We start from the raw sequence: 269568 nt of genomic DNA, 5'->3' as shown, positions 1-269568 counted from the left end.
TACCTGCTTCTAAACACCTAGCTGAACTCTGAAGTAACCATCTTTGGCCTGACTGCCCCACAACCAATACACAACCTACTTCCACCCCAGCCAGTGATTCCTTCTGTTTCTTCCCCATCTCTTTTGTGACGATTACCTCCAGTGAGAGCAAGAAAACGGTCGATCACTGGCAGTGGGGCAAGGATTCGTCTCCACATTTTGGCTGTGGAGGAAATGCTATGAAAGTACACTCAGAAGTAGCTCACCAGGTGGGGCAGTGCCGCTATGCTGGCCTCCCAGCAGGTGAGTCACTGTTGCTTACAGGAAGGGACAAGGTGATGGGGACGTCAGCATAGTGAAAGCACACTGGCAGGCACCTATGCACCACAGGACTCCTCCAGGAAAGCAACAGTGACCTACCTGCCACAAAGTGGCTCTTCCCCTACCATCCCAGCAAGACCCTTCTGAACCCAAGCTTCTTTTCTTTAATCTTTACTCTTGGCTACATTCAGGAATGGCCCCATGAATCTATGTTTTCCCACAACAGGTACCAGAGAATCCTTAGCCTTGTGTGCTGGTGCTCCATTGTAGAACAAGACTCACCAAGGATTTATCTGTGGTGGGAATAAGGTAGCACTTTATTTTAATAAACAGAGGAGTTGTCAGATCTTCTCTAACACCTACAGACATTTCCATCATTAAATTACTGTGCCAAGCAGGTAGGAGAAGGTTTATAGATATATGGTGCACAGCTCTTCAGAGAACTGGTGGAAACAAGGCGAACTCTTTGAAGGCCCCATTGTCTTTTTTATTTACATATAATTGAATTATTCCTCTTGCTGTCTTTAAGTCTTATGAATTACCAGCAAAATTCAACATTCACCAAATTTCTGAAACTCGCTTAGTGGCAAAAAGTAACATATTCCTGTTTTGCTACTTTTTTGCTCTTCATATACTGAACACAGTATTTGCATAGCTTTCTCTGCAACATAAATAAAATATAAGCTACACATGCTTCCAGTTTATCTCTTTTTTAAAACAACAACAACACTAACTCAGTCTATAGCCAATTTTTTCCTCTGGTCATTAAAATACATGTTGCTTAGCATTATTTTAAAAATTCAATATTATTCTCAGCCATAATAAGGTATAGGCTTGGACACAAGCTGTGTGGTTTTTAAAATAAAAAAATAAAAAGCCAGTCATTCTTTAAATATCTGGGCGGATGGGAAAAGATTTTTATTCAAACTATAGATAAACAGTGTATATATGTTGTTGTGTTGTTGTTTTTAAAGTACTTTGAAATTATCCCAGTTGCTCCAAACAAAACATAAATATTGCTGGTATTCTAACTGCTGACTTGCTTTTACTAGGAAGAAAGACAACAGAAGGAAAATATACAAAGACTACTAGCATTTGTACTCCCCCATTAAAAGAGTTGAAAGAGAAAAAGGGCTTCAATGGAATAAAGCGAGAGATGCTGTAACACTTTACTCCTAAAACAACCAAATGTGGGAGAAAAAGCTTACAATGGAAGCAACGCTCAGAGTCTGAATAGCAGCTTCTGGGGGCCTATTTAGTAGACTTTTGTGTGATTGCTATGCTGAGAAAATGTGGAATTTAAGCTGTTGTTAAATGCAGATAAAGGTCAGAGAGCAGGATCTCCACAAACCATCATTTGCAATATTTTTTAAACTTCTTTTATGCACCGAAGGGATCCACAGTGCCAAAGCTAGGCAAGGCTATTGCAAAATAAGGTATTCCTGGCAACCATGAGGTATTTACTGCTGCTAACAAAGACCAGCATGTAAATGCATTTGAATCTCAGACACAGACAACTGTTGGGAAAGAGTTCCAGGACGTATTCACTTCTTGTCCACTTGCTCTTGGATAGAATGATATCACACTTTTATTTAGAAATGTACTTGGTCGCTGATGCTGTATCAATGGTCGGGGTTTTTTTTCTTTCTTTCTCTGTTAACTTAATACCATTTGGAAGTTACTAATATTAGTATAAACTCTACTGTGCCTTGTGCATGTTAACCGAACAAGTTTCAGGTCTCAAAATCAATTAATACATTTCATTGTTAAATCTTTGCACAAATGAAGTATGCTTAGTTCTCCTTCATTGCTTCCAATATTACAGTTACCACAACATTCATATTTATGAAATTATATGAAAAGTGAACCTATTTGATTACATTTATATTGAAATATAAATATTTTCCAATAATTTTATTTAGACCTAGGGAAAGCTTAGCAGGAATTACAGATCCCCACCCACCCACCGTTTTGCTTTTCTCCCTCCTTCCCCCCCGCCAAGTACAGCTACTAATATCCTAGCCACTAACCCTTAGTGGCAAAATCTACTCTTGATATATTGCTGGTTGCCAAGATAGTGGAACTGTTCTTGAAAGGTTTTCTCAGGTTAGTAAACCATACCTAATGGATTAGTTTATTGGATTTCTGGAGTCAGATTTCAACCTGTATTTAGCATTTTTCTGTCCATTCCTGAATCTATATAAATTTACAAGTGGGCCATTCCTTCAGTATTAATCTTGCCTTTCAAAAGTAGAAGTAAGGTGGAAAGTGGTTGCAAAGCTATGATTACTTTCAGCCAAAACTATATCCTATTTTGCTTAGTAATTCAATACCAACTCCATGTGATGGATGTTGATATGGCCAGTAAAATATGTATATATCATACTTTACCAACCTCACCTTTGATATCAGAGATTGTGTATAACATTATGCGAATTTACTGCTAGTGGTCACAATCCAGTGCAGTTGTAGCCACAAGAACCGCTGAAATCAATAGGGCTTGAATTGTGGCCAACATGTTTGATCCACACAACTTAGCAAGTGTTTTGTCTCTAGGAACCTGCTTAAAAAGAATTCAGAATCATCTAAATCCACTGAACACAAGACTAGCACTGGGGAAACCAATGCCAGATGGTTGGTATAAGCATGACAGAGCTCCAAGAGCTGAACATGGGTACAGTGGTACCTCGGGTTAAGTACTTAATTCGTTCCGGAGGTCCGTACTTAACCTGAAACTGTTCTTAACCTGAAGCACCACTTTAACTAATGGGGCCTCCTGCTGCTGCCGCACCGCCGGAGCACGATTTCTGTTCTCAACCTGAAGCAAAGTTCTTAACCTGAAGCACTATTTCTGGCTTAGCGGAGTCTGTAACCTGAAGCATACGTAACCTGAAGCGTATGTAACCCAAGGTACCACTGTAGTTCAAATCTCAGTTCATCTATAAACACCGATAGAACTTCAGTTTCCCCTTCCTTGTCGGCCAGCTTTACAGGGTTGTGTTGTTGTTGTTGTTGTTTAGTCGTTTAGTCGTGTCTGACTCTTCATGACCCCATGGACCAGAGCACGCCAGGCACTTCTGTCTTCCACTGCCTCCTGCCTCCCTTTACAGGGTTGTAAGGAATGTTAATTAAAAGCAACATGCAGTGCTTTTGGGGATGATCCAGTCAGTTCCTTACATACACCACTGAGAGCATATAGCACTCACAGAATTGTATAGCTCCATGCATAAAAGAGAGGCAACAGAGAGGGCAGTGAGAACACACATGAGTGTGTGGGAAGGATGTGGCAGAGAACTGGATTATTCTCCAAGTATTAATATTCCCATGACAATTGCACAGTTTAATACATTTCATTGGGTACAGTAGATTTAGAAACCTTTAAAACCAGAGAAGCAAATTCCAATTATTTATCAGATTCGCTATGGTATTTGGTTGTGTGTCTCATTGTAAATATATTTCTAGATACTTGAAACAGATTGGGGATTGCAAAACGCTAAGATCTTTTATAGCCGCTTTCTTCTCACATTAACTACTAGAGTGCTTTAGGGTGCTCAACAGTTTTTAAATGCATGAATTAAAATACAAAGTGACAGTGGAATTATTACTTTTCATAATTAACTGGAGTGTTTTTCTACTTGGAAAATATTAAATACTAAATAGCTTGTGTGTTGTTCTTTTGTCTGTGGTGAACTGGGAAAACAGCCTTTTCAAAGTTCATGCATAAAACTTCCAAAGCTTCTTAGATCTTATTAGCATACATTTTAACATATGCATGATACAAAGGGAGAAAAATGTAGCTAATGATACTGCACTCTCTTGCAAGGCTTTTTACGCTAGCATTTTACTCACAGAAAGGCATACTGCATAGGATTAACGTGCAATTGTGATGGTAATTTGAATCAATTATTTTAAAGATAAAGATACATAAAAAGAATTCAGACTCTCTGCACAGACACACACACACACAAATATGCTCCATTTATCCTTCTGCTCAATCACAACTGTGTGTGTAGTTTGCTAAGCCATTTCTGTTTAGAAGATTAGAATGTGTTAACTTTGGATTCTAGTGCAATATAAAGATAAGCTGGAGAACTCACACGTATGCAATACTGATCCTTTTACCTAGTACTAATGTGCTTGTGATTACTAAACCATTTCGATTTAGCACTAGAATTCCAATTCGTTACACTGCAATACAGTTGTGAGAGATTAAACTTTCTTTGAAAAATTAGTAAGGGACTCTCTAATAAAGTTAAATTCTACCAAGTGCTGGAAAACGGGGGTTTACTGGAATAAGGAACATTCGTTATGTCCTATAGAGCTGATCTTGTAAAATAAGGCACATTCCCTTACAAAAATGGAGGTCACTTAAAATAATGGATTTATGGCAGTAGTCATTCCCACTGAGATGAGTGTCTGCAGAGATTTGAGCTTAACACTTTGGGAGTTCCACTATAATTTCCACAACCTTTACCTACAGACACAAGAACAAGAAACTGTCTACTTCAACTCTGATGTGAAATTGAAGCTCTCTTTGTAACCTTAATATAAAGTGCTGAGGTTGTTTGAAATTAAGTTTTTTTTTTATCTAGCAATTTTTGTACTATTTCAGTTTGGTAAGTTTCATAAGGGATATATCCATCTCACACTAATTCTAACAAATTGCAAAAATAAAAATAAAACATTATTTCTTTACCAGGGCTTTCTTTCAATCCTATTTCCAAAACTGAGTATATAAGAAATTGAACTTTGCATCAGTTAAAACAGATAACTGAGCAAAGTCAAAGCAAGGGGGAATGGGAGCAGGTAACCTGTTTGCAATTTATTTTATCAACTGCATATGGAAAGGAGCAGGGACAGTACAAAGTGTTTTGTCTTTCCATGTAATTATACTTATTGCCAGTGCAGTGTAGTAGTCAGGGTGTTGGACTGGGCAGGCCCAGGTTCAAATTCCCACTCAGCCATGAAGATCACTCAGTGACCTTTAGCCAATCAAGATATATTAGCCTTGCCTCCCTCACAGGCTTGTGGGGGATAGAATAGAGAATGGCAGGGCGGGGGGGGGGCACCTATATTTCTAGACCAAGCAATAGATGCAAAAGAATGAACTCAAGCTACTGTACTAAATGAACATTATGCATTTTTAGAATATATTATGAAAGGATGTGGTATAGAATATACAATAATAACCAAGCAATCATAATCACATTAGATACATTGTTATTATTGTATATTCTATAGGTCATGGACTTATTCTTTGCAAAGTTTGTTAAGTCCATTCATTAAGTAATAAAATATATGGGGTGGAGGGAAGCTTCTTAGAATAAGGGTGGGATATACATATAGTAAATATATCATCATAATCAATAGATTAAAAAGTTTCCAAGTAGATCCTCACAGAATAACAGGATTTCAAGGCGACTGAACAGCAATCATTTATTAGCAAAATAAATTAGTCTGTAAAGAACAGAATTGAGTATGTTTGTGTGCTGGAAGAAAGTGATGGAGAAGTTGACTTGGAGAAACTGCTTATCCTTAGACCAGGCATAGGCAACCTCGGCCCTCCAGATGTTTTGGGACTACAACTCCCCTCACCCCTAGCTAACAAGACCAGTGGTCAGGGAAGATGGGAATTGTAGTCCCAAAACATCTGGAGGGCTGAGGTTGCCTATGCCTGCCTTAGACCATCCCACAATGACTTTTAATGAATGACCAACTGGAATTGTAACAGTTCAAGGACAGGAGGTGCCCAATGGAACTGAACTTTTAGCAGAGCTGGTGAAATGGTCCTGCTTCCAATCTCTCCCATTGCAGCAACCTGCTGGGGCAGCTACTAGCAGTGGCAAGTGCCATTTGATGGAGAGAAGGCCTAATGGAGGTGGTCTTGCGTCACAGAACTACATAGCACTGTACCAGAAGAACTACTTGCTTCATTCATTCATGAGGATGGTGGGAAATGCTTTCTGCTTTATATTTCGGTGTCTGCTTTCATATTTTGGATTACGTTTGTGTCAATGCTGAATGAAAATTAGGGATGGAGGAAGAATCCATCCTCTAGGCTGCCCTGTTCCTGTCCCCCCGCCCCCCGGGAGCTATGGAATATCAAGTCTCATAGCTCCCAAGGAGGGCTTGCTGTATGTGGGTTGAAAATGGGGGGGGGAGCATGGAGTCCTGCGCACTAGGCTGCGGGTTGCTGGATACAGAATTGTTTAGCAATTCATCTAGGGCTGGAATAGCACTAGCAGATGGGGGCTGGTGCATGTATGGTCAATGGAGAAAAGGATAGCAATGCGCCCTACCCACATTCCCTACTCATATTTCCATTTTCTAGGCAGCTTTTTTTCTTTTCTCTTGGAAGTTGTGTGCGCTGGTGTAGCAACCCTACTGGACTCCTTTCTAAGCAAAACCTGCTTGGGATCCAGGGGTCAGTGGGGGGTCATTAAGGTCTTTTTGCCAATTGGCAGATAGCTGTGTTTGAGAACGCAAACACTGAGTGGCTATTTGAAGAGTTATTCCACAAGGAATGCTGTGAGATCTTAAGATAAAGTAGATCATCCCATCCTGGTAACTATAGTCCTAGTTTTATTATCCTGTTTCGAAAAAGCGAGTCAAACTTCAAGTAAAGGTTTGTGTCTGGATACCAGGGGGTGCGTGGGTGGGGGTGTTCAGAGCCATGTTGGAAAAATACAACAGGATTGTCTAGTAAAGACTTGGAAAGCCCACCAAAGAATTGAGAGATGCAGTAGGCCTTCTGACAGTGGCTTGATATTTTGGGCTTTGTATTTGTTGTGCAACTGGATATGGAACAACTGATTGGTTCAAAATTGGGAAAGGAGTACGACAAGGCTGTATATTGTCTCCCTGCTTATTTAACTTATACACAGAATTCATCATGCGAAAGGCTGGGCTGGATGAATCCCTAGCCGGAATTAAGATTGCCAGAAGAAATATCAACAACCTCAGATATGCAGATGACACAACATTGATGGCAGAAAGTGAGGAGGAATTAAAGAACCTCTTAATGAGGGTGAAAGAGGAAAGCGCAAAATATGGTTTGAAGCTCAACATCAAAAAAATGAAGATCATGGCCACTGGGCCCATCATCTCCTGGCAAATAGAAGGGGAAGAAATGGAGGCAGTGAGAGATTTTACTTTCTTGGGCTCCATGATTACTGCAGATGGTGACAGCAGCCACGAAATTAAAAGACACCTGCTTCTTGGGAGAAAAGGAATGGCAAACCTAGACAGCATCTTTAAAAGCAGAGACATCACCTTGTCAACAAAGGTCTGTATAGTTAAAGCTATGGTTTTCCCAATAGTGATGTATGGAAGTGAGAGCTGGACCATAAAGAAGGCTGATCACCAAAGAATTGATGCTTTTGAATTCTGGTGCTGGAGGAGACTCTTGAGAGTCCCATGGACTGCAAGAAGATCAAACCTATCCATTCTGAAGGAAATCAGCCCTGAGTGCTCACTGGAAGGACAGATCGTGAAGCTGAGACTCCAATACTTTGGCCACCTCATGAGAAGAGAAGACTCCCTGGAAAAGACCCTGATGTTGGGAAAGATTGAGGGCACAAGGAGAAGGGGACGACAGAGGACGAGATGGTTGGATAGTGTTCTCGAAGCTACCAGCATGAGTTTGACCAAGCTGCGGGAGGCAGTGGAAGACAGAAGTGCCTGGCGTGCTCTGGTCCATGGGGTCATGAAGAGTCGGACACGACTAAATGACTAAACAACAACAATAACAACAACATTTGTTGTGCTTCATATTTAATAACAACATGATTCCAGGGGAGACTTGGGGCTTATCCACACTTTTTGCTCCACACTTTCCATGTACAGACCTGTGCTTTAAAGCTGTGTCCAAGCGCTCTTTTTTTCACTCCAGAGTTTTCCCTGCAAAAGCCTTCTCTTTTTATCAAACAGCAATTTGGCGTTTTTCCGATTCAGTGGTAAAGAGCAGGTTTCGCGAGGAAAGCTCTGGAGCAAGAAAAAAAAAGTTCGGATAAGGAGCTTGCAAGCGGGGATCATGCCTGGAAAGCGTGGAGAAAAGTGTGGAAGTGGAGGCAAAGCTTTGAATATGGGACTAAAAGTAATGCAATGAAGAGTATAAATGGACTAGATAAAGCTAACAAAGAAGTTTGGAATAGTAAAGAGAGTTGAGGCGGTAGAGAAGAACACCATACATTGATCAATTGATACCACATCTGAAGGCAGTGGAAGAATGTATTTTAAAAAGCAATTAAATTAGAATGTAGAAAAGAATTAATTGAAGGTTGAAAAGTCTTATTTGTAGAGAAGCCAGAGTTCTTAAGAAAGCAGAGATATTCAAGTAATGAACAAGAAGGTTCTAATGCTACACATTTAGCAAGAAACAGCAGCCAAAGATAAGCTTACATGATTGATTTAATCTACTTGTAACCCCACCTTTCTACCATAATATTAAATGTGGCTTACATTAATCATTAAAATCAATAAGAAGCAAACCCCATAAATTACAAAACTAGCCACTCAGACAAAGCAGATTAAAAGCAGCCTACTAATTAAAAAAAAAAAATCAAACTTTTACCACACCCAGGTAAATCAAACAGTAAGAAACAGCGAGTCAACTCTACAAGACATGGCTTGCCTGAATTATTTTTATTTTTATTTTTTTAACTTCAGGTCATGTCAGGAGAGGCTAGGCATCTCTCCCAAGGCAGGTATGAAGAAGGGAGGGTCTTGAAGCTTCCCCTTAACAAATCCTGGCCTGCAGATTAAGCAAGCCCACAGGTCACTTGGTCATATAGCCTTGCTCATTATGGTAAGACATATTTCCGTTTACAGTAAATTAGTCACTTTAAAATTTATATCTGTACATTGAATTAGCAAATGCCAACATTATGCAAACTTGTGTCTCCTTTTACTCTCTGGTTTTGCTGAACAATTTCTTGGGGGGGGGGGGGATGTGTTAAGTGGCCACTTAGTGATCAAGAGGTAAAGCTTCAGTGTTCCTTGTTGCTCTCTATGACTGACAGAAACAGAATCAAACATGCAAAGTAAGTAATTTATCCAGGTTATAAATTCAAGCTGCTCTTGGGTGTAAAAATAGTGTTATCTTGGCACAAAGTCCAAGCTCTGTTTTCATGGAACGGGCTGATATTAGAATGTAAATTCCATTAGAATGCTTACACTTCCATTCACGTTCCCACTTTTGCCCCATTAGATATTGATTTCCAATTGGGAAATGTGTTGAAGGGGTGTAGATGCATTTGCAAATGTAAAACATGCCCTTTGGGCAATTTTTCTTGGGGTGTGTTTTGCAAATATATTTGCTCCCTGTAAAATGGGCTCTTTAAGATATTTTTCCCTACTGCCCTGCAAAACCGTTGCAAAGTGGTAGTAGTTTGAAGGGGACGTGGGGCAACTGGGTTGACAACCCCTACTCCTGTTCAGTATCACTTATATAGCCCTCAGGACCAGGATACCTGAAAGATCATATCATTCCTTATATATCAGGAGGTCCATTCTCTACAATAGGAATTTGGTCTCCAATGTGGTAGCACCAGGGGCAGCCCACCCATAAGGCAGATTGAGGCAGCTGCCTCAGACAGCAAAATCTCTAGGGGCAGTGCCCCTGCCCACTGCCAGAGAAGCAAGGAGAAGTGGTGCCAGTGGCTCCCAGCAAGATCTCCAGGAGATCTCAATACCATGCTGGAAACCACCTCAGGTGATGAAATGGACCCGGCCATCTCTGGGTATTGCCTACCTTTTGGAGTTCCCTGCATTTTAAAATTAGACAGACACTGTCCCTGTTGACTTTTCAGCACCTACTGAATACTTTCCTCTTTCTGCAAGCCTTTTAAGTGGATATCTTCCCCATTCTGCATCTGTATTGGAATTGTATCTCCTTTCTTGTATCCTGAAGCCATTGGTTTGGGTCCTCCAGAGCAGAAGAAAACAAGCTTGCTCCACCTTCCATGTTACAGCCCTTGAGCTATTTGAAGATGGCCATCGTATCTCCTCTCAGACTCCTCTTTTCCAAGCTAAACATACCAGAACCTTTATCTTGGTTGCTCGCCTTTGCACACATTCCAGCTTATCAATATCCTTCTTAAATTGTGGCACCCAGGACTGGAAATAGTACTCCAGGTATGGTCTGGCCAAGGCAGAATAGAGTGGTACTATTAGTTCCCTTGAACTGGACACTATACTTCTGTTGATGCAGCCTAGAATAGAAATAGCTCTCTCTCTTTTTTGCTGCTGTACCACATTGTTGACTCATGTTAAACTTGTGGTCTACTAAGACCCCTAGATCCTTTTCACATGCACTACTGGGAAGCCACATGTCTCCTATCTTTTTGTCCTGAACCCCTGGCCTACCTGGCAGCAATTCAGTATGTCAAGTCCAAAGTCTGGGGGTCAAGCCACACAAGCAAAGTCCAACGGTCAAGCCATATAGTCCAGGGTCAATCCAAGTAGTTAAGTCTGAAGTCCTGTAGTCAGGATACAGTTTAGAGTCAAGCCCAAAGTACAGCCCTATAGAGATCTAGGAGCATCCAGGCCAAGGTCCATCAACATGAGCAGTTGAGCAAACACAGCACCTCAGTTCTGCTTCCCCTTTGTACTTTGCTTGCTGATTGCAGCATCTGGACTTGACGAGGCATGTGACCTTCACCTGTTCCAAACCTACTCAAGCTGAGGAATCACACCCCTCCTCCCAGAGCTAGTGAGCCCCACCTGGCCAACTAGGGAGCTGGCCTGGGGGCCCTTGCCTGCCTCAGGCTCCTAGAGCACCACTCTCGCTGCTCCCCACACCTTAGCTGCTATGTTCGTTTGGACAGGGGCCACTCTGGCTCTGACAATGGGTCCTGCTGCCCTGGTTCCTGTGGATTAACCTTTGTCACCCTGTGAGTACTTCCTTCCCCATTCCCAGCTTGTCCTGGTGTGTCCCAGTCTCAGCTACACCCCTCACTGGGATCCTCTTCCTCCTCCCCGTTGTCCTGCCAGTTCATGACACTTACCTTTGTGCAGTTGGTTATTCCTGCTTAAGTGTAGAATCTTACATTTGTCCCTATTGAAATTTATTTTGTCAGTTTTGGCCCAGTTCTCCAATCTGATCTGAATCCCAATTCTGTCTTCTGCGGCATTAGCTACCCCTCCCAGTTTGGTGTCATCTGCAAATTTTATGAGCATCCCCTCAGTTCCTTAATCTAAATCATTTATAAAGACGTTGAACAACAACGGGCCCAGGACAGTACTCTGCGGCACCCCATTTAGTCCTTTTCCCCAGGATGATGAACCATCATTAGTGAGCACTCTTTGGGTTGGGTAAGTCAACCAGCCACAAGTCCACCTAACTCCAGCTCACATTTTACCAGTTTATCCATAATAATACCATGGTGGATGATGTCCAAAGCCTTACTGAAATGAAGAAATACTGCGTCTACAGCATTCCTCTGTTCCACCAAGCTTGTAACTCTACCAAAAAAAGAAAAGAAAAAGAAAAGGAAAAAGGAAGTGATATTTATTTGGCATGACCTGTTTTTGAGAAACCCATGCTGGGTCTTAGCATCCACAGCATTCTTTTCTAAGTGCTCAAAGACCAACCATTTAATAGTCTGTTCTAGGAACTTTCCTGGAATCGACTTCCAGTTGACCTGTCAGTTGTAACCTGGTAGTTACTATACTACAATACGCTTTTGATGCTTTGACTTCCTTCGCCTCCTATCTTGAGCCCATCACCTTTCCCTCTAGCCAAGGAAAGTCCCTTGTGAACTCTCACCATGAAAGCAACATGTGGAGACAGACAAATGACAGTTTTAGAAGTTGCAATAGGTGGTTGTTATCTCACCTAAGTTATATATATTTCTTCTATTTCTTTATGATGTTTGAATCTCAATGAACTTGTACTGTTGTGAAAAAAGCCCTGAAGAAAAGGAAAACACAACAGTATTAAACAGATATAGTGTGTGATCAAGGTATTTTTACCAGAACATTTTTGCTAAAATCCTTTTTTTTTTAGTTCTAAAATGTTTACAGAACGTTAAAAATAAAAAAATCTAGAAAGCTCTAGAGTCCTGAGGAATGCCTATAATACACAATGCATATTTACTGTTAAAATTTGAAACAGAAGACCACTAGGTGGGGTTGTAAACAATATAGAATTTTTTTATTGCATTTTTATGCTTTGCTGAAGCTACATCTTACAAAAATTGTAAGGCAAACAATGGTAAATCCATAATACAGAAATATGTTTTTGTAGCAACCACAAAAAAATCTCCTTGCTGCAAAATTCTTTTAAAACAAATTGAGATAATAAAATTATTCATAGTTTGAAAGAAAGTAACCTCTGCTCAGTGAACCCATTATGAGCCATACAATACCATTTAGGGCTTTCTCTTTTTTGTCTCCCCCATGTCCGTTTTTCTCATTGTTGTTGCCTGTTTCCCTCTTCGTTGTATGGACATATCAGCTCCAAGTTGACATAGTAAAGAATAGGGAAATCAGGAACTTCAGGCAGCTATAAAATTTCATTTGGAGCCTCCTTCTGTTACATTTTATTCAGTCTGGGAGAAAGCATTCCTCCGAAGGATCCTAAGCCACACACACCTAGACACACAACAGTGTATATTTTAATTTTATGTAGCATTGACATAAAGAGCTGACAACGCCACGGACAAACAAAGCGCACTGAGATATTCCCCAGTAATTTGAATCTGACTTTAAATACCTTCCAGGAAATTGCTTTGTTGCAAAAAAGCAAAATAAAATCATACTGCTGTGTTGTGTAATTTATGCATTCTCTCCCAGCGTAATGCGAGGAGGACAAGGTCACTTTTTACATCACTTGAATGATTGAGTGTATATTCTGAGGTTAAGATACTCTCTTTCTTTCTTGAATGTCCAGGCTTCTGTCTTTTAATAAATCTAGATTGTCTTCTCCCCCCCCCCCTCACATAATACTTCTTTCCACTGCCTTGCACATATAAAACATGTAGCTCTGTCGCTGCTGGCAGAAACACCAGTTTCATTGTTTGTATGTCATTATCAATGTTAAAGATTGTCTGTTGTAACTCAGAAAAGACTTTCTATCGAGCAAGAATCATAACATTTGACATCCCCCCCCCCAACCTTCTGGGTCTCAACCAATTAGGCCCTAGCTAGCTTTGAAATCCGTCATAGGCTTTTCAGTTGTCCACTGATTCTTCCTCAAGATCATCACTCTTCCTCAGCTCAGGTTGCAATAAAAGAACTTAGCATATTGCTGAACAAGGAATATTTGGACTGAATTTAAATAATGTGTTATACACAGCGAAGAAGAAGAAAATTCTTTGTATGTTTGTGGCCGGACTGAAGTTTAAGATTGTGGATCAAATATATGTCAGGATATGCGAAATAATAGCCAAAGACAATGATAGAATACTTATCTGTTAACTTTTAAGGTATCAGTGTGTGTTCCTGGTTATTTCTTAAGATTTGCAATAGCTCGCTTTGTAAAGCTCAAGGTGGTAATAGAATTTATGCATACATGCACTGATTCAGTTAATTCAGAAAGCTAATCAGTCACATTTTCAGCTTTGTTTTTTTTTTAATGATATTTATTAAAATTTCAGAAAAAAGAGTTACATAAAAACAAGAAAAGCAAAAACAAAAGACAGAAATAAAAATACAAGAAAAATACAAAATACAAAATACAGAACAAAAGAATAAAAAACACTTTAAAAAAAATAGATCAATCTTTCCATGCCTTACATTCATATCCTTGTTTCCCTGACCTCCTCATACCTCCCTTTTTTGTATTCCAATTCAATTAGTTAATTCAGCAATTTCTTTCCCTCTTTATTTTCTCTTAATCCTTTAACTTAATATACTATAACTTTAAATTTTCACCTGTTATCAATCCATTTTTATATACACCTTTATAGCATTACTGCTTAAACCACCTAACTTCATTCTAACATCATTCTAACATTCATTAATTTTGCAATATTTCTGTAGATAGTCTTTAAATTTCTTCCAACCTTCTTCCACCAACTCTTCTCCCTGGTCTCGGATTCTGCCAGTCATTTCCGCCAATTCCATGTAGTCCATCACCTTCATCTGCCATTCTTCCAGAGTGGGTAGTTCTTGTGTCTTCCAATACTTTGCAATAAGTATTCTTGCTGCTGTTGTGGCATACATAAAGAAAGTTCTATCCTTCTTTAACAGTCACATTTTCAGCTTTGAAAGTACCTGAAGCAACATACAGCCAAGGCTAAAAATCATGGCACCATACCCAAATCAAACAACAAAAAGCAAACCAACAGTCACATGAAATATAACAATTGTACACATAGTAATTGGGTGACAAGCCAAAATCTAGCAAACGGGGAAGACCTCCACATTGGGGTCAATATTCTAATGAATGAGAGATGCCTCCCTTCCTAATAAATCTGTGATTTGGTGATGAAACGTAGCAGGATAGGCCTTTGTCTCTTGGAAGGGCAATTTAAAGTGTGAGTGCTACAACTGATAAGGCTCTGCCCCACAAGCTTGAATAATACAACATGGTGAATAAGAGAACATGGAGGCCCCTCCAGTCTGTTGCAGCAAACAAGGAGGCACATATAGGAGATATACAGGACCCGTGGTATTTAGGGCTTTAAAGGAAAGCACCAGCATATTGAACTGTCCCACAGGCATCTGGTTAGCCATTGTGAGAACAAGGTGCTGCGATGGGCCATTGGTCTGATCCAGCAGGCTCTTCTTATGTTCTCACAAGAGAGCCAGTGTGGTGTAGTGGTTAAGAGCAGTAGTCTCATAATCTGGGGAACAGGGTTCGCGTCTCCGCTCCTCCACATGCAGCTGCTGGGTGACCTTGGGCCAGTCACACTTCTTTGAAGTCTCTCAGCCCCATTCACCTCACAGAGTGTTTGTTGTGGGGGAGGAAGGGAAAGGAGAATGTTAGCCGCTTTGAGACTCCTGAAGGGGAGTGAAAGGCGGGGTATCAAATCCAAACTCTTCTTCTTCTTCTTCTCCTCTGGACGGAGCTCGTAAACTGACAGCTTGGACTTCTCAGGTGGAGGTAGCATGAAACCGACGTCTCCCACACCATGCCCACTAATCCACATCCCTCCACACAAAGTCTGGGATGATGCTTGTGCATATGCCGCACAACTGAAAACCAGGAGGATCTATTTTCAAAATCTCTAACAAAAGTTGGATTTTTTTCAATTTATTTTTTGCAGGACAAGAAAATGCGGGTTTTTGAGGACACTTTTCCAGATTGCAAAATGAATAATGTCGACATTTTGTGGCAATGTGCCCAAAAAATCCAAAAAAAAGCCCAGAAACTATTCTTCTATAAATGGTAAGTGTAGAAAAGCCCTTAAACATGAACTTAGGAGCAAGAAGCAATATACCAGTTGAGGAGAGATTGTTTCCGTTGCTCCACCTGACCATATTCCTATGTTTTGCTTTCCATAATTCAGATGTGCAAATGTGTGTGAAAGTCTTAATTTGTAATTGCAGTGCTATAATTTTGACAAGTAAATGTTTTAAGTTTTCTAGGAAATACTTTAAGTGCTCAGCAGTGTTCTTAAACAGCAGATAGAGGTCAAGTAAGCTATTATTAAATATAATTATATCCGACTTAGAAATAATATTACATTGGATATTCAACGTTATTCATATGGTTCTCAACGAGCTGTTCCTCCTCCCCTCCCAGATCTCCCTCTTCATGGCCAGATTTTTCTCTTCATTGAATGAATGCCAAAATATGAGGCTCACTTTACAGAGGTGGAGCAAATGAGTCATACACACACACTAACGGTGTGCAAAGCTTTGGCATATGTTTATGCTGCATCCCAGAGATGCTGTAAAGATAGGGTTGTCATTTTCCAAAAAGTAAAAACCTGGACATTCCTGGTTGAGTTTTCTTTTAAAAAAACAAAACAAAACACAACCCCCCCCCATGGTTGAGTTTTTTAAGACAATCCCCAAAGTTGTTTTTTACAAAAACACCAAAAAACAACACAAAAACACCCCACACTTTTTCTATTGACTTGCCAAAGATCCAGGACAAAGCCCTGCCTTTTGGAAATTCCCCCTGGAAATCAATTCCGCTTTTGAAATCCCAGTAATGTCCAGGAAAATCTGGACGTATGGCAGCCCAATGCAGAGATTTAAATACCGTATTTTTTGCACCATAACACTCACTTTTTTCCTCCTAGAAAGTAAGGGGAAATGTCTGTGCGTGTTATGGAGCGAATGCCTGCGGGTGGTGGTGGGGATCTGCTGCAGTCGTGAGCAGAGGATCCATGGTTCCCCTTCCTTCCCTCCTCCGTGGTTACAAAGCATGGATCCACATGGATCCTCAGGATTTTTGCATTGGGCTACTCCAAACTCACTGTCAGATCACATGTCTGTGGCCACAGCATGAACCACAAAAATCATATATCCACTATTTCGTTTAGAATATTGTTTTTCTTGTTTTCCTCCTCTAAAAACTACGTGCGTGTTATGGTCTGGTGCGTGTTATAGAGCGAAAAATACGGTATATATCTCATAAGTTGGCAACCTTAATTGTTCAGAAGCTCTAAAAAGCTTAGGTTTCTCTTGCTTCTCCATTCTCTGTTTTCTATTTTGTTTAGCTATTTAGTCCCATTATCTGTGTCTCTTATTGTGAAATCCTATGCATGCCTTAGGCAGACTAAGTGCCATGGAATTCAATGGCATTTACTTTAACGTGTAATCATAGAATAGTAGAATTGGAAGGGACCACGAGGGTTTTCTAGTTCAACTGCTGCAATGCAGAAATCTTTTGCCCAACATGGGGCTTGAACCCATGTCTCTAGATTAGAGTCTCATGCTCTACCAACTGAGCTATCCTAGGCTCAATGGATTCATTGATTGATTGATTGATTGATTGATTGATTGATTGATTGAATATATATGCTAACCCTTCAATTATACTCAGGCAAGTTATATATATATCTATTATAAAACCAAAGTAAAAACCACATCAGTTACATACAAAACATCATAATCAATGATTAAAACAATGTACCATCAAATTCTTTATTATAGCTAGAACAGCAGCAACACAACAAGATAATATAAAACTAATATACACTTGATAAAAGACTATGTCCCCTTCCAATTGCAAATTCTTAACAATGGCACTATAATAATCAGAACTTCAGAGGCAAAATACACTTTGTATCTGACCAAAATATTTGGAAAATGAAGGAAAATTTCAAGGTCTTAGATTTGAAAATAAACCCTCGTCTTAGACAAGTGGGTGGAAAGCTTATTGTCAACAATGAAGAAGAAAGTGCTGTTTTTCTCAATCAACACATTTCCGAAAAGTGTTATGGAAAGAAAGAGACTGAGGAGATTGACACAAAGGTCTTGTTGACTGACAAGGTTGTACAACTTATACAACTCTAACAACAGGAACTCTATGCTAGTAGCTTTCCCTGCTGCTAATTCCAGCTTTCCAAGAGCAACCCTACAGGTGGTTAGCAACTGTTAGCCTCTTTCCTCCTGTCTCTGGCTTCTCTTGATCTTCCAGTACCTGGCTCCAGATTACTAATGTCTTCCCTGCTGAGCAAGAGACACATCTGCTGAATCTAGTCCTTTGAACATGGTTCTAAAATGGTGTGAAATCTACTAATTGCTGACAGTTTGCCCTTGTCTGTGCTTTCATTTCAACAGAATTCAGCATTGTTTCTGCTGTTGCTGACATCTTTTGCTGACAGCAGATAAATGTCTGAGTTTAGACATTGCCACAGTACATGAAGGTTGAACTGTTAGATGACAAAGGTGTTAAAGGATTACTGAAGGGGGACAGGGAGATTTCAGAGAGGCTGAATTAATTATTTGTGTTGGTCTTTACTGTGGAAGACGTTGGACAGATACCCATGCCTGAACCAGGAGGGCATCTGCAAAACAAAGTTGAAAAGTAATTAACAAGAAATTACATTCCAAGGCAAACTGGCAAATTAAAAAGTCACTTGTGGTGACTAAGGGAGCTTATGGAATCAAACACAAATATGCAACTTGACACTAAAACCAGCCTTCTCACTGGAGAGCTGAACAGTGGGCAAGATAAGATAAATATGTGCAAAAGGATTCAGGAGAATTCCGAACATTAGAGGCCCATTCGCTTAATTTCTGCTCTGGGCAAATTAATGGAAAGCATAAAAAAAAGTCAGAAGTGTTCTACATGTAGAAGAACAAATCAAAGTTTTCTGCTCTAAGACATTACAAGGAAGGAAGGAAGGAACTGTCTTTTGAATCTGAAGTAATTTGTAGAAAAAGCGTTGTTTATACTGTGAACATAAGAACATGAAAAAGAGCTCTGCTAGAGCAGACCAATGGCCCATCTAGGGAAACTGGGATTTGAAGCTCTTTATTTTTTATTTTAGCAGAACCTGTGTCCAGGGGCATCTAAAACAGGGGCAGGGATTTGTTTTTAAAATGAAGAAAAACAACTGAAGGTGCCACGTTCATTTTAATGTGTTTTATATTGAAAGCAAATGGAACAAAAATTATTGGACAAAACAAATGGAAAATATTTCATTTAGTTTTTCCATACATTTGAATCCCTATTTAATGGTTTTGCATTGGGAACCACCGTTTTTCATTAGATATATAGTATATCTGAAAGGCCACATGAAGCTTGGGAAAAGAGGATTTATGTTAGGTTGTCTATGTAAGCCACAGAAAGTTTACATGAATGGGGGAAGAGAGGGAGCAAGTTGCGAAACAGAAATTGGAAAGTTGAATTAGTTTATACTGTGCTTTTAAATTTGGGCCAGTAGTGGCTGGTGACTGGGAAGGCAGAAAGCAAGGAACCTAAACAGTAGGTGGAGCCAGAGACTATTATCAATATCAATATCAATATCATTATGCCACCCATCTGACTGGGTTGCCCCAGTCACCCTGGGCAACTTCCAGAAAATTGAAACTAATTCTAGCTTGGCCCCCACCTTCCTCCCTACTCTGTTCTACTAGGGCAACACTAAAACTAAGGAGAAAGAGGAAGTTGATAGGCAGTGACACTTCCTGGACTGAATGTAAGGAGGAAGGCAGGTGGGTGGGAGCAGGCTGAGGTTGGCAGTGCACTTTGCACTAATGGACCAACCTCCACTGATTAGGACTCATCACTTCCAGGGAGCTTCTGATCTGTTCAAACCCACTTGTCACAAAAACTGTTCTACCAATACTCCTTCAATGTACACCACCACATGGTTTCCATGTTCTGCTTATATTAGGCGTTATTACAAAGATGCCAAAGCTACATTTGGATTAAGTGTGTTAGAAGACATCGTGTGGTTGGTAACACACCGCCCATGTCCTCTTGTGCTAATGAGTGCTATTAAAGGTTCCACCACTGGATTTCCTTCTGAATTTGAAAGAGTGCAGAATATTGTTCTGTCAGCACTCCATGGGCTGGATCCAAAGACCTTGGGAAAGAAAATAACTCATACCACTCTTTCGGAAAAGACTCACACACAATTCATGGCGAATTCATGCAGTGCTATTACAGATAGATTTTATAGCAATTCTCATGCTCCCACTCATGCAAGAGCTTGTGTAAGCAAACCCTTGTGCAAACAAAATAACATTCTTGGCTTTAGTTTCACTTTTTTTGCACCACATTCTAGCGTGACGTGCAAAGCAGCCCACTCATGAATGGAAGACTTCTTCCAAATATGGAAGAGCACTCCAACACTCCATTTCCAAATGTAGATGGAAATTCACCAAAGGGTAATGGTCAGTTTTTCTTGTGGATAGATCCTCTCCTGTACACTTGCCGCCTTAGACCTAGACTAGTTAGGTGTGGGAGAGGACAGGGCTTCTGCATAGTTAGTGGTTCTGTGGGAGAAGGCATTTCAGGGAATTGTCAGTGACAAACTACAGTTACTGAAATGCCCTGTTCTACCAAACTATTCATGTATGGAAGTGAGAGCTGGACCATAAAGAAGGCTGATCGCCAAATAATTGATGCTTTTGAATTCTGGTGCTGGAGGAGACTCTTGAGAGTCCCATGGACTGCAAGAAGATCAAACGTATCCATTCTTAAGGAAATCAGCCCTGAGTGCTCACTGGAAGGACAGATCCTGAAGCTGAGGCTCCAATACTTTGGCCACCTCATGAGAAGAGAAGACTCCCTGGAAAAGACCCTGATGTTGGGAAAGATGGAGGGCACAAGGAGAAGGGGACGACAGAGGACGAGATGGTTGGACAGTGTTCTCGAAGCTACCAGCATGAGTTTGATCAAACTGCGGGAGGCAGTGGAGGACAGAAGTGCCTGGCGTGCTCTGGTCCATGGGGTCACGAAGAGTCGGACACGACTAAACGACTAAACAACACCAAACTATTCAAGGTGCAGGAGCCTTGCCCTGACCCCAAACACTTGGTCACTTTTGTCCTCTGCCTCTTGCTTTCCATCTTAAGATTGGGCCACCTGTATATTGTCGTACTTTCCCCCTGCCTCCTACTTTTTGATTCCCTCTCACCCACCTTTTAATGTCCAGCAAGAAGAGTTCTAGGGCACTTGAAGGCTTGTTCACTATTTTGTGTGACATTTTAACTGGGTCTAGTAAAGAAGGCATTGTCCTACTGTTGTTAATTCCTCCAGAAAGCTTTTCGTAGCCCCCTCCCCACTAACAATATTTCTCATCCAGGCACTGATCTGGATTAGTTCATTAGTTATGCTTATGAAACTAAATTATGCTGTATTTGTTTGAAACTAACCATCTTTTGTAAACCACCATAGGAGGGCTTTGCCCTAAAAGGTGGCATACTAAGAATAAGTAAATAAGCAAGTTCATAGACATTCACAAGCTGACCTAGCAGCTGGCCAGAGCCATGGGAGAGATGAAGTCAGGAGAGCTCATATCCTGTTACAGAGTCAAGGAATACCCAGCCCTAGTCAAAATGAGGAAATGGAAGCTGGAAGACCAAAGAGGAGAGAGGCCCCTCCACTGTGGAAGGAATGCTTAACAACTTGCTATCCCCAATGTTTATTATTTCTTTTGTTTCTGCAAAGTTATATCCAATTATAAATTGATTAAAAAAATCTATTTGACTAAATTAAGAAAGTCAATCTCTCATTGATCCCTTACCCAAGGTGCAAGAAGAGACTATATTATGTCAGATGGTTGAGTAATTTAGGACATACCTTTCTGTGATTAATGGACACTGCAAAAGTATATCATCAACAGTCAAAACAAAATCATCCATATTTGGGAAATTTGAGGTACTCTGCACTGGTGGCTATTTTTATTCCCCTTTTAATTAAAATAAAAACAAAATCCTTGTCATCCCTGGTGCTATATTTCCAGCTCTGGCCCAGCTCTTGCCTCCAGGACATCTACTTAAACTTTCCAGTTCCAGCTGTCATAGGTACCAACAGATGCCTCATGACAAAACATCCTGCTGGAAGAAGGAACATGCTTCCTTGAGCATGAGCTTTGTGTTGTAGAAGCCCCCTGCCTCCAATGACAGCATTAGGGGGACCCAGGAAAAGACAACCCTGATCTATTGACACTCCCCTGCTTCTTAGGATTGAGGGATAGAAGCAGGAGGGTTCAACATACTCCCACCTCCTACCTTGGAGAAAGTGCCAAAAATACTAATAGCTGAGATTAGGAGTATCTGTTTTCCAGAAACTACAGCCAGAGGGTTCACAGATGGTTAAAAGCAATCCCCTGCACTGGGAGCACTTACTGAAGTTGATATCACCTGGCAGGTTCAATCACAGCTACAGAATTTGGAAGGGTCTTGGAAGGAGTGAAGAATCAGATGCAAAGGTGATCTGATGCCATCTCAGCAGAAGTCACCTAATCACATAGTCCTAAACACCTTTATAGTCTTGATAAAGTTGTCTATCAGGGACACTCCCTAAACCATCTATGAAGGTGATACATATTACCCAGTCACTCGGTTGGACACATGCCTGGTAGTTCTGGCAACTGACATATGCTCATACTAAAATGTTACCTTGCCTATTACCTAACTGGTAATATAATATAATATAATGAAATGGCAATTGTGTAAATTTCTCACTCAGTTGGCATGGTTCTGCTCTTACATAAATTAATTGAACGTTAATGTAATTGCACTGAACTACTCTATATCATCTAAGTGTCAAAATACCAAAGTGAGGAGAACCATGCCCTCCTATCCGAGGAACAATCCGTACATTACCGAGTTCAGTTCATGGGATTCATCAAGTGAAAACTGTGCCACTGGATTATGTCTTGATGCAGCACACTTTTAAAAGGTTTTAGCCCTCATTCCAAATACTTATTTCATACTACTTAATTTTCTCATGGTGTGTATCTTGGTTGCGGTTTTGCTGCTATTCTCAAATGAGTATTCTCAAAAGAGTCTATAGCCCTATTCAGCTATTCATCTTCTGGGTTAAATCAACATGCGAGTGGAAGGACAGGTACTCTAACTTCCCCCCACTCTGGGTCTCTGTCCCTGTTATCCACCCCAAGTTGACCATCTGCAGCAGTGTACTTGCTCTGCTCTTACGAGTTTCTTACATGGTGCAAATCCTATTACAACCAGATACTTCAGTAAGATTGTTCTTCCCCACTTGGAAATAATTGCGTACAATTAATGCTTAACCTGGGCTTTCAGCTCCCAAACTTCTTGCACTTGAATTGCCATGTTGTGTACAGTGGGACTGCTCCTCACCAAATTGTTTAACAATTGTGACACAATGAGGTTGCTTTACTAGTACAGTTCTGCTTGTCTGCTCACTATTCCCACAGTTCGTATTGTTGCAGCTGCACCTTGCAGAGCTGGTTTTTCTTACTCCTCTCTCCTGTCTCATGTTATCATAGATCCCTGAGACAAAAACACAGAACTTTTGTCCACATAAACAAATATGGCTATATAATTATATGTAATTATGTAGGACAGCCATCTTCAACTTTTTTTTAAAGACCTGGGACCCACCTTTAACCTCTGCTTGAAACATGGGGACTGTCTTCTAATTTTATCATTAATATCCCTAGTGCTTTTTTGTGATGGTACTCATCAGTACAGAGTACTGTCACCTCTTTTTTCCTGCCCATTGTCTGAAGTGGGGTTCCAGTCACTCAGGAACATGCAAGAGTTGGTGGGAAACCTGATGTAGACAATAAGAACATGGCTGACATGGTAGAGAACCCACCTCTACTGGGATTATGGGAATGGAAGGCGTGGGGAGTGTATATGAAATTTAAATATTTAATAGCTGTGCATATATGAAATATACATAATGTACACTTTTAAATATTCCAAAAAAGACCACATGTCAATTATTCCCAGAATGACTTCATGATGTATGATTCAATATATAAAAATGCCTCATGTTTGGACTTGTTGCTTGCCCTTTTACTTCATCTTTGATAAATTCCCCGATTCATTTCATCAAATAATTACATCATAGAAATCCCACAAATCCAACCGGCTGGCCTTTATTTTTCCATTTCAGTCTGAGGGTGATATGAAAGGTTAATTTTTATTTTATTTTTAGCAGCCAAGATTTGGGTTGGAACAGTTCACTGTCAAGAAGACAACAAACATTATAGTTACAAGAATGCCCAAGCATGACATAAATTCTCCCACTTGTGAGAATTTCTATCACTTCACTGAACCACAAATTGCTCCATGTCACTCCGTGCCAGAAAGTGCTTTGGACAAGTTTTCCCCTCTCACCGAGTCTTGCCAAAAATCCTCTGTAGGGGATTGCAATGAATTTCTGTGGCTCAAATACAACTTGAAACAAAGGGAGTTAATTAAAAGAAGTTATAGGGAGGGGAAAGAAAATAGATGTCTGCAGACAACACAGAATGTCTGTTTTCCTTGTTATTTGAAGGGGCTTCTACAAAAACTAGCTTTTGGTGAGGTTACATAATACTCAAAACTAAACTGAGTGTGTTGCAAGCGTCCAAAACATCTAAACTCCCACGAGCAGGGAACATAGCCTGCCAAGCATGTGCTTCTATATCAGCAATAGAAACAAATTTAATACTTTGAAGTCTTTATTGGAATGAACATATTAGCAGCATCCAATTGAAAAGTATTGAAATAAACATTGCAGCAGGTTAAGTTCCTCCCCTCCCCCAGGCTTTAGTATAAGATTTAAAGAGTCCTGAATATGGCGGGGGAGGGGGGGGGAGAGAGACATGAGAAGGAGGTGAAGACCACTCATTTTGTATGACGCCATCCTAACCCAGGATGCCGAACAAGTATCAAAAGCTGAGAAATCAAACTGATGGAGTGGAAAATGTGCTCAGATTAAGAAACAGCCGATTGGCAGCAGTTCCTGAAGGCGTGGATATAGGACAAACCATTTTTGTTAAAAACACTTTGCAATGTGCAGTGAATGTGCTTGGTAGATAAAAAAAAAATACTTATGAACTTCTTACACTTATTGTATTGAAGTACATTCAATCCCTGGGAAAACCAACTTTTGCAATGGATAGTAAACATTTTTCAATGGTTGTGGAAAGTTGAGCTTAATTCCTTCTTCCCTCTAGAGAGGGAGTTTTAGTGCTATGATTAGAGTCTAGGACTTGCTTCCAATATTATCCTCTTTGGGTTTCTAATCTGTTATTTTGAGAAGATTTGGCCTTACTCTCAGTCTCAAAATACACATATGCTGATAGCAGGCTCGCCCCCCCCCCACACCATTTATATACAAAATGGGAGCAGGCAAGTTCTGATTTTTAGACAAGCAGAGCAAGTCCATGCCTTCATCTTATCTCTACACAGCCTCTCTCCCAATACTACCTTTTGATACTGGAAAGATACTGAGGGGAAAGTGCCTGAGGTGAAGATCTACAAGGAGCCAACCATTCATTTCACCATCACTCATCTCTTCCTTGTGTAGGGTGGCCATGCATCCCACTGCCCAGAGCAAGCATAGGCAAACTCCGGCCCTTCAAATGTTTGGGACTACAATTCCCATCATCCCTGACCACTGGTCCTGTTAGCTAGGGATGATGGGAATTGTAGTCCCAAACATCTGGAGGGCAGGAGTTTGCCTATGCCTGGTCCAGAGTGTTCATGTCTGGTTTAAAAATAAAGAACATATGAAGAGAGAACAGGTGAGGCAGGATGTGCAGGGACACAGGTCACTTGGTCACAGTGACATGCATTATTGTATTTTTCTGTTTAAGTTATAGTAATTATTTATAGGGTGGGACGCGAGTGGTGCTGTGGGTAAAACCTCAGCGCCTAGGGCTTGCTGATCGCATGGTCGGCGGTTCGAATCCCCGCGGCGGGGTGAGCTCCCGTCTTTCGGTCCCAGCTCCTGCCCACCTAGCAGTTCGAAAGCACCCTTAAGTGCAAGTAGATAAATAGCGGGAAGGTAAATGGCATTTCCGTGTGCTGCGCTGGTGCCGGCTCGCCAGAGCAGCTTCGTCACGCCGGCCATGTGACCCGGAAGTGTCTCCGGACAGCGCTGGCCCCTGGCCTCTTAAGTGAGATGGGCGCACAACCCTAGAGTCGGACACGACTGGCCCGTACAGGTACCTTTAATTATTTATAGAGGTGCATCTATACATAAAAATTAGCAAACGCACTCGTAATGCAACCTTTGTCATTTTTGTCCTAACCCCCCCCCCCATGATCTATTTCCCTCTTCCTGGTCATGCTGCCGTATCCATTTTCTCCAAAAATTGGACTTTTCATCACTCTCGCTTTAGAAGTGATACTGAGTTTGGAACAAACTGCAGCTTAATTAGTCTGCCTACTTCTACAAAGGTGAACTAATAATAATTACCTATTGCACAGAAAGGTGGATAAATTGATTATAAAAGTCTTACTGTGTGTAAAACAATTATGCAGTTATAAATAACAAGTGCTGCTCTATAATTTTATCTCTTTATTCAAAAATGTCCCTCAGAATGTAATTATTACACACAAAAAGCAATTCTACTGCTGTACTCAAGAGTGTAAGACATTACATATGGACCAGATCCTGCCTCCTATCTAAATATATTTTCTTTTAAATTAAATGGAACTTTTAAATTTAATTTTAAGTGATTTCTTTCTACACACATATTGAGGGGTGAATTTTAATAATTTTTGTGTAGACCCCCGCTTACTACTTTCTTTTTTTATTTTTAAAATTCCTATCTACCTAATTTTCATATTCATTAAAAACTGATTTTTTAAATGTGGGAAGTTTCTTCCCCCCTTTCATATTATGGTTTGAATTAAGATAGGTGATGGAGAGTTTGACTGATAAGATAAAGGTGTCGGCAACTGTATTCTACCTCTCTCTTTCCACACCTTGAAGTCCCATTCTTCACAACTTTGAGCACAGATACATTTTCTACATTGCAAATTTAAGATAATGTTGCAGGTAAAAAGAACATAAGAGAGTATGCCCATTTCCCAGGGAAGGAATGCTGCTTGCATCACTTCTTTTCCAGTACTCTCCCTAAGCCTTCGTACCCTGGACACTTTGGAGGCCATTATATCAAGATAATAGTGCAAACCTATACAGGTTTACTAAGAAGTAATTCCAACTGCGTTCAATTAAAATTATCTGCAAATAAATGTTCAAAGGACTGCATGCTTAAGAAATATGAATGTGAACAACCGCACAATCCTACATGTCTACAGTGGTACCTCGGGTTAAGTACTTAATTCGTTCTGGAGGTCTGTTCTTAACCTGAAACTGTTCTTAACCTGAAGCACCACTTTAGCTAATGGGGCCTCCTGCTGCCGCTCTACCGCCGGAGCACGATTTCTGTTCTCATCCTGAAGCAAAGTTCTGTAACCTGAAGCGTTTGTAACCTGAAGCGTATGTAACCCGAGGTAGGACTGTACTCAGTTGCATTGAGTTCAATGGAGCCTAATACCAACTAAGTAATACATTCTCACTTGTGGGGAGAGGTGTTTTCTTGCTGAGCACCTTCAAAAGTTTGCTGCAATTGCTATAGAGAAGATAATTATACAAATAAAAGGTACAATTTTGCATATGTTATATAGAATCTTTCACAATGTAACCCAAAACTAAAACACTCAGCTTGGACGTAGTTCTAAGGATGAGCAGACACAGCGAACTGTAGGCTCACACGCTCTCTTCTACCCTTCCCTTGTATGTGAGAAAAGGAGATTAGAGATCTAGTTTGTGGCAAGCTGTAATTTTGCTGTTTTATCCAAATGTGGTGAACTATGGTTTGCAGAAAGTTAGATGAAAGCTTGCCGTAGTTAGATGAAATTACAAACTATGGTTAGCCACCACAGGGGAATGGAAAGCGTACAATCCCTAGATGGGCTCAAAATCTTCCATTATTTACTCTTCCATCAATCTGATCAATTCTACTGGGGGGGGAACTACTGCTCCTATTCGCCTCCTCATATCCCTCTGCTGACTTGCGTGTCTACCATACAGTATTGGCAAAATAGGTCTATAGGGGCTTCTTATCAGTGAGGAGTTATGCTGCAGCAGTAGGAAGCCGACAACAGAGGAGTCATGGGTTCAGGCAGGATGAATGGGAGAGAACAGATTGCTTGCCCCGATTAGTAAAAGCTCCATTTTAAATCTGAAATCAAACCATTAATTGGTCAATCACATCAGTTAATTAATTTATGCTTTTAGCCCTACTATGTAGTAATTAAAAAAAGTCTGTGGGATTTCCTCCAAGAACACAGTTATTAATCCCAGTGACCCAGCTAAACTTCTGCTAGCTTAATTGTATTTGTCTAATCTAATCCCCCAGTAGTTTTAACTGTATACAGTATTGTTTTCACTTCCAATCCTAAACGACTGTGTGCACTAACAATAATACAGATAGAAAAAAGTTCACTCCCTTGATACCATTTGAGTTTTCAGTGCCTTCTAAGGCTATTGATTGAAAGGTATTGGTGTTGTAACAGACATGTGGTGCAGGGAGCTTCTGCTGTGCGATTCATTGTAGTCTTCGCAATATTTTACTTTAGGTCCCATATGATTCTGTCTCATCCCCATCTTTGACAACACAACTATATGATGTTGCCAGACCCCTGGATATTAATGCACCATTTCAACCTTCACCTCCCTATTTACCCTCTTTTGTTTCCCATTGGCTCCTCTAATCTCAGTTCTTACTCCAAGTATTACGATTACTGAGATTGGATGAAGACGAATTGATTGAAATTGAATCTGACTGAGCTGGGCAGTATGGGAAAAGACATAGGGTTTCTCATAATCCATTGCCTCCACCAGGCTCTGCTCTTATGTTAAAAACGTCACTGTGGTGTGTCTGATAGAGATGAGAGAAGTATCATATATAAGATGGGTGTCCACCCTGATGCCTGATCCTCAAAAAGTGGGGGGAGAAATCACAGGCACACGATCTCTCAGAGATCAGAACACCCATTACTTCCCCCAAACGACTGTATCAACTGGACTACTCCTACATGTGTTGTTGTTGTTTTAAACGTATGACTTGGGGGTTTAAGTTTGACTGTCCTCGTCACCTGTGTTTACCGTATTTTTCGCTCTATAAGACGCACCAGACCACAAGACGCACCTAGTTTTTGGAGGAGGAAAACAAGAAGAAAAATATCTGAATCTCAGAAGCCAGAACAGCAAGAGGTATCGCTGCGCAGTGAAAGCAGCAATCCCTCTTGCTGTTCTGGCTTCTGGGATAGCTGCGCAGCCTGCATTCGCACCATAAGACGCACACACATTTCCCCTTACTTTTTAGGAGGGAAAAAGTGAGTCTTATAGAGCAAAAAATACGGTATATCTCAGGAAGCCCAACAGTACTTGGATTTCCAGGTAACTGCAGTGACCTGGAAATGTTTTCACCAATTCCAGTGATTAAGAAGGCTGCTGTCCTTCCTGTCTTATGTGCCCCTGCAATAACTGCACGTGTTTGTGTACCTTCGTGGCTGGAAACTGTGATATGTTGACCATTCTTGGTGGCTGTTTGGAATTTTAATCTGATAAAGGATTCAACAGCATCCTCTTGGCAAAATGCGGGTAATTTGACCAAAATTACAACAGGAGCCTGTACATATGCTACTTTTTGGAAGATATGATGGTACACTTGAAATGTTGTATATCAAAACAACAGTCTTCTTACCAAGTTAAATCTGTGTTGTAACAAACTCAGTATTTAAACCACATTTCAGTGATGCTACTCTCTCACACCCCAAGCGAGCCCCTCTGTTTCTACAGAGACTGTTGTGTTTACACGTTATGTGATGATCAAGGGCACCTATGGGTTGGTGTCTGTGGCATCACTAGTAATACAACCTGGTTTATGCAGGAGCAAGAATGTATAAACCTTACCTTCACATTTTCTCCACTGTGTACTGGGTTCCTTCTCCATATTAGCACAAGCATTGTCTCAGTTTGCAATGTACTGGCTGACGATGAGAGAAGTATAGACAACTGAGGATGGAGCAGGGAAGAAACTAGCATTGGAGTGTATCAGAGGCGGATCCAATTCATGCAACAGTACCCCCACAAACCTCTTAGTCTCCCTGCAAATATGCAAAACCATTTATGGGAACTAACTCTCTCCAGTAGGATTTCTTTCAGGTTGATTCCTAGCAGAGTAATTAGAATTCTTCAGAGCAGGCAAGTCACAGTGATCAACGACAGATCAATCTAGCTGCAAAGCTATTAAAGTTGTGTTATATGTGGTTATTTAAAGTGCATTTTGTTTTTAAGTATTCACCAGCTTTCTGTCCTCCTGTACTCTTTGATTATGCTTAAATGAAGTAGCTTCTCATTCATTTGACTAGGGTGACATCATAAAACAGGGTGTGTAACAGCATAAAGGCAGCAGGAGTACTTAGACATGTTAAACTGTATAAATAGCCCTCAGAGAATGATAGCATAAGCTCTTCTGTGCCAACAAGTATCTGCGATAAGAATAAACCTCTTAAACCCAGAGTAAATTTTCTGAGCACGAAGGTTATGCTTTTAACAGCTTTCCACTGAGGTATCACTTTTAAGCATAATGTTTTAAAGCATAGATTGCACACCATAATTGAATGAAATATTTAGCTTTTTAATAAATCAACTTCAATGCTTCTTCTTTCTTTTTTATTAATAGCATGTACTTCATGCTAACGGCTTCCATCTTTTACTAGACGCATAGTCCTTGTGGGAGTGGGGGTAGCTTTTGCTGTGTACGTAAGATGAATTCTGATAGCTGATTCATAGATGATATGATGTGGCCAGCTCCCTCACCTCCATTGCAGCCACGTAATTGCTCACATGAATAAATGTAACGGTATACATAGAAAATGTGCTTGATTTCATAGAGCGTGCACCTTAGGCCTCATAATATTTGGTAGCTGGGTTCCTGACTTTAGTGAACTATACTCAGATGGTTTCAAACTATGGTCCAAGAAACCCCAGGGTTCCTTGGAAGTTTAGAGGTCTTTCACTGAGAATATAAGTAATGGCAGGTGTGTTTCTCTGAAAGACAATTTCATCCTGCTGCCCCGCCATTACTGATTTCCTGCTGTCCACAGTTGGTGGGCAGCAGTGCGGATGTTTTCCAGGGAACAATTCAAGCAAGGCAGTGCTCAGATTCAGCAAGCCTGGCTGGTGCCCCAGATGAATGGGTTGTTCACTCTAGGTCATATTCCAGAACTATCTGAAATAAGTTGGGGTTCTGTGGCAGTTACACATCCACACCATACATTCAAAACATTTTAGCAGCCGTGGCTCCTGCAAGAAATCTTGGGAAGTGTAGTTTGGTAAGGGTGCTGGGAACGGTATCCCTGTGAGGGGTCTCCTAAAAACTTCCAGCATCCATAACAAACTTTAGGTGAAGCCATGACTGTTAAAGCGGCATAAGAGTGCTTTAAATGTGTAGCATGGATGTGAACAGCATGCAAGCTATTGGGGGGGAGGGAATTCCTTAGGGGAAGAAACACTGAAAACCTTTGGTTGACATCCAATGCTGCTGTTCTACTTGTAGAACAGCTTTTGATCTGGTGGAGGGAGGTTGTTGTTGTTTAGTTGTTTAGTCATGTCCGACTCTTCGTGACACCATGGACCAGAGCACGCCAGGCACTTCTGTCCTCCACTGCCTCCCGCAGTTTGATCAAACTCATGCTGGTAGCTTCGAGAACACTGTCCAACCATCTTGTCCTCTGTCGTCCCCTTCTCCTTGTGCCCTCCATCTTTCCCAACATAAGGGTCTTTTCCAGGGAGTCTTCTCTTCTCATGAGGTGGCCAAAGTATTGGAGCCTCAGCTTCAGGATCTGTCCTTCCAGTGAGCACTCAGGGCTGATTTCCTTCAGAATGGAGAGGTTTGATCTTCTTGCAGTCCATGGGACTCTCAAGAGTCTCCTCCAGCACCATAATTCAAAAGCATCAATTCTTCGGCGATCAGCCTTTTTTATGGTCCAGCTTTCACTTCCGTACATCACTACTGGGAAAACCATAGCTTACCCACTAGCAAAAGAGGAAGGAAGGCAACTGTCTCTAATGTCCCTTCCTGCTGCAGCTCCCTACCCTACTTTCCATACTGTTCTGGAGGTTTCCCCAACATCAGGGAAGAGATTTCTGGGATGCACAGGGAGAGCGGGAAGAATGGGAGAACTATTACATTAACATTCACTTCACCAGTTTAAAAACTGTAATGCAGCCAGGGTATGTGTTAATTTCACCCATATATATGTAGTCCAATATACTGAGATAAGGTAACTTTGCGATACCTGGCCTATATAAACTATAGGTAACTTTGCAAGACTCTCATAATTGCAGCTGTCTTTTTCAAGTTATTTCCATACAATTGGTAACCCTTCTAAAGGCTGCAGTAAATTGATAGAAGAACTGTCAGATTTCCTAGACAAGCAAGAAAAGGAAGGAAGGAAAAAGTTCAAGTGATTACTCCTGTACATTACTGCTATATTTGCTGGACTTTTTAACAGTAGTGATTGCACAGTAAATTGAAAAAGAATGTAAATAATTTTAAAAATTGATTCATCATATTGTTATTGTAAAAATGCAATGTTTGTTTCTAAAACTGAAAACCACAGGTGACTATAAATATTTTTGATGTCATACTTGCTCATCCCAAATGCACCAACTTGCTTATCCCAAATGAATCAACAGTATTCAGTTATGTGGATTTCTGCTAATTAGGAATATGATAAACGTTTTCATGTAAGTGAAATATTTATGTGTATATTTATTTGCAGTAGTGATTGAAACAAACAAACAAACAAACAAAAACAGCTACCATTTATCTTAAAGGAATACCATTTGATTTGGACTACAAACACCATTAACGGATCTTGCTATATTTTAAAATGCTAATTGAAGCCAAAATCAATAGATTGGTTTCCAGTGAATTGAGACAGGTATCGTCTGAAATCTCTAATGATCCAGAGGAAAAATTATTGTAAAAAAATTATTTGTAAAATAAAAGCATGGGAGGGACCAAGATGGTCTGAATATAATGTAGTTGTCAGAGATGCGTAGGATAGATGGATGTTGTCAGTTGTATATATGGTTATCAGTAATTGCATCAATCTTATATATCTAGATGAATGGACATATTGTTCCACAGGCTGTCCTGACAATGCTTCTATCACATCATCTTTTTTGATATGGCACAGGGGCAGCAGTTTGTATGCCTTACTATTCTATGCATTTATCTGCCAGCAAAGCAACTTTTAGGACTGCACCCTAAAAGTGTTAGTATATATCTCTTTAACATGTGATGACTTATTTTAACTACACTTGTAGATGTGCTCCTTAGTAATAATTCTAAACTAACTGACTTTAACTTGTCCCAGTATGATAAGCATAAATCATAAAGTTGTAATGCTGTCGATTTTTAAGTATCTGCACACCACCAGTACAATTCACTGCGTGGATTATTGAAATGCATTGTTTATTTTTTGTGGATTTTAAAATCTTGCTATCTTTTGAGAGATAATACTGTCCTTCCAATAAAGTTTATGAGCTTCTGATGGGTATCATTCTGGGTGAAATGTCTAATTGGGTATATTCATAGCTATATTCTTATGCCACATTTTTCTCCAAGAATATTATTAGTAAATTTTGAGGTTATGGAACTACTGACCCAATCAAACATGTACAGAGCTTGGCCTCTGAGTTAATTAAATATGGGTTAATAATATATTATAAGGAAATCATTGTCCTTATTACAGTTATTAGGTAGTTAGTCAAATTATAGCTTCAAAGGAATGCAGAGCATGAAGAACTCAGGATTAAATTATGCATTTGAACCTTAGGCCAGCTTTTACTGTTGAGACAGTTTGCTGCTAAGAGAAATTGTGTGTCATTGAAATTAAATGCTTTTCTGGGGATGGAAGGTTCCAGCTTTTTAATGAAATTACTGAGTGTGGTGTAGTGAAATGATTAAAATCTGTATTCCGGGAATGTGGCTGTGAAAAAAAATCAATAAATGCTAGCACAATTTTGCTGCTGAACGTGAGTCCTAGGAACAAAATAAACTAGTACCAATATTACAATTAAAATCATAGCCCCATTAACTGATTTTTCATCAGCCTGTCAGGACATAATTTCTACTAAATTTTTTGGAATACATTTTCCTGTGTAATGAGAAGCTTTTCAAATATCCTTGTTAGACAGGCAGTGTTTTCTGCCCTTCCCCCCCAGTGTTCCTGCATTGCAATCATTGTGCTTGCACTTATTATGTTACAAATGACCGAGGTAAGGCTGACATTCTCATTGCATGCAAAAAAGACCTAGTCTGCCAAGCTCCCCCCCCTCCTAATGAAGCAGCTTTGTGAAATCTCTCCATGTGCTAATACTAATGAAGATCCTCCAGCACAATTAAAATCACAGCCAGTGCCTGGAAGAGGAAACACAAAACAATAGTATCTCTCTACATGTGCATATTATTTTGATGTTCCAACCAGCTTTTGTTCAGATCTAATGTTAAAAACCTTCACATTTTAAATGGCCCTTGACAGTGCAAAGCATCGTCAGCAACTTACATGCTCCAGTTTCAGAGTGCAAGAAAACATCCTCTTGCGCGCGCACACACACACACGTTCTATTTCTAGTCAAAGTATGTTCTTGGCTGTATTTTTAGGCCCTTAATTTTATAGATTACAGGAAGCAATTCTTTGTTTGCAGTGTACTTTAACCCTGACTGAGCTTGACTTTTATGCCATGAGAGGAGAAAATGACATGAGTAGTAAACTATTGACTCAGTGGAGTGCCATGCGTTTTGTCAAAGAAATATTTAAGAGTTTGAATCTATTACAGTGAGCACATTCCAGTATACTGCAATGGCTCAGGCATATTTTTTTCCCCAGGAAGGTCAGTAGAAGAACTCTTATGATCTCAAGCCTACGTAATTCATTTCCCTCATATCAGTGGTGTCTTATTTCAAAGAAAGTGGATCAGAGCTTTAAACCTTTGTCTTAAAGTAACTTAATAATAAAAATCCCACATTGTTGTTGTTATTGTTATTGATTTGATTGTAATTTTATCTCCATTGCATTAAAAAATTATGGATGGGGGTTATTTGGTAGGTTTACTGCCATTCCACAAGCCCTCCCTTTTCTGCTTCTTGGAAGAATTCTGTGTAGCTGGGGTGGCTTGCGCACTCCCTACACCAAAGGGAGTTAACCCAGTCCCTCCCTGCCTCTTTTCCATGGGAAGCCCTTTCCCGAAATCTTCACGTGTGGCTTCTTTTTTTTTTTTAAGTGATCATTTAACAGCGGGGCTAAGCTAATGGATTTACCTTCCAGCCGCAAACGATGCACACTTGCAGGAGCCCCTGGTTTTAAAGCAAAAACAAAGCAACCAAGCTCAACTTTTCTTACAACTTGAGGGGGACACTTGCTCACTAAATGAACTGAAGGTGAACTTCGAAGAAGTAAGAATCATGCCTTTGGTTCCCTTGCAGCTTTTTTTGTTTTGTTTCTGCTTTTGGGGGGGGGGGAGAGAAGCGTTGGTGGTGCGCGGGGTGGGGGCGGGAGAGAGAAGGAATCTGACCAGTCATTTCTTACTGAGGCTGAAATGAGAGAAACCATTCTCTCTCTCTGTTTTACACCCCCCCTTCTTTAACAGCAACTTTCATTGTTAGAAAGAGAGGAGCCGAGTTGGTTGACGTCACTTTTGGTTGGTGAAGGCTTCGCCTGGAAGTGAAGCTGAATAAACCTTGAGAAGAGAATCTGCTTCAAGCTGCTGCCGCTCTAAGGAACTAAAGCAGAGACAGACAGAGAGAGAGAGAGAGAGAGAAGGAGAGAGGAGGCACACGCGCGCGCACACACACACGCACACACATAGAGAGAGGGTTACACTATCATGAATCCTCCTAGTTAGATCTCCTAGCCTCTTTCTTCACTCCCTTCTTCAGGCTGTTTGGGGGAAGACAGCGTCCCCATCACCCAGATAACGCGCATCCATCTCCTCCTGAACTCCACCCCACCCCACACACACAAAAAAGAGGTGTGTGCATGTACAGGGGGGGCCCAAGATCTCTCTTCCAAACTGTAAAGGTGAGTTAGAATCGCTTTCGGGGAAGCGGAGTGTGTGGTGTTGCCGGCGTGCGGGCTGGGGGGGTGGGGAAGGCAGAGAAATTGCTTTAAGGTGGAAGTCTGAATTATGGTTGTCGGGTTGCTCTTGCTAGTACTGCAAGCCGAGGGGGTGATGGGGTGGGGAGGGAAAAGGGGGGGGAGAGAGAGGGGATGTAAAGGAGACTATGGGGCGGGGGAGGGTATGAGGGGGGAGAGAGAGAGAGAATGCTGGCTCTCCTCGGAGTGTCTTGCGGCGGCTCCCCAAAACATCTCTTTGTTGCCGGGCTTGACGCGTTCGTGCATCGGAGGGACGTGTGGGGTTGTTTTTTTTAAGCCTGTGCGTAATGTATTAATGACTATTATTAGCCCCGGCGCGTCCGTAATAGTACGGCGGCGAGGAGGAGGAGGAGGAGGAGGTCCAAGTCTGGAAAGTGAAACTGACCTTGTGCACTCGGGACAAGGAGGGGCGGGTGGGCTGGCACAGGCGTGCGGGGCTGGGTGGAAATCGCAGCTCTCCTCCGCCGGGCGCGCGAGAGATCCCCGTGCCAGGCGCTTCCCGCACTACACCTCTCTCTCCGGCGCCCTTCAACTTTTTATTTCTCGCCCCCCCCCCTCAATAGCTGGGCAGAAAGTCTCGGGGTTATCCCAAGGCTGGCTCAGGGCATGCAGGCGACCTCTTTCACAAATCGGACCGCTTTTGTGTCTTCCTTGGCTGCCCTTTCCCCACCCCACCCCTTCCCTCTCGGATCTTTCTCCAGTCGCCTTGGGCATGACAGCCAAGGAGACCTGGACCCTAGTGCGGTCGCCCTCCTCCTCCTCCTCCTCTTCCTCCCCTTGGCTCCTTTACTTGCCCCATCCCTTCTGCCTCCCCCTGCCGGTCGCTCGGAGCCAGGAGAGGGTTTGCCCCATAGTGGATGGGAGGGGGCGTGAAAGCAGGAAAGTAAGAGACCCCTCTCGCCTTTCTCCTCCCCACCTCTCGGATCCCACAGTAAACTCCCCCCGCCTCGCTCCTTTCATTTCTCCACCCTCTTATTTGCCTCCCTGTTTTTATTTTTATTTTTTAAAAGGTTCCACTGCCCCAAACTCCGCTTTTTTATTTGGGAAAAGCGCGGAGGGAAGGAGGGCGAGGAAGCCAAGGGGGGACCCTCGCCTGGGCTCCTCTCGGCGCTTTGCTGCTTTCTTTTCCCTCCCTCTCTCTTCCTCGTCCCCCTTTCTCTTTTGTGTGTGTTGCTTCCTTATAAAGCCAGAGAAGCAGCTGCAGCCCTTGGCCGAGTTGTTGAAATTTATCCCTTTGTGTATATTACAATATCCTCCATTTTTCTGCCCTCTAAACAACAAGCCTTTCGCCATCTTGGGCATTAAAAAAAAAAAAGATTCCAAGTCTTGTGTATGTATGTATATGTGTATGTGTCTCCCTCTTTGAAAGGGGTGAAATCCTTCACGTCCTGTTGGATAAGGCACAAAGTTTAGGGAATCTAACAGGGTACAGACGGTGACGTCATGTGAAGTTTTTAAAGGGACCCCACCTCCAACGGGGTGTGTGTGTGTATGTTTGTGTTTCTTGCTTTTCTAAAGGTTTCTGGTCGAACAAGTTTTAAGCTGTATTGAAGAGGGAGTGTCTAATTTTAGCTTATTAAAACGTGCAGGAGGGATTGGCATGAAAGGACTAGCCTGTGTATTTTTGCTTAACAGGTGGAGAAATATCTGGATTTATATATATTGTAGGCTTTAATTTTTTCACAGTTTGACTTTTCACTTGTTCACATGCAAAAAAATTCTTTTAACTGCCAGGGCATGTCATGTTCTTATTATTTTTTTTAAAAAAACATATCATATGATATGGTAGTTCACTGATGGATAAATATTAAATTGCTTTGCAAGTGACTATCATTGCCAAACGCAAGAGATGATGACATTCCTTTTAGAAACCTTGCCTGCATAGCTGATGGCAAAGAGAGTAGCAAACTCTTTCCTGCAACCCCAAAATAAATTCCAAAAATTGTAGGTCTTTTTCATTTTATTTTAACCTGCACACTCTTTGTGAATTTAGAAAATTCTAGAGGGACAGGACCTGTAGATACTGCCTGCACTGTAGATAGTGTCCCACATGCTGTTGTCTGGGGCTTTCAAAATGCAGTTAGTATGCTAAGTTCCAAATTACTAACTAGAAAAAAAAAATCAAATTACCTCTGGCTATAAGCTCTTATTGTCTCCAGTTTTGAATAGAGAAGCAACAAAAAGTATTGTGCTTTTAATTTACCTCTCCTCAACAGATACTCTTTTGATTTTATAAAAAAAAGTTATCTTGATCACAGGGCAAAACTTAATGAAACTCTGAATAGTGCATAAATAATTGGATATTTGAAGAGAATTCTACTTTTCCATTCTGCCTCCTGTATTTGTTTTGTTTTTCTTTCCACCTATTTACACTTGCACTAACAACATGAAACTCCCTGTGTTTAATTTGCATTCCCTTTGTCTTCATAGTGGGGGGGGGGGCACACCATTGACTACAATTAGCATGGAAACTAATATGAACATTTTTAGAACATCAAGATGTTCCTTTCTTCAGTACACTAAAAACTGAATGACAGATTTAGCATATTTTTATGCTTCACTAGGAAATGTGCCTTCATGTTTACAAAAGTAAACAATTTACCTTAGTGTGTTATTTTCATTTTCTTTTTTTAAAAAAGGAGTCACTTTAGAAAGCCTTGCTGAATTGAAAGGCTGCCAGTTATGTGAATCTTAGATGGAAGAAAATGTTGAAATAGTTAAAAGCACATAGAACAGATGGCTTTAAATTATACATGCAACAAAGGCCTGGAAGATTTGGCAGATTATAAACGGTGAGCAACAGAAGATAAGCAGTTTAAGAAAATGGTAGTTAAGTACATTTGATACCCACACCTATTGTAAACTGTGTGCACATTTTAGTCACAATGCCGCATAATCAATATAGCATGAAATATCACAAAAACCGTAGTGTAGCTGAAAGCATTTTCTATATTGGATGTGTGTGGTGGGGGTGGGAAGCTTAAATATTTAAGAGGTATGTTTCAGATGTAAGATTATTTCACACAATGTAAATCTAATCTGGCAAGGAAGAAGCTTTTTTAAATGTCTTGCATCTTGCTGATTTTGAAATAATAGCATCTGAAATAAGATACATGCATGTAGTTTTGTGAATCTAAGTGGTGGTGGGGGGCTTAAGGATTTTGGAAATCTGAATATTTTTTATTGTTGTAATTTTTGTTCAATTGATAAATATATCTGTGAACAGTATTTCTCTTGGACCACAGGGTTATAATACTAATATTTATCTAATATCGAAATCAAATAAATATCTGAACTGCTTGCATGTGTATATTTCAAGAAAGTGATGTTAACTTTTAAAGTTCAGGCTTAGTATAATAGTTTGTATTGTGAAATGGTTAAAATCAGTGTTTGCTAATATTGCGTGTATGTGTGTTTGTGTTTCTGTCTATATGTGTCTGATAGAGAGAAAAAGAGAAATGTGAATAATAGTTGGGGAACATAGTTGGAGTTAAAAGGATATTTATACATAAACAAAATAGTGTACCTTCTAGTTGTCTATGGGTTTATAGTAAGATAAGACCTGCCACACAAATTGATAGTTTGCGAGTCTTCCCCCCCTTTCCTTTCCTTGCAAGACACTTATTAAACATTCAAATAAAAGAGTAATGAAAGCCTTGGATTTCTGGTTGCCTTTACCCTTTTTTCATTTCTTTGTTTGCATGTTTATTATAGAACTGCAGTGTAAAGGAGCAGATGTTTTGCCAAACATCCTGATGTGTTGCTTTTTCTTAGGGGAGTGCGTAACTGTTCCTTCTGATGCATCGACTTGACAGCTGGTTGATTTCATGGAGCTGCTAAGAAGCCATTAGTGGTGTCATTGAATTGAAACAGAACAGTCACTCCCAGCTTGAACTGCAATTGTTAATGTCTTTGTTGCTACTTTTGTGTTCCTACACAAGATGCAGAATACCACAGTTGCAGGAAAGTTCATGCTTTCTTTCTGATCTTCCTAAATGAGTGAAACGATGTGCTGGTATTTGATTGCGTCTAGATTCTAAATATTAGCCTAGATCAAGAACTAGAATGACTAGGATTTGTTCCCAGGAGATTTCAGAAATAAAAAAAATAAAATTTATGACAAATAACGTGATAGGGTCAAAGCATCCTTAGAATCAGTGCCATGCTCCTTCTCAGCCAGTAGTTTGTTGTTAAAATAGGCCCCTTCTCGTGCTTCTCTTTATTGTCAAGGGTGAATTCCAGTTTTAAAAGTAATTATCACAACCCAGCACACGCTTATAGATCTTGCATGTGGTAGGCTGCATCTTGATCCAGTGTGATCTCGATCTATAGAGATTTTTGGTTTTCAAAACTGGAATAGGGGTTGAATGATGTTTAACTTTATTCAAGCAAGTTGTGCATTTGAAGTCGATTTTGGTGAGGAGCAGAAGCAGCAGAAACTGAGTGTTTATAAAATGTTGCTGAGGCCCCCAAATTTTACTTACCATGGGGACACATTTCTGTTGAACAGTTTTCGGCAGTGGGCTGTGACCTTTTAAAATAAAATAAAATAAATAAAAGTGCTAGAATCGGCAAGAAAACTGCTGACAAAGTTAATAAGACAGAATTATGTATTCACGTTGGAAAGCTGGTTGAAAATTGATCTGCATATGAGTATGTGCTCGGATGAAATCAAGGGGAGAACATTTCTACAAGACAGAGAGTTGAGAAAACTGTTTCATGTGCTATTTTTATAAGTTGGGGGGGAAGTTGAGTGAACTATAGTAATAATAATAAACATCAAAATGCATAGCATTTACAGCATGTTTCAAGTGTTCAAAGCACTCCACTCTACATTATCTCAGTACTGTAACAATTAACAATAGGCATGTAAGGGAACCAAGTCCCCATATTGCAGTTGGAGGCTTGAGGCTAAGAGAATAAAGACTTGCCTAAGGTAATCTAATGAATTCGTAACCCGGGTGAGGCTCAAATCAGGACCTTCTAGCTCCCATTGTAAGACTGCAATGCTTAGTAAACTCACTGGGGCATAAATGGCATTGAACTCTGTGAGATTGGTTTCCAAGGGACCATAGTTCAGTGGTCCACAGAAGGTTCATGGGACCACAGAAGGTCCCATGCTCAACTCCTGGTGTCTCCAGTTGAAAAGCTCAAGGAGCAGATGATGTGCAAGGCCCTGAGACTCTGGCGAATCACTGTTGGTCAGAGGCAAAGCTAGGCTAGTTGGGCAAATAGTCTGAGATAGTATAAGGCATCTTGTATATTATTGATGTAACATGCAAGGGAATCTGTAGTATGCCACAACACCACACCTGCTGGATAGATAACTCTGTCAGATTGATCTTTTCTACTTAAATTTTATTTTCATAAAAGTTTGGGATGGTACTTTGATTCATATGTACTATTTTCTTTCATAAGGTCTTCTTCGTTAGGGTTCTGACATGGATGTATTTCAGCCATTCCATTCTAATCTACTTCTGCCTCCCTGTATGCTGAATTGATACTTTAAAATTTTATTAAATTTCCATATTGTCCTTCATCTGAGGATCGCAGCATATAAAAACACAAAAATACACACCATAGCAACAAACAAGAACACTATCCACCCCACAGCTTAAAAGGCCATAGATTGTTTAATAAAAAATATGGAACGCTTCACGAATTTGTATGTCATGAATAACGTAAGACATAATAGCTGGTTAGCTCATCTAAAAATAAACCTTTTTGTAATAGTTAATATATTAACTGCCACTTCTGTTCATGTACTTATAAACCATGTTTCTGTAAAAATTACAATTAAAAGCACCACAGAATTACACAATGGCTTGGTTTGCACATAATGGGAAGCTGAAGTTAATGGCTTACTGGGAAGGAGCAAACATGCTGGTGCGTGCTACTCAGATTATGTCTGCCACTCCCATTTCCCCTTTGCCACATCAGGAGGAAACAGACCAGAGTTCTGGCTTAATGTTACTTGGGAACCAACTCCTGTGAGTTGTTTTAAGAGAAACCATCTATGAGCTCTGGTTTGCACGTAGTATAAGCCAGTGCTCTGGTTTGTTTTTTCCTGGAGTGGGAAAGAGAAAAGGGAGAGGGCGTGATTTGAGCTTCCTGCGCCAGATTATTCCTGGTAAACCATAGTTTGTTTAACTTTGGTTTACTGTTACGTGCAAGCCAGGCCAGTTTTGTATGAGTAGGCAGTAAAATAGCATTTAAGATGAATAGTTTCCTGAAAAGGAAAATAAATTTCTGTGATGTGCTCAAGGTTTTTTGTTTTACATGTTAGGCCTGTAGTTTTCACTGATACAGTTGTAAGATCGAGATCAAATTATCCTTTAAAATAACACTGTCCTATCCATTCTTCCTTATTGTGTTCATATTGTTGCAAGTGTGACTGTGTGTGCACAATGTGGAACAAATGGAATAATATTTTCCTCCATCTGCTTCTGTGCATTCAGCAGCCCTTCCATGTTGGTCTAATTGGCGCTTTCTATTAGTTTTCTACATATAGATACAAAACAGGGTAACCAGATGCATACTGTTTTGCTTTGTTTTTTGTAAAATATAGGGCTACTATTCAGCACAGAGTTAAGCAAGTGTAAATGGAGGACAGTCCTAAGCATTCTTACTCTAAGCTTAACTTGCTGTGTATTAAATATGTTTAGAATTGCAACCTTAAGTGACCAGAAGTCTTCCTTTTTGAAATTTGACATTCTGTTTTTTTAATTTGCTGGGGTACTATTAGGAAGGAGTGCTCTCTGAAATCACTTCCAGCTTTAAAACATCTACAGTTCAGTCCTATGCATATTTTCTTATTATTAACTTTCACGGCCCTTACTTCCAGGTAAGCATTGATGTACAGCAGTCATAGGATTGCAATCTTGTTCTGCTTAAAATCTGGCATATTTCGTTACAGAGGAAGCTTTCTTTTAATATACAATCCTTTCCAAAACCTACCTCTATAAACATGTCAGTATTGATCTTTCTTTTATTTCTTTTAGCATCATAATGTAGTAAAGGTAATACAAGAAGCCATAAATTAATTTATGAAATTTCTACTCTTGAAGATAATTGAAAATAACCCAAATGGATTCAGTACAGTTCCTTATTAGCAGTCACTGGGTCTCTTAGTCTTGGTAGGATCAGAGTAATGATGGATCTGCAATTATATCTGCTGTGTCCATATTTCTTTAAAAATTTAAGATGGAAGAAAAGGAACATTCATAGATGGCTGTAAACTTTAAAAGATTACCACTCAGTAGGAGATTTTTCATATGGCCATATTTTGGGTGACCATCATTCAGTGGTGATTAGAAGGCAGGTTGAGATAAATATACCTATTGAGATTTAATGGTTTGATTGCTGAATATCTAGATAGAGGTGCATAACATTAAAAGTAAAACTTCTACATCCACGCTTCTTTTCTAAATGTTTCATAAGGAGGTTGTCTCTTTACATACAATGGGGCACATTCCCCCTTAATATGTGAAAATGGGGACTCAAATAAATGGAGACTCAGAATGCATTTTTTTTAAAAAAACAACAACAAGCTGTTATGCTGGTGGTGGAGAAATGGTTGCACTGAGATATGTGTGCATTTACTAAGGATAACATTTGTATTTGTAAGAAAATATTCAGAAAGGCTATTACAGCTGCAGTGTTCGAACAAATATGTGCTGTAAGCAAAACGTGCTTAATTCTTTTCCTCTGACGGGAAATTCAGCTTGAAGATAATTATTGCATTGGTCCAATGGATGTGCAGAGACATAATTGTGTGTTTTTAACCCTGTTTTTCTGTTCTTACACTTTTCCACAAGCATGCACTCATTAATCAAAGACGCTGCACTCCTGCTGAGGGCGGAGAGGTTCATCAAATTGGCAGCCGGTTTGGTGCAAAGAACGGTGTACTGAAGCTCTTAACGCGCTGGGACATAAATAAATCTAAGGTCTTTGTATGCAAACCCTGGAGGTTAATACTGCATAATTCAATGTCCTGTCTTTGTTTTTATGATTGATGTTTTTAAATGTTTGAAGCTTGATGCAAGTCTTCTACTAGGTCAGGGCTGACAATCTGATTGGCTGATGCCAAAAAAGAAAAAAAGGGGGAAAAGCATTAGGCTGGCAAGGGGACTTTGAGTACGCTGCAGAGATTTTGATTCCCCCCTCCCTCCTCCTGGAAGATCATTGTCATATTGCCCGAGCTGTTATAGGAATGTTTCAGTGATTGACAACCCCTGCTGTGATAATGGACCTAGTGCATGAAATGCCAATAGTTTGGCCCTATTTGTTCTGAAGCTTACTGCTATTTGTATCCTTAACAGAGCTAACATGTAGAACAAGGAAAAACTACTGGGATTTCTCTGTAGAAATAGTGCTGGGATTTGGTTTTAACATGAATTGGTTGCATATTCATAATTTAAGAACAGCTGGTTACAGGCAGCGCACAGTCATTTGCAAGCTATTATAGATGGTTCGACTCGCACATGGAACCCGGTCTTGAGCTCAGCTCCCCCACCCCACTTATTGATCAACTTGCATTTAAAATCTGGTCACTGCTGTCCAGGAGGCCTTTCATTTCAGCTGTGCTTGCAACATACAAGAGGTTCCATTTTAAAATATTTAATTTTAACTAAATGCTGAAGAAAATGATAAAGTGCAGGCTTTGAAGAAACAAACTGCATGGATCAGTAGTGACACAAATCTTAAATGCAAAAAGGCCTGTTTATTGGAAACACGTTTCTGCAACCTTCTGAGTCCTTTGATTGCTTATGTGGTTAAGAGCAAGGAATCTGCTGGATTTAGTCAAGGTTACACACTTGACTCCACAGCTCTTAAAATACAGTGCAGCGCTTTTGTGCTTATGCCACACACACAGATTTTGCTTGTGTTTTGTGTGCATGTGCGCATGTGTAAATGAAATGCAGAGAAGTGCTAGCTAAGAACAGGAACAGGCAGATTTCAGGCTTCTCAAGTCTACTTCACTTTCTACTAGAACCCTAAATCTACCAGCCAGAGCCTGCAGCAAAATACATACAATTAGAATTGAAGAACAGGCTACTTCTGAATACATTCTGAACCTGAGAATTTGTTTTCAGTGCCGGAACTAAATGCATTGCAAAGTCTGCTCCTGATTAGCTTTATTCATATTCACAGCCTAATTTAGGTAGAAAATGTCATTTTGTTATTGGTGGTGTTAAAAAAAATGGAAGTCAGAAAGCCAGCAATGGATGGTGGGGTGGGGTGGTGGCGATCATAGGAGCTCTGGTGCGTTGCTGCTGCTTACTGGGAGGTAGGGGGAGAGGTTGGTGCAGTGCAAAAGCACAGCGGCACGTTTGCACTGCGCTGACATTACTGCTGCCTCTCCCCTTTCTCCCTATCTCCTGGTAAGCAGCAGCGATGCAACCAATCAAAGGACATCTGAGAACTCCCACTGTACCACATTGTCTGCTGCCGCAGACACCCTTGCTGATCTACTGCAAATCACCATGTGATCAACCACTTGGACCCAGTCTACATTCTGCCCACCCCTACTAGGCAAGTTAACTGTGTGTGTCATTCCCCACTCCCTACATAAGTGTGACCCTAGCTAAAAAAGCATTCCGGTTTATCTGGTATTCTGATTATGCAATTGTTGGTTCTTCCTAGGTCAGCTGATAAGTGGCACTTATGGGGTAGCCTGCCATGGTAAATGGGGAAGCTTGATTACAGATGCAAATTTACAGTCAGGACTTAAACCATGGGTCTGAATTGTTTCAGCGGGATTTACTACTTAGTAATTATGTTTAGGGTAGCATCCTTTCAGTGCAGAGTACAATGCACATTTTGGATATTTTAATTTGACAGTTTGATGTAACTTTGGGGGAAGGACCTACTTTCTTGAAGCATGGAAAAAAGGCCTTTCATACTGAGCATCTCTTTGTGAAATAATGAGCACAAGTGATATCCTTTTATCTCATAGACTTGGGTCCAGAGTGAGGTGGGTAGGAGCATCAGTAATCTGACATAGTACACAGTAGAATGAAAATCCTGTACAATACATTCAATGCCAGCAACTGTTATCTTGCTAAGTATGCTTAGTGTGTTTAGGAATCTCTATAAAGAGCCAGCAGTAAAGCAATAAATATAATTTGCTGCTGGTTGAAAGTGGAGTTCCACATAGGCCAGTATTGCTGGCTCTGATCTGACAACTGTGTTTGTTGCAGTGTGCATTCTCTCAGTTTTGCAGGAATTCATGTCTCTGCAGATTCTCTTCAAACTTCATGAAGCACATTTCAGGAGAGGAGGAAGTTAAGTTTTAATCCAGTTAAGCAACGGACTCCAGTTCTCAGGAAGTGTCCGTGCATTTTTGCTGATATGCTTAGGTGTTTTATAGGACAGTCAGTCGTTCTCAGTGCAATCCTAAACATGTCTCTTCAGAAGTAAGCCCTATCGAGTCCAATGGTAGCTACTGTTAGACGAGTGGGTGTAGAATGTGCAGCCTAAATTGCCAGCTGAGCACTTACATATTCATTATGCATAAAAGCATTTTGCAACCTTGTCTGGTTTTCAAGAGCAGCTTTGTATAATGTTGCACAATTTCCTATTCTGGGTCACATTACCAATAATGACCTGAAGTTCTCTCTTCTGCTTTACCCATACAAGTGGCTGCCAGTCACTCCTGGGGGGGGGGGGCAAAACTCAGCCCTGCCCTTTGACTCACTGTTGCAGTTAGAGGAACAGCCAAAAACACAGGTGTTCAGAGATCAGTAACCAGAGCTCAAACTGTTTTGGAGCTGTAAAGTACAGTATCCATGGCCTCTGTTTTTTAACCCACTGGTAGGTGGGGTGTTTTAACTCTTTCCCAAATTAAGTTGTCTTACATATACAGTGGTACCTCGGGTTAAGTACTTAATTTGTTTCTGAGGTCGGTACTTAACCTGAAACTGTTCTTAACCTGAAGCACCACTTTAGCTAATGGGGCATCCTGCTGCTGCCGTGCCGCTGGAGCACGATTTCTGTTCTTATCCTGAAGCAAAGTTCTTAACCTGAAGCACTATTTCTGGGTTAACGGAGTCTGTAACCTGAAGCGTATGTAACCTGAAGCGTATGTAACCCGAGGTACCACTGTACAGTGCCTACTATATATGGAGTGACTATGTAAGGAGAAGGGCTCCTTTCTCCCCACCCTTTAGCTCTGATCAAATATGGAAGCGATGGGAGTGAAACAACAACAAAAACCAAGGCTGTGCACACACTCCTGTTTGCTCTGTATTCACTGTGCTTTCACTGCTGGTTTGGGAAGTAACATGATGTTATCAGCAGTCCAACAGCTTGACCTCACCCCCAAAGGCACACTCCTCCATGGTCCCCCGAGACAGACGGATGCGTTCTGATGTACTTTCTCCTCAAACCAACTTTGATCTGAATTGAGAAAAAGAACAACCTAGCTTTGTTTTAACTCAGTAATGTGGGCACTGCTTCAAACTTGAAAGAGTTGGTCTGATCTTCAAATCTGTTTTGCCCCCAAAACACGTCCTTGCGTATTTCAAGCGCCAAGGTGTAATAGCCTTCTGCTTCTGGACCCTCCAGATAGAGTGGGCTAAAAATGTGACATGCGAAATATTGCTTGTTCTAAGAGGATATTCACAGAACCACAGAAGGGAGCTTCACACTGGGGATAACATAAACCATGTGCTATATGTGATTGTGTGGTTAGTTTCTAAATGCTCCCCTCTTTGGAGCTGCCATTTTTATTATTATTTGTTTACTCAAGGTGGGTTGTCCCTACTAATAATGCTTACCTTGTGTTTGCAGAAGTTAAATTGCCAGATGTGAATAGCAGGTGCCAGTTACCATGAATCATTTCTTGGAAAAAATTCATTGATTCACTAACATGATCTCTAAATCTAAAAACATCTGCTAGAATATCTTCATGTATCACTGATCTAAAATTTCAAGCATAATGTTTGGGACTTTACTACAGTGTGCACTCCATCCTACTTTTAGGAGTAGACCTTAACTTTGTAGTCCAGTTAAGTTAGAGAACGCCAATTTTTATTTACTTTTATATCATGTATGTCATCATGGAACACACTCTGGATTAACAGATATATGCATTTCTAGAGATGTACAAATGCATGGATTCTGTATTTCCTGGAATGTATTCTGAGTACCATGGAGGCTTGAGAGAATGCCTGTTATTCTCTTTGTTTTTCCAGTAAATGCCTTCAATTCAGGTGAAAAGGCAAGTCAATTTTAAGCTAATTCAGCTGTGCACATATAGCTTTGCTTTGGTGTATGCTGAATGTATTGGAAAGTGAGGGCAAATGAGGGACAATGTATACACAAATGCTTGTCAGTCCCTCAGATCAGTCCTGGTTTGATCTGGTGGAAAACTTGCAGCACAGTCTGGAGGAAGATTGCTCCCAGGTCCTGTGAATCAGCTGTGCTGTATTATTTTCAATGTGTTCTTAATAGCAGGCACTGTAACTCTCCAACGGTTTGGCTTCACCCCTGAAGGCACACTCTTCCATTGTCTCCTGAGACAGACAGATGCCAGCCAGTCTTAGTAAATCCTCTCTTATGTCTATTCTATTTCCCAGCGCACTCGGCCCTTTTCTTTTCAAACAGGGGCTGAAACATATCTTCTAGCAGAGACCAGCTATGGGCCGATTCTCCCTGAAAGATGATAGAAGCTATGTAATATGTTTGATATATGAATACATTGTGTTCTGAAGGCTGCATTCTGTTACTCAGCCTTTACACTAAACATGTTGGACATTGTCCTGCTCTAATATGTGTCGATTTGATTACTGGTAAGTTTTCTCAGACGTCAGTAATCTTAAATAGGGGAAGATCCTAGACAGGGACAGGTTTTGTTTAATGACTGTATATACCACTGGAATTGTTGCATTACTGGATGACATAATGTACCAGATAGCATTATGCTAAAATTATTCATAGAATAATTTTTATGGGACAGAGAAACAAGGAATAAGTATAAGCTATGAATTCTCCCCTGTTTTGCTGATCAGCTGATTTACAATACAAGGAGCAGGTACATGTCTCTAGACAGTTTCACTTGGTGTGTATTAAACTGCAGGCATAGCCAATTCTGTGCTATCCACATGTCATTGGATGTGTCAGTCAGCATGGCCAACAGTCAGGGATGATAGGAGCTGTAGTCCCAAGAATATCTGGTGGACACAACATTGGCCATCCCTCTAAGAAGAGAAGCTACAAAGTAGGGTGTTATTAATACTATATTTAAATTAATTACTCTGGGCAAGCTGTTTGCACACTTGGTCAGAATGTATAGAAGAAAAAAAATATTGGATTTGCAATTCAAATTAGGAAAGCAAAGCAAAGTGCCAATCCTAAACATACTTACTCCTACTGAATAGTGAGGCCAACACATGCATAGCATTGTACATAATGACATAATGAGTCTTAAGAATTAAACTTGTGATGTTTTCTCCCATTGGACCACTTTGAGAGTAATACCGGTGGTCAGGAAATAAATGAAAAAAATGACATCAGAACTGAACATTCATGTGGATTTCCAAAAAAATAGCAATGGCCAGATCCTGTTGGCTTCTGCTGATATAGATTTGTGTAGCTTTAAGCCTCTACATCAGTGTTTCCCAAACTTGGGTCTCCTGCTGTTTTTGGACTATATTGTAGACACCTTGGGAGTTTCATATATAATGGTCTTACTATAATGGTTATTCTGTTTTAAGATTGTACCTGAGGATGTAGCTATATTCTGAGAGCAGCAGGAGTAGAATCAAGGTCTATATGGATTTTAAAATTTCTAGGCGATTGTATTGAATGATAGGGTAGCCAATATGGTTCACTCCAGATGTTGTTGGACTCCAACTCCCATTAGCTCCAGCCAGCATGACTCTGAGCGGCTCACAGTGCAACATTTTCACAGAGCCATGTTGGCTACACTTCATTCTGCCATGCATGGAAAGATTGGAGTAAAGGTTTAAATTTCTGAATGCATATACAGTCATACCTCAGGTTGCGATCACTGCAGATTGCGTGTTTTTGGGTTATGGATGCGCCGAACCCGGAAGTACCAGAAGGGGTTACTTCTGGGCTTCGGCGCTCGCGCATGCGCAAAAACACTAAATCACGCTTTGCACATGTGCAGAAGCGCTGAATTGTGACCCGCACGTGCACAGATGCAGCGCTGCGGGTTGCAAACGTGCCTCCCGCACAGATCACGTTCGCAACCTGAGGTTCCACTGTCCTTTTTTTAGTAGCACTAATGCCTTGACACCTGGGCATCTTCTATTCCTAATGTGGCGGGAGATACAGCACTCAGCATTTGCAAGCCTGACGAATGAAAAAAAAGGACAGTTTTTCTTGTAATCTATAAAATGAGCTCTTTTAAAAAGAAATCACAAGAAGTTCTTTAAAAACATTTGCTGTCAACTTTCAAACAGCTGCCTATTGATCTTCAAAAGTTCATGAGTTTGAGAACTGCAGCTAGAAAGTACAGCATGTTTGTTCAGCAATATTTGTTCAGTAATATGTTTCTGGAGCAACAGCAGTGTAGATTTCATTTGCCAGCCTACCAAGAGCTTATTGTTTCTGTATATCATCGCCTTGAGTCCCAGGTTGGACTGCTTGTGTAGGGTGCTAGTGTACAGAGACAATCTGAACAATGCCTCAATCATTCCTAGCTCAGTCCACCTCTCATAAAAGGGGAAAACCTGAAATTAATGTTGGCATCTTTTCTCTAATGTATGGGCAGTACAGTTGCCAGATTTAAACATAGATGTTATGGGTGGGATTCAACTAATGAGTCCCATCAGCAGAAACCCTGCACAAGGACTTACACATTTGCAGTGAGGCTTCTCCTGCTCTCCATCCCCTGTGTGCCCCCCAAAATTGGATGGCAAGGGGTGGGAAGAACCCCTGGAACAGTGTGTGGCAGGAAGAGAGGGGGTTTGTTCCATCTGGCAAGCCGAACTTGCTTGCCCTGACAGAATGACCACCTTAGTGCTAGCCTGAATCTCTCCCTGTGCAAGTCTCTCTTGCAATTCTAATAGAGTGAAACAGGCGCAGCTTATTTTGCCCTGTTCTTCTGGTCCTTTCAGCCTCATTATTACCTCCTTTGAAGCAAAAGAAAAGTCCTCCTGGAAGGGTGAATGAGCAAAGGGACCAGTGGAGCCTTGTTGTGGAAGAAACCACACCTGTGCCCACCCTTATTTTTTTGCTGCTGCAGACTTCTTGAAGGAGTCAAACATTATCTCCAGGCTTGATGTCAACCCACCAAACTTTACGTGAAATTTTTGTGCGGTAAGGTTTTGAGAGATGAAACGTAAGGTTTACTCCCCGTGTCGGAGGAAGACTTCTTCCACAGGAGGAAAGACCCAGTTTCATATTTTGGGTCAAGTTGGAAGGATAACAGAATTGTATGTGTTTCCTCATGGTAAAGCAGGAGCCCATTATTTCATAGTACACTTTCCTTCCAGTCCTAAAATCATAGATATTTCAGAGCAAGTGCCACTGACTTCAGTGCATTTTATGTCCATATAATCCTGTTTAGAACTGGAAACTCCACGCGTTGTTCTACTGAGTCTTTCACTTAGGTTAGCTGGCTTAAGATCAGAGAGGGTTTTATTCTATAACACAAAGTTGTTGTTTTTTTGAAAGCTAACATTTTCTTTCCTCACTAAAACTGTACTTTGTACAATGTTACTTGATGCTACCTTGGTTGCCACGGAAACTGGAAACTGTAATAAAAGTGGAAGCAGGCGTGCAACTGACAGTTTTTCGTCCTGTTTTCCTGTGTTTCTTGTTTCCCCTTTTCCATGGAAACCAAATTCTTAGCTTGGAAAAGAAGTTTAAGGCTTGGAAGCGATATGCTTATTTGGCTCTACCTGTTTCCACTTCCAAATGGAAGCTGAGAATGCGGGTTGTTGTTTTTGTGTGTGTGAGTTTCAGCAACCGGCGGTGAGAGAAGTGGTAGTTTGTCTGGGAGCCTCCTTCAATGCTCCAGGAGTCCAAAAGCTGTCATCTACATAGCGATTTTAAAAATCATGGGGAAGGCACTCCCTCTAGGAACAAAATATATCTTTGTAGGTTCCTACTGGTTTTTGATTAAAAAAAAACCAGTGACAGTTAAAATATCACTTAGGACTTTTCTAACCTAGGGTACTTTCAGACTAGCTCTCTTCTTAAAAATTGACATCATAGGAACGTTCAAAATACCCCTATGCTGTCAGACCATTAGTAATGTATACTGGGTGCCTCTCCAAGGTATGAGGCTGGGGCAGCCTCCAACATCACCTGAAACTATCTGTTGGTTTTTTTTGTTTTTTTTACTTCCTCCCTTTCCTCCAAAGAGCTTAAGGTTGCTGACATGATTCTTCCCCTATCCCCGTTTTATCCTCACAGCAATCCGTGTGAGGTAGACTAGGCTGAAAGAGACAGTGAATGACCCAGACTGAGTGAACTTAAGTGGCTTGGTGGGGTCTTAGACCTTGATCTCTGAATTCTACTCCAGCACTCTGACCAGTGCACCCCACTGGGATTTTAGCTGGGATCGAACATAGGTTTTTCTGTATGTGTAGTATGTGATTTAAGGGGTATGGGTGGCGCTGTGGGTTAAACCACAGAGTCTAGGACTTGCCGATCAGAAGGTCGGCGGTTCGAATCCCCGTGACGGGGTGAGCTCCCGTTGCTCAGTCCCTGCTCCTGCCAACCTAGCAGTTCGAACGCATGTCAAAGTGCAAGTAGATAAATAGGTACTGCTCCGGCCGGAAGGTAAACGGTGTTTACCTGGCTGCTCTGGTTCGCCAGAAGCTGGCCACATGACCCGGAAGCTGTACGCCGGCTCCCTCGGCCAATAAAGTGAGATGAGCGCCGCAACCCCAGAGTCGGTCACAACTGAACCTAATGGTCAGGGGTCCCTTTACTCTTTACCTTTATAGTATGTGATTTACCAGCATGGCCCACGGAGTACTGATGCTAGGATTTGAATGTGCCACCTTCCAAAGCACTTGCTCAACAACACTGGCTGCCCCACCTTGATGCCCTTCTGCAGCCAGGTAAAGTTAATGAACTATTCTGAGCCTTCCAGACTGTGTTGCTGCCAAGACATTACTTTCTGTTGTTTTTCCACTTTTCAGGTCTGAAACCTTTTTCCCCCAGCTTGCAGTATAATTCAGTGCCAACCTTTCAAGTGCAGACTGGCAAAGTACTATTCACTCACCTAGCATTGAGGAGCGGCATGTGACACATTTAGGGATGGGCTTGGCAAAGCTTTACGTTTTGTCTGCATTTCTTGCCGTATGTTTGCTCAGTGTACTGCCACGGTTCTTCTGCAACCACGGGGAGTATGCTTGTTCTTCCTCTGCATGCTGCTCTTTTGGGACACATTATTAGGGAAGTTGGAGAATTCTGAGAGAAAACAGGAGTGGAAGTTGCTGATGTTTGCTATTCTCTGTTGTTGTTTTCGGTCCACAGACAATACGTAATGGTTGACGATTTCTCCCAATTGGTATTGCATTTTCTTTGCATTGAAATGAGTGGTGTGGAATAGTGTAGTTAATTACATAATCAGTTCCGCTGCAGCAGACAGCAAGACTAATTATGGAATGTTTGTCAGAAGCTGAAGTGCAGTGGAATGAAAACAGCGTTGTGTTCAGTGAGCATGAGTTGAAACAGAATTCCATTGTTGAATGCATTGTTTTGCCAAATGCACGTCTCCCAGCTTTGATATGTGGTCAGTGGATGATGATCTCAATCTGCTGCGATATGACTGGGTGTCAGTCCTTCTCTGTGGGTATTACCGATCTTTTCGCGGTACCGTATAATTTTACCAGCATATTAATCATATGTATGCAGCTTGTGCCAAAGCCTTCTCCTTTCCTGCCCATTCCTTAGATTGGTAGGTTAATCCTGGCATGTGTCTGCAATCAAGATACAGCACACGCATGGGCAAGTTCAGCATTTTTACAATGGAGTTGGCAGACGGAAATACATTACTTTGTGAGGGTTAGGAGCTGGTAGAAGCCTAGTAATGCTTTACAGCTGTGAGCTGAAATGGAAGAGGAGTTGCCTGGAGAAATTTCCTTGAACTAGGAAAGTTATTTATTATTCATATTCCTATACTTGTTTTGTTAAATCAAAGGGACTACTTTGAAACATTTTCAGGTGGCTATAAAAACAGCAGTAACTCTAGCATCGTGTGTGAGAGCGAGAGGGTGTAGCTGTCCCATATCTAAAGGCTATCATAGTAGTATTTAAATATCTGCATTGCTGGAGCCCAATTTAATCTTATTTTTTTAAACATAAGACATTTAAAATAGATGGAATATATTTGCAGATGTTTTTATAGTGTGGGTTTACTATTCTAAGTGTCTGGGCTGCAACTAATGACAGCACTGAGGTCAGTGCTAGTTGTATGACACAATGGTTTGCATCAGCATTCCAAAAGTACCTAATGCTGGGCCTCAGAGTTTAAATTCCCATTCCATGGATGGGAAAGAACGAGTTAGAAGTGAGTGGTGAGGAAAAGATTTCAGCAACCACAATTCCTTCTCTTTAACATTAAAAAAAAAGTATTTATTAGATTTATGTCTTTCTTTAGGGTTAGGGCAGTTCACAGTGTGCTTCCAGACAACCTGTTTGCTGATCATCCATTCTGATTTGTTTACAGGGAGACTAGGTGATATCATGTCAAAGAAAGTGTTATCCAATTTCCTGTCACTTTCCTTACTGCAAAAAGCCCAATCTTTTGGGGAAGCAATATTTATTATGCAAAACCTCCCAATAATCACACACCCTGTTAATACCACCTGAAAATAGTGACAGTCTGAAAGCACCCACAGTCTTTCCCCCAAATGATAACTCTTCCGTCCCCAGTGAGCTCCCAAAATGTAGCAATGGCCACTAACTTGGATAGTTTTAGACAGATTCTTGTATGCTAATGCTATAATTAACTACAGTCATACCTCATGTTACATTTGCTTCAGGTTGCGCGTTTTCAGGTTGAGCCCCGCGGCGAACCAGAAGTACCAGAAAGGGTTACTTCTGGGTTTCGCCGCTCGCGCATGCGCAGAAGCAGTGAATCGTGACCCGCATGTGCACAGACGCGGGTTGCGTTCTTTTCAGGTTGCGAACGGGCCTCCGGAACGGATCCTGTTCACAACCAGAGGTACCACTGTATTAGTCATGTGTGTGTGTGTGACCAGTTACAAGGTAGCACAAGCAGAATAGCTCTGTTGCGTAACTGTCCTGCTTGTGAACTTCCCATACAGTTCTGGTTGGCCACAGTGGGAACAAAATGCTGGACTAGATAGGCCTTCGTTCTAAATCCATCAGGGCTTTCTTGTGTTCTGGTATAGGAAGGCAGTTCTTTTTGTAGACTAAGTGAATATGCTTTGCAGAGTTCAATTTGAGGTATGGTGATGATGAGCTGTCTAGGGCTCTGCCTGATATTCATTCCCTCTGCATGAGAAAACTTTGTTGAAAGGAGGGGAAGAAGGACTTTTAAAAAAATCTAGTTTTGCCAGTTACAAGTTATTCTTGTTCCCTATTTCAAAAATGACTCTGAAGTGTATTTGAGTGAGCCTACTCCTACACAGTTCTTTATAGCTCCTTTAGCTGTGTCTTTTTCTCACTAGATGGGTGAGCAAGTGTGCTTAGATTTTGTGAAGGTTGCACTAGTTTTAAAAGATAATTGCAGAGGAAAGGTTGTGTGACCACCAGACTTCTTAGGTGTTTTATTTGTCACAGAAATGGGCATCACCACATCGTAAAAGTAAAACTCAACACAGTGTTATCACATAGTTAGATCCCATATCTCCAATCTACATCAATTGTGTTTGCTGGTTGGAGAAGGGTAAATCACTTTATGATGATTCTGCCTCATGTGGTTTTCAATAAATATACCCGAGCTTTCCAAACTGTGTGTCGTGACACGTTAGTGTGTAGGTGTGTCGTGCGAACATTCCCTGTGCCCCTCCCGGGGCTAGAAAGGGGTTAGTTAAACCTCCGGTTTGCTAGTAAAACTGAATTACTGTGTCACAAAATGATGCATATCTAAAAAGTGTGTCACCAACATGGAAAGTTTGGAAAGCTCAGAAATAGACTATATACAGTTGGTGGGTGGGTGTAAGAGAGACATTAACTATGTTGATGCAAACTCCTGTGGGAAATAGCAGTTCATTGAAGGAGTCTTGCGGTCACACAACCTTTCCTCTTTTTGTTCTCTTCATTGGATTACTGGGGTGGGTGTTTTCAAAACAGGCTTTCAAGTATGCTGTTTGCATAGGTTTCATTTTAGGTTTTGTGTCTGTGTCTCATGAAATTATTTCATCTGCATGGTTGCCATATGCGCAGCTGATTGTAATTTTGCTAATAAAAGTAGGGCTTTTTTAATTTTAATCAGTCACTGTTGATTCAGATGAAAACTGCAGATTATAAAACCTTTTTTTAATAGCCGCTCATTGTAATGCATGCGAGAATGTATTTTTAAAGCTTTTGGCTGGGTTTCAAGCTTACAATGGATTTTCTATTCATTTTCATATTTTAAACTGTAAACTAGATTAGCAAGATTCAAACCTTTTTGACAGATTTAAGTAAACCTTTACCAGCCCTTGCTTTAATATCACTTAAATCACATTATTAATACATGCTTGAGCCAACTAACTTTTGCTGACAGTTGGAAAGTTATCAGTAACCTTTTCCCTGTTGGAAAATAGTCATGAGAAATTGAACACTAAATCCACTGAAACTTTATTGGGCACATCCTACAGCCTTCAGAAAACTGCAACATTTGGTCTAATAAAACTTGGACATTTCTATATCATAAAAAATCTTTATAGTGTTTTGGATTGGTAAATCTGAAGAGGAATGTTAATTTGCTGCTGGAGTTATTCCATAACATTTTAAACTAATGTACAAAGAAATAATGTTCATCAGCAGTTTTTTTTTTTTTTTTTAAGCCATAACTTTAGTTCATCAGCTTGTCAAATACAATGGGGTAGTTGGGAAAGGACAACACATTGGGGGAGGGGTTTACAGAAACAGCAGAACACATGGTAATAATGTTCCTGGACTGTACCACTTTATGGGGAGCAGGCCATGGGAATAAATGTTCCTTGATATAGGACACTTCCTGTACAGTATATAGAAAATCAGATGTCATAGAGGAAGATTCTTAACTAATTTTAATCCTAACATGCTAATTAGTTGCACTGACATTTTGTGGGTTATGTATGGCAGCCCACCAGGGTTTGATAAAAATCTTGCTTTGCCGCATGGGGCACTTTGCTGAGGCAAAGGGGAAGGTGCCAAACACTGAGTGGGCCATAGCATGTGACTGTGTTCAGACTGGTGGGCTGCAACTTATGCAGGGCTGATACTAAGGGGGCTGTTTCCCTCCTTGCAGTACCATGATGAATCACTTGATGTATTCAATCCATAGCTGTCAAGTGTCCCTTATTTGAAGGGACAGTCCCTTATTCCAGCGCCATGTCCCGCTGCTGTCCCTTATTGATGGATGTCCCTTAAATGTCCCTTAAATGACGTCCCTTAAATTTCAAAGGAAGCAGCTCCTCTCCCTCCCTCCCTGCTGGCCAGGGAGGAGGGAGGCTCCAACTGTGTTGCTTGGCTGTGTTGCTCACCCAATAAGAAGTCTAAGAATGACTGGGGGGGTGGAGCTTGCATGCTTTGTGTGTGGCTAGTTAATGCAAGCTGAGGGGTTTTTTGAATGCTGGACGCCATTTTGTTGCATGTGCTGCTGCAAACTTTGCAGTGCAAAGCCAGGCCGGGGAGCCATCTTAAGTTGAGGCTGCATAGGCCTTGTGGTGCATGTGATTCAGATTCTATTCAGTTGAACCTCTGGTTACAAAGTTGGTTGGACAGTGTTCTCGAAGCTACCAGCATGAGTTTGCCCAGACTGCAGGAGGACAGGAAGACTGGAGTGCCTGGAACAGGTGAGGCTGCAGGTCCCTTATTTTGGCCGCTGGTCCCTTATTTTCAAGGCTGCTGGTCCCTTATTTTCAAATCTGTAAGTTGACAGCTATGATTCAATCACATTTCATATGTCTACATGAAACTTTCCCATGCCCTCCATTTATTCTTTAAAACTTGTCTAGAAATTTATGCCACAGTGGTTCATGCAGTGCTTAGCTCAGCCTATGCTGATCCATTTCCCATGGTGTAGGGACCTTGGGGAACGTGTGGGATGGCCAGCAGACTATTAGCATTTTGATATGTTGACATTGCAGGGGAGGGGTGTGTGTGCAAAATCTACGTACCCCTAGTTTTTCCAGGATAATTTCTTCCTGAGCTCCTCATCCCATTTCCTTTGCCAGATGATGAACTGCTATTTCCCATTTCAGTCTGATGCTAGTAATACTATATTCCCCACAGTAGGCATTAAGAACTTCTACAAATCCTACCAAAACCAGCAAGGTTGTTTCCCTACGTTGTTCGGCGTGTTATACGTAGTTTGGAACCCGTCTAACAGGGAGTTATCTTATATGAGCAGCATTCAATAAACTAGAGGTACACCTGGAGGAGACAGTGCACATAATTGTTCCTTATTAATTAAAATAGAACCCCTTCTTTTACCTCTGATTTTACTGACATACGGATTCCAGTTTGCAACAGTTTTAGGAAGATTCAGCCAACTGCTTTGCACTAAGAGAAGAAGCAAACAACCACCACCCTAGTGATTACTTTACCACCTTGCTTTTGTCATTGCAAGCACATGGGTCTAGTCCGTGCTTGCATTTGGGCTGAACAAGCACAGATTAGAAAAAAATAAATAGAATTACAAGGTGAGCACTGTAACAAAACAAATCCAGAGTAACCATTCAGTAATGACAGCAACAGACTCAGTGGTATGTAACATGAGCTCTTACTCGCCGTTATAATCAATGACATATGCTAGGAGCTTTCACATACTTCTTGGGCCATACATTTAAAACCTGTAAGCGGCATGAAATAAAATTGCATGGTTGTCATTTAGCTCTTACGTTTCAGCCTTTCCCTCTTATACTTTATTTATCTTGCTCTCTCCTTCATCTCTTGCCCACTTTGCTAGACAGCCAGTATAGCTCTGTAGAACATGGCCAAGTCTTACATCACCACCACTCCAAGAATTGGCTCTTGGGGAAGCAAAAATAAACATGGTCCATCCTGGCAGCTGAGAGCAAAATGTGTGCCAAATTCCCAACCTCCGCTGGCTGGAGAAGCTAACTTCCCATCCTTAATGCCTAGCTCTGATTTTGAGAAAAATGTTTTTTATAATCTGTTCAACATTAGCCCCAATCCTGGCTGCTACAGTAATAATTACAATATATTGGTGTGTTTTCTTCCTGATAGAGGCACACACGTACACTCCAATCAATTAAATGTAATATATCAAAAAGCATGGTCTCCCCAACTAAGTCTGCTTTTGTAAAACTTCAAGTTTGTATATTTTTTGTTTTCAAAAGAAAATGGTTCCATTCAGGAACCAGGAGAGGTGGGACTGTGCCCAGGAAGAGGCACAGCGGAAAAATTCACCCCAGATTTGTAGGAAGGCTCATGCAAAAATTTTTTAAATGAGAACAAGGATTTCTCATGCAGAAAGAAAGGAAAATATAAATAGAAAAATCAGGTAAAAGATCACAGGACGTGATGTGAACTGTGCCACCCACTATTTCAATTATAAATTGCAGATCAGTTGCTGCTACAGCAGCCTGGGTCTGCTCTTACACTGGTGAACAACTTCTGTAGCTATCTGCTCTTGCTCCCATTGAAAGCATGAACCTGTGGCTGGGCATGGCTTGGAGGGACAAGCTTGGACAGTGGTGGAGTTAGGTAAGGTCAGATTCTGAACTTAATAGCATTTTACTGGGGTCATTCTACATATGTCTTTAGCTTGGACTTGAAGGTCTTCTGATGGGTCTCCAATTTAGATGATAAATGAATATTCCTTCACTTGCTTCAAAATGTGAAAATGGGGTCTTCCTGCTCATTCTGCTGAGTTGGGGCCCTGGTCATTTGCCCCAGAGTCATATCCAAAGTGGCACCACTGAACTTGAAGGCAAATTTGAACTGTCCCTGAAAAACAACAGTATCCTGTATCAGGATTATCTCTTCCATTCTAGATGGATTGGAAGAAATATTTCCTAAGAGCTTCAGTATGTTGCTCAAAATTATTTCTTCCTTTTCTGATTTTTACGTGGGATTAATATTAATCTTCAACTGATCATGCCTTGTATGTACACCTGTATACATATCATGGTTAGGGGGATGTGGATGGCGCTGTGGTCTAAACCATTGAGCCCCTTGGGCTTTCTGATCAGAAGGTCGGCGGTTCGAATCCCCGCGACGGGGTGAACTCCTGTTGCTCTGTCCCAGCTCCTGCCAACTTAGCAGTTCAAAAGCATGCCAGTCCAAGTAGATAAATAGGTACCGCTGCAGTGGGGAGGTAAATGGCGTTTCCATGCGCTCTTGTTTCCATTACAGTGTTCCGTTGCGCCAGAAGCAGTTTAGTCATGCTGGCCACATGACCTGGAAAGCTGTCTGTGGACAAACGCCGGCTCCCTCAGGCTGAAAGTGAGATGAGCGCCGCAATCCCATAACTGCCTTTGACTGGACTTAACCATCCAGGGGTCCTTTACCTTTACCTTTTACTTTACATATCATGGTTGATTTGAAAGCCATTGATACATCTTATTTCCATGTATGGGCAGATTGCTGCTCTAGATTGACTTTTAGTCTGATCTGACAAGGAGATTCGTATGCTGTTATGGCACTTCATTAATGCCTCTTTTCCTGTGTCCCCTCAACCCCAGAGAGGCTTACCAGTATTTAATATAATTGTTTCTGTTGCAGCATACTTGCTATAGAAAGGACCATTGCATGCCCATGGTCACAGAGCAGACACTATTGAAAAACACAGGGCAGTAAGTAAAAAAGAGAAATAAAACCAAGTGGCATTATCTATACATTTTCTGTATATTCCACATACTTTTATTTCAGTGCTGAGTGCCTTCATGGCCTTAGTGAAACAAAAATCCTGTGATACCTGTGGTAACAACCACACCCTGAGAAGAGAACTGGAGTTTCACTGGGAAAATGGCTACCTTCCCTTTTACCATAGAGTGACTGTAGAGCACACCAACTCTTCACCGTATAAAATCCTATCCGCTCTTTAATTGTCATGTTTATTAGTGCTTTTAATTCATTTGAAACCTTCTATTATACTTGGAGTCATGTGATACCAATAGAAGCTTCAAAAACCTGACAGCCACTTTTAAACAACTAGATTTTGTCATGCTAAAATTTATTACCTAGAGGATCTTGCTGCTAGCAGCTAACACTTCAGTTCCTATTCATTAATTTTGGAGACCTCATAGTCAGCTTCTCTTTATAGAAACCTCTAGCAAAGAAAGGCAGTCTGGAGAGAAAACAGTGGCTCATGTTTTCCTTCATTATATTCCAATTTCCTGTGTTTCCGTCGTTCATTTTGAAACAATAATGGCTGTTTTGATTTTGAAACAGAAATGTATAGAATCTAATGTATATTTTTAAAACAGGCATATTGGCTAATAAACCCTTTTTATTCTACCCATCCTAAACATTGTTTCTTTGTGAAGCAAGTTGTCAGCTTTGTCTAAGGACCATGCTGAAATGTAATGTACACTGTAATTTGCGACCCAAATAAGGATGCTGATATTCAGATTTTTAGCAATATGTTAATTAGCAGTTGTAACCTATATATTATGTGTCTGTGGTTTGTACTTTTACCAGATATTCCACACAGCTGAGAACAGAAAGCTGTTTAATATTAATAGAGAAATGTATAGAAAATTTCAGCATAACGTTTAGGGTTGCTCAGGATATGTAATTGTTGGCATAAATAAAATGAATGTTGCCCCTTTCACAGTACTTAAATAATCTTTATTTTCAACTGTATTTTACTGCCTAGTCTTAAATATGTTGGTTGAAAAATAGGTTATGGTCAGGTCTGTGGGCCTACGTGGTATGTATATTTAGGTTCACAAGTTTCTTTAATTTGATTATGTCTCTTCTAAAAGGTTCAAGTCATTATGAAACAGAAGTTATCATCAGGTGCTGGGTTTCAATCAAAGATTGTGATATGTCTGCAGGGCTTGTGTCTAGGTTGTGTTGTGAATTAAGACTACAGTACGTATAGCCACGAGACATGAACTGTGATTGGCCCAATTGGGAGTCCAGCAGTATTTGTAGAAGTGAGGGATAGGAATATGATTTTGTTGGGGTTTGTCATTGAGCAGGAATGATAGGAGCAAGCAGCGCTTAGGAAAGTAGAAATTATTGTGGGGTCTTATTATGATTAGCTATCCATGTATTAATTAGGGTGGTGATGGGGCACAGTTGCAAACATTGAACTCCATTCTCCTTCCTCCAATATGTAGTCCTTACAGATTCATTAAGGTGCAATCCTATGTGCACATCCCTGGGAGTTCAGTGAGACTTACTTTGGTGTAAGACTACAGCTCTTAGAGATACAGTTATTGAAGACCATTCTGCAACATGTGCAAACTGTATCTCTGTCTGAAGATTTCATACTGGCTAATTCTGTAAAAAGAGAAGGTGGATTTGGTTCATTGCCTAACACAAACTGTGGCTGCAGATTTATAAACATGCCCTGTTAATTTTAGTGGGAACTACAAATGCATAAGCATGTGCGGAATTGTAGCCAAAAGGTCCAGTTGGCAGCTCTGTTGCTTCTGAAAACAGACAATTCATCACTTGGATGTGAACTCTAAAGTAATCTGCCCATGTCAGTTCAATATTATACTGGATCTCTGAGGGAGACATTTCCCAGTGGTTTGCTTTGCATGCAAAAGCATCTCCAATTAAAAGGGGAAAACCTCTGTCCAAGACCTTAAAGAGCTGCTAACAGAGCATTGCAGTAAGATGAGCGCAACCTGGTCTTCCCTAATGCTTTGCCATCAGTCTGAAGCAGCATGGCCAATGTTCAGACCTGATGGTTGTTGTATTGTAAACATCAGGTTGGAGAAAGCTGGACTAGATGGACTAATGATCTGATTAAACAGAAGCTTTGCCTGTTCATAATAACATTTTCACAGGCAACTGAGGCACTAAAAACATGTCTGCCATATAGCAACTTTATTATTATTATTTTGGCCAACCATTACCTTAAGTTTCTTGACTTCTCAAAGTTGACAAGAGCTGACCCAAATGCTTCATTTACATTGCTGTGATCTCCCCTGGAATCTTTTGGTAAAGAGTGGGTAATAAACACCACCACCACCACAACAGCACCCAACTCCATTGGGTGGCATTTGATCACATACCCTAATGAAACAGGACAAAAGACAAGATTTTTAGGTAAATAAGCAACTATGAATGTCACAGTGCTACAAGAGAGACTTCATTTTTCTTGTGATGTAATATGGACTGTAATTGGATTGCCGTATGGATTCTCTGGCCTTGTGGAAGGTAGGAGAATATCAGTAGCCACAAGTCTGTTCCACTGACATATTATAAAGGTGGGTGGGAATACCATGTGATATGTTTGTTTTTTTACTTTTGTTCTGGCTTGTAGGCTAATAAAAAACTTAGAAAGACAGACAGAAAATGAAATGAGATTTCTCACTCTAGCCAACTTCTCCCTGAAATACCTCAGAGCATAATGTGTGTTATGTGGTTGCAAAAAAACTCCCACTTGTGGTTGTCACGGATTTGCTCTGTGTAGATGTTATTTCTCTGTTGCTGGTCACTTGGGAACAGAAGAAAACACAGTATGTGTTAACTGATTGATTCACTTGCCTATTGACAATGGAAACATCTATTTCCTTATGTAATTGGTTACAGAACTGTAGTATACATGGAAAGAAATATGGTCAGCCATAAAACTCTGGAGTTAACTTAAATTTCCATTAACTGTGTACAATGCTTATTAACAAGTCATTTCCTTCCAAAACAGGGAAGGGAGCCCACTGAGGGCATCTTGCCCAAAGCAAGCCCCCTCTTTCACCACTGCCCGTTTGCGTATCTTCTCCTTTGAGCCAGATCCACGCCACTGGCAAGAATGAGAGAAGCTAAGACTTGTGCTCTTTCTCCTTGTTTGGTCACTGCTCACAGGTGAACAGGAAGCAGCAGTGAGGAGGTGGAGGAGCAGAGTCCGAGGAGCCCCCTGCTGGAGTGTAGGTCTCAGCAAATGCCTGACTATGCTAACTTGACTCCAGCCCTCATCATGGAAGTGCCAGATTTGAGGAACCTTTTTGCCCTCCACCATACAGTGGTACCTTGGGTTACAGACACTTCAGGTTACAGACGCTTCAGGTTACAGACTCAGCTAACCCAGAAATAGTACCTCAGGTTAAGAACTTTGCTTCATGATGAGAACAGAAATCGCACGGCGGCAGCAGGAGGCTCCATTAGCTAAAGTGGTAACCTCAGTTAGCGGGAGGCTCCATTAGCTAAAGTAGTAACCTCAGTTTCAGGTTAAGAATGGACCTCCAGAACGAATTAAGTTCTTAACCCGAGGTACCACTGTACTTTCTCCCCCTCCCACGCAGCCTGATTCACTCACTCTCCCCCTTCTTACCAGGCTGTGAGATAGAGAACCAACCCAGGGTAGGGATTGTTCTTTCCCCAGGCTTGTCAGATGGCGGGGAAGAGCAAAGGCTGCAGAGGACCTGTTGGGAGCCTGGGGTTGGCATAGGACTGCCCATTGTGTTTCCAGAAGCCTCTGCCACCAGGGGTCTTCTCAGATGCAAGGGCCTACTCAGGGAGAGGAGGAAGACTCAGTTTTGGGCAATGACCAAGGAGAAGAGGAGGAACTGGCAGTGGGGAATACAATCCTCTTAACCTAGTGAGAGTGCTGAGGAGATTAACATCTTCCTATTGAGCTCCTTATTGTTTAGCTAGCTCACAGCTCCCTCGTTATGTGCTAGTAATGGACACCCAGATACATTTTAGCAGAATGGCCTAATGGGGATAGAGCATGGGTGACACATGGGAGAAAAACACTCATGCTGTAATCCGTTCATGGCTCTGCCTCTGTTGATGGTGGCTTTTCACGCCATCCCTTCTCCTTGCACAACATTTTTTCCTTCTGTTACTATCAATGGGATGTACTTGTAGCCTCAGCTGCGGGTTGGAAATCGGCTTGTTTTGAATCTGACCATAGTTAATGATAAACTATGATTCTTAGTTCAGATAAAATGACACATCAAAACTCGGGGAAACAGAAAGTAATTGCTGCCAAGGTCGCCATTGTCTTTAGCTGTGCAACAGAAGAAGAGGGGAGAAAATGCATGATTTCAGCCTTTCACCAGCTTGTTATCGCAGCACCAAGCAATGGTTTGGTGCAAGTGTGGGGAATCTGTACCCCTCCAGATGTTGCTGAACTGCGACTCCCATCAGCTCCACCTAGGATAGCCAATGATAGGTGTTGTAGTTTGGCAACCTCTGGAGGGTCAAAGGTTCCCCACACCTGGTTTAGCATTACGCCTGAACATGCTGGTGATTCTGCTCATTTTGAAAAGAGCAGCATTTTTAAAAACAAACAAAAGAAAACATTGCTGTAACATAGACCAATGAGAATAGAGAGAATCTCACCTACAAGTAAATGCCTTTTAAGATAGGGTGGAATCAATAGCGGTTTAAAAAGAAATATGGTATTCAGAATCCTTATAGCATTCCCATGCCTTTAATATGCAAGTGCCATGCATTTAAGAAGGTGAAAGGAGCTAATGTTATATATATATTCTTGACACCTTTCTAATGAAGTAATCTTTTAGCTTCCGATTATTAAGTCTAGAGAGGGAACTTGTCAGTAACTGATTACTCTGACAGAAAACTACTGGAAATCCAGTTGAGCCCGTATTAGATGCCAGATATTTCAGCTGCTGCTCCATATAAGACTATGGTTTGGTACAGGGGCTGCATTCCAATGCACACTTGCTTGGAAGTAAGCTCCACTGAAATAACCGAACCTTGGATGTGTTTTGCTGTGAGGATGTACTTGTATTTTAAAAGTGATGTGAGCTTCTGGATTAACTTTCATTGTTGCTGTTCTATAAAGAAGCCATCATAAAATAATTAAAAAAAATTTTTTTTAGTTAAAAAGCCAAAAGCTTGCTTGCTGCACACTGCATGAAAACATAGAGCTTATTTAGCATTGGTGCCAGAAAGGAGGTTTAGGGGAAGTAAAAAAGGTAAAGGTAAAGGACCCCTGGACGGTTAAGTCCAGTCAAAGGCGACTGTGGGGTTGTGGTGCTCGTCTCACTTTCAGGCTGAGGGAGCCGGCATTTGTCCACAGACAGTTTTCCGGGTCATTTGGCCAGCATGACTAAACCGCTACTGGCACACGGAGGACCGTGACGAGTGCTAGAGCTCACAGAAATGCCGTTTACCTTCCCGCTGTAGCGGTACCTATTTATCTACTTGCACTGGTGTGCTTTTGAACTGCTAGGTTGGCAGGAGGAAGTAGGGAAGTAGCAGGGCATCGTAGGTTTTATCCTGCATCAGGCAGTGGAATGGATTTTCATTCCCTTCAATGAATACTGAGTTGGAGCTAAGAGTTACAGAACTGTTGTCACTCCTGTTCTCCCACCAAGGGCAGACGTCTTTCTCATACTCTGTAAAGAACAGTCAGCAAAACGGGGGCAGGGAAGGGATATTGCTAAGGCAATCATGTTGCTATCTCTATATCTCACCTTGTCCAAGCCCACAAAATGAGTTATGTCATAAGTCAGCCCCTAGCCTCTTAGTTATGAGTGGTACAAAATAAAATAAAGATGGGTTTGAATTACTTTTCAAAAACCACACTGGGGGAGCCAAGAATTATAAATGATTTTTAGACTTGTCATTTTCCTTCTTTTATTCTGTCCTTTGTGTTCTCTTTTTCTTGGAGACATTTTAGTCTTTTGCGGAGCTTTATTCTGCTCTGTTTTTCTGTGAAAACCTGACCCCCTGCAAAGTACACAGAAACTTCCCATGTTGTGGCTGTTCAGATTTTAGTCTGGTGGTGTATGCCCAGGGTAGCCAACAGCTCTCACCATCCCAGACCATTGGCATTGCTGGCTAAGGCTGACATTTGTGGCTCACAAGATCTGGTAGGCCACTTCATTGGCTACCCCTGCTTCATGCAGAATCTCTAAGTTCAGAAAATCTTCTGGTCAATAAATATCAAAGAATTTTGTGATGTGCTGCTCCTGGGTTGCATAACATTATTCTTTTTACCTTTAATGCAGAAGAGCAGACTAATTATTTCTCTCCAAAGGAGAAGATGAATGTTTGCAAGTCTCAACTAGTAGTACAGTGAACTCTTTGCCTTGCAATTAAACTCACAATTCCCATAAAATTTCACAGTATTTGTGTCTGAATTAGTTTTTACCCAAGCAATTAACAACAGAGAAATCCCTGTTCTCTTTCTCCACACACAGAGAGAAGAGAGGTTTCTTAAACCACTTCATTTTAAAAAGAGTGATCTAACAGCGTGTGTGGAGCATGAAGGAAGGCTCTCTCTCTCTCTCTCTCTCTCTCTCTCTGTGTGTGTGTGTGTGTGTGTTGTGCACATGCTCTAGCACTGCAGAAAATTTGGGGGGGGGGGACACATACAAATGTAGGAAATTAATCATCCAAAAGATCATTGAGGGTATTCCATAAGCCCTCTTATCTATCAATCAGTCATATAGTAATGCAATATTAAAACTGAACTTTAGGTAAATCTATACTTCATATTGGCAATATTACTTTGTATGTTATTGCAATGGTACTTGTTAATTTATACTATTTCCATTTTTGTGTGGCTAGCATTGGCAACTATCTTAGGCCGTACTGAGGTAGTAGATGCAAATCTGTGGAAATTTGGCAGAGAGACTGAGCTTTCTGTTACTCTGCTTCTGCAGAATGTGCTCATCAGATATCCTTGTCCTGAAAGAGAACATTTCTACTGTAGAATGTTTGAGTCAGTTGAATGTGAATTCATTGATGTGAAGAAAAGTGGGGGTGAGGGCTGGAATAGCTGTACAAGATTTTCAGTCAAAACTTGCTGAAAGATCATTTTTTTGCTACGTATGAATCCTGATCAAAATATCTGCTCATGATGTAGCATCTGCATTGTAGATTTTCTTGACATCATCAACTCCATCCAGTCCAACCGTTGTAGGCTGCAATGTGGTGAGGTTCATGGCTTGACTGTGTCTGATGAAGTGCTGGTGGAGCTTTGATGATACTCAAAGTCTTTTATTTTCTTTAAACTTTTATTTTCAAACTACTGGGGCTTCCAGTAGATGAATTGGGGAGGTGTATTGTGGAAGGATCAGCAAAACGAACCTGCAGCAGCACTGTTTTACCTTTGTAGCTTTTTCTCCTGAAAGACTGTTGAGGCGGGTTTTTATAAAGCTGGGAAGAAAATAATGCTACTCCGTTGACATGTTTGCAGATGCTAGCCATTTCTTCAGGCAGTTGATTCCAGAACTGCCAAGCGTATATTGTGATAGCATGGCACACGTCACACATCAATGGTATCTTTACAGAGAATGGAATTTTGCTCCATTGTGAGTAGCAGAAGACCGAGTTTGATGTTAGTAGTTTGATCTACAATAAAACAATCATGTTGTTTGAGCCCTTCTTTTTGATGCAGAGAAACAGCCACCTGTCTCCTTGCACCTGTATCATGTTGTTGTAACATTAGTTCCATATAATGCAAAGCCATTATATGGTTTGCTAGCACAAGATCCACACACAAATATCCTTGGGAAGGGATATTTGATCCAATTTCAAAATTACTCAAGATCTTGCAACGGTTTCACAAAGCAGGATAGTGCCTTATTGGTGGTGTACGTGTGATTCATTTGGTTTTTAGATCTCATTCTTCATTGTTTCATGATGTCATTTTACTGTTTATGTCTGTTGGCTTCTTGCTAGAATTTTTGGGGAATTGCTGCAGCCTGATGAGGTTATGTCTGAGCAATGAAATTTAGTTGGAAGGGGTGAGTATTAGATATGAGAGTTAAACGTTAATGATAAAAACTGAAATTGTTGAAAAAATGGAATACCTGTTACCTTGCATTAGCAATGACTAAATATATGGTGAGATGATAAAACTAGCCAGGTGCAAATGCATTTTGTTCTGTATACTGGAATAGTCTTTTTATTAAGGATCTCTTATGCACAAATGTGCATTTTTCTAATTATAGTTGTAGCATATTCATGCTCTGGTTGGAAAAGGGCCTTCAGAAGAATATTGCAGGCCTTAAAATCTACCAGTACATTTTAAGTTTATTGAGAACCAGATTTGTGCACCAGTTCTGCCTTCTCTACATTTTATTTGCTTTGGATTTTCCACTATTCATTGCAGCCTGCTCAACACAGTAAAACTGGCTGAGTGCCCACCAGAATAGAGTTGTGTGAACTACTTTGATATGGCTTTTCTTCTTGTTTTCTCATTACCATTCTCTCTTTACTTTCTGTCCTTTCTTTGTGGACATTGCTGATTCACTTCTCTTGAAGTCCTCTGCTTTCTACTTTTTTTTCCATGGGGGGGGGAGCCATTTCAGTACTCAGAGAAGAACACAAAAACCAAGATACAAGAGAAAGTTCCCTATAACTGAAAACAAAACCCTGATTAACACTCTTAACTTGGAGGGCATGTGCTTTTAGAGAAGCAGAAATAGGTGTTCCAGGATGTTGGAAGGTTTTCAAGTAATGACAGTGTGTGGTGTTTTTGGTTTTTTGTGTGTGTGTGAGGGGGGAGTATAGCAGGGAACATTGCAGCCCAAGACATTCTGCTGCGTGATACCAAAGGCAAAGAACACCCCCCCATCACCCATTAAAGGATCTAATTGGACTGATGGTTGAGTGGGAGAACGTCCTCCAGTGCACTTGAGGCACCAGGCTAGTTGATATGGTGTATATGTCAGGCACACATAGCTCTAATTTCCAGAAATGGGGAATGGCTGGGGATGAATGCCTGGAAGAGAGCTGCTCACCAGCATCTGCTGCCTGAGGCTTCTATCTCAGGTTACCTAATGGTAGGGCCAGCTGTGTACGCAAACCTGGTTAGAGTGGTAACACTTCATACACACAGGATATTGCCGCTTTGTATTAGAGTAGTCGAAACACTTTCACAGTCAATGCCTTGATAGGTATTTCAAATGAAAGCTTTTCTCTACATATTTTTGAAAGCCCTGCTTATGAACTGCATATAAACTACGAATACTTATGAACTACATCTATAGTCATAAGTAATTAGAAGACATCTTGAGTACTTTCTGGCTCCAAGTCAATTGCAAGTACTCTTTGAAGTCTTCCACATAGTACAACACTGTTCTGTAATTGTCAGGAGAGATAGCCAAGCTATAATGGAGTAGTTACGCTGCTGTTATTTTTCATTTAATAAGCTGTAGGACTGTGTACTTTGGTTCTGGAGGAAATAGAAAGCAATGTCACTGAAATAAGCTATGTGCCCAGGTACACCCTTCTTTCCTTCCTGGTTTATTAAACAGCAGTTTTCTGTGTTGTCCAAATCTGAAAACTGGTTTGAGCAGTCCCTACAAGCTCAAATATAAACCCATTTTGATCCTGGCTTGATAGCCTTGTTTGTAGGGAGTATTCAAACAACTTAGCTGGTTTGGACAACACAAGAAACTGTGGTTTAACAATTGCAGAAGTATTGAACCACTGCACAAAGGTGGGGATGGGAGACCATGCAGTACAGCGCTCTTTCCGGGTTCAATGAATTGATTTTTTATGTTTTATTTTTTGCTAAAGGGGCAGAGAGGAATGGCTGTAATTTTGCAGTGTTGTAAAAGGAGAAGCAACATGACTCAGTGGTGAGTGACATATGAAGAGCAAAGGGCAGAGAGAAGTCAAAGATAAAGTTGAGGCTTTGTGCCCACAACAGGGTAGATGGTGACATTGTAAATAGATAAGGAGAATAAACAAAAGAGAGGAGGGCTTGGGCATACTGAGTTTGGGATGAGAAATTATGATTTTTTTTTAAGTGTTGACTTTACGTTCACGTTGAAGTACAACCAAACAGACTTCCAACATTAATGAAAGCTTTGGAGATTTGGCATTTTCTATTATCTGAATAATATCACAGGAAATTAGAGGTATAAACACCCTACAGTGCAACCTTAAGCTTTTGGCTATGGCATTAACCCTCCTCAGGTGTTTGCCACAGAACAGGTGAAGGAATGTGTGGGGATAGCTCTGCTGTGATGTAGTTTCCCCAAACCAATGTGCAATTGGCTGAGTCTGAAAGGAGCTGGTTCATTGTGCAATGGGTTAGTTTGATGCTAAATTACAACGTAAGTTATAAAAGATCTACCACAAAATATTATTGGCATAATCTTTTGAAATGTGATCATGCCTGGAAGCAGATCTTCATTTTGTGAAATGTACTTGTGTAGCCATGGAATTGTAGAATTGCATGAGCTGCTTTTTGTTTTTGTTAGATAGTCTATCTATGTGCTCAATCGTACTAATGAGGCCTAAAAATAAACAGCACTAAATCAATCTTTTAATGAAGTAACACAGCACACACATCAACTTGCAGAAGGAGGGGGGAAATCTAATAAAGACCCAAACGTGAGCGTATGACTCTTATTAGTACTGAAAAATGTTCACATTAAAATATTGCGTGCATAGGCACAATAGTCTTTTTGAGAATAAACTTCAGTTCATCTGAAAAGTCCCTATGCCTCTGACTGATATTTTTATTGTATAAACATGTTCGTATTGTGTAACTTCCTCAACTGCATGCCAGATCACATCTTTACAGTTGAGTCTTAGTTCATTTTCCATTTGTTATAAAGTCTGCCTATCAGAGGCATTGTTTTAATATGGTCTTGCTACATGCAGCTAAAGTCCAATCTAGTATTTTAAACGCTGTGAAGGAAAAGTTAATGGAGGAACAAGTCTGTGTGTTTTCCTGCTACTAAATTAGTTCGAGGGAGAGTACCACAGACCTAGTATTTTTATTTTTGTTACAATGCCTTTATGAGGTTGCCTCTAAAACACCTAGCTCTTTCTCACTATGGATAACAGAAGGGCCAGTCCTACTTCCTGCATTTATAAAAATTCTGAGTTGGATCCAGGCTTTTCCATGCTTAAGCATAGCTTTTAGGTTGAAGTCAATAGGTCTACACTAAGTATCACCAAGTCTGGATCCAACCCTCTATGCTAGTTGAATGTTCATGGAATCTGACACTGTTTGGCCTATGTGAAAGTTTTGTGCTTTTCATGACTTACAGCAATTTTTTTCAACTTGGGCGATTATTTCCCACCATTCCACCCTGTTCTGTTGGTCTATGCTGCATAAGCCCCCTTCCCTTTGTTGAAATCTACAATTGTAGCTGTTGCTTTAGAATAGCTCCATTTGTGTGAAGCCATTCCAGAATGTGGCTCAGACAGATTTATGTGGGAGTTGCCGCTTCATTTCCACAGTTAGTGGCCCTCGCGTTTTGTGTTCTTGGTAGCAAACGAAAGGGGCCTCTGTGTGTATGTTTGTTCCTTGGAAATCTAGCTGCCAACAATGTAGGGCCTTCCCACAACCTTTCCACAGATGGGGCTGCTTCTGTTTGTTTAGTTTGCTGTCTAATGACTCCCTGCAATATCAAAAAGTGAACTGAGCCTAGACAGTAGTTGGAGCAGTAGTTGAATAAAACAATATAGGTTTCTCTCCCCTTATATCTAAGGGAAACAACAGGTGGGTATTTAAAGGCATGACCAGTAGCTGGCATAAATATATAAATATAACTAATGCATGTTCTGGCCACACAGGAACCTTCCTGTTGAGAGAGCAGGACTAGGATTAGTGATTTTATGGGCCTACTTGTGAGCAACACCTTGAGGTAGAGCGGGAAGAATGCTGACGATTTTAGCAGGCATCACCAGGTTGGGCTAGGAATCTTTTCAATGTAGGATTGCCATATGTCCGGAATTTCCCAGACATATCTGGAATACAGCAGCTGCAGTCAATGTCAGGCGAAAATTGGTGAAATTTCCGGGAAAATCTGGACGTATGGCAGCTCATGTCGGCAGTGTTGGTTTTGCCAATTTCCCTCAGAAATAGCTCCAAAATGTCCAACTTCTTTGCGAAAAAAAGCTTGAAATATGGAAACCCTAGATGAGGGGCTCAGTTTTTCTGATCAGTTGTAATGCAGTTGATACAGCTTTTGGTAACGTAGGTTTTGTCTTAAGTTGGTAAATGAAGATAATGGGGATATCTTAATAAGAAATATGGGTTGTGGGCATTGGCTTTGTGGTACAGCAGACTGCCACGACCTAAGATTTGCCTAGTGAGTGTTTATTAAAGTAAAAAATACTATTTCAAAGTGGGCTGGTCAAAGATTTTTTCCCTGCCTGAGGCAGACCAGCAAATGCTTCCCACTCACTCCAAGGCAATGAGCTTTCAATATTCAAGGCAGGCCAAGTTATTTTGGCACCTGAGGTAGGTAATCCCACAACCCCAAAACTGGCTCTCCCTTTTCTGGTACTGAATGTACATTAATAATACATTAAATAACTAACAGTTTGCTGCTCTTTCATGATACGTAAAAAACAGCTGCCTGAGGCAACTGTTTCACTCTGCCTAACAGTAGGGACAGCCGTGCTTTCAAACATTATTTTAAACTTGTTACATAGTGTGAAAATTGCATTATAATAATAGATACAAAACAGACTTATTTAATTTATTTATTGGACTGTGCAATAAATAAAAAGTCCATTTTGTATCTATTATTATAATGCAATTTTCACACTATGTAACCAGAATTTTATTTTATGGTTTATTGTTGTTTACATTTTGAATTAGATATAGATGGAAGCACCAAAAACTTATAAGTGCTTAGGGCCTCTAAAGGTCTTGATCCAGCCCTGCAGGTAGCTGATGATGGAGTTTACCCTAGTATAGGGGTGCTGTACCTCTGGATTTTCCCGGACATTATCGGGATTTCAAAGCTCAACTTTCAGGGTGTCCTGTTTTTACTTTTTGAAATATGGCAACCCCACCCTCGCATATGCATTTCTTTGTGTGCATTGCTTGGCTGCAGAACTGCATTGCGAATTCAGATAAGTGTGAATTTCGAAGGGTAGCTGTTGCTTATTATTTTGGCTTGCATATTGTTTTGGACAGTGTGAATTAGGTAGGTGTGCCTATAAAGGCGAACTGAATTGAATTTCTTTCCCATCCCTGGTGCTTTGTGCATTGTGCTGTGCACTCTTGAGCTGCCCCTCCTGCTTTCAGGTGTGGTGGATGATCTGCCTCATAACCTGTTTTGAAATAAAATTCAGCTGCTAGTCGGGCTGGCTTTTGTGCATGCATAGAATGGAGGAGGTGCCATGTTACCCTTTGCCTCAGGAAGCAAAACATCGTGGCCTGGCCCTGGTGTCGCTGCAGATGGTATAATTGTTGCTGCAGGGGGTGATTCATCAACCTTCAGAGAACAAAAGGAGGGAGATACGTTCATGACTAGCAAAACATTACTATTGTGGATGGAAGTCGAGGTGGGGCTGAACTGCTGCTGCTTGCTAATTTTTTTATTAAGAGGGTTATATGGGATGCATTAACACTCATGTGTTTGAGTGGTACATCAGAGGAGTCAGCCTCTAAAGAATTTTATTTTAATGTAAATGACCCAGGAGATATTGTCATTCATCATTAATAATGACATAGGCACTACACCATAAGTACCTGTAGGACTTCAGAAACCACATCCTTCCTATATATAGTGCTCGTTATTTGAATTAATGCGCTCTCTGGGAGAAAGAATTGAGTTTTCCTGGTGACAAAAACACAGCGTATTTCTGTTTTGAGAAATAAAAACACAAAAGAGAAGTGCTACCTTGAGAAAAGACATCTGGCTCAACAAATGAATAACAACGGAGCATTTATTGTGTGAAGTATATATTATCTGGAAAGGCCGTAAAATATTTCTAAAATGTTGGCCTCCACATGTTCTAAAAAGGTACCTTGGTGAGGGATAATACATATTTTGTGGGATTTAAACAAAAACAACAAATGGCACAGAGGGCTGTGTTTGGGATTATACTGCTTATGATGTCATAAAAGTTAAAGCATAGCTATGCTTGCCCTTACTTCAGGGATCTTGGTGGAGGGAAAGCAGAAAGCAAACACATTTCCCCCCAATGGTGAATAAATGCTGCTGCTGTATGCCCTCTTCACCAAATTGCTGGAAGTAATTTTGACTTAAAACTGCATGTGTGTGAATCTTCAGCAAGGAATGAATATCTTGGTGATTAAGAATAAATAAAACACATTTAAAAAATAATAATTTTGGCATAGTGTGGTCCATACTGTAAGCATAAAGCTGGGTTTGCTTGTCTTTGTTCTTGACGATATGCACCAGCTACTCAGGGTTGTCTCTTTACAGTTTATTTTGTCACCAGGACCCCCATAAATATACAGTCACTGGGATGCTCTGCTGTGGCTATTGACTTTTATGGGTTATAGCAGTACTGCAAACTTCAGTAAGCCCATTACCTAAAAGACACAACTTTTTCTAGAAAGGGGAGTGTCAAGGTAAGAGATCTTCAGATGAGCGGTATTAGAGAACTTAATGTTGAATTTTGGAGGGGACTGCAGTCACATTTTGAACCAACTAGTTAATTTCTCTTAATGTCATATCCTAGGATTCAGTTAGTTGGAGTGTATATAAAGTCCAATTACTTAGGTGGCAAAGTGGCAACTGGGTGGGTGTGAAGTGGAAAGCAAGCTAAACTGTCTCACAAGTATTACAACTTGTGGACATAGTTGCTTTTGTTCTAATTTATGTTCCATTGTCCCATTGTTCCTTGCACATGGAGGAAGCTTTACAGTGCAAACCTAGTTACAGGTAGGTAGCCGTGTTGGTCTGCCATAGTCTAAACAAAATAAAATTTTAAAAAATCATTCCAGTAGCACCTTAGAGACCAACTAAGTTTGTTATTGGTATGAGCTTTCGTGTGCATGCACACTTCTTCAGATACCTGTGCAAACCTGTGCATTTTTGCTCAGAAGGAAGTCCCATTGATTTAAGTGAGTAAGGTAAGTAGCTATAAGCCCCTCCTTCAGAGATTTGCACAAAGGCATTCCTAGTATGTCAGGGAAGGGTATTGTTCCACCAGCAGCTATAGTATTAAAATTGGAGTAGGAAAGTAGAAGATCTGCACGCTGGGCAGGGATAAAAGAAGGAGCAAGAGAGAAATCAGCATTCAGCAGGAGGAGTGTGAATCCTGGCTCTTCCTGATGGGAGTTGAGAGTCCCAACCTCATCTAGAGGACCACAGGTTCCCCACCCTTGAACTGAGGGCACAATTAGTCGTGACAGCAGGAAGACGTAAGTATACAGTGAAGCAGCCTTATATTGGGGTCAGAGCATGGTCCACATTTTATTTATTTTAAACAAATAAAATGCTTCTGCCCAAAGGCCCCCAAGGCATCATTCAAACCAAGCTGCAAGCACTGATAAAATATAGCTGTAAAAGCAATACAACAGCAGGAAACACACATCAGTTAAAAAAAATGCCACACAACTATCATGTCAGCTCAAAAGCCCGGCAAAACAGCATAGCCTTGACAACCCAACCAAAAATGTGTAGGATAGGGGCTAGAACAAATCTCCAAGGGGAGGTGTTCCGTAACTAAGGTGCCACTGCAGAAAAAGCCCTGTAATGTCTGCTCTTCTGCATGCAGAGCTTTTCCAATCTACAGGTGGGATGTACTGATTGGACTTTGCACCCCAAAGCACATCACATGGCTCTTGAGTTGAAAGGGCTTGAAAGACGGAAGCCACCTTGCATTATAAAGGGGAATGTTGTGATTCCGAACAAGAGGTTGCATCTCATTGCCATATTTAAAATAAATGATCTTGGAGCATAAAGCCTCCGGTTCAGAAGGGCCATAAAAACATGCTGGCGTGTGGTTATCTAGCATGTTAGTTATTTAAAATGTAGTGGGTCAAAGACAAAGCTGTGAACCAGGAGTCCAAAGTCCTAAATTCATGACTGAAGCGTACTGGGTAGCAAGCTACCCGCTTTCAGATTCAGCTGTGCTTTGCGATATGTGGATAATAATACTGAAAGTATTTTATGGGATTGTTTCAAGAAATACTGAGATAAAGAATTGCTGAGTTCTAGATGGCAGTTGCGGATTATGTTCATTTTGAAATTGCCATGCAGATGTGTAATTCTCATATGTCTAGTCCTGAAGGATATTGCTTAATCTAAATAAACGTAAACTAAAAGGTAGGTTGACAGGCTGGCTGGGTGCCCGAATCCTGCTCTTTGGCCAGATCCTAACCCCATCTGTGGGTGAATAGGCCATTGGTGGTGAAGGAAATGTATTATTATGCATATGCCCCAAAGCACTTGGCTGGTTATCATTATTCATATGTATTGAGGCTGCTAGGTGCCCCTGCACAGGTCCACATGTATAAGTGCCACGATTCCCTTTTTAAAATATTGGGAGGTTATGATATCGCCACCCGCTTGACACCATCCTTGGCAAGTGGGGAAGTGGTGCAGACTGCTTGGGGAGATGGAGGTGTTTGAGGTGAGGTTGGACTACTATCTGTCAGGGATGCTGTAGTTGCATTGCAGAACCTACATTGAGCAGGGTTGTTGACTAGATGGCTGCCAAGGTCCCTTCCAACTCTAGCCCCTCTTCAGGGCATATAATACCAATGTATTGGGCTGTGTATTCCAGCCCCACTCCCAGTTTCCCAGTTTCTGTCTAACCCACCCCTGAACCTACCTTGACTTGCAAGGTCTGAAGGGGGCTTCTAACCACGTTCAACTGAATGCTCTTAGAAGCCTCCCGATAATCAGGAACTCTGGATTATCAGGGTTCCTGATGGCAAGAAGGATTTGAAACATGTTGAGATGAATGTGCTTAGAAGCCCCATTCAGCCCTTTCTGCTCAGCATGGAATGAGCAAGAGTGAAGTGGGTGGAGCCAGCAGGTGTAGGGACAGTGGGTGCAGGTATTCCTTGTTCAGGTGTAACATCTGAGCAAGGCAACCAACATTTTAAAAGAGGTTGCCTAGAGTAGCATAGAGGGGCTCCTCCCAGGCTGTGCCAAGTCTCATTTTGTCTACAATAAGGTCTCTGGCATGCAAAGGGGAGGAGAATATCACATTTCCATTGATATGCCAAAGGTCCCCAGAGGCAGAAGACAGGAGCATAGATGTTAGGGACTACCTGGGCTGCACTGCCTCTCTATTGCAGGTGTTTCCGGAATGAGCTCAGAATGGATCCAGTGCCTACTATAGAAATAACTCAAGGACCAGTGGAGGTAGAACGTTTCCTCATCCTTGTAACAAGAAGAACTTGCTAGATATATATGGATGAATCTCATGCGCCTGACAGTCAGCCTTCACTCATGTATTGAGTTTGGGGTCATTCATAACATTTTAATGGAATTGCCCACATTTTGCATTGTGGAGCACAGGTACAGTATAGATAGCTCCCTTTACAAGCTTTTTTCTTATTAGTCTGCTAAAGCAGATTTGAATGTCTTGCCTATACCCAGCTGTCCGTAGAAAATATCCATGACAGAAATGCTGCACTAGCATATAATTCCCCCTCTCATGTCTCCTAATTGAACAGACTGCCCTTGCTCGGTTACAGATGGCTTTACTGCCATGCGCCTCCTGCAGCCTTCTTTGCAGCTGTGAGCTCAGACATGCTGCTATACAAATGCTCTTCTTTGGAGCACGCAGTCTATGTTTTCAAAGGCATTGAGAGCATAAGTGGGTTCCATTGCCCTTTCTCTTTTAAGAGTTAAGTGGAAGGGTGGAGTGGAGTTGTTTAGCGAAGTCTGAGGGGGCATGACCAGAGATAATGGGACAAAAGGCGAGGTAAATTCAGGCCTAATATCAAGAGAACTTTTGCACAGTGAGATTTATAAGGGCAGCAAAGTAGTTCCCCAAGAAAGCTGGCACTATCCCAGTTTGGGACAATTGGGCATTAGTACAGGAACGGCTGCCAACTGCATTGGCAATGGAGTCCATGGCAAGTATTTTGGCACAGGGATGAATTGAGCAATCTAAAAAGCCCACCTACCTTTGGTTTCTCAATCCTTGTTAGTATTTTGTTTTTAAATAATACCTTTCATCAAATGAGCCTTGTACAAGCATATAATATCTATATATCTTAGTTTCATATCACTATATACCTGCAGCCAAGTTGCTTAGCATTTGGAATTAATTTTATTTAAAGAAAAAATTATTAGATTTCTATCCCATTCTTCTCTTGTGGGCTCAGAGTGGCTAGCCAGTAGGGTTTGGTCCGTCCGTCCGTCCGCCCCCCCCCCCCCGAGGTACAAAACAGTCTCCAGAATGGACAGAATGGAGTCAATTGATTCCCAACTTTATTTGCTTTACTTTTCAGTACTTGAAAACCAACATGGCTGGAACTGATGCTAAGAGTTATTGAGCACCATGCTCCCCGCCCCCAAATAATTGTCTATGCAAAGGCAACCTTTGTAAAAGACAAAGGATCCCAGTATCTGCCTCTTCAGTTTAAATGAGATGTGATCAATGTATGCCTCTAGGAACATGCAGGGACATTGCAGTGTACTTAAAAGTCTTGGGTCACAGGTCCATGACACATATTTGGATCTGAACAAGTTAAGATGGTGGGTATCCAAGGTCTCAATGGCACAGCACTTGGAGCATGTCCAGCCCTTCTTCTTGCAAAATGTTCAAAAAAAGTAGGGGAGTAGGGGGAGGGAATTCAGTACTCATTGCAATAAATACATAGCAGGGCTCAGACCCCATGGACACCCCCCACTCAGCAGTGGCCCTGGTGACAGCCATAGTTGCTTCTTAAATCTATGTACAATTACTCAGAAGTAAAGTCTGCCCAGCAGGAGGTGTCAGCACTTGCAATATGGAGTAACCTCTCCTCATTTTGTGTGCAGGGAACCTGTTTGCTGCTGCTGGCTCCTCCTTTTGCTGATGCTGGAAAGAAAGTTCCCTCAGCACTTATTTCTCCTGTGCCCGAAGAGAGCTTAATTCCTCTGAGATGAAGAGGCAGCAGTATCAGAGCAGCCCCCCAAGTGACTGCGCTGTAGCAGCTTTCAATTAGCTATGCTACTACTTTTTAAGTGCATTTTCCAGAATCTGCTTTGGTCTTCAGCATAGAGGAAATGGCCTGAATGCCCATTCTCAGTTCTGAAAAGAAATGCCTCAGGGCCACACTTCATGTCACACTGTTCATGTTTTTTAAAAAGCATGCTTAAGCCAGACAAGTTTATTTTGAAGAAAATCTAGCTGGGCCATGATCTGGAACATATTACTAATTTAGATCAGATTCCCTGTGCTCGTTTCTCACCCAAGAACTCCCTCTTCCAAAAGCTGTTTGCTGCCCCAAAGGTGCTGCTGCAATGTGTAGCTTGGCCCTCAGAATGTAGCTAATTAGGTGTTCAAATAATTTCTACCACTCTGCAGAATACATAGGTATGTACACATGACGCACCTTCAATGTGCAATAGCAGGAGCATGAACGGGAGAAGATCCTACACGCTTACAGCGGTACACTTACAGTAGGGTTGCCATATTTCAAAAAGTGAAAATCCGGACGGAAAAGTTAATGAGTTTTGGTCTGGCCAAAGTTGTTGAGCTTCTTTTGCAAAATCTCAGGGGGAAATGAAGTTTTTGAGCTGCTTTACAGGGAAATCACCAAAAACGACACTGCTGACATGGGTTGCAAAGTCTTATGCTCAGTTTGGCTTGTGGCCACTGCTTCCTTGAGATGTAATGAAGGCAGCAGCCATGACCAAACTGTAAAGCAGTGGGACCACAACAGACCAATCACAGTGGAGTCAGGAGAGTGGTTAGCGAGTTCAGTCCTCAGTGCTTAAAAGAACAAAGCAAGCGATTGCTGAGCCAAAATGGCCTTTGTAAGAATGAATAATACAGACATGGAGAGTTCTAAAAGCCACAATGAGCTAAACTATATGAAGATAAGTTCTAAATTCTCATACATAATGCAGAGCATAATGCAAATATATCATGTAGCTTTAATCTTTATCATTTGAAATCTTAACCAGACTCTTTCCAGTGTGATCATTTCTCCTAAAGAGAGTTATTTTAAGAATATAATGAGAGCATGACGATTTTTACTAATTATGGTGAGAGACTTGGAATATATTTAACTTCTGCCTTAGAAGACATTTGTTAGCAGTCATTCGTCAATCATTTTTAACTTGTGACCTTGCAGTGTTCAGCATGCTTTGGAAACAATGGCAAAGCGCAAGGAAATGATCAATTTCTAAACATAGCTGAGCAGTTTCTTAAAAATGTGAAATATGGACATGTTGTCTTTGAAGAGCAGGATTATTTGTAAAATGCCCTTGGCTGTGATTAACAATGTATAGCAAGCAGCTCTCAAGAGCAGCAAACCTTAGGTGTGAACAAAAAAAAAAAAACCTGCTATAGTCTATCAAAAAGAAAGAACAAATTCCAGTAATATAAAATAGGTCTCTGCTGGCCTCTTGTTGACAAAGAATAAGTAACTGGCTTTTGGTGGATGCCGGCATCCTCGACATCCTTTCCCCCCATTTTATACATGCACAAGAACATGCAAACACACATACTAAGGAGAGGATTACAAAGCAGACCTGTATAGAGCCAACAAGCTGGACAGGTATACATGGTCCAGTATTGTTCACAGACCAGACCACAAACTATATATGCACAGTACAAACCAGTGCATGCATGAGAACTGCAGTCCACAAACTACAGACAAATACATATTAGCCACACTACACACAGGTCACATATTTGACTGTGTGAAGGGGCTTAATGCACGTACACATGAAGAGTGTACATGAAGTGTACATGAAGAGTGTACATGAAGAGTCCACATGAAGAGTAGAGGTCCTTTGCATGAACCTGCCCAGTTATGAAGACTTGCTGCAGGGGCCTTATTGCAGACTCCCTACCCTTCTCCTTCAGAGGTGAGGTGAGTGGAGATTGCCAGTCCTTCTCAATAATGGTGCCCAAACTTTGGATCATACTTAAAGGAGTGCTCACTTGGTGATCTGGTGCTTTTTCAGGGCCAGGTGAAAAGCTTATTTTATTTGGTCATACCTTTTTAGTTATTTCGGTTTCATACAGAAGTTAGGCTGTAAGGAATATGTCTCATTTAATTCAGTGGGATTCACTTCTAAGTAGACACCTGCAGGACCACACTATATTTTCTTCTCCTGCTGCTATCTTTGTATGGATGTCTTGCTTGTACATATTTATTTATGTATTAAAGTTTTGTTAGATGGCCTAGGTCTAGCAGCCTACCCACACCAATTAAGCTTACGAACTTGGGTTAGAGTCAGTTTCTAACAGGTTGTTGTTTGGGTGTTGGTGACATGGCTGCAGAACAGCCAAGGAACTAAGCCACAACCTTCTTAACACAATTTGTGATGGATATTGCTGTGTTGAGTTACCTTCAGGCATCCATCTTGCCACCCTTCATGATCTTGCATGATCACGCAAGTATACTGACTGTAGTGCGATAGACACCAGTGTATTTAGAAGGAAGTTTCAGCATTTATCTTTATGTCAACTTTTAAATATATGTGGCCTTAGTAAAGCTAGGCTATCAGTCCTTGCCTCTGAATTGTATAGCAGGGAATGAATAACATTTCATCATGATCTACTGTGTTGATGCAGTATGGATGATGATAATTTTTTGGGTGGTAGCAGACATAACCTGTTGAAAAATTTGAAAGTAAGAATGTTTTCTAGCAACACTAGTGGAATGACATTGCTTTGCGATTCCAGTGTTCTGGTGTCACCTTTATTCTTGTAAGTGAGACAGATGAAGCATCTTTCAATTTCTGTGGGAAGATTTCACTCTGAGCAGATGGGCTTGTAAAGTCCTTTCTGTTTTCTGGTAGGCTTTATTAAAATATTCTTCCGTTATGCCATTCGTCCCTTGCTAGCATTGTACTATATTTCATTTCAAGGTTGGGTTTTTTTCATTTCACTTATGGATGTTGTTAAATTTGCTCAAATAGTAGAGGCTTTTGACTTCAAAAATGACCTTCAGAAAATCTTTTGAGATGCTACTTTCAATGGAGCATAAATAAATATATTGCAAGGCTGCATGCTGGTTATTCTAAGCTTAATGAGGACAAAGTAGATTGCTTGCTGTAGTAGCACCTCCAAAACCCCAGGAAACGCTGTTTCAGTATTGAATAAAGGGAGCACTGTTTCTTCTTCAGTGTTGACTTTTTTCATTGCCAGAATCCAGGAAGAAGATACAGGACAAATAGAGCTAGTAGGTGATTAAATTCTCAGGCCTTTTCTGCTTGAAGAGAGGTGTGTGTGTTTTTGTGATTCAATTAGGCAGGAGTTTCAATGGAAACTGAAAGGAGAATAAGAAAGCCTCTGTATTAGGATTGCCAACTTTTTCTTAAAACTGGCCTAATCTGCAGCCATTAGCCTGGCAATAATGTTTATTTCCATGCCATAAAAAAGGATCAACTGCCAATTTGTGCAGATTAAGCTGCTCTTAAAGGCAGAAGAGCTGGCCAAACTCCCTCCCCCCCTCCACCTTGCCCACCCCCAATCAGATGCCAATGCTAGGGTGCATCTGTGGAACTCCCTTTTGGCTGCTAAATTAGGCTCTGCCAGACCCCATTCCTGTTGACTCCATCTTCATTTACTATAATTTTACCTTTCGGCTCCTAAAGGTAGGAGCAAGAGCTGCTTCTGCAGTGGTGGAGGGGGCAAGATTCACTTCCCGGTTTCATGCTAGCTCTTTTTCACTGTGCCATCCACGCATGTCAGAAATAAGAAAATGTTGTCTACCTGTAATCTTGTCCACATGGTCACATATATGGGGCTTTCTCTCTGTGTGTGGGGAAGCTGCTTTCCTCCTTTCCTCCACCATATAGATGACGTGACATATGACGTACAGATGACGTAACATATGAGCGAATGCCTATTCATGGCGTGTTTCTCAAACCTAGGTCCCCAGCTGTTGTTGGACTACAACTCCCATCATCAGTTAGTCTTCAAATCCCATCTGCAACTCTCACATGCACACCAGCCCACATGTATCTCACTTGCAGAGTGTTTCCTGAACCTCACCTCAAGAACATCCAGGAGTAGCTGGAGGGAAGGGACAGTGCTGCAATGTCCCTTCCACGAACTGGGATGGTGCAGAGACAAGGTGGTGGCGAGGGGGACAGCCCTAGCTGAGGCAATCCAGCACCCCCTCCAATGCACTCACTGTGCCCTTGCTGCTCAGCAGTGAGGCTGCTGCCAGGAGGCCAGGTCAGCGGCCTCTCTCCTCCCCGCTGGCCATTTCTGAAAACATCCAGTGGCCTGTTGCTTTATAGATAAGAAGAACTGGATCAGACCAAAGGCCTATTTAGTCTAGCATCCTGTTTTGGACAGCAGCAAACTGTATGTCCATGGGAAGCCCTTGTGTTGAGGCTGCTCACAGCAGGTGCATTTCCATTTGTGCAGTGCTAGAGAGGTGCACAGTGCTGTTTCCAGGTTTGAGATAGCTGTTGGGTGGTTGATCTGTGATTGTAATAGAGATTGGATTGGATTGGAGATAGCTGTTGGGCATCTCAGTGGCTCCCCTCCTTGAGTAGGCTTACCACATCACTAGTGCGGTCTCTTTGTTATGCCTCTCCCTATGTGCTGAGTCTGCACAGCTGTCCAGTGGAGGAGGGCAAGGTGGGCAGAGGCTCTTTGCTCCTTTTGTTTCTAGGAGAGGGCAGGTGAATAGGCATGGGACTCCAGTGGTTGGCAGTGGGCCCCTTCCTGGGGTATGTGCTTCTGCAGGTGCCCAGCAGTGCCAACCTGTGGGACTCCAGTGGTTGGCAGTGGGCCCCTTCCTGGGGTATGTGCTTCTGCTGGTGCCCAGCAATGCCAACCTGTGGGACCAGCGTAGGATGAGTGAGCTTCAGAAGCACAGCTTGTCACAAATGGACTGGAATATAAGAATGGCTGGTATAGTAGTGCTGCGCCTGGCTTGTGGGTTGTAGGTCATTGAAAGAAGTAGTTATGCTACAGTCCTTTGTGGTGTCGTTCTTTATCCTGCAATTAATTTAAGCGTTGTGTGTGTGTGTGTGTGTGTGTGTGTGATCAGGTGTTCTAGTTATTGCATATTCATTGTGCTGCAGTCATCTTCTGATTGTTTATGGAATTCCTACGTATTACATTAGATGTGTTTATCCAACATTGTTTCACATCCGTTAGTAATTCATCGGAACATTACCGCTTCTCTTGTTTTTCAGCTTGCAAAACAGTGATGCCACAGAACTGACCACATTGATCACAGTAAGTTATTCTTCAGTTACTGACACGATGATAATTCTTTTTTTAGAGAAGTGTGAATCATGTGGGGAAGTATAAACAGAAGTGTGAACGAAAAAAACCATTGGGTTCAATCCAGAAATCAGTGCAACTTAAATATATCGTTTGGGGTTTCATGTCCCAATTAGTTTCAATCAGATTTGGGGCTCATGCAGAATTCCACTTGTCCTGCCATTTCCCCCCAAGGAAAACCCAATCTTTATTGCTGAATTGGAGCAAACATCAGCCGGGTTTTCTGCAGATGAGTACTTGATTCAGCACTAAAAAGCTGTCTTTCCCCTGGGAAAGCAGTGTGGCAAACAGAAAACCACTCCGGCCCATGCTTTCTAGGCACCGGACAAGTGTGGATGAGCCTTTAAGCACGCCTAACTGAATCATATGGCACCTCCTAGTGCTTTGTACCAGTGTAGTGGTAGTCTCACTCATAGTAGTTAATGCAATATGTTGTGTTGTACAAATGTTACATATCTGGGGTGGCTGCTTAATGTATAACCAAAAAATAAGAAATGCATCGCTCCAAAAAAATGAGGTTTGCATAAAATACATGTTCTCATTTATATATGAAATAAGTGGACCAAGAAACAAACTCTCCCAATCCCTAATTATCAGTACTGTCAGAAGTATCAGGTTTTAACACTGTGTACCTGGTGCTGGCTGGTGAATTCTCCTAGAGCATCAGCGTCATAAGTAGGAAAGAATTAAAAAATGGCAACAAAGCACTGAGACTTGTTCTTCTTGACAGATCATTCATCCTTGCAGGATTGCAGCAATAATGTCCACATTGTAGTACCTATCCCCTTGTTTTACTCCTACTATTGTCACACATGGAAATGGTGGCCTCATTTCTAAGTGAAATTATACACTGGTTGCTATTTGATATTATCATTATTATGGTTCATTTGCTGCATTTGCTGCTGACAAAATTCAGTTTCCAGTCATTGGTACAAATTAACAAGGTACTTTTTCGTTTTCATTCGGAAGTTGCATTTAGCTGAAAGAAAACTGTTGGTGGGGGGCGGGGGGAAGAATGTTATGATCTGATAGTTTCTGTCACATTTAAGTGCAAGAGCAGGGGCCTGGCTTTACAATCCTAATTGCACTGTGTAGAAGCAAGTCTCATTGAAATGAATGGGACTTAATTTCTAATAATGACTGTGACCCCAGGATCTGCATGGTAGAGGCATCCACATGTGGCTTGGGTCTTTCCTTTTAAATTTGTATCCTGTTAAATCATGAATCATGTGCTTAATGTAATCTATGATTTGTTGGTTCCCTCTAGTGCTCATGGGAGGATCTCACTCTGTACTTTTGGATTGGGATATAAGGCTATAAACCTAAGGTCAGAACTGAACATTACCTAAATAAATAAATAAATAAATAAAAACAGCCTCTGCCCCTCTTCCTTGATAATATGACCTTATTTTGTGTCCTGATACCATATGAAACTGGATTTTTTGCTCCAGTCGGCATCACTTACGCTGAACCTTATTTGCCATTTTTCTGACCATTTACTCAGTTTATTGAGACGCTTTTGGAACACTTTGTAAGATATGCAGGTTGTGCCCTGAATAATTTGGTGTCACCCACGATCTTGGCTTCTTCACTGCTCCTTCCGGCCCCCATATTATTGATGAATGTTAAATAGCACTGGACCCAACACACTTCAGACCTTGGGTCTCAATGTGCAAAATTTGAGGCTGGGGGGAGGGATGTGATACCAGGGGCAGAGCTGCTACCTGTGCCCCCTCCACACTTCATTCTCCCTGCCCCATTCTTTGAATGACTATTTCGATACGATACGATATCTTTATTGTCATTGTCCCTTGCGGAACAATGAAATTGAAAACTACCACAAAACTACATAAAAGTACATAAAAACTACATAAAACTACTACAAAACTACATAAAACATTCAAAACCCCCTAAAAACTCTAAAACCCCATTTTAAAACACACTATACTACAGAAACCCCTTATGGTGCGTTTAGAACCAGAATTGCATTAGCGTAGAAACTGTTTCCTATAGCCACAGGCAGCCTGTTCTCAAGGCAACTCCTGGGACAAACTGCAGGTGACGTTAAATGCAGCTTTGCAGCTAAAGGTGTTCATACCATGTATTCAATGCACATAGCCTCCCCCAAGAATCCTGGGAACTGTGGTTTGTTATTGGTCCTGGGAATTGAAGCTCTGTGAAGGGTAAAATACTGTCCCCAGGATTCTTGGGAGAGGGGGTGTGCTATAAAATGTATCGTGTATACACAGCCGCTGTGCAGATTCTTAAAAATGGAAATTGCACCAGCTTGGTGGTGGTGGTGGTGTGATAATTAATGGGATCAAAACAGGCATAGGGAAGGAATTTGACTTTTTTCCCCTCCCCTGCTCTGGTACTGAGGAAGACCACTCCTCTATAGCTGATATTTGGAGCCTATGAACAATTCTTCCGCCCTCACTCCTCGGCAAATACTAATTTCAGAAGAGGGATTTTCCTCAAGACTGGAGCAGGGGAGAAAAGGGTCAGAGCATACTCCCTTGCCGCATGTATTTATCAATCACACTCTTGGAAAATAGAAAATTTTGTGTCTTAGTGGGTCTGTGCATGTTGGGTGTGTAGGTGGCACCTTCAAAGAGATCTGTTATCTTTTCATTATTTTTGATTGTCAGAAACAGGGATGCCTCCAAGACAGAGTATGGAATGGTTAAAAGGGAGGCTGCTATTTGTCTTTTGCCGTCTTAAGATAAAAGGTGGGCATTTATTCTTTGCTGCTGTGTTTAACTGTGTCTCACTTGGGCAACATTGTGCCTGGTAACATTTAGCTTCCCTTATTCGGCGCAAGCTGAATATTTTACGATACTCTGCAATCTTGTATTTCAGTAGCGACCTTCATGCCTGCATCCCAGGGGTGCTTTACAATCAGTAAAGTTAAAATTAGATCTGGTAGCACAGGAGGAAAAAAAATTGCTAAAACAATCATTTTAGAAATGCTGACTAAAAGAAATAATTTTTAAGGTTAGATTCGAAAGGCCCGCAAGTTGGAAATGCTTTCCGCTTGTAACTGACAGCATCTTCCACAGCCGAACGTGAAGCTATTAAAAACCTCTCCATGCAACCTTACAAATAAATATTTAGGAATGGAAAAGGGACTGGTATCTGCTGATTTCGGAGAACAGCCAGGTTCGTACGGAGAGAGCAAATCTATTAAATAGTTGGGGGGGGGGAGTGATTTAAAGGTCAAAAGAACAATTTTGTAGCGAATACATTGCTTAGTAGGGTGCCCGTGATGTGACAGCAAAACAGGAGGAAGATAAGATAACCTGCAACATATAAGATGGAAGCAACCACAGAAACTGCAGAACCAGGCAAGTAGAGGGGTGAGGGTTTGTTATAATGAACCCATGAAAATGAGGAAGAGGACACCTAACTTTAGAAAAGAACAGCTACCATTTACTTAAGATGGTGGGCACTGTATTGAAGTTTTAAGGTGGCAATCCTAGGCACACTTTCTTGAGAGTAAGACCCATTGATCTCTATGGGAGTAAGGCCCATCATTACCGAATAGACATATTTAGGATAGGGTCTATAACAGTACAGGGCAATGTATGTTAATTTTTTTGTTTCATAGTTCATCTCAAGTCCTCCTAGATAAGTGGAAATTACATTTTTAAAGTAAGTGTGAGGTGTGCACATGATTGCTAGCAACAGTTTATTGCCGCATTACAGTGTAAGATCTCCTGATAAGCTCTATTTATTTGTTTTCTCTCTCCCCACCCATGCAATTAAAAGGCTCTTGGCCCTACCACCCCTTGCACTTTTCTGCCCTGCAGCCTCCGCGCCCCCCATGTGTTGGTGGCTGAATGTCTACACTCAATACTCTGGGCAACTAAATAAAATCCAAGGTTCTAAAACATTGTGGCGAGTCTAGTCATGTAGAGCTGTTCCCTTCTGTGAATGTTCTGACGCCAACAAAAGAGGAGGAGTGGCTGTTAGGGACACACATGAGGCAGAGAGGACAATGGGTTAATTCCTGCACCAGTATTCTGGTACAAGAGAACGAGTGAATAGACGTATAATTTTGAGAATTGAGGGACTGCAAAGGAGAATCGCCTACAGCAGGCTTGCATAATTTATAACACACCGGCCTGAAATCAGGGCCTCAATAAACCTGTTATTTATTTCTTGCTTGGGACAGCAAAATAGGAGGTACATGACCGAGGCGGTGTGTGGCTTGGTTGAACACAAGTTGGGCAGGTCTGCACTGCAGTATCCCAAGACTAGTGCCAGGCACAGGTTATAGCAGACTTCGTTTAGCTGCTGTTGACACAGAATTTATATCTCCTTGGAGCTTCCCTCACACTTGCATGAGTGTTTTTGCTAAGCACAGGTTGTTGGAGAGCCAGTGTGGTGTAGTAGTTAAGAGGGTAGTCTCGTAATCTGGTGAACCGGGTTCACATCCCCACTCCTCCATATGCAGCTGCTGGGTGACCTTGGGCTAGTCACACTTCTCTGAAGTCTCTCAGCCCCACTCACCTCACAGAGCGTTTGCTGTGGGGGAGGAAGGGAACAGGAGATTGTTAGTTGCTTTGCGACTCCTTAGGGTAGTGATAACGTGGGATATTAAATCCAACTCTTCTTCTTCTTCCTCTTGGATTGTTGGGACCAACAGGGTTACCTGTTGTTCTGGCCCAACTGCAGTACAGACAGGCAGAGCCTAATAGCGGGTTCAGAATAGCCACAGTGTGGTTTCAGAAATGTCCTTGAGGATCCTACTGCTGTCAAACAGACACAGGCTACATCCTGAATATGTGAGCAGATGGAGAGCCAGTTATACACTTAATGAGTCCTACCATTTATTCTTATGTCCAACCTGTGTTGTTTCCAGGTCAGCCAGAACCTTCTCCTAATAACTTCTTTATGAGCATGTCCTGTTTCATTAACAGACCATGAGAACAAAGTTGGTTACTCAAGTCTGACCCTCCCATGTTACTAGTAGTCCATAGGACACACAAGGGCTGAGCCCTATGTCATTTCACTCTCCCCAATCTTTTTCCTGCCCTGTGTGGAACGCAAATCCTTAGATGGATGGGTGGCACATAGCATTAATCTACCCTGCCCAGTGTAACGTCGGATCGGAAGAAGGAATTATTTCATAGAATCTTAAAAGACACATCTTTATTATTCAGGATGGAATTCAGTGTTGCCCCAAGAAAATTGTTGTGCTTGCCTGACAGCACAATTTCCCCTTTCCTCCCCTTGTGTGCTGTTCTGGGGTTTTTCCTGATCCTCCAGAACATATTTCGGTGGCGGGAGAAGACGGTGGAAACTAGGTTGCGCAGGGTTAGTTGAACACAGCCCTGCATATTCCTCACTTGCTAGTAATATGTTTCTTATTTTAAATACGCAATATTAAAAAATCCGTCCAGCACAAATCCTTCTCTCCCCCCTTCTTAATTCCTCCTTTAATAATTTGAAAGTCAATGTGTATTTTCTAAAACGATATTTCAGTCTTAAATTTTAATTATTTCAGGGCAATCTTGACTCAATGTAGGTCTTTTTGAATTGTTCTTACTAGTCAGTAGGGAGCCTACCCCAAATAATGGCCTCTCTTTCCTCTCTTAAGGGTGATGATTCATGTTATTCTGGTTATAGTGTGTTCTCAGACCCAGCATGAAACCACAAATTTTGCTTTAATATCCTGAAATATTATGGAAACACTGTTACTTGTTTCCCACAAACGGTTCAGAAAGAAAACTAAAAATCCACCACTTTCTATTTGCACAGCACCTGCAGATTTAATTAAACCTTTGCTTCTATATAATAACAATAATTATAACTGAGAAACCTAAAAGAATAAGATCTCTGCACACCGTTTTAAGTGTTTGAAATAAGTAAAACTGTTTAAAATGGAAGGCAAGAAGTAATTACACATCTCAAGATTATTTTTTAAAAGAATGTAGTTTTGCAAAACATACATGTAGATTAAAAAGAGACAAATATTAAGGTTGAAGTACTGCAAATGAATATGGAGCTGCTTGGTGTTTGTAATTCAGAGACTCATTTGCTGACAAATCAGCAGTAAAGATTAAGCAAAATCTGCATTGTGTGACTGAGGAATACAGATTAGCTCAAAGGAGAAAATTGGCAATGGAGAATGAAACTATTTTTGCATAGTATAGTCATTAAAATATCAAATCTCCTTCTCTTCCTCCTTCCTTGCACCAAAACTTTGAAGTGCAAAAACTGAGAATTCATATATTACATGGTTACTTCATCTGAGGTGCATTATGCAAAACACCAGATGACAAACAAGGTTTCAACATAAACTGTTTGATTATGCTGTTATGTTTCCCATTAGCCAGCTACGTGAGAGTGAAAGAAAGAAGAAGAAGAAATAAATATTTGAGAAACATTTGCTCCTGTTAATTAGATACTGGGACAAAAAAAAAAGCCAAACTTTGCCAAATCGATCACAGAGCAATCCAAACTCTTGGTGTAGGGGGTTGGAGTATATGGAGGTTTGTCCTTCCACTTAGCTCTCCTGTCCGGGCAGAAATGACACAGGAGCGCCAAACTGCTCCTTTGGAGGGCTGTCCACCGCAGTAACCATTGGATGGCTCCAGGTCCATTAAGAGTCTGCTGGATTCCAAGCTGGTTTCACTGCTGTCGTGCAACGACATCATTCCTGATTGCTACGCCAGCCTAGAACTGGTGTGGCAGTCGGGTCAACATATGTCCTGATTGTCTTGCCCTCCCCCAACCTTCTGCTGCTGCCATGAGAGCAGGGCTGCAGATGCAGTGATGGCCCTGCCGCTCTACAGTCATCCACCAATAGGACTGGCATGGGGGTTGAGCTGTGCCTTTGCTGTGTTTTAAAGACCATGTCATTTTGTGTGTGTGCGTGTGTAGATATATTCATTATTCTATATGAATAAAATACAAATATTTCAAAACAAATAAAATATAACGTCTAGGTAACACATACTTTGAACAGGAGTTCTTAACCTGTAGTCAATGAAGCCCCTGGGGTCTATGAATGGGCTTCTGTGGGTCTATGAACTAGGCACAAAAAAGATCGCCCCTCCCCATATTGCATAAATTGTATGCAGAATTTTATGTGAATGTGTTTATGTGCATTTTCATGATGAGGGGACCCATAGCTTTAGCCAGATTCTCTTTTCTTTTCTTTTCTTTTCTTTTCTTTTCTTTTCTTTTCTCTGTAGCTAGGCATGGCAGTGTTACCAACTTTCCTGACAAACTCTGAACACATTGTACAACCCACATACACAAAACCAACAGCTTTTTCCTTTTCTTGCAATAGACGAGTGAAGCACAATTTTCATTTTGTGTCAACACAAAAGGCTGGTAGTGCAGTCTTGGAAGTAAGGCCCAATGAACTCAATGGGACTTACTCCTGAGTAGACATGCAGAGGATTGCATGGTTTGAGATTGTTAACCCATCAAATTCAAATTTTCCACCCCATATGTGCTGAGGCTTATGTCTGTCCATGTTTTGCTTGATTCCTCTTTAGGCATGCAGTTTCAGCAACTTTATTTGCAAACAGAAGAACAGAATGTATTTCTTGAAGAACTGAAACACTGATTGTTTCATCCTAAAATACAGCAGAGAGACCAACCCAGTTGCTGTCTGTACAAATTAACATTTAAAACTGCCTTCCCTATATTTATTTAGCATATTTATCGCATAAGCAAGTTACACAAACTTTGTTGTAAACAACAATTTGTTTGGAAGGTTTTGGCATTTCCTAAGCAATTGCAGCTAAAAGGAATTCTCAAGGTTATATTCAAACATATTACTGCTGTTTAACTAATAAAAACAGGTTGTCTTAAAAATAAAAGGATGCGACTGAAAATTCCGCTTACATCTGAATCATTCTCATTGCCATCTGTACAGTAAAGCTTTATAAACTACTTATTCCACCCAACAGATGCTAATCATTGGCCGACAATAAGCAATGAAAAACTATCCTTTATCCCTTTTAGGAAATAGGCACAATACACTTTATCCATGTCTACTCGGAAGTAAGCCCCACTGAGTTCGAAGACATAGCTGAGACTAGGAGTAGGTCCCATTAAATTTAAAATGGTCTACTTTTGAGTAGATATATACAGGGTTCAGCTTTTGCTGCTGGATAAGTGTGTATTGGATTGCTGCCTTACAGCACAATCTATACAGATTTGGTCAGAAATAAGTCACACTGAGTTCAAAGGGGCTTACTTCCAGGTAAATAGCAACTTGATTGCAGCCTACATACTCTTGTGGATTTATCATCATCATCAACAACAAACATTGTTACTCTAAAATACTTGCCCAAACATCAGAAATACAATGTATATAATTTACTATAAAAGGCACATATGCCTACTGTCATTTTAATAGACATTTACATGATAATCCAAAGCACATTTAGATTGAATCTTTATGCTTTGGTTTTCTGATCCCAGTATACTGTATGTGCATGTTCCACTCACAAAAGAGGACACACATTTGCATACACATTGGGTATTTCCGTACACAACTGTGCATTCTTTTTGGCGTGTGGGGAGGAGGCTCAAAAATAAATTGGAGGTCTCAACAAAGTAATAAGACATCTGATACACATAATTTGAACAGGTGAAAGTTTCCCCATAATTATATTTTCATACTAGAAAAGGTATAACCTGTTAATAATCTGTGTGCCATACAGGCTATTAAAGGCAGAAGAGCCCTGTTATCACCCAGTGCCAACAACTTGAGTTTCGTGAGTTGCAAATCAGTTACGTTCCTGTAGGTCTTTTGTCATTTGGTCTTAGGCTGGTATTGAGTGCAAGATCAGGTACGGTATTTCAGATGGGGAAGTGGTGTTCAAAAGAGATTTAAGATTTAAAGCAGCCAAGGTGCAGATGCACATGCTTGGATCAATTCTAGGTAAAATAAATAAATAAACAATAAAGCAAGAAGTGTATTCTAAGAACATTTGTTGTGGTTATTTATTACTTAGACTTCATAAAGACAACACTTTTCAGGTTTTTTGAGCAAAACAGATTGAAGCCTTTGACATGAATATGCCCATTTAAGTGGTGATACCAGCAGCATCAACCTACTCCTAAGAATCTCCCTATTTTCCCCGTGGGTGTAAAGGCAACTAAACGCCCCCCCCCCCCCATTCCCCACATTGCTGCTACAATCAACAGGTCCCCCAACCAGGCCCATGCAGAGGAGGAGGGGCAGCCAGGTACAATTGCTCCTGGACCTCAGAGGGCTAAACTAACCTGGGGGGGGGGGCTGCCAGGGACTGGCTGCTTTTTTTGTTTGTGTTTATAAATTTGTTCTAACAAGACTCTCGTCCCAGACCTCAAACAAGCCTGCCTCCAACTGCATTTCTCCCAAAGTACCCCGGCACCAAGAGACTGGATAACAAAAGTGGAGGTGCCTTATAATGTGCTCTCCGCCCCACCCCACCCCCAACAACACTAGTTTACTGTGCAGGGCTAAAATAACCCATGCTTTCTCAACCACAATACCCCCACCTTGCAGCGTGGATATTCTAATGGCATGTTTTATTTGTATTTGAATTGGCAGTGCAGCTTTTCGTTGTTTACATTTTTGTCATGAAATTAAACCTGAGTTAGGAAGAGCATGGATGTGTCTTTGCCACTACTTTTTGCAGTAGAATGAACACACTACTGCCCAGTCACAGCTACACCAAAATTCTGGATTTCTCGGTTATTTTCTCTGCGCAACAGCCAAATTTCAACCACTAAAAAGCCAACACCCTTCAAAATGACCCAGGAAGTCCCTTAAAAATGAACAAGGTTGTCAGAATCTAGATAAAAACTCAAGTAAAACATGCACCAAGAAAGACCACAAAACAGCTTCAAAATTTCAGAATGTTTCCTCCCATCCTTTTTTTCTTTTAATAAACACATGTAAAAAGATATAACTGAGGAACAATCACGTGCTCTTCATGGCTTCTTGTATTTTTCCTTGTGAACTGCACTCACTGATGGGCACACTATTTCTCAGTTTGCTGCACAGATCACCTAAGGATATGTGCAGTCTGTTCAGAATGTTATGGTACCTTTAAGGATGGCATACACTGGATCAGCACACAGAGCCCCTTGCCTGCTTCTTCCAAATTTTGTGCAAACATGCCCTAAATATGCCGGTGGGCTCAAATAATCCCCATCCCCACTTTTTGAACTTAGGTAACGGTAACTTGTCTTAAAGCACGTTGGGAAAATGTAATAGCAGAAAATTGTTCCAGTTTTAAACTTCTCCAATTTGGCAGGGAATATAAAATGGTTCATCGGGAAGTGGCTTAAATGCCTATCAGCCGCATAAAGCATGGATGTGGAGCTTGCAGAGAGATGTGTATGTATCATCTGTTTTAGATGTGTTACAGAGGTGATGTCAAGGTGAAAGCAGACTTGCAGAATGGTTGGAAATCATTGATATTCTGACTCTGAGGCTGTAAATGGCTCTGTGGCAGATGGAGTCTTTGTCAAGGAAGAAAAATGGCAGCTCTGGAGCATCAGAGATGTTTTTGCTAGCAGCTCAACTCACAGGCTGTGACCTTCCAGTGTTCAGGAGTTATGTTCTTGCTTTAATAAATTGTCCCCTGCTTTTTATTCCTTAAAAGTAGACAAATAGTAGTCATCATAATTCAGGACAAATTGAGCTGTTTCATTATAAAAGAAGCATAAGCCTGCTTTATTACCTAAATGTTTTAAGCGACAGCTTTTAAGTGTGCTTGCATTTCTAAATGAGAAGGGGGGAGAGGGGGGAGCACTAGAAATGTGCTTTAGCTTGGTCTCATGATTAAAATAAAAAGGGACAAAAATATACAAAGGAGATGGCAAGATCCCCCAAAGCTAGCATTGCTCCTGAATACCCGTGGGATAGGAGAGAAAAGAAAAGAAAATATATAGGAGTACAAATATAAAAATGTCTATGACTAACAGGGATGGTGAAAATTATGGTACCGTGAACACGTTCAGAACTTTTAGTCATCCTTTGGTATCCTCTGTGTGTTACACTATAATGGCTTATATTAGTCCAGATCAGAGCTAAATGCCAAACCAAGAATATCAGACTAAATACTGTTAATGTTTAATCCTGTATATACCCCCTAATGGAGCTACTGCTTTATGGTAGTTGCCATAATTGATTCAGGCAAGCACTTAGGAATTATTTTATGTGTACAAAAGATGATGCCTTCTTCATCTGGAAAATATGAATGCAGACTATATCTACAGAGGCACTTGTGCATGGAAGCCTTGTGATTGTTTTCAGAAAGGGTCTAATTTGGTTTTGTGAACAACTGAACACAAAGATTTTCTAAAGATTTTTCTAAACAAATTAAAAAAGGAGTTTGCCTGCAGGACTACTCTTTGCTTCAAAACACCTGCTCCCGAGTTGTCCCATTCATTTAAAGGGAAGTAGTTTCAGCATTGTATCTTAACATCTTCAAATTATGTTGAGCTCAGTTCATAGCACTGAACTATGATCCATAATTCAGATTTTAACCTGTAGCTTTGTGAAAGATTAATGTATTATACAGAAACGTGAATAATTCCTCAAACATTTGTGTAAATCAGGTTCATGTAATTTTTAAGTATTCTCTAACTAGATAATTTAGAATCTTCTTCTCTTCAGGTAATAATAATCTTTTAAACTGATATCACTCTTGTATTTTCTAAGGGCCCATCTGCTTACTTTAATCTGTGGTGGAAGTATTGGTGCCAATGGGAGTTGCATTTGGCCCTAAGAGCATATAACGTCATGTAAAGGATGTTCAATTGGATGGTTGACCTATATTGCAGAGCAATAAATAATTGTTAAAATTAAAATTGCAAGCCCTTCATAACTATAAGCCTCCTGGGCTGCACTTTATCCCACTTGACAATTGTTAGAATTATAGAAAGCAATCACAGTTCATCACTAAGGAAAGTGACCCCATGCTTTCCAGGGTCAAGGTTGTTGCATTAAAATCTGTTCTCTTTCAAACTCTTGAGGTTGTAGTTTTTGCTCCAGAATGTGAGCCCATTCGATTTAACCGTTATCTGTGTACCATTCCTTTGTAAATGTAGTTTGAACCAGTTTCTTTGGGGGAGAAAAATAGAAGCCTGGAAATTATTTGGTTATGGTGACTCAGATTACTCATTTATGTCACTTTCTTCTTCTTCATCTTCTTCTTCTTCCTGAAATGTGTTGCATTTCAATGAGCATTAGAAGGACCTGCCTTTACAATAGATGTTTGGAAGCCTCTTATCAGCTGTCATTGAACTTCAAGCTTGAGAGTGAAGGGCAAAGTTAAAAAAAAAAATTGACAAAAATGAAACTGACATTAAAAATCCTTGAACTCCCCCAGCCCTTTGTGACTTTGGCAAGAACTTTGGACCCTTAAGGAATGCAAGATTGACTTCCGAGTGCATGAAGTGTGAGGAAGCATGGTTGCATTAAAGGAATTTGATGCGAGTGCTTTTTTGAGGTGTGCTCATATTGCAGTTTGCTGACCTGTGGAAGCTGAGAAAGCCTCAGCAATTTGTGCTTCCTCAGACTGTGCAGCGCTGTTTCAAAAAAACCACAATTCAGACCTTCCTGGTGTTGCACTACCATGGGCATTGACTTGAAGATAAGAAAAATCACTGAGTACTCAGCAAAGAATGGTAATCTGAATGTAATCGAAAAGAATGGTAAGTATGTGTAAAAAAAAAAAAAATCCCTTCTGCAGGTAATATTTGCATATTCCTCACCCCTCTTCAGCCCTCCATTCCACCTTTCACCCACCCCAACTTTCTGGAGTTGACTTGATGGTGTTGTTGGGGCCTTCGCCAAGAGCCCATCTGTGAGTGGGATGGATTCCACCAAACAACAAAACTTTGAACAACCAGTATGCTATCTGACAGACTGCTTTTGAATTTCACCTCAAATTCCTCCTGCCTTCCAAGACCGAAGAAAGGTGGAGTTTTTAGGGTTAACATGTAGATTTTTTTGGGGGGGTGTTGGTTGTTCAAGAAAACAAACACATAGGTTCACAGAACTAGTTTAATATTCTGTAATATAGGAAATACCAGGCTTGTAACTTAATTCGTAAAATTTGCTGCACAAGCAAGCGTACAATTGGTTAGGATGCGCCCATGGAAGCAACTTTTGCACTCTGTTGTAAGCGACTATAATGTTATGCTAATACCACAGTACAAGTGTTCAGGAATAGGATGCCAGGATGCAAACGTTGTGGAGTCAATAGCAATATCCATTGGTTGTACAAGATCCCAGGGTACGGACTGAGGGCACCACTTTGCTCAAGCAAAGCAGGCTTAGGACTGGTTCCATAATGGAAGAAAGATGGGATAGAAATGTCAGAAAATAAATAACCGATACGATGAATTGTACCTTGTAAACAATAATAAGGTTTAGATGGATGATTGTTCCAACCAAGCCAATGTTTATCACTACCACGGTAGCTTTTAAAATGTGGAAGTGCCTTAAAGTGTGAATTGGGACTAGTGAAAAAATGAAGGCAGCCAACACCTGAGACATTTTAGTTCCCAGCTACAGTTTACCAACCAGTGCTCCTCCATGAATTTCAGTGTTTGTGCTGGCTCCTACACAAGCTATGTCAGTATGAGTTAGGGTCCTACAGCAGCAGCAGCAATGCTTGATGAGTTACTCCCTTAGTTAGTAGCCATACAGCTATCTCTGAAATTATTGGTGCCATGAATTAGGATTAATTACATCAACAGAAGGATGTACCGATAATTTCCTTAGGTGTGCAGGTTAATTAAACCCAGTTTATGCACTCTAGCAATATATTTCAGTAAAACTAAAACATGCATTGTTGTGCATTTGAAATGAATCACTTCTTAAAGAGCTGCTGTTTTCACATCTGCGCAATAATGTTGCTTATCAATAATTTAAGCAAATAATTTTAAAATAACGTTTTTGAACTCTTTAATTTTTCAGATACACAGCTACATATACACCCAGCAGAAAGGCTGTAGACTGCATGCATTATGGGATCTTTAGGAATATTTTACTAACATTGAATAAGATGGTTATAGTCTTGTGTATTAGTGAATTAAAATGTAATTGCATGTTATACTTCCTCACTATAGCCATTTGTAATTTTTAGGGAACACAAAAGGCTGATTCAAACTAGTATAGAAAGATGCTCTTTTAGTTATTAAGAGTTAATGTTTGTACATCTACACAGTCTAAATGGCAAACAGTTTTGATGAGAAATACTCCCAACAGTTTTCCAGAGAAATAAACCTCCTTTGTCTCCTTAGCACCCATTGATTTTTCCTTCAATTGTACATTAACAATGCTGATAGAACGTATGCAGTTGGCATCTACATTTAACAGGAGAAAAGTGTTAAAATAAAAAGCTTTGCTTTATAATATTTACGCATTGTCGTACAATAGTGCTATATTTGAAGCCGTGATAACTGAAGGGAGGACAAAATACTGAAAGGGGGGGGGAGGAATCAGAGAAAGAACAAACGATGCAAAAAGAAAATGACACTGAGGTCTTGGTTTAATACATATGTATTCCAGGTTGATGGTTGATTTCATTAGCAAATCTCATTGTTATGCAATGTCTGTTCTTCTGCAGCAAAATGAATATTGTATTCTCACAGGCTGCGTGTCTATTTTCTGTTGATGGATAAATGAAAGGATATATATTTACTGCTTTTCACAGTCTTTTATGCATTTTACAGGAGAAAAAAACACAAAGCTTCTGAGTCAGTATCCCCCCCCTTTTCTGTCCTTAAAGCTTTTAAGAGCTGTATATTAATGAATATTTTAATACACAGTATCCAGTACAAATTAACTAGCATTACAGGGGAGATAGCGTGAATTCAGTTCTTTTTTATGTACTGTGGGGGCAAATTTAGGCTAGAAGCCTTCTGAAAGCTGTCAGTCTGAGCAAGCAGAGGTTTATTAATCTATATAATAGCAAATATTCCAATATGATCTTTTTCTATCATCTTTGTATAAAGCTGATATAGAAATTTAATTTCCTTATATGTAGTAAAATAACAAAAAATAAATAAATGCCCACATTTATAACTACAAATCTGAATGCTCCTTTTGGGTCTAGTAATAATGCAAGCAGTGAAAGTAGGGGGTGGGAATTTTAGAAGCGTGTGCTAAATTGTTTATCCTGCCATGTCTTGATTCTGAAGCGCGAAAGAAGGCAGAAGCACACGCAGCCGGACTTGAGAAATGGTGTGGCGTATTTCTTATGCTCCCTGAGCTCCCAGTTCAAATCCAACTCTGAAGATTTGTGATAGGGATACAGGACAAAACCCGTTGAGGACTGCCTTGTTACCAGTAGGATTATTTTCTTACATTTATATCCTGCATTTCTTCTGTCATGGAACCCAACCCCTCCTCTGAGCTTAGGCACCTCTGAGCCCATTGTTTAGGTGCAAATATTCCATTCTTGTTCTTACAGTGATGTAGGGTAAATCAATGCTTTTTTATTGGGCAACTAATTTTTTAAAAATACAAAATGTCCAATTTTCTGTAGCCTGTTACAAAAGAGTCGCTGATTTGTTGTGGGTGCTATTTGGCAGCTGCATTAACTTCATGCAGTGGCTGAGACTTCATGCAGTGGCTGAGAATATGGGATTCATATGCAGTGGATCACTGTTGAATGCAGTGCTGCCACAAATGTCCAGCTGCCCCAGGGATGGTCTGAGGGGATATGATGCAGCTTGCTGAAGCTAAGTAGGTCTGAATCTGGTCACTGCATGAATAGGAGACTTCCTGGAAGCATCATGTGTACTGCCTTGAATTACATGATGGAACGAAAACAGGATATAAATGTACTAAAGTAGTAGTAGCAGCAGCAACAACAACACCCTAAGTAATAACATGACAGCTACCACCTGGAGTAATTTAAAGTGCCTTCCACATGGTGGCACTAAAGCTGAAAGTTGCTATTATTTTTTCAGGATCCTTCTTCTTGAGAACATATTAAAGGTCAATATAAGACATATCAAATAATTAGCATTTAGTTAAAATTGAATTAATTGTTCCTAGCAATTAGTCATACCAGAATGCAGAAGCAGAGCAATAATATTAAGCACCAACCAACTTAATAGACGTTTCCATAGATTACAGATAAAAAATAAATAATAATTCTTTTTAAAAAAATATTTATTTATGATTTTCACTATTACAATTCTCACATTCAAATATACCTTTCAACCATTAGTACCACCCCTTATAATAATACATTCAGCAACTTCCCTTCTTTCCCTTCCCTGGTTCTTTTAATTTTCCCACCACTCCTGCATATTCTTATATATCCATTTAATTCATTTTCTCCCTTTATTCTCCCTTTATTTACATTGTTGAATTCATCTCAATCCTGCTAACGTTTACACTTGTTTACAGTTATTTTTCAAATACTCCACAAATATTTCCACTCCTCTTTATATACTTCATCTTCTTGCTTTCTTATTTTATTTGTTAGACGTGCTAGTTCTGCATATTCTATCATTTTAAGTTGCCAATCCTTATTGGGGACCTCACTCACTCGCCATTTTGGGGCTAGCAAAACCCAAGCTGCTGTAGTTGCATACATGAATAATTCCCCCCCCCCCCCGACATCTGGGTACTTCTGACTGCACCATTCCTGAAAGGATTGCCTCTGTTTCTGTGGGAATAAATCATCATAATTCAATACTGGCAACTCCCCATTTACATGGGGGTTGCATTCTGAGGCACCGTGTGCATCAGCCTGCCCCATTTGTCCCATTCTACCCCACCCTCTTCTGGTACTGAAAATGGCAAATGCGGCAGTGGTTGTGCATGTGCTGAACGCACACAAATGGGGAGTTGTTAGTATAGAAGCTTGAAACAATATTCCATATGAGAATAAAAATACAGTGGTACCTCTGGATACGAACGGGATCTGTTCCGGAGCCCCGTTCGCATCCTGAAGTAAGCGTAAGCCGCAACTGTGCATCTGCACATGCGCAGGTCGCGTTTCGCCGATTCTGCGCATGTGTGTGACGTCATATTGACCGTCCGCGCATGCTCGAGTGGCAAAACCCGGAAGTAATGTGCTCCGTTACTTCCGGGTCACCGCAGAGCGCAACCCAAAAATATTCATCCCGAAGCTACTTCAGCCCGAGGTATGACTGTACTTTTAAGTCAAGGCTGGTGTCAAGGGTCCGCCTAATCAGCACCTGCCAAGGCCTACCATCTGGCAGAGACTGAGCCACTGACCTGAGATGCTAGACCAGCAGGAAAGTAAACAGATTATAATGGAGATGTGTTCTACTGCCTCTTCTAGGCAGCTTCCCATTGAGAAACGGGAGATCACCCCCAAGTGATGGTCCATTTCCTGGCGGGATGAGTGTTGGATGAGTGCTCACTTTAGCCTGCTAGTTCCTTGGAGTATGCAGAGTCATATTCCGCTGCCATTAACCTTGCTTCCATGAGGAGATGGATAATTGCCTCAGAGACCCCTGTGATCTGACAGGAGCCTCTAGAGCAGCCTTGCCTAACCTGGTGCCCCCCAGGTGCTTTTGGACTCCCAACATCCGTCAGCCCTAGCCATCAGGGAGCAGTGGTCAGGGAGGTGGCCATGGGAGTTGTAGTCTCAACAACATCTGTAGGGAATGAGGTTGGGGAAGGTTGCATATCACTTTTAAAGATCCCCAGAAGGAATGCAGCAGCAACTCCTTCATGTTCCAAGATAACCTGGTAGAGGTACTTCTCTGTCCCCTTCAGCCCCCTACCCTCATGTTTGCCATTGCCCAGGCTTTTCTTCAGCCAGAACTTGATGGAACTCAGTTCCGGTACCTCTCAGTTGGGCGTCATTGCCATTATAAGAGAACAGGGGAGGCGTTCATGGTGAGTTCTGGCACCTCTTTTTCTTGGAAAATACCACTAACCTTTGCCTCCTATGCCTTGGAAACCTGGTGTTGGGCTAGCAGATGGGGATCAGGGAGCACTGGTGTAGGAGAGGTGACTACAGGTTGGCTTAGAAAACAAGCTAATTTGTTTCATTAAAAAATAATAACTTGGCTCATAACTGCGCCAATCTGATGTGAGCAGGAGGAAAGGAAGAACATGCCCACCCCTAATAATAGCAGCTTTATTGCACACATACAAAAATCTATAATGTCTGCCCAGACTTGGATTACTAAGCTGTTAAGCACAAGTGTCTTTAACGCCAACACAAGCATATTTTGTTGGGCTTGCAGGGACTTGATGACTTATGATGCCTATGTGAGTCATTGTGGCCAAAGACGTATATTGTACCAACAACATCCTGAGTTAGTTGTGCTTATTCATCGTCATAGGTCACGTCACAGGGCCAGCACAATGATAATAGAGTTTGCTGCATTGCTCTGGTGCAGCAATCCTTGTGCCTAAGCCTACATATTTACAGCATTTGATAGTACTGTGTCTCAGTGGGTGCATACTATGTCATGTGCACAGGTTTTGGTGTAAATGCATACAGATGTGTCTCTATGGAAGCAGCACCTCCATAGAAACTGGCTTTTCAGGTTATTTCCCCTGAAAATGAGTTAGCTGTTGCTTCATCAAACATGGGCAGTACCTCCCCACCCACAGGGCACCTCTCAAGTGCGTTCCCCATAAACGCCACCTCCTCCTTGTTTCATGCTTGTTCCTTCTTCTGGCCGGAAATTTCATTGTGATGTTTTATTATTATTTAGGTTTAATGATGGCATGCTTAAAAGCCCACACAATTTGTGGCATTATCTTCTTAATATTTCAAAATAGCCATTGGTGTGCACTGAATAACATGGATGCATTCTTAACACATTATGGTGGGAGACTGATGCCACTGTAGAGTCTTAACGTGAGGTTCTGCTTTATGATAGGTTGCTTCGAAACTTCAGTCTCTGAAACTGACTGGAATGAATCATATTAACAATGAAGGATACAATTCTAATTTGCTTTGCTAGACCAACAACGTATAAGTAAATCTACTGCAGGCAAACAGGAGGGTGCAGTGTGGCTTCCAGGAGAGGGTGGAGTTCTTGTGAGAATGAACTCGCCATTGTCCCTTGCATTAAAAACACCGATAGGAGGTGAATAATTTTGCAAATAATTCGGCTGTGCAGTTATGCATCACAAAGAGCACTCATTAGGTAAGAGCTCTTCACCATGGAAATAGAAGCAAAGTTGGTAGTAAACATCAGTCCTGATGTGTACAGATCAGTCTAAGTCCAGTCCAGTCCATTTTAATTTTCCATGTGTTCCTTCCTAAGTCTGTCCTGCCCCATTTTTCTATTAATCTGAAAATGTTTCTTAAATCCTTACCCCCAAAAACCTATTTAAATACATACCTTATCATTAAATATATTATTATTTATCTCAATGTATTGAGCTCTGAATATATATAATTCATTCTGATTCATGTAATAGCCCAGAAGGTGTGATCAGTTTACTTCAAAATGTGAAAATTCTCCTCCAACCTTAATCACAACCTTACTATGCTAACAGAACTGGGTAGGTGTAGGAATTAGCATTGTAAGAATGTGACAGCTGTACATCTGCAACAGTGTCTTCTTTTTGGCAGCTCCTCCCTCAACTGTGGAACCTTGTCCCTGGAGATGTGTGGTTGAAATCCCCCTGCACCCCTGGCTTTCAATTTTTACATGTCCATTATAGATGATGATGATGATGATGATGATTTGTTTGCCCGGGCTTTGGGAATATACGTTTCCTCTGGGTTCTAGCTGCGCTGATATTTATGTCATGTGCCATCAGACTTTTTTGTACCTGTGGGCACATTTACAAACTGGGCGAACTGTTGAGGGCTTCACACGCATGCATACAAACCACAACCAAGCACACATCCCCACAACCTGTTCTGTTGACTACTGTACAGTACAGTCATACCTCGGGTTGAAGTAGCTTCAGGATGAATATTTTCGGGTTGCGCTCTGCGGCGACCCGGAAGTAACGGAGTGTGTTACTTATGGGTTTTGCCACTCGCGCATGTGTAGACGCTCAAAATGACGTCACACGCATGCGCGGAAGTGGCAAAATGTGACCCGCAGTCACGTCTTACATTTACTTCAGGATGCGAATGGGGCTCCGGAACGGATCCTGTTCGTATCCAGAAGTACCATTGTATGAGAGAAAGTTTCTTACATGCCTAATATCATCAGGGAGATTTCATCAATGAAAGCTTCTATGGGTGCATGGGTGCCCATGGGCACCACACTGGCAACCCCTGTGCCATGTCATTGCTTTCAGTTCTGTGATTTTAAGTATTTTATTTTTTGTGTGTAAAACAGTCCTATGTGTGTAAAACAGTCCACCCTGGGATGCTTCAGAAGGGCAGCTGATATATAAATATAATAAAACAGGTTGAATCCTGGAACAAGGAGCTCCAAAGAGATGCTCTGTACTCCCAAGTCATGTTTTATGGAGGAACTGATTCATAATGAGTCCCTGCCCGTCTCTATCAGATACATACAGGTATCTTGCTGTTCTTGCCCCACCTTTGGAAGTTCTTTCTTTCAAATGATGACAGTTTTTGTCACGAGTCCCATGGGGGTGCCATGGAAGAGATGGTCAGATTCCAAGGAAGAATGGGAGCACCTCAGGGAGTGGGAGCTGGGTAACCCTGGAGAGGATCCTAGTGGGATGGGGGAGGTGACTGGGGAACCCCTTGATGTGGCTGAGGGAGGGGGCCGTAGAAAGCTAAAATCCAGGGGAGGAAACCAAACAGTTTGGAAGAAGAGTGTTCAGACCTTGTGACATTAGACACCTCCCCAGTGCTATTGTTCCTTTAAAGAGAGGTGCCATAACTCACCCTGGTTCTCTTATCATGGCAATGGCCCCCACCTGAGAGGTGCAGGAACTGAGTTCTGGCTGAAGGAAAAAGCCCAACACCTCTTTCTGTGGTCCACCCCTGGCACCCCTTCCTGTCAGTAAGGAGCCTCCTCCTTTGGGAGATGTGACTAAGAGTAAATCAGAAAGTGAACCAGTGTCAACACCACCTCTGAGGACACAAAGACCCCAGAGCTGGTCCAAACCAACCTTTCAGATCCAGATCACTTGAAGGAGTATCCACTTGCTTGCCCAGTGCCGGGAGACTGGCTGCTTGCCACATTAAGAGTTCTGTCTGCCCTGTTCTTCAACATCTTCATTGATGTCTTAGCTTGCATTTAGCCATGTATCATACCTCTTACGCATCTGCTGCACCTTGTAACCTGTGTCTTGCCTATGTACTGATCTGATTTATGCATTAAAGACGTTGATAGAAACCACACTGGGAGTTCCCTTCATCCAACAGTGAGGGCCAGGATGAAGATGAATGTTTATCAGTACATTCATCTGTAATTTGTAATTTTTCCTACTACAACTCTGTATATTCCTGCTGCATTTTATTAGTTTTAGATGATTTCTATGTTATTTAAGAGGGACACGGGTGGCGCTGTGGGTTAAACCACAGAGCCTAGGACTTGCCGAACAAAAGGTCGGCGGTTTGAATCCCCGCGACGGGGTGAGCTCCCGTTGTTCGGTCCCTGCTCCTGCCAACCTAGCAGTTCGAAAGCACATCAAAGTGCAAGTAGATAAATAGGTACCGCTCTGGCGGGAAGGTAAACGGCGTTTCCGTGCGCTGCTCTGGTTCGCCAGAAGCGTCTTAGTCATGCTGGCCACATGACCCTGAAGCTGTATGCCGGCTCCCTCGGCCAATAAAGCAAGATGAGCGCTGCAACCCCAGAGTCGGTCACGACTGGACCTAATGGTCAGGGGTCCCTTTACCTTTACCTTATGTTAATTAAACTGTATTCTTATCGCTGAAGTGTTCGCCACCCAGGGCTGATTTAGAAGGAAGGGTAGGATATCAATGTAAAACACAAATAAATACACACACCCCACATACACAAAGAAACATATTTTGCATATAAGCAACATATGTGATATTCAACTTTGATCACACTCAGAGTAGGTCCATTGAAATCAACGGATATTGATTTCAATAGGTCGAATCTGGGTATGACTTATCACTTCAATAAACCAATCCTGCCCTGCTCAAATATTCAACTTACTGAAAAACTTGAAGGAGATATGGAACAATGTATAATAACATACTTAAATTTTAGGGCTCTTATTTTTCTGGCTTTTTCCATGGATGTTCCTGGGGTGTGGGGTGTGGGGAGGCACATAATAAAACCATGATCTCAGAATGTTGTGATGCCAATATAGTTTACATTTCCCTGTCTCCACCATGATAAGTGATGTTGGTGAAGATTGTACAATGCAATGGTGATGATATTACACAAGTCAGTTAAGCCGGTTAAGATGCTTGCCAGTTGTACAGCTTTTCCCATAGAGCAATCCGGTGCTTAGTGCTTGTTCTTAAAGGTTATACTGAAGAAGAGGTAAGACTGCTTGCTTCAGTATCGCTTAAACACTTTTAAATGAATCCAGTGCAGAAGTTAACGTTTAGTACTGTTCTCTGCGTTTGTTTGGGAAATCTGACAATGTTTTCATCCGATGCACTTTTTAGTTGTAATACTAGTCAACTCCCCTTTCAACTGCCAGTGACACTTTTGAAAAGTTCCAGTCAGTGAGACCTGTGTCTCTTTGACTCTGCATGATCTTGAAACTGATTGGTTTATTACATTAGGTCATCTGGTCAGGCACCTCTGGTATGGGTTGCCGTGTGCATTTGCTTTCTACCTGTGGTGCTACATTTGGGACAGTTTATTAGCAACTTGCAATGCTTTTGTTGTAATGTGGGTGAGTACCCTACCTTGGCACTGAAGACTGGAAGCACTTCAGCTCCATGGTTTTACATTTTTCTATATATTCATTTTCATGTTGGTACCATTTTAAACCACGCTTCAGGATGTTTACCTCATTTGATTATACAGTGGTACCTCGGGTTACGTACGCTTCAGGTTACATACGCTTCAGGTTACAGGCTCCGCTAACTCAGAAATATTACCTCGGGTTAAGAACTTTGCTTCAGGATGAGAACAGAAATCGTGCTCCGGCTGCACAGTGGCAGCAGGAGGCCCCATTAGCTAAAGTGGTGCTTCAGGTTAAGAACAGTTTCAGGTTAAGAACGGACCTCCGGAACAAATTAAGTACGTAACCAGAGGTACCACTGTACATCCTATGCGCTCATGGATCCGTTTCTGCAGAAAGATACATGTCCCACATATATGATATTTCACATTGTGTTTATATTTGTACAAAGGCTTTCTGAAGAAAGACATATTTGTGGATCTTTCTGTCGTAAAATGGATACAGCTTCCTTGTTCTCTGAGAAGTTGGCAGTCTCTCTCTCTCCTCCCCCCCCTTTTTGTTCCTAGTACACATTTAAGCTTTATTTAAATTTTAAAAGACTTTACTACTGTGGCAAAGGGGTGTGTGTGCTACTATCCATTTTCCAAAGAGAGAGAGAAATATTTGATCGTAGTTTTGCTTTGTTTTAATTGTTTCAGGCAGGGTGTCGCCACAGTTCAGGCAGAACAATTTCTACCTTATATTTTGCAAGGTACATACTTCACCTGGGCTGGTTTTGGTCACATGAGCTTGGATGTTTACTGGTGATCTTAAGTGCTCCACCTGCCTTTCAGTTTGTTTACCAGGAAATCAAGATGTGTAAACTGCAGGAAGTACTATTTGACCCTCTCCGGCAGTATCTCATTACAATAATTGCTAATCTCTGAATAAGACAGCCATGTTTTGTGAGTAACACAGGGAGAGAGAGGTTGTGTTAGAGAGATTTTAGGTATTTCCAGAAATAGAGCGTTGTAAATGCTTGCCTTCGGATTATGCTTCCTTTGCAGCTCTTGATAATAGACATCTGCTGACCTCTGGGGTCAGTAAAACTGGGATACAATAGTATGTGTTCTTCCATTCCTCTGAACTGAAAAAAAGAAATATCACGGCTTGTTGTTCTGGAGTGCTGTCACTGTTCTGTATCGAAAGGATAATGGCTACTTCCTGATTAAACCACTATCCACAGTAAGCTGTTCTTATTACATCTCTGTTCGCCTGTGAAGGGAAGAGTGCTCAGTGTTTTTCTTTTTAAAAAAATTAACCAGGGAATTGTCAGTTTAAAATGTTTATGGGATGTGGGTTAAAAGCTTTCATTTTACAGCAGCTTTCTCCTGATTGTTTTCTTCTTCTTAAAGTAAGGAAATTGTTTAACCTCTGCAATACTTAGGAGCTGAAAAAAATATTTTAATACAAGCATGTCTGAATTTGTCTTTGTGTTGTAATGTTTAAAATCCATCTACCTGCCTTTCACAACTTGTGTGCTAATGATACTTGCATTTGAGGTATATAAAAAAAGAAATACCGGATATTGTTAGGAAGAGTCACTGGAAAATACTTGCCATGTTATTTGAGCTGAAAAAGACATGGCATTTTTAGGCAGTAGGTTATATTTTCATTTGTGGAATGCTTTTTATGCATCTGTTAGAATTCTAAAGCATGATCCTTTTTTTGGGATTAGGTTTAATTTTGCATGTAAGTGGTTGTTACACTGATTTCCATGTAGTTTACATGGTACTGTGCCAGTATACATTTGGAAAAGTAGGGTGGCAGGTATATACAACTTCGCTTTGGTCACCTGTATGTCATACTGCCTTTTGAATATCCAAATATATCCAGCCAAAAGTTAAGCCGCATCGTCACATTAATTTCAGTAAGAGATAATTGATAGTGCTATTCTCTTACTGACAACAGGACTTAAACATGCTTAATTTTCATTCAGTTCGTAACCATAATTCACACATTCCTTTGTATAGCAAAAAAAAAAAAAACCAAAACCCCAAAAAACCAAAACCAACAAAAGCTTGGACATTGAGGGGCAAATGTTAGCTGATTTATATTATTTCAAAGCCAAACAGAAGTTCATAGGAGAAATATTACATAGTGCTACATGGAAGAATATTTGCCATTGATGCCACTGGGTGCATGCCAAATTAAAATGAACAACTTTTTAAAAATCAGTCAAGCAACCCAGCAACCTTTGGTCGCTGTGGCCATAGGATACAGCAGATCTCCTTATCCTAAGGTGATATGAAAGGTCTGCTATTTTAGAAGCCTGCCTGCAAATTGGCCAATTGCAGTCCGGCTGTGAGGGAAGCTCTTCCTGTAGGATGGGTCCAACTTAACCGGCATGCTTCACTTGGGTCCGCTCCACAGGTGTATAAGACTGCTTGCCTCTTCCTCTGCAGGCAGTTCCTATTTAGATTTCCCACCCATCCTCATGTTATTGGCAATCTATACTGTGTTTGAATTTGCTATGGACATTGTTGGTCACCGTATTCAGGGCTGGGCAGATTTTTTTGTATCTGACCAATTGGCCATGGCTGGTAGTTTTGCCTACCTCATAGCAATTGTCACAACTCTTGGTGGTTTAGGCACTGGGTAAGCCTTAGTGTTAGTTGGGAGGTTGTAGCCTCTGCCTTCTGTCCAAAGTTAAGAGGCATCCTATTAAAGGCATTTGGGAGGAGTTGCTTCTGTCTAGATACCCAGGTGGGAGCTAGGTACATAGCATACTTCCAGCAGGAGGACTGGATGTCAATGGTTGTATCCAATGCCTATGCCAAACCTCTTGCATCTGTAATCGTTAAAGTTGTGGCATGATTCTGTCTTGTCTGGTTCTTTCCATAAAGTTGGGGTGGCAGGGGGTTGTGGCACCTGGGCAGGCAACGTCCATGGTCTTAGGACTATTCCACACTGTACATTTAAGGCATATTCAACACACATTTAAAGCACGTGACTTCTCCAAAGAGTCCTGGAATTATAGTTTGTTAAGGATGTTGGAAATGGTAGCTCTGTGAAGGGGAAACAGGATTCTTTTGGGGAGGTCATGTGCTTTAAATAGGTGCTGGATATGCTTTGAATGAGCAAGGGAGGAATTCTGTGTCACACTCTTCTGTTTGTTCCACAAGCACAAGCATTTCTGTTTGCCAGACAGAACAGTCCCCCTCTCTCGCTGCTCTGTGTTGTTCTGGGGGTTCTCTGAACCGCCCAGAACAGATTGTGGGGAGGCAGGGGGCATGCAGGGAAAGGAGAAAGGGAAAGCCCCATTGTGTTGGGGGAGCCCTTGCAATGGCTTCCACTTGTGTGCCAGGTTAGTTAAATCGAGCCCGTAGTATAGTCCTGCCCTTAGTCTCACTGGCAGATGAGGATATGTGAAGCAGGTGGATTGGGGGAAGGATCCAAAGGTGCCGTAGGCTTCCCAGTGTTCTGTCATGTCCTCAGATTTGTTCCTAATTTTGGGGTGGGATTAGGTAAAGCACAAAGAAAAACCCCATAAGAGGACACAGGGACATAAGAGCCATGCTCTGCCCTCACTCCTACCTTGCTGGTGAAAGGAAGTCTGGCAGTGCGATGGATGTGGCAGTTGATCCTCTGGCTCCAGTGTAAGACCGTAGTGCTATCCGCACATACTTCATTGGCGAATAAGCCCCATTGAACTTAGCAGGGCAAACGTTTAAGTAAGTAAGTATGTGGATCAGGCAGTAAGTTCTATTAGACTGTCAGATCAGGTGGAAACGAATTTTGAAAGTAAGTGATGGTATAAGAATAAAGGCACACTGAGCATACTTGATTTGATTATTGGATTGAAAGCAATGATTGAAAAGCTAATTTTAAAAAGCTGCTAAGTAGAGCTGTTGCCAAAGATCATAATTATCTGGCTTCGAATATGAATTTGTCCCGCTCAGAATGTGAAGTAAGATTCCGAACATGTGTGGTTCATGCTCAAACATGCTTTCTAGGTATATACATGCAAAAATTATGTTAACTTGCTCATCTTGATTGTGGTGAACTGTGTGACCAAACCAGCTAACCAAGGGACTTTTGTGTGAGGATATATCTTCTGCGTTTGGTCAGTTGTTTTATGTGGTAGCTGTCTCTCATCCAGATCTTAGACCCTCTTGTTTTCACATATGTGCTTGTTTTTGGAAGGTTATAGAGAGTTCAGTTTCCAAGCTATTCTCAACCAAGGCTGGTGCTAGGGACCACAGTGCATATGAAACGACACAATAAATCATGTGCATGAGGCTCCATCAACATACATGCACCAACATTACAAACTGGGAGAGAACTAAGCTTTCCTCATATATGCTCACCAAGAAGTCTTGTGAATACCAAGCAGGTACCTGAGTTCATTTGAGCAGACTTTGCCAAATGCAAGTACAAAAAAACACAACTTGGTTGGATCCAGTGGTGTCCTTATATTCATGGAAGAAGTCCTTTTGTTTATGCAAAGGTCTTTGATTCAGTGAAGGCTCCTACTAGCAGAAGTGGGGGGCGGGGGGAGAGACGATTTTCTCCAATTCCTTGTCTTCCATGCAGTCCCACACAGTCCCTTCCATCCTAGTCAAGAGTATCATCTAACCTTCTGGAGCAGAATAGTTTTAGTGTGCAGGAGAATAAGGAGGGAAGAAGAATAGTAGAAAATCACCTACATGGTTCCATGGGTGGGTGCTGGGAGGACCTTGTTCTGTGGGACTAAATACACACAGTGCATTTAATTCTTGTTGTCATTCTGCTACCAAGTTAGCTGTGAGCAATAGCTTTCATCCTTAAACATACATCCTAGTCCTGTTTATGTGCACTATTATCTAGTCAGTTGAAATCCTAAACAAAATATGAAAGCAATATAGTATTGTTAATGGATTATAGTATTGTTATAGTATTGCTACTGGGTTCAAAGTGCAGGATATCAAGCATTATGCTTTGGAAATTAGATGTATGTTTAGCATTGCTTTTTTCTTCTCAGCTGAAGATTTGGCCACTTGCTTTTTCTGTGTTGTATATATTTCAAGAACCGACTGCTATGCATGATTTCCATTGGTGGCTGTCTGCCAGTGGAATGGCCTTCTGCTGGCTCAGTGATACTTCTTCTCCCTCTCCTCCCCCTTGGAGTCCCCTGTGCACCCCCAAAATCTGATATGGATTATTGGAAAAACCCTTGAAGCCTATTTAGGGAGGATGTAAGGGACAGAAAAGGAGATTTCTCATTGGTTGGATGTCATGCTATGTTCTCCCTATAATATTTTCCCTATAATATTAATATTTTCAATGTATTTGTCTTCTGGAATTCTAAGGGGTTTTTAATAAAGAGTTAGGAGCACTGCAAAATTCTACATAGCAGAACAATTCAGCCTTTAGTAAAGTGGATGACTATTGCTTGTGTAAGATGGTTTATAATAAGCAATGTTTGAAGTAAATCAGGGATGGCCCTCCAGATGTTGTTGGACTACAGCTCAATCATTTCTGACCAAAGCTTACAAAGTCTGGGACTAATGGGAGCTGGAGGCCAGTAATATCTGGAGGGCCAGAGGTTGTCTCCCTCTGAAGTAGGACGGCCATTCTCATAGTATGAAGAGAGGCAGATACCAATAGTCACCTCAGCTTCTCTTTCACTTCCTTCCACAATATCTTTATTGGGTTAAGTCTAAGAGCTTGGACTTAAATCCTCAGTATTGATTATCAGGGGTGTGGTAAGCTCAGGTTAAAATGGGTTAAAATGACATTCCATTCTTTTTCTTTGAACTGCTTCTCCCTAAATTGAAGACAAGGTTGAACTTCGCCACAGAAACATTTTATAGATTTATCTTAAACTGTAGAGAGTTGGGCAGCTATCTTGTGGGTTCAGCATGGCATACTATGAGACTGGTTGTTTTGCTTTTTTATTTATTTTTAAATCACTTAATTTGATTCCTAGGTGCTTGGTCAGGATCGACTAGTAGGTCATGGCAAACTAGCTTTTTTCTGGGACACCGACTTAAAAGAAGCCTGGTGAGTCACTGACAGAAAAAGCCAATTTGATGTGTAATTTCCAGGGCTTGGCATGGCACCACAAATAGAAACAGGGTTCCATAGAGATGGATCCCTCTCAGCAGTTTCACTGATTATGAAACATTTAAAGCTTTATTGTATAGATTTTGTACAATAAGGAAGAAGGACAAATAGTAACTGGAATTCGTTACTCGTCCCTGTCATGGTGAAGTGGAGGTTAGAATGCCTAATGGATAAAGTGAAATGGATTGATTAATTTCATATTCGCCACTGTTGAATATTAAATAATAAATGGTTCTTCAGAAAAGAATGGAATTTCCAAGGAACTGGAAGGATCTTGACTGTTTAATCAGTCTGAATTCCTGCCACCCATCATAATATTCAGTTAGAAACACCATATTCAATGTTTTCATTTAGATAGTGAATTTGGATAGTATTTAGCATTGAAATCCCAAACTCCTCTCTACATAACAGTGTAACAACTCACTGGTCACATACAGTTTTCAGGCGTATAAGGTTTCATAAGTTTTATTGGATATGATTAGAGGGAGGACAGACCCTTCGAGCCTTTTCCCCGCAAATACATATTGGCATGCATTATGTGTAAACAGACGTTTAACCTTTGTCCAATTTAATTTCTGACATAGAGTTCATGTTGATTGTTATGTTTGGAGGGAGGTTCTTTACACAATTTATGTTTCTGGCAATATTTGAGGCAGCAGCAGATTGCTGGGACTTTATAGCCTGTACCAGCAAGCAAATATGTATGCAGTCCTTCCTACTTCTGTGCGTCTTTTAGTTCCTTGAACATGTTAATTACAGGTTTTTCCCTGTGTTCGGATTTTATCCTGGCCTGGCCCGAGTCACCACTATAGTTTATAACAACATGGGATTTGCTTAACTCCTAGAGGATGAAAAGACCAATGACTGTACTTGTTAAAACAACACCAATATTTTGTGTGAGGAAAAACAAGCCAAACACAGAATGCCAAGCAACTCATTGCCTAGGTTTGCTGTGACAATGCCAAAGCTACGTGAAGAATACTTCAACCCCCCTGTTTTGAATGCAGGAAACTCAACTTCGTAGAAGAAGGAAAAAGATGTTAGCACATCATTGTTTGTTGGGACATTTCACAATTTAAATTACAGTTAGACAGATGTAGACCACAGTTGTTCAGTCTGCTGACTCCGGAGACGTTCCGGTGAAGTTACCGTGGCTACTTCAGAGTAAGTGGTTTTGAGGCTGAAGCCTGGCACTGTGTTTACTTATTCATTCATTGTGCCTTAATTTAAAAACTGCATTGCTTCGTGAGAATAGAAACGCTGTTTTAATTTTTAGAGGAGCTTTGTGTCACACAAACAAACCCTGCAAAAAATTTCTATGCTGCTTGTGTTGTTCTTCAGAGTTTTAAAACTGACTCAGGCTAATTCAAGCTGAAGTGTGAAAATACCGGTACCTGTTTTCGGTTTGCTCTACCAGCAAAGCGTGTTCTCCCTAAAATGAGAGCACGGGTTGCGGTAGGGGCTCCCAGGCCAGCCCTCTGTTGCCAGGCAGGTTAATGGTTATGGCCTGGCACAACGATTGGCTGACCGGGTTGCTGGGCCAAATTGCATGTATGCATCGGATCACCCGCCCGCCCGCCCGCCCTGTGTTCCGGTTGACCTTGCTTTGCCTGTCATGGGGTCGTCTGCCTTGGGGCAGGGGCCTAGTAGGAATTTTGCCATTTGGCTGATTGGCTGGTGCCATCTGGTTTTTGCCTACTACTTAGCAATTAGTCACAACTTGTAAGGTTGCGGTTAGGCACTGGTTATAAAAATTGGTGGTGGAGGGGTCAGGATAGGCTGTGCCTGCCCCTCCAATGGTGCTGGAAGGAAATTCCGTTAAAGGAATCCTGGGGCTTGCCACGATTTTGTCCAATCCCTGAAATGGGACCAGGGCCGGCAAGCCTTGGGGAGCTGGTTGGGTGAGCGGTGAGGGACTGTCGCTCAGCTCAACTGATCCCCAACATTGTTTTCCCTTCACTGGCGTCCGATGGAGTTCGGATAGTCAGTTCTGTCCCAGGCGGGGGGACAGATAGTCATAACCAATGCCTAAGCAACCACTCACAGATTTTGTATTTTAATAAAGTTGTGGCCAAAATAGTGCCAAAAACCTTAAACTAAAATTACGTGTGATTTGTGAATTATTTTGAGGGGTGGCTTGGGGACCTCCACACGCAACCAAAGCATTGCAAACCAAAGGTAATAAATAATTCTTAATGGTTGAGATACAGATCTCAAAGCTCTAGATTAAGTTCCAAACATGAGTAGGATTTTCTTTCTTTTTAAAAGTAATCTAAGGTTGCAATTCTTTAACACGTGGCACTAACTCCTATTCAACTCATTGGGGCTTAATTCTGAGTAGACATGCATAGGAACACACTGTAAGCATATTATTTTTCCTGGGATCCCTCTTTGGTAGTTGCATGTTGTTTGAAGCTAAAGTGTCAGGAAGCCATGAGGTCTTGGAGACTAAATTGGCCTACAGTGTGATCAGGGACAAACTGTAGGACATATATAGGCCAGGTTTGCTGAAAAGCAGCAATGGCAGAGAGAACAGGTGAAAGTCAAATCTATGGTCATTTGCCAGTGCAGGGCCAAAAGGCCTTGTTGAAGCAGCTGGAAAATTAGTTTTGCTTTGTAAATGCGCCCTGGCAGCTATGCAGAAGAAAATGAAAAGATGTTATCTCAGCTATTGATTCAGCAACATTTAGTTACAGATAGCCTGCATGAATTTACTAACTTCAAATAGCAATGTGCTGTTTCCCGCCGTCCCCCTCTCTCCAGTCCTGTAAGCTGTTTCCCAAATACTGGAATGCAAGTTGTTTCCTAAAGAGCAGTAGTAGCAGAGAACGAGTGAACGTCAACCCTGTCAGTGGCTTTAGTTTAGTGGCATGATTTGGGGATATAATTGTATGAATATGTGAGGTTATTGTTGGTCTGTCTGTCCCAGGACATTCTTTATTTCAGCTGCCAGCAATTCTGCAAGGCCTCTGCTGCCAGAGATTTTTTTATTTTTCTAATTTTTTTTAAAATGATATTTATTAAAGTTTCAAAAAAAAATAAATACAAAAAATACAGAATACAGAAAGAAAAAGAATAAAGTTTTTTTAAAAAAAAATATAACCAAAGGAAAAAAAAACAAAAAAAAACATACCAAATAAAACAATTAAAAGGACATTAAGTTTCCATAACCTATCTTCCTTATACTTATTTCCCCGGACCTCCTCATACCTCCCTTTTTTATATTCCAGTTCTATTTGTTGATTCAGCAAATCCTTACCATTAGATGCTATAAATTAAATCTAGGACCTGTAACCCCTCCTAAGGAGGGATAAGATCCTGGTTTAGCTTCTATTACCAAGCATAGCTAGTAAAAAAGTGACATGTTGCAGTGTGGAAAACCTCAAAGTAAAAGGGAGACTAAGAATGGGCATCTAGATGTGCACATCAGGGCATCCATTTTCATTCATGTCAAAAGGTTACACTAAAACTGGTCTTGATAGTAGCAGGAAAATACTCTGATTTTAAAAGAGTGAAATGAAAATAACTTTTTGAAAATCCACTTTAAGCAAAATTCTATGCCCCTCTTTCAAAATCTGGCCAAAATCTATATAAGTGCTGTATAAACTATTTTATTATTATTGTTTTAACCAACAAGGAAGTTATCTTCACACACACACACACACACACACACACCTTGTCCAATACAGCTAGCTTTGGAACTATATACAAAATGACATGTTTATCGTTTGTTCTCCTCCAGTTGTCAATAGACTCCGACACTGCAGTTAGAGTAAGCTTATTTTGTATGCTAGTGTTTGCATGCAGAATGTGATGTGTCTGTAGTTGTTTCTTATACTGAAATGCTGTTCACAAATGTCTATGCAAAACATCCACTGTTACTTATTTAAAACTTCTGGCCTGTATTTAACCATGAACCTGTTTATGCTGTTCCAGAATTTGCATCTTCTACCCATAACACGGGACACGGGTGGCGCTGTGGGTTAAACCACAGAGCCTAGGACTTGCCAATCAGAAGGTCGGCAGTTCGATTCCCCACAACGGGGTGAGCTCCCATTGCTTAGTCCCTGCCAACCTAGCAGTTTGAAAGCACGTCAAAGTGCAAGTAGATAAATAGGTACCGCTCCAGCGGGAAGGTAAACGGCATTTCCGTGTGCTTCTCTGGTTCGCCAGAAGTGGCTTAGTCATGCTAGCCACATGACCCAGAAGCTGTACGCCAGCTCCCTCGGCCAATAAAGCGAGATGAGTGCCGCAAGCCCAGAGTCGGTCACGACTGGACCTAACGGTCAGGGGTCCCTTTACCTTTACTTTACCCATAACGCATTTGTCAGTAATATTTTTCTGCTGCCCATAGAATATCCATTGCTTACGGCAGGTGAAAAACATGGCCGACCTTCTCTTAATGGTTGTCCAAGGTTGAATGCCGTAAAGCGGGGTAGCCAGTGCATTGCCCCCCCCCCCGTTGTTTGATGACAACTCTCATCAGCTTTGACATCATGGTCACTGGTTGGGGATGATGGGAATTGTAGTCCAGCAGCATCCGAAGGATACCGCATCGGCTATTCCTGCTATAAAACAACCTGGGTATATTTCCTTTATATTTCCTATATTGTCTTTTTTTTACTTTATTGCATGCATATTTTCAGTTTCTAAAAACAGTACAGTGTTTCTGTTCAATTTTCCATGAAAGAAGGAAGTGCAAAAAACAAAAACAAAAAACCCCCCAAGAACCACCAACCCACAATCCAGCCTTGCCCATGGCAACATGGAGCATTGGGAATATTAAATTTGTGGAGTTGTGTCTTCTGGCTTCAGCTTCCTGGCCTTTTTATGCTTTTATCCTGGTTTGTGTCTGCTTTCTTCTTCTTGAATCTCCCATTGCCCCTTTCCATTAAATGTCAAGCAACCTCAAGTCTTTTATGAAGAACCATTTTCTGGCTCATGCAACTCATCTGTTGCTTCTCAAAAAGCTGCCAAGTAAATTTATATTCCATCCTTCCTCCTGAATATGGATTGTATTCAGCTAAGTCCTACTCTGTGTAGACCTACTGAAATTAACGAACCTAAATTAGTCATCTCCATTACCTTTAATGAGTCTGCTCTGAGTAGGACATGTGTCTGTGGAATCCAGCCAAAGTCCTATTGCATCTGGTAGTGCCTGGTTTCAGTGGCGTGGCTTCACGTCTTCGTACTGTAGCTGTTCCATGCACAGATTCTTCTGTTGTGTTTTATCATAGAGGCTGTTGCCCTTGATCATGGTGATAAAAACTGTTATTGTAGAGCTGTGTGTACAGGGCTGGATTATGGCAATATATTGTGGATATGATTGTAACAGTCTCCTATAATGGAAGGAAAGTGAAATAATTTTGTAGAAATCATGTGATCATTTGAAAGCCTAGACATAATGAAATACTTCCTCTTTGGAAGCAGTTGCTAGAACAGAATGCCAGAACTGTCAAAGTAAAAAATGTCACTGCTAATTTTCAAGGAATCAATCATTCTACCTGAATGATTTAATATTTTAACATTGTATATAAATAGATATTTATTTATTTGCATGAGCCACCGGCTGTACATTTTCGGTACACAGAACAAAAATCTACAAACACAACTGAACATATTCAATTGTCAAACTAAACTAAAAATTATACAATTTTAAACTCAGCATTATCATAGTCCTTATTTTAATGATGGTTGCTAGAAAGCCAACTGAAGAAAATTTACCAAAAATATAGGAAGACCAATTCAGGCTCTTTTCTAAATGAATATGTTGTCTGTAGGCACATGCATGAAGCTATACAGTCATACCTTGGGTTACAGACGCTTCGGGTTGCGCGATTTCGGGTTGAGCATCGTACTGGAACGGGTTACTTCTGGATTTCGGCGTTTGCACATGCGCAGAAGTGCCTAATCGCAACCCGTGCGTGTGCAGACGTGGCGCTGTGGGTTGCGAATGTGCTTCCTGCACGGATCACGTTCGCAACCCGAGCATCCACTATATATTAGGGCCAGTTCAGAGGCTGCAATAGAAGTGTGTACAACTTAAAATTCAGTGACTCCGTGCTTTATCCTTTAATATAGGAATGAGGAACCTGTGGCCCTCTAGGTGCTGGTGAACTCCAACTCCCATCAGCCCCACCTAGAATGACCAATAGTAAGGGATGATGGAAGCAGTAGTCCAGCAACATCTCAAAGTCACAGGTTCTCCTCCTCTGCTTGTAATATATGAATCTTGACTTTCCAGTGCATGTTTCCACAATGTACATACTTTGAAAATAATACCATGAGCTTACAATAGTCTTATAAAACTTTTACCTGATTGAAAAGTCAGAAGAGAGTACACAGGAATTATGTATGCTCTCAGTTCAGGTTTAATGTGTGGGAAATGGCACTTATGACCAACTTTATAAAAAGTTAATAAAGCTGAATAAGTAGTGATTTAAATTCTGGTCCTTCCAGTAGCCAAGCTGCATATGGGCAGTGTTATCTCTGCACTGACCTATAGTCTGCTCCTCCTTAATGCCCTGTAGCAAGTTGGAAGATGGAATAAATCTGCCCACCTGGCTACATCATGCATCCATCAGGATTGTTTCAGCAAGAGATCAAAGACTGAAGTGCTTAGTGGCTGTTCCACTGTTGTCCTCTGGGAAATTGCTAAAGTAAGGGCATCCTTTAGAAGTGCTGTAAGCCATATTAATTTGCTGTTGATGCATGCTGGGCTGATTGGATACTTATTGGCCTAGTATTCTGTATTTTACCTTATATTTTATGCGTGACTTTTTGTTTCAAAGGAATCGCCACTCGTTTTTGTTCCTTGTGAATGAATGAGCTAAGCTAAAATATAATATATAAAAATTAGGCCTGTAAGGTTTAGATCATGAATTTAAAAAGGTAAAGGTAAAGGACCCCTGACAGTTCAGTCCAGTTGTGAACTACTCTGGGGTTGCGGCGCTCATCTTGCTTTACAGGCTGAGGGAGCCGGCATTTGTCCACAGACAGTTTTTCTGGGTCATGTGGCCAGCATGACTAAGCCGCTTCTGGAAAAACCAGAGCAGCGCACGGAAATGCCATTTACCTTCCCGCTGGGGCGGTACCTATTTATCTACTTGCACTGGCGTGCTTTTGAACTGCTAGGTTGGCAGGAGCTGGGACCGAGCAACTGGAGCTCACCCCGTCGCAGGGATTCGAACCGCCGACCTCCTGATCAGCAAGCCTGAGAGGCTCAGTGGTTTAGACCACAGCACCACCCATGTCCCAAGAACATGAATTAGTTAGACTTAATGATTTTGAAATGCTTTGGTTGATTTAAAAATGTGCTGTTGAGTAATTGAGCATCATATTTCTTTTAAAAAATCTTAATTGTTTTTAATACACATTCTTACTAAATTTGTAGGTGCCAACTTAGAGGAAGCAAGGAATTTATTTTGTAAGGTGGTGCCTGTTGTGACATATGTATGCATCATCTAAAACCATGCAAACAAAATGATTCAGAACCTACTATTCTGTTAAAAATGTAATTTCATAGGATTGTATGCAATGTTGTTCCGCTTCTGTGATGGATCTTCATTCTCCTTTCCCTTGTAGCCCCACCTGGTGTACCCTCAAAATCTGCTCCAGAGACCTGGGAAACCCTACGGAGCAGATTTGGGGGGGTGAGATAAGAAGTTGAAGTTCTGTTGCCCGAGTAGAATTTTATCTGCACCACCTGTACTCATTTAATTGATTAAGCTATGTTCAATTAATTGGTTGATATTTGCCAATTGATAATGATAATAAGATTTATTTAATTAGATGACAGCACAAATTAGAGAACGTTACATTTTATTTTAACCGAAAAAGTTAAGTTGCAAGGATATACGTCACATGCAAGTATGGAGAATGGGATGCAGTATAATCACTTTTTGATGCAGTTTGTTGATGAAATTAGTGCTGAAGAGCACTATTTTTTTTGTTTTTTTGTTTTAAAGTAAATTAGTGTGAAATGTTTCTGTAGCTCTAGAGGTTTTAGGGGCATTTAAATCACAGTGGGAACGTCATGTTTTTCCACCCAAACTGCAGCATATTTTATCCTTAGGGGCACGTAGCTTTCTCCTAGTGATGACACGGTAGAACACTGAAACAGCTCTGTAAGAAAGTTTAGCATTTATGTAGGTAAAATATTTATGAAAATAAGGTACTTTTATCCTTACTGATTAATATAAGTGTTAGCATAACTTGATTGAAAATAAAAAATCCTTCTTCATATGCAAAGGCAACCAGCAATGAATGAACAGGACTTTTAAGAAATTCCCTAGGAAAGGCATTATTAATATCATCATCATCATCATTGGTATTATTATATATCCCACCTTTTCCCCAAGGGTGGCTTATAGGTAAAAAAATGCAGATAAAATAGAAAAAGCTAAAAACATAGAAAATATAATAAGTAAGAAGTAGTAATTAAACACCAATAGAATTAAAACAACATATAGAAAGATCTATTAAAGATACAGATAATAATGACAATAAAAACATCACAGCACCACCCTTTCCATTAAAAACAGTCAGTTCCCAAAGGCCTGCTGGAACAAAAGGGTCTTCCCCTTCTGGCAGAAGAACAACAGTGAGTGAGCCAGTCAACTTGTCTAGGATGGGAGTTCCAGAGTCTGGGTGCAGCCACCGAGAAGGCCCTATCCCATGTCCCCACCAAGCGTGGCTGTAAGTGTGGTGGGACTCAGCTATACAGCTGCAAATAAAACGTTTTAAATGTGTTGTAAAGTGCAATATACAAATGTGATACTAGATGGCGACAGCGAGCTATGCCAAATTCAATGTATTTTTCAAAACGTTTTTAAAAGCATTTCCACAGCATTTTTTTAATACTTGTGTAGATTACACCAAGAAATGGGTAATAAGTAGAAAGCGAGAAACCTGTAGCATGAAGCTGAAATCAAGTTAAACTGTCCAGTTTAATTCCTTGTAACATAATGACTATTTCCAGGTTAATTTAGAATAAGTAGTTTGGGGAATTGAATTCTTAAATGGGATTAGCAATCCAATGTCGGGATTTCAAAATCTAAAGAAGGTCATTTTAACGTATTGGTAACTGCTTTCTGGCAGCAGTTTTATTCAATATCTGTCTGAGGAGGCAATCTATACTCCTCTGCCAGTACACCGGTACCTTGGATTAAGAACTTAATTCGTTCTGGAGGTCCATTCTTAACCTGAAACTGTTCTTAACCTGAAGCACCACTTTAGCTAATGGGGCCTCCTGCTGCTGCCGCGCCGCCAGAGCACGATTTTTGTTCTCATTCTGAAGCAAAGTTCTTAACCCGAGGTACTATTTCTGGGTTGGTGGAGTCTGTAACCTGAAGCGTCTGTAACCTGGGGTACCACTGCACTGGAATATAAACCTACCCTTAACAGCTGTAACCATTGGAATAGCTGTGCTGTACACGAGTTTAATATCACTTTGAAGGAGTAAAACGCAAGGCCTGCAAAAGACTTAATCTTCTGGTTTTGTTACAGGCTTCAGAATCATGTTTATTGGTGGAACCCTGCACATTGTTTACTTTCCAAAAACAGGATTCTTCTTTTACTTCTTTTACATGACAAGCTAAAGTGATTTTATTGGATTGGGAGCCCAAAATACACACTGTAGCGCATAGTTAAGCTATGAAACTGTGGCCACCAACCTAGATGGCTTTGGAAGAAGATTAGATAAATTAGTGGATGACAGGAGAGCAACGTGTTCTTTTGTGCTTGAATCCTGCATGTGGGTTTCCCACAGGCATCTGGTCAGCCATTGTGAGAACATGATGCTGGACTAGGTAAGCCATTGGCGTGAACCATCAGGCTCCTTTTCTTATGTTCTTACGTTTCCTTCAGGAAAGCCATTCACAAGGTTACGATTGCAAAGAAACATCCCTGTACCTCTCCCCACAAACTCTTGTAATGCATCGTGCTTGTATACTAGCAGCTTGTGACATGGCAGATCATAAAATTAAGGGTGACCTGGTGCACATGCAGTAGACCCAGAACAACCAGCCTGGAGTGCTTAAGGATAAAGTCTAGCTCAGCAGCCTGGTCTAGGCTTGCACAATTTATGACTGATCAAACAAAATGTAGCCCACTGGCCATGTAATGCGATATGCCAAGTGGTCAATAACTGCTTCTGATTTTGCAGTCCTAGGTAGACAGCAGAAGTGAGAGGTTTATCGAGTTTCTTGGTAGACATGGCTTGGGGGCACCATTTGGGTTGGGCAGGGGGTCACAGGTCAAGTAGGACAAGCCATGTTCTCATCTGAGTAGTGCTGCCCTAAATATTCACATGGGCACTATGCAATATCCCATTTTGTATCCTTCAATCTGAACAGCTTCAAGGGACCTTCAGGATTATATTGATAGCCTCTGGTATAACAACAATGATATATTTATTTTTTTAAAATGGTTTGTTCTGCTAAAATGTCAAGTTTTAATGAAAGTTGTTCTATGAAGAATGAGCATTTGCAGCAACAGCTCACAGCCTTTGACATCTGCTAAGAGAAAAATACTAACAAATGCCTAGTTCTTTATCAAAGGTGTACACAAAGGAAAAAGGGAATATAGATAACCTCAGCCCAGCTACAGTTACAATGCACCTTTGGCACTGAATAAGTTGACTCTCTTAACACAGGAACCAATCAAGTCAAACTTAAGTTTTGTAAAGTTCCATTGGTTTTCAAATGGACAGAGTAAATGCATGTGTAACTCCTCTGATTACATGAGTAGGTGCTAAAATATTCCACTGAAGCAAATAGGCTTTTGAAGCTGGGATTCGAAGACTGTAGAAAGCACTTCCATATGTGCACGAGAGCGTGATTTTTCACATGCACCACATCCCTGTGCATCACATCATATGCTGCTCGCAGTAGAGACGGCTTTTGGAACGCAAACCTCCCACTGAAATGTCAAGTGTTGTTTTTTTAAATAATTGGAATCACTCTTTTCTGTCCCATACATGCTGGGGGGGGGGAGTGTCACAGTACTCTGTTTGAAGGAGCCCACTGTCCGATCCAAAGAACCTGATGGGGAGAGGGAGCCTGGGGCTGTGAAATTGCCTATTGACTCTTGGCACTTGCACAGGTGCACAGATTCCCTGGTTGCAGTCTTCTCCGCTATGGAGAGGTGTCTTGTATTTCTATCTAAATTATAGGAATTATTTTTAAATTCACACCTATGCATCTAAAATAGCACATGCAGATTTTACGCCAATCTGTGTTCTCTTTTGTCCTCTCCTTTTTTGGCAGCATATAAGTGGGCACCCTAGGAGGAAATCATTCTGTAGCGTTCTGGCAGCTAATGTTCAGGCCTTGCTTCTAGCTTCCTTGGTTCCCACTTCACGCAAAGGAGAAATGGGAATCAAGGTCTGATTACATATCAGAAGTATGAGTGGGAGCTGTTATTAAGGGTTGTTGAGATATGCAGGGCCCAGGCTGTGGAGAGCTTTAAAGGTTAACAGTAGCTTACTGAATTGGTCCTAGGAGTATAATCACAGCCGGTGCAGTGGTTTAGTATAGGTTATGTATGCCTTCATCTCCTAGTATCCATACAGAGAGCTTCAGCTGCGCTTCCTACATCTTGATTGTTTACAATTATATCCGCGTTAGTAGATGTAAATTGTATGTCTCATAGAGACCCCAGTTAAATGGTAAGGACTTTGCAGCGGTAGGAAGGAACACCAAATTATTCACACAGCTAGAACAAAGTTTGTTTTCCTGTGTTTTCCCTCTTCCTCCTTTTTTTTAATCCTTGCATTTCTTACTAAAAAATAAATAAACAACATCAATAAAACCTGCAAGTTTCGTGGGCGGGTACACCGTTTCCCAGGACACCTGCTTGGTCCCTTCCCTGATAACATCTTGTTGCCATGAAAAAAGTCTTGTTCAAGTGAGCCTATGGGCCTTGCTGATTCTCCCTAACCGCCTCCCTTGTTGCTGCTGATAGTTTTCATAAATCTTGGGTGATTTGGTTTAGCGGAAATGACCAACACATGCAAGGCAGGGCACCCATTCTAATTTTAGCCCTGCCTCCAGTTGTTTCTGGGGGTGATTGCACCCTCTAGACTTGCATGGGACAGAAAGCTGCAGTAGGTGGAGGGGGAATTGGTGAAACTTGTGTAAGCAGAATCTGGACTTGAACTCCCATCATCCCAGACAGTTGTGTCCATGCTGGCAGAGGCTGATGGGAGGTGGAGCCCAGCACCCTCTGGAAAGCCACAGATTCCTAATTGCTGTGTTAAAGCAAATCCACCATTGGTTGCAAAAAAATATTTTAATTTTAAAAAAGGTTGTTGATTGAAAGCTGCTTTGGGTATTGCTTTGTGCAACAGAAATGTTTTGATAATAAAGTAAATTAGCTCATATGAGATATTTAGAAGTTACTTTTCTTCATAAGGCATTGCCATTGTTTGTTGGCATCTGTCCTGGGAGATGGTGGAAGAGTGCACCTTCTGGGGGCAAAGTCAAACTGTTGGGAGAGTTACAGTGCCTGCTGTGGCTGTAGAGATCGATACAGGAGTGACATGTTTTATTGCAGGTGGGGCAGATGAAAGCACCTGGTTTTGCTTCTACAGGTGCACCATAGTGTTTCTTCTCTCTGTGCTCCTCCCAGTGGTCATTTCTGCTGCTCTCTTTCGTCAAAAGAGGACGTAGCTTTGTTGTACGTTGCCTCTTTGATGCAGCTCCACCTTGCTTCGATGCTCTCTCTGGAGCAGTTCAGTAGAGCTTGTTCAACAGAATCAGAGAAGTGTTCACAGAGTTCAGTTATGACGGTTCTGGCTGTGTTGATTCGAGGCCGCACTTTCAGCTAGCTTTGTGCTATGGATCCTCCTTGGCTGGAAAAGAATTGTGCTTGCCACCAGGGAGTGATCCATGTCACAGTCAGCACTGTGGTAGCTCTGTGTGGCATGAACACAGTTTGGTACCATTTGCCTGGTGACAATCAGCAGGTCCCCAGTGTGATGATCCTCCCCAACTCTGGATGTGGATAAAAACTGTTACAGTCATTCTAAGTGGTTACCTTTAAAGAGGTCTGTGCTTTATTTCAGCAGCTTCCCTGAAGAAGAGAAAATGGTCAATATCTTTGATCATATGGTTCCACTCATATTTTTTCAGAATGAGGATACTGTTATGCATTGAGCTGAACGCACGCCTGTATTTTCAGCTCACCTTTCTCCACTTTGGCCTGCATGCAATTGGCGATAAAAAAACAGAGCAACCTGGGAGCATAAAGTTAGTTTGTGAAGTTGCCCTTGCCTCACCTTATTCCTCTTTCTCTGCAAGCATTACTCAGCATGACTCTGCCCATGTTGAGCCATAATCTAATTGCATCATGTGCTACCGAGAAGAACTACAGCTGGGACCATGGCATTGCAGCTTCAGGAGCAGACTAGGACTGCAGTCCTGTGCACAATTACATGGGAATACATTTCATTAAACACTGTGGGACTTGAGTGAACATGTTTAGCTCTGTTGACTTGCTGCCCTCCCTCAAGGATCTGTAGTCAGGCTTCCCAAGTCCCTGATTTCTATCGGAAGGTCTTGCTAGTCTACAGGTCTTGCTAGTCTAGAAGGAAGTGAGGTGCTTTTCTGATCCTTGCCCACATCAATAGTAATTCAGAGTTTGACGATAACATACTGAATTTGACTTCTCAGAAGTCTCTTTCTCAATTGTTAAGTACTAAAAGCTCGACAGCAGAACACTATATGCATGTTTACACCAGAAGTAAAGCCTACTGCATTCAGCAGGGCTTACTCCCGGGTAACAATGCAAAGGATTGAAATCCAAATCACATTTCCTATTTCCTAGAATTTTCTTTTTTACTAAGAATGGTTTATATTGTACATTGGGTTCCTTTAGAGAAGCAACTCCATAGAAAAGAATGTCTGTGTCTTCCAGGCAAGGGAGGAGTTTTATTGTAATGTATTTTACAAAGTTCTGTATTTGTGCAGTTTAGGCAAGCCTTTGAAATACCCTCTTCTACATTAACTCCTGCATGACAACACCTTTTGGATTCTCCCATATACAGTGATGTCAAGGGGAAAAGACAAAATTAGCTGTCAGCTTAGACCTTGATTGATCCCTTTTCAGCGTTGCAAGTCCTTGAAACCTTCCTGGAGCTAGAGGATAGGTACCTGTTGGTACTACTAGAACAGGCTAAGCTATTTACCCTTTAAATGTTTCAAAACTGCATTTAATCCCTCCCCCACTCCTTCCTCATGTCCTCTGGATATACCAGATATTTATCTGAACAGACTGCAGAATCCTCAGTGAGATTTCTCACATCCCTTTTGCCTGAAGTGTTTCTGACTGCTGAAACAGAAGCCACCACAAATGTAAAAGAGAGAAAATAGTTTTACTTTTCAAAATACATTTTTCAAAGTATTACTTCTGGACTCAGAAATAAGTGGAGCTTACTACCAGATGAACATTAAGTTTGGGCCTGCATGTGAGAAAAAGGTAAATTAGATGAAAATGTTCATTGAAAATTGCTGTAGACCTCATCAGTGCCTCCTAGTATTGAATAAAATGCTTTCCCCCACATTTTCCACACATTCCTCAGGAAGCTGTGGTTGGGAGATTATGTGGTCCAAGGGGATGAGAAGAAGTTCAAAAGCAGTCCAAAAGTCTGGGAAGTAGCCGGTGAGAAGTGGTGTATATAGCCAAGTACTTGAACAAATCTTTGGCTTTAGGTTCTGGTAGTATGGCCTTACATTGATATTGCACCAACAATACCACTTCTAGTGCAAACACTTAAAACCAGCATTCCTTGTTTTCCAGGGTAAACATTGGAGACTGGATAAGCCTCATGTTCATTCTTCTAGAAATTTTATAACAGTGTGAAAGAATTTAAAATTGTGCTGCCTTTATCATGCCATCACATTTTTTTTTATCAAGAAGACTCTGTCCTTTCCTCCCTTCCCCCCAATTCCGTTCCTAAAATATTGTAACTGTGGCTTATCTCTGACATGCACTGTAAGGACTCAAGACATATGGAATAATATTTTATGTTTGAAGGTACAGTAGTAAAACAACTTCCCATCATCAGTTATCACAAAAGAACTGCTTATAATCTATTTTTAACTGTGCATATACTTTCTTAGATGTATAGAAATTGAAGTGTTATCTTGACTTGGTTGATATCAAAACTTTTGGCACTTAATTATGCCAACTTTATTTGTTTATTTATTTATTGTCAGATGGCTGTAGTTATTTTTGCCATCTTTTTTTCCTGTTGTATATACAAGAAGACATTTTGAGAAAGAATGTGGTGAAGTAGAACGCCAGAGAGAGAGAGAGCGAGAGAGAGAGAGATTGTAATGATATATGATCTTCCCTGTGATGGTGTCTTCCAGACTACAACTCCCATTTTGCTCCAGCCAGTATGATGGGAGTTATAGTCCAAAACAGCTGGGTGAACAGCAGGTTGGAGAAGGTTGATAGATTCTCCTGTGTACAATTTGCTAGTAGCAGGAAGGTCTGCTATGCTGGGGTACAATATATATTTCAATCAAAATCTTGAGCAACAAAACAATTCTACACAATGATAATTGGAGCTAAAATCTCCCTGCTTTTCCGTGGGACTGTTTCAGAGTGAGCAATTGGAAAATTGCAGTCATTAACTTGGTATTTTTATATTTGTATTTTGGGATAGCTCAACAATAGATTAGGTTGGAATTAGGCTTTACAAAAATATCATTCCCGATTTGTTATTCTCAAGTAGCTTACTTGTTATATTTGCTAATTGGATTCAAGCTTCGGTTGCAGTGCTGTGACACTGGTGAGAGCTAAAAACATTTCAGACAACAATACATGTATTGAAGTCTGCCTACAATACAGGTTTTCTTTCATTCTTTCAATATTTTAGTTATGTGGGGTCTGTTCTGTTACATACAATGAGTTTCCAGACCCATTGTATGTAATGGAACTAAAACATTGAAAGAACAACAACAACAACAAAAACAACAACACCTGTATTGCTAGCAGACTTCAATGTACGGCATATATATTGTCATGGTCTTGTGCCAGTGATAATGTAACATTAGCCATAGCTATTGGGCAGTGTTGTGTTATCACTTTTTCTTGCTCCACTGTGTGGCGCTGGTGGAAACGAGGAGGGCAGTATGCTAAGAGTCCAGGATGCCAGTAGAGGATTATAATTCTACACCTCTTCTTCTTGACAGTTAAGTGGTTGCCTTGGCAACTGATGCAGATTTTAATGACTGTCAATACAGTGCTTTATAAATAAGCAGTTGTACTGCTTGATCATATGCATGTTTCCTTTGAAGTGAGTCTCACTACACTCAACTGGACTTGCTTCCAAGTAAGTGTGCATCAGGTTGCAGTTCACATCCAAAACTTTAAGGGTTGGCTCCAGATGTAGTTCGAGTAGATGCATCAAAATTGACTGGTTGGCATTCAGCTAAGTTTTACTCTGAGTAGACCCAGTAGATTACCGAACATGATTAAGTTCGATCCATCATATTTTAATAAGTTTACTTGAGTAAAACTTAGTTGAATACTACCCATAGTATTTAAGTTAGTCCTAAGGCTGCAAATAAAATTTTGTAAAATTTTGTAACTCTGGATCGCTGCAACCTTCTTCACTATTGGATCCTGTTGGGTTTAGGGGCTCAGGGATCACTCCCCAATTCACCATGGATCCACAAAATAATAGTGTGTGTTGTCAGTTTGCATGTGGGTTAGGAAGTGCAGCCCAGTTGGCAGAGGGAGATTTTTCTGCCATATGAGAGCAACAGTGTCTACTGAAAAAATAGGGGGGATATAGCATCTTATCATATCTCAGCAAACCCTGGGTACTACACAATGCTCTATGTTCCTTGCTCACATGTATGGAAAGGGTGATGAGGTTCTGGACCAGGCTTCCTCAGCCTTGGCCCTCCAGATGTTTTGGGACTACAATTCCCATCATCCCTGACCACTGGTCCTGCTAGCTAGGGATCATGGGAGTTGCAAGCCAAAAACATCTGGAGGGCCGAGGTTGAGGAAGCCTGTTCTGGACCTTATCACCCATTATGCCATGACTTTTGGGACTTTAAATGCCAACAACTGCTGTAGAATCATCTAGCAACAAATGTCAGAGCAGCATATCAGCCCTACATTTGTGAGAGTAACTATCCTCCACAATTCTTTGGCAAACTTGAAATATCTGTTTTAGTAAAACTTCATTAAACATTTTCCTGTAGATTTTATGTACTTCATTTCCCATTATGCCAATTATGAAGACACTGTGTCAAGGAATAAAATTAATTACCTGTAATTCTTGTTCTCAGAAGACAGCAGCATGAGCCTGAGAGTCAGGGTCTATTGTGCAAGGGTAGAGATGTGTTGTGACATTTAGCTCATATTTCTCCAGAGGTTTCGCCTTTCTAATCATCCTGCCTCTCCCACCCCAATTCTTCTAGTGCTGAAAAATATTCATTGTTGCATCACAATTCACAATCATGGACACGGGCATGATATAAAAGTACTGCTAATGCTTGATCCAACCCGTCTTTGTGTAACTACCTTTAGTAAAATCTTACAGAGCGGAAGGACCGGTTCCTAATTTTGGCACTGCTGAATGTGCTTGCCTGGAATATGAGCGGGGCGGGCGGGAAGAGGAGTATGAGGCAGACAAAACAAAAACCTGATGCGGCAACATATATGGTAACAAGCAATTGGAAATGGTGATAAATTAGGATTCTTTATTTAAAAGGCACCTTTTAAAACTAAATTGTAAATCTTTCTCAGATACCTTTTGTGATATGGAAAAGAATATAGAGGCTGCTGGAAGACATAGCTATGATTACTCAGTCTCTACACAAACTGGAGTATAAGACAAGTCTGTGAATCTGAACCACCTTACGATATGTTTATAGCAATCTCATACCTTCAGTCACCCAAAATCGTTTCAGGAGATGTGAGAGAGGTGTACTGTATGTGTATGTGTGTATGGAGAACCTTTCGAGGACCACATGCAAAGGATACAGAGCAATTTTGGGCACATATTCATATTGATCACTTCAATTACCCTAAGCAAATACAGAGGGAGAATATGCTAACTTATGTTGCAGACCATTTGTCAATGTAGATAAATGGGACCAGTTCTCTCCAGTGGCCAACATATTCCAGCCAAGAACCTGTAATACAGGGAGTAATTAGAAAATCATTCTTCTTCTTCTTCTTCTTCTTCTTCTTCTTCTTCTTCTTCTTCTTCTTTATTTATTTATACTTCACCTATTTCCCTGATGGCACTTAAGACGGCTTACAGATAAAAATAGAAGCTGCTAAAAACAGAATTGTTTTTTGAAACAATTAAAACAATTAAAAATTCATACATTGAGAAAATTAAAACTACATACATATATACATGATAGAAATACGGATGAAGCCAGTTCTGTGAGATGCACTTCACAATACAGAGTAAGCCAACACTTTCTAGTATGCTTGACATGAGAAAGCAAAAATGGTGATGTTGGAACTTAATGCAGTCATCTTGCTCTAGAATATGCAGTTTTTAATTTGATTGGAATGCTGGTTTTATGAAATACATCATTTATTTATTGGTTTGCTTGAGTGTGTTTCAGTTAGCCTTTGAAATATTCATACGGCAGTTAGAATACTTTGGGTAGCTGTTTTGAAAGCTGCACACAGTTCATTCTTTTTAGTTCAGCTGGGGTCCTGTGTCCCTTGAAAACACTTCCCCCATCACTAAGTGAGGTGAAGAGAAACTTCCATCCATACCAGAGCAAAGATGATGGAACTTGGATGTAGAGGGAGAGGAAGGGAAGTCCTTATATTATGTAAAGCGTGTTTTAGCTTTAACAAGGTTATTTAATTGTATGCAGGCCTACGTGCCAGTGCCATTGGCATTGGCAGAAGAACAAAAATGTAATAAGCACTTGTTGCTTTTCATCCATATATTGATACTTTTTTTTATTCTTTCTCGTGAACCTTTGGGGTTGCAGTCTAATTATTGCTGATCCTCACTAATGACTCTTTCAGGGATTATCTCTTACAATGTCAGCCATCTGCTACAGTTTAGAGTAATGAACTAACTGGGTACAATTAAGGTTTAGTCTTAAGTTAAAAACAAAATTCTGATGTCTCTCGGAACACACTTGGATAAAGCCTCAGTGTCATGTCAGTATTGTAGTTACATTGATCAACATTTACTTTGACATGTTTCCTTTGATGTATTAGTTTTGATGGCTGTTTTGGATTTTGTTTTGCAGCCGTGGATTTGATGTCAATATTTGTGATTTTAATGGGGATGGTTTTATATATTTTATTATTGTTTTTCTGTTTTGGATTGTAAACTACCTTTAGTTTCTCTGAAAATTAGCAGGGGTAGTTTTTAAAAAATAAACAACCGCATTTATAATTCAGCTATATAAAGAACAGGATGTTTTTTCTCTGTTGATTTCTCCCCCTCTATATAAATGCTAGCCTTAACGTTTCCCAGTGTCCATCCCATTATCTCCCATTTCCCCTCTGAAAAAAAGGAAAAAGTAATTTCTGCCAAATCTGTTGCATACTAAAATATTAATACTACAGTTGCCCATAATATTCTAAACTTCTTGCATTTTTGAGACATTTTATAAAATATCATGTCACAAATTATATTGGGTGAAAATATTGCAAGTGGTTTTATTGTCTAGGTTGCAGCATTATGGTTATGCTGATGTGCACTGATAGGAGTGTTGGAAAGGAATAAATATCAACTGGGATAATGGGATAAATGTTTCTTTTAGTACCTAGCACATCCTTTTACCACATGCACATCCCACCATGCTTGTGGCTTTGGGTTGGGGTTTCTATATTTAATTAATATTAGTCCATGATAATGTCAATGTGTTCATTCAATAATGCTAAAGAAATTGGCCACCAAGCCAGCTAAATGTAGTCATGGCTCAGGCCCACTGAAACCAATGGGACAAATTCATGAGTAACTAAGAGTGAAATCCTTTACATGGTTGGTTATTCAGTGGAGATTCCTTCCAAGAAAGTGGATATAGCAGGATAGACTTATATCATGTAAACTTACTTTAACTGAAGCAGAGACATGGACATGGACAGGTTGGACACAGAGGAATGGTGGGAGGAACAAGCCCCAAAAGAAGAAGGCTCAGAACCAGAGCTAGGGACAACAATGAGTGGTCAGAGGGAGAAGACTGGAGGGGGGTGCTGAAGAAGTAACAGAGTGGAGGCAGGGTGGTGAAGAAGCACGGGAGCCCCCCCTCCTGCTGTGACAAGCTCCCCTCCTCCCAGTCTCCCAGAACCAGGAGAGGCATGAAGAGAGCGGAAGAGAAGTTAGCTTCATGCAGGTGCAGTCTCAGATTGCCTGGGGGAAACCCTGAAAAGGAGGGGATTTAGGCAGCTGCTTCATGGGAGCAAGACCTACTGAGCCCCTTGGGCTTGCTGATCGGAAGGTTGGCGGTTTGAATCCCCATGACGGGGTGAGCTCCCATTGCTCTGTCCCAGCTCCTTCCAACATAGCAGTTCAAAAGTATGCCAGTGCAAGTAGATAAATAGGTACTGCTGCGATGGGAAGGTAAACAGTGTTTCTCTGTGCTCCGGCACTTGTCAGGGTCCTCCGTGCGCCTGTAGTGGTTTAGTCATGCTGGCCACACAACCCGGAAATTTGTCTGTTGATAAACGGCAGCTCCCTCGGCCTGAAAGCGAGATGAACACTGCAACCCCATAGTCGCCTTTGACTGGACATAACCGTCCAGAGGTCCTTTACCTTTACCCTTTACCTGTGCTTCTTAGGCTTGAAACTCTTGTGCAGATCCTATTTTTTGTAATAAAGAGTTAACCCCACTTACTTCATATGATTTACTGCTGGCTCGCCCCTGTCAGACATTGAGCTGAATGTAACCAGAATTCTTTTCACAGTTAAAACACTCTTTTATTTTTAATTTCTCTTTCCCCTAAAAAAGCAACATATTGCTTGAAGTAATATTCCTTCCAGGTTATTTATGTGTATATATTTCTGTGATCTTTTGGTATTTTTCTGGTGATGGGTTTTACTCGTTGCCACCTGTGCTTCAGTTCAGTCCATCCGACAGAATCTTCAGGCATTATGATGATGAATTAAGTAAACATCTAAGAGGAGTAGTGAGCACAAATGTGTTAGATCTGCCCTGCCACTGTTCTGACATGGAGGCTTTCCATGGTTTTCCGTAGTTCTAAAGCACATGTGGATCCATAAGTAAGACAATGGTAATGGTGATGGTGAGAGTTGAACAAGCACACACTCCCCCCCCACCAGTCTGTTTACTTAATCATAATGTGTGAAGTGGGCTACTGTGTATATCAAAGGTCAGTTGACTATATAATTTCATACAGAATATTTTTAGACGATTGAATAATTAGCAAGTTGCCAACATGGAACAGGAAAAGTGGCGGCACAATTTCTGAAACATTCTTATTTTATTAAACAGAAAGGAGGTGCTAATATATTCAGCAGAATCACAGGCCTACGTTCTAAGTATTGTAAATAAATCCATCAAAGCGGCACTCCAGTGATTTCTGCAGATATGTCTTTAGTAGAAACTTTAAAATGTTGAGCACTGCTGATAATATAAATGCATGGTTTTTCTCAAGCACATTTGTATAACATTAGCTTTTCCCCCTCTGCAGCGAAATAATAATTTGCATAGGAAATATGCGTTTTGAAGTATGTTCAAGTCCTTTTGTTTCTCTTTATAAATGTGGGCTTCCTCCAGCATGCATAGCAATCTTATTGCTGTTTATAGGATCACTTATCCCAGAATTAGAGAGGCATCTGAGAGCCCCTGATCTTGCAAGGGTTGTTGAGTCTTCCCCGTCCCCTGGTAGCAGATTGTAGTACAAACAATAGTACCATGATCCATTGTAATATGTGGGGAGATCCCACATTCACCTTTGTAAACAAGTCACATGTAGAAATGAATTCTGTTTACCTGTTTGTGTCAAATGTCAGTGACGCATAAACCATTTTTGAATGGAGTGTGCCATGTCCGAATAGTACCAGTAATATGTGGGGAGATCCCAGATTCACCTTTGTAAACAAGTCACATGTAGAAATGAATTCTGTTTACCTGTTTGTGTCAAATGGACCCTGTCAGTCCATTTTTGAATGGAGTGTGCCATGTCCGAATAGTACCAGTATAATTGTATGAAATTTTTGCTTTTTAATCTGTCATCACAGAAATAGGGGGCTAGTTGAGACCGATTTCTATGTGATTATGGACTCTCTTCAAACCCCCCACAAGATTTGTTCAAGGTCACAGGCAGCATAACAAAACAAGCCAATGTTCATCGTCATAGAGGAAACTATAATAAAAATAAGATGTTGCAACCTGTCATCAAATACAAGAGAATTTATCCTCTTTTTCCTGATAGGCCTTATTTATAGATTTAAAATACAGTCATACCTTGGATCCTGAACGCCTTGGTACTCGGACGTTTTGGCTCCCAAATACCGTAAAGTGAGTGGAAGTGAGTGTTCTGGTTTGCGAACGTTCTTTGGAACCCAAATGTCCGACGGTTCTTTCGGGGCTTCCAATTGGCTGCAGGAGCTACCTGCAGCCAATCAGAAACCACACTTTGGTTTCCTGAACGTTTTGGAAGTTGAACGGATTTCCAGAACAGATTCCGTTTGGCTTCCAAGGTACGACTGTAATGATAAGTAACCAGAGCCATACTTGCAACTGGGACTTCTAGAAAATGGATAATTTCCATCATTTTCACATCTGCACAGTGTCGGTTGTAGGCTTTAAAGGGCACTTGGGCATGTTACCCTCATTGCCCAAACTCACCACTGTCACCCTTATTTGCTGAGTTCCCTTCTCCTCTGGGCTCAGCCTGCATTGCCACCCAGAAAGATGAGGCAAGTGGAGTCTGCTGCCCCTTCTCTCCGCTGTCACAGAGGGGCTAGGTGAACAGCAGCAGCAGCAGCAGCAGCAGCAGCAGCAGCAGGGCTATGAACCTCTAGGGTTCATCAATGGAGCCCCTGCTAGAATGTGGATGTTAGCAAGTGCCGAGCAGTGCCAACCTCAAGTGCCAGTCTTGTATTTGCAGTAGCCTCTTACATGTGCAGTGCTTTTAATTTATGAACATGTCTCTTACAGACAGCACTTTTGTTCATTTGTAGACTTATTATCAGGTGAAATAGAATCTGTGTTAAGGATAGGCAGATTTGTCAGTTTCAGTTTTATCTTGGTTTGTCTCCCCCCCCCCCCCAAAGGCCACATTTTGACATCTGTTTGCATTTTCTTTTTTTAAAAATTCCTCATGAAAATTCATTAGTATTTTAATGCAAATATGTCCTAATATGCACATTTTTTAGTGGAATTTTTGCCTAATTTTTGTACGTTCCTTAATCTAATATATGCATTTTTATGCAAACTTTACTACTGTATATGTTTTCTTGTGCATATTACTTGGCCAGAGAACTGCACCACAAAATTCAGAGAAGTGTGATTTCGAAGGATGGCTGTGTTTTCGTTCTCATATGCTTTCAGAATGTGTGAATTACCTCAGTTTGTCTTTAAACATTAAGTGGGTTGAGTTTTCTCCCATCCCTATTCTGTGTAACAAGTTTTTATACTTCGTAAACTGCTCAGGAGATTATTTCAGTATCAAGTGGTATGTAAATTAAATATCCAGAATTGGCCTCCGCAGTCACACTGTGTTCATGGAAGACAATCTTACTCAGCTACGAGTGATCGCCAAAGGAGAAAAGAAGAAGAAATTAAATAATAATGTGTCCTTTTTATTATAGATATGGAGTCTGGAGAGCGGTTAACATCAACAGCAGCATCAGCTTCCTCTACTACAGCGACGTCGTCTCCAGCATCTTCATCCTCTTCTGTTGTTTCAGCAGTTTCCAAAGGTAGCCTTTCTTCTGGAGCTGCCTCACTTAGCTCCACAATCAACACCTGTGGTGAATATGCCTTACCAATTCCTTTTTTACAATGTGGTTTGCTTGGGTCAATGTTCTCCTGAAAGATTATTTCAGGACTTTTGCATGCAGGGCTGTCTTAAGCATATCCGGCGCCATGGTGCAAAGCTCCCTCTGGCTCCCCCCCCCCATTTCCCAGAGTTTTTTAGGGAGGATGGTGCTGGTGGTGGGGCTGGAGGAGGCAGGCAGCGGCTGGAGGGCAGCTCCTCCGGCGGGGAAGAGGCGGAGGCTGGACCGGGACCTCCTGGCTCAGCTGGCTGCTTCGTGCCGCGGTGGCCATGGCAGACGGACGCTCCGGGTGTGGCGCTGCTTCGGAGCAGCATGGCGGAGGCGGGCGAGGACAGCGAGCTGATGCTGGGAGGCTGTTTGCATGTTTGGAAACTGAATAAATGCTAAAAGAACAATGGAACTTTTGCTTGATGAGAAGAGCTTACAAAAAAAGAGGGAAAGTATTTGCCACATGGAGTAACAGGAAACGGATATGGCTGCCTGTCTAATGTTGTACACGCAAAGACTACACCTGGATGTAGAGCCCTTGTGGTGCAATGGATGGATGGCAGAGGGAGGGCTGGCAGGGATGTGACCAACTGGTCAACCACATGCCCCTGTTCCACACTGTTCTTAATCACTTGGATTGAACACCTGAATAGGGCTGCAGTGCGCCTGTGATGGGTGAATTTGAATTTTGTGTTTAATTGCTGATTAATTGCATAACACAGTGGGCAAGACCAGTGTTACATAGAATGTTCTCAGGTGTATGGTTAGGTCTTTGAACAACAGCAAAACATGAGCATACCAGTGCTTCATTGCTGTGATCCTGCAACAATACTTATGCAATTGCTGTTCACGCTGCATGGTTCAATAAAATCTAGTAAATGCTAAATTTACTAGATACTCCAATATGAACACAATTGCATCCTTACCTTTCTTTTCAACTCCCAGTCTCATTGTTCACGTGACCTCTGAGACGCACATGATAATTTGTTAGTTTACCAATCTCAGTGTGTGCAAAGTTCAGGAGAAAAACATCTACTTAGATAATTCACCATTTATCTTTTACAGTATTAGCAGTTATTGTTTTCTGTGATATAAAGTCACAAACACCTTCATCTCGGCTTGCAATTAGAGAGGCTCAGGTTTCCTCCAGTTCAATATAATTATTTTCTTTGCAGTAATCAATAGTCTATTAAGCAAGCTTGTAATAAACTTCAGTAATTCTGCCACACAAATCCCAAGGCAGAGACCGAGCCCAGGCTGGAACCCAGGGTGTTGTGCCAGAGAGATTGTATTACAGATAATATGTTATTTGTGGGTACTTTGAAATCAGCTATAACTGTATAGTGCGATTTTGGAAAAAATACTTTTTCAAATGGGTGTAATTTGAGCACAGTAATTATGTTACACATACATTTTAAACCATTACCTTTTTGAATCAGGAGCCAGTTACTCAAGAGTAGTCTTTTGAGTATTCCCATACAGCTCAGTTCAGTGGCCCGTCCCTGAGGGCTGTATCAAAGTTTATGCTATAAGTAATTACTGGGGATATGCTTGTAAGACCCTCCTACAAATGGAACAAAGGGTTAAGAAATGTATTATGACATAAACCTCCATACAGTGCAGTCCATTTCATCAGATAGGTGTTATCCTGAATTACAGGTTGGCATATACACAACCTCTAAATGTGTAAACACAATGACATCTAAAATGGACACCTGAGTTCAGATCCCTGTACTAAAAAGAAAAGGAGGGAGAGATTCATCATGCGTGAAGGAGGGAAAGAGGAGGAGAAGGTTCACATAGTGCCAAACCATAGTTTGGCATTACGTTTGAACAAGTCCCTATGTGGAAATATGGTTACATGGTTCAGAGCATTAGTTATACAGTGGTACCTCGGGTTACAAACACCTTGGGTTACAAACACTTTGGGTTACAGACTCCACTAACCCGGAAGTATTACCTCGGGTTAAGAACTTTGCTTCAGGATGAGAACAGAAATCACCTGGCAGCGGGCCAGCGGCAGCAGGAGGCCCCGTTAGCTAAAGTGGTACCTCAGGTTAAGAACGATTTCAGGTTAAGAACGGACCTCCGGAACTAATTAAGTTTGTAAACAGAGATACCACTTTACAATGAAATCTGTTGGTTGGATGAACATTCAAACCTTATATCAAGGTTCTGAGCATATTTAGTTGGAAGTGCTTGGGTGTTTGGTACCTGCAGCTACAGAGTGTATGAATGGGCTTCCTTGGATGCATCCAGCTAGCCCTCTCCTCCAGGTTCCAATGCATGTGATGGCAAGTCTCCCTTGACTGATGCACAATCAGCTATCAGTCTGCACGCCTTTGTGATTGGCCAGTGTTCGTGTCCTCATGGAAGGAGCCCTCCACATATGCATCTGTACTGGCTGGGGCATAGCTCATTGTCATGTGAAAGGGCTAGAAGGTCATTTCTTGGAAGACCCTTCATGCATTGGATAGCTACCCGCAGGAGCAGAATGCATGAACTTTAACTTAAGATGACTTTAAATGAAAGCGACTTACTACCTAGTACACAACTATGTTTACAATCGTGTTGTAAACTCAAATCCAAAAATCAGCCAAATTCAATCACTTATATTAAGACTATTGCTCTCATAGAACTTGCTCCCACAGGAGGCAGTGACTACCAGCTTGGATGGCTTTAATAGAGGATTAAGCAAATTCATGGAGGACCAGGCTATCAGCCTTGGCTAGGCACAATGGCTGTGCTCTGCCTCCACTGTCAGAGGCTTTACACTCCAAATACCAGTTGCTGGGAATCGTAGATGAGTGCAGAGTATTGTTGTATTCGTGTCCTGCTTGTAAGCTTCCCATAGGCATCTTGTTGGCTACTGAGAATTGGGTGCTGGACTGGATGGGCCTGATTCATCTGACTCTTCCTGTGTTCTCATCTAGACCCCAGCTCTGAATTTGTACATGTTATTTTATGGCTGACGTTTGAAAAGTGAGGTGCACATATTTCCTTCAACATATGCATGGACTTAATGTAAGACATATACCTAGACTTTCTACAACCAGAGCACACATTTTAACCTTCACTGTATTAGTACATGCATTTTGATGTAAGTTTTTTTCATGCTTACCCCTCTTTTTTATTTATAGTTTTTAAATATTGGTACCCAATTACTACAAATGTTAATTAAAATAGATGTTTATTTGATCTGCAGTCACTCCTGATGATTAGGCTTTCTTCTCAATTATTTTTTTTTAAGCACAGAAGGCACATTTGCCACTACTGTGAATTTTACGCTTCTAATATTGAGAGGCATGTTACAACAAGCTGTTCAAAGATCAGTGTTTTTAGGGAAAACAACAGTCATGGTTTTTGGGTGCTATTTCTGTGTGCAAATCAGATAATGAGAAGAATCATAGGAATGAAGCTTTCACTCCCATAAACTAAAAGGTAACCTCAGTAAAAGGTATCACTTTCTCTCCTTTATGTGGTTATGAGAATTGCCTTCTGAAGCCCTTGGAAAAGAGAATGTCTGCATATCTCCAGTATCTTAAATGTGCAACTACTGGGGTGCAGTGGGATGGGTGTGTGTGTGAAATCTAGATGATCAAATTTGTGCCTCTCTTGCTTTGCAAAGGATTTTGTTCACCAATGTTTTATGTTTAAGGCATTAGTTAAGTATTTATCCCTTTTAGTTCTTTTGAAAAGGCTTATTATAGTGCAGCACAAAATTCATTAATATTAATAAAGGCATTTGCCTTTATCGTTCCTTGTTACTAAGACACCAGCACTGTCGAAATGGATGCTGGCCTTTTGGGTAATACTTTCAATCATTTATCTATGTACTGGCTAGTAGAATTTCAAAAGCTTTGCTGAAAAATATTCAACCTATTATAATGTAAGTCAAGAGTCTTAAGCAATGTAGTTTTGTATTAAATTTCATTATGCAAAACATGCATGCAGAAAGCTGGCACCTTTAAACGGGAACGAAAACTAAAACCGAAAAATGAAAGGAAATACAAATATTCATCTCCAGCCAGAATATTAATGTATCAGGAAACAAAAAGATAATGAGTCGGAGGAAAGGAGAGAATCGGTATAATTCACCGTGCTGTCATATGACTTGCTTTGAGGACAAGCCAGAAACACATTCCTTTTTGAACGTATTTCTTATGTTTTCTTAAAACACATATTTTAAAATTAATATCTTTGGTTCTTGCTTGCATATCCTGGAAAAATGTTTTCAAGAGCCTGATTGTAATGTTTTCATGTTACAGAGTGTTATTTTTATGAGTCTTTGCAAGTGTAGCAAAATTGTGCTCAATATTCTGACTTGGCTCATCCTAAAATTACTGTTTGAATTTAAAATGATTTCAGTGCTTGTTTGCACGATCGCTTTGATGCCTTTGCCTCTTCATGTACAGTAGTTCAAATTTGGATTTATAAATATGGTTCTGTTAAGCATAAGGCTAAAGCGTCTGCATAATGAGTTCACCCTGGAGCAGTTAGAGCTAACTTACCAACAGACCTGCTGGGCTTACACTGAGTACAAGGTCAGTCCACATAGCTGTGGCACACAGGGCTCAGATCTCCAACAGACGGGAATGACCAAGTGGCTTAGCAGAAAAAGCACAGAGGTCTGCCACTGTTGCTTCCCATCATCTGCTGCCTGAGAAAATTGTTGCACTCAGTCTAATGGTAATGGACAAAATATATCTGGAAATTACTGTTGGTGCCCCTCGATGTTGAGAGGGCTGGTGTTCGACACAAAATGTGCAATAACATATAAGCATGTCTAACTCAAGCCATATTCTGTCATAGTAGAGCTCTGATACACATGGACACTGACCCTGGGAAGTCTGGTTTAAATTGATTTATTGTTGCAATTATCTTTACTTAAGCAAATTTTGGGTTTTTAGTGATCCAGCATAGAAAGAAGCTAGCGTCAGACCACAGTCTCACAGAAGTGTTTGTTTGAAGGGCCATGGTGACAGGAGACTTCTCTGCATTTCGAGTTAGCCCAGATTAATGACTTGCCCTATAGAGGCAGCCAACACCAATTATAAGTGGCCTGTTTGTGGCTGTTTGCACTTACTTCCCTTAATTCATGTGCAAATACGCTTTCCTTTGCCTTTCCCCTAGATGGCTTTCCTTGCATCGCTTCTGCTTCTGACGTTTGCCATGTGCAACTGCTGTTTTACTGCTCTTCCTGTGTCACTTAAGTAACGCCAGAAGTTCTAGGCCACTTAGGTGGAGCTCACAACATGACTTCTTTCTCTTCTTGGAAAATGGGACAACACTAGTGTTTCTTCTGATAACTGCAGTGTTCCCCCTGTCTTTACCATGCATGGGCAATTAAAACAAAAGAGTAAAGGATGTTTGGAAGTAAAGGGATTTGTTCTATGCGCAAATGCTCTGAGGATGCAAATAGTACCACCTAGTGATCATTTATAAACATCACAAGAATTATCCCTCAGCATAATAGAAACAGCAGCTGAAAAGTGGGGAGAGAGAAGCAAGAGGGATGGATGAATCTGGCAGTTCAGTTTATTCTTTTGTCAGTCTTAAATTCAGTACTCCTAATAGACACATTATTGTATGCAGTTTTGGCTACTACACATATTTTTCAAGCAATATTCCCCAATAAAATACATTTTCAATGTTATTTTCACTAAAATATGACTTTTAATTGGAGAACTGCTTCGCAAAATTTGGAGAAGTACAAATTTTGAAGGAAAGCTGTGTATTGGTTTGCCTATTAGTATGAGAAGTGTAAATTATGTAATTTCTCATTAAAATGCAAACAAAAATAGAATCACTCTTCATACCTACTATCTATCAAGTGACCTCTCCCTCATTGAAGTCTTCCTCATACCCTGTGAGATATGTTGGGTGAGAAATATTGATAGACCCAAGGCGACCCAATGAGCTTTGAGGCAGAGTGGGATTGGAATTCAAGTCTTCCTGGTCCAAGTCTGATACTCAATAATCTAAAAAGAATTCTGCTGAATTAGTTCCATCTGGTCTACCACCGTTTCCCACACAGTAGCCAACCAGATGCCTATGGGAATCCCATAAGCAGGACATGAGGGCAACAGTCCTCTTCTGCTGCTAGTTCCCCAGCAACTGACATGCAGAATCACTATTAAAAAAATGAATGGAATATTTTGTGCATCAACATTAAATTGCTTTAATTCTGCTTTAAAAACAATAGGTGTTTTGAGTGTGCGAGCAAAAATAGTGGCCCTAACAATGCATCGCTTTGTCATTTGCTTCAGATTTATTTTCTGTTTAGGAGAAGATGCCATTATTTGGATTGTCCCACTGAAGTAAAATAAAAGATTTGTATGTTAGTTAATGGGAGAAGAAAGCTCCTCTTTGTGTATTTTCTAACTATAGAAAGATCTAGCACTTAATCCTTCGCAGGTACACGAAAAGAATGTAGCACCTTAACCATGTCAAAATTATTATGATCCCTTTAGTTGGAAGGCAACTTGAGTTTTCTTTTGTCAGATAATAAATATTTGAAAAAATCAGTGAAAGCTTCTCTTTTAAGAAGAGGAGAACAATTAATATGATGGGTAGTAGTTTTGCTCGGAGTTGGGCCATTAGAATTTGTGAACACGCCTAAGTTAAGACCATTCATTTCAGTGGACCTGGTCTGAGTGAAACTTAGTTGAATACCACCCGATATATTTGCAAGAACGTCACAAGAGCAGAATGTGTGTGTCTTTGTAGTGTGTTTTCATATGTTGCATTTCCCCCTTCAGGACATTTATTCAGAACAGCTGGGGATCAACCGTGTAACCTGTCCACAGTGTCGAGTGCCTTCCCAATGGTCAGCCACCCAGTCTTTGGTCTACATACAGCCAGCTCAGGGCATACAGAATTTGGTGGCTTGGGGACACTTGGTACACCCACAGCCTTAGCAGCACATCCCCAACTAGCACCTTTTCCAGGTAAGCACTCATTACAAGAAATACTAATTGGAAGGTGCGACTGTGAAGGTTCCTAACCTAAGTAGGTGCAAATTTTATATATTCCATTACTAAGGGTAGAATAGCAGCTCAAGAATAAATTTTTATTTTACTGGTTGTTTGTTTGTTTGTTTTTTTTTAAAAAAACAATTTAAAAAACCCCATATTTTCAGTCTTAATAAAGGCAGTTTGGATGAACATAAGCAGAACTGGAAATGCCTGATCAGGAGCCAAATGGTCAAAATCAATTCAAGTGTTTCAGAGTAATAAAAAAATTCAGGCTTGGCACAATATTTGGAAACTAGTATCCATTCATTTCAGCTTTCAAGCGTTTACTTTCAAGTAATCATGTTTATAGAATTATACACTCTTGATGGGTGGGGTGGCTTTAATTTAGCTATCTTCAGTGTCACCATGTTTGTTTGTTTTTATCTTACGGATTATTATTAGACCCTGAGAATCCAATTTTTAAAAATACAGGCAAGTCTCTAGCTCTCATGATTTCAGGAATAGGCTTGAAAATGTGGTGGCAGAAAGACCAGGGGAAAAGGGGGGGGGGGGAGAGAGAACAATAAAAAGGTGGTTATCATTGTACTTCAGAGGCCTCAGGGTGCAATATTTTTTTCAAGGACCGAATCATAATTATTGAGTGATTGTTTTAGCATCACAATTTTGGGGTTTTAAAAAAAGAAAAATAAACAACATTTTTGGTAGAATAGGTGCACGCTGGCAGAAACTGAAGCTTGATTTCTGTCATGCTTATGAAAACAATATGAAAACTACAGTAAAATATGCAAATTAGGTATGGCTTTCCTTTTATGATAGTTGGCTCTCAGAGATTATGCCAAAGATGGGTACAACAAATAGAACTGCAATCATTTGCACACTTGGCAGTCATCCTTACTTGGGAGTAAACTCCACTGAACTCAGTGTCTTCAGGTAAACATGAATAAAGATGGTACCACTTACATTTATGATGGAAAATTTAGGATGAGCATACTGTGGTAAAATAATGTATTCCTCATTTGTTAGAAATCTTTCCCCACAGTTAAGATAGCATATACAGTGGTACCTCGGGTTACATACGCTTCAGGTTACATACACTTCGGGTTACAGACTCTGCTAACCCAGAAATAGTACCTCGGGTTAAGAACTTTGCTTCAGGATGGGAACAGAAATCGTGCTGTGGCAGCGCAGCAGCAGCAGGAGGCCCCATTAGCTAAAGTGGTGCTTCAGGTTAAGAACAGTTTCAGGTTAAGAACGGACCTCCAGAACGAATTAAGTACTTAACCTGAGGTACCACTGTAGTTTTGTTATTTATTTGGACATAAGTGTAGTTGTGCCTTGGTTGTGGCTTGAATATGCCATGAATGATGAAAACATATTTTTACAATTCTTTTTAGCACAGCAGATGTTTCTGTGACAGTGCCTAAGCTCATTGATTCCTCCCCCCACCCCTGGTTACGTCAAGTGTCCCAATTTTGTCTATAAAAGGTTTTGCTCTTGGATTGTGTCATATTTGCTCTTCCTGTTTCAGAGAGTTAATCAGCAGTCCTGTCTTGCTCTAAGAGATGAGAAATCCTTTTCCATTCTAGAAAATAACTGATTATACTTCAGTAGCATTTGTATTTTAGGGTGCTCTAAGGAATTGGACCTTTCGTAATTCACTATAGAGCAACAGACCTTACCCCTAAGACTTTTTGAATGTTTTAGCTAGCCACAGGCCACCCTGTCTATATAGATTTTCTTTTCATTCATAAGGTACAGTTCTATTGAGCATGAAAACAATTTGAAGGTAGATAATATTGCGATATTTTATATTTGATCAGTAAGGCTGCAATCCTGTACCCACTTTACTAAGATGTGAGTCCTTTCTAACTCGATAGGACTTCCTTCTGATTAGACATGTAGGATTGCACACTGTAATGGATATGGATGAAGATTGATTTAGGTTGCCTGCCTTCAGGTTGGTACAATGTCATCTCAGACACATCCCAGACATGGTGGCACATCTGTTATCACCATGAATAGCGATTTCATGACTACTGGCATGCCATTGCTCCTTATGGACCTATGATGCTCACATACAGTTCCCACATGAGCATTAGGAATACCATTGCTGTTATCCTGGTACCAACAAAACTCCAAATACAGTGGAGATACAGTTAAAGATACCATACATTTCAATGCACATGGGAGCCGCAGTTTGTTAAGGGTGCTGAGAATTGTAGCTCTGTGAGGGCTAAACTACAGTTTTAAATGCATAGTGCGGGTATGACTATAACCTTAAAGGTATCTCTATGATGAAAGTGAGCAGGGGTGGTGGTGGTGGGAAAATCCTTACACAAGTAGGAAGTTCTGCCTACACAAGGAGTTGTTGCACACTGGTCTCTTGCCTGCTCTCCTAGATAGTTCCTGTTTTTCACATACCCATTTTTACTTTGCTCATTTTCCTAAACAATGCTACCGGTTACTTTCGTGCCACTTAGTTATTTCCTCTTTTGTTGTGTTTGTGTCATTGCTCTCTTCCAAGTCAAAATAGTAATCCATGTTGCAATTTTCTGCGTAATATATGTCCTAGGCTGATGTCTAACATTGTTCAAGCAGACATCTGCTCACTCAAGACTTCCCCTTCCCCGTCTTCCCCCTAGAAGCCCCCTTGTGCTCCCCACATCTCTGGACACTCACCCAACCCCATAAAGCAGATTTGGGATGTTGCAGGGAGGGAGAGTTCCTGCTGGTATAGATCGAAACCAGTGAATGCCACTCCTACTTCTAGAGGACCATCCAGAGAACAAACCAACATCAGAGAACCACTCTCTATTTGAAAGAGTTCTCTATTAGAAGAGTTGTCCAATGGAAAGATCAAGAACCCTAAAAAGGGTGAGCAGGGACTTTGAACTTGCTCATCCTTAAGTCCTGCCCAACAGGACACTCACTCACAGGCCACTTGATCACAGTCTCCCCACTATGGTGTGATGCATTGCTGTTCTATTTAAATTTGAGTAATTCTATACATATAAATTAGTACATGCAGATTTTATGCAAATTGGGTTGTTGTTTTTTAACCCTCCTCTTTGGCAATTCGTAAGTAGCCACCATAACATAATAGTCCTGACATTATATTACCTACCATCAACTTTCCCTACTTTTTTCTTACCTTCCTTTCAGGCTGAGTGATATGTCGTCTGAAACCTGCTATCAAAAACATTGATATAAATTAGGTGTAAATTAATTCCATTAACTTGCCTAGAATTGCTGGATTCCAGCTTCGCTTCCGTATAATGATGGCAGACTGCTTGTTGTTGGCACAATTTCTGTCTTCATTCACTGAGGAACTTGATGTATGAACCGTAGAAAGGCCTCCTGCTGAGCACCGGGAGCAAGGGAGATTTTAGAGCAAACTTGATTACATAAAGATTTTGAATGGCATCACCTCTAAGCTTGCCTGCTTTCCTTTTAAAGTTTATCTTTTATATATAAAAAAAAGCATAATTGCACATAGGAATCTTTGCAAGACCAATTTCCAAGATGAGAACATCTTGTCATCTGCTCCTCAAACTTGCCTGTGTAGATTGTTCCCTACTGGGTGTTTTCTAGTTTTCTGCCCATTTTATATTTTTAATCATGGTAGGTAATAGAGATACTGTTATTTCCCTTAGAAGCCTGTTCCAAAATCAATGCTCGATTTGGGCTAATGAGCAGCAGTGGGAAGAACTTTAAAAAGATAAATAACTTAGATTGTATATTTTAAAATCTTTTCATCTTTTTTAACCGGCTTAGGCTGCAATCATTTACACACTGCCCTGGGAGTAAGTCCCACTGAACTCAATAGGGTTTACTTCTGAGTAGACATGTATCAAATTGTGTTGCATAGCAAAAGCTGCTAACATCACTCTAGAAAAATCATTGTTTGCAAGTCCCAGGCAGCCCTAAAGGGAAAGCTCTGTTAATCAGGTTGTTTTTTCCATTTACCAGGAAAGGGATTGCCTTTCCCCCCCCTTTTTTCTGCACATCTCAGATATTTTGAAACTTGTGTCAGTTTGACTTGACTCCCATGTTATAGGGAGCACATTCCTGTAGATTTTATAATGTCCTCCTTCTAAATCACGAAACAATAACTAGCGTTCTATTCTGCTAACGCTTTTGTAAAAAACAAACACACACATTGATTCCATGTGAACATTTAAAAAGATACTAGTGTGCATTACTGATGACTTGGGGGTTGCTGTCAAAAAACCGCATCCCTATGTCATGTTTAAAATGTGGCTCTAGTTTTACAGGCAAGGTTCAAGACTTTGCTAACCAGAAACCAGAACAAGTGAATAAAAGGTGGTATACAAATTTATTTAACAACAACAATTTCTGCATAAGCTTTGTACCAGCAAATCAGGATGAATGCTAAAAAAAACAGATTGTCTGGAGAAGCCCACAAGCTGTATTATCAGTTGCTTATTGCATTTAATTCAAAGTTGATAGATGTGCCTTGACTCTGTAACAAAAAAGTAACAATACAGAAAATGATAACACCTGAGCATCTTAAAGGCAGGACTTCCGGTTACTATTAATGTCCAGCAGCAGATCTGCTCAGGAACTGTGTATGGAACTGTCCAGAGGGAAATCCTCAAATAACTCTCTTCGTTTTCTTTGCTCTGGTTGTACAGAATGGTGGCGAAATGCAGACATGCACTCGCGTACTGGCACAACTTTCTTCCCATCCCTTATTGGAATATCTCCTTTGTTTGCTCCTCCCGCTCAAAATCATGATTCCACTTCATTCCATTCAAGGACTGCCGGAAAAAGTACCCGAGGCAGTTTGGAGAAAGGTAAGCCGTGAAACATAAAATGTAATTAAGGTAACCTCAGAAGCACCAATGTAAAGAAGGTGTTCCACAGCTGATCCTCTCTCCCTGTGGAGCTTATATTCCTGATACACCCGGATCATATGTGCATGTTGCAGACAAGGCCGCTCCACTTCCGGGTGGGGCTGTGTTGCGGGCAGACCTGGTTGGCCGGGGGGGGGGGGGTAGCATGGCTTACCCCTTTTAAGCAGCTGCGCGGCCGGGAAATCTCCCTTCTTGTTCCAGCTTCAGTTAATGAAATATTGCAGAGGAGATCTTCATCAGGAGCCACCAGGTCCTCCCGCTCTGTTATTCTTCTTAACCTTTTTTATATCTCTGCAGCCTGCGTGTTACTCGCAATTAGCAAGCGCAGAGGAGAAGTAAAAGGTTTTTCTTTTTCTTTTTGTAGGATGGGGCTAGCCTTCTCTCTCTCTAGAAACCAAAGCCTTTTATCTCAGTTCAGGCATTATACTAGATAAGCATTAAGCCTATTTGTTTATAATTCTAAGTGCTGGGTTTTAAAATGCCCATGAATGTTAGCCTTCAGAATATGCTATTTGTTTTACTAAAGCGCACCTGTTTGAAATGTATGGTATAGATGTATTTCAGTGCAGTGTCACTGTGCATCATCTCCTATGTTTTTGTTTTGTTTTTGTTTTTTAAAAAGCAAGTAAATGTTTATTATTTCCACTGTGGATAAACTGTCCATATTAGTTCAACTGCACTGTCATTGTGCATCCTCTCGCTTTGTGTTTTAAAAACAGTGATATTTTTTTTAAAAAATACAGATGGAAATAGGTCAGTGCTATTTTTGTAGGAAAAGAGGTGCTGGAACTCACCATGAACGCCTCCCTTGTTCTCTTATATTTACAATGATGCCCACCTGAGGAGCCGGAACTCAGTTCTGTCTGGGGGAAAAAAGCCCTGAATAGGACTATTGGTTCATGAGGCAGACAGTTCCCATGAAACAGTTGGATTTTCCCAGTATCACTGGATAAAACGTGCATATTAACGCAGTATATGTGTAAAGTCCTGGATTTAATCCACAGCAGCTCATGTGAAATGTCTCATGTATCCAAACGCTGCTCAAGACCTTCAGAAACTGCTGTTAGTAAAAAAAGATACCGTATTTTTCCATATATAAGACTAGGGTTTCCCCCATTTTCTTAAATCTGAGTCCCCCAAAATAGGGGGCGTCTTATACATGGGGGCGTCTTATAGACGGAAAAATATGGTAGTACTAAGTTTACAATGGTCTGACTCGGTATAGAATAGCTTCATACCATTTTCAGATGAGGTACTGTAGTTTTTTGGGGTTTCTTACCTTCTGCTATTCAGATACTTAGCTTTCTATTCAATGGTTGCAGGAAGGGTCTTTTTGAGAGATGGCATATGTTTCTTTAATTACCTTTCTGTTTCCCCCCTATTTACAGCTTTGCCCTTTAGATTAAGGAAGTTTGCTGTAGAAAATGTGCCTAACAACTCCTGGCAAAATTCCTGCTATTGCTGTTGATGTTACTTGATTGTTTCCATTTAACTAGTTTTGATGTTTTAAAACATGTCCAGAGTAAGCATATTGTGTTATTTTACTTAATAGTGTTCAAACATGTATGCAGAACCCTCTTTTAAATGATCACCATTACAGTTAGTGCACGAACCTGTTCGACTCTTAACTTCGATATTATGTTTGCTGAAGTTCAATTTTCTTTTAAAATTTCTTTTTCAAGGTGTTAATGGTTCAGTAAATGGCAACAGTACCATTTCAGTATCGGGCAGCAACACGTCTGTATTATCTACCACCACTGCAAGTTCTGCCGGACAAGCAAAGGTTATAACCGTAGTGGGGGGAAGTCGCAAATGTAACCAAGAACAAAATAAAAACCAGATTCTGGATGCCAGAGCTGACAAGATTAAAGATAAGGTAATCACAGTGATGAATCGTAATTTAAGTCTTACAGTGGGACCTCGGGTTACAAACACCTCGGGTTACAAACACTTCGGGTTACAGACTCCACTCACCCAGAAGTAGTACCTCGGGTTAAGAACTTTACCTCAGGATGAGAACAGAAATCGCGCGGCAGCAGGAGGCCCCATTAGCTAAAGTCGTATCTCAAGTTAAGAACGGTTTCAGGTTAAGAATAGACCTCTGGAACGAATTAAGTACATAACCAGAAGTACCACTGTATTCACTTTAGTCTAGCAACTGGAAACTGGGTACATAGCCAGTGTTACAGGAGATAGGTATGCACACAGCCCTGTGAAGCTTGATGGATGTGTCTGCTGATAGGAATGTGCATATTTTGGGGGTCACTAGTTGCATGCAACACTTTTAATGTATAGCGTTAGAAGAACCGGATCAGGCTTGAAGAGAGCGTATCAATAAAGATCCAACACGTTAGACGTTTCAGGTGATTGCACATAGTTCCAGGTTGCATGGAAGCCTTTTTGTGTACAACTGTATGTGCAAAGGCACCCTACTTTCAGGAGGGGGTAATAAGTGCACATGGCATAAAGGTGAGGCTCTTCAGCACAGCCCCTCTTGTGCATTGGATAAGTAAAACACCTGAATAGGACTATTGGCACACAGGACTGATACTGTAATACATGTATTCTCCCAGGATGATGGCCGATCATCTGAAGGCAGGAAATGCACCCAAAGTTGAACGAAGTAGGTGTGGCTTGGTCCTCCTCAACCACACTTGGGAGTAAAATGCCCAAATACTGCTATTGGCACATAGGACCAGGAAAGTCACTGTTGGATGCTGATTAGGTAGTAACGATGTGACAAAGGCTGCAATCCTATGCACACTTTTTGGAGAGTAGTTTACATTGAACTTAATGGGTCTTAGTCTCCCAACTAAACAAGAACAGGCTATACATTTGGTCTAGTTCGCAGTGTTTCTCAACCTGTGGGTCCCCAGATGTTGTTGGACTACAACTCCCATCATTCCTAGCCAGCATGACCAGGTTGTTGTAGTCCAACAACATCTGGGGACCCACAGGTTGAGAACCACTGTGCTAGACTGAATGTTAAATACAGGTGTCCAATAATTTAATCAGCTGATAGGTACTAAACATCTGCATGGTCCAAAACAATGGTGTGTCTGCATCCAATATTTGTATAGGGCTTCTGATCTAGCAGCAGAACCTGTGCGTGGAAGCCTCCTCCATATGCCTAGTTCTCTGTGCAGTAGCACACATCAGAACAACAATGCCTAGTAATAGTGTTAGTTCATATTTGACAGGGCAGCTATGTAGACATCGAAATAGTTACAGTTGTGTACCCCTATGCTTAACAGGAGAATGGTCTTCCAATTTGATAAGCTACCATTTGGAAGAACTAGTTGATTGAGACAAATCCTTTGAAAATCATGCTGCCCAGTAGATCAGCATGAATGTCCGCTGTATAATACTTCAGAGTTGCTAGTTGTTTTGTTTTGCATCTCACAATTCCTTCAGAATAGGCCACAATTATCCCCATTTTACAGATGGAGAACTAAAGTAGAAGGGTAATGAATTTCCCATGTACTTCATGATGAAATCATGGTAGAGGCAGGACCTGAACAGAGTTCATATGGTTCAAGCCCAACTCTCTGTCCGTGGGCACATGTTGACTAGAGTAAAGTGAAGTGCACCTTAAAGGGCTTTTAATTATGTTCATAGCGCATTTTAGAACTGGACACTAATACGCTTCCCTCCTTTGCTTTTTTAAACAAAAGTAATAAGCGAATGAAATTAATTACAATGCCATCTGTAAAAGCTGGTGATTCATATCATTAAAACATTATTTAATGCACAGCCTTTTATCTTTCTTCTTAGAAATCTAGAAAGAAAGCAGTAGATAGTTCCAGCAACAGTGAAAGTGATTCTGGCTCCTCTTCAGACACCTCCAGCGAAGGCATTAGTAGCAGTGACTCAGATGATTTGGATGAAGATGAAGAGGAGGAAGAGGAGGAAGAGGAAGATCAAAGTGCTGAAGAAAGCGAAGAGGATGACTCTGATTCAGAGAGTGAAGCACAGCAGAAAAATAAGAACAAGGTGTGGTAATGTTAAGAACTGCCTTATGTTACTGAATAGTCTTTTTAATTTTTTTTACAGGCCAGTCTCTATATGGTTGACTGAGGAACTGGTTGGTGCAAAACCTATTTTGGCAGCACTTAAAGTTGCTGTTGTTTTGTCATGCAGGCATGGCAAAAACCGTCAGATTTTCTCAGAATTTTTGAAACATAATATGTATTAATTGAACTGGTTCACTGGCTGGAGGCTTTAAAAGAAAAGGGTGAGGAAGCTACTAACTAAAGGGACAGTAGCCCTGAAAAGCTTCCATTGTGCTTTGCCAAGCCAGTCAGAATATGCTGGCACTGCAGTTGTATTGTAAGAGAAAAACACCACAAAGCAAGTCTAAAAAGAGAAACACAGAAAACACTGCACTACCAGGCATTGGCAATGGCATCTTCTCTGTGCTTTAAACTAAGTGGACGTATGTGTAAAAGCTAGGTATGTATGGTTTTTCTTACAGACTAAACAGCAGGTTTAGAGACAACCACAGTTATTTTTCCTCTTAAAAAGAAGCCTTTAAAAAAAATAGTTCTGTAGCCTTTCTAGGCCTTTTAACCATGGATAGGAAATGACTATCTTTCTTCAGTTCCTCAGCTGAAACAAGCCATCCTAACCGTGGCTGTTAATGGTTTACTAAAGGAATTAAAAGGTGTAAGATAGAACTAAGGCACCAGAGATTAGCTGCCCAGTAATCTATGAAGCAGCTAACCCCAGTGCCATTTTATTTTATTGTAAACTGGGAAAATATAAAGTAGACATCAGGCAAATGAATTAATCTGTGTCGCAAAGGTTGAGATGTCTTCTTGAGTGTTGCCATGGCTACTGGATTCTGTTTACAGCTGCTCTTTTCCTCACATAGCAGTTAACGCCGTCCAGTAACCAGTAACCAGAATGCAAACCCCAGGGTTCCGTTAGGTTGATAGTATAGCATACATTCAAAAGTAACTGAATTTTCAAAGCTCTCTTTCCCAGCCAAACCTTAGCTTCACATAGTGAAAGGACCTTACAGGAAATAAGCTGAAGAAGATATACTGTAAGGTTATTTTAAGTTTATTACACTGTAAAGAAGTTGTACGTCTTGGGTGTGTGTGTGTGTGTGTGTGCGCGCGCGCGCATGCTTTGTGGATGTTTGTTTGTTCTAAGTATGCCAGTGGCAGTCTACATGTTTGTATTGTATACTTTGGGGACTAATTTAGCAAGCCTTATGGACTAGATCTTCAGTGTTAAGTGTGTGTGTGTGTGTGTGTGTGTGTGTGCGCGCACACATAAATATTTATTTTCTATTTCACTATGTTTCCAGTATCTCACTTTTCTACATATTGTTTCCAGTGTGGTGTAGTGGTTAAGAGCAGTGGACTCTTAATCTGGTGAACCGGGTTCGCGTCTCCGCTCCTCCACATGCAGCTGCTGGGTGACCTTGGGCTAGTCACACTTCTCTGAAGTCTCTCACCCCACTCACCTCACAGAGTGTTTGTTGTGGGGGAGGAAGGGAAAGGAGAATGTTAGCCGCTTTGAGACTTCTTTGGGCAGTGATAAAGCGGGATATCAAATCCAAACTCTTCTTCTTCTTCTTCCAATGCAGCTAAGGAGAAATCAAGATACACGTTTTCTGTATTTGCAGGTGCTAATGCATAGCGGACCAGACATGAAAGCCGATGGACAAAAATCCCAGGAAAAGCCCCAGGAAAAGAGAACACACCAGCCAATACCTCTTGTGTCTGACAGCCAGACTCACCCGTCATTCCAGTCCCAGCAGAAGCAGCCTCAGGTTTTGTCACAGCAGCTTCCCTTTATTTTCCAAAGCTCTCAGGCAAAGGAGGAATCTGTGAACAAACACACAAGCGTAATACAGTCTACGGGATTGGTGCCCAATGTGAACCCTTTGTCTTTGGTAAATCAAGCCAAAAAGGAAACTTTCTTAAAACTTATAGTTCCTTCTCCTGATCTACTCAAGGCAGGGAATAAAAATACCTCTGAAGAACCTAGCCCATTGACCATTGATGTAAGATCAAACCGGGTGAGAATATATAAGTTTTCTTTGTACGCTTTCTGTACTCTGTGGAAGGGTTCATATTCCATTAATATCATGATTGTTGTTGTCTTGTTGTTTTTTTATTTTTAAAAAAATTATATTGGAATCCATAAAAAATTAAGGTGATCTTTTAGTTGCACATAGTGGAAGGTTTAAACACTATTGCTTTTTAAAACGGTACACTATAAAGAGTTTAAGGTTTCCAGTGCAATCCTTTACTCAGCAGTAAAACGCCATTGAATACAATACTCCCAGGTAAGTGTGTTCAGGAATGCAGCCTTAATGGTATAACATTAGAATTTTAAAACAATATTTTGGAAATTGTGTTATGTTCATCTGCAATACCTGCTTCTCAGAATCAGTAGCTGAAAATTCTTCCTGTAGATAGTAAGAATTCAGTCTAGAAATGTCAGCCACTGTGATGCAGTGCTTAGAGTGCTCAGCTGAGACTGAGGAGGCCCAGTTTCAAATCCCTGGTTCAGCCATGGAGCTTACAGGGTGACCTAGGGCAAGTCACCATATTTCATCTGTAACCTACCTCACAGGGTTGTTGAGAGTACAAAATGAGACGAGTGATGAGAACCACGTACACTGCCTTGAGCTCCTTAGAGAACAGGGAGAATATAAATGCAACAAATATCCTGACACATGATTTACAGCATTTTCCAGAGCTGATACTGTTGCTCCAGTGGTGGAGGAACTTGCTCCATGCTTGTCCAAAGGTGTGTGTGTGCTCATCTGCCATTACAGAGAGAGATTGAACGTCTCTCTCTTTAAATGAGACTCACAAGCAAGGCAAAAGAAAGCCCAGGTTCCTTTCTTACTGGCTTCTTTGAATGTCCTAAACCTCTGTTAGATCTGTAGACTGTAGTCCTTTGGAAAAATAGATGGAGCAAAAATGAACATGCGCTACCAACCTTGGAAAATTTAAGAGGAGCACAATGCCAAGGTACTTATCTTACAAAGTCTTTACAAATCGGTCTTCAGGAAGACAGTTGAAGTGACATTTCATTTTTCTACATGCCTTCTCAGAGTATTGGTGGATTCTTGCTTTTTTGAACACTATGCTGTCATGTACAAGTGTGAAAGCTTTCAGAAAAACCTGAATGGAATATGAAGGTGGAGCTTTTGTGATCCATTCATGACATGCTTGCAATGAAAGATTGGGATGTTGGATATGCAGATTCTGTTTAGGAATCTCAGTGTCTAAACACTGATGGATTGAAATTGAAAATTCATTCCATTAGAAAAGTCTAACCTAAATTTTTGCCCTTGGTTTCTTAGTTTGGGTTACATAGTGGACATTTTTTTATAATACATTCATAATTCTGCCATGGCAATCCTGTATGATTACTCATTTTATATTTTCAGTAATTATTACTGTTTTCAGCAGAAGGTATGGTATTCTCATTACCCTTGAAATAGCATGCTTAAGGTATAGTGATAACAACTTCACTTGCATGAATGTAAAAAGAGTTTGATACATAACAGCCAAGCACTAGTTGCCTATTGATAGACCCTTGTTTTCCTTTGGTTTTTAAAATAGACACATTTATAAAATGCCTCACAAGTTTTTTCAGAGAGCATGAACGTGTATCTTAACAGTGTACTTACTGACAGCTCATGCTGTCTGTTTCACAGCTACAGTACAATCCTCAATTACTAGGTTCTGGTTTTTTGCTGTTATATGCAGATGTATTTGGAACTAGGCTTTAGATATCACTTGTGGTTTCATTTGGTGTACAGTCACATGGGTTATATTTGAAAAGAAGGGTTTGAATGGGCAGGTTTTTGGGAAAGCTGGGAAGATGGAAACAAATGCTTCTAAACAATTAAAGCCTGCTTTATGCCTTTCTTCTCCAACCCTAAGACTTATGTTAACACCCCATTCCTGAGTCCTTTTTACTCAGATGTAAGCCCCACACCTTAACCCTTCTTCTTTCATAACAAATCTTTGTGACTCCTTTCCCCTTATCAGGTATATGTCTCAGAGACTAGAATCTTCCATCGTTAACTGTTGGAATACCATCTGACTCTCCATTTTGCAGTTTTAGTAGTGACTGTTGAGAATGACAAAGAATGCATTCTGTACCTGCAAAATTCTTAGTGAGTCACAGCTCTCAATGAGTCAGTCTTTATTAATTTCTTAATTAAGGCAACCTGCCTCACTTAGGAAGTTCAAAGCAGCTTCCTTGCCCACACAGATTTATATCTTATCTGCCTGTCTTTTGGAAGCGAAAGTTTCAGAGCCCATCTGCTAAAGCCATTGCTTATGGCATTTAGCTATATATTTTGTTATCTTTTGTGCTTCTGCAGGAACAGTACAAGCAGACATTCCCAGCACAGTTGAAGAAACACCACGAATCATCTAGGAACCTGAAGAAGGTTATCGCAGCAGTATCAAGTCCAAAGCCAACCAGTTCTCCACCAGCCCATCAAAAACACACCTCTTTAGAAAACAACCATTCTAATCCTTTCTTGACCAATGCACTTTTAGGTAATCATCAGCCCAATGGAGTGATTCAGAGCGTCATTCAGGAAGCTCCTCTGGCACTTACCACCAAATCCAAATCCCAGCCCAAGGTTAATGAAAACGTATCTACTTCCAGCAGCTTAACCTTTTCCTCACCAGTAAATTTAAGCACGGGTGGGAAAAAGACACCAAGCAACCGGACACCTGTTATGTCTTCTACCTCTCCTGTATTACCTGGCCCAGCAAAGGAAAAGGCAGTCAGCAATAATACAATGACAGCAGTGAAAACACAACACAACCACCCTTCCACAAAATCATTGGTTGAACAATTCAGAGGAACTGATTCAGACATTCTTAGCAGTAAAGATTCTGAGGATTCAAATGATGAGGATGATGATGACGACGAGGACGATGAGGATGATGAGGATGAAGACGAGGAAGATGAGGATTCTGATGATAGTCAATCAGGTTTATTTAATTTAAAGAAACTCTTTGCATGTCTTTAGCCTTCTAAAGGCACCCTTGCCCTCCTGCAAATGCTATAAGGTTAATTCTTGTCGCCTGGTTTCTATATGGAAATTATAATCTTGGAATGAGAATTATGAAAACATTAACTGATGAGCCAGCTCAACTGCTAACTTATTCAAAACATTGATTTACCTAGCTTATTCAAAATGTTATTGATGCTGCTTTAGAGGAGATGACTTTTTAAGTTAGGAGATAGTGAAGAGACAGAGCCATGTAGCTGGGGTGAGACATAGTGGATAACTGCTCAGATGCATGGAGGTTTCTTACTAGTGCGAAGCCTTGAAAACGGTATGGGAAGATGAGTGAGGAGGGTCTGAAGGACTAGTTTAAATAGTTTAGGCTGTAGTCCTATGCATGCTTGTCTAGGAGTAAGCCCTATTGAACACAGTGGGCTTAAGTGGAAACACCTAGGATTGTGGTGTTAGTGCTCCAAATAAGGTTTCCCTAACGGTAAGTTTTACTAGGTGTTATACTATGGTTATAAGGGACATTTCCCCCCATGCAGTTGCATAGTATGCAGCTCTGTACACCCCAAGAAGGAGCCAGCATTTTAATTAAAAACTACGTAGCAGAGCCAAAACCATCTTAGATAAAGTGCATCTTAATTTTTTTGCCTAATATGGTAAGAGAAGAGCTGGCATGTTTTGCACTAGAAGACCAGCACAACTTGTGAATGACCAAGCCACATGCTGCCTACCTACCAGACATGTATGGTAGCCCATGCAAAGTCCAAGAAGCTTCTAAAAGAACAGCAGAGGGGTCTAGTCAAGCATTCAGTAGGCTACAATGTGTGGCTGGTGGAGCTGTGTTTGGCTTGCTGGGTCATAAGTTGGACATGCCAGGAAAGGTCTTCTTTGGGTTGCCAAAGTCTTAAGTACTTTCAGTAGAAGGGTGGTGACAGTGAATTGCAAAGGAAGAAGGTGATTATGAATCTGAGTCAGGATGTGAAACCAATAAATGGGTCTGAAACATACATCACATTCAATTGGTTGTTCCCTGCACTAAATAGTTCAGAATGCCTGTCCCCCCCACCCCCACCCCCAGTCTCAATGAATGCTGGAATGAGAATATATCAATTTCTTGTAATTCATGGTCTTCTCCATTTCCCCCAAAGAATCTGATAGTAATTCGGAAGGGTCTGATACTGAAGGATCTGAAGATGATGAGGAAGAAGATGATAAAGAACCTGATGAATCAGAGACTGATACGGAAGGAGAGAAGTCTTCGATTAAATTGAACAAAACGGCATCCTCTGCCAAAAGCTCTTCCATCAGTCTTGCAGCTTGCTCGACACCACTTAATATCCAAGCAGCAAAGACACCGAGTTCTGCTCCAGCTGCATTATGCCCCGAGTCTCCCTCACCAGCTTTTGTGGGCACGCCTTCTCCTGGGCTTTCCTCAAGTACCCACAGCGGTATTGCAGTTTATTTTATATAACAAAATCCCTATCTATATCAGACAGATGCTTTTCATTGAAATCTAGAAGGGTTCACACCTGTTGAGCCCAGCCTTCCGCAACCTAGTAGTACCTTCCAGATGTTGTTGGACACCCAATTACCATCAGCCCCAGCCAGCATTGCCACATGTTAGAGCACCAGGTTGCGGAAGGCTGGTTTAGCACTTCTTAGAATCTGGCCTTGCTTCAATTAAATTATTGCATTTCATCACTACTTAAGATTGTATATTCTGATACAAAGATGAATCTCTGTACTGGGAAAAGAGTGATCTTCACCATGTGTGAATGGCAGAGTGTCGATGTCACCCCAGATAGATATGGTGGGAAATTGATACAAACCATGACTTCCAATAACTCAGTACTCCCCTTTCCCCCACAGTGATTTCCCTGTTCTCCTTGTAGGCTACCAGACTTGGCTCTACTTATTCCATATTATCCTCTTCCTTTCCATCCCAAGACTCAAGAGAAGAGAAGCATCAACTGAGTCTGAATTGGTTCTGCTCTTTGGTAGAGCATTGCAAATTAAGACCTGGATACTGTATTTGCCAAAGGGCTTGGACAGTGTTGGGGATTCTCCAACGTTGGATCCACATGACAAACTTTTAAACAACCCAGGGAATGTTTCACTGTAGAAACAGTGCAGTACCATTACATTATCCCCAGGAGTTGCCTGATTCTGAAACACAAATGGGGCTGTTTCTTTAATAGCTTGATAGGCATTGATACTATGCCTGATTCACTTATGCAAAACATGGTAATGGCCACTGACTTGGATAGCTTTAAAAGAGGATTTGACAAATTCGTTTTTACCTGGAGATACCAGGATTTGGGGTTGAACCTGTTGCCTCTGAGCCATATAAATTCCTATGAAAGGTAGGCATTGGTTAAGGGCTTGCTGCATGACACCTTGATCCTCAAAGTGGAAGAAAATTCCACTTAACTATATTAATATAAGCAAGTGTGCTTATGGTAACGTTATTGGTTCTCCTTCATTCTACTAAAACGAAGCTCATTCAGGTTGTAAAAGGGAGCTGTAAAGAAATAGTTTAGTACACTGACATCCTGATTCTAGACACAAATAATCACATTCCTCTGAACACTGGCTGCAGATGAGCCCTTATAGGTGTGCAACAACATCAATGTGTGCCCTACAAAGCTTTCCTCGTCTCTCTCTTCCCCTAAAAACAGTGTGCACAGAGCACAGAGAATTGTCAGGCTCCTTTTAGGGGGAAAAATAAAAATGGAGATTCTGCTGGGTTAGTAATGAGCTCCCCTGAACTGTGGTAGTAAGGACCTTCCTCCTTGTGTTCATCAGATTCCCCACCCTCCCAGTTTCTCATTTAGCTGCTTTTTTACCTACAAATCCCCCACTCCTTTTTGAATCTTGGTGTGTGTGTGTGTGTGTGTGTGTGTGTGTGTGTGTAAAAATCAGATTAAAAAGGGAAAGTCATTAAACAGGAAAATGTCTTTACCAGCCTGGGACACAAATCTGCAAAGTGTGCCCACTGAATGAAAAGAAGTTCCATGGAAATCAATTGAAATGCTCTGTGTCATGTGATGTTCTGCCTTGTAACATCAGCAGTTCAACAAGCCGCAGGCACCCTGGGTTGTACTGGGGACATGATCTAGAAACAGGGTTTCTTTTAGTTCACTTAAACATGCTAACGTAAGTGATTTCAGGACTGGGGTGTTGATCTATAGTTCGGTTGACGGTTGTTCCTAAATCTGTTGATTTCTTAAATTCTCTGGGTAAGAATAGACTCTAGCAATTGTTAGCGAATTGTGTTCTGCTCATTTCTTGGATTTTTGCAAGACACGGGTTGCAAGGAGAAAGCAAGTAAAGGGGTATAAACAGCCTCTGCTGATTTGTTCTTTTTGTTAAAAAAATAGCAGAATATATTGCAGAACAAATAGCAGAACAATTACACTTGTAATTTGGGTTTTCTGTGTTCTAAAATTAATCCATTAAATCCTATTTAAGGTACTTCAAAAAGGCGCAGAGTCACAGATGAGCGAGAACTGCGCATTCCTCTGGAGTATGGGTATGTAAGATACAATTTTGAATTAAACTTGTGAAACCAGTTTCTTGTAATGTAGTAACATTCCTAAAGGTAGTGATTTTGCAATTTGTTTGGACCATGATGAGTTGTTATTAACACTGTAGACAAAAGTACCCTGGCAAACGCAAGTTCCCAGGCCCATGTTTTCCACAGTTACATGAAGAAAGTGTGAGAATTTGTGGGTAGGAAGGGGCTTAACCCAAACCCACATATCATCTCCTGAAACCCATTTTTCTCTCTAGCTCATTTGTCACTTTTGGAGTCTGAACTGGGAAATGATTCAAAGCAACCTGCTGGACTATTTAAATTGAGATTATGGGCATTGGAACGATTAAGCCACTACCCTCTGGCTGATGCACCTCTGCAAGTCTCCCTGCTCCCCCATTTGCCTTTTGTGGGGGAAAACAGAGTTGGGTTTCATATGTTTTCTTTGCAATGTTCAGTTCTGAATCTTCACCAAGAAGCTGAAATCTCGTACTGTATTAAGAATCAGACCCAAACCCCACAAATCACAGAATATGTTCTGGGAGTGAGGGGGGAGGTACAATTGCTCATACATAATTTTCTGAAGAGGTGAATTTCCCCCCAGAGAGTCATAAAGCTTCCTGTGATGCTTTGTGCTCTGTGTCGGCCATCCCTTTTTGTTTCTCTGAGGGGGCTTGCCAAGTTTGGGATGGGTTCCAGTAACTAAATTATTGGCAAGACATGTTAGTCCCTGCTGTAGAAGTAGAGCATCCGCTATTTTTCAAGCCTTCATTCTACTTACTGACATTCACCATTGCTTGCATCTTGCCCACATCTTTCTTCCTACTGCAGTCACTAGGTAACGAACTGCATACAATGTTTTCCTTTGGCCTTTCTCAGAGGCTTCTCTCTTGTGCTACGTCTCACTAGGCCCTGGCTAAGGATCAGTTTCCAACACCTCAGCTTTCTCTGCATCCTACAACTGAAATCTGAAACAGCAGCTCACATTGTACTCTTTCCTTACATTGAAACTTTCCTGATCTGCTTCAGCTGTTCAGATTTCACACACACTCTTTTCAGTAAGCTGCACTGTAGCAGTTGTTTGCCCTCAAGGGGGAACTTCTGGCCTTTGGGTTACTGCAGGAGCACGTTTTTCCTGGTGCTTAATTTTCTGCATGCTACAATATGCCTAGCTCTGTTTAATAGCCCATGTGACTTGGGGAGTCATGGAATCATAGAATTTTAGAGTTGGAAGGGACCCTGAGGGTCATCTAGTTCAACCCACTGCAATGCAGGAATTCTGCCCACAGCCGTCCCTGGGTGGGCTCGAACCACCAGCCTTCTGGTTGACAGCCAGACACACTGACCTATTGCGCCACAGGCTCTCTGACCTTCCTGGTACTGTAACTCACCTAGCGCAATGCCATTAACTCTGACTAGCAGTGACTCTTCCTTGTCTTTCTCAGCCAAACCACTTGAGATTATTTCAACAGGAAAAGCTAAACTAGGGTAGCCAATTTGGTGCCATCCAGATATTGTCAGACTCCAGTTGCCACCAGCCATAGTCAGCATGGCCACTGGTCAGGAATAATGGAAGTTGTGTGTTCTTAGATTCCAACTTGGTTCTTCAGTTTACAAATATTATGACTGTCACCATCACAGCTTATTGGCAAACTGGGAACCTGGTTTACTTAGGAATGTAGGAGGCTGCCTTATACTGAATTAGACAATTGATCCAGCTAGCTCAGTATTATCTCATCTGAGTGGCAAAGGCTCTACAGGGTTTGAGACAGAGGCCTCTCCCTGTTGTACCTGGAGATGCCAGGAATTGAACCCAATACCTTCTGAATACAAGGCAGATGCTCTGCCACTGAGCTACAGTACACCTCTAAGTGGATATATTACCCAGAAGTAAGTGTGATTTAACTCCGTGACTCTTACTCTCAGGAAGTTGTACATAGCATTACTGCTGTGCATTCCAATTCTATGCATGCTTGCTTTGAGGTAAATTCAAAGGGACTTCCTCCCAACATATGTGTTGCTATAATGCTGTGCCTCTTTAATTTTATATATAATTGTTTTATTATTGCAGCTGGCAAAGAGAAACAAGAATAAGGAACTTCGGTGGCCGCCTTCAAGGGGAAGTAGCATATTATGCACCATGTGGCAAGAAGCTAAGGCAGTACCCTGAAGTAGTAAAGGTATATTTTAAACGTTATGCTTTCTGGTTCTTATTAAGCATGCACATAATTATTTAAATGAACTTTTTCCTCCACTAAAGTTCCTTGATACAAAATGGCCCGTGATGTGAGGCTAATGTACCTTAAACCTGCCTCTAAAATGACCTCTTGTAAATTCGTATCCCCTTGCCAGAATATGCACCAAAAAACCCCACACACATTTGACTTCTCTCTAACATTAGCTTGTACATCAAAGCTGGGTTGTAATGACTTAAAACCTGAAGTGGAAAAATATGTGATTTTTTCAGTATCTCAGCAGAAATGGAATAATGGATATCTCAAGGGACAATTTCAGCTTCAGTGCAAAAATAGGAGTGGGTGACTTCTATGAAGCCAGAGATGGACCGCAGGTATCCGCTTTTTAAAAAAGTAAAGTCTTTGATCCAAGGCGTAGTATCATAAATCTTAAGTGAAATATTTTTTTTACTACACTCTGGAGCATTGCTATTGTTAGCTGGTTCATTCTTGCAGTCATATGTGTGACTTTATGATAGTAGTTGTGAATGACTGAGCACCTGACGCCTGGAAAGTGCTGGAAAAACCTTCACAATTCATTATCACCTTGCCAGGTGCTCAGCATCTCTCAGAATTAAATTTGGAAACTGCAGTCATCTAGTTATCATTGGCCTTTGAGGTTGAGTATATATTCCAGTACTCGAATTACAAGTCCACACTCCCCCCTTTGCCTTTTAGGTGGGCCCTCTTTTCAGAAGGCCGTACAGTATATGGGAAGCATGATTCGGCTAAAACTGGGAGGAGTCAGGGGGTGGGGCTTATACATTTCATTTAAAAATGTCTCCTCTTTTCTCTGTAATTTGAGCACTGGTATATCAGTTTAAATGCTTCTGAGATCAACTTTGTTATTTCATATATGTGGTAATTGTAAGTAGCTGTGTCACATACACATGTTTTTTCTTTAGCTGTCTCTGTGGTGTTGGCTGAAATATAGAATTAAACATAGAGTTGTTTGTTCAGTGTGGAGAATGTATGATGAATTCTGCAAAGTCTACATAAATAAGACTGGGGAGGGGACAATAAACCCCAGGGAGGATATGATAGATGTGTGTTTTTAAGGACATTTTTGTGTGTGTGTTTCATCTGTGAGACACTGTTCTCTGTTTTAGCTAGCATGCAGCATGATCCTTTGCAGGTTAATTTGGAAATTAAGTCCCACAGAGTTCAATGAGGCTTACTCTCACGTGCACATACACCGGATTGTAGTTGTAAGGATATACGTGTGTCCTCCTCCTTTCTGTCTTACCTTATTTGGACTTCTCTAACGGGAACCTTTTCTTAACCTAAATGTGCCTTTGTGCATCCTATACTTTGTCTTACATCACTTACTACTTGCATAATTGAGTACATAACTTCTTTCTGTGTAGTGCCCCACAGAGGACCTTAAGGTCCATATACAGCAACACCCTAGAGGTCCTGGGCCCTAAGGAAGTTAGATTAGCCTCAACCAGAGCCAGGGCCTTCTCAACACTGGCTCCGGCCTGGTGGAATGCTCTGTTTCTTGAGACCAGGGCCCTGTGGGATCTGATCTCTTTCCGCAGGGCCTGTAAAACAGAGTTGTTCTACCTGGCCTTTGGCTTAGAATCAGTTTGATTCCCTCCCCCTCTTTCTTTTTCTTTTCTCCTCCTATGAAGAGATTGCACCCTAATGTTTTAATGCTGTATCTTAATCTTTTAAATTGTATTTTAATCAACTTGCTTTTATTATTGGTTGTTAGCCTCCCTGAGCCCGGTCTTGGCTGGGGAGGGTGGGGTATAAATAAATTATTTATTTTTTTATTTATTATTATTATTATTATTATTATTAGGCAGTATTTCATTCCTTATAGTTTGGGAATATGGGATCTGTATATGGTCTCCCCCTTTTTTAAGGCAAGTTTCCCACAGGTACAAACTAAGTGTGTGCAGATACCTGCCAAATGCTCCCAAGTACTACCCTGAACTATTGGAGCAATTTGCTCATGGCTCTAGCCTGCTACACCCTCCCCACATAGGGCACACCCTACAAAGCCAGGTGTTGCCAAAAACAACATGAAATGGTGCAGAACCACACACTGTCTCAGTTTTTGTCCAGTAGGTGAAGGAGAATTGAACAATACGGCTTCCACTGCTAGTGCTCAGTCCTCTAAGTGGTCAGTAGAGCATAGCTGTACATGTAAGTCGTTGCAGATATTGGGGCTAGTTCAGATAAACAGCCGATGAGGAGGCAAACCTGTTTCTTGACAACTTCAGACTACAAATTGGGGCTCACCTGACTGACGTTTGTCTATTCAAAAACCTCTCTACTGATATAAAGCCAACATGACAGGGAAAAAGCCTGGCTAGAGCATATCTCCTTGACATGCAGTTTTATTTTGTGGAGGGGTTTTATTGTTGTTGTTTTTTACAGTGAGGAATGTTCACGGAACAAGTTTGCCCCCTCATCTGCTGTTTTAAGAGAACAAGGCCTCAGGGTATAGCTGTACTGCTGCAGCTATAGCAGTCATTGTTTCCTTAATGAGGAACTTTAATTCTGGGAGCAAGGCTATAGATTTTGACAGCAAATTCACAGAATCCCCACCAACTACAGTTCCCAGGATTCTGCACAGAAAGCCATTATATAAAAATTATCAAGTTACCCTGAGGACATAGCATCGCTACACATTGGTGGTAGTTGGGTTTCCCCCTTGTTTTTACTGTCATGGATTCACCCAGGCAGCCATGGAGATTATAGCGGTGTATAATATTTGCAGTTAGTTAATATTTCGCAGAAATATCTCGGAACAACAATTCCTAATTCTCCTTGGGGAAAACTATGGCAGTTAAAATTGGGATGAAGAAGGATAATAGATCATGGTTTAGTCAGTTTGGCTTATAGATTGCAGTCTGGATATGTTAGTGTACTGTTGGGACCATTTGATAAGTTTCCCTTTACAAATTACTCACCATGTACTTTATCAATTAATTCCTTCAACATTTCTTGCCAAACTCCTATGCATTATGAGTCTGAGTCTCTTCTTGAAATCAAAATAAACTCAGTATTCTGTCTGCTAGGATGCATGGCCGCAGTGTTATTAGACACACCCCAAATTATTAGCTATCCTTGTGCAGGGTTCCCTGCATTGAAAGTTGTGCGTAGAGTACTTTGCCTTCTGAAATGCTCCCCTAACAACTCTGTGTTATTGGACATTGGAAAGAGTTCTGCGCTAATAAATGTTACGTGTGCAAGGGGATGTGAGGGTTCCAGGTAATCTTTCTTCCAGTTTTGATTAGTAGAAACGGTTGCACACCAAAAAGAAAATATGTTAGACGTCTCCATTGAAATGACATTACCATACAAGCACATGTACTGAAAACCAGGAGGACAATTCTATCAAATTGCTTTTAGATTTCTTCCCAAGGAGACTCTCGCTATCTAGTTCTTGGTACATCATTGGTTAGATTTTGTCAGATGCACATTTAGATCGATTCCAGCCAGGCAAGCAAGATTAGCCTTCCGTTTATTCAGGGTGATAGCTCTGAATTCATGACCCTTGTTTTCACTTTGGGTGGAGGCAGGAGCCATTTAAGAACCCTGGAAAATATGAGAACAGGTGCATTAGAGTTAGAATGGAGCAATACAGAATATGAACTTTGGAAAACACTAAATGAAGGTAAGTAACTCTTCAGTGTTAGGGAACTTTTTATTGAAATGTGTGTGCATTAATGAGAAGTGCAACGTGCTTCATTCAAAATAGCAGCTTATTTTTTTTCTACAGTGTTTGCTAGCATAAATGTGCTTGTTGTACATGCTTTCATATATGTCCATATATGTGTGACTTCTACAAGCCCCAGCTGGTATTGCAAACCACATTTGTTACTGTGTGTGATGGGATTACTGAATCACTGCTCTTCGTCACCAGTAAACTCTTGGTAATCTATCCTTGTTCCCAGTTACACGTGAGTTACCATGCTTAATTTTAAAGCACACAAATTAACTTTGGAACGATGGATTCCAATGTAATTAACTTCAAATCAAAGGTATGCAAGATATTACCCCTTTTGTCCTAATTTTACTTTTACCAGTGTTTGGTTTCTTTGGTCAATTTGTATTCTTCAAAATGTTGAATATGAGATTATGCAATAAGTGAACTCAACTCAGGAAATGAGAACTGTGTGTGGAAGCAGAATTCTACATGTGCAGCTGGTGCACAGCACAATCCTATATGTATTTTACTTGGAAGCATCAGTCCCATTGAATTCTAACTGTTGCAGTACCAGGTGCTCATGCACACTGCAATGCTCATCTGAGCCTCATTGGGTTGGATGTGTGTTTTTGGTACAGGGAGGGATCGAATGAATGAGTATAAGTTTAGCCTGTTGTTGTTACAGTTTACTTATCCAAATACGGAAGTCTTGTAAGGCTCCCTTTCTTTAGAAGGGAGCTTGGTAGCCGGCAGATTGTGTTCTTGGTTCTAAGGTTAACTGTGATAAATTACCGTATTTTTCGCCCTATAGGACGCACTTTTCCCCCTCCAAAAATGAAGGGGAAATTTGTGTGCGTCCTATGGGGCGAATGCAGGCTTTCGCCGAAGCTTGGAGAGCAAGAGGGGTTGGTGCGCACCGACCCCTCTCGCTCTCCAGGCTTCAGGAAGCTATCAGCAAGCCTGGGGAGCCCGCGGGAGTTCCCGCAGGGCTCCCTAGGCTGCAGATAGCAGCCTGCTGCCCCGAGCGCGGGGCGCACTGAAGCAGAGCGCCCCACACTTCGGGCAGATATCCGCAGCCTAGGGAGCCCTGCGGGAGTTCCCACAGGGCTCCCTAGGCTGCGGATAGCAGCCTGCTGGCCGGAGCGCGGGGCGCGCTGAAGCAGAGCACCCCGCGCTTCGGGCAGGTATCCGCAGCCTAGGGAGCCCTGCAGGAACTCCCGCAGGGCTCCCTAGGCTGCGGATAGCAGCCTGCTGCCCGGAGCGCGGGGGGGGGGGAAATAATTCCCCCCCCCTTATTTCCCCCCCAAAAAACTAGGTGCTTCCTATGGGCCGGTGTGTCCTATGTGGCCATATGGTTTGTTTGTTTGTTTGTTTGTTTGTTTAATTATTTTAAAAGGCAATGGAAACTAGATGTCTAATCTAGCCTTTTCCTTGGCATGTTAGTTTTCTATGCACAGGGATCTTCTTCTTTTTTTATAGAGGGTGGGGTGGGGGGGTTTCCAGTCCTGTAAGCCTTCCTCTGCAGTCTGAAGTGTCACAGCACAGATAGAGAAATACAGGAAGCTGTTTTAGACCAGACAGATGCATTGGTCAATCTGGCATTGTACTGTCCACACTGACTGGCAGCAGCTCTCCAGGGTTTCAGGTAGTGGACATTGCCAACCCTATCTGAAGGTGGTAGGGATTGAGACAGGGACTATCTGCATGCAAACTAGCTGGTCTACTTGTGAGCTACAGTCCTTTGGTTTATCCCCTCAGTGAGAACTGGGTTATGAGGAAACCATGAGATACACAGTTCAGAAGAGATCAGACTTCTGTGCTGTTTTAGATAAAGGAACACAATACTAGGCTCCTATTGTGTAAATTAAATGCAAGCTGTTCCTAAACTAAAGGCTGTGTTTGAAAGCTACAGGAATTTAGGATATGGAGGGTACAGATGCCATATGGTGAAATGTAAGCAAATGGAATCATTCTCAGCAGAAATACTGAGGTTTCCACAGAATGAGATAGTGAGAAGAAGGGATTAAAATAAATTGAAAATTTCAGATCAGTTAAAAATGTTTTTTTATAGTAGGTATAAACTGATTTCCATAGATGAACATAATGTGTTTCTGAGAAGACTGTAAGGCAATAATGAGTTTCAGTGTGAATTGATTGTAAGAATGTCCCTAGTACAAATTACCAAAGATAGTTTCATCATGCTGACCAAAGAATTCGAGACTTCATTTTTAGCAAACATATTCGCCTTTTGTCTCAATGTACCCTTCCAAATGGAATAATTAGACAAAACAGAGCAAAGACAATGCAACAGTGATGTGTAAGCAACAGCTAATCGCTTTCATTAAATACTAATTACTGCCAAGTAATTTCATTTGGAAACAAGCTATTCAGAACTTCACGAATGAACTTAAATAAGAGTACAAGGATGCGAAGGGGCTTGAGATATATGCTGAATCAGGTTTATACTCCAATGCTAGCTGAGGGGGCTTTAAATGTATATGTGTTGCTGGCAGGACAGCAGCTAATTCCCCAGAAAAGACCCTGGTTTGCCTACAGAGTATTGCTGGCGAAGATGTACTGTATCTACTTATGACAGTGTTCCACTGGTGGGAGTGAGGGTGGTGAGTGGATCACAAGACCCCTCATCCCCCAGGACACCTTTAAAAACAGCCAAGTGATGCAGCTGCTATGGAATGGAAAAAACAGCAATACTTTTCACTTTCATTGGTGTCAATGGGAGAGAAGTGGAGAGCAGGGCAACTTCCATGCAGGGTGGAGTGGGGAGAAAATTCTAGGCCGCAATTAAAGCCTAAATTGATTAATCTGCCAGTTTGATCAGTTCAAGCTTGCAGCTCTCACACAGATATATAGACATATGCTTCGGTGTGCGTTTTTACATGTCAGCTGAGTGCACATTTTTGTTGTTGTCCATTTTGCGTTTATAATGACTTCCTGTGAAATATATTAATTACAAAGGGGATGCAGTGGTGTTTGCTGAAAGAAGAGGAAGTCCTTCCTCGTATCAGAGCTATGGAAGGACGTAGAGGGCGGCCACCAAATCCAGAGAGACAGCGCGCAAAAGAGGAATCGAAAATGAGGCGTCGCAAAGGTCGACCTCCAAATGTTGGTAGCACTGAGTTTCTTGACAACACAGATGCTAAGCTGTTAAGAAAGTTACAAGCCCAAGGTAAGGACTTTATTATAACTTCTCCCAACGCGTAGTAAAAGGTACCTGCAGACAATTTATATTCAATAAGCAAAGAAGCCTTTTGGTTTTTGTATTGTGTTCACTCAAGCTCCAAAATATTCCTTTGAAATGTCCCAATTTTGGGGCTCTCTACTGGCCTGTGTTAGTAGGGCTCCTGTCTGCCCATTTGGTGGCCAGCAGGAGGTCAGGAGAACTGGGAGATCTGGGCAGAGGGATACCGCCACCTAATCCAGCCCCCTACTCCCCTACAGTCTGCCTGTGTTATCAGTTACACATCCACAAAAGCTTTTATCTGTTTGTTTAAGAGTTTGTCATTTTCATACTATCAGCAAATAAGAACAGAATATATTATTACTTCCAAAACACCGGAGAATTCTGATTAGTCAAAATTATAAAATATTTGGCTTCACCAGAAGCAAATTATACTCAAAGGGTGGTATTAAACTGAGGTTTACTCAGAGTAGAACCATTAAAATTAGTGGAGCTAACTTTATTAATCTTAGTGGGTCTATTCTGAGGGAAGCGTGGTTAAATGCCACCCAAGGACAAAGGAGGATAGGATACAATTAATTGTTCCTTCAGTCCTGTTTCTTGGCAAGTACTTGGCATGTGTCCCTGGTAATATGTATGAATTTTAATAAATACCTGTGGAGGTTTTGTTTTCGTTTGCTATTATGGTATGTATTTTTGTGTGATCTTTTGATGAAGGGTGGTATAGAATTTTAATTTATTATCATTTTTTTATTATTAGTAGTAGTAATAGTAGTAATATGTAAATGCAATTCACACATATTTTCCTGATTTAGGGTGGCCGTGATGTGAAAATCTATTCAAATGGTGGCCTTGGGGAAGCAATTCTCTTTTTTTATAGATGAAGTGTGTCTCTCTGTGTGTCACCTGATAAAGGCCCTATGCTGTCATTTAATCAAGAGTCATATGTTTTTATCTCTGTGACAAAATTGCTATTATAAATTATTCTAGCATTATGACTGTTTCCTGCACTGTTATGAGTTCAGCCATTTTGATTATTATTTTTCTGGTACACATTCCGATCCTAAATAAATTCCCATTTGCAGTATTCCTATGGTGAATACATGATTCAGTAAACATGCTTAGAATTCCTCCCTACCTATGCTTCTATTTATATTTTTAAAACAATGTGAGCTGTAGGCTCCTGTCTTTTCTTCCACATTCCACTTCCTTTTTTTAAAAAAAAATAATTTTTATTAATTTTTTTGTTTTACAGTTTCAATTAAACATGTTACAAACTTTAAAATATCCATTGACTTCCCTTCTCTTTCCTTGGTTCATTTTGCATATCTTACACCCCTGCATATTTTACAATACCCATTCCAATCGGTTTTCCACTATTACATCCATCAGCCACTTCCTTTTAACTTGGCTTATGCACACACACACATTTTGGATTGTGTGTATATCCAATTTACGTAATTATAAAGCATTCAGTGCTGCAATCTGGAAGGCTTTGTCATTTATGACACGGTTTGAGCTTGCAAAACTCCAGGTTACCAATACCTTAATTCTCAAAAGACTTCCCAGTCTTGTTTCATCTAGTGTCATAAAGAGTAACTCCCTAAATGTTCAGTGATGCAAGAAACTGGTCATACAATAATTTACTTGGGGAAATCGATGACACACACACATACCGTATTTTTCGCCCTATAGGACGCACCGTCCCATAAGGCGCACCTAGTTTTTTGGGGGGGAAATAAAGGGAAAAAAATTATTTCCCCCCCAGGCGCGGGGCTGGGGCGGGGGAAGCCCGAGCTTCCCCCGACCCCAGCCCCCAGAACAGGCAACTCTCCTGTTTCCCACGCCTTGCGGAGAGCTGCGCCAAGCCTGGGCGTGCTGAGCTCAGCGCGCAGGCTTCAGCATGCAGGCAACTCTCCGCAAGCCGCTGGAGCCCGGCGCTGGGCTCCCGCACCTTGCGCACAGCTACCCGAAGCCCCGGCGCGACTGCTCAGTGTGCCGGGGCTTCGGGATAAGAGGCAGCTCTGCGCAAGCCGGGGGAGCCCTCCCGCAGCCCCCGCACGACTGCTCAGCGCGCCCGGGCTTCGGGGTGCAGGCAGCTCTGCGCAAGCCGGGGGAGCCCGGGGGGAACTCCTGCGGGCTCCCAAGGCTTGCGGATAGCTTCCTGAAGCCTGGAGAGGGAGAGGGGTCAGTGCGCACCGACCCCTCTCGCTCTCCAGGCTTCAGCGAAAGCCTGCATTCGCCCCATAGGACGCACACACATTTCCCCTTCATTTTTGGAGGGGAAAAAGTGCGTCCTATAGGGCGAAAAATACGGTAGGTATTGCATATGACCAAGGTGTAAATGCGCCTCTTACACATTGTGCACATCTATTCAGCAGAATCTTCTTGAAAGCTTGCTCTCCCTGGCACAAAACCTTACTTAGGACAATGATAATGAAAAACTTTATTATTATACTAACCCCTTAGAGATAATTGACTCCTCAGGGGAGAGGGGGAGTAGCAAGCAGAATATTTGGCAGTCTAGAAGACTACAAAACTACTTACTTCCCAATATAATGCTCTTACTGCCTTGTCATTACCCCAAATGAGAGAATTTCTGTGGATAGGTTCCAAAGAATGGAAGGAACTTTACCTTCATCCTGGGGGTGGGGGCAGGAAATGGTTGTCATCAGTATTTGTGCTGCTTGTATATTTACATAAGTGCTTCGGAATAAGGTGAACACCACAGAGCTGAGTTCAAGCTCATAAGACTTACGGAAGGAGGATAATTATCCCAGTCTTTGGCACATGCTTTAGAGGACATGCCAACCTTCTGAATAGTCTCGTTTCAATGGCTCCTGATTCCATAAACTGGCACATTTGTATAGATTCCAAAGTAGGTGCCTCTGTGACATAACTATTCTGCCAGTAATTCTAGTCTTGTTTTTTGTAAGATAACTTGTCGTGTAGATTGTGCTGTGCTGTGTATAAACATTTCATGTATAGTTGTGGTTTTTGCAACTCTCCCTTCACAATTGTTGTTTTTATTCCCGCCCCCCCCCAAGCCCAGCAGTTATAGTAGGAGCAGCAGGGCAGAAACCTCCAGTGTGGGTGAAGGGGAAAGGTTAATTCCTGTTGCTACCAGAAAACCTTGTGAGATGTCCATGGAGGCAAGGGACATATCTCTGCTTGCAGCAATATGCTATTCAGTTACTGACTATTCAGCTGACCTTCCTTGTAGCGTAGGCAGCTGGCTAATGCACAGTTGCATACTTGCATGGTGTTGGTTGAGATTCCCACTGCCTTCGCTACCATTTCTGTATGTAAAACGTAAAGGGACCCCTGACCGTTAGGTCCAGTCGTGCCCAACTCTGGGGTTGCGACGCTCATCTCGCTTTACTGGCCGAGGGAGCCGGCATACAGCTTCCGGGTCATGTGGCCAGCATGACTAAGCCACTTCTAGTGAACCAGAGCAGCGCACGGAAATGCCGTTTACCTTCCCGCCAGAGCGGTACCTGTTTATCTACTTGCACTTTGACGTGCTTTCGAACTGCTAGGTTGGCAGGAGCAGGGACCGAGCAATGGGAGCTCACCCTGTTGCGGGGATTCGAACCGCCGACCTTCTGATTGGCAAGCGCTAGGCTTTGTGGTTTAGACCACAGTGCCACCCGTGTATGTAGTTTCTGGTAAATACAGGAATTTGGCCATCCCTGTTGTGTCCCTGAAGTGGCAGCTAGTGGTTGCTAGCAATGAACTGCTCTACCAGCCTCTGCTGGGTGGAATGGCTCCTATCAAGTACAGCACATGCTGTGGTTGCCATCCATCTGAGAATTCCCAGACACGTCCTCTTTTGGGGGTCCTACATGCCCACCTGGGAGGAATTTTGCATTTTAGGTACATTTCTAATAGCAGGGACGGGGAAACCTGTGTTGATGTTGCTGAACTGCAACTCCCATCATCCTTCCCGTTGGCCACGCTGGCTGAAGCAGCTAAGGCTGCTAGAAATTGGAAGCCAACGAAATCTAGAGGGCCATAAGGTCCCTGCTGCTGTTTCAGAATCATTTTTTTTGATGTGGTGATTATGAATCCACTGTATATGCAAGCTGAATTTCAGCCTCTCCATTCTGATAAATTCCCTCATTGAGCTTTAAATGGGAAGGAGGCACTTCCACATAAAAAGAATCCCCTCATTGATCTTTTAGCGTCCGAGATGACAGTCATTATTATTGTAACACTTTTTCTTTTGCCCACCCTGCTCCCTAAAAAGGGAATTGCATGATGCCTTGAGGTGTGTGTGTATACACATATATACCCACAGAGACACACACACCTTTACACCTAATCCTCTTCCTTCAAGATACACTGAGGTATTAACAACACAAAAGTTCTTTGAATGAAATCATGGGGTAAGGAAATCCTCAAATCAGACACTTCTAGGCTAAATGCACACAAAGCAAACACAGACTTCTTCCATATTTTCTTTGATCTATGTAAGATTGACCTTGTGTTAATAAGAAATATTTATTGTACCCTTAGTATATTTATTTATTTTTTTCTCTTTGTGTTTCAGAAATTGCTAGGCAAGCAGCGCAAATCAAGCTTTTGAGAAAACTTCAGAAGCAAGAACAGGCCCGAGCTGCCAAAGAAGCAAAAAAACAGCAAGGTAAGTACTAAACTTCTAAGAACCTTGCAGACTCTCGCAGATGAATTTTTGAATCCATAGATATTAGTTTTCCATTATTCTGCACTTATTTACTGCTGACATTTTTTTCTTTCTTTCTCACTCACAGCTATTATGGCTGCAGAAGAAAAAAGAAAGCAAAAAGAGCAGATAAAAATAATGAAACAGCAGGTAATTTATGCCTTTCGGGTTTCAACCGTAAGCATTACCAGATACATTATTCTGATGGCATGTATGTGTTTAAGCAGGACTGTGAGCTGAAAACCTAGCCTGTTCTGCTTCTCTGTCCTTTGGACAGTAGCTTGATGAACTATAAATTTTAAAAAGACTCACACACAGCTTAATACGAAGAAACCTGCTGGTTCTGCTTTTCAAACATGGATATACATCACCTGCTGATGGATGTTTACAGATCAAGTTGATGTTAAAGGGCAGGGGGAGCAGAAATTGTCAAAAATGTCGGCAGCCATGTTTAAAGGCTTTTCTTGCTAAATATATTGGTAATGGATCAGATGACAAACTCATTAGAATCTGAAGGTCTGGTCTGGGATTTCTGCCAAAACAGAGTCTTCCTTAACTGTAAGTTAGCTGTGACAAAAGACTAAATCACTCTGGTTTTATCTGACAGAAGGCATGAGCTGGCTAATAAACCATTAAGCAAACTGCAATGTCAGACAAAGCATGAATGAGACTTTTACCGAGTTTGTTACATCGAGTTTTATCTGAGAGACCTTGCCAGTTTCACCCTGATCTTAAACGCATTATGTTAAATTTATCTTTTTTGTAAGTAGTAGTAGTAGTAGTAGTATTAGATTCTGGTCTTCATTTATGCGCCTGTTATTAACAGCAGTTTGCAGTTAGCACCTTAAGGTTGTGAAATAGGTTGTACAGTTTTTAACAGGAATCCTTACACTGGACCTGGGCAGTATGAAGGCACAATATACCATGAATGTGAAGTGAGGAAATTTACAGCCCAGTTCTGTGCATGCCAACTCAGAAGTTAGTGTTGTGGAAGTCAATAGGCTGTATTGCATATAAATGAACATATACACACTTACCTGGGAATACGCCTCACTGAACTCAGTGGGATTTTTTCTGAGAAGGCATACACAGGATTGAATATTTGTCTTTATAAGATGCTTGCTAGAAATGCATAATATATTTCAACAGTTGTCTCAGGTGGTTGATTTCCATTTGCATGCAACAGATTGGGAAGTGCAGTTGAAAGAAAATTACGGGAAATGTTATGATAAATTTCAGTAATCCATGCTAGGATAATTAAACAAAATGGGGCTGCTCATTAAAACAAATTTTCAGACTGCAATAATATACGCAAGTAAGCCCCACTGAGCAGAAGCATATAGGATTCAATGGTTAATATGCTATAAAATAAAACATAAAAACAACAACAACAAATTATTTAAATACATTAGTAGCAGGAGACCAGCTAGGAAGGCAGTTGGACCTTCAGATGACAAGGGATTAAAGGTGTTCTAAAGGAGGATGAGGAGATAGCAGATAAGCTAAATGAATTGTTTGCATCTGTTATCTCAGCAGAAGATATAGGTCAGACCCCACTGCCTGAACTAACTTTTTTCAGGGAGTTTGATGAACTGAGGCAGATAGTGATGACAAGAGATGAAGTTCTAGGCCCCCGGGTTTTCTGGAGGGACGACGACATGACAAGTGGAAGTCTGGATGAGCCCTTTGAGATATTTAACACCACATTGTCACCACAAGTGCCTGCAAATCCCTAACCAGCTGGAGCAAAAAGTTCATCCTTTGCACCCTTCATGTCGCAGGTGTAAGGCCCTTGCCATTGCACTGCTAGTTCAAAGCACATTAAATCAAGCCTGCCTTATCTAGTGAAGCCTGACAGAATGTGGTATGTTGTCGCATCCTGGAAACAGGATTGGATGGGTGGGCTGTAGAGGATATGATCCGTTATTACTGCTGCTTAAAATAAATGAAAGCTTTTCTTCTCGTAGGAAAAGATTAAGAGAATTCAGCAAATCAGAATTGAAAAAGAACTTCGGGCTCAGCAAATATTAGAGGTATAATCAGTTCAATGAAGCCAGCTTTTACTGGAATATGCAAGGAAGAGTCTGTTAGAGGAATTCATCAAGTGTTGCATCAGAGTGTCACACTGTCTGTCATTAAAATAAAAAAAAAAATCCCAATCCATCCTTAAACTATGGCTCTAAACCTGCAAATTCTTAAGTCTGGCACATCAGTAAAACCAGTTGATCATGCAAATTTTAGGGAAGCGCATGCGTCCTGGATATCCATGGGAGTAGTAGCATGTTTGACCCAAAACAGCAAAGTGTTCTGCAGCACATAAAAGACGAACAAGTTAAAGACTTGGGTTCATTTTGTCATGTGCACCAAATTCATTTTACATCTGATGAATTGGACTTCAGTAATAAACACATTAGGGACGCGGGTGGCACTGTGGGTAAAACCACAGTGCCTAGGACTTGCTGATCGTAAGGTCGGCGGTTCGAATCCCCGCGGCGGGGTGAGCTCCCGTCGTTCGGTCCCAGCTCCTGCCCACCTAGCAGTTCGAAAGCACCCCTAAGTGCAAGTAGATAAATAGGTACCGCTTTATAGCGGGAAGGTAAACGGCGTTTCCGTGTGCGGCACTGGTGCTGGTTCGCCAGTTGCAGCTTCGTCACGCTGGCCACATGACCCGGAAGTGTCTTTGGACGGCACTGGCTCCCGGCCTCTTGAGCGAGATGAGCGCACAACCCTAGAGTCGGTCACGACTGGCCCGTATGGGCAGGGGTACCTTTACCTTTAATAAACACATTAGTGTATAAGTACTCTTTGGGATTCTTCTGGAGCGTGAGATGTACCTAAAACACTGTGGGTTGAATCCAGAATTTCCGTGAGCAGAACTCTGCAGGTGGGATGCTCCTGCTGGAGAAAGGGTTGGGGGGGGAGGGGAAGATTATCAGAGATTCTGCCTTCTCTCTGCAGCTCCTTGTGTCTTCTGAAAAATTTTCTGGAGGTTTGAGGGACTGAACAGAACATGGGAGGTGATGCTAGAGAGTGCAGGAGGAGGGAGAATTGGTGAAAATCATCTTATTTCCTTACTCTAGCAGGAGCCTCCACGGGATTGCAGCCCCATCTGCAAACAAAAGAATCCCTTTGCAGAACATAAACTCTGGACCCAACTCTATAGGTGTTCAATAAATTAAAATGCAAAGACAGAAAAGAGAAATAAAAAGATTTGATTGACTTATCAGAACAAGCAACAAGGATTAAGAAAGCACCTTTGAAGCTGACATTTGAACAGCATGTTTCTAATCTTAAAAAGTGTGCATGTTTATACTTTCAAAAGATTTGTTAGTCTCTGTTTCGTAAACAGTTGGTTTGTATAATGTATCCATGCCATGTATAAAGTATGTCAGAGGGAATTTAAATTTAAGATTTCTATTTTAAATCTCAGTTTCTGATCTGTCTGGCAACAGATTTCTTTTTATTCTTAGTTGTCATACTAGTTCTTTAATACATTAAGCAGGGAGTAATGTTCTGATAATGTGCCAGTAAGCAGTTCCTTACCCCTGGCTTTAATTAAGCTCTCGAAATTATGTCTACAGATTAGGTATATTCAATCACTAGAAAGCTTTAAATGATCAACCAATGATTTCCGCCCCCTAAAACCCTGCTATTTTAGAAGAAAAGTAATGAAAGTTCAGTCCTCACCAGTAATGTTTTACATTTTCATTTTGATATATAAAGTGTTCCTTGATTGTACATTTCCACTCCCTCTGCCACCGAAACTCATGAGTTTTTCACAATGCAGAACGTACTGAGGAAGAAATCTGTTATGATGTACACATTATGTGTGGTATTGTTTCGCACCTTGTGAGGCATGAAGCTTTTGTTCTAGTCTGAGATTACTTTCAAGTTGTAGTGGTGCCATTGCATGACCTTGGGACCTGTTTTGCATGCACAGGCAAAAAAGAAAAAGAAGGAAGAAGCAGCAAATGCCAAATTATTGGAGGCCGAGAAACGAATAAAGGTTAGTTTAGATAAGCACCAGAGTTTTTATCTTACACACACACACACACACACACACACACACACACACACACGACTGTATGATTGAACACATAAGCAAATGATATTGTGTCAAAAATGTAACAGAAATAGATCGTCGGAATGTATCCAGTATCTTTTATTCTTTATGCATATGTGTCTGTGTCTCTGTATGTTTTGTATGTGTACATGAAGTGTTTAGAAAAATATCACTACGTTTGTAAGCTTACCTGGTACACAGTTTGTGTGTATGTAGTAAAAAAAAAAATCATTGAAAAATGCATGTACTAGTTCTGGGTATTTTCTTGGGGAGCAGCACCGATGGTTTAAATAAAAAACACCAAGGCCAGTGTACCAAAGTGCTGTCACTGCACAACAAGGATTTTGGGGTTTCACCTTCCCAACCCCTTAGTTTAATTTCTGTCCCAAGCAGTGCAAACTCCTCTTTCAGATCAGATGCACCATCTGAGAGGCTGTAGCAGGGACAGGGTCAGCTACTCTTCTTTGTGCAAACAGAAGCACATGCAGCTCTTGGGATGGATCCTGGTTTGAGTCCAAATTTACTGCTCTGCTCATAGAAGGAGCTGTGCATTCACAAAGGACCCCTTGCGTTTTTAACCTGAACTCGGGTTCTTTCTGAGAACCAAGCAGTAAGTTTGGAACTAGGATTTGGATGATAATTGCATACAACTTCTCTGTTGCATAGAATATGAAAATCGTACTTGATCATTGACCTGCAGCATTTGGAAAGCTTGTAATCTTACTCCTGATCTTGACATGACTTAATATTCATTCCAGTGCCTCTTCCATTCATTCTGTTTTCAAGGTATCCAATACGCTGATTCAGGTTATTACGGGGGGGGGGGGGACAGAAAAATGGGGACTAAAGAACATGAAAAACCTACATGATGGTGGGGGGGGATGGGGAAAGAGTCATTTATCATATATTTGATTTTCTTTTTTCATGTTTTTAAGGAAAAGGAAATGAGAAGACAGCAAGCTGTTCTTCTGAAGCATCAGGTTTGTACCGAACACTTAATAAGAAAAATAAATGCTATTTTAATGCAATATAGCTAAACTATTTTGGAGGGCAAATCTTCAAATTTTCTTTACTTTAAAAAAAAAATTTTTTTTTTTAAATTATTTATTTCTGCTTAAATGTTTTCCTTCACCTTATGGGGTAAATTTGCTTTGCTTTGGTAGTGGGAACTTTTGGGGATTTTATAAAGTGGTTTTTTGACTCTTTGTGATTTCTGTTTCATAATATTGTGCCAACTCTTTCTACCAGGAGTTGGAGAGGCATAGACTAGATATGGTATGGGTATGTTTATTTTTGTACATCTAACACCGCATTGTGATTTGGTTGTGATATGGTTGTCATAGCAATGCATAAAATGTAGCACTGGCTGCTGTCATATTACATACTGCTGCATGGCTTTCCAGCACAGTGCATTGCATACATCTGCTTGTCTTGTCTGTAAAAGCAAAACAACACAACTTACCTTATTATATAAATTGACCCCTATGACTTCTATGCAAGGCTGTTGCCTTGATATCAGGGTTATTGTTGCCATAGTACTAAGTTGGACCGCAGTACATATTTGGAGCCAAATTCAAAAAATTATGTGTTCGACATATATTAGGCTTTACCAGCTATTTTCACTAGGCACCTTCTGCATTTGATTCTGGGAATCCTATTTGTTTCATTTTTCAAACGAAATTTTGTTTTTCAAAACTTTTAATAATATCGCACAATTGGGAATACTTAGTCTGAATTGGATTGAAGAGCATGCTGTCCTTCAGAATGTGAAAAAAATAAAGTAAACCCACATTATCTTGGTCCGATAATGAAGCTTCAAGTTTTGTACTCTTTTGCATTGTGTTTCAGTCCAGGACTCAACACAATATCCTTAATTTAATCTATGGTGCGGCTTCTGTGTCTTACCTAAGCGCAACAGTAAACATGATCAGCTTATTGCATTCTTATTCGTGTATGACTAGTTTTATCTGAAACTAGTTTTAAAACTGACAGCTTGATTTCAGTCCCCATCGACTGCATCCTTAATTTTATATTCAGAGATACATATTTACTACCAATATGTAGTCAAAATGCTTTTTATTTTTATTTTTTAAATTTAAAAGAAACGCTTTTGATTACTTTTCAAAGTATCTGCATTAACAGTCTTTTGCTTAATTGGCCACTCCATTAGTAATTGCAGGCTTTCCGTTATAGCAGATGTAAGGTAACTGACCTGTTCCAGCCAACCATTATGCTTTTTTTTCTGCCAGCTTCTGAAGGAGCCTCACAACTGACCATAAGTAAATCTGTATGCTTCTGTTTTACACTGTCTCCATGTTCATCGCTGTACCTTTTTTGCTTTCAGTTGTCCTTGTATTTGCTTTCTAAACCTGAACTAAAACATGCACAAACTTGGCTATTCTCGTCTTTTATTTAGCATATACCCCTGACTTGTCTATTAATGCTAAACATGTCCTGTTGAGCTTTTTGGAAAAAAAAGAAAAAAAATATGTGATGCCTGAGGTGGGAGTACTGCTTTGTTCTGATTTTATCTGCTCTAATAGGAACGGGAAAGGAGAAGGCAGCATATGATGCTTATGAAAGCCATGGAGGCACGCAAAAAAGCTGAGGTGAGTACAGAACTCTGAAACGGGATATTATTTTCCTCATTCTTTGCACAGGGGAAAAAAATAAAAATGAACCACAATTCTGAAATGGGGTGATTGCCCCCCCCCCGTTCTTCACATAGCTTTTCGTCGATCTACAATATATATATATTTAAAAATCTGAATTGATAACTAACTTCAAAATCATCTTACGTTGAATGGGGAAAATGTATCTGCTTCCTCTGTGTTTTGCTGTTAGGTCATTTCATACTTCTAAATTTTATGTGGCAAAATGTGATTTTATTTCTCCACAAGTGTATATATAGTACTTTCCATTAGGTTTGTTGGTCTTATTTTGTGGACTCTGAAAACTGCCATAGTATGGAGGTAACTATTTGGTTCATTATGCAGATGCATAATCTGCCTGCCTGCCTGTGTAGTCTGACCTAGTATGCAGAAGAGACAAGGCTTGGCATAGAACGTACACAACACTCTCAAAACTATGGGGTCCTAGACCTGATGTAAAAGCATTAGAATATAGAATACGCAACCTTAGAGTAGCGAGGAAGAAGCCTTTCACTAGTGGAGGTTTTGAAAACCTGCAGCTGATCACAGGGGTCACTGACCTATATAATGTAAATCAAAGCAATTTGTAAGTTCTAATTCATAAACCGTGTAAAGTTTTTGAACAGTGACACTGGAGACATGAACTATTTGTAAATCATGGGGGCAGATCGACCATTGTGAATAATATTCCAAAGCAGTGTTTGTTTTTCTCATCCCCTGCACCTGAGGAATCAGACTATAACTCTGGTGGGTTTTGCCATCAGCATTTTGGTAGGGTATGGCCTTTTCTTCCCACCTTATTTTCAAAGCATCATGCTGTACTGTACCCTTCTTTTGTCCTGATTAATGTAAAATTAATGAATCTGTTCCAAGTTATGCATTGCAGTTTCTCATGCCCTCCTTCGTTAGATACCTTATATCCTTCAGGATTTACTTTTAAGCTCTTTTAACATTCTGTCAGACCCTTCTGAAAGGCAATCTCAAAGGACAAGGGATCTTCCTTTCTAAATCGAGCATGAGATACAGGCTCGGACAACACCACCTTCACCAACATCCCCCATGCCCTGTTCCACATTCCATGCTGCGTTCCACATCTGAAGGCCCTCCAAAGCTTTGGTAGGGATATAGGTGGCTGTAGTGGAGAGGAAATGATGGGGAAGTTTCCTTTCATGAGCATCCTTCGCTCTGCTTACCTTTGGATCCAAGCCTTGGTCTTGCACTGACAGTGCTTATATAGCAATGCCTATTTCATTCTTGTTTTACTGGTGCCATCAATTTTAGAGGTATGAGATTTGCAGCAAAATATTTAAGGGTTGGGCCCTTATTTAATATGATACTTAATTTTATTTAAATAAAGTGCTTCATTATTGGATTTTTTTAGAAAAGGCTGTCAGTGGGTAGAATTATGAGATACACTGTATGACAACAGCCTATAAAATAAATAAGAGCAAATTGGCCCAGTTGCAGTGTGCGCTATTAATGATCACACATCCATAGGCCAGCATTTAAAAAGTCTGCAACTTCTTTTTAAAATTCTTATTATTTTTCCAAATCAAATCTCTCTAAAAAAATCTAATTGGACATATTGCAAATAGAGATGATTAAGTAAAGCAAAATCACATATAACTAAACAGTTTGCGGTTAAAAGGAATTTATATCAGTGTTGTGAAACGCAGCAAGAGAAAAAATCCATTCAGATATGTTTTTAAATTGCATGAGACAGATAAAATTTGATTCAGCGAAGCTTTTCGGATTTCAAAAGAAACAAACTGTAGCATGCCAATTCCCTCGTCTGAAACAAGAGCAAGTGGAATTTATTTCTGAGTCCTCTTGTAAGGGAAATCTAGTAATGCTATAGCTCGTAAACGGCCTCGGCCCAGTATACCTGAAGGAGCATCTCCACCCCCATCGTTCTGCCCGGACGCTGAGGTCCAGCACCGAGGGCCTTCTGGCGGTTCCCTCATTGCGAGAAGTGAGGTTACAGGGAACCAGGCAGAGGGCCTTCTCGGTAGTGGCGCCCGCCCTGTGGAACGCCCTCCCATCAGATGTCAAAGAGTTAAACAACTACCTGACATTCAGAAGACATCTGAAGGCAGCCCTGTTCAGGGAAGTTTTTAATGTGTGACATCTTAGTGTATTTTTGGTCTTTTGTTGGAAGCCGCCCAGAGTGGCTGAGGAAACTCAGCCAGATGGGCGGGGAACAAATAATAAATTATTATGATTATGTTTAAAGAAACCCCCAGTCTACTCTGACTCCTAGTGACTCTTCAGGGTCTTGGATGGAGGAGGGTCTTTTGCATCACCTGCTACTTGAACTTTTTAACTTGAGGTTCCTGGTACTGAACTTGGGTCCTTCTGTAAGCAAAACAGGCGGTTTACCACTGAACTCCAGAAAGGACTAAACTGAACTAAAACAAAATATTTAGCAACTGTGAAAGATGTGTTCAGCACAGCACCCCAAATTATTACCTTTAATTTTGAAAATGGAAGGGAGTTTCATACCTTTTGAAGTACCATGTTTGAAGTGCCTATTCAAGCAGGCTTTTGGATTGTGTAGACAGGGCCAGATTAAAGATTGCCAGAGCCCTGCACTATGTTGCTGTTTCCCTGCTTTTGTTCAGTACCGTGCATTCTCTTGTATGTAACTTTAATTAAAAGTGGAGGTAACCTTTTATGAGATAGTGCCTTAGGAATCATCAGAGTTTATAAAGAGGGATGGTATGTGTTAAATCAATATCTCAAGTTTTCCAGTTGCAAATGACAAATAACGAGCAAAGTGAAATGGGACAATATTTATTTATTCCATTGTTTATCCACCCTTCGATCCCAGGGTGGTTTGCAATAAATCCGTTAAATAACAAAAAACCCCGTTTATAACCACAGAAACAAATAGATAATAAACATCAGGTGTGTCAGCTTGGCCCTGCAACCATGAGTACCCAGGGCCATGGTTGCCATTCAGGATTCATTGCCATAGCACCAAAATTTGTGGGTGCCTGGCCTATTTATGGGGAATTTTATGGATGCTCGGGCACATAGCTGTCAACCGTCCCTTATTTGGCGGGAAACTCCCTTGTCCCAGCGCCATGTCCCGCTTCTGTCCCTTATTGATGATGGCCCTTAAATTTCCCAGGTTTCATGCTCGCCCGGCTCAGGAGGGAAGCAGTGGCTCAGGGTCCTCCTCCGCCGCACGAGAGAGAGAGCGCTGGCTCCGTCGTCCTGGCACGAGGAGTTCCATCGGCCCTTCCCCACCCAAGAGAGAGGGGGGGAGGGAGAGAGACTCTCACCCACGCCGCCCGCGAGCCCGGAGGCGGCAGCGGTGGTGGCAGCTGAGGAGGCGGCCTGAGGGAGGCGGAAGAGGAGGGGATGGGGAGGGACGCAGAAGGGCGGCGCTTCAGCAGCCACGGCAGCACCGCAACCGCCTCATGCTGGATTGACAGCATCTGTCAATCCTACCAATGTATGTAACTCTTTACAATAACAAAATCCCTTATTTTGGCTGCTGACCCCTTATTTTCGAGGCTGCTGGTCTCCTATTTTCAAATCTGTTAGTTGACAGCTATGCTCAGGCACCCAGGGCCCTAAGGAATTGGCACCTATGATAAACATTAATTAGAAAGCAATCCAAATGTGTTAAAATAACAGCAATACAAACCATTTCATAAGTGTTGCAGTGGTCCTCATAATAAGAACAATCAACTCTCTCCAGAGTGAAGGGGCTACTCACACTCCCTGGAGAGGAAATTCCGTTGGGTGCCAGTGCTGAGAAAGCGCAATCTGATGGCACTGTACATCTGACTATGCCCACCAGTAGGACATTCACTATGGCCTCCCTTCTGTATTGGTAGTATCATGACAAATTGTGGACTATTTGAGTGGTTTATGGTATGGGCTGTGTTGCCATGATTATATTTTTTTTCGGGGCTCTCCTGAGTTCTCTTATTTTAGCCATTAAAATTCCAGACAATAGCAAATACAAACTTAAATTCATTTTACTTGCATAAAACTGCGTAGCAAAATATTATCATTATGCTATAGGTTCCCCCAACCCAATTCTCAGAGGATCAATAAACAACAAAAGGTTGTTAAACATGCATTTATCACTAAGCAGCTCTGTCAGCAGTTTTGTAGGCAGTCATAATATGGGAGTGTATCTCAGGTTTCACAAGTTGTCTAATAAGCAGTTTGAAAGCAGAATTAAATTCACAGCACCCGGGTGATTCTTGTGCTGTGGATATTCCATCATTGCTAAAGATTTATATTACCTCGTTTCCTATTGAACATGCCGTGCGGGATTCCAGACCTAGTTTTACTTAACAAAACCCATCTTTCAGTTTTAAGTGTTCTGCGTATACACTTTGACTGTTTAAAATCGATAAAATTGAGTGCGAGAGCCAAGAATGTTTTATTAATTTGAAGTTGGTGTAAGTAACACTGCAGATGATTAAATGTCATTTCCCCAGCACAATGGTGAAAGAATAGCATGACTTCGGGGGGGGAAGGAGTACAGTAGGACCTGCAGGTTGTGTGTAGCCAACAAATGTGTTTTCCTGAGCCTTTAAGATGCACAGCACCTTCTTTGAGCAACACAAAGAAGTGGCACTATTTATTTGCAAGCTGAGTATTTTGGTACTCAGGTAATTTAAATTGCACTGCAATCCAATCGGCGTGATTCTTCTCTACCCAGTGTGCCCTCGTGTAAGGTATTGAGGCCATGCACAAATGCACCAATAGATTGCATCTATTGCCCAGACTCTCCCCATGACTATTCCCCCCTGCACACTGTACCTTTGCCATGCAGTATTTCTTTATACGGTAGACCATGGAAAAACAAGATCTACTGTGTCTCATAAGCATAGGAGCCAACTCCCAAGGGGCTGTGGTTGCTTGGGAACCCACAATTATATAATTGTGGGGGCCAGGCACCCACAAAGTACAGTGGTACCTTGGGTTAAGAACTTAATTCGTTCCGGAGGTCTGCTCTTAACCTGAAACTGTTCTTAACCTGAGGTACCACTTTAGCTAATGGGGCCTCCCACTGCCGCCAGAGCACGATTTCTGTTCTCATCCTGAAGCAAAGTTCTTAACCCGAGGTATTATTTCTGGGTTAGTGGAGTCTGTAACCTGAAGCGTCTGTAACCTGAAGTGTCTGTAACCCGAGGTACCACTGTACGAGAAAAGCCAGCAGGCAGCAGCAATGCTGCCTCCGAGAGAGAAGCAGTCCAGCTCCACCCTCCACAGCCAGCCAGCGAAGCACCCTTTTTCGGGGGGGCGGGGGCGGCTCAGACATGGATTGTTGTGGTGGCAGGCACCCACAATCCTGAGGACAAGATGGCACCCCTGCTCGTAAGCATACACCCAGTGGCCCAGACCCCATTGTCACAGCCAATATTGGGCAGAGGGTGGAAATATCATAGCACATGGTGACGGGAGAGATCCCATGGTGGAAGAGCCACCACTTCCTAAGTCCTCCTGGCTGAGTCCAGTTAGGGCAGAAAGTGGGGGGGGGTTGTCACATTTTTGGGCTTCCCCCATTCCCCCCCGCTATTGATATTAATGAGAGAGGAAATTGCTACAGCAGCTGCAGAGCTAGCATAGTATTTTGGACTTTTTAGGAGAATGGGGCGGGGGGGGGCGAGGTGTTTGATCCTGTGGATCCTAGACCTCAGTACCCTGCCCTCTTTCAAGCCTTACTGCCAATGGCATTCTACTGGTGGTATGTTTAAGCCTGTGGATGTATATTTAAGACTGTGGAGCTCTCTCTTTCTTGGCATATATACTAGCCAGGTTGAAAGACCTACTGACAAAGCTCCTTTCCACTGGTATAGTGATACCTACACATGTCTTAAGGCCCATCATTTGGTTATTAACTAGCTTTAAAATTGCCACCATGTGTTATTTGTTTGTTGATTTTGTTGATCCTATATCTTTGTTGTAGTTGGTTTGATTATTCTATATCTTTATGCTGTTTTTCGTAATTTGCTTTGGAAAGCATCCTGGGATAAATGTTTAAAAGGGTGGTAAATACACACAGACACACACCAACATGCCTGTTTCTGCAATGCACCCATGGTTTGATCTTCTGCCAGGCTGTCCAGTATTTGTGGGGATTTTTCCTTTTGTATCTGCCTTGTGTAAACTTCTGCTTTATTAGCGTTCTTTTATTCTCCTTGCGACCTCCAGTATTCCCTTGTATCTTAAAATTTATGCCTTTTAAATTTGAGTGCGAGTCACTGTCGCAGAAAACAGATTCTCACTTTTAATTAAGCCCAAAACAAAAATCTAAGGTACCCAGCAGCATCATAAAAGGCAAAAAAATTTGACCATATACCAGAGGTGATATTGCAAATGCACTGGCAGAAAGGGTTTACAGTCATAGATGTTGTAAAGTTTTATAGCAATTGGTCAAAGCACTCCTTTGCATTGCCTATGTTTTTCCATAATGCTGTGTTGTCTTAAAACAAACAATATAATTTTACATTCCTCACTGTAGACCCCATCCCTCTGGAAAGAACACTTATTTTCCTGCCCTGCCCACCCCCCCACCCCCCGCTTGTGTAGATAAAATGAACAAGCTATTTGTGTATTTTCCCCCTTTATGGCATGGATAATACGTTAAATCTATGAACACACTCAAAGTGCGTCATTTTTATTATTTAAATTGCAGTCGCCGGTGAGCTATGTTTGGGCCCCTGCACTGTGGTTTCCATGAAAATTGCTATCCCCCCGAATCTGATATTTGCCTTGTGAGGGACACATAATATGGGCAAGAAAAGGCAGTGCAGTGAGAGGAAGACTTGGCTGAACAAATATATTATTCTGCATTATTTCAAAAGCCACAATATTATATGACCACCTGCAACCACCTCTGTAAAACCACCTTAGTAAAACTTCTCAGCATCAGTCAAATCAAGTAATTGTTTAAAAATACATATTTTTTTCTATACCGTGTGGTAAGAATTCATTTGATTGTATTTCACGAGGCACTGATTCAGATGTCTTGTTTAGTAAAGTCTATTCCAATCTGCTTGTGTCTGTTCTAAAGCAGTTTCTGGGTCTCATTCTGCACATATATTTGTTGCATGTACTTCTGCCATCTTTCTTGTGGCTTTATGGAGATCTGTTAATGGCTGATAGTTGCCCATACGACTAGCTGGAATCCCGGCAACATGAAACGACATCCTGCCCCCCCCCCTAAAAAGTAAATTAAGACAGTGGCTTGGATCCTAACCCACAGAATGGCCCTTTCCCACCTCTCCCTTTCCTCTATAGCTCCCTGCACACCTTTGTACCTTGGAAATCCACTCCTTCAAAACAGGGTGCCATCTTTCTCCTAGGAGCTGCAGCAGAAGAGAAGATTCCCTCCTCCCTCTGCTGCCGCCCATCTACTGCACAAGAGCAGCCTGAGCATTTATTGTTTTTGAAGACTTGTCTTCTTTTGGAGCAAATATCTGGGTATATACCCATGATTGGTAGCCTCAGGGGTTGAAAAATCAGTGCACCTCCATGGTGCATAGCAAATACACTCTTCCTATTTTACTTAAGGAGCAATCACACATTTGAGTACAAGTGCCGTGGCGCTGTGGTCTAAACACAGAGCCTAGGACTTCCTGATCAGAAGGTTGGCGGTTCAAATCCCCACGACGGGGTGAGCTCCCTTTGCTCGGTCCCTGCTCCTGCCAATCTAGCAGTTCGAAAGCACATCAAAGTGCAAGTAGATAAATAGGTACCGCTCCGGCGGGAAGATAAACGGCGTTTCCGTGTGCTGCTCTGGTTTGCCAGAAGTGGCTTAGTCATGCTGGCCACATGACCTGGAAGCTGTACGCCGGCTCCCTCGGCCAATAAAGCGAGAGGAGCGCTGCAACCCCAGAGTTGTCCGCGAGTGGACCTAACGGTCAGGTGTCCCTTTACCTTTTTACTCTCCCTCTCAACCACTGTTAGTTAGTTAGTTAGTTATTTTAATCTATTCGAAAAGAAGAGGTGCTGAGGCCCAAACCTGCCCTAGTCACCATGCTACACAACTCTGGGAAACCTCCTTAATCCTAAGGATTTAGGAACAGGCTGGGGTTCTCCAGTAGTGAGAGAAAGACACTCTTAAGTATTCATGAGACACTTGTTTATGTTATTTACCTACTACAGGATTAATTCATGACATTGAAAGCACATCCTAGAGCTGACCACTACTGAGCAATGGCAGAAATTTAGCATTGGACAAGTCATCTGTATACTGTCTCTTTAAAGTCCTGTGAGGAAAATGGATGTCTCTTGCAGACTTGGGCATTTGCTTGAAAAAGCAGTATTGCAGATCATCTAACCCTCAGGATGGTTCTTCCTTTTTTAAAAAAGTTGGGGTTTCTGTGTGTTGCCTTTTATTTTAAATCCACATGGTTTAATTGCTGTAGTGATTATTAAGATTGTATAACTACTGCTTTTCAAATTCTTAAATTGCTCCTTTGTAAGTAGAATGTGCGGCTTTAATTTTCTATCCTTTCTGTGCTATTTAAGGAAAAGGAGCGGTTAAAACAAGAGAAACGTGATGAAAAGAGATTAAATAAAGAGCGTAAACTGGAACAGCGAAGATTGGAATTAGAAATGGCTAAGGAGCTAAAGAAGCCTAATGAAGATATGTGCTTAGCAGACCAGAAGGTAATCAGAATAATGTAAATTTACTTTTTACTTCCTTGCCCCTTTTTATGTTGCTCCTCTTTTCCTTCATCTGCCATTGTTACAATAATTAATTTTTCTTACTGTGGCTGCCTTTCCAACCATTCCTCTTTTACTTTAGATTACTTGATAATATTATTTCAAGTGTGGTCTACATTCAAATTGTAATTCTAAAGTAAATATTAGGACAATGGCATTCTTTGTCTTTTTTATTATTAATCAGCAGTGGACATTTGAATGTTCGGACCTCAGGTGGCCTATTTAGCAGACTTTTGCCAAGCCAGCTCTTTTAGAATTCTCCAGTAGCCTCCATTATGCCTCTTTAAAAGTTTTGCATTGCAGCTATTTCCATCGTTCCTGCTTGTGTGCTTTCCAAAGGCAGCATCCAGTTGCCCCATTGTTGGAAAAAGGACATTGGATTAGACAGGCTTTTGGTCTGATACTGCAACTTCTCTTATCTCTCTCTCTCTCTCTCTCTCTCTCTCTCTCTCTCTCTCTCTCTCTGGATTATCAGTAGTGCAACTGATGTAGGGCTTCTGTTTGCTTATTTTGCACGATACCTCAGGGAAGCAGTACTCTTAAGAGAAGGTCGTGTTTCCCAGAACTGAAACTGAAATTTATCTGCAGTTGCATTTGTATTGCAATAGTGTTTATGTATACAGTCTGGAGAACTTTAATTATGGGGCAGCATAGAAATACCATTCATAAATAATAATAAATATATGGTTGCTGGGAAAATATGGGTGTGTCCCCCCCCCCCCCCCGAAGTAGCTGCGCTATTGTGATTTGGAGTGTGTGAGTGTCGTTAGGCACTAATTGGGGTTTATGTATTTATTTTTAGATTTTTACCTTGCATTAGCTTTGCAAGCGGTTTTCATTCAAGGTGACACTTCTCTCTTTTCCAGCCTTTGCCAGAGTTGCCTCGCATCCCGGGCCTGGTTCTCTCCGGAAGTACTTTTTCAGACTGTCTCATGGTGGTGCAGTTTCTACGCAACTTTGGTAAAGTCCTTGGCTTTGATGTGAACCTGGATGTCCCCAGCTTAAGTGTCCTTCAAGAGGGGTTGTTGAACATAGGCGACAGCATGGGAGAAGTACAAGACCTGCTTGTGAGGCTGCTCTCAGCTGCGATTTGCGATCCAGGACTGATAGCAGGATACAAGGTAATGGATACTCTTTATGGTAACTTTGGTGTGAGACAAGGGGAAAAAAATCCATGTGCCAGTTTTCACAAAGAGAAGAGGAGGATATAAATGTGTGTCTGGGCTCTACCACTTCAAAATCCCAGATTTTGTAGTAATTGAATGCTCTTCGTAACAAAACATAAATCCCTATACATAAATACAAGGTGGAGGGTAGAGACCCTTTCGTGTCAGGGAAGCGTGAGTCCCTGGAACCTATTCTATGTGCAAGGGTTTTATTTTATTGTATTGTATGGAGGAGCATTCGGTCATGGGAGTCCCAGCTATATCCTGAAGTGGTACTGCCTAAAAGGCAGGTTTAGCTCTTCATCTGCTGTCAAGCAATGCATCAGGGGCATCTATAAATGACAAAGTGTATTCTTATTAGAACAAGTTGGACGTGCAACAAAATGTTACAGTGTGCAGTTGTCCAGTTTGCTATGCCAGCCAGCCCTGCTTTCTTCAAGGTTACTGCATTCTATTTTTACCCCACCCCCACTTAGTGGTGTTTTTTTTAACAATATAGGTTTTTCTTTTTTAACCATTTATGGATACCTTGGGGTTTCCCCAATCCTTCAGGCCCTCAAAAAAATAAAAAATAAAATAATTGAGACTGCTATTGGTTTGATTACATTTTATCTCCTTGCAAACTTGGCCTGCAATTTACTAAACTACCAGTGAGAGCAAGAAATTGAGGAGAGCTCAGCTGGTATGCTGATCACACATAGCCTGCCAAAGCCAGTTGAAGTATAAATGTTTATCCAGCAGCGGCATGGTGGGGCAGAGGGGAAGGAGGGATGCAGGGAAGCAAAGTGGCTCAGGCCTCTTCCTGGACACAGTGATGCTGCCACTTGCTGAGACAAGGATGGGGTGGGATGAATGCGGGGGTGCTAGTGCTGCCAGTCCAGAGCTCCTCCTCCAGCCTCACTGCTGCCTCCTCCTGCCCTGGTGAAGGGCAGTGGCGTCAAAGGGAGAGTGCCACAGCCACTTACCCTCCACCCCCCTTGCCACTGCAGCACTTCTGCTATAAAACAAGGCTACAACCATTTGCTCACTTAACCCTATTGAAGTCATTGTGATTTTTCACCCAAGTCCTGCTTGCAGACTTCCCATAGGCAGTTCTGGCTGGGCACTATGTGACTAGGATGCTGGAATATATATATAGGTTTTTAGCCCGATTTAGCGGAGCTTTTCTCGTGTTCTTTGATCTGGGGCAGCTGCTTTCCCTGCTCCTTCACCTAATGCAGTACCAAGAATCTAGTGAGTGCTATGGGTGCATGGTAGTACAATATTCCTAGTCGTTTAGTTTTCTGTAATTCGCACAAGTTCTGGGCGTCAGATGTCATCAAAGAATAGATTACTGTTTTTATTAACCGTTAAAGACAATTTCTGCTTTCATCTCTGGATTTCAACAGGGGTGAGTATAATCTAGCTCTTAAAGCCTTATAAATCCATTCATCAAAAGTTATTCCAGACATTGCTTTATAAGCTTGTCTCTTATCACTGAATTGGTTTCATATTAAGGTTATGATTGCAATCAAGAATTACCTAAATGTATTTTTCAGAGACTTTCCTTTGAGCAGCTGTCCCCTCATGTGACCCCTCAAACTGGTTATTAAACTCATGTTTTTGTTTTTAAATCAATCCCGAGTTTTACGAGCCAACGAATGAAGCTGTTGTCAAGCATTCATCCCCCTCTTCGCTTCTGTCCTTTCAGTAATGTTTGCACAAACCCCCGAACTGTTAAAGTCAACAGGAGGAATGTATAAATTGCTTTTGTGTAGGGAAGGAACTTTCATTCAAAAAGTGTATGCATAGTAATATAAATAACTACTTAAATTTAAAAACCAGCTTCTTGGGTCTGCGAGCAAACTGTGGAGAGGAAACAAACTAGCTAAACAAATAAATAAGAAATTCTGGGGTGTCAATGGATGGTGGTGCCCGTGGCTTCTGCCTTAGCATTATTTCCCCTTGATTTCAAATAACAAAAATGCATTTATGCTGCCATTCTGAACAGTTATTTTATGAGCACACTTCTTTCTCAGGCCAAAACGATCCTCGGGGACCATTTGCTGAACGTTGGCATCAACAGAGACAACGTATCTGAAATTCTGCAGATTTTCATGGAAGGCCATTGTGGGCAGACTGAACTCACAGAGAGCTTGAAAACCAAAGCTTTTCAGGCGCACACGCCGGCTCAGAAAGCCTCCGTACTTGCCTTCCTTGTTAATGAGTTAGCATGTAGCAAAAGTGTTATAAGGTAAGTGCCTTGTGCATGCTGTGAATTTTATATTTCGATTCTGGTAACAAGAAAATAAATAACAACAAATCGGCAAAAGTTTTCATAAGGTTTGAACCTCAAAACCTAGGGATGAGAAACCTGTGGTTTTCCAGATGTTCTTGGACTCCAACTTACATGAGCCATCATGGGCCACTAATCAGAGATGAAAGTTGTAGACAGACAACATCTGAAGAGCCACAGGTTTGTCACGCCTGTTCTAAATACTCTGTAGCAGCCAGGTAAGTGTTATCTAATTATCTAAGGCGGGCTGGCTAATGAAACCCTGTCAGGGCATCATGCTTCTTTACCAACGTGATATTTCAACTAACCAACTATAATATTTATTCGTGATACATGTAATATGTAGTAGGCCTATGTGTATAGTGAGGTGCCCTTTGAGACTTTTTTTTAATAGATGATATCATTCAATTAATTATCTAAGTAATTAAACTTTTTTCTGTTTTAACAGTGAAATAGATAAGAACATAGATTATATGTCAAATTTAAGGAGAGATAAGTGGATGGTTGAAGGCAAACTTCGGAAGTAAGTGATATTTCTTTTAAATGTTCCAGTATTTTGCATTCATTTAAATTTGTTATACAGAGTAGTTCCAAAGACAGGAATCGTGTGATATAAAGAAAAAAACTTTTAGTAACTCCCATTATTAAATTAATATGTGAAATTATTTTTAAAAGGCCCATGGCTTATCTTTCACAATCCATTAAAGACACATGAAGTTTGGTGGATTAGGAGGATTCAGAATGAGAAGAAAATCATTTTGCATTTTTTTTAAAAGAAGCAATATCACTTCTCATTTGAAGGTGTCTGGAGCTGTCAAATTGTCATTGGCATTAGTAGAAGCTGATTGGAACTTTCATTCTGCAAGAAGATTTGCAGGGCCAGATTGTTAATCCCTAATCACCTTGAAAAACTTGCAAATCATTCATGTAACTAATTAAAATTACCCCAGATTTTGCTATATAAACTGAGTATTTCCTGTGGTACACCTAGGGAATAATTCAGTTACTGAGGTAATCAGTATCTGTTTGCTAAGCATAAACTGTCAAGTTTTTAAGGATGATAATATATGCCCCCTATTTTTCTCCATTATGCAAAACAAAATTCCATACAGCAAGTATAACAGCTCCATCTACCATAGAATTTTAAGTTGAAATGATTGTGAATCACAGGAGGTATGCATGGCCATGTGGGTATGCATAGCCAGGCTTCATTTCCTTTTCCTCAGTCGTTTTTCTTTCTTGTCTAGCAAAGAAGTCCTTACTGAGTCCTTGGCTTCCAATGCTTGTGTCTCTAATCCTTTTTCTACCTTCCCCTCCTCCCTTAATGCACCTCAGAAGAAAGAAGGAAGAAGTAAAGGAGAACAACAGGAGAGAAATAGAAGAAATAAAATGAGACTTAAAAGAATTTCAGGAAGAAAAATATGTGAACTTCTGCTGATAGTAATGGCTCCCAATTCATGCAGGGTTCATGGCTGTGTCTGTGGGGGCATGTCCAATCATTAACTTCCCTATACTATATAAATTCCATCTTTCTGTCCATGGGCAAATGAAAATTTGATGTTTCCCAGCAGCCCACTTTGGGAAAATGCCTCCTTGTTGCCTCTTACCTCAGGGGCAACTTTAAGTTTTCTTTTTCCTGTAAGTACTAGATTGCTGGGTGGGGTGGGGAGTTCATGGTTCTCTCATTCCTTTGGCTTTCCTTTCAAGAAGTTGGCAAACAATCCTATATAAACATAGCTTTTTAAAATCTTTCCTTCTTAGTTACCATCATCCTTAGCTTTCTCCACACCCCCGCCCATCATACATGACAATTTAATTCCTTCCTTCCTTCCATCTCCATTCATTCTTAACTGTCGTGTGGCTGAGCTGAGGACTCCTACTTATTCAACAGGAATTCCCTTTGCAAGTTGGTTTTTACCTCACGATCACTACCTTTAAAAAACATTCTTGCTGTACATCTGTTGAAGTCTTGCAGAGAAGTATTTTTACTGGTCAGCTTTCATACTGCACTCCGCTTCTGAGACATGACTTAGAATCATAGAATGGTAGAATTGGAAGGGACCTCGAGAGTCATCTAGTCCAACCCCCTGCAATGCAGGAATCTTAACTAGATAATACATGACAGAAATTTACAAGAAAGGAGAGTCCACCACCTCTCGTGGGAGTCTGATCCACTGTCGAACACTTCTTTCTGTCAGAAAGTTCATCCTGATGTTTAGTCGGAATCTCCTTTCTTCTAGGGACCCTCATTTGTGTCCTGGATGCTATAGTGCTCCTTTGTACCTTTACATGTTGTCTTCAGTCCTTAGCTTTAGCAGAAGAAGAAACTGTTATTTTAACATTACATTCTGGCTCTCAGTCAACTGATGGCATAGTTTGTATACTTGCCTCTTTGCCACAAGGCAAAATCTGTGTACTCGTAGCTGGTAGAACTCAAACAAACAAAGAAGTCAGCGGCACTTACTTAGAAGACTAGAATAATTCATACTGGGTTGCCCTTCACATCAGAGCTACCTAAGCCACTATGCCGTGATCTCCTAAGGGAATTAAATAAGCATTTTAAAAATTAATGAGTTTTGGAGTTGCAGATTAAAAAAAATCTTCAAGCTCACTGTCCAGTCCTAAAACCTGTAATCTCAGCCTTAAATATTCCAAGAGCTATGCCAGTGCAAGATCAAAAATGCCACATCAACTGGTTCTGCAATAACAGTGATGCAGATGTTTACACCTGAGGTGCCTACATTTCTTTGCATGGACTGTTTTTTTAAAATAAAATAAAATAAACAATAAACTAAGCAGCTTGACTGTCTGCCAATGATAGTCTTTTTCTTTTTAGTTCATATTTTGGACTGGGAGAACAGTTTATTAAGAACTGTTTATTAAGAATAGCTAAGAATACTAGGCCATCCTTGATTCTTTATTTACACTTTAGAAACTGATGAGCACCCTCAAACTTGTCTCCTTTTTTAAATTATAGGCTTATTCATGGCTACTTTTTAAGAAGCCAGCCACACTGCATCATTTCTACTTGCTGTATGGAATACTGTTTTGTTAAGGCAGGAGAAGAAAGGAAGAATAAGAGACGGCAAAATTCATAGCAGCATCGGTTTCTCATAATTTACCTACTTTTGCCACCCTGATTCGTACTCTCCCTCTTTCCTTTCCTTCCTTCTAAAATCCTTCCCTTTTCCAAGCACACACATTTTCATATCTCTCCAAATTCCGTTATATGCTAGAATGTTACAAATGGATATTTGGCCTGGCTATTAAAATACCTCCTAGGTTGTTTCAGTATATTTGCCTGATAGATTCCTGGTAGCTAGAGCTATAACATCTGCTGTATGGGATCTTGTTTTGTAGGGTAAGAGATGAGGAAGGGCTACTACAACTGTACTTACTGGTATGTAAGTTTATTTTGTTTCATAAACAATGAAACTCAGGTTTCTGCCACCCACAGTGCTTCAAGATTAGCCTCCTGCCTAACGCTCTTTCCTGCTTAATTATGTGAATTAGAATACAGACACTTGGGGAAAGTTTTGCGTTCAGATATTCCACAGTCAAATGTTATACTATTCTCACCTATGCGTAAGCCAGTTTTTATAACCTTTCTAACACGAGTTGACTTTAAAAACGTACATTAAAAAATGAGATGATGTAGATTTATAAATGGATGAAAAGAGTTGCTTCTTCAGCTTATAGGAACAGCTGTTGAAACCTCTTCTTGTCCTGAAGTGCTTTATGCAAGATTTTGTACATGCAGTAAAATTCACAACAGAGCTAAAATATTCAGTGAATGACTAAATTCTATTTTGAAGAGCCAGAAGCTTTCTGTTTCCTGAACATTCACGTCAAATAACAGTTAAGATTTTTTGTTTTGCACCAAGTAAATATTCATCTCAGATAGGAATCCATGTTGGTGAACTACTTTTCTCATGTGCTGAGCCAATGGTCGCAAATAACAAGGCAACTGAAAATTGCTAAATAACAGGAGCCTAAGCATATGACTTATCCTTGGTGAAGTGTGGAGGAGTTCCGTATGCTACGGCAACATTTGGTAATACCGTCTATCTGCCGTGTGTTTAAAGGCTTAGAATCATTCATGCCAAGAAAACAGGCAAAAGAGATGTTACAGGAGGAGGTGATTTGGGAGAAGAACAGCATTCATTGGGTACACCCACACCAGGCAGAAAACGGAGACGGAAGGGAGGAGACAGCGATTATGATGACGACGACGATGACTACAGTGATGATCAAGCCGATGAAGATGATGAGGATGATGAAGACAAGGATGACAAGAAGGGGAAGAAAGCAGATCTTTGCGAAGATGAGGTGACGAATTCTAGTGCCTACTCAATTGCTTAATCCGTGTGTTTAGGTTTTAAACCAATTTTAGCCAACGTAGTGCCCTCCAGGTGTTGTTGGATTCCAGTTTCACCATCCCTGGTCATTGGCCGTGCTTGCTGAGGACTAATGGGAGCTGGAGTTCCAAGAGTATTTGGAAAGCACAGCACTGAGTACCCCTGAAGTAGCCTTTAAAATAAATCTAGTTAGAATTCTGTGGATTAAAAGAAACTTTAAGAGTGACTGCATTTTTATTCTAAAAGTGCTAAGAGAGCATATAATTCCCAGTAATTTACTTGAGCACCTTAGAACCATAATTCTATGTGGCATTTCTAAGCTAGGGCCAAGATACAAAGAGCTGCAGGTTTGTGCTAGATTTTTTTGACCAGCTGTTTTCGAAACTTCCGTCAGTTTTAGAAGCTATTTGCTGGGCTGCTGTTTGGGGGCAAGGGAGAGCATGAAGCCCCCTGAGCTAATCTCATTGTTCTTTCAATCCTGGCCTAGGTTCATATTCTTCTTAAAGAGTTCCAATGTTTCTGTCCATCAAGGAAAATTTAAACTTTAATCAGTCTTTATTTTTAAAGTGTCAATAACAGTAGTACAGTGTGTTCTTTGTATCAAATTTATCTCATGAAGTTGCCTTATAGTTTCATACAAATGTTGAAATACACTTCTAAATTCTCTCCAAAGGCTTAGAGTCCATTATTGACTTTGAGAAAAATGCTTGGAATGAACTTTCAAGGAGCATGGCTTTTTTTTACAGATCCTTGCTAACTAAATTATATTTTAGGATATCTTACATCCTTGGGCTGCAGTCCTCAGGTGAATGCCAAAGGATGGAGTCAAGAGTATTGATCACCAAGGGACCACTAACTAGCAATTTCAGTGACAGCTGATAGAGTACTAGGATAGGAGCAGATGGTACAGGAGGGATGAGTTAGGGCTGAGGCACTAAAGGGCTCAAGGCAGTGGTGGTTTCTCCGGTTGAAAGTCATATGCTACAATTGTCGTGTGTATCAAAGTTCTATTCTGTTTGTTTTGAAATACTGTGAAAGGAGGTAGAGTCTGTTTGGTGTACATATTTTGACATTCCATTCACCAGTTCAGCAGAGGAGGAAAGAGGGTATCACATGGCTTTCTTAACTGTCTTGCCCTGTGTAGAGGAGGGTATGTTTTTTAAAAACATACCTTCCAGTGTGAGAGCCAGTGTGGTGTAGTGGTTAAGAGCGGTAGTCATGTAATCTGGGGAACCGGGTTCGCGTCTCCGCTCCTCCACATGCAGCTGCTGGGTGACCTTGGGCCAGTCACACTTCTTTGAAGTCTCTCAGCCCCACTCACCTCACAGAGTGTTTGTTGTTGGGGAGGAAGGGAAAGGAGATTGTTAGCCGCTTTGAGACTCCTTAAAGGGAGTGAAAGGCGGGATATCAAATCCAAACTCTTCTTCTTCTTCTTCTAAAAAAGTACTGTGGCCATTTAGCACAGCATTCCATCCTTGCCCAAGCCATTAGTCAAAGCTCTGAGTTTTGGGGAAATACAGCCAAGGCTTGTGAGCCAGTGAGGGCTTCTCTGCAGCCTCAGCATAGGCTGCCATACCTGTTCATCTGTCATACTTGTGCCTGGCTAAGGGAATTAGGGTGTGTGAAGTTGTTGCAGAGATTAAAGATCCCATGATAAATACATGTCTTTGTTAAGCTTTAGTGATTTTTTAAAGGCGTATCCCATGAGCCTCTGATGTTACAATAGCAGCCTATAAAAACATGATTAGTATACAGTGAATAATGCCCTACCACATTTTGTTTATTGGTGGTAGGATGATGGGGACCAGACAGCAAGTGTGGAGGAGCTAGAGAAACAGATTGACAAACTGACTAAGGTAAGCTGCCTCCGTAAATTAAAAGTTTGCGCCTTTTATTTAAGTGTGCATTATTTAGATAGCTGACAATTTTCCCTAAATAGGTCTTTAGTATTCATTTGAAATAATTGGACTTAACTGCATTGGCTTAACCAGGGTCAACCTTACAGTGAGACAACAGAAAGAAACAGAATGGCTCTAGTATGGATTGCGGGAAGAGAAGGGCCATTAGTATTAGGTGCAAAATATTTAAGACTAGCTTCCAGGTGGGGGCTTAATAAGTCATCATTCAGATATCACGAATGATTCATTGCCAACAGATTTCAGTTGTTTTCCTTACTAGATTTTCCCCAGAAGGGGCAAATCTGGATTAAATTGGGGGCAGGGGGTTTATGCCAACCTTATTTGGACACTCTGGAGAAAAATGTGTACTCGTGCATTAACCATCCCATAATAAACAGCTGCCTGGAAGCATCCTAACTTAATCTAAACCTATGAGAAGAAATAAAGGGAGTGCAGGAATGCAAGGCTCAATCTAAACGACACTTTCCTTCATGGCTGAGAATGATGTGATGTTGTGCTAAACCAGGGGTATTGAAAGAGTGCTACAATAAAATGATTGCACTGTGTCGCTGTATAATCTGCAGCTTTTATAGCATGACTGATAATGCCCTAGTCTGCCATATGGACTACCAGGGAGTCCTAGTGAGGGTGCAGGATGTTACTGAACTACAGCTCCAATCATCATGGTTGGGGCTGATGGGAGCTGGAGGCCCACAATATTTGAAGGGTCACAACAGGTACCTCATCCTTGATCTTGGGTGTGCTGAACCACTGCACCTTATAGCACTGATAGTGGTCCTTGTTTCATCCATCTTTCATGTGAAAGTCAGTTGCCAGGATCAAAAGAACTGTGAAAACAGTTTGTGAGCCAAAGAGGGCTTTAGACTTGTTTTTTTTCCGAACAGCAGACCCAACGCTGCATAGCAAGCTGTTTTTGAATCTGAGGGGAGTTGCTTCCTGATCCCAGTGGTAGAATGAAAACCAAATGGAATTTAGGATCAGACAACAAGCTGATTTCCTGGATTTCCTGGTTCATATCCTTCCACTATTGGCCCCCAACGCTTGGTTTGCAGTAGTGCACATACACAGGCCTGATGCATATCCAACTCAAGCGAGCAGCACTGTGTTGTGGTTCTTGCCTCCAGCTCATCCATGCTTTGGATGGGTGATTGTCCCTGACCAGCTGTTCCTGTCAAGATGAATGATTTGTGTTCTATCTCAGCTTCCTTGCTTCAGCTAAAGCAGGAAAGTGTCAGAATCATGACAGCACCAAGAGTTCAGGCACAACTTGGTTTATCTGTTTATTTTAGTTGAGCACTATTTATTTATCAGAGTCAGTTGAAAGAGCTCATTAATTTCACATCAGCAGCTACACTATACCACTGCGCACACATGCACACCCACCCACCCACCATTTGTTGTGTTGCACGATTAATAAGATTTCATCTGCTGTCGTGCAATGAAAACCATTGGTCCTTTTGTTCGTAACAAAATACAGAAGGCAGCCTTGCAGAAGGCAGCTTTCAAACTGGCTCAAATCTGTCTGATGCGATACTTTCAGGGGCGGCGTGTCCTGTTTTGCTGCTTGAGGTGAAATTGGAAGTGCCATGCTGCCGTCACCAGCGCCAGCATACCTGCTGCTGCCGCTCCCTACACCACCTGCCCTTCCACCTCCGCCAGTAGCAGAGCAGGGGGCGTACCTGTGGGGTGCTCCCTCAGGGGCTTCCACTGCTTAAGGTGGCAGCCTCACCCCACACAATGGGATCTTCTGGCCCTGGATACTTCATAACCAATTTGACTCTGGTTTTCTAAAGGGTAGGGGCAGGCAGAATAAGGCGTGGTTTCTGAAATAGCCGAAAACCTCAGTAAGGGGCCCCGTCTGTTCAACGTCCGGCTAACCTTTTGGCTTAACATTGAAGAAAAAGCTTTGTAACCCTAACAGTGCCTTTCTTTTAAAACTCAACAGCAACAGAATCAGTACAGAAGAAAGCTGTTTGAAGCTTCCCATTCTTTACGTTCAATGATGTTTGGCCAGGATCGTTACAGGCGTCGATATTGGATTTTGCCCCAGTGCGGGGGGATTTTTGTTGAAGGCATGGAAAGTGGAGAAGGTAAGGATGTAGTTTTTGGAATGACTAGGGCTGGATCCAGACACATCAAAGAAGCATTTCAGTTGAACACGTTGCAAACTTTTGTATGAGAAATCGGGTAAGCAAAAAATGGGACTCCACAGCGCCATCTGCTGTCACAGTGTTAGAATGCATAAAAACAATGCATTCAAAGCGTTTTTTCTTTGCCAGTGTAGCTGAGTCCTAGATCATTTGAAGGTTTTGCTCAGGGTTTCTCCCCTAGCAAGGGTCTGCCCAGGATAAGCTATCAATGAAGGTCTTTGGTGTCGCTGCAGGGAAAGATTGCAAATGCTGAAGCTTCCCATTGGAGCAGTCCTTCTGCAGGCTTTCTCTGGTTCACATAGTGGAGCATTGTTCTCTCACCGCAAAATAACCGTACATAACAGTATGTTGGTGTGGTGGCTCCCAAAGCTTACTGCCTGACGGCTGGAGTACCTATGAGTGTCTCCACTTTCAGGTATCTACCCAATCCATTGTTTTAAACTTACTGCGGCTATGTTTCTAGCCTGATACCTTGGGCACACGTCACTAGAAACGTTGCAGGGGAAGCAAACACTTGTCTTATGAGATGCTTGTATCTTAGCAGCCACACACTGAGATGGAATCTAATTAGGGACAGCCTTGGGGAAATGGTGTGGACTGAATGGGGGCTGCAAGCACATCAAACTTTTCTCCCCTGTAAATCTGCTCCTTTTGCAAATTACTCTTACTGTTGATGCCTGGGTGCAGCAGCATCACCACAAAGAATGAACCCTTTAGAAACTGCTGAGAAGAAGGCACAAAAGATGACAGCAGTGTTATCTTCCCCCTCAAAGAAAAAACAATATTTCAAATTTTGCAGAAAATGCAAACACCCTTGCAGGTGTTAGCAGTCATAGACCGTAAACACTGACCTCCACTTATCTGTAATTATGCAGCTGTACTAAGTGATGTAGAAACTAAGCAGGCAAATGGTTTGCCATGCAGAGCTGTTCCTCTCCCTGCTGTCGGTCTGCTCCTTTCCCTGCCACTCTCCCTTTTCTTTTGTTCTTTGCGAAGATTCTTTATTAATGCTTGTTGACACATGGTAAAGGGCTAGAAGAAGAAGAAAAGGGAAATTATGGGGGTGGGGGTGGCAGATTCCTTCCTTCTGGGAAAAAAAAATAGGCCCTTCATCTTTTAAGCAGATAATAAGGTTTCTAGTTATATGTATTTCAGAATACTTAAATATGAAAACCCCAATCCAGAGAATCGTGTCTGTGCATGGGAAGCAATTCCATACACAGATCTATTTTGGTCTGCCAGGAAGAACTCGACATAAATGTGGTGTACATTCAGATGTTACACATCCACATTGAAATGGAGAAGATTCTGGTTTGCTTCACATTTTGGGTCAAACCCACCCCTTTGCCTTAGGCATGTTGGTTATAAACTTTTGTTTACTACAGTTGATTATGAGATAGTTGGAAATCCTACCCCATTTTCAGTTCAAACAGTAAATATTTCTTCCCATTTTAAACCTACTTTGTAAATCAGGAGTACGTTTTCCCACTAGGTTTGTGAAGGTAGCTGACAACATCATTTTTCTAGCAATTTGTAATTAACAGAAAGGTTCCGTCGTGGATGGTAATTTAATGAGCATTTTCTCTGCATACAGGTCTGGAGGAAATTGCAAAAGAAAAAGAGAAGCTGAAAAAGGCCAAAAGCATTCACATCAAAGAAGAAATGTTTGAGACCTCGGAAGAAAAATTAAGTTGCTTAACCACAAACCAGTGTAATCAGAAAGAAGATCTCAAAGAGAAGGACAGCACGAATCTGTTCCTGCAAAAGCCTGGCTCTTTTTCAAAGTTAAGCAAGCTGTTGGAGGTAGCAAAAATGCCTCCTGACTCAGAAATTCTAGCCCAGAAAGCCAATGGCAGTGCAGCAAATGGGTGCTCATTGCCTTATCAAAACAGCTCCAAAGCCTCACTCTGCAGCCACCAGGCCTCTGTATCACAAAGCAGTGGTGAAAAGTCAGATCCGAATAATCTCTTTAATTCTGCTTCAACTGGACCAGGGAAATTTTACAGCTCCCCATTAATTTCAAATGACCAGTTGTTAAAGACTCTTACAGAAAAGAGCAGACAGTGGTTCAGCCTTCTGCCTAGAACTCCTTGTGATGACACATCCATTACCCACATAGAGTCACCAGCTGCCGCTTCTTCTTCACTAACTCCTCATTCGCATCCTCCATCCAAGTCACCCTCACCTGTCCCATCCCCAATTATTGGTTCTGCCTCTTCCCCCAGTCCAATGGGATTAAGCCCATTTGCGTTATCACCTCTTCAGGTAAGTATTAAATTGTAGCTTAAAAGTGTTCAGTCTTGTATTCTTCATACCGGCAAAATCCAGTGCCCCCCCCCCTTTTCCATATTGAGGTGAAGAGCTGCAAATTAAGGGCCATATTAAACTAAATTGTTGCACTAGCCAAAGCCAGCACAATGATTCCCACTAGTGCAGCAGGTCTTTTCCCTCTCTCCTCCCCTGCACACCCCCTGTGCCCTTGCTAAGCCTGCCCCAGAGGGTCAGGAGAAGCCCCAGAGCAGCTTATGGAACAGAAGGGAGATTGTTCCATCAGACAAGCAGAAATGCCTGCGCTGATGGAATGATCTCCTAACTGCCACATTGAATGCAACGCTACGATGTAGGCAGCTATTAGTGTTAAGGTGAATTGATTCTATTAGGAGTATTATCTGTTAGTCGAAATTATGTGATAGAATTATAACCTATTCTTCCTGCTTGATCAATCCATGAGCAATTTACTGCAGACGGTGTTGTCTCCAAGGATTTTGTGGGCATGTGGAGAGAGGAGAGGAAACAAAAGTCCTGTTGCACCAGCGGAATTACATGTGCTGAGCTTTGGATATTACCCTAAATCTCATTGTGAGCATCCCCACAGGAGGAGAAGGGAATGGGGTAGCTTGTGCAACCTGAGGTTCATGCACATAATGTTGCATCTAAATCAGCTCAATTTGTTTTATCCAGCGCACAAAAACTTTTCTTAATGCTGGATGCATGAGATGCAGCTGCAGTTAACCAGAATGGGAAGAACGTTAAAACAAAACACCATATATAGGTGACCATTCTGGAAAGAGGAAGAGTTCATGGCAAGATTTTTTATTTTTTTAAAAAACTTTGCTCATGGGCAAAATTCTGCATGAATGTAATATGGTACTTTAAACTGATGTCACTAAATATTGATTTTTTTAAAAGTATGTATGGCAGTTTTATGGCTATTGTAATAAAATGTCCAGCGATTCTTTCTTTTTTTTAAAGTAACATTTATTATTTTTTTCATTTTGTATTCAAATATTGTGTGATTTATTTTTATTTTGTTTTAGTGATCAGCTGTAGTCACTTTATCTTTTACAATGATTTACAAGTCAAGAATTCCTATATGTTTGTAACATATTTGGTACTAAAGCATCCTGTTCCAGGTTTCAGTTTTCTAAGTACAATCTCAGTAGAACTAATGGCTCCTTATTTTTCCAAAATATTCCTTGCATAGCCCATGAAGACAGGATTGCCTGTAATGGGACTTCAGTTCTGTGGATGGCCAACTGGAGTGATTACTTCAAATCTTCAATTTTCATCCCCTTTGCCTAGTATGGGGTCAGGATTAGGGTTGTCAGAAGGCAATGGCAATTCATTCTTGACACCTAGCAAAAGTGAGTCCCCTGTGCCACAAGCTGAGAAACAAGCTTCTGTACCTTCTGCTGTGGTTGAAGTAGCCAAACCAGTTGATTACCCTACTCCAAAGCCCATCCCAGAGGGTAAGTACCATATTCTTCAAGAAAGGTATAACTTCTGACTACCACTTGGAAACACTTTCAAGTGAAGCCTCAGGTGCATTTGTAGACGTACCTTTAGATCCAAGCCAAGGAGTTTTAATGTTGCCAAAGGTGTGTTTTATTTCAAGAACTTATAAATATTGTCTCCATGTTTTGATTCAGAAATGCAGTTTGGCTGGTGGAGAATTATTGACCCAGAGGATCTAAAAGCTTTGCTTAAAGTGTTGCATCTCAGGGGAATTAGAGAAAAGGCCTTACAGAAGCAAATACAAAAACATATGGATTATATTACTGTAGCCTGCCTCAAGAATAAAGATGGTATGTAACTGAAATAAACACACTCACTTGTAGTGTTATTACATAATTATGATTAGATGTTTGCTATTTTTCAAGATTGCGTTGATGAGCCAAAATGGCATATAACTGGTACTTTTCATCCAGGCAATTCTTAAGTAATTAGTGACTTCTCAACCTTTTTATATGCATTTTATCAGTCTGTCTTATCTCTCTATACTACCCCAACGTCTTTTCAAATAATTTGAGTCTCTTAAAATATAAATGGAATGTTGTTGAAAGACTGTAGTTCTGATTTTTTTCCTTTGTTAAAGTTCGGTGTCATTGGCCTCTTACGTAATACATGTTTTGCCCCAGGAAGCAATTCCTGACCTTGCAAACTTGATTAGGTTGAATTTGTACTAAAAGAAACCCAATCTGATTCCCAAATACAGCTGCAATTATTGAAGTAAATGAAAATGATGAAAATCAGGTAACACGGGATATTGTAGAAAACTGGTCCATAGAAGAGCAAGCCATGGATATGGATATTGCTATTCTTCAGCAGGTGGAAGACTTAGAGAGAAGAGTGGCATCAGCTAGTTTGCAAATCAAGGTAAAATGTGCTTCAGTAAAACCTGTCTTCGGTAACGTCATTGCAAAAAGCGATAATTCAAAACTGTTATGAGCAGCTGTTTTTACAGTTGAGGATAAGTGCTTTTCTCAGTAACATCTCTGGGGGGCAAAAATCCAATACAGTTTCATTAGGTTAATATCACCTAGACTAAAATGATTTCATCCTTTTTAAATGACTCATACATAAAGTAGACATTTCAGTGGTTAGAATTTTCAGAGAAGGTATATGAGTCAGGATCAGAAGCATGATGCTGCTCGTTCCATGAGCCCAGTGACTTAACTAATCATTGGTGGCCTTCTGTTTAAGAAGTAATCAAAAATCCTACTGAGTAAGAGGTATGCCTTGGTCATACCTTTAGGTAGCTCTCAGGATTCCAGTTCTCATCATCATTGGGCATGGCAATCAATAAGATAGCATTAGATGTCACCAGTGGTTAATGTGAATTTACGTATCTGGCCACTTTTGGGTTCTCAAAATTATTGCAGGGTTTTAAAAAGGTAAAAGTTGCCAGAACTGTGAAGCTGGGCCTTGAGTTAGGTATGCTCTTTCCATGCTGTGAGCGGCTTGTGGGTGTGATGCAGGGGCACCATTCATGTAAGATTTGTCTTACTGATGGCCTGTTTTGTGCAAAACAATGTAAGAGAGAACACTGCTGCTGTAAAGCTCTGTTCTTTAAAAGTAAACGTTATCCCAGTCGAAGCAAAACAGGAAAGAAGCTTCTGGTCTCCCGGAGAGCATTTGGAAACAGAAGCGCAGTGTAAGGGCTAACTCAAGCAAACAATCCACTGATCAGACTTAGGTGGTTACAGTAGCAAACAAACATGTGAAACCTTTCTATTGAAATGTAGGGTTGGATGTGCCCTGATCCTGCATCGGAAAGGGAAGACCTGGTATATTATGAACATAAATCAATTACTAAATTACACAAGAAGCGTGATGGTGATTGTGCTGGTGGAGAAGAAGGCAGTAGCAGTACTCTAGAACGGAAGAGTGACAACCCTCTAGATATAGCTGTAACCAGACTTGCTGACTTGGAGCGGAACATAGAGCGAAGGTATCTGAAGAGCCCCTTAAGTACCACCATTCAGATCAAACTGGATAATGTGGGCACAGTTACTGTCCCTGCTCCTGCACCATCCGTTAGTGGTGATGGTGACGGGTAGGTTATTGAGATTAACTTGAAAAATTATTGTGCTTCTTTGCTAATTGGAGCCTATTTTCTATTGTGTGTTTATCTATGTATCTTCTTGTATGTCTTTGATCCACACGGATCACGTTATTATGCATGGTGCTTTGTAAGATTTATTTTCCCCCTGTTATGTATGTTAATCCTGCAAAGTTATCCTACATTTAACTGGTTGTGACTAAGCTTTGAGGCACGTAGCCACAGTCTGTGCACTACATCAAATTTAGTTGCTTAAGCCTTATTACCCTTACTGGCTGTGTACGTTTTTGTCATTGCTTGGCTTTCGATGTGACAATGATTGTTCCACGTTCAGAAACTGATGAAAATGGATGTGACCTGCTTAATTTCTCTATATTTCAATGCAGAATGGAAGAGGATATTGCTCCAGGGCTAAGGGTATGGAGAAGGGCATTGTCAGAAGCTCGCAGTGCTGCACAGGTAGCTCTGTGCATTCAGCAGTTACAGAAATCAATAGCATGGGAAAAATCTATTATGAAAGTTGTAAGTGTTGTGAACTGATTTTTACGTATCCTATTTTCCTCCTTTTCCAGATACCTCAATTGATAGTGTATCTTTCATTGCTGCCTGTGAAAAATACAAAAGTTAAATTGTGCATTTTACATTGATTCACATGCTGTGCTCTCTTGTAGCCAAATTCAGCATTCTGAACTTTCTTATGACAAATAGCCCTTCTGCTGGTATATTTTGACCATAGTATTCCAAAAACCAAAAACGAGAATGGCCATTTCTGTGCCTCTCTCTGGGAGAGGTCACCATGCTAATGAAAAAATGACCCCTTCTGTGTTGCCATTATGGGGATTCAGTGTCAAAGACTGCAATTAAAGGCTTTTTCAGAAAGATGAGATGCAAAGTACATGCTTAAAAGATGTGCATGGCTTCTTTGCATGCCCACTTAATACAACTGTATGTGCAGATTGGACGAGTGTACAGGCGCACAGGCTGAAATGTCCGTCTCCGCATAGAAATGACAAATTAACAAGCACCGCTGTGTTAATTGCATATTCATGAAAGGCATGCAAATGCATGTAAAGAGATTTTGCATGAATCCTGGGCATCAGATTTCTGAAAATTAAGCTTTTTATACTATAGCAATGAATGGGAAATGCTAACAATTAAACAATGGAAATATATGAACTGTTGAATTAACTAATTCTTTCTCCAACTTTTATACTTACTGTAAACTTATAAACCTACTGTTTACCTGATAACATAACCCATGATGTTACCAGCATACATTTTATCAATATTATGGGCAGTGGCCAGTAAATACTGCTGCTTCTTACCTTAAGACAGTTTTCCACTGGCATTATAAATGCTATAGTTTCTGTACTGTATTTCTCCACTGAGATTAAAATTAAATGGGGGGGGGGGGAATCCCATCACACTCCCAAATTGTAAACATTGCTTCTGTTTAACAGCAAGTATACACCCCTATTTTTACTACTGGGACTGATGACAATTGTGACTCTTTAGCGCTAGCATGGGGATCTTCTGAGTTGAGCTCCAGGACATGAGCAGTCCACACAAAATTGACATTCCCCTAGTTAAACCTCAAACACTCAAAAAAGAATGCTTTGTTGCATTGGGTTCTGCATGTTATTTTCATGATTCCCTAACTTTGCCATGAGGCGTATCAGGAGACGAGCTCTGTGCACAGAATAGCATGTGGTCTCTGGCATTTAGATCTGTTGAAATTAGATGTGCGGCTTCTGAAATCAGCATCTATTTACTTCATGTTTTGGCCAAATGAAAAAAAATACTGAGGATACTGGAATTGCTGGTGTTCTGTAATGCACATCTACTTTCTGCACAGAAGACCTTGTTCACTATCCACATGTTGATAATCTGAAATTTCCTAGTGTTTTCCCCCTGATTTCCCCCCACCTACATTAGTCTGATTACAGTGGCATTCGCTTTTTTGTCTGACCTAATTATTGCAAATCTAACAAAAGATGAAAAAGGAGTATTAGTTTATTTAGTTTATAATAGTCTATAATGTAGTCTATAATAAAGAGAAAAATTGAAAGGAAAAATGTTTGATTGACTGGCCATTTCTGTACTTTTCTGGCTCCACACTTGGTGTAAACAAGCCATATAACCTTAGACACTCAGAATTTCTTAAGTTTTCAATTGCGTTTTATTCTCTAATACGTGCATAGAATGTTTCTACATGCCATAATTAAAGTATTTCCCCTGTATTGTAGTACTGCCAAATATGTCGAAAAGGAGATAATGAGGAGCTTCTTCTCCTTTGTGATGGTTGTGACAAAGGCTGCCATACCTACTGCCATAGACCCAAGATCAGTACTATTCCAGATGGTGACTGGTTTTGTCCCGCCTGCATAGCAAAGGTAATTCTAACTTAAAGGCGAATCCTTGGAAATTCTCCAGTTCTGTTGCTTTCCAGCAGTTGCCATGCATGCAGTAATTGCACATAGGCTCTGCAAAACTTAGCTGTCCATAAAAAAATTAAATGTTCTGATAGGGTGACCATTCACACATGCCTCTGTTTTTCATCTATGATACATAGAAGACTTGAAAACGTGGGGAGAAATTGAACAAATGCTTCCCTATCTGGTAATTCTCTGCCCAGCAGAGAGTACTGTTTACATTCTTTTAAACTGCTTTTTAATTGTGTTTTAAAATGTTTTAGAAATGGGTTTCAATTGTTTTAAACTGTATTTATGGGGGGGGAGGTTTTGTTTTTTCTGTTTATATTTTGATTATTTATTTTGTGTTTTTATATTGTAATTTTATCTTGTGAACCCGTTGATATGTAAAGTCGTACCTTGGATCCCCAGTGCCCTGGAGCTCAGACGTTTTGGCTCCTGAATGCTGCAAAGTGATTGTTCTGGATTGCGTACATTCTTTTGGAGCCTGAACATCCAACAGGGCTTCCACAGCTTCTGATTGGCTGCAGGAGGTTCCTGCAGCCAATCAGTAGCCGTGATTTGGTTTTCAAACGTTTTGGAAGTCGAACAGACTTCCGGAATGGATTCCGTTCGACTTCCAAGGTACGACTGTATAAAAAGTATGCATCTTCTGTGCTTGACATTGTTTAAGTGCTGCTTTATTTATATTGTTGGGTAATTTCTGAAGAAGCATAAATATCCTGACAGTCATTCTGATGGGTGTGGGAACGGTGCACATTCCTCTGGATATTGGCCATTGTGTGTTGAAGCAACACCCATTCAAGCTGCTACTTCATTGAAAAAATAGTCACGTGTTTGGCAAATAAGTACTGGGAATAAATTTGGCTCGGTTCACATTTTAATGCAAATCTAGCTAATTTGCACCTCTTGAAATAAATGTGTGAACTGAAATACAGCTATCCTTTTCTGAATTTATAATGTAGTTCTCCCAAAAACAGAGGATTATAAAAAATGCATATATAAGTGAAAATAGCATACAAAATGAATTACAGTGGTACCTCGGGTTACATATGCTTCAGGTTACATACGCTACAGGTTACAGACTCTGCTAACCCAGAAATAGTACCTCAGGTTAAGAACTTTGCTTCAGGATGAGAACAGAAATCATGCTCCGGCGGCGCGGCGGCACCAGGAGGCCCCATTAGCTAAAGTGGTGCTTCAGGTTAAGAACAGTTTCAGATTAAGAACGGACCTCCGGAACGAATTAAGTTCTTAACCCGAAGTACCACTGTATATTATGAGCATTGCTTGTAAAAATTGTATATTAAGGAAAATGGCATGCAAAAAATGAACATTAGGTGAAACGTGCTAAAATACTGATGTAATTTCTGAGGTTTTATTTTAATAATTGCAAACAGACATGGAAATGTTGGAAAAGTGAATTTAGGATTAGAAAATGATAACTAAGAAATTTAGATTAGATATATCTACATATAATTTGTCTTCTGCATTTCCCTATTGCCATTCAGGATCTCTTCTAATAATAATAATAATAATAATAATAATAATAATAATAATAATAATTTATTATGTGTACCCCGCCCATCTGGCTGAGTTTCCCCAGCCACTCTGGATGGCTTCCAACAAAATATTAAAATACAATAGTCCTTCCCTAAACAGTTTTTTTTAGAGGTACAGTACATGCAAAATGTTTTGTGTCCATAACAATATATAGTGTGTAAAAGGGAACACTTCCTAAGTGGCAAGAGAGAAAATGCAATAGACAAGTTAAGTGTTGAGGAATGTATTTTTCTTGCTATGAGTGATGGATCCAACTAAGTTATATTCACAAAAGTCTCATTGGAATAGTGGATCTTCTCTGAGCATGAGTAATGTTAGATATCTCCCAATGTATGCATAGAGCAAAACCTCTTTCATCACATTTATAATGAAGGTGGATGTAGCAAAGAAGCAAGGGTGTCTGTGATGTTCTGCAGTGCACTGTAGTCCATGAGTGCTTATTCCATAATATATTTGTTAGTCTTTAAGGTGCTGGAAGGCTTTTGTTATTATTTCATGTAAAAAACATGGATCTTTACAATAAATAGCTATTTTAAATTTCTTTTATTCCTGGAAGACATCTGCTATTGTCCACTTAATTTACTGCATGTTTTTGTGTACATAACCTTAAATCATGGTGTGTGTTTTTCTAGCCATAACTTTTGTATAATATTTTCTCTGTTCTCAAAACGCCCCCCCCCCCTTTTATGCTGAACAGCATGGTTAAGCTATTTGGATTCAGATGAATACGGCTCTTTATTTTGTCACATAGAATCTTAGCTTTCTCGAGCATTGTTTTGTAATCTGTCTGGGTCTATTGGTGGTCTTTACCCCCTTTGGTCTCCTTTTCATTTGCAGCTTCTTCCATTTTAGTATCAATCGCCTGTTTAATTAGTGTGCTCTTTGTTCCACATCTAAAGTAAAAATGTTAAACAGACTTCCATTTACAGGCTTCCATTTGGTACATTGTTGTTTACTGTGAATTTACAGCCTTTGTTTAAAGTTGATAGAGCGGTGTTGAATCGTCACAACAGTTATAGTGATTAAATTTTTTTCTTTGAAGTCTGAACACTCTGAGAAAAAGGGAAACTGTCTGGCAACGTCTGTAGAACTCTAGAGTGGCCTTGAAACTGGCCTGGTTTTAAGAGGATTCTAGAAATCAAGCTCTCTTTTACCGCCACCCAAATATTTTGCTGTCTGAAATATTCATGTATTTTTAAACAGACCAGATGTAACGTCTCCCTGCCCTCCCCATTCACAAGCAGGAAGCACCAGTATGTGCACAGGAAATGGGATATTTCTTTCCACCAGCAGCCCTTGTGTCTCATAGGATGCTGCTTCAGGGTTTTTGGAAGGCAGGGGGAGGGCAACCTTTTGGTGGACAGAGGAGCTGAAAAGCCCCCTTGTAGAAGCAGAGCCTTTGCCTGTGGTGCTTTTGATTCTGGCCACTGACTTATGGGGTAAATGCAGTAAGAAAATGCCCATCATTTCTAAGGGCCGAGAAATTTTCTTGGTAGGAGGGCATCCTGGAAGGGGCACGTGAAAAGAAAACAGTGATGTGCCTAGATTCACCTTAGCGGGGGGGGCGGGGGGAGCATTCCAAGCATGTTTGCTTGGCCATTAGGTTTTTGTCTTCATTTATTGGGATTTTTTTTCTTCCTGCTACAGGCAAGTGGTCAAACTTTAAAAGTGAAAAAGAACCAGATCAAAGGGAAGAAAAGCAACGAGCATAAGAAAGGCAAGAAACTGCCATTAGCAGCAGCAGAAGTGGAAGAAGAGGACTCTGCATCTACAAGCAGCTCTGTTAAAAGAGGGAAAATGGACTCTAAGAAGAGAAAGATGGATGAAAATATTTCTGTTAGCCCAACAAAACAGGAAAGTGTTTCTCCTGTGAAGAAAGCTAAACGTGATGAATCTAAGGACATGGCTATATGCAGGTACTGGCTGGCTGGGTATATTCATTTTAGATTTTGTTTATGGGCAAGTTGAAACCCTCCAAGTACACACAGTGCAGCAGTTGACCTATTTGTTTAAACCTGGGTCTGTCCCAGTCCTTTGTAAAAAAGAGGTGGAGGAGGCCCCAATGGTAGAGTAAAAGCTTGAATGAATGAACCTCATCATTCTACCTCCCTGCTACCTCTCCCCCAGCCTGATGTGGAGAAAATGGTGTTTGGGTGATGGACTGCATAAAGATAAGGGTGGCTCTTTTTCCCCATGTCCCTTTTGTTCTTAAAAGGGGGGGCACCCATTCATTTTATACGTGATTGAGGTAGACTCGGATGTAAACATCTCATGTAATTTCTGCCTGAGCCAGCTCTTTTGGGGGTCATCTGATAGTACAGATCAGCTGCCCAGGCTCTGACAGCTGGTTGGTTCCAGATATCCAGAGAATTGACACTCCACTCTCAAACGTAGCAGCAGCCAGAGACCATCAGTGGAGAAGCTGAGCTGTTCATCTGGCCCTCCTCCACAGCTCCTGGAATTACTCCTCCTCTTGAGGAAGCTGGCCTTTTTGCACCTTTGGCCAGCAGAGGGAAGTCTCCCCCACCCCCTGCTGATGGACTGATTGAGAGGCCAGCGGGGCCAATGGGGGCAGCAATGCCCCCAGGGGAGATGACCTGTTTTGGGAGGAGCCAAGAACAAAAGCCAACCCCATAACATCATTTTATTGGGGTATGGTCTTGCCCTACTTGTTTAAAATGTTTTAAATTGTTTTTAACTGCTTTTTAAAACTGTGTGCCTTTAAATTTTTGATTGTTGTTGTTTTGCATATTAAGGGGCATAAGGTGTGCCTGGGAAGAGAGGATCTGGAGAGAGCAAGGGGGACCCCAATTGCTGTGGAAGGCGAAGGGAGGGAAGGCCTGGCAAGGGGTACATGGCACGGGCAGTTAGTGACAGATTAGGCAATCTGCTGGTTTACTTCCTGCCTCACTGCCCAGTAGTCTCAGAGGCAGTGTTGAGGACTCTCAGACTGCTGAGGTTGGAGAACTTCAGCATCCATGCCGAAGCGGTTAACTCTGGGGTGGCTCTGGACATCATGGCTGCCATGACAGGCATGGGGCTGTCCCAACATGTCATTGGTCCAACACATGTGGCAGGTCACACTCTGAACCTTGTTTTCTTGGCTGGGCAGGGAGAGGGTGATCTGAAAGTGGGGGATATTGTCATGGTAAGATCACTTCCTGTTGAGATTTAGGCTTTCAGCACCTTTCCCCCTCTGCGTTATACAAATTTTAATCATCATCATCATCCACTAGTGGAAATCTCTTCTACTTTTCATTTCTCCTCCCAAGTAATGTGTATTTTATCTTTGAAACTTTGCTTTAAAAAGCTAAATAAAACTTAATTATTATCTACTGGTACAGTGTGTTTCACAGCAGGCAGCATTCATATTTATAGATAAGTATAGCTAGACAATATCATGTGAGGCACCAAGCTGTTCAGCAATTGATTGTTTTTGCGTGTGCCTTTCTTAGTGTTCTGCTGTCTGAATTGGAAACTCATGAAGATGCATGGCCTTTCCTGCTTCCTGTAAACTTGAAACTTGTTCCCGGTTATAGGAAAGTTATAAAGAAACCCATGGATTTTTCCACCATTCGAGAGAAGCTAAGTAATGGACAGTAAGTAAAAATCAAAGGAACTGCCATTCCCCCCCATCCCCCAAAAAGTCAATGTAATATTGCATCAACTTTTTTTTATTTAATAATTGGGTAAAATCAGATTTCTGGGTCCCCCCCCCCCCCGTTACTGGAACAGAACACTGGGTGAACAATCTGGGGTGCTGAGAGGATTTGTAGGTGGAAGAGTAGACAATCGGCCAGCCAGTGCCCAGCTCCGATGGCTGGCGAGGTGGACCAAAAGTGCAATTGATTCCGAGAGTTGTGCTAATGACCATTTAGGCCAGGCCACTGTTCAGGATGAAGCCATAGATATTTAAGAGGCAGACTAAGTTGCTGCTGCGGTCATACAAACCAAATGGAGGAGCTTCTGTACCACATCCTGTGCAGGCATAAAATAATATGCTTTTCTCCGGGCTGGAGTATCTATTGCAAAACAACAGGTAGATAACATGCATGCCCAGTCTAATGTGTGGGTACTAGGTGTGGCGGTTTGTTCTCAAAAGGGGTCTGTGGTGATGCTGAGTCCATAAAATCCTGGAAATGACTTGGGCCCAGTCTCTCTCGCCTCTGAGGTTTTCGAGCTATTTAGGCTGCCCATACTGCATTAAAATGGCTGCCCATACTGCATTAAAACTGCAGACGTTTATGGGCTTTCTGTTCATTTCGATGGACCCGAACCAGATGTGCTCACTCAGTTTTACTTTCATTGAAAGCTGTGGTGCCAGTATCATTCAGCACCTGCTGTGTTTAAGATAACATGTAGCGAAGAAGTGAGACTAAATCTAAGATGAACAAAGTGCAGTTCTAAATTAATCCTGTTATATCTTTCCGCCTTGTTGGAGGTTTTAGATCGTTTGCTTCCGTTCTGTATTTTAAGTAAATTTTGCTCTCTTTGATATTTCAGGTATCCTAATCTTGAAGCCTTTGCTGTAGATGTCAGGCTTGTGTTTGACAACTGTGAAACATTTAATGAAGATGATTCTGACATAGGCCGGGCTGGCCACAACATGAGGAAACATTTTGAAAAAAAATGGACAGAGATTTTCAAAGTGAGCTGAAGTGATCACAGTCCAACATGTTTTCTTTTATTAAATGAGGATAAATGAGACCAGCAATGTGAACTGTATTTACATTAAAGTACAAGGCACATGCATAACTAATGACTGTTTTATTTTTACTTAAAGTATCACTGGGGAGTGGTACTAATTCCTAAGGCTTCACTCCTACAGCAACCATGGCCCTTGGTTCTTGGTTTGTGTGTTTTATCAAACTATTTTAGGTAGAACAGGGAAGCACACCCAAAGAATTTAAACATAAGGGGTGTAATAGTGCAATAGCAATTTAAAATATATCAAAACGCACTGAATATTCAACCACCAGAGCTCTACTTGGGGAAAAATGTTCTCTTTTCCCTTTCAATAAATATCTATTTTTCATTTTTTTTTACTTTGTAGTTTATTTTTTAGTAAATGTATTTAATTTTATGAATTATTTATGATTAAATAGCATCCAGACTCTTCGTTTTCTGTGAAAAGGAAGAATTAGAAAATAAAATTGCTTTAAATCTTGAAAATACAACAAGGAATGTTTTAAAATATAAAACAAAGCCAAGTAAAACTGTTTACACTGATGTGCTGTAAAAAGCACGAAAAATTAAACTTTACTGTAGAGTTACAAGTACATTTATATATATGTTGCTGCATCACTTGTGTAGTTAAATTGTATTTCAAGACAGTGAAGAAAATGAGACATATGTATATACTGTTCATTATTGTTTATATTAAGTCTTGTTTTAAATATGTATGATGTGTACATATTGTTTGCAGACATTATTGTTTATGCCTTAGAAGGACTGTAGCATTTTATTTTAGTTTTAAGGTAATTATAGATATATGGCTTGTACAGTAATTATCCTCTACCAACACTGTGGAGTCTCCTTAATCTTTGTAGTGCCTGCCTTTAAAACAGGGTGTAGGGGATATTAGTTTTCCATTTTTCTATTTTGTTATATAATTTCAAGCCACCAGGGCCTCAGATTCAAGTATAATCATTTGTATCCATGTGGAATAAAATTGTGACAATTTCCTACGCACACAGTATTTTTTCATAAAAACATTTCCCTCCATTTGCCTTGCCACAGAAATAACAAAAAGACATTTGTAACCACTGTGTTTTATCTACTGTGTGTTGTGGTGGCCTGTTGGAGGCAAATAGATCAGAATTTTTTTTGTACCTATGTAAGAGTACTTGAAGTTTCATTTAAAACAAAACGTTGTGGAAAAGGTAGCATTCTCTTTTTTTTAGGAGTGTTATTTTTCACTAGTATGTGTGGCACGGATACAATAAAAGACTGTTTTGCAAACCAGTTTTTTTCCTTGGTTATTTTAATTCCCTATACATTATAGTAATTTTTTAAAAATAAATAAATAAAATGCTGCTAATTAGCAGCGAGATCTCCCCCACCCCACCTCCAGCAGTTGTGAATAGGAGAAAGTAAGGAAAGGATCTGTAAAGAGCTAAGCTAAAATGGCTTTTGATTGTGGTACCTGTTCTGTGAAGTTATGCCAAAGCACATTCAGGCCTATCTGAAATAACAATGCTGGCTAATGGAAGCCCAATACTAGTTGGAATTACTCAGTTATGTGAGTGCCATGGCAGGACTAAACCAAAGGCCTCGTGGTTCAAAAGGCTCAGAAACTTTATTGGAACATCTTGATAGGCACAGTCATTTTCTGCACAAACCCGTATGTGTACATCCATTATATTACATAGCGTCTCCTGGTCTATGCTGCAGTTCTGAGGCTCATTCTGACATGTTGTACAATCCTATACATGTCTACTCAGAAGTAAGCTCTACTGAATTTTGGGGACATTATCCCAGTTAGTAGGATTGGTGAACTTGTGGCCCTTTGAAAGTTTCTAGATTACAGTAACCATCATTTTCACTGAGGGGAGCTGGAGTTCAACAATGTCTGAAGGACCATGGGTTCCCCATCCCGGGTGTGTAGGATTGTGTTCCTACTAAACCAAGTGCAAGGGCTGCTGCACTTGTATAATGGTATTTCACTAGTAAAATGTCAAAAATAATTCACCTTTACTGGCAAAAGTATTTATAGCATCAAAATCAGAAAGCTTTCAGTGGTGCCCAAGCTCTAATACTACTAATGGAATGGTTGTTGTTGTTGTTCCAAGGAAATCTCATAGTGATTTAATTTTTTCTTACAAGGCTTTTTAAAGACTCTTTAGATATAGTAGAATAGCTTTATTTCTGTGTTATATTGCCTAATACATGTGACTGGAGAGTGGATAATTAGTTTCAGTAAATTATTCAGAAACATTTAATTCTACTTTATCCAAATTAGAAATCAGTCTTTTATCTCTAGCATACAAAGTCTTACAAGAAGATTTGTTCTACTTGACTTACTGATATTTATGGCCAAGTTCCGTACTAGAAAATTGTAATGAGTGCTTCTGAAAAGTGTAAAGTTGTTAATAGAAAGAAAAAAAGTTATTATTTTTTTAATATCAGGTTTTAAAATTCACTTTTGCCAATTCATCTGGCAGAGGAGTAGTAGAACAGTAATAATTGGGTATTAGCAGCCACAAAACAAATTTTGATTAACAATTGCAAATCCACCCAAGTAGTCACTGGGACTAGATCTCAGGGGTCCCACTCCAGAGAGCAGATCCTAAGTCATATATATCCACAGAGGTAACAATATCCTTTGAGGTCACCAACAGGTCCATAAGAAAAGAAGAGAAACTGCTGGTTCTGCCAAAAGCCTGCCTAGTCCAGCATCCTATACAGATGTTTATGAGAAGCCTGCAAGCAGAACCTGGCTGCAACTTGTGATTCCAACAAGTATTCAGAAGCATACTCTTCTACCAGTGGAAAAAGAATATAGCCATCCTTCTGACTAGTAGCCACTGAGAACCTTTCCCTGCATGAATTTCTCTAATCTTCTAAAGTTGGTGGCCATCACTTGTGGGAGAAAATTCCATAGCTTATGCACTGTGAAGAAGGACTTTTGTGTGTCCCAAATCTTCCTATATTCAGCTTCATTTGATTGTCCCAAGTTCTAGTATTTATAGGAAACTGTACAAAAAACAAAAAAGACTATCAAGTGGATTTCATGCCGTCTACCCATACTGCAGCATAAGCTCTTGCTGTGAAAACAATTCACCTTGTTCTCTGACTTTTTTAAACATTGCACACATTAAACTTAAATAGATAAGTGCATCACTTTGCAATATACATCATTTATATATTCACAAATGTGTACAGATGCCTTTTCCTATTTCTTGTTTCTGAAGCATATGTTACCAAAGGCAGTCAATATGTACTAAGATTGCAATTCTTACTATATATAGTTCTAATGCTTTCACAATTGTTTTTAATTATTACTTTTTCTACAGCTGTTCTTATTTCTTTATCTGTAAGCTGCTTTGAATCCCTGTTAGGGAGAAAGGTGAGGTATAATAATAATAATAATAATAATAATAATTAGTAGTAGTAGTAGTAGTAGTAAATGCCACTGAACTCAGATGCATGAGTAGGATTCAGACTTTATCTACTCCCTATTGTGAATTTTAAAACAATTGAATGCATCACTCATTTCTTTTCATTTTGCATAGAAACGAGTTCATTTCTTTTGTTACCTGTGTATTTTATCTCTGCTTCTTTAGCTTCTTTGTCAAACTGGGGAGAACCATCTTGATTCAACTACCCATTTTTTTACCCACCTAAATCCTCATTTTAAAAGTAACTTTAAAATTAAAATTCCTTTCATTTTCCTCCCCTCCCCCCTTGAAGTTTCCTTTACTTATAACTAAACTGTCCCTGCCTGAGTGAAGGAAAGAGATACGATGTTAAGTTTTTATTGAAATCTGAAATCTATATATATATTTATCTCAACATTTTGGTGTGTCTAAGTGGTGTACTGAAGACCCAATATAGTAAAACTAACAATAAGTTAATACTTTTCAATCAGAATTCAACTGAAAAGCCTAATAGGTTATAAAAGTAAATGCGAAAAGTTCAACAGAGTGGGGCCTGTCTAACCTCAGCTGGAAGGGAATTCCACAAAATTAGACCCACATTTCATGGATGTGGTGACTAACCACAGTGACTAAAAGCGACTTCCCTGAAAATCTCAGTGATTGAGGGATACAAGGGATCAGATAGTCCCCAGGGTATGCAGGAGGGCCTTGTAAATTAATACAGGAATCTTGGACCTGGTTCAGTAGCATATGGGCAAGCTATTGAGCACTGGAGATATGTGCTGGCATTATGCTATAGTCTATCCCCATCAACAGTCTAGCTGCAGTGTTTTGTACCAGCTGGACCCACCCAAGGATAGCCCCACAAAGAGTGCATTGTAGTAATCAAGACCATTCCTGCCCAAGAATGGCTATAGGTGGCATACCAGCTGTAGCTGGTAAAAGGGACATTGAGGCTATCTGAACTTCCAAGAACAAAGATGGATCCAAGAGAAACCTCAGACCCTGAACCTATACTTTCAGAGTGAGTGCAACCCCAGTCAGAATTGGCCAGTGTCTAGGACATGGGACCCAACAACCCACATTGGAGAACTTACAAAGAAAACTAGTGAAAAGGCTTGAACCACAAATTCCCATGACATTCTGTCACTCAGTATGAGCAATACTGAATAAATGTTAACTTGGCAAAACCATCATACTTAATCAACTGATATTTACACCACTGTCAAGCATAATAATAATTTATTATTAGTGAATATAAAGAACTTTAGAAATGTATCGAAAACAACGTTGCTGTGATATAAAATACATTTATATTGCCATAAAGATGATATATTTATTCTACTGCATCAGCAGAGCCCAGATAAATAAAACAGCTGAAAAGAAAGAAGGAAGCACTAGTAGTCAAACTGACCTGATACAGAGGGTATATTGTAGAGTATCATGTTTGCATCTGTGTGGAGGTCAGTGAAAGTACCGTAATACATTTTAAAGCAGCCTTATCAGTTTACGAAATTAATATTGGGCTTTGGTCCACATAAGCTCATGCCATAATAAATATTAAATACAGTGGTACCTCGGGTTAAGTACTTAATTTGTTCCGGAGGTCCGTTCTTATCCTGAAACTGTTCTTAACCTGAAGCACCACTCTAGCTAATGGGGCCTCCCGCTGCTGCCATGCGATTTCTGTTCTGTTCTTATCCTGAAACAAAGTTTCTTAACCCAAGGTATTATTTCTGGGTTAGTGGAGTCTGTAACTTGAAGCGTATGTAACCCGAGGTACCACTGTATTGAAGGAGCTACAAGACTTTTGGTTGTTTTTCTGCAAAAATATAATAAACCTGTTCCTCTGGAAGTTGTTTTGAAATGTATCACTTACATGGCACTCTGCCCACCTGGAAAACAGAATGTTTTCCCTAAGTGCCTGAAAGTGACACCACAGGCACCCCGGCAACTGCTTATTGTAGTTGTTTACATACATTGAGGGAACAAAACTTGTACTTGCAGCTCATGAAGTCTGCACAGCTTACTATTGCAAGGTATCGGAAGACTCTAAATGCAGACTTGTTTGGGATCTGGATCTTACAACTCTGGGACTTAATGGACAAACTTAGAACCCATGTACTAGAGTTGAACAGGCAAGAAAATCACTTATTTTTTAATCAACATGGCATGGTTTCATTACAAGTGTAACACTGACAGAACGTGGTTATAGGCCTCTGAGGTCCCGTGGCAATCTCTGGAATGATACCTTGGTTTAAAAACTTTAAATGATTTAAAAGTTAAATGTAATTAAATTTTTGGTGCTTCTTGGGGGGATTGGGGTGGAAAACAGCTGTGTATGAATAACTTTATGACTGGTATATTACAAATGGTGGGGGGGGGAACAAGGACAGACAAAAGGAAACACTACTTCACAGCACAGTTAAATGCCAACTTACATGGTTTTAAAAAGAGGATTAGAAAAATTCATGGACATGAGGCAATTGCTACTAGTCATAATCACTATGTACTATTCTCCAGGATCATATCTCGGTACCAGTTTGGGGAACTTTAGTGTGATAGTGCCATTGCTCTTCTTCCTGCTTGGGAGCCTTCTCTAAACATCTGTTCCACCACTGTGGGAAATTGAGATGCTAAGGCTCTTCTCCTGTTCTTAATCTAATCAGATCCTAACCAGCCATTTCTTTTTTACAGATGTGTAACAATTATGCCAAGCCAAAAGAGCAACCCATCTAACAAAAACACATATTATCACCTCCGACGGTGACTTTGGTTTGCTTATTATTCTGTACTCAGAACAGCAATAATAATAATAATAAACCTTTATTGTCACTACACCACCTGTGTGCAGTGAAATTAAACGAGCCCCCCCCCCATACACTCAGTCTTGTTCGCGCTCTGTGTGCTTGTCGGAAGCCAATTGCGCCACAATTGCAAGACGCTGGGCAAGCTGGATAAAAGGCTTGAGAGGTATATAGAAAATCGAGTATAGCGGTATGATAGCAACTAGCAAGCTGCATGATGCAATGCATGGTTTTCTATCACACCTGTAGTCAGATCAAACGTGATTGCTCCCTTCCCTATGTACGCATATGGAAAACAACATGGCCATGTTATCATGTGAAAAATATTGTCCTATATTATCCGGAGATGACAAACCTCCGTCAGACTGCGCGCTAATTGGGCAGGAAGTTGACAAGGAATGCAGTATTTGGCCTGTGCGTTAGACTGGGAGACCTTGCATCCTTCTCTCCACATCCCGGGACCCCCAGCAGCAGGCGTGAAATGGCGAGGTGGGGGCCGGAGAGAGCAAGGAAGGCGACAGCCTGGGGGAGGGGGGGGAATGCTATTCCACCAACGCCCTCCTTGGCCGCATTGAAAAGGAGGCAGCGGTGACATCACCGCGCTCGCCAACTCTCCCCCCCCCCTCCATCCTCAGTTTCCGCCTTCCAGTTGGAGGCGTGTCAGGAGGCCGCAGGTGAGCCGGCGTTCCAGACACGGAGGCGGCGGGGGCGTGGAATTCCCCCTACGTCGCGCGCGCACGTGACCTTCGCGGGGCCACAGTGTTGTTGTTGTGCTCCGTCAGCTACAAGCTCGGGCAGGTTGCAAGAAGAAGACGCGGAGCCCTCGGCGCAGCCGCAAGACAAGAGGTAAGGAAAATGGGAGAGCGGGCGGGAGAAGGGAGCGGAGCAACCTCCAACCGCCGCCACCGAACGCTCAAGTTTGAAAAGGCGGGCGGGTGGGCGGCTGCGCGCGCGGCGTAATGACGGGAAGCAGCGTGAGGTGTGTGTGGGGGGGGGGGAGAAGCCTGACGTCGTTTGCGCAGGCGTCGCCTCTTTGATTCCCCTCGGAGCAGTTAGGGGGCGTTGGGCAGGCGTCGCTTCACTCTCGTCTTCTACGCCCCCCACCGCCTGGGAGAGGGGGAGACGGAGGTTTGCGCCTCAGAGTCTCGGGGAGCGGGGAGGGGGCTCCTCTCAAACGGATGGCTGTTTTGAGCCCTCTCAAAGCCTGGCCAGTCAGGCTCCAGGTGTGGGGGTTTTTTTGGGGGGGGGGTGCGCGGTAATGTTTCTATTGGGGTCACGCCGCTGACTGATACATGATACTGAATATAAAGAAGTTGATTATCAGCGCGCGTCACAGGTGCTCAAGGTTGGTGAGAACAAATAGCCAGTTCGCATAAAGCACGCTTGTTAAGGAGCTCAAAATGTAGAATGAAAAAAACCCCGCATAATCCTGAAATGAGGACACTAGTGAAGCTTTACCACAACCGGCACAAAGTTTTGTCGCTTGAGATTGTGACAAGTGGAAATCATAGGCTGCAGTCCTGGCCCCACTTATTCCCACGGAAATTCAGTAGGATTTCCTTCTGAGTAGATAGGGTTAGGATTTGGCTGTAAAGTTGCCCATCAGCAGGTTGAGGGGGAGCAGTCAGTCTTCCCCCACTGTGGTGGGATGTGTATTTCTGCTTGAATTGTAATTTATTTCTAAATTTGCATCCATCCATACAAACTATCATATGCACAATATATGGAACTCAGTACTATCTTTTTGTCTTTTTCTCTCCGTTGTATATGGAGATAATCTTACAAAGTTACCTTTAATGTAAGGTTACCCGGGACAGTCCCTGGATTTACAAATCAGTCCCTGACAAAATCCTATCATCCCTACTGAAGTTGAAGAGTGTCCCCGAATTCATTGAAAAAAATCTTACTGGTAACCTTACTTTAATGTGTTTCAGAGTCTTATCATATATTCCTTACAGTTACAGAAATGGTTTTCTGTTTTGTAATTGTAATTTCAAAGCACATGGCTCCTGTAACATAACGGAGGAGGAGGGAGGCTTAGGTGCCATGCAGTGCAATCCTAAGTATGTTTACACAACAGTTAAGTTCTCAGAGTTCCATTTGATTTACCTCCTAGGCTAGCAAGTTTTCTTAGCTTCAAGACTTACTTTGTCAACATTCATAGGACTGGGCTTAAAAAACAACTTTAGTCACAGGTAAAGTTCTTTAAATGGTAGATAGATGTAAATGATTCTATATGGATCATAGCTGAAACACAGTCAGTATTCATGATCAGGTGGTCTGATAAGTACTCATCAGAGTTTGGTAAATAATTGTTGATAAATGACTGTACAGTTTCATCAGACATACAAGACGTGTGGAACTCATGCTGAGTATATGTACAACTGGGTAACGTACATGAGCCATAATTTGTTTTGAATATTTATGCTATTTTTATTATTCCAGCAAGGCTTCTGTGACTAAATTTTAACAACATACTAGAAGAATCCAAGCAAATATTTAAGAATTATTTAAGAAGTGTGTGTACTCCAGCTGCTTAGAGGATTCCATTTATTGTCACAGGTATTGAAGATTAAAGCTGTTCTTTTTGTGCTACTGTTCATTATTTTAGACTCTTTTAAAATAAAAATTGTAGAATTGTGTACAGCCATAACTTCAATTCTACTTGCAGCATTCCTGTAAGGTGGCTCAATATTATTCCCACTTCTACAAATACAGAACTGAGAGAAGACTTAGTTATTTTTAGACAGTACCATTTAGGAATGTAAGTGGGAGGGACTCACCTGATTAAACACTCTTTCATACAAAAAAGGGGGCGGGGGGGACTAGTATGTGAGGAAGAAGGCTGGGTAGGCAAGAATCCTTTTCCTTTGAGTCTAGGTTTTTATGTGGAAGGATTTTGGTGTGGCTGCAGCATTTAATCATGGCACATCTCACTCAGAATGAGAAATTGGCTTGAGGAAGAACAGTTCAGCTTCTGCCAAAAACTATATTATTCATGTTACTGTCTGTTATGGTTGAATTTAATGTAAATAAACATGTCCTTAATGAAGTCTTTAATTACATAATTCCACACTGTTTCAGTGTAAAGGCAATTTATTTTGATGGAGACAAAATTACAGAAAATGGGGGGAGGGGTGGACACAGTCGTTAATTATGTATCATTTCCAGGCTAAAAAATAGTCAATACTGATCATATTCACATGCCTAATATGTGTTCCTGACCACAAACATGCAGACGGCTGCAATTTCTGCTCCTTTGTCTGCTTAGAGTGGAATTTTCTGCTATCTCTATACATGATACAAAATGAATGAGAAGGAAGGCAAGCAAATTCAGTTACCAGCTCTTGAAATTTCATACTCTCAGCAATACGATCTGATCTAGGCAGGTAGTACAAATGCATAACCCAGCAGCCCTTAGATCAGTGTTTCCCAAACTTGGGTCTCCAGCTGTTTTTTTAAAGTTCAATTCCCATCATCCCTGATCACTGGTACTGCTAGCTAGGGATGATGGGGGTTGTAGTCCAAAAAAGCTGGAGACCCAAGTTTGGGAAACACTGCCTTAGATAGATCCAAAGTGTGCTTTCCTTCTGTTCTGTAATCTCATGGCAACTGGAAGTTGGAGCTGAATGTTTTTTTCCTGGAGGAGAAAGTAAATTGCTATCAGCTGCTCCTTCTCTGCTTGATAAATGGGACCCAGCTGGTCTTCCTTTTGCTGTGGTGTTCCTCCTTGGAGGCAGGTGGTATCAGCGGCCCATGGATAGGGCAGGAGTGAGTTTCTTTTCTGCGCTGCAGTCCCAAGAACATGGGTGTCTTTGCAAATAAATATTCTGCATTGGTGACAGTGTCTACATTTAGGAAATACGATTTATGCTGTGCACCTTTTGGAGTCACATGTTCAAGATTCCTTGGGCTGTAAAATACAATTTTTAACGTGATTTGTATCTTCATCTTTTTGAATTTTTTGTGGTAAAGATAAATATTTACCTTATAATCATAATGTCTGATAATAAAAGGGAACATAATCTAGACATTTATGAATGCTTATAACTTTTTCTTCTTTATTTCAGGTCACTTTATATGACCAAATGGTGAAGTTAATTTGCACCTTGACAAATCATAGTGATGATGTCAACTACTGTGCCTTCTCTTCTTCTTACTTGGCTACATGTTCCCTGGATAAATCTATCCGTCTGTATTCTTTAAGCAGTTTTGATGAACTTCCTTACTCACCACTAAGAGGCCACACATATGCTGTTCACTGCTGCTGCTTCTCTCCTTTGGGAAACCTTTTAGCTTCATGTTCTACGGATGGCAACACAGTTCTGTGGGAAACTCAAAATGGACTGAAACTGGCAGTGCTGGAGCACCCCTGTAGGCATCCTGTAAGAATTTGTCGATTTTCCCCTAATTCCACGTACTTGGTTTCAGGAGCTGCTGATGGAAGTGTAAATCTTTGGAATGTTCAGTCTTTTAAAGTATACCGGTGAGTACTTCAGGCCCCAGTAACTAGAAAAGGAGTAGCTAACCTGTGGCCTTCCAGATGTTGCTGGACTACAACTCTTTTCAGCCACAGCCAACTTAGGCAATAGTTAGGGATGATGCACACTGTAGTCCAACAACATCTGGAGGGTCAGAGTTGAGTCACCTCTGAACTTGACAGACATCACACAAATTTTACATTTTTAAAGTACTTTTAGTTTCCTTTCTGTCTTTGGAGGAAGCTGTTAGACTGTATTCTACAGTAGTAAAGATGAAGTCAGTATAATTTCTGTTAATAAAAATGGTGATAACTTACTTTCCTTAAATAGCAATTTAGATATCCGCTACTGGAACAAGTACAATAAGCATCCCATTGTGTTTATTGATGAGACACTGAAATTCACAGAGCAACAGGTTTTTTGTGAGGGCTAGCAGAGCCAGAACTTGGGAAAGTTTTTCTAATTTTTAGTACCAGTTTGATGTAGTTATTATTAATATGTTAGGTGTAAGTTCTATATAGATTCAAAAACCATCTCGGATTCCTTGGTCTTCCCCTCAGCTGTTTTCATGCTATACTGTCTTGTAATTTGTTTCTAAATCCACAAGTCTCAGTACCTTCTGGTGCTTATGGGTCCCATTAAAATATAAATTGCTAGAAATTCTGCATTTTGGAATAATGCATTTATGTAGTTGGCATTTAGCTTGAATCTGTTTTTATTACGCAATTAATATATTAGATTGATCAGCTTTCTTGTATAGCTCATGTGATTCAGTGGTCTTGTTTAGATATAATGATAAACCTTGGTTCAGCATTATGAGAACAAACCACAGTAAGCCTCACACTTGCATGCTTCCTCCTTCTCTTCTGATGCACGTCCAAATAAGAATTAGGAAGTTTTCCCTTTTGTTTAGATTAACCACAACTTGCTATGTTACCTGACTCCTTAGTTAGTCTTAGGTATGATTTCTTGAAAGAGGACAATTTCAAACCATAGTTTATAAAGTTGGCTTGTCTCATTTAGCTGTAGCCAGGATTAAACAGTCTAGGGAACAGACAACATGCTAAATTGGTTGATTTAAAAATGAAGTTGAAGCTTCCAAAGTCCTTCCAGCTGTACCTGAGAAGGAGAGAAGAAAGGTGAAGCAAGCTCAAGGCTAAGTGAAGCTCATTCTTGTAATACTAAATCATAGTTTAATGTTGCAGCTAAACACAGCCATACCCTGCTGCAAGTAAATAGACAACAGGCAGGTCTTGATATTTTGTAGTTAGATGATTTATCTGTGCCTTTGTAGTATATTTGTAGGTGTATGAGGTGCCAGCAAAATTGCTTTGCATTACATTGTTTATATTCTCCTTTTCAGAATTGGTTTAATTCATGCTTATCTTACTTTATCAGGCTTGTAATATTTTATGTGATTTGCACTTCCAAAGTTCATGATCCTTTATTCTTGTCTTTCAGATCTGGCAGTGTTAAAGATGGCTCTTTGGTAGCCTGTGCATTTGCTCCTGATGCAAGTTTCTTTGTGACTGGATCATCATGTGGAGATTTAACTGTTTGGGATGAGACAATGAAGTGCTTGTATAATGAGAAAGCTCATGATCTTGGAGTCACCTGCTGTGACTTTTCTTCAAAGCTGGCTTCTGGTTAGTTAACTTGATATTTAAATACATCCTTTTAATATATTTTTTCTTCTCCAGCCCTACCTCTCATGCAAATTGGTTTTGTCATCGAGGCCTGTGGTATTGATGCTTCAGAGTTTCCCCCTTTCTCTTCAGTTGCCCTTTTGCTAGGCATGATAATGGGGGTAGGCAGGAGATGTCTGGGAAGCTCTGGAGAACTGGCATAGAACTGGACTATCTAGGCTCTTTGTGAAAGAATGTGATAAGGAGAATTATTTTAAGAATTTACAGAATTTCTCATAGTGCTCAGGTTTAGTGTCATCTACCGTATTTTTCGCCCTATAGGACACACTTTTTCACCTCCAAAAATGAAGGGGAAATGTGTGTGCGTCCTATGGGGCGAATGCAGGCTTTCGCTGAAGCCTGGAGAGCGAGAGGGGTCGGTGCGCACTGACCCCTCTCGCTCTCCAGGCTTCAGGAAGCTCTGCGCAACCCTCGGGAGACCGCCTCCGAGGGTTGCGCGGAGCTGCCTGCAGTCCCGGGCTCAGCGCAGCTCTGCGCGGCCACCGGGAGCCGGGCGCAAAGTCCAGCCCGCTCCCGATGGCCGCGCAGAGCTGCCTGCCGTCCCCGGCTCAGCGCAGCTCTGCGCGGCCACCGGGAGCCGGGCGCGAAGTCCCGCCCCGCTCCCGATGGCCGCGCAGAGCTGCCTGCCGTCCCCGGCTCAGCGCAGCTCTGCGCGGCCACCGGGAGCCGGGCGCGAAGTCCCGCCCCGCTCCCGATGGCCGCGCAGAGCTGCCTGCCGTCCCCGGCTCAGCGCAGCTCTGCGCGGCCACCGGGAGCCGGGCGCGAAGTCCCGCCCCGCTCCCGATGGCCGCGCAGAGCTGCCTGCAGTCCCGGGATCAGCGCACTTCTCCCCATCGCCAGCCCCACAAGCTCCGGGGACAGCGGGGAGGCAGAGCGCACCTTCCCGCTGTTCCCTGACCTAGTTCTTCCAGCCCCGCACCGGGGGGGGGGGGTTTCTTTATTTCCCCCCCAAAAAACTAGGTGCGTCCTATGGGCCGGAGCGTCCTATGGAGCGCAAAATACGGTATCTCAACATTAATGTTGCAGTCCTCTGGTTCCTGGGGGAGCATCCCAGAAGCCAGCGAATCCATTGGTTCTCTCTGTGTCTCTGAGGCTGGAGAGAGATGTCTCCCACCAAAGAGGGAGATCAAACACAGCATGTCTCCTCTGTGAGAATGCAGAAAGTTCAGCAGTCAGTTCCTATTTGGTGTTGCATCTTAGACATTGGGGAGAGTAGGGATGTGAAGAGGAGGCATTTTGAGGACATGCCAGAAGAACTCTCACTCCCCCAACATGCTCCTGGAACTAGGGACAACTTATACCAGCTCTGTAGCTGGCACAGTTTAGATTCCAATGAGAAGGGAATTGCTTTAAGGGGGCGGGGGATGAACAGAATAAAAAAGGGGGAAATGCCGCCACCCTTTCTGCCCTACTGGCATGAGCCCAATATGGCATAGGAAAGGCGATTCATCATATTCTGTTCTCCCTGCAACCCCATTTTGGATTGCTCTCCCTGATTGCAGTCTTATACAGTGGTACCTCGGGTTAAGTACTTAATTCGTTCTGGAGGTCTGTTCTTAACCTGAAACTGTTCTTAACCTGAAGCACCACTTTAGCTAATGGGGCCTCCTGCTGCTGCTGTCCCGCCGCTGCATGATTTCTGTTCTCATCCTGAAGCAAAGTTCTTAACCTGAGGTAATATTTCTGGTTAGTGGAGTCTGTAACCTGAAGCGTATGTAACCTGAAGTGTATGTAACCCGAGGTACCACTGTATAAGCATGCTTGGGAGTAAGGCCCACTGAACTTACTTCTGAGTAGAGAAGTGTGTGTGTGTTTTGTAAGGCTCCAACATTGTATACTAGTATATTGAGGTTAAGTGACACGAGTACAGAAGCTGCATCTCCTGACACTGGAACCTTTTGTGAACCTTCCTCTGTGGTATTAATAACATATTGAAATTCATGATTGCTAGGACTTTTCCTTTATTCTTTATTTTTTTGAAACACTCTTGTGTGAAAGAATACCACCTGCCATATAAAAAAAATGCTGCAAGCTGTAGTGCTGTGATAGAACTTGAAGTTAATGCAGGAATAAGTTGACTTGAATCTTGCTTGGTCTGTTTTGTTTTTAGTTGGAATTTTCACCAGTGTGTTTTATATTTACAAACTTTTATTTTAGCCATAACTTACCTGTATTAAGTCATCCTGAATATACTCTTATTTAAGACTATAGTAAGTGTCATTCTGGGGTTTGGGCAATGTGAGGGGTAGCATAGAGGATTAGGTTAAGAAATCAAAGAACCTAGGAAAAGAGAGAGAAGAATTCAGAGATTTACCTATACTAGAGAGCAGGCATAGGCAAACTTGGCCCTCCAGACGTTTTGAGACTACAATTCCCATCATCCCTGACCACTGGTCTTATTAGCTAGGGATGATGGGAGTTGTAGTGCCAAAACTGGAGGGCCGAGTTTACCTATGCCTGCTAGAGAGGGTGGGTGATGGAGAAACTCTTCTTCAGGTGTTCATTGTGAGCCAGGGTTTCAGGGATTATAGTGGATACCAACCTTCTTGGGACTTTTTTTAAATAAACATAACAGGTACTGTGCCCAGTCTGTACACAAAAAAGTATGGTGCAATCTGGATTCTCCCTGAATACTCCTTAATACTCGGTGTAAAGTTTAGCTGAAAAGGGACAACACAAAGTTGTGTGTACCCTTTTAGAAGCCTTACAAAAACAAACACTGAGATGAGGCATTGGCATAGAAGAGTGTGGGTGTAAGGAAAAGAGGGGCAGCCTGTGGTTGCAACATCCTGGAAATCTTAAAGGTTCTGTTTTCTGTAGTGGGTGTTACGTAGAACAAAGCAATAGAAAATCATAAACTCTAGGATGTTTAAGATATTTTAAGGTGAATTCCTTAATCTCCCATCTGATTTGAACCTTGAGAACGCTTCATTAGTTTCTACTTCAATATTCATACTATTACTGTTTAAAAATGTTGGCAGTTTATCATGGGATCTAACATAGAAATTGAACTTACTATAAGTGAAGGTTGTATATATCCTGTTTTAGATCATATTGAAATTGGTGGTAAATTGGTGTAAAGTGGACCCTGTCTAGATTACACCCCCTTCTCCTCCTTGTTGGGAAGACTGGTAAATTGGTAGATTGGTGTAAAGTGGACCCTGTCTAGATTACACCCCCTTCTCCTCCTTGTTGGGAAGACTGGAGACAGTACTTTTATATGGCAATGAAATGAATCTGCCTGTTCTCAATGCATTGGATCAGGCTGCTGCCTGACCCAGCTCTGAGCAACTACTTTTGTGTGTGATGCGTAAATGGTGAGGAAAGGAATAAGCCTCCGCTCATCATGTGTTGTAGTCCTGATGCAAAGTGCTCCCCTCACCCAGGATTGAATAAAAGTATTATTCGATCTCGTTTGGCCCTCGGTCTCATTGCATCTGTGGGATATACCTCCAGGTAGTTTGCATCGGATTTCAGCTTTAATATTCTGTTATTTTACAAAGGATTGCTTTTGTCATTGTGTAAAGTTTTATAGTTGTTCTTACAATCTAAAATAATGCAAATAGAATTGTTGGCATATTTACCAGTTATTAATTTCACAAATGCAGTGGTTATCAATGTGCTAAAAACATACAAGGTGTTATTCAAGTAAATAAATGCACAAGCGGAATGACATCTGCTTGTGTAATGGGACTTCCCCCTCTTCCCTGCATGCACACTGTGTACCACCCTCAAATCTGCTCCAGAGAGTTGGAAACCCCAGAACATATCCAGACCCCCAAGTGTTCCTATTTTCCAGGGACAGTCCCGGATTTACATATGCCGCTTTTCCTTAGGACGTCCCTATTTTCATCAGAGAAATGCTTGTGGGTATAGAGTTATGCAACCCCCAAAGCCAAGCAGATAAGTAACTATGCAATCTTTAGAAGACATCTGAAGACAGCCCTGTATAGAGAAGTTTTTTTAATGTTTAATGTATTATTATGTTTTTATATATGTTGGAAACTGCCCAGAGCAGCTGGGGAAAGCCAGTCAGATGGGTGGGATATTTTATTTTATTTTATTTTATTTTATTTATATATATATATATATATATATATATATATATATATATATATATACACACACACACACACACACACACCCACACCCACACCCACCCACCCACACACCCACCCACACCCCCCCCTATTTTCATCAGGGAAATGTTGGAGGATATGCATATCTAGGGAGAGGAGAAGGGGGGAAAGTTCTATTGTGTGAATGGAAGTTGCGCAAAATGCTACTTAGAATACAACCCACAAAACTGAACTTATATTTAAACTTTTGATTCAAAGTAATACGAAGATAATTCTTTTATATTATTTTCAATTTAGACAGTTTCCCCATAGTATTTAAATTATGTTAAGTACATATTCTACCCAACTATCTTTCCTAGAAGATGAATATTTTAATTGCTTTAAAATACTATTTGGGAAGCTATAGTAAGTCTGCAATTGTAATGGCAGTGCAAATCCTGCTCTGCTACTGAAGAGGGAGGCCATTCAACAGAAAGGCATTTATGCTTTTGTTTATCCACAGAAAGCTCTGTGGGCCTAGATATACTACCATCAGGTTTCTGGTGGTAGTGGAGGAGGGGCAGCCTTGGATCTGCGTGATCCAGAGCCCACTGACATGCACATGATTGGCATAAAACCATGGTGCAGCTCTAGAACTGTGGTTTATTTCCTTCCATTTGGTACCATATCCATTTGACTGTTCTGTAAGTCAGTTAAATGATCTTTATCATGTTTCATTATATTTGTTTGAAGACTTGTGTTGTAAATATCTGATTTATTATTTTTATTGTAGCTAAGAATCCCTGTATAATAATAGACAGATTTATTCGAGACAATTTTCTCTTGGATCTCCATTTTCTGTTGATAGGGATTTCTTGCTTTTTGCTTGACGTGTATACAGTCATTATATATATTTTTGCCTTTGATTTTGACAGTGATGCACTCACCAGAGATGTGTTTTTCTCACCTTTTGGGAAAACTACTAAAAGCTATTCTTCATTTTTCCATCTTGCCAGCTACAGCAAATCTTCTCCTTTTCCTGCAGTTGTTTACTAATTGGCTTTTTAGAATTTAATGTGTTCTATAAATAACTCTTCTTTTCATGTCAAATGTGTTGTGGTTCACTTGTGAAACCCTGTTTTGTTTATGGTCAAATATCCTCTGAAAAAATCGGAAGTGAAGAAAGGGTGGGTTGCAAATTGATTCCAGAAGTGACAAGAAAATCTGCAGAAAAGGGCTAGTCACAGCAATTTGAGTACTGATAATGAAAAGTGTGCATAATATAGCCTAAAGATCCCAGTTTTAGCTGCTTTTTAATTTGTTTTGAAGCTAAGAGTTATTTCCCATGGGGGATTACTGGAATGAAGTCTGTTTGCATTACAGAATATTTCTGAGGAATATTTATTACAGACTTTCTGAGGAATAAACGGTAATCTCTCTCTAGTTGCAACTCTACAAATTCCTGGGACATTTAAACCTACAGAGGTGATTCCCATCCTACCACACTGAGTGGTACCCAACTAAGTTTTATTCAGAGGAGGATCATTGTAATTAATGAACGTGACTAAGGAACTCTGTTAATTTCAACAGGTCTACTCCGAATCAACCTTAGTTGAATGCCACTCATTGTGTGCTCCAGACCTATTTTTCTACAGTAGCTATAGGGCTATTGCAATAACCCTTTGCTGTTAGCTCTGCTTTCCTTCCAGGCAATGCTCCCAGTTGATGGCAGTGCTCAGTTGCACTGGTCTCTGTAACTTCAAATTCTCAGAAACTGTAGGAATCCTGCATATATAGAACCAAGCCTCATTAAAACCAGAAGTTATTTCTAAGTGACAATGGTTAGGATTGGGGTGAATGACATCTACTTGTTCCTTACCATGTAGTACCGGTATGTCCATTTCTGTGCAATGTTAATAGTGTATATGTGGGGGCTGGGAAGTTATATAGGTGAAGTTTCTGAAGATATGCTGGGCCCGTATGATTATGGGCAAGCAGTTGGTATGACTTGAATTGGGCACAACAAAGGAACTCTCCATATTCTCCATACAGATTACCACCCTTTGCATCTTCATATACAATTTTCTAAGAGCATGCTTTTATTTGACTACAGACTTTAGGATCATAGTAATGGTACATATATATCGAAGTTTTAGAACATATTTTTTATTAATACCTAGGAAACATTTTAAAGAAGTTCTAATTGTGTATGTCCAATTTACATGTAGACATTATTTTTTTAAAAAATGAAATCTTGCTTGCTTTGCTATGTTTCTAATACATTTTTTTAAAAAAAATATTTTTAATCAGGTAATAAGCAAGATGTTAACTATTTCCTAATGGCATCTTCTGGTCAGGACAGCACAATTAAGATATGGCTTATTTCACTCGCTGATCATACAGGTATGTATAATAATAATAATATTAATCTTCTTACACTAAATTGCTAGCTTTCATACTGTTTTGTTTTTAAATTGGTTTCTGCTCAAACAGTAAGAAATATTCAGTTAAGAAAAAATATCAGTTTAACATGCTGTGTTATGGGATTTCCATGTTCACTCAAGCGCCAAAATGCTGGGAAATTACTGCTATTAAGGGCCATGCCATTAGGCAACATTGATATGGTATGGTATCCTGTGGTTAGTTCTAGCTTCACCACAGACTTGCATCTCAGTATCTGGCCTGAGTTACAAATTTGTCTGTCTGAGTGGAATAAGATGCATGCCGTCAATGCAAATGAAGCTAACATTCCTAGTTTCAAGTATCCAACTGGCAACCAGTACCATCCACATAGAATGAGAGCATTGGAAGGGACCTTGAAGGACATCTAGTCCAACTCCCTGCTTAGTGTAGCGTAGCCACAGGTGACTTTGGCTCTGTAAGGAGTTATGATGGAGGCTACTATACGCACAAAGCAAAAAGGAAAGAAAGGGCACTTCCCAAACAATGGAAAGTCACTTTCTAGTGAACAATGAGTGCCCTAGGAGCAATTGAAGCACTGATTGGGAGTAGTTGGATGGAATTGAGGTGTGACTCAGTTGAGGTGTGACTCAGCTGAGGTGTGTCTGAAGCCCTGCTTCTCATTCCAGCAAGTGAAGGGGGGCAGCCATATTATGCCGCTCTCCACATAGCTGTCAACTTACAGATTTGAAAATAAGGGACCAGCAGCCTTGAAAATAAGGGACCAGCAGCCAAAATAAGGGACCTGCAGCCTCACCTGTTCCAGGCACTCCAGTCTTCCTGTCCTCCTGCAGTCTGGTCAAACTCATGCTGGTAGCTTCAAGAACACTGTCCAACCAACTTTGTAACCAGAGGTTCAACTGAATAGAATCTGAATCACATGCACCACAAGGCCTGTGCAGCCTCAACTTATGATGGCTCCCCGGCCCGGCTTTGCACTGCAAAGTTTGCAGCAGCACATGCAACAAAATGGTGTCCAGCATTCAAAAACCTCCTCAGCTTGCATTAACTAGCCGCACACAAGGCATGCAAGCTCCACCCCCTAGTCGTTCTTAGACTTCTTATTGGGTGAGCAACACAGCCAAGCAACACAGTTGGAGCCTCCCTTCTCCCTGGCCGGCAGGGAGGGAGGGAGAGGAGCTGCTTCCTTTGAAATTTAAGGGACATCATTTAAGGGACATTTAAGGGACATCTATCAATAAGGGACAGCAGCGGAACATGGCGCTGGAATAAGGGACACTTGACAGCTATGCCTCTCCAGGAAACAAGCTGGCTTTGGGTTCAGCAGCTCCATTGCTTCCCCCATAATGTCCCATTTGGGGGCATTACTGTGATTGATTACTGCCACACTTTTAGTGGGTACAGCAGGGGCCTCTATGTTGGTGGAGCCCACTCCCCAATTCATCCAGCATGGATTGCAGGTTGCAATTCTGGCTGTTTACCTGGAAAAAACCCCAATGCTAAGTATACATTTCCTTAAGTAAAGGGAGTTTGCTTCTACTGTACTCAACACCCTTCCACTGTAGCCACAGCCCTCAGGGCAGCTTACAATGATATAAAGGTACAAAATAATATCATACACCGAAAGCAGTAAGAAGCAATGAAAACAGTAAAACAGGGACAGCAGGTTAAAAACAAGGAGGTCTTTTCTAAAGCTGTGTTAATGCTGCACCGTGCACAATGACTGATTGAGTAGCATAATAGTCATTGTTCAGTGCACAGTGTCTATTCTGTTGTTTCATATTGTATGAAGATAATTTGAGTCTAAAAAGCTTTCTTCAATATGTTTTCATATATTAAAACAGCTTTTTATATGTTGCATAAACATTAGATTTATAGCATGTGTATAACCATGGTTTATGTATAAAAGCTATGCTGAAGAGCATAAATCTTGTCATAACACAGTGGAAAGCCAGGAAGTTCTTGAAGCAAAGATTTGAATGGCTTTGTGCAATATACTGAAACACATTCAGCTAAACAAAGGTTTGGGTTGTTGCTAATGTAGCTTTGCAGTCTGCCCCATATATCCCATACATTCTTGCTTTCTTTTCTTCCAGCATACTGAAATGTACTATGCTCTGCAAATATTTGCATATCGTTAATATTCTGATAGCACAATATGATTTTCATACCATAAAACTGGGTGTCTTGTGGCTTTAAAACATGAAGCAATAAGATATTCCAAAGTAATTTAGTGAACAGCGTTAGTAGTTTCTAGAATGTGGGAGACTATTAAATTTTACTGTTTTGAGACCTTTGATGTGGACTTTTACAGTGTTTTCCCCTAGAAATAAATACCTGAATATTGTGTATTCCTCAGTCTTTAAACTATGGATACAGTGAAATAAATATTGTTCCAAGCAAAACCACTGTAATAGTAAAACCCACTTGAGTGGATCTTTGTATACTCTGTGATACTGTGGAAACTTGTGAGACCTTAGTCACAAATAACGGCCTTTACAATTTGTCTAGCTACCTTTTTAATGGAAAATGTGACAATGTGAAGTGTTACAGACATAATAATGCTCTCGCATGTCTTCTGGATATGTCATATTTCCTTAGGTGATGAACATGTCCCCTCTCTGTGTGTACTAACCCAGCCCTAGAGCATGCTAATGTACCTCAGCCATTAATTCTGGAGAATTAAATGAGAGAATTTTTGTTAATGAGGAACCATCATTTTAGGTTCCTGCTAGCACTTTCCCTATGGTGTGGGGTTAGACTGCCAAGCCAGCACATATGCATGCCTCTATTTGTTCCTTCTGTCCTACTTCATAGGGGTGTCAGATCCTTTTGGGTGAATGAAATCTGGTATTAAAGTTGGAATAAAAGGTTGCCTTCTTAAAATGTACCGTTTCCTTCCTAGAGGGGAGACTTGTTGCTTGTCCAGGTATGTGGGTCAAGACACAGAACATAGCCAAGCTGTCATAATTTTAAGTAGTTTCATATTTAAAGGCTGTGTGAATGGTAGTATCAAATGACAACCTTTCCAAATTTGAATTTTAAAATTATGTTCATTTTTAAATGTATAGGCCTTGAACTGAAATGTAAATATACGTTAAAAGGACACACTGCCCCAGTTCTGGCTTGTGCATTTTCCTGTGATGGACAGATTTTAGTCTCTGGGTAAGAATATTTGCTTCATTTTTATGATTCAGTTTTATATTCATTGTGCTCTGTTTACTTGTTTTCTTAGTTTATTTGTGTCTGTAATTATAAAGAAGCTTCCTATATAATTTAAAATCCATTCCAAATTAATGAAGATGGGCCTATATATGATGTCATAATGGCTACAGTATCACTTTATGAAAATGTAAGGGTCTGCATGGTGTCCCTGAGCGCAGTTCATATTAACATGTGCCACATTTTCAGGACATACACGATTTAAAATAATGGAACATGCCATTCTCAATGTGTAGCATTTATACTGCCCTCACAACCCACAATGGGCCAATTCCCCTACATTTTTTAATAGGTTTGTAAGCTATACATATACATACAAATGCCACATTTTTTCTGGAGCTAAAGGCCACATTTGCACGTCACACTTAAAATACGTTGTGTTGGCTGCAGCTAGTCTCATGTGCTCTCCCGCCCATCTGCAATTGAAAGGAGGAATTTAGAAGTGGATCCACAGTTGTGGTTAGCAGTAACTTTGGTTAATTTCAACAAGCTATCTTCAAAGTTGACTTGTTTAATATTAACCATACTGTTAACCACAGTTGGTTGCTCTGGACAACATGGCAAACCACAATGAAACAAAAGGGAAAACAAAAAGCTGCTAAACTCTCAGTCATGGGAGTGGGGAGGGCTGTGGCTCTTGCACATCATGCTAAACTGAAATTTAGTGAAACGTGAATTCAGTCAACCTTGCTGCTTGAGCTACATGGGGTCAGTGGCGTAGCGTGGGGGGTGCCAGGGGTGCCGGCCGCACCGGGCGCAACTTCTGGGGGGGCGCGCTCGCTGCCTCCGGAATCGCCCAGAGCCCCATGGCAGCGGCTCTCAGCGCTCGCTGCGGAAGGCGCGCCAGGCAGCCCCTCCTCACCGACGGGCAGCGTTCGCCTGCGGGGCTCGGCCAGCGCGCAGGGCTGGCCGCATGGAGTTGCCGGGGAGCCGCCGCCGCCTGCCATGCCGCCCTGGCTGCTTCAGCCGCGTCCGACAGCCGGCTCGAGGCTCCTTCCGGCCAGGTCTCCCGATGGGGTGCTGCGGGCAGAGGCTTCGGCACCAAGCGCCACGCCGCCCACCCGCCCCGACGGGGCCCGCCCACCCGCGCCGGAGGCTGGCCAACCCACTGGCCCCAGAGGCGCCCCCTCCCCGCGCCAGAAAGAAGCCGCGTCAGGGCTAGCCGGGCCGGGGAGGGAGACCGAGAAGGCTGCGCCGCAACGCCCAAAGACGCGCGTCTTGGCGCAAAGGGGCCCACGGCACCCAGATGTGGAAGGGACCCTCTCCCCCTGACCCGCCACTGAACTGCAATTCCCAGCTCCCTTGGCAAATCCCAGTGCCCAATCCCCATGCTTTATTTGAGGCAGGGGTCCTTTAATTGCAAAAACACCACCACGGAGGGCAGTAGTCACTACGAAATTTGCCCCAGAGTAGAGCCGTCAGTATTAATGACCATGGTTAGGGGTTAGGGGGCGCAAATTACTTGCCTTGCCCCGGGTTAGGGGGCGCAAATTACTTGCCTTGCCCCGGGTGCTGACTACCCACGCTACGCCGCTGCATGGGGTGATATTTGTCTTAAGCAAATTTTTCGAGCTGTAGGTAGTAGATTCTTTAACAAATCACATCCATTCATGATGAAACATCATTCTCTATACAGTAGTTCTGCACACAGTGAATTCCTATTATGAGACATTCTGTAGTATATTGAGTTGCTTTTGCCAAAATTTGGAGCACAGACAGCTATTTCACTACTCCTCTTCAACTGAGGATCAGGTCAAAGCTATCCAGAATATAAAGCTAAATGTGAAGTTGAATAGGCAAAAGCATTTGGGAAATGTTGCTTTGTGTAGTAGAGGTGATTATGCTTTGCTGATTATTAGATACTCAGTTGGATCCTTAAAGCATTGGCATTTAGAATAGCTTGCTCCCAACACTGTTCTTATTCTACCAGCCTTTTTTCATTTTCTTGAAGTTTCAAAGGAAGACAGAACTCCATATGTTAGCGTAAGGTAAAAAAAAACCTGAACCACTGTCTTGAGTACCACAGTGAGTTCTGATATGAGTGCTATCATTGCAACTTACTGAGTTGGTACACGTAAAAGCTGCATATAAAACTGTTGCTTATCTCTGTTGCAAGGCAAATGTTGCTGTATTTCATTTACATTTCTCTTACTTATACACAATTTAATTTATTTATTCCTAGATCTGTGGACAAAACAGTAATGATTTTTGAAACTGTAAGTATGTAAGATATTAATCATAATTTTGCAAAAATAGCAATGTAGTAAAGGAATTGTGAGCTTTTTCAGTGGTGCAGGACTTCTTGCAATTAGATGGAGGCTTTACTCTTGGAGACAAAACAGGGCATAGGGTTGGACTGTTAACAAATTTTTATTATTCATTTTGAGAAGCTAAGCAAACATAATAAAATGTTTAAATTACAGTAATAGCTCACTGTCTTGTTTACATCTTAAAGTCAGCATAGTAAATGGTGCTATTGTGCACCAGCATATCAACCTCTGAAAATTATCAGTATGTAATTTCAGGTTTTTATTTCATAATTTTGTTTGAACCTGAACAATAAATATGCTAAAGGCACTTCTTGTAATAATCTTGACCCAAAGAAATTCAAGTGAGGCACCTGGGCTCCCAAGTATCTTATAATCCAATCAACACTTGGAAAGATTGAGTTGGAGAAGAAAATACCTCTTTTTTTTTTACTAGTTCACATGTCACATTAAACCATAATTTTAAATTTCTACTGCCTTGCTGTGGACATACCAAGCCAGAGTCTTGAGTTATTTTGTTGTCTGACCCTGGGCTCATGGTTTAGAATCAGAATTGGACAGAAACAAACAATGAATAGCAATTAAGATTTGGTCTTAATTGGGGAATATGACCCTAGCACCCAGCAATTCAATTATGCTGGGATCTGCTTCACCAGTGCATTCATTTGCAGAGAATATGGTGGCAAAGCAGATCCCTGCAGCCAGGTGCATTAAACTGGTGAGTGGAGGGTTCAATTCTGCTGGGTGCTGCTTCACTAGCATGTTCTCTATGGGGAAAAGCAGACCACTTTCCCCATAGGCCAACTTTGACAGTTAGGTGGGACTACCCATCTATCAGTCACCGGATGCCATCATAGCATCAGATGATTGACAATTGGGAGACCGCCTATCAAAGTTGATCTCAGTGGGTTAGAGGAAGATAAAAATTTGGCTTGCCTGGTCAAAAATGTTCCCCACACTTGTTTTAGAGGGTACGTTCATTAGTCTGTTACAGAAATAATGTTGGTATATGTAGCAACTTAGACTCACAGATTTATTGTGCTGTAAACCTTTATGGTTAAAACATATGTGAAGGCATCACTTAGGGAGGTATATGTCCTATGTGTCTTTTGGGAACTGAATCTTGTGACTTCTGAAAATACTGCTTAGAGATACTATTTTTATTAAGAGGAAGGTAATTGTTATAAAACAATGTTAGATATGTTTGTGAAGGGTAACATCTAGTGGCCAAGTATGCTAACCACAAGCTCTTTATTCTGTAGTGTAATTCTATTAATGTTCAGTTCCTGCTTTTTCTCTTGTGTGGCTTAATTCTAGATAAATAATCTTCAGTGATAAAATGTTAAGTGATCAGTTCATCTGTAATATTAAGTGGTAGAATTCTGTAAGTGGAAAATGAGGGATGTCTATGCATTTATGAAATTTTCTTCTGCCGCAGCTAATGATTCTATTGTAATTTCAGGAAAATTGTTCAAACTACTTTGTCCTTAGTTGTAAACATCTGTAAATACATTCCTTACATCTGTCCTTTTTGGATTGTGAAACTTCCAGTAGACATTTTCCAGTAGAAATTTAGATTATTGGTTATAGTTGTGTTTTTGTTTGTCTTAACATACACAATATTTTGTTGTTGGCAGAACACTGGGAACATCTTACACATTTTGACTCAGCATACCAGGTAGGATATTAGTACAACAGTTTTCATTATATTAGCCAAGAGGAATAGTTAAAATGTGATATGTAAAATGTGAAATGTATCTAACAAGCTACTTTTATTTCTAGATATGTTACAACTTGTGCTTTTGCACCAGATATGCCACTATTTGCTACGGGGTCAATGGATAAATCTGTGAACATCTGGCAGTTTGAACCAAAGCAACATCTGAAAGGTTAGTAAAGGAATGCTTTTGTCGTGTGCTTTATAAACTTTACATCACCATTTGTTAAGATACAATCTATATGAAATGTATGTGAATAAACTTATATTGAGTCTGATAATTGGTCCATCTTGACTAGACTACTGTGGCTGGCAATGGCTTTCCAAAGTCTCAAGACAGGTCTTTTCCATGGTGCTGAAGTCCAAGAAATGTAGACTGCAGAAAATCCTTATAAATGTTAAATAAATTAACAGTGCAATACAGGTATAACTGTAATGCATTATATGTAGGGCTGCCTCTGAAGAAGGTTTGGAAACTTCAGCTAGTGCAGAATTCAGCGGCTAGGTTGCTCACTGGAGCAAGAGAGTTTGAGCATATTACACCGATCCTGGTTCGACTCCACTGGCTATCAATTAGTTTCTGGGCCCAATTCAAAGTGCTGGTTTTGACCTATAAAGCCTTAGGTGGCTGAGGACTGCAATATCTCAAGGAGCACCTCTTTCCATGTGAACCTACCCAGACCCTAAGATCATCTTCTGAGGCCCTTCTTCATGTGCCTCCTCAAGAGGTATGGAGGGTGGCAACACAGCGGCTCCCCGTCTGGGAAATGCTCCCCAGGGAAGTTCGCCTGGTGCCTTCATTATACACCTTTAGGTGCCAGGCAGAAACGTTCCTTTTTAACCAGGCCTTTGGTTGATCTGATTGATATCCTGTGCCCTTTTAAAATAAAGCAGCATTTGTCTTCTAACAAGTCAAGGACACTATGTAACACTTTCTAAAACATGTAAACATGTAAATGTACACTGAGAGTCAGGTTTAGAGCAACGTTCAAAGGCTGGGCTGTTTCACCTGAAATATGTTCTTGTATAAAATCTTCCTTTGATTTGCTCCAGAAAGGTCAGCAATAGAGGAGCCAAAGATATTTGCAGAGAGCTGGTCAGAAGAAGAGGTTTCATCTTGGCTATGCACACATGGCTTACAAGACGTAGTTGATATTTTCAAAAGGAACAACATTGATGGGAAAGAACTTCTTAATCTTACAAAAGAGAGCTTGGCTGATGATTTAAAAATTGGTAAGACTGTTAAGATAAATATTTGTTAATATTTTTAGGATTTTTGTGCTAGCCTTCCCCAACATAGTGCCCTGCAGATGCTATTGGACTCTAACTCTCAGGGCTAGTAGTCAGGGATGGTGGGAGTTATAGTCCAAAATATCTGGAGGGAACCAGGTTGATTAATGCTGTTTATTCATCTTGTGAATATCACTCTTGAAAAAATATTTGGCAGTACTAGAGATAACATATATTTTCACACTACTGCATTTGGTGTTTTCCTGTTACTAATGATAACTATAATATAATTTCATGTTAACATGAGATCTGAAAAAAGAGAAAAAATGTTTTTTCTCCTCTCTTTAAAAAATATTCCAAGGAATCAGTCCTGCACAATGTGCTGTGCTAGCCATGTGGGGTTATTTTAATTAGTAAATTTGTATTGCAGTAGTGGTTTGACTATTAAGCCCAAGTACACAAATTCACAGCCCAATTCATACGTTTAGTGCTTTCTGTAAAAAGAGGCAGAGCTATCTGGCTCTGCTCTTCCTCTCGTCCAGCGGTTCTCAACCTGTGGGTCCCCAGATGTTGTTGGGCTACAACTCCCATCATCCCTGAGCTCTGGCCTTGCTAGCTAGGGGTGATGGGAGCTGTAGTTCAACAACATCTGGGGACCCACAGGTTGAGAAAGGCTGCTGTAGTCAATACAGGCAACAACTGTTTTAGGTGTGTTCGATGCATGTGCTCATGGCCACAACCTGGAAGTGGCCAGAAAAGGGGATGAGGCAGGCTTACACGTGCTCCACTGATGTGTGTGTGGGTCGGGAACGCAACCCCTGCACAAAACAGTTGTTGCCTGGTTTCCAGTGGCTCTGTTGTTCTTGAAATGACCATATAAACTGACCTTATCCAGGCTGTAGTATTAGAAACTGATTCAAATAAATGAGCACAGAGCTCAAAGTCAGGAGGCTTTTAGCTTCTTCATGAACCTAGGAGTTCATTCCCTCTATTCTCTTTTTCCGAGTCAACGTAAATAGTTTTGCTTTAAATGGCCTACTACTAAGTGAGATTGTCTGAAGAACTAGGATTTTTTTCCCTTTCCCTAATTTCATGTGAGTGGCAAGGAGTGGGGTGGTGATGGGAGAAACCAAGGCAAGGTGGGGGTAGCAGAAAGAGAGGAAAGGAGGTACAGTGGTACCTCGAGTTACAAATGCCTCAGGTTACAAACTCCGCTAACCTGGAAGAGCTACCTCGAGTTGAGAACTTTGCCCCAGGATGAGAATGAAAATCGTGTGCCGGCGGCGCAGCGGCAGCAGCAAGAGGCCCCATTAACGAAAGCACACCTCTAGTTAAGAACAGTTTCAGGTTAAGAACGGACCTCTGGAACGAATTAAGTTAGTAACTAGAGGTACCACTGTAGTAGAAAAGGAATGGCGCCACCTTTATGGCTCCAACCCTGCATACTTTCAGCTTTGGTCTTGCCCACTGCCATCATGCAGACTCCCATCAGATTACCACCAAGGGAGTATGGCTATTGACAAGGGGGGAGGAGAATGTTGTCCACTCATCTTAGAAGAATGGAAGATATATATTTTGAGGACCATTCCTCATATACACACTGAGTTCAACATGGTTTGCATATGCAGCAGTGAGCTACAGCTGACTCCATGTTTGTAGTATTAGATCTGTAATTTCAGACACCCTTTTGTCTCTAGTGTTCAAGGAACATTCTCCAGTCTTGTGGCCCTTAAGTTTCATCTTACTCTGCAGCATATTATTTGTTTTGCTTGCTTGTATAACCTGTTTTGAATCAGGTTCCTTTGTCATATTCTACTTTAAGAACTGTTCTTTGATTTCCAATCTTTAAGTTTTATGAAGTAGATTAAATTATGCATGGAGAATTATGCCATAGGGTACAGCCTTCCTCAACCTGTTGTCCTCCACATGTTGTTGGACTACAACTTCCATTGGCCCCAACCAGCAAGGGACAGCTAGATGGGACAGGGGATAGGCCTATATGACTGCAAGTTGCTTTCACTTCTACTGTGCCGTGAACATGAGGGTGGTGGCACAAGTTACCAGACTGTTCTAATGTGCCCTTTTCTTCAGTGCTATAAATGTATGTGTGTATATAGCCTTTCAATGGTCTTATCTCTCTGGTTTTTGCTCTGCCTAGTAGTGGTGGCACAGCCACTGCCTAAGTGGGAAGCACAAAGCTGCTTGAATGAATGAACTCATTAGCCTTTAAAATTCACTATTAATCCTTACCTTCTTTCTATATGTCACCCAAAAGTTGGAACCCATAAAAAATTACATGCTGTATCAAACTTTTTTTAAGAAGTGGAAGAGGAATTGCTTTTGTGTGCATTTCTTTAAATATTCAAGGAGGCCAAAAGTTTCCCAGCTTATCAGTTGAAACTAATAAGATAATGCTGATAGTTGGCTTATATGAAAATTAAAAGCAGTGAGACTGAAGATGAAGTCCCTAGCTGGGCTGACCTCTAGCGTACACACTACCACTGTGGAAAAATCAACATAATAGCTTGTTGCCTGAGTACTAGGACTTTTAATGACACCACTGAGAACTAATTATAAGCTACAAATAAGAAAATAATAGAAGATGTGGCAGAGCATGTCATAATGAGACCAGTTATGTGATGTACTGGGTAAACAAAATTTAAAATATTTTAGTTAGCAGAACTCACTGTCCTCCATAATTCATACAATATTAACATAAGAAGACAATAGCAGATATTACTTAATGGTCTTTCCCATAATGTGATAAATACAATGTAGAATATATCACAGGAAGATACAGATATAGGCACATACGTATATGTGTTGGGAATGGTGTTCTGCCCAACCAGATGCTTAATGAACTATCCAATTATTTAAGTTCCACCCCACATGAAAAAGCTATTGTTATAGCGTAAATTATTTGTTTTAAATCACATATATGCCACCTTCCACATAAATGATTCCAAAGTGGCTTACAAAACAACAACAACAACAATATAATATAGACTGCCATAAGCATTAGACAGTCTCCTCTATGGACTCTAGTGGTGTTTGGAAATTAGCAGAGTTGTGCAGACCAGCTGCCTCCTGGCTTCATGGTAGAACAGGACACATGCTGCTGTCTTAAGTGCTCCCTGAGCTCATCTATGACAAAATGCTGTGGAGAAACGAAAAACTAAAATTCACATGTAGTCTAACCTGCCTAGAAGGTGCATCATATTAGCTTAGTTAACTTTATTTATAAGAAAAAGGAAATACCGCTTGTAAAAAAACCTCTAAGTGGTTTACAGAAATATTAGGCATTAAATATCTGTTTAGAAACAAGAATTCTAAAGATGTTCAAAAGATTCTTAAAATCAACAGTATATAGAGATAAAACATGTGTAACTTCTACATGTTTGGCTAGGCTCATCCTGTTACATTAGTTTTTTCTTTCTTAATTGAAAAGGTGGCCAGCAGATGGTTTACATAGCATTTCATTAGTCTGTTTGATTGTTTTTGACACTTCTTTGGAACATTTTTTTTATTACCATGCAAATAGAACCAGCCTCTCTTCTAAGCTAATTGCCATGTAACTACATAAACATTAGTTAAATTAGGACAGCAAAGGCCATGGAAATAAAGTACAGGATTTTCACATTCATTCAAATTCAATGTGGTTACACATTAGAATTAAGGAAAGGTATGTTAATACACCCACCAGCCACTATCTCTACCTCCTTCTACCTGTTATTTTCTTTTCTTTCTAAAACATCACTAGAATATCAATTCGTGTACATAGTTAATGAGTCCAGCTGCTCTTCTTTTGCACATGTGAAGAATCCACATAGAAAGTAATAAAAGGTTCAAATATTAATGATTGTGGTGGGGCATCTAAGCAGTTTGGGAGTTCGTTAATAGTTTGCTGACTGAATTCTGAGCATTGTTAATGAGTTGTAATGACAACTTTGAAACAGGCTTGTTTTTTATTTGCTTGAATACTTTTATACTGCCGAAGTTGACTGCAATGTGATTTAAAAGGCTCTCCTGTCTGGTTCTTCGCTGGATATTGGTTGAAAATAGTGTTATGTTGCTGCAGTATCTACATTCACTCTTACAATATTTCAGCAATAAATCATCTGGGGGGGATGTCTTATTTTCCCATCTGCAAGTAGGCCTTTTAGTCTTTGCAGTTACATTATTCCCCTACAATTAATTTATGGGAACATGAGGTGCATCAGAGAATGACAGAAAAAGAGAACTCCAGCCTACCCCTACCCTATCCTCACTCTGTAGTCTCAGGACATCTTTAAGGACTATACAACAGCAGCATTTGGGCTATTCTTCTAATATACCATAATGTTTGAAGGGGCAATGTGTGCCCAGGTATCACAATTGGTACATTTAGACTTTTTCAGTGTTACAGAAAAAGAAGAGATGAACTTATACCAGAAGTGCTCCATGGCATTTGTGGAAAGAACACTTACAATTTGAATTGTAATACAATAAAATACAATTAAAAGCATACAGCATCTAGCACAGTGTATTACAATTGCTATGACAGGCAGAAAAATAATTAAATTGTTCACCAGTGATTTTAAAGTGATCCAGGGGGCGAAAAGTTTGGGAACCACTGCTTTATGCAATATATGCATAAGGTAAGCATTTTCAAGTTTGATTGTGGCACCAAGAAGACTCTAAAGTCATTATTGTGAATTCCTTTCCAGAATCGCTAGGTCTTCGCAGTAAAGTATTGCGTAACATTGAGGAGCTGAGGACTGAAATGAAAACTGCCAGTTTGGGTATCCCTGATGAATTCCTATGTCCCATAACAAGGGAGCTTATGAGAGAGCCAGTCATTGCTGCAGGTAGGTGTGATGAAAGTGATTTATATGTTTTTATTATTTCAGTTCAGATAAAAAGGCTCAGGTATTAATAATTTATCTTTATGATATAAAACTACTCAGGAAACTTTTAGTGCTCGATATTATTATAGCCTTGCCCCAAACAGCAAGGGAAACCTTTCCTATGGTAAATACAGCAAAGTCTTGCATGCAGGCTCTTTATGGCTTTGCATAGTCCCTGTGCCCAAGAATGCCATTTTATCTACACAGTCTAGTGGAGTTGTTCAGATGGTCAACAGCTTGCTAGATACAGACATGTCACAGGGACACTGCCATTTTGTCTGTTCTTGCCATCTACTTTCCAGACAAAATGGCAGCCCCAATGAGTTATCCAGAGGCTGGGTTTTGGTTTTGCAACTAAACATTTATGATGATATGCAACAAGGCGTATCTTAAAATGTTTCAGAGAATTCATTGCTGTGAAGTTTATAGTAACAAAACAATTGTAGAGCTGCATGTGAAATTGAAAAAAGGAATAATGTGCTCAAATTTTCTAAGTGCCAGTACAAGTCCCTACAGAACACAATTGCTCTCATTTGAATGGCCATCATATAACGATATTTGGGAATAATGGGACAGAAAATAAGACATTTACTCTTCTGTTACAAAGTCTAGTTCACAAACTTCAGCTGCATTCCCATATCCACTTGTTTGGAGTGTTATTGAGCCCAATTGGACTCGCTTCTGAGTCGAGCTATAGAGAATTGCACTATAGTGAGTGCATATGCTTGATTATTCTTGTGCTGCTGTAAGGTTGCAATTTGATCACTGGTAGATCTTGATGGCTGAAAGAGGTTGTTAGTAATATACAGTGGTACCTCGGGTTACAGACGCTTCAGGTCGTAGCTACTTCTGGGGAGCAAAATTAGCTACTGTAAGTGCTTCAGAGCAGTATATTTCATGGTATCTTGCAATGTTTTATGAATTATCACTTTGCTCTCAGCTACAAACAAAGCAAAGAAGAACAGTGGCAATAGTTTTGTTGCCCTCCCCCCCCCAAAAAAAGTAGTTGTGGGAAATAAAGGTATAGAAGTGAAGCAGGCTGCTACTGTTTGAAAGCATAGATGTGAACTCTTCCATACATGCCTGCTTTCCCCATTGTCACCTTTCATTTCTCGCACAATGGGAAGTACTCACTGTCACAAAATGCATTAGATATTACAGTAAATGTTTGATTAATATTTTAGTGCCTCTTACTTTTTCTCACTTTGATATCAGTCTTATGCTGGAAAGTGCTAAATGCAAATATTGTGATTCATTTCTTCCTCTTATTTCAAAAAGGAAGAGGTAAAGGCAACCAGGACACATTTTTTGATGAGTGCTCAGTAAATGTCCAAATAAAACTATGTTCATGTCATGCTTCTGGGGAAAGTGTATGCGACTTAAGCAGAAGTAAACAATGGCTTTTACAATAAAATGGCAATGCATACATTTTTTTTTAAAAAAAGCATCAGTATTGAATGAGGGCTATTAAAATGCAGATTGTCAATGGCAATTTACTGCCTAGTCACGTCACTGTTTCGGTGCTTCTGTTTTATACATGAAAGGCAATGGGCACAAGGGACCTTGCATAGCAGCTCTGATGATTCTTTTGACAGCTTTGTGATGAACTTTGGGAAACCAATTTTAAAGCTCATATTAAAATAAGTAATATAATAGATGTGCATAGAATCCCAGCTTTCATTCAGCAAATGTTTGGAGAAGGTTGGTGGGAGAATATTTTTCTCTACCAACAGAAAACAGTGTTCAGTCTTATCTTTTTATTTTAATTGTAACCCCTATGATGAGTGCAATTGCAATCATGGTTCAGGCAACATAAACTATAGGTGTAAATGTATCTAGTTATTGATCTTATAAAATAGCATTCATATGGCTTTGCAGTATAGTGTCTCATATGCAAAATGAAAAGATCTAAAAAAATCTAAATTTTACCTATACAGTGGTACCTCAGGTTAAGTACATAATTCGTTCTGGAGGTCCGTTCCTAACCTGAAACTGTTCTTAACCTGAGGTACCACTTTAGCTAATGGGGCCTCCCGCTGCCGCGCAATTTCTGTTCTTATCGTGAAGCAAAGTTCTTAACCCGAGGTACTATTTCTGGGTTAGCGGAGTCTGCAACCTGAAGTGTCTGTAACCCGAGGTACTACTGTAGTTGAGACAATAGAAAGGGGGCAAGAATAAGGAGTGAGGTCCACTTTACAAGAATTGTGACTTGGAGAAGTATTTGCAAAAACATCAGAGTTGCAAAGAGCTCCAGTGCCATATTGAATGTACATGCTGTGGTGATTTCAAGTGTGCCTCTGCCTAACGTTGGAAATATGGTTGAGGGAGTTCTGTATTCATGCTTACATTGTTTACAGTAGCCGACACGGTTCCCTCCCAATGCTGGGAACAACTTCCATCATCCCTGATGATTGGTCATGCTGTCTGATGCTGTTCTTGGTCGATTGTGTGATCCAGTTCGATTACACCCCCCCCAAAAGCTCAATAACTTTGGTCAATCCAATGGGTAGATCACTGCCAGTGTTTTTATAGTGGTGGTAGATCGCAGTCTCTTTGAAGTTGGACATCCCTGGTCTACAACAATCTGGAGGGTACAATATTGGCAATCTAATTTACTGTATGTTCAAGCAGATAGACCCAAGTGTCGTTTTCACTGCATGAAATAGCTTCCAATGTTCATACAGTAACGACCACGGGCTCCAACTAGCCCAGGATACTCTACTGCAGAGGTGGAGAATTATCAGCCTGCAGGGCTTCCCTATTAGCTCTTTCCCTGCAGTAATTAAGATTTGATTTTTCAAAACCTCTGTGGGTGTGAATGGAAGCTTTGTAAGGCCTGTTGCTGGGGGTTGTAGTTGGGGGAAGATCATCTCTTGCCTTCCTTATGTTCTCCAATACTGCTACAAAACCCCCTTCCTGTGCAGCAGTTGACTTGGAAGAAAGCCTTCCACTGAAAGCCTAATTGCTATGTGAGGATTGCAGCTTCCCTCCATATGCACTACCACCTTGCCCACAGAGATCACCCTTCTGGTACTTAAGCCTGAAAAAAGTTCTGATGCTTTTTAAGAAGTCTAATTCCTGCACAAGGAGAGGCAAGAGTCTGGATGCCTGTGAGGGTTGGCCCTGGCCACTGCAGGCATGCAGTCCGTGGATGGTGAGCCAAATTGTAATGCAGCCCTTGTGCTGAAAAGGGAAAAAGGATTTTCTTCTGCAACTGGCAGTAGCTCTTCAAGGTTTTGGGCACCAACGTTGCCCAGCTCACTTACATATCGGCCTTTTAACTCTGTATTCTGCCAAGGCAATTTTCTAGAATGTCTTTAAGGTTTTATTGTTTGTTTTTTTGTAGGACATGCATGCATATACCCTTTTCCAGTAAAGTTTGTACTTCTCTTTTCAGATGGCTATTCCTATGAGAAGGAAGCAATGGAAAAGTGGATCACCGAAAAAAGGCATTCCAGTCCCATGACAAATCTCCCTCTTCAGAGACTTATACTTACCCCAAACAGAACTTTGAAAATGGCTATCAATCGCTGGTTGGAAACTCAGCCAAAATATAATGAAAAGCAGTCTCCCTAAACAGTATGATTGTTCTTTCAAATAAGTGGGAATGAAGCTGAAGGTAGGTGAATACAACAGTAAACATCTTTGTGCTGTGGTCTCTCACTGTACCTCTGTATAAATTCAGCCCCTTGATTTAATCTGATCAGAATTCAAATTGCTACCTAACATGATTTATTCTTGCATTTATAAGTTATGTTTTTTGTGTTAAGCATGATCAAGTTAAAGTTGAAATTTTATATATTTATCTGGTAACTTCCATTGATACTTAATGACATGCATGTGGGACATCCACATGCACAGCATTGTGTCCCATTAATTTCAGTAAGAGCCAAGCATCTGCTGGATTATGTTCAATAATAAATTAAATATAATTTAGAAATTATGCAGCTGCAACAATTTAAGTATTTCATTTTGGGGCCTAATGAAAATTATTGGAAGAAATCATTTTTTTTAAAATGACCTTTCATAGGCTCTTGTCTGTATCATTTAAAAATATGTAAAGAACATTGTCAACAAAAGTTTAATTTTGGAGCATACAGCTAAGTATACTGTGCACTGTAGGGCTTAGTATAAAGGATGAAAAGGCTGAAGAGTTTGCATGCCCTGATTAGATGTGGCATGGGTACTGGTCAGCAGTGAATGGCAGGATCACTTTGGCTAGGAGCCAACATTGACATCATGCTTCCTTAATTAGCAGTTGACTATTATATTCAGTGAAGCATGGTCCAAGAACTAAATGACAAACTTCTCAAACTAAGGCTAATTAAATAAGCACATCATCTTCAGTGCTATTTTGTACAATTCTGATGTTCATAAATACTCCAAGGGGCTTGAAGATGCAGCCATGTGTATGTAGTAGGTACCTCAGTGAGGACTTCTGGAGAACCAGCATTGTTAACAGTAGTATTTGGACATGTCAATAACTTTTTATGATATACCTTTGGTGCAGAGAGGTACCCATAGAATAAGGGTGTACTATAGGTCTTCAGATGCTGTTGCACTCCAACTCCCATGATCATTGACCGTTAGCCATGCTGACTGTAGATGATGGAAAATTTGGAGGGTCAGATGGTTTCCTACCAAAACCTTATTGAAGTTGCATTAGTGATGACTGACTGGCACAACAGCTGGAGAAGGTAGATCAGTGAAAGAGTATGCATACTACCCAACCAAAAATTATATTAATAGTCTTTTATTTCATATGGGAAAATACAGTAGCTGTGCAAAAAATAGATCTACAGAACAAGAGAATAAAATAAGATTGTACAAATACCAAGATAAACAATAAATAAGCTAGAGTAGAGAATAACAATTCATTTTTTAAATTGCAAGTTTTTTAAAAAATCACACAAGAATGCTGTTATAATGTACCTACATACTGTACACATGGAAATCACTGTTAAAGGGCAACAGAATACTCCAAGCTTGTATAACTCCAACCTCACAGGAATGTCCTTACAAACTACCCATCTTGAAAACATCCTTGAAATTGAAAAAGCTTTTCCACTGTGAAACACTGAGGAAAGTATTAGATGTCGTTCCTATAAAGTAAATGCACATGCTATACTCCTCAGACATTTGTTGAGTGTTCTGTAAAAACGCTAGCAAAGCTTGTATTCCTCTTTATCCTCCATCTTGTACTGACATAGCACCTCAAAAGGTGTTTGAATAAACTATGTAAAGTGCTGTTATATGTTGTTAACATGTCATAATCATAATTATATACTCAGTGCAATAACCAGGATGTTGGACAAAATTCATGCAAAATATCCTGTAATTTACCTCCTAAATTGCAGTAATGAAAGTCAACCTCAGTTGCACATTGGCTGCTGAATGATTTGCACAGAGGTGATAGGTTTATACCTGAATCCTTATGAAACTGGAATACTACTACTAAATCTTCCTGATAAAGAACATTCATGGACAGATTTGGATGTTCTGTTGATCCCACCACCTTGCAGGAATTAATTCATTTCAAGCAGTAACAGATATACATGGCTGTACAAAATAATTGTATTTGCCTTTCTCAAAAGGACTCAGCTTGATTTACTGACCAGTCTAGTTAAGCAGGCAAGCCTGTTTAAATCCTCTCTTAGAAAAAACATATTCTCCTACATAAACAAATAGCTTCTTAACTCTATGGTGGCCACTCATCTCTTGATTAATAGTCACAGGCATGCTGTGGACAGTCTTAGCGTTAAAGAAGTGGCTGGATGATCTGGTTTCTGTTATGCACCCTGTAAAATATTAGTGATTAATATCAGTAACTTATATGCTACAATGCACTAAGTTTAACAACCAGGGAGATGGTTCATCACTATTATTAGTTTGTAATAAAATGGCTAGCATTATTCAGACATTAGATTCTACGAAAGATCGCTTTGGCTTTGTAGAAGTCACGTGACTCAAATGAATGTCTTTATTAAGCTGAGTGTGCTGTTTAGAGAGAACTTCCTGGTACAAATGAGCCACAGGCTTGCCTACCCTGCTATCTTGTGTGCAGGCAGATGCTTGGCACTGTAGTTCCTCTAGTTCTTTAGGCTGAGTTCCGTTCTGGATGCTCTCTCCTGGTATTGAAGAGCAAGCTGCAGGATTGCCATAGCTGCCTGCATGTTTGGCAGAGAACTGCTCACAGCTCAAAGTCAGTGTCGTTCCAGCACTTTTCAGGAACCCTTCTGCAGCTTGGCCATGCCAACTGCGATTTGATAGGTTCATCTGCTGCTGCTGCTGCTGCTGCTGGAACCGCACAGTTTTATCCATGATCCCCATGAAGGGAGTATTCCGAGGCCTATGTTCTGCTGTTCCACTCTGACATTGACTACCTTTGCTTTCCTTGAGCCGAATATCTGGACTTTGCCCTTTTACACTCTCGCAGAAGCTGCTGCTTGAGGACAGGCTGCTTGTTGAGCTGGAAGCTACCATGCTAACAGAAAGCAGACCAGGACAGAGAGGGTTTTGCTGCCTTAACTCACCAGTTCCTTGAGATTGTAATGGACCTGTGTTTTCGATGTTTGCAGGAGTGTGGACAGCTAGCCTCTCATGCGTTTTGGACTTGCTCATGAAGGAATGAGGCGATCCTTTATCACTATGCTGCAAGTAGGGAACCTGGACTGCTGTCGGTCTTTCACTGAATACTGCTGAGCTGTTATTGCCCGTGGTGATATTTGCTGATAGTGTACTTGTCCCATCCAAATGCTGGCTTTTATTGTAGCTTGGATTTGTGAGGTGCCTGGAGGTCACAGGGCTTGGAGGAAGATATTGAAGAGGCTGAGTCTTTGTGCTGGACTGACTAGATCCAGTTCTTGCCACAGACTGGACGGAATTCAGGTGCTGGTTGGTTTTTACGATCTGTGCTTGTTTTGTGGGCTGCATAGTTAAGCCAGGCTCTCTCAGGAATTTACTGCCTGCTCTGTTTGGAGGGGATATGGGTCTAAATTTCTGCTGACTGCCTTCCTGAGAGTTTCTGCTGCTTGATGTATTAGCCTGGGAAAGTGGCAGCCTCTGCCCAGATGGACCAGGCTCGTCTTCATGCAAAAGTTCCTCCTCTTCTATCTCTTCCAGACTGAAGTGATCCTGAACAAGAGCTTCCCCCTCATTGTCAGAGTCATTGCTCGGTTGGGCTGGCAGAGGACACTGCTGCTTTTGTTGCTGTGTTCTCTGGAGTTGTTTGCACTCCTCTTCAACTCGAGCTAGAAGCCTCTTTATTTCTTGGTTTCCAGGGCACAACTTTATGGCTTCTCGCAAGTCACCAAGGGCTGCATGAAATTGCCTAAGAAGTTGGGGAGGAATCAAACACAATTTTTTTTTCTATAAAAGATTACCTTTGGGGGAAAGTAGTATAGATGACAAAAACGCAAAAACCGTTTTTAGCAGAACTAAACGTGGTTACTTCATGGCCCTAGCAGAAGGACTGCTCCCTTTCCTCTTTTTTAGCACACTTGCAAGCAATCTGATGCGAGGGGAAGGAACTGAATTTAAGCTGAACACCATAGACAAAGTGCTGGTCACAGTAATTGTTCCCTGTTCTGCTCTTGTGGAATGATACTTGTTTGTGGCATTTTTACCAAAAACCACCACCTTGTACAAAATTATCCTATTCCTGCCCCCCATTCTCTCCAAGATTAGTGTTTAGGTAATCGTGAAGTTACCCCTCCCCCCAACAGAGATAATAATTTAATAAATATCAATATTTGTCCTACAACTGCAAACCCTATCCTGGTATCCCACAAGACTGCAGTTTCCATTACCATAAATATAAACATATTGATTATGCAAATATAATAAAGAGAATATTACTATGAAATAAACTGTTGCTGCATAGCAACTGTTGGTACCTGCTGTTCCTCTTGGCTCTTGCTCTAGCATAATACGCTTCATAGGATGTGGGTTTGAGATCAAGTGCCTTGGTAGCAAACTCCTCTGCCATGCCAAAATCCTGCCGGAATAACCATAAAACAGTTTCAATTAAAAAATTACTGCAATGAAACATTACAGTGCAGAGGAACTGCCTCTCTCTTTCACTTTTGCACTGGGCAAGAGAGTCCTCATGGTATCAATCCTAATCAAATTTCTGCTAACTGCTATTGAAATTTATACTGCTGACATGTTTTGATGATGTGTAGCATTAATATTGCTTATTCACATCACTTTAAAAAAAAGTTAAGCACACACTGACTATGCAAGCACTCTTTATCAGATCTATTCACCTAAAATTGGTATCATAATTTTTTCCTACAGTCTCCATGTATGTAGTCAGTCACAATGCATAAAAACTTGGACAAAAGAACTTACATTTGTTTTTCTGCGGCACCTTGAGAGGTTTAGATATAAGGAAACTCTGAGCTCATTGAAAGCTTTCATTTCTTCTCCAAAACTCTCTCGAGGAAACTTCCGTAAGGCATACTGGTACCGCTGCGCTGCCTCTTTCATCTTCCCTTTCTGCAGGGTGAAGAGCATAGAAGTGTGACAATTTGATTCTTAAATGTTGCTTTCAAATGAAAAATAAACTGACTTGTTAACAGATGCCGCTGGTGAGAAGATTAACAAATTTGAATGTTGGATTTCATGGATTTATTTTTTTAAAAAGAGCAACATTTTATTCAGCTATTTCCCTATGTTAGATCCGGCTCTTCTTTTGCCAATAGGACCTGCCCCTCCTGCCATAGCATATACAATGCATAACAGTTTCTTGAACTGGGACTTGGTGTGGAATGTATATCCTGGATACTAATTGTATAATCGTTTACTAGTCAATAATAAAACCTAGTGCCTGACTCTGTGTAAGCGAAGATTTGCCTCATCACATATATGGACCATGAGGAATATAGGTAAATGTATTATTGCAGAAGACGCTAACATAGTGTTCTGGATTTTCATGAAATTTACCTCATGCCTCAGGTTTATTTCTTTACAGTTTAGGCAGTGTCCGGTCCTGCACATTACTGTTAAATAGCAGTAATACACAATCCCCTAATGTGCAACTTCCCAGTAAGATAATGTCAGAAACTACTTGGAATAAAATTTAAAGGAACTGTGGAAGTTTAGTTATTTAATGTCTCTACTTGGAAGTAAGTCCCACTGAGTTCCAAGAGTGGGATCCAGCAAAGTTGCCCTGCTCACACAGGAATTTCCACTTCTGCAACAGAACTCAGTGCATAATTGTTCCCAGTAAAGCTCCACAAATCAGTAGCTTTATAGACATTGAGTAAGTTAGGGGGTTCATGTGTGTATGGACAGGAACTGGTAACAAGACCTAAACCTGAGAGGAAGGGTCAGGGATAGCATACAGTATTCCCTTTCTTATTATTATAGTCTAGAACAATGTTCTGTGGTGTGCACCTGAACAACTGTAGATGTATCACTGCAGACACCACTACAGTGGTACCTCAGGTTAAGTACTTAATTCGTTCTGGAGGCCCGTTCTTATCCTGAAACTGTTCTTAACCTGAAGCACCACTTTAGCTAATGGGGCCTCCTGCTGCCGCTGCGCTGCGGGAGCACAATTTCTGTTCTCATCCTGAAGCAAAGTTCTTAACCCGAGGTACTATTTCTGGGTTAGCGGAGTCTGTAACTGTGTACTACTTACACATGAAAGTTTGTTTCCTTTCTTTATACCCTGCCTTCTCCTACATTCAGGATGATTTACAAATACAGATTATCATTTGCCCAAGATTACAATCATAAGCACACTTACATAGGAGTAATTACCATCCCTACATTTAAGTAAGCATGCATGGAACTGTGCTGCAAGAGTAGTTTGGCACCTGAACTGGTATATGCCATCATGCAACAGTTCATAAAAAAACTCAAATTCTCAAGGTTATAAGCAAAATCAAGGATACACTTACTTTGTACATCATGTTTCCTTCTTCAATTAGCTTTTGTAGTAGGATAATCAAAATATCAGGTTTCGAAGTAGCCATGGCCCATGCTGCATTTCCTGGAATTAGAAGGGTTAACATTTAATGTTATACTGGACTCTTCAAATGAAATTTAGCTGTGAACAACCAGACAGTTAATGATTTGGACTGAATTTCTCTTCTGTAACAGTGTCACTTAAATATAAATCAGTATTTATTGTGGCAGCACCTACACTTTGGAACTCCCTGCCTATTGATGCCAGGCAGGTGCCTTCACTATACTCTTTATGGTGCCTGCTAGAAATATTTTTGTTTAGACAAGCCTAACCCGATATGTAGAAGGTTGATTTGTGTTTTTAGTTTATTGAGGATTTTAATTTTTTAAAATGTTTTAAATAGTTGCTTTTAACAATTTTACTGATCATTTTATTGTCTTATTTTTATAAACCACTGTTAAGTTTTTTAACAATCAAGTAGTGCATAAAATTTAGAAAATAAATAAATACATATTGTTTGTTTTTTAATAACTTGGAAGGATTTGTATATTGAAAGGTGAGCTATAAACAAGTGCAATAGAAAAATATTCTGTCTACACTATGGCTGTTAATATTTCAACATCTCTAAGTAAGCTTAAATTACTACAATTTTAAATAAAAACCAGTTTTGCTGGGAAATGTCAATGTTTTTAGATGGGCATTTTTATTAGCACTAAAATGAATTTATATATTATTAGGATACAATGGGATTTTTAATGTGGTGGTTTTAAAGAGTCAGCAATTGTTTTCTTCCCAAATAAAACCATTCTATTTGGCCAGTACAAGTTATTTTCCACTAACCTAATTTGGCTCCTTTTCGAAGCAGTGTGACCACCACTGATGTATTTCGACATCCAATTGCTCTGTCCAATGGGCGCATCCCACTATTGTCAACATGTTCAATCACTGCACCCTTCTCTACCAAATACTGCACCTATAAATGATCAAACACAGAGAAATTACATTTAAAAATAAAAAACGTGTTTGTGGCAGTGGCTGCAACACACCAGGAACTTCTCTTGCACAAGCTCTACTGCAATAATACACCCTTGAACTGCTCTTATTTTCCAGCTGATGCAGACGTTCCTAATGGATTATGTCCATTCGTATACCATCAATGTTTAAAGGCTTTTAGTGCAGCTCTTGAAATAAAAACAGTAAGAAAACACCACCTTCAAAGATATGCATAAATTCATACAGCTCAAGTTAGTTTCTGAAATCTGGGAAATCTAGTACAGTTAACCTATAAAGGAACCTTTCAGAATGGGGGGGGGGGGGAGCTCCTGCTTGGCCCCTTGGCAGTTGTGCTGTGTGTGGCAGAGTGCCCATTTCCAGCTGTGGCCATTCCTAAATAGAAATAGTCTGGTTGCAGAGATCCATGCTTTAGTAACTTCCCACTTAGATTTCTGCAGTTAGTGCAAAATGCAACCACTTAGGTTTTAGTTTTGACATCAAAAGGCCACATACTTCCAGCTCTTAAAGATATGCACTGATAATTCCTTTGCTATCAAGCCAGATTCAAGGTTTGGTTTTCGCATATAGAGCAATAGCATTCCAGCTGTGCAACACACTTGCTGCCAAAAATAGCCTAGTGTTAATACCGTACAACTTCAGATGCCGGCTGAAGACTGTTCCTATGTTAAAAGTTTTTTTGGTTTTTTTAAGTTGTAATGCTGGGACTATATAGTGGGAAACAGGTTCTTGGTGTGATAATTCAATATTTCCTTAGTATGGGTCTCACATGTTTAGCATTTTTCACATTATGATTTTAATTACCCCAACAAGTTACATTCTAGTGCAATTTAAATGCAGGCCGTTGGGAATCTATTCATTAAGTTGTAAGTGAGCACATGTGAGACTACAATGTAAATTATTGCTTATATAAGGTGCAAGGTAAGCCCAACTGATGGATCCTGTTCTACTTTGAGACAGAATCCATTTATAAGAGCTTTTAACTCTTAAACCAAAGATTTCTTACATTTCAAAATATATTAATACTTATCAGTGCTGAAACATCCCTTTACATCTCACAAATCTTGTTCGAGTCACAGCAGACTAATATAATTTATTAACACTAAGCAGTGTTTTTCTGTGACAGTACTCAGTGATACTGAGCAACATCTTCCTCCCCCACACTCTCCTGCCCTGAGCAGCCATTTTGCGCTGGCACTCACAGTTAAGAGTTCCGGCACCTCATCATTTACCAAGAAAGTAAGGCAGTAGAAAAAGCCATATGCATCTATGCTAGATTTTGATAAGTTTTAAAAAAAATCCATTGTGAAAGATTTTATACTTTGACCAAGCATTGAATATGTTTGTTTAATAGAAACTATTTAGAATCAAAATGATCCCCCACAGACTCTTTCTACACAGTGAAGAAGAACAGGTACCCAGGATTAGGTATCTCTTACATTTTTTAAAAAAAGTAGTTTTTTCTTGGTGAATCATCTCTAGTATTGCTCTCAAGTGCATGAAAAAGGGAGCTAGTTTGCTTAATTAGCATTCTAGTTGGCAAGATCTCAGTGCTCTGGCTTAGTTTCAGAATGTGAAAGCTTATAGCAAGCCCAGTATTTGACTTGACTTACAATATCCGAGTCTCCATAGAAAGCTGCTAAATCCAAGGGGGTTCTTCCATTCTTGTCTGTCTGGTCTATTGTGGCATCTTTCTCAACCAAATACTGGACCACACTCTTGTGTCCTTTGAGGCAAGCCCAACTCAGTGCTGTCAGGCCCTCCTTGTCCAGCAATGAAATGTCTGCACCTAAAACACAAACCAAAAATACGTTATTTTGAAGGGGAAGACTTAAAATATGCCCCATGTTAAGCCAAAAATTAAACACAGTGAAAAATTATTGAACTTTCTCTTCAATACTATTGAGATGATGTAATTTCAGCATTAACTCATAAAACTTGCATCAAGACACTTTCAATGTTGGGCTGTCAGGCTCACTTATCTATCTTAAAAGGCATGAAAAGTGAATAGGGCAAGTTAAAAGAAAAAATTATTGAACAGTGCATTCGTTACCTTTGGAGATGAGAAATTCAACAGTGCTCAGATGTCCTTCACAAGAAGCTACCATGAGTGGTGTCCTGCCTTGCTTGTCACTTAAATTTATATCGGCTCCCTTTTCCAGCAGAAGTTTTGCAATCTGAAAAAAATGAGTATATTCCCATCACAGTACTGTAAAGTCACAACCTTAGAATAAATAATGGCAATATGTAACCTGATCCTTACAAGAGCAATTCACATTTCGACCATACTCCATACCCAAGTCCCAATAACTGCAGGAGAATGCTTGTGGAGCATAAAACACATAGCTTCCTGGTTTTTTAGATTCATCTGTGTGGCTTTAACAGAGCAGCACTCAAGTCAGTACTGTATCTTTATTTGATCAACAAGACTTCTCACTGGGCCACTGTTTTCATAAGCAAATGTCCTAGGGATTAATAGCCTTTTCAAAACAGTTCAAAAAGGTCTGTTGCCATCTAAAGCAGAGATGGTGAACATGTGGTCTTTTAGCTGTCGTTGGGACTACAGTTCCTATTATCCCTATCAGCCATGCTGTCTGGGTCTTACGGGACTTTGAATCCCACAACATCTGGAGGCCTGCAGGTTAGAGAAGTGTCCTTCATTTAACAAATTAAGCTGAAACTGGCCATTTTAATCATAAAGTTTCATCCCACCTGCCAATGTCCCTGGCGCACAGCACAAAAAAGGGGAGGGATCCCTCTCCTATTAGTTCTCATTACTAGAGCACCATGTTGAAGTAATAGTTCACATGCTTCCAGCTTTCCTCTCCCAGCAGCAGCAGTCAAAGCTAAAAAGAAATAAAAGGTTTTAGTTTATCAGATTTAAAGAGAAAACAAGTTTGAGAGAAGACATTAAGCTAAAAGCATTCTATGCATTCCTCCCGAGAGTTATCAGCAGTTAGTGCAACAACCAATAAATGTTTCCTCTTGTACAACCCCCCCCCCCCCTTTGTATTCCCAGATACTAACATTCATTAAAATGACATGGTACTGGATACTCAAAATTTTCCTACAGCTCAAGAATGGCAAGACGTCCTTTTAAGAATGTAAGAATAGCTCTCTTGAATCAGACCAAAGGACCATCGAGCATCCTTTTTTTGCCACCGCCCAAGGCCACATGCCAGAGCAATGAATGCAAATTTTACCCTTGCGCAGTAGGCTACTTTGTGCATACACCAACCCACCCACTCCCTCTCTATTCTCCACCTAGGCAAACAAGAAGCAAGATCAGTTCAAGGATGCATTCCAGCCAGACAAACCCTTGAGAGCACGAAGCAGGGTCACTGGGAGTCTCAAGAGCCAGGAAGAGAGTCCCAGAAGACTACATCTGACCCCTGGGCCTGAGGTTCCCAGTCCCTGGGAAAGGCTGCAATATGCAAAAATCCCCCTAACTGCAACCTGTAATGCTAGTTACAGCAATGGTTGAGAATTTCTTCTCTACTCTCACAACTGTTAAAAAAATAATGTAGGTCACAATCTGTCATGGATGCTTTAGTTTAGATTTTTGCACTGCAGGGTGTTGAACTAGATGGCCCTTGGGGTCATTTTCAACTCTACAATTCTATGATTCTACAATTCTAATCTCTTCGTTTCACTGTAACCCTGGCAGCAAAGGCAGTCATCTGCTGGTCCACAGGAAATAAGATTTTTGTTTAATGGCAACTGACACACAAGGTAGCACCATTAATTTAAGGATTAGGTTGAGCATATAGACCTAAACAAGCTGACAGTTTTGTTTTTGTTTTTAAACAGATTTTTTATAACTGCTGGGAATATAACACGAAGGTTATAGCTGTGTTATAAAAACAAAAAACAGTCCTGTGCCTTATCTCACTATCACCCACAGCTCCTGGGGTCACTTAAGATACAAAAAGCCAGTGTGTCTCAAGTATACCATATTCGGAAATAAGCAGGACTGAAGAATAGCCTGCAGTGGGCTTAAACAAACAAGATCCTCAGGAAAGCTATGTTAAGGAATGCTGACCATTCCGAAAAGGCCCATCTCTGATATGTCTAATGTACCCAACAATAGCTTGCCCCCGCTTCTAACTTTAAAAAGAAAAGGGGGAAAACACTAAATGAACAGCAAAACTACTAATGGAAAATGGAAAATATGAGGCCAGCCTAGTACCCTATAGGAAAACTAATATGATCTTTGGCAGATCTTCGGTCTATTGTCAAAGATGTTGAGGAAAGTGCTAACTGGGGAAGAGAAATTTTGGAAAACAGGGCAAACAATGGTTGGAAATGTGTAACAATGTTAAGGTGGCTAATACATTTTGCTGTGTACAAGGTGATACTTCTAATGTGATTCTGTGCCATAGGCACTTTGTCTTTTGTGCATTGACATCTGTGTGAAGGATTTCTGTAAATCCAAAACACACAGTTTAGGAATATAGGAAACTGCCTTCTACGGGCTCTTAGCTCCATATTGTCTGCACTGACTGACAGGGACTCTCTGGTTTTCAGAAAGGAGTCTTCCCCGGGGATTGAATATGGAATGTTTTTGCATGCAAAGCATCTGCTGCACCGCTAAATGGCAGTCCCTTTCCAATCCTGGTCTATGCTTAAAAATGTAAAGGGGGAGGGGAAACAGAGAGCTGCCTTCTGAAAAATCTGTCCCCAGATTGCAAGGCACAAATTTGAATTTATCAGATTTTCAGGACTTGTAGACCATTTTTGACAACGTGACAATTCATCCTAAGCAGCTCTGCTGAACTATAGGCATTGTGATCTCAGTGCAACCCTCAGCTAGCAATCTCTGCAGTCAAAATGCCACTGTTGGGAGGGAAAGCGTTCTGTCCAAACTGCCAGAAGGAAATGGCAGCTCAAATGTGTAGCTAGGCATTAACAATCCACAGAACAAGGGGACTACTAGCATTATAAGTACAAGAGGGGAAAACAGGAATATGCCAACAAGAACAACCAGAGAATGTAGACGGGTACAGAGATAGAGCGCAACAAAAGGAGAAAATGCAAAGGAGTCTGTTCTGTATTAATGCATCTAATGCATTAATACAAAGGGTGGCATCTAATGTTGCACAAAGGGTTGTCTTTGCGTGTCACTTCTCCCTCCTCTTCCCAATACAGCTCATTGTACCCTCTTGTATGCTTTGGCCCGAAGGGTAAACTGTCACAGAAGGGGAGGGATAATACAGAAGCCTCTGAAAATGGCTTTATTTCTGCCTCCAAAGAAAAGGAGCATAAAGATACCCCACTTGGTGGTGTCCTGGTGTCCCCTGAGAAACCCCCTTCTGATGAATACCAAAAGTTCTCTCTCATATACACACATACCTGTTTCTCCCCACAGTGTGTCTGTTTCATTGATGTCAATTTTAGGCTCCTTTTCAATCCGCATCAGAAAATGAATCACCTACAAAGAGGAGGAAAATATCAATCAGCTACCATTTAAAAAAAGAAACCCATCAAGGAAGAACAAGCAATTACATAATTATGGACTTGATTTGCCTTAGCACTCTGTTGGTGGTGCACAATACATTCGTAAACACAGTAAGTTTCAGCTAAGAAATTTATGGTATGTCAAACTGTATGCATTTAAGGTAACAGCACAAGTTGGCATAGGAGAGACACTTTGTTATGTATAAGTCAGTTTCTCTTCAATGATCTAACAAGGAAATATCCAGGTTCCATGGAATGGCAAACTATAACTAAATGCTTGTATATTTGCACATCTTCTGAATGCATCAATACTACTAGACTATTTTGGATACAAATTAATTTTCTGTCTCACTCAAGACAAGAGATTAAATGAGTAAGAATGTGTTTCTGTCGGTTTCATTTTTTTTTTGTCGCAAATTATTTTAACAAGCCGTTACAAGGCCCAAAGGTGGTTGGGTAAATCAAGGAAAGTACAAGCAAACAAAGCAAGGCAATTCATATGAATCTTCTCAGAATTGTTTCTTTAACTACAATGCTTCAACTGAAGCTGAGGAACATGAATGCATACTTCTTCCATACTCCATTTCTATGAAGAAAAACAGAGGCAATGTTTAAAATGTTGAATTGTAAAAAGGGGGGAATATTCCATTTATACAGGAATCCCCATCTGCCTTCATACTAGTATATAGTGCAGAATTTAACTCCCCCCCCCCCCCAAAACCGCTTCAAAAATGACAGTAAAACATAATGGAGGCTAATGTTTGCATGCCAAGATTAATTGCATAAACAATAAATACATTAAGAGAGCTGCTGCAGTCTTGTGAGGCAGATGGAAAACAGTACAAATGTGGTTTCAAGGAATAAACCATCTTCTTGTATTCTATTATGGCCATATAATCCTTTATAGCCACATTGTGGAGACAGAAATCCTACTAGCATTTTTCATCTTAAACAGAGCTGCACTTGGCACAAGTACAGAGTATGCTAAAGCTTACAGTATCATCTTGTCTCAAGTACATGGAGTGCAAAACACCACCAAGCAAGTTGGGACCATTCAGCTCCTAACCCCTTACAAGTAATCTTTTTAGTAGCAACAAAGGAAAGAGAGATTGGGAAGCGGTGTTTTTTTCAAGAAAAAATGGTGCCGGAACTCACGATGAAATTGTTACAGTTAATTCGCTGGGTGACTTGGTGCAGCCGGTTTGACAACAGCCGTGATCACCACCTGCAGGGGTGCTAAAAACTACAGCAAGCTGTCTCCCAGCTGGTTTGGGGGTCGCCACTGGTTCTGGTGCAGGTCAAATAAATGTGCCCCCGCCTCCCTCGTTCCCTTAAGATTCAGGCGGATGGCATGGGCATCTCAGAAGGGCCCTCACTCAAACATGCACACGTGCAACGGTAGAGGCCTGGCTGGAAAGCTTAAAGCCCGTTGCCACTACATGAAAGATGGATTGAAGAAAAGGAATTATGGACTGGCCCCACCCTGTATCATGGCCAGGAGTGGCCAGGAGCTAAGTGGAGTCATAGATTGGAGAAAAGTGTAGACTCGCACACACTTCCGTTTTGACTTGAAATGTTCACTTTGGGCTTCTCAGAAGTATCTGAAGGCTATAAGTGGGTGGTGTGAGTGCCAGCCCACAATGGCACCCACCTGTGAGGTGTTGGTACTGAACTCCAGCGCTCTCTAGCTTAAAAAAAAAAAAGCACTGTTGGATTATATGGCAAGTGCCACATAATTTGTGTATTATAGTGTAAGGGGGTAGCTATTTTGTCTGATTTCCCAATAAAAGTGACATTTTCCTGAGTGGCATGATACAGCTATTCCCAGCTCTTTGAGAAAAAGACATGATGTCTCATTTGTTTGAAAAGTACTGCCTGATGGCAGTGAAATTTGATCTTTATTCATATACTTGCCTCATGTTAAATGGGCTTGTAGTAGCCTGACAGACTTTGTTATTTATTAATTAAATTTCATCCGAAGATCACAGGGCGGTTTACAATATAAAAACACAAAAATACACAGTATAATAACAAATAAAAGCAGTATCACCACCACCACACAGTTTAAAAGGCCATCACTTAAAATGTAGACCTTTTTAATATCCCCTGAGGAATAGCAGTGTAGAAACCATTGAATTATTCTAAACACTTTCAAGAAGAGAGGTGGAGCAAGCTACCTGACAATGTCCCATGCTTGAAGATGCTGTCAGAGCCTGCTGAAGTGCCTGTCGCTTTGTCAGTGAATTCTGCTGCTGGGAAGTGCTCCAATCCATGTTCAGCAGATATTCAAGAATATCAGAATGGCCCCTTAGGGCACTATGAACCAAAGCACACTGTCCCTTTTTATCCAAGTGATTGATCTAAAAGGGGAAGCGCAAGGAGAGAAAAAGAATATCATTCATGATAAGCAGGCTGTTACACCAAAGCTTTTTACAAAGTACCAAATTGGCAGATTACTATATATAATTTGGTGATACTTAGTGTGATTCTGCATAACTATGTATTACCTAAAATCAAAGCAGATTCTGGTTTGTTTGTTTTTTAACTAAACCTAGGTAACGTATTTTAGTTATGTGTTCTAGAGTATTAAAGCACAGGGCACAAGGAAATTTCATGTTTAACTGATCCAGGACACGCTTCAGTATCTGAGCTGCATCCTCACAGAGAAAGGCGATAGCCTTTATTTGGATCCTTCTGTACAGCTCTATAGCACACAAATGCTCCATACTGAGTCTGTTGTCAAGCTTACCTTTGCTCCTTTCTTGCAGAGTAGTGAAACTATATGCATGTGGCCTGCAGCTGCTGCACAGCAAAGTGGGGTCATCCCATTCTCAGACGCACCATCAATTGTGGCACCAAATTCGAGCAGAAGGAGGACCACTTCTTCATGATCAAGATGAGATTGAACACACAATATTGGAGCATTGTTGAGAACTTCTGTCCTGTAGTTTACATTTGCACCACCCAAAATCAGCAGACGACTCACCTAGAGGGATTTAAAAGAAAGGAAATATAATTCACCTTC

The 269568-nt window shown here is 40.9% G+C and overlaps 3 protein-coding genes across 27 annotated transcripts in view; 2 read left to right on the top strand and 1 right to left on the bottom strand.

The window, feature by feature from the left end:
- Positions 1 to 35421: 35421 nt before the first annotated feature.
- BAZ2B (bromodomain adjacent to zinc finger domain 2B) lies at positions 35422 to 219229 on the top strand. 16 transcript variants are annotated; one of them, XM_081004895.1, is made up of 39 exons: positions 35422 to 35754; positions 85062 to 85104; positions 113856 to 113929; positions 137784 to 137894; positions 144722 to 144910; positions 149593 to 149754; positions 151497 to 151690; positions 153589 to 153807; positions 155450 to 155845; positions 158177 to 158801; positions 159976 to 160275; positions 162299 to 162359; positions 164434 to 164542; positions 164830 to 164931; positions 171237 to 171447; positions 176012 to 176104; positions 176232 to 176293; positions 178111 to 178176; positions 180084 to 180149; positions 181142 to 181186; positions 181455 to 181481; positions 182750 to 182815; positions 191363 to 191503; positions 192427 to 192681; positions 194745 to 194959; positions 195450 to 195524; positions 199087 to 199330; positions 201153 to 201215; positions 203224 to 203368; positions 205023 to 205693; positions 206913 to 207177; positions 207358 to 207513; positions 207924 to 208084; positions 208954 to 209264; positions 209657 to 209792; positions 211517 to 211663; positions 214913 to 215181; positions 216721 to 216864; positions 217769 to 219229. In XM_081004895.1, exons 4-39 carry the CDS (start codon positions 137786 to 137788, stop codon positions 217920 to 217922), a joined length of 6654 nt encoding a protein of 2217 aa, XP_080861021.1. In that variant the 5' UTR covers positions 35422 to 35754; positions 85062 to 85104; positions 113856 to 113929; positions 137784 to 137785; the 3' UTR covers positions 217923 to 219229. The 16 variants fall into 16 exon arrangements, with proteins under 16 accessions (XP_080861021.1, XP_080861016.1, XP_080861020.1 ...); XM_081004890.1 differs by having other exon boundaries at positions 137784 to 137945; XM_081004894.1 differs by lacking the exon at positions 113856 to 113929.
- A 5261-nt stretch (positions 219230 to 224490) lies between these two features.
- WDSUB1 (WD repeat, sterile alpha motif and U-box domain containing 1) lies at positions 224491 to 269448 on the top strand. 8 transcript variants are annotated; one of them, XM_081008019.1, is made up of 13 exons: positions 225165 to 225394; positions 226617 to 226733; positions 228242 to 228657; positions 230114 to 230298; positions 236727 to 236819; positions 239909 to 240002; positions 242242 to 242275; positions 243964 to 244004; positions 244109 to 244215; positions 245097 to 245276; positions 249980 to 250120; positions 253557 to 253778; positions 269312 to 269448. In XM_081008019.1, the coding sequence occupies exons 3-12, from the start codon at positions 228260 to 228262 to the stop codon at positions 253733 to 253735; spliced, it is 1452 nt and encodes a 483-aa protein (XP_080864145.1). In that variant the 5' UTR covers positions 225165 to 225394; positions 226617 to 226733; positions 228242 to 228259; the 3' UTR covers positions 253736 to 253778; positions 269312 to 269448. The 8 variants fall into 8 exon arrangements, with proteins under 8 accessions (XP_080864146.1, XP_080864141.1, XP_080864145.1 ...); XM_081008016.1 differs by lacking the exon at positions 269312 to 269448 and adding an exon at positions 266455 to 266588; XM_081008017.1 differs by lacking the exon at positions 269312 to 269448 and adding an exon at positions 264355 to 264609.
- Positions 254897 to 269568, bottom strand: part of TANC1 (tetratricopeptide repeat, ankyrin repeat and coiled-coil containing 1) — a 139862-nt gene continuing 125190 nt past the window's right edge. For all 3 annotated transcript variants that reach the window (XM_081005397.1, XM_081005396.1, XM_081005398.1), the window contains 11 exons: positions 269293 to 269529; positions 268721 to 268903; positions 266439 to 266517; positions 263799 to 263932; positions 263140 to 263263; positions 262700 to 262875; positions 260916 to 261048; positions 260068 to 260159; positions 258512 to 258658; positions 258055 to 258155; positions 254897 to 257489 (listed from right to left, as the gene is read on the bottom strand). In XM_081005397.1, coding sequence (XP_080861523.1) covers positions 256073 to 257489; positions 258055 to 258155; positions 258512 to 258658; positions 260068 to 260159; positions 260916 to 261048; positions 262700 to 262875; positions 263140 to 263263; positions 263799 to 263932; positions 266439 to 266517; positions 268721 to 268903; positions 269293 to 269529 — 2823 coding nt within the window. In that variant the 3' untranslated portion in view covers positions 254897 to 256072. The remainder of the gene's footprint in view (positions 257490 to 258054; positions 258156 to 258511; positions 258659 to 260067; positions 260160 to 260915; positions 261049 to 262699; positions 262876 to 263139; positions 263264 to 263798; positions 263933 to 266438; positions 266518 to 268720; positions 268904 to 269292; positions 269530 to 269568) is intronic.

Source organism: Podarcis pityusensis (genome assembly GCF_964106645.2).
Source record: "Podarcis pityusensis genome assembly, chromosome: 1".
Lineage (NCBI taxonomy): Eukaryota > Metazoa > Chordata > Lepidosauria > Squamata > Lacertidae > Podarcis > Podarcis pityusensis.
Note: the sequence above shows the minus strand (reverse complement) of the source record. Positions and strands in the feature narration are given on the sequence as shown.

Bases quoted from the DNA above. Each gene is read 5' to 3' on its own strand.
- WDSUB1 (XM_081008019.1), top strand. From the start codon at position 228,260: ATGGTGAAGTTAATTTGCACCTTGACAAATCATAGTGATGATGTCAAC. The intron at 228,658-230,113 runs GTGAGTACTTCA...CTTGTCTTTCAG, and splicing joins CAGTCTTTTAAAGTATACCG to ATCTGGCAGTGTTAAAGATG. The intron at 245,277-249,979 runs GTAAGACTGTTA...ATTCCTTTCCAG, and splicing joins GGCTGATGATTTAAAAATTG to AATCGCTAGGTCTTCGCAGT.
- BAZ2B (XM_081004889.1), top strand. From the start codon at position 137,786: ATGGAGTCTGGAGAGCGGTTAACATCAACAGCAGCATCAGCTTCCTCT. The intron at 191,504-192,426 runs GTAATCAGAATA...TCTCTTTTCCAG, and splicing joins TGTGCTTAGCAGACCAGAAG to CCTTTGCCAGAGTTGCCTCG. The intron at 207,514-207,923 runs GTATGTAACTGA...TCCCAAATACAG, and splicing joins CTGCCTCAAGAATAAAGATG to CTGCAATTATTGAAGTAAAT.